Source organism: Solea senegalensis, linkage group LG18, assembly GCF_019176455.1.
Source record: "Solea senegalensis isolate Sse05_10M linkage group LG18, IFAPA_SoseM_1, whole genome shotgun sequence".
Taxonomy (NCBI): Eukaryota; Metazoa; Chordata; class Actinopteri; order Pleuronectiformes; family Soleidae; genus Solea; species Solea senegalensis.
In genome coordinates, this window is record NC_058041.1 from 6,966,524 (window position 1) to 7,254,881 (window position 288,358).

The window sequence follows — 288,358 nt, forward strand, 5'->3', positions numbered from 1 at the left end:
TTACATCCCAATGTTTTATTAATTTTGAGTTAACAGAGGCTTTTTCTATTTGGTGTTTCTCTGAGTTAAAGGGAGTAAAGAGCACTTGTGAGTGGGAGTGTAAAGCCCTGTGACTTTCACATCGAGGACACATAAGGGAGGGCAAACACAGAACAGATGAACAATTCTTGTCTGCTTGATTAAAAATGTTTCAATGTTATAAATTGTTTTTATTTCTTATTTCTTTATTTCTTTTTAAATTGATTTTGTTTTAATATCCAATGTATTTGCTTGCTTCTGTAAAGCACTATGAATTGCCTTGTGTAAGAATGGTGCGATACAAATAAACTTGCCTTGCCTTTCACCTGGAGACATAGACCTTTTCCCAGGTTTTCTCAAGGTTCTGAATCTTTCCAGTGTTCATTTTTGAGAAAGATTTGCCTTTGTTCGAACACTACTGTCTTCCTGTTGTTGGCACATTTTTAACCTGGCTTGAATTCACAGTCTTCACCTTTGATTTCCACAAACTCTGTATGAGCATGGCATGGAAAAGAGCTCAGTTTGGAGTAAACAAACGCTTCTTTGTCGTCATCTGCATGATAACACAGTCACACTCCCCACTGTTGACGGACATACGTTCACCCTCTGTGAATCATCCTCCTGAAACGTGCAACCAATGCTTCCAAACAGAAACGCTTGTCAGGGAACAGAGTGTCCAGGTCAAATTTCCTGTGACATAAGCAACGAATGTGTCAGTATTACCAATGGGGGGGTCACGCTTTCTGCGTTATGTGGAGTAAAAGAAGCCAAGGTCGGACCACAGACTCTTTTGGAGACAGACTCTGTTCAATTTCTGACAGAAAGTGTATAAAACAAACAAAAAAACACACCAGTTAGACACACATGGAGCCCTTAATCACATGAAATAATACAAATAAGCTCACATATGACAAGAAAACATTAGAAAATGTATAAAAAAAGAAAGCACAAGGCAGGAAAAGGTCACATGGGTCTTTCCTGGAATGACATTGCAGTAACACGTCACTGAAAAATGTAATATTTTATTTCTCTTGTGCTCTCTGACAGCGGACTATTAAACAAGCTGATCCCTGCCAGACAAGAACAATACAGATTTTAATTATATTATTTTCAAATCACACTTTGGTCGGTTTCACCTTCATTGCACTACACTACCTGCATTCATGCTCTGACAGAGTTTAATCTTGTCACACCTGCAAGCTATTTCGATCCTTTAGTGATAAAAGCTGTCAATATGACACACACAGTGTCTGCATTTTTTGTGTGTGTTTTGCTCGTAGTCGTGTGCAAATGTCTGCAAAAGATACTTGTCATGCGACGCATTTCAATGTGTGTGGCAGGAACATATATATATAAAAAAAGTGTCACTCAGCTGAAGGTTCTCATAGACATAATGCATTTCCTACCCTAACCCCTTAACCATCACAACTAAATCTCTCACCCTAACCCTGAAACCAAGTCTTCTCCTCCCTACTGGTGTTTTTGGTCCTCACAAAGAGACGCTTACAAGAACACACACACGTGCACAAACACATTCACTCTCAGTTACCTCTGTCACACTGAGCTTTCCCCCAGTAATTTCATTGTTTCTTGAGCAATAATCGCACAAGGTAAACTCACTGTACATGGAATGTTAAAGTCCCATTTTCAGCCGCTATACTGATGTAACTCTGAGAAACTGACACACAAAGTCTTTAAACCTTAAACGTCCCACACAGGTCTTCCGAGGACAATCAAAAACTGTGATCAGTGACATGAACTTAGCCTCGGCCTTTACCATTACGCCCCCCGATGTTCAGGAGGAATAAACCCAGAAAGTACAAATGAATATACTGTATGGCTCCTACATTAACACTCGATATGTATCAGTAGATCAACATTGATTCATGTGTTGTATGCAGATTTGTAATGTGGGGAAAAGAGCACAAGAGTAAACTACTAATGCAAACTAGCTAGTAGTTCGCAAGGCTTTAGTTGTGGTTTAGTAATCCTGATTTTAGTGGAGACCCAGATCAATACTCAGGATTAGCAGATATCATGAGTTTTGATGATGGAACAAGTAAAAAATAAAAAAAATAAAAAAGTCAAATCAGGACATCACTGAATGACAATGTCTCTGCAAGTGTACCTTTAACAAACCAATGGATAGAATGTTTGCCAAATGCTGTCCTGTTGAGTCTTGGAGACACAGCTAATGGGCCATTTCTAAACTGGTCAGGAGTTGGGTGCAGGGAATGGGTATGGCGGAGGTGGGGGTGGGGGGATGGGGTTATTTGTTTGCCCCCAGTACTTTTCCGCTCTCTATTTTCTGCCTATATTCCCAGCAGTGGTAAGCTCCCTTTCCTCACAGCAGGATAGAACAGGACACTTTATCAGTGGCATAGTGGTTCAAGAGTGAGACAGCAGACAACAAGTCCCATATGGAAATTTCCTCTCACTGAATGGTCCATTAGAGAGACCTAAGGCCAGTTCATTTAGCACTTCACACGATGCAACATCAAATTCTCCCGTACTGAATAATAAAATTGTTAAATATTCAATCAACCCTGATACATTTTTACAGTTTGTCTGTAATCAGCGTTTGGAGCTCCTATTCATGAAGTGATGAATGACGGCTGCAATAAGTAAGAAAAAGGCAGGAGCGACAAGGTTCCTCTAATCAAGCCTGTGAATGGAGCCGTTTCAGGGTCATTGTAATCTTTGGAAAGGAACTGCCGCGAGCGAACAAAGACACAAGTGCAAGAAAAATATGAACATGAATTTAACTGAACAAAAAACTGTGCTTCAATAAAAATCACTGAAAAGCTGAAAAATCAAAGGGCAAGGTCAACAACACTTAGTCCAGTTCTTTCAAATCTCCACACGGTGATTTTTTTAATCATTTTTAATGATATACTCAGTCTTGTTGTATAACAGGAGCAATCCATGTAACCTTTAAGTAACATTTATATTCTATTGATTTGTAAATGTACTGAGCCTTTGAGCTATTGCACGAAAACGCTGTACATTTCTGACATTTACAGAACTGTTGTGTTTCCCCTCAAGCTGTTTTTCTTTAAATATACATCTCTTTAGCATTTACAAAACACAATTAAGACTTGAAACATGTTAAAGTTTAAGATCAAACGTCAACCTAATGTTTCTTTAAAAGGAATTTATTTGTTTGGGATGAAAGATGGAGTCGTAAACACAGTAAGCGGCGCAGGGAAGTGAATGACTGTTGCTGCTTTATGAGTTCGGGTTCTGTTTGCATCACTTCTTTTATAGCAGACTTCATGTGCTGCCTGAAGCCTTCGCAGTGACGATTTTTCCCTCTTTCTTCTGCCCACTGTTTGCTGGCCTGGTGTCAGGACCAGAAAGAATAAGCAGCAGTGAATAACGTGAATGAATCAGTGAAAAAACCCAGCTCTTTATATGTAGGATATGTTATATAAGAAACACCCACATGTCTGTTGTTTATTTGATGAAGAGAATGTGATGCTTTTGCTCGTATCATAAACAGACGCTGGGTGGTCCAAAACGGATCAAGAAAATGTCTAGGTAGAAACAAAAGCAACATCCTTAGAAATGTATATCCAGAGTTTTACACAGCAGCATCCTCGAAAGCATCCATAACCTTCCTTAAATTATGTTTTAATTCAAATTAATGAGATTAAACCACTGTTTAATCTCCGTTTTCCAATAAACACATTTCAAGCGCATGTGCATCACCACGAGTCATTTAAAACTAATATAAAAGATTGATAACACAGTTGTTTTTGTACTGTATTGCTCCACATGAATCAGCATGAGGCCGCTGTACAGAAGGAGGCATTTTATCAATCAGTTTATCGATGGATAAACAAAGCGTTTCAACCCTTATAACCTGTTCAATACATACTGTATTAGTCAGACTACTACTCAACTACTCAACAATTAAGAAATAAGACAGAAAAATAAGGTTATTTGGTTAGAGTCAATACTCTTTGAGTGAACTTCCATGAGTGAATTAATGTAACACTACATAATAATTACTACATAAAGTATAGGCTTTAATGCCTTAACAGTGATAATATATGACGCGATGAGGGCAGATAATGCTGTGTCACTGTAATGATATTAAAAGCAGTGCGACAGAAATGCTACAAATGATTAAATTCCCTAAGTATATCTATATATAAAGTTTATGGCTGTGCACGTCATTGATGCGAGTCATCTTTGCTCTCCTGCACACCAACCATTCATTCTAACGGTGTCATCAAATTCTCAGATGACGCAGCCGTCTTATCGCGAAACACCGGTGTCTGGGAAAGTTGTGAAAAGATGTGATTTGTGAGGCACGTATATGTACCTCGCAGTAAATGTTGACAGAAGGTGGAGGAAAGTGTTTCCAGAGGCTCGAGCGTCGATGATGAATCCATCACTCACATCTGCTCCCACAGGAAACTTGACATTGACAGTAGAAGGATGCACCTGGAGATTTTCTTCCTGATTTCTGTTAAGACTTTTTATGGGTCTGTGGACTCTACACAGTCATAAGATTCAGTATTTCAGATGGGATTGGTGACCTTCTTCTACCTTCTAGTATCTTTATGCAGACAGTCGGGGAGATTGCAGAAGTTGGTTCAGACAAAACAGACTATGACCAAGCTGCACTTGGAATATCACCTCCTTCCATCAGACTCTCTACTTATAATGACTGAAAAAGGTTTTTCCTCCATCAGTGAAGCTTAAATCTGAGAAATATTGTAATGTCATTTTGGATGCTGCATGAAATAGAAGCTGTAGTTCACTGTACTACATCAGTAACATGCATCCAAGTATAATTGCTTCACTGATCTCATCTTTTCACAACAACTGGGTAGCATGGTGAGTGGTTAGCAGTGTTGCCTCACAACAACAAGGTGCCGGGTTTGATTCTCAGTCTGGGACCTTTCTGTGTGGAGATTGCATGTTCTCCCTGTGTCTACATGGGTTTCCACCGTGCTCTCTGGTTTCCTTCCACCATCAAAACATGTATTTATCTTAATTTTAACTTATTTTGTTTTGTTATGGGTTGTCTGTTTTATTTTGTTTTGCCTGAATGTCTGTATCGTGTTGTTTTCTTATGTTTGTGCTTTGCTAAAAAAAAAGTTCAATAAACATATGTTTGAAAATCAGGCAGTGTTCGTACTGCTCAAGTCGAACACAAGGCCTGATTCTCAAGTTGGAATTAAGAAATTATGATTCTTACATGGACTCAAACATTAATTAAACATTAAACTGTATTTAAAAAAAAAACTTCAAGGATTTAAGTCACATGATTAATGGATGCTCTGTATGTAAACCACACTGATGCAGATCATTCTGCAGTTTCAAATTGCAATAAAACTTCAAAAAAAACATGTTAGACACACAGTTGGTCCCTTGTAGTTCAGTCCCAGAGGCGCTGATCAACCCTCCATCTGACCTCACAATTTCAGATGTATAATGACAATAAAGATCCTTTCTCTTCCTTTCCTTTCCTCATTAACACATTTAATCTCAAATATCTCACAGATAATCTAATAATAATCTAATTCTATCCTAAAATGTTATTTTTGTAAAGCACACTGTGTTGCCATGTGCATGCTGTGCTTACTGAATACAGATTGACCTGGATTTAGAAATGATATATTAAAGAAGACTAATTCAAATTTTTAAGAAAGTTTAAAAGATTAAGGACAACAAATTGCTACAATCAGGATTAAACATTGTGTTTCTGACACTTTTTTCTGACCCATTTAAGCAAAATTGGAGACTTTGCAAGTTCTGGTCACATGCAGACATTTTTTTTTCACAGTCTGGAAAACAGGAGGTGTGAAGAGTTTTCACATTAGATGATACATGTATTGTACGAGCCATGTGGCTTTAAATGTAAACTGTTGGATTGTTCGCATGCATATGGTATATGTGTATGCTTGAGCTATAAATGGATATTTGCTCTTTTCACGCTTTTAGTAACCACGTCTGTGGGAAAATCACTTAACAAGAACACACAAGAGAGCAGAGAGCTGATACACCATCATTTTCATAAAAAAAATATATAACAAAAATGAATGATTTTAGCACATTCTGTTAATTAATATGTTCTTCTTTTTTGGCAAAATGAATCATCTTCCAATTTTAAGATGTTTTTGAATGATATAGTATATATTATGAGTAGAATTTATGGGAATTATGAGAGCTATTGCTTTTCCATTTTTAGTGTGACGAAGTATATTATGTGTGTTATGTATTATGTAAAGTCTATATATCTATGGTTTGAAAAAGGGAAATGAAAGTTGTTTTGGCCCTCGCTCTGAATTACAGCGTGACTCAGTAGGGAGCTACATCGATGTTCTCGTTAAAACCGGAGCCTGACGCTATTCCCGCGACATCATCCCGTCATCCCACACGAGTGGAGCTCCACTCCACGGTGTGCGATGATGTGAGTTGAGCTTTTCAGTCCTGCAGAGCAGCAGCTACAGGCGCAGACCGCTCGTCGCTGCCACAGGAGCGCAGGAGGAGACAGGAGCGGACCAGCGGACACTGTCAGCGGGCTTCTTTTTTTTACCGGGACACAGCGGGGAAGAGAGCGCTTTTTTCCGGAGGGGTCGCTCTGCCCACTCCTCCCTCTCATTCCCTCCCCGAACGATGGCATCAACACATCAAGCAGCTGTAGCGCGTGAGTTATCATCTTTATTATAATACGAGCAGTGTATTGGGGATAGCTACAATGTTTGCTGCTGGGAGAAAAAAAAAAAAACTGGATTTATAGACCCAGCCATGTTTTCATCCTCGCACCAGCAGAGCATTAAAACAACAACGTTTCCAAATGAGCCAAACGTGAAGTATTAAATATTAAATGCGCGTCACCATCCTTTGTGATTATTTATTACACGCGCAGTTTTCTTAGCAGTGACCACAGCTGATGCACACATCTCCTTAAAGGAGACGCGTGTACTCGGAGCTCTGGCTTTGACAGCATCAGCCTCACAGAGACAGAGACAGAGGGATGCTCTGACCGCGGGCAGCCTCCAACTTCAGCTCTGAGTTGATGGAGAGCACGGTCAGCTGCAGCACATACTGTCAGCCAACAACTACATCTGTTGGGTATTTGTTCTCTGGCCTGTTTTCATCGCCTCATGTTAACATCCAAGAGTTACACGGAACAGGAACATCTCAGCTAATGCAGCCTTTTCTGAGAACACCACAACTGAATTTGAAAGATCGATTGTTTTACCTCAAAATGTACGTAAACTATCCATAAACATGTAGTGTGTGACCTCTGGACATAAACAAATGTCATCTACATTTAAACCAGGGTCAGAGGCTGGTTAGGCCCATCAGCTTGTGTCATCCGGTGCGCTGCATTTGTTTTTATTTCAAGGCAAACAGAGTCAACAGCAACACTGTGCTAGTAAAGCAAAACAGCTGCTAAAAAAAGGCAGTCTAAGTTCTCCGGAAACATGGCATTGTTTCAGGAAATCCACATGAAATGCCCAAAACGTCACTAAACGGTGTAGTACATATGCCAGGCCTGTACGCGGCGCTGTAACTACACCAAAAACATAGAAGGAGACGTTGAGCATGCGCATAAAGCATGTGCACTGTTAGCAAAAACTTTTTTTAGTATACTGTAAATAATCACAGAGACAGAGACAGAGGAGAGGAAGGAAATAAAGGAACAAAAATAAAAGAGAAAAGACCAATCAATCTCAAAACACAACGATGACGAAGATAGCAACAGTGAATGCCAGCGCAAGACATCATCGCTTTCCTAAAGTAGCGTATTGGTTGTCTACATGAAAACACTCTGGGACCCGTTTCCAAAAAACACATAGTTTCACCGTTACGATAAAAAAAGATTTGCGTGGACACAGCCCCTAAAGGGGAGTGTGCTAACAGGGCTGATGGGAACATTTCTGGCGTATCGTGAAAGCATCATGGGAGAAACTTGCATGTGGAGGTTCTCGGTATCATGATTCACATGTAATGTTGAGTCTCCCTAGATAACAAGCCGTGTATGAAGTGTGAGGCCTGTTCTTGTCCTCAGAGAAAAGCCTCGGGTGGTATAAGAGTGGACAGCGACATGGTGCTGAAATGCAGAGGGTGTTTTTTTTGTCACTGGTTTTAGGGAAGTGGTATCATTTATAGTATTATATAAGTATTTTGATACTCACACTAAGGCTGAGCAATATATTGCTGTTATTTCAATTTTGTGACATGAAATTAAATGGCATTGTCATAAGGAAACTCACTTAACAACAATTATTTTTCATTTCCAGCCATTTCATCACTTCTAAAAACAGGCCAAAGAAACTGTAACCCATGTATTTTAAGTATGTGATACAGATCATAAACAGCTAAAATAGAGAGATGATTGTATATTTCACAGTAATTAGAGTGTGTTATTGACACTGTCCTGTGAGAAGCACAAAGCTCTTTTTCATGAGCTCAGAGAACCAGTCTGTACCCAGCTTCATCCAGATATGTCTCATGCATTGGGACACAGCCTGTAAATATGTAGATACCAGCACTAATTCAGACCTTTGATCCATGCCTTTATTTCACACGTTAAGAGAAGCCTGCTTATTAAACTCAATCACTGTCAGTGTCTCTGCAGTGACCTTTATCAGAGGTCAGCAGGTTACATTAAGAACTCTGTTTTTTTCCCCCCTCCTGTTTCACATCCAGCTTCAGACGTCAGTTGATTACATCCACTTCATTTCAAGTACTCAGCCCACCCTCCTTCTTTATGTCCAGGGGGTCCTGTCTGGCGGCGCTAATTTAAGGACGTGAATCATGGCTTTATCCTACCTTCTAATCACCAATTGCATAACCACTGTGCTGCTTTACGGTCTCATGGGTCTGGGCTTGTTTTGTTGTTTTCCTGCCCTCGTTAATCATAGTTTTTTTTTGTTGTTTTTTTTTTCTTCTCCCCAACACTTTGAAACGGGAGCACAGCGAGCTCCTCCATGCTTGACGCTGTTGTATAATGTATGTTGTTATGTGCTGATGAGTGCTGTTTGTGCAGTTTTTCCTCAGACATGATGTGCTGAGTCTCAAGACAAAATGGCTTTTTAGTCTAATTCTGTTTCAAAGTAATAATAATAATATTATTATGTCTTGCAAGGAAAACGTTCAGTTATATAAAGATGTGTTTTTTCTTTGCCTGGTTTGCTGACGTTGAATCACAAAAGGTTTAGCAGAGTCACACCCTTGAAGTGTTCATTTCATTTGTGGAGTTTAGTGGAGTGTTTTTTGGACCTGCGTTGTGCCAGGCGACCTTGAGAAGTGCAGCTCTTAAGTAATTCCTTCAGTGTGTCAAAAATGTGTGTGTGTGTGTGTGTGTGTGTGTGTGTGTGTGCGTTTGATGCAATCAGTCTTGGAGCACTGGCACTTTGGACAGAACAGAGGAAGTGTTCTTCTCTGCTGAATGAATTCAGGGTTGTCAGCAAAACAAGTTCAAACTAACTTCTGGATGATGCTACTTATTAACCTGGGAAAGAAAATTGTTTGCATTTTTGGTTCCATTTTTCCCCCCATTGCTCTCAGATCAGTAAACAAATCCTCAGTCATTGAAATTTGCAGGCTGTTAATATATATGTTATATAATTTAGTATCCCCCCCATAGATTACGTTCTCTTCCTCTAAACATATGATACTAAATACTTTGCTTGTAATATTATTATAATAGAAACAAGAGCACATTCTGTTATAATTGTCACAACATTAAATGCACAACATTCAGTCCATGTTATTCTTTACTTAATTTTAGATGTATTTCTGTCTGTGTATGATGATTAAAAGATTCATTTTCATCATATATATATGTTTTCATTATGAAGTATACGTCACTTCTATATCAAAGCACTGTGAAACAAGGTTGAACGTCTGTGAAATGTCATCATGCGTATCGTCGTTTGCAAAAATCATGATGGAATATCGCGTTAGAATTTTAAGCTCATATTACCCACCCGCTATTGCCCGCTTTTTTGTTTTCTGTACCCCTCTTGACGAGACGAGACACTCATTTGCCCCCAGGTCATTTTGTGTTAGATAGCCCTTGCTTTAAAGCCTACTAACGCTACTGGTTTAACCTGTCATCCTTGAGGGCATTTCACAGGTTGTGGGCCGGCCTCTCTGCAGCTTTGAAGTCCTAAACGCTAAATGATAACGCTATCATGTGTCATTGCCCTCCAGAACCATTAGAAATGATTCTTGTGGGTCACGTATAGTCTATCTGTCCGTCCTATGACTAACTGTTGGTTACTTTGAAGTAGAAAACCTACTCGCTGAGATCCAAATAAGCCTGGTTAATAGAGTAGATGGACTAATGGATATAAATGAAAACAAAACATGCTCATGACGTCCTTGTTTTGGGAACATTTGAGGCCTGAAACTTCACTGTTTTCATCGACTGAATCTCAAAATGAGACCTGTCACAAACAACAAGTAACAACACTGTACAGAACAAACTGTTCTCTTTTTTAAAAAAGTAACAGCATTCTTGTTCTTCCTCTGACTATAATAGTACCCACACAGAAACATTTAGAAAACCCTCGGCAGATTGAAGTCAGTCAACAAGAGACAACATATAGCATACAGCAGGATACAGGGATATCTCAGCGATGTCGCTCGCCTTTGAAAGAAAAGGTGACAAATGTGACTCAAAGGCAAATGTGCTTTCTTTTGTTTGTTTTGACATAAGAGCTCTACAGTATGGGGCTGCCTTGCTATTACCACAGAGAACGTGTGCTTCGCCTCTTACCTGAGCGTTAACTGTGCATCAGCTGAACCAGGACAGTACAAACAGCAAGTACTTCGAGTCCTTGATGGTGATGTTTGCTGTCTGGTACCGATGTTCTGGCAGCGACGGCGTCAAGGGGGCAATTATGTAAAATTGATCAAAACAGAGCTCTGAGATCCAGAATCTTCCTTTTGCATTACATGTCGTCTTTGGATTTTTAGTAATGCTCTAAGTGCCTTTAAAGTGATTGACCCTTCCTATTCCACTCTGAACAATTTTAAAATATCTCATTGTGATTTTTCTGACGTATGTTGTGCCACAGCTTGATAAAGCTGTAGTTTCCTTTGAGCATCCGTGCCCCTGTTTCAAAAAGAAGAGTACGAGGTCATTTATCTCACTCTGCAGTGTCACCATCGGTGGGCAGTGACAAAATGCACGCGCACGTACAGGAGTGAGAAAGTGTCCTGCCTGGAAACAGCACTGACATCATTCACACATCTAATTTATGCAAAAGCTATTCCGTTTCCCTACGATGCCACATTTTCCCTCTCATTTTGTGCGTTTCCTGCCACTCGGTTTCCTCCTCGCTGTGAATCCACACACTTATGCCATGATAACGTTCATATCCATAAATCTGGATGTTTATGTAAGCTACTCACAGACTGAATTACTAAATGAAGGGGGAGAGCAGATGCTCTGCTCGCTGATGGAATATTCATGGACAGTGTTTAAGGGTCACAAGGGGTGAAGGAAGAAGGGGACAGAGATTAAAAAAAGGGAACGGTGTACTGCTATGCTTGTATCTTTCTAAAATATTTGCATGTAAGCCTGGCCCTTAAATAAGTCAAGACTGTGTGAGATATTTTTATTCATGCAGCAGGTTTCTGTGCGTCACATGTGCGAACATTTTTATTTTGCAATCACCCATTCTGCGTGAAAACCGGAGATAATGACCATTTTCCAGGAGATGCATACAAGTCACAACTGGCGACTGCTGTAAATTACTTTCACTGAAATATGTCCCCGGGCTCGGCAGAATAAATGAGTGGCTGGTTTTTGAAGTGTTCCTTGATAAATGTGTTTGGTAACCCTTCCTTTTACGGTCCGGTAATTACCAGGTAAGTACCTGGTAATAAGATGTATTTACTAAGTAATAACAGTGTAATTAAATGTAATTACATTGTAATTACCAAGTACTTACCAGGTAATTACCCAGTATTTACAAGATATTTTTCTGACTACGACCAGGCATTTACCCAATAATTACCTGGTAGATATATATGTATATTTAGATGTATATTGTAGATTTTAAACCCATAGTTAAAAATATTTACCTGATATTTATCTGGTAAATACCAACAAGTTACCTGGTATTTTCCCGACAACTACCACGTATTTACCCAAAAATTACCTGGTAGATATCCTGCAATTGCATATTGTAGACTATAAACCCGCTGAATCTGTCTATATGTGACTTTGTTAGGGTGATAATAACTTACCTGGTATTTACCTGGTAATTACCAGGTATTTACTCAAAAATGATCACATATTTACCTGTAGTTATCTGATAATTACCTGGTAAATACCAACTAGTTACCTAGTATTTACTAGATATATACTGCAAACTACCATGTATTTCTCCAGGAATTATGATATTATTATTGATTATGTATTACCAATGAACCTGTGTGGTGACAGTGAGGGTAGTAATGACTCTGGTATTTACCTGGTAATTACCCAGAATTAACCTGATAACTTGCAACTATTTACTAAGTAATTACTTTCTAATTACCCAGTAGTTACAATTTACCCAATAACCCCTATGTATTTATGCTGATATTAACTGGTATTTACCCAGTAATTACAAATGTGTAACATGTACATTCCAAAACATTATCAGGTAAAACCTTGTGAATTACCCTGTAAGGAAGGTGGAACTGTACTGTAAAAGGAAGCGTGGTTTGTTTCCATGGTATTACCATGTACTTTCCTGGTAACTGTAGATTATAATCCTCTACCGCCCATCAGGGTGTGCAGTTTTGAACATGGTACCTGGCAAAAACTCCCATATTTCCCTGATAATTATCAGGTAAATATTGGGGTGATATTGGAGTTTTACAGAGTAGTTATCCCGTAAGGAAGGTGGAACTGTACTGTAAAAGGAAGCGTGGTTTGTTTCCATGGTATTACCATGTACCCTCCTGGTAACTGTAGATTATAATCCTCTACCACCCATCAGGGTGTGTAGTTTTGAACATGGTACCTGGCAAGAACTCAAATATTTCCCTGATAATTATCAGGTAAATATTGGGGTGATATTAGAGTTTTACAGAGTAGTTACCCTGTAAGAAAGGTGGAATTGTACTGTAAAAGGAAGCATGGTTTGTTTCAATGATATTACCATGTACTTTCCTGGCAATTAGTAGTGGTGTTACAGATAAGGTAGTTTTTACTGTGTCAGTGTTACCTGGCAATAATTCATACTTCCCCAGTAATTACCAGGTATTTACCCAGTATTTAGTAGATTTTTGCCCAGTAATAAGGAACTTGTTCCACATAGATTCCAAAACATTATCAAGTGAAACCTTGCAAGTTACCCAGTAATTAAGGTGTAACTGTACTGTAAAAGTAAGCCTTGTTTGTTCCTGTACAATTACCATGTTCTTACAATATCCTTTGGAATAAATCTGCTTTTTGAAAATGTTCTGCAATCTTACCAGGAAAGTCTACAATTTATAAAGTAAGTGGAAGCTGTACAATAAAAGAAAGCCTTTGAGCCTTTGCACCATAAAGAATACAAATTTCCCCGCAGGATCAATAAAGTAAACTTAACTAGTGTTTTATTCAATCAGAAAACGATGACAACAGAGGTGAACACAACGCAGTACAGTACTTCATCACTGGTTACACTTTGTAAAATGCTCTTATGTCTTTAAATAAGCGTCCAAGAATGCCCTCCCTATGCTCTTTCCCGAGCCAGTGGTTCCACTCAATGAACCTTAAGTTCATCTTCAAGGCCTTCTCTGTCAGGTTCCCCCTGTACCTGTAGATGTCCTCCTTATAAGTCCGCCACGCCCGTTCAATGTGCTGCGTATGGGCACCAGTCCCAGGGTGGACAAAATACCTCTGGTGATTTACCTGGTAGTGTATGTAGCCGTCATGGGACAACCGGTTGTAGGAACGCCAGCAATCACTAATGATTTCACTTCCAGGTCTAACATATTTTCTAATGATTGGGAGCAATGTCCTCCTGGATCGAGTTTCAACCAGTTTTAAAACAGGGCGTCTACGGGACCGCCTGACTTCCATCATCCCAAAGACCCACGAGCGACGTCGCCAGGTCTTTCCAAATCGTCCAAGTCCATACTGAAAATAAACAAAATGTCATGCTTAAAGGCAGTCCAACTTAAATGCATCATTTGAGAATGTTAAAGTCGCAATCACTTTGGTGCTTGTTGATCAACCTCCATGATCATGTTAATACTGCCTGGCATATGACCAATTCATAGGGCTAGCTCAACACTTTTACTTTTTAATAAAAACATATATCTAGTAAGATTTTTCCATGTAGACGCCATTTGGCATAGGCATTTGGATCAGGGTTCCCACACCTACATCAATTTCAAGGACCTTTCAAGGACTTTCAAGGGCCTTTTCTCCAAATTCACTACCCCCGCATGGCATATTCTGAGACATAGATAAGGTAAAGGTAAGATGGAATGTACAATGGAATGTACATTACATTACATTACATGTCATTTAGCAGACGCTTTTATCCAAAGCGACTTACAAAAGTGCATTTAAATATTTGGGTACAAATAAGAGCTAGAAGTAAGTAAGAGCTTCAAGTAGAACAAACTATGAAGTGCTAGTCATAAGTGCGATGTACAAGTTTTTTTTTTTGTTGTTTGTTTTTTGTTGTACAATGAAATTGCGAGGATCAAGGCAGTATAGAAATTTTGTGGTCAGTGGTCAAAAAAACCTTCCAAGAAATCCCAGAATGCCCATAAAGTAAAGATCATCATCCAGGGACAACATTTTTTATTTTCATTAAAATAATTAATTTCCATCTCTAACACACACTCAGCACCTGCAAGTTGTTTTCCAGAAGAAAACACTAAAGACCAGGCTTGCACAAAAAACACTGTTGTTCGTTTCAGCAACTTTATGCAGTAATTAATGTTTTTTGACATGCTACCCAGGTTTTAGACAGTGGGTCCAAAAGTTATCTCCTAAATGTATATATATTTTATATTTCCTCACGACGTATTAATTTTGCAAGATCTCGTCCCACCCCTAAGTTGAACCTTTTATAGATTGTAGATGTTTTTGAGTGGACTATCCCTTTCATTTCTTTAAAATCTATTGTCCTTGTTTAAACAGCTACTGCACCGTACAACACAAAACAGAAATTGACATTTTATGAACAAAATATAAGCTTACCTTTCTTTTGTGTCTGAACTTGCTCTCATCTATCGCTACGAAAGCTCTTCTCCCTCCAATTCGCATTTCCCTTCTTCTCTCCAGTCGTCTGACTGCTGCACAGCAAATTTCACGTAGAAGTGTAGTCACCCTAGTCAGTGATTTGCTGCTCCCACATACTCCATCCTCTAGCATATCCACATGTCTTCTCCTCAAACCCTGTGACAAACTGACCCAAATAAAGAGGACAACTACATATTAGCAACAAGGATGGGAGAGTTTTGGAGTCAGGGAGGGGTAATTACAGTTTTATTGGTGCCTCAGATGTTGGGATGGATGAACATGTGTGATTTCTTGTATTTTTTGATTGACTATGCAATATGTGTGTATGCATTTGGCTATTTATATTAAAACACACTGTGTACATGTGGTATCTGCATGTACAGTATCAGGTCAGCCTGATTGGAATAGATTAAAGATAAAATGAAATTGACTAAGATGAAAAAAAAAAAACAATGTTGATTTAATCAGCTCTCACTGGGCTTTATTATTATGTAACAAAACACATGTATGCATCTTGAGAGAGAGCATAAGACATAAATGTTTAACTTGTCAAAATATGTAGTGTTACATCATGCCTACAAAGCCATTTAAATAGAAGTGAGAGGGAGAGACAGAGCAACCAACCTGTGCATAATTTTCATCCATGATGATAATGACATGTGAGACCGGGAGAATATTGAGCCATCTCTGATGGACCTTGTGATATTCCTGCCCCTGTGAAAGGATTTTCTGCAGCTCCTGTAACATAACATAAATGACCACAATTGAAACAAGACCCAGGCTTTTTGTGCTAAATTTTTTGCATTGTGTTGTTTTTTTAATTGTGTTGTACTTTTTTTTTGCTATTCTTTTGACTTGTGATATTTAGCAACTTTTTGGGTTAAGTCAGAAAGCAATCTAGAGCAGAGGCTTTCAAAGTGGGTATTTTGCAAAGATTTTGCAAAAAGGTCTAAACATTTTCCTAACCTTAACGGGACCAGTATACAGGGCCTCAAGTGCCAAAGAGGTTAACATGAATTGTTAAACTATATTTGCTGTACTATTCTTGCAGTCTTGTTAAAAAAGTATTCCAATCATTCCTTCAACATAGCAAGTATGCACTGTAAAGATAGTTAGAAGAAGTAACATACATTATGATTAACATTAGATTGTCAATATGGTCATTTTTAGGGGGGAAATACATGTAACTTGCCATTGACTTCAATGTATAATAATAATAACAATAATAGTAATAATAATAATAACAATAATATTAATAATACTAATAATAATGTGTGGCAATGATGCTCATCCCTTACCATCGATAGCCGTCCTTGGTCGTGTGCGTTCTTTTGAATTTCATTTTGTTGTTGCAAACAGGGCATCTTTTTTTCTTTGCCAATAGCCTCTCCTCCTGGAGCCATCCTATCAACTGTTTACGTCCTTGCGCTGTCCTCTCATGTAATCTTCTTATCAAAGTCATATTACGCTTTCCAGAGTAGTCTGTCTCAAACTGCACAGGCTAGCATCTCCGAGGAAATTGCGCTTTTCGCGGGCATTCAACGGAGCATACGTAATGACGCATGATACGTAGCACTCGGAATAACGCGAGGAGGCAGGGGGAGAAAAACTAGGATGCAAGTTGGAGTCGGACCACCACCCACGGATCTTCTGCAATACCTCCACCTTGGTAAGAAAGACATGCGACCCCCTTTTTCTCCATTCCCTTGAACTTGTTGGATAAATTGGACTTCTTAGAGTCTTGATTAACTTTGTGAGGAAGAGGGAGAAAGACAGCGAGTGAGAGAGAGAGAGAGAGAGAGAGAGAGAGAGAGATTACGCGCGCTCTGCACCGCGTGTAGCAAAGACAGACAGAAAGTGGAAGAGAGAGCCGATGGTTTTCTGGTTGAAGGTGAGAAAGACAGACTCCACTTTCACATAATATTCTCAGTACATGTCAGGTGTCGTGTGTTCACGTTTAACACCGGAATTTGTCTGATGCGTCACACACATGGTCGAACCGTGTGAGTCCATACATTTGTATATGCTCCATTTATATTGTCCTGAGCTGTCAGTCTGTCTTTAGCTTCCCTACGTTCATCAGCTGTCTGTATTCACACTAGTTTATTAGCTGCTACATTACAAGCCACATGATCAGTGAAGTATTGACATGAAATCAAATGTTCAGGTGATGTTACCTGAGGTAAAATCACCTGTAATGAGATTCAATTCTGTGAAATGTAAACAATATAATAGCATCAGCTGCATCACTTTGAGAACTACCGTGATAGAACCCTATTATTTATGTATATTATTATATACTAGAGATACATTAAGCCTATGACTTCTCAGAGAGATTTTTTTTATCATAGCTGAGAATTTTCTATTCATACAGAAGATATATTAAATACACACATGCATTGTGAACTAGATTGTCTATTTTCACTACTACTTATAAGTGGCGTTTTTTTGATGAAATTCTCTTGACAATGTTTACAAATGTTTTTTTACTTTCTGAAAAATGTTTCTTAATTTATTTTCTTTACCCCTTATAGTCATGCCGACCACACACAAAACCAAAAGAAAGCAGCACACCACACCAGAGGAGAACCCTGCAATGTTGTCTGACAATGGTGGTAAGATAAACCATTTTAAGTTTTCACCATAGCCAGTCTTAACCATAAACTAACGGCTTTTTATTCAATCTTTGTTGTACATACAGTGGTCTTGCATGGGGCCAGGCTGTCAGGAACTCTATTCTTAAAGACGAGCTAAACCCCCTAAATGATTTTTATCTTAATTTTAGTTCACATACTTGGGTATTCAGGGACCTACAAAGCTTAGAAGTGTAAATGAAATAGAATAGCTTATGACTGAACACAAATTTGGGAGTGAACACGGTGAAATAATATGATAATTTTAACATAATAAGTATTTAATATGTCTTTTTGCACTTTTTGTAGTTGAAGAGAGTCAACAAAATGCTCCAACAAAAGCACCAACAAAGGCACCTACCATGGCAAAGTTAAAGGATGACTTTCAAAAATTAAAAGGGGAGAACCAGCTACTGAAGGAAGAAATCCGTCTCTTGAAAGAGGAGAACCGATTGCTAAAAGAGCAGCGTGACTTCAACCGAGAGAAGGCTGTCCACACAGAGGTCGGCCACACAACATCAAAAGGTATCTATACTGTTCCCCCAAAAACCAACATGGTAGGCTGTAAATACAATCTAAAGGAGTCTTGATTAGTTAAAGGAATATCCAGCAATTGTTTCGTGTTAAAATAAGTTTTAAATGGCTCTATATTCTGACAGCAATCACTGAAAGAGTGTTTAGTCAGTGACTTGAAATCCCCAAACCCCCGCTGTCTGCTGTCTCTCTGGATGCAGGGCTGATGTATTTCTGCAACTGCAACCATTGTGGAACCAAGGTTGCCCACAATTTTTTTTTAGAATTACCTACGACCACTACAACAAAATCAGAAAAATATTTATTTTGATTATGGTGGGGTGACGTGATGTCACATTTTTAAGTACTGTACCCCAGCCCCCCTTATCTGTTTTCCCTGATTTTGTGATGCTGCTGTTCTTTTCATGTTATAAATGAAAATAATAATGATAATAAAGAGAACTCATACTCAAACTCATAGATTTGGTAACTTCTAACATTTTATTTTTCTAAATTTAAGGGCAACGCAAAATGAGGAATGGGGTTTCCTCTGACTCTTCTGACTCAGATGACCCCTATGAGGATCGGAAGAGGAAGTGTAAGAAGAAACACAAAAAACATGGGTCTTCAGACTCCTCTGATGATGACTGGAAGAAGAGCAAATCCAAAAAATCCTCATCATTTGGAAAGAGAGGTAACCCATCATCTGGAAAAAGATGGCTCACATTTCTGTTACTTCTGGAACAACGCACACACAAACAGCACTGTTGTTTACATTACAAGTCAGCAATATTATGCACCATTTATTCATTTATTTTTATTTTTTTTAAATGCCCCCACAATTGGGTAAATGCACCCCATTTTATACATTGAAGTGAAAAGTTTAATTTGTTATATTTATTTTGATTACATTACATTGAAGCTAGATGACCTGGTAGCTAATGGCTTTTTGCATAGACTCCTGTCTCATGGTCCTAGCAAGGTCTACGGAAGATGTTCATGTTTGTGGAAGCATCTTTTATTGTGACACTGCAGTCACATTTCCATCATAATTTCAGTGTAGCGTGCTCATGTATTGATTTTTTTTTTGATGTGGCATAATGCTAAGGTAACTCTCTCCCCTCAACCCAAACACAATCTTATAGGCTATATTTACCAGAGTCAAGGCTGGCCTTATTACGAAACAGCTCTTTAGACAGTATCCACAACTGTATCAATTTAAACATGGAGTGAAGAAGAGGAGTGCACTGCAGACACAAGATGACTGGTTTAACCCCTGATCTTCATGTCATGTCAGGATTATAAATAGATTTGGAATTATTACACAGTGTTAATCTGTATTTTCTTTTGATGATCTGTTTTGTAGTTCTGAGCCCAGAGGATGTTGTCCACCGCTACAAAGTGGTCCTAAAAGTCTTCAGGCGAAACCGCAGCATGACCAACACCTGTGAAGAACTCGGAGTGGACAGGAATACCATTGCAGGGACTGCGGTCATTGCAGATGTCATGATAGCCACAGAGGGCGCAGACTTTGGGGAGATGCCCCTCTTTAAAGAAAAACAGACTTTAGCGAACTACGCAAAATTATGCAAGGCATTTGTAGATGCCAATAAACCCCTGCAGGAAAAAATTGAAAAAATGAGGAAGGCCACAGAGTTGCTCCCTATCAAATACAAAATGCCAAAGTGAGGGATCAAGCTCTAAAATGCAGTACTTTCAATGTCATTAAAAAAATTGCATTTATTTGAATGTATTACTGCACTGTCTTTTTGTTTTATCTGGTGGGGATTCAGCCAAATTTCTTGTATTTCTTTCTTTGCCCCTAGAGTTTGATATCGTTCAATAACCGCTGACTAGCCACTCACTGCCATTTCCACTAGGGTGTTGTCAGCCTTACTCGTTTTATTTTGTAGTAGGCGTTGTCAGTTTGCACTTTGGATCAGCAAAGTTTTATTTTGTTACGATTATTTCTACCTCTTCTGACCGGACACTTTTTTGTTGTTAAATTACATGCCCTACTTGTTTTGAAATATAAGTACACTTGAAAGCTATGCCACTGTTTTACACTTTAAGAGTATTGAAGTTCCTCTCTTCAAGTTCACTGTTTTGCAGATTGAGAGGATTAAAGTTAGTCTCTTTGACAGTTCACCTGTTTTTGCGTATTTGTCACAGGTTGTGTGAAGGAATGTAACAAAATGCATTGTATCTTTATGTAAAGGAAAGTACATGGTAATATCATTGAAACAAACCACGCTTCCTTTTACAGTACAATTCCACTTTTCTTACAGGGTAACTACTCTGTAAAACTCTAATATCACCCCAATATTTACCTGATAATTATCAGGGAAATATATGAGTTTTTGCCAGTTACCATGTTCAAAACTACACACCCTGATGGGTGGTAGAGGATTATAATCTACAGTTACCAGGAGGGTACATGGTAATACCATGGAAACAAACCACGCTTCCTTTTACAGTACAGTTCCACCTTCCTTACGGGATAACTACTCTGTAAAACTCCAATATCACCCCAATATTTACCTGATAATTATCAGGGAAATATGGGAGTTTTTGCCAGGTACCATGTTCAAAACTGCACACCCTGATGGGCGGTAGAGGATTATAATCTACAGTTACCAGGAAAGTACATGGTAATACCATGGAAACAAACCACGCTTCCTTTTACAGTACAGTTCCACCTTCCTTACAGGGTAATTCACAAGGTTTTACCTGATAATGTTTTGGAATGTACATGTTACACATTTGTAATTACTGGGTAAATACCAGTTAATATCAGCATAAATACATAGGGGTTATTGGGTAAATTGTAACTACTGGGTAATTAGAAAGTAATTACTTAGTAAATAGTTGCAAGTTATCAGGTTAATTCTGGGTAATTACCAGGTAAATACCAGAGTCATTACTACCCTCACTGTCACCACACAGGTTCATTGGTAATACATAATCAATAATAATATCATAATTCCTGGAGAAATACATGGTAGTTTGCAGTATATATCTAGTAAATACTAGGTAACTAGTTGGTATTTACCAGGTAATTATCAGATAACTACAGGTAAATATGTGATCATTTTTGAGTAAATACCTGGTAATTACCAGGTAAATACCAGGTAAGTTATTATCACCCTAACAAAGTCACATATAGACAGATTCAGCGGGTTTATAGTCTACAATATGCAATTGCAGGATATCTACCAGGTAATTTTTGGGTAAATACGTGGTAGTTGTCGGGAAAATACCAGGTAACTTGTTGGTATTTACCAGATAAATATCAGGTAAATATTTTTAACTATGGGTTTAAAATCTACAATATACATCTAAATATACATATATATCTACCAGGTAATTATTGGGTAAATGCCTGGTCGTAGTCAGAAAAATATCTTGTAAATACTGGGTAATTACCTGGTAAGTACTTGGTAATTACAATGTAATTACATTTAATTACACTGTTATTACTTAGTAAATACATCTTATTACCAGGTACTTACCTGGTAATTACCGGACCGTAAAAGGAAGGGTTACCAAAATATGGCTGAATGATTTAGGGAAAGTATCTACTTGTGATTTCTCTGTCAGATATTGCAATTTGAGTTGCAGTGTAATTTCGTTTTTGAGTCAAGCTTCACTTCAATATCCGTGGCTCGTTCTCAAACACAGTGAAACTTTACCAGAAAACATACCATCAAAAGATAATCTAAAGCAAGGATGGAAACTAAGCTATGAATTGTTTCCATCATTTATGTACTTTTTTTTTTGAACCCAAAAACATTGGTATAAAGGTTCCAAAATGCTCACTGTGTTAAACAAGTCATTATTACAATAAGAAAAAAAAGTACTCATGAGGAATATCATAAAACATGCTTCTGGCTTCATGGTATTTTTGCGTTTTAAGATATATGCGTAAAGTTTGTCATAGGAAAACAACAGTGTGCAGTTTATACCTGCAACTCTTTTCTTAGGAGCCACCAAATCACAGTGTTCCACATGCATTAGGTCCTTCAGCCGGCTGCATAAACCTCCCAGTGATGCTTTTATCTTTGCCATAAAAAATGCCATAGTATGTATCCTTCAGTACAGTGTGATTACAACTAGAGAGAGAAAAGGAGCTACAGATAGTATATTCAGGGGTGAAAAGTGATGGCTGTTGTGACAAGACCTGCCACCGGAGGCAGCAGAGCACAGCAACAGAAGTACTAGGAGCCATTGCTCAGCAGGAATGGCTGAGTGGTATCAATATTTACTAACACACATCATCTGTCTCTCATTCACATGGCCATTTACAAGCAAACGCACACACACACACACACATACATTTGTGTGTAAACTATTTCCTGAGCTCTTTACTTTACTTTATTGAGGGCTTTCAGATGGCTTCATTAGTAATCCCCTCCTCAAAGCTGATACCGATCAATAACGGGCCCTGCTGCAGAGGGGACCAAAATGAGCGTCGCACCCTCCAGTGATAACAATGGAGATGTTTGCTGCCTGTAATTGCATTTCCAGCGCTACAGCTGAAAGGGCCCGTCAGCTGTAAGTAGACCATATTTACACAACAAATTACCCCAGAGAGAGGGCGGGCGAGGGGAGGAGAGATTTGTACACACTCGCAATGCACTGGACAGGTAGAGGAGGAGATTATGGTTGTTGGGGGCCATTTTGTGAATGAGAACAAAGTCTGCTGTCGCTATATTGTGAAAGACGGGTTGCAGGTGCTGCATCAAGAATCTTTGAATCTTGGAACCTGGTCTCGATCTACAGCTGTTATTAATACTTAATAGATAAAAATATGAAATATTTTCTCTGTACTCAGAGAGTACTATTTTTGCTTTTGTAGCAGCTGTTCAAAAATGATTTGTCTCGTCCAATTTCACTAATTTCCCTTGTTGCCATCTTTCTGAGCTGGAAGGAAATCACAGTTACTGTCTTGGATATGAGTAGACTTATCATCAGTGATTTAGAACATTCCTGCTAATTTGAGGATACAATTCTTTGATTGAAAATCATTCGACATACCTCACTCATTTTCATCTCGATCCCACATATTCACCAACAAAAACTGATATTTTGACCCAGTGTGTTTAGTGAGAAACACACACACTCCTCTTTAACGCCATTTGTCAGTGACAGGCAAATTGAAGTCATTTCATCAGGAGGTACATCCAACTCTCCTTCACACCAGTGTGCTTCAAATTCCATCACGCGTCACAGTTTGATTGCAAAAATCATTTTCTATAAATCGTGTTTGTTCAATACCCAGCTGTCCAATTACTCAAATCAGTTAAAGGTACAAATGTGTTTCGCAGTCGGCGCTGGAGTTGTCTCACCTACCTGGACAAACGAGAGAGGCTTAAATCAACCAATCAATTATTGTTAGTTTTAATATAAGGAAAATGTAATTGTAATTGGCCAATCACAAGAGAGTGGGAATGACAGAAACTGCTCGACTGAGAGAAGTAGACTTGAGAAACTATGATGTCACCATGACTATGACTAAGACCATTTAACCCCTTCTTTAAAACAGGGAAATGAATTACAAGCTCAAAGCTGACTAAAGCCTAACTCACACCAGAGGATAATTGGCCATATTTCGGTCCCGATCGGGCCCTTCCGACAATCGTGGAATAAAAAGATTATGTGTCATTGGACGCATCAGAGAATCGCAACTATTAAACACGTTTGATATTTACGAATGAATAGCGATTGAGGGCGCGAGCAGAGAACGAGTTGAGATCCGTAACTTGTTCAAGCCAAGTTGTTTCCGTCTTCTCAGCACAAAACATCGTGCACACACAACGGCTATTCACTGACAACGCCGACAGTCCGATTCCACGTCTGTTTATATTCTGAAGTCACGTTAAATATCACAAGTGATCCCAAATCCCTGGACTAGCTGATTTGAAGTCGGATATGAAAATGCTCTAGTGTGGCAAAGACTTTAAAGGGGAACTAAATCCCCTCTTCTGAGGATGACAAAATTTGAATGCAATAGCTGGTGTTTGACCAGAGAGAAGCAGTAGGTTTGCTGATTTCAATACTTTACACCAAACTGTGAAGATGTGCACCTGGATAAGCAAATACCATTACAAGATACCCATATATTCTAGGTGAACAAAAGTGGTATAGAGGTTTAGTGACACTTTAAGTTTGAAGATGGATCAGAAAAAACTTCCCTTAAATCTTCCTCTAACAAAACATGAGCACATCCTGATTTGTACTTCCTTAGTTTTTGGACATTGGAAGTTCACTCATTGAACGATTTAAACTCAAAATTATCTGGCTCTCAGTGAACAGCCATCACACAAAAATAAAGTTACTACAAATTCACATTTTAGTCGTGATAACACCAACAATAAAATGGCCTCTGATTTCAATACAGCAATGCCACCTTTTCTCTATCTGACAATCTTCTTATTTGTGAGGCTGTTTGCTGGCCATGACATGAGCCAGGCCATATGCACTGGCAGGGTTAGCACCATCTGCAGTGCAATGATAGCTGCTTCCATTAAATGTTTATGATGGCACTGGTGGGATTGTCCAAGAGTGTGAGGTGATGGACACTGTTCAGGCTTACGCCGACCTTGCAGATAAGAAAACCTGTAAGGAACAGTCAAAGTACAAAATGACTGCAGAATGAATGGTGTATTTTGATATTGGAGGACGGCAGGGGAGATAGGTCATGGATTTTGCTCGACAGAGGGTTTGAATATGTAAACATAAATCGAGCTGCACCGAGCTAAGTCTCGATGATTTTGAAAACATGCAACTAATTATAATTATTCTCTCCTCTGAAACACCGGGTGACTCGGTTGACTTGTTCGCTTGTCACCAGATTTGATTGACAGCTTTTGCACCAGCTTTTAAACAAGCCAAACAACTTAGGTGTGAAATCCCAATACTCACTCTTAACCCTAATGAGGAGCGGGCTGCAGTCACATCGCATTGTTTTGCAAATCCCAGTTGTGTCCAGTGAAACTCATAAAATCACACTTATTTTCTGATTGTACCGCATGTCAAGGGTAATTTTTAATTCACCATCTTGCCCAAGGACACTTAGTCATGGATGAGCCAAAGATCGAACCATCAACCTCCCGAGTGTCAATCAATGTGGCTAAACTTCGGGCTAGAGTAGGTAACTTGCAACTGAACCACCGATGTGTATTGTATTTGCTCTTTGGTTTTTATAACAGAGGTTATACTGAGTACGGCTCTAGTTCATCTTTTGAGCCATAATTTCAGTTTCAAAACAGCACCTGTGTTGTTTAAATAGGAAATGCACTTGCGAGTTGGTCTTTAATGAGGTGTGGTCAGGTGCCATGCTTAAGGCAGTGAGAAGCTATTTATTTTGGGCCAACAAAAACCTGGTAAGATCAGTGGTGCAGAAATTCACTGTTATTTTAGGGATGTTTTACACTCACAAGGTACTTTCACCACATTCTTTAGACCATGTGTGTAGATTTTTAAAATAACATGTGCCTTGTGTGTATGACGATACAGGAAGGGTTGTATTTGGTATTTATAACATGTGAGTGTGTGTGTGTGCATGCTCTCGTCCTCTGCCTCCTAGGGATGGACTGCAGCTCCACCAGACTTACAGGCAGCAGTTCACATCAGGCTACTCTTCATTCCCCCACTTCATTCCCCTTGTGTGATGTGCACAGCATCAGGAATCTACAGATCCATAAATAAAACCATAAAACAGCAGTTTTCCCTCCTGCTGCCATACTGCAACACTACAGAATACATACACTTTTCATTTCCCCCCTCTAAGACCTTGGTGAGTGGGAGCGAAGGAGAGAGGGAAGATATGAGAGGGAAGACAGTTAAGAGAGGAAATGGGGGAGGCAGAAGGGCAGAGCGAGGCGGCATGGTGTCGTGGAGGAGCAGAATGAGAAAGAACACGAGTTGAAAGGCGATATGAAAGGAGAGGCAAGACAGAGAGATACAGCAGGAATAAATTAATATCTTTAAAACACCAGACGAGAGCACAAGAAGAAAAACATCGTCAGGGACAGAGAAAAAAAGGAAATATGAAAAGAATAGAAGGTCAGGGTGCATGCTTGCATCTCAAGAAATACAAGGGAAAAGAGAGAGCTTACAGTAGAGATGTCTGCCTCTGGCAGGGACACTGGGTAAGACCTCGCTGAACCAAGTTTGTCAGACACATCTATCTGTTTGATTACGTGATAAACTACATCACTTTGCTCTCCTCTGAAAATAATCCTTCCCTCTGTTTAGAATGCTTCCTGAATACTGAAACCTCAGAGTACACCCTGCTAACGTCTCGAGCTGCAGCGCTTTATCTCAGCGGCAGAACAGAAAAAAACACTTAAAAGGGCGCCATGTTTTTGCCCTGCAGACACAAGGAAAATACCTGCTTCTTAAGTCAATAGTGCATGGATTAGTAAAGTATGTGCTATGTGTGTTTTCTTTTAGGCGTAAAAGGAATACTGCGTTCAACTTTTCCTTCATTTCCAGTGAGGGAAAAGGCCAATAACGTGCTTGAGATCTTCTAAAAAGTGAAAAAATTAAATGTTATGCATTCCAAGCAATGATTACTGGCTAATGAGGCAATGTGCTGCATGTTTGAAGTGTCAAAACACTGCCTGTTTGTGTTACCACCGCATATTTAGAATGTAACTAGGAATACGGAACGGGAAGTCATGTCTTAATTCAAAACTGTCGTTTACATGCCAGTGTGTTTGTGAAGGCTTACATTTCATAAACAGCCTGATGTCATTAACAGTGAAAGCAAGCTTTCTAATCTTAGTCAAAGTTTACTTTTAATTATGGTTTTCTATCGCTTCGGCTCTCTGACAGACTTTGCTCCTGGAATCCATCTGTGTGCACATTTATTTTCCCCTTTATTTTCAATCAAACTTTGCACCTGTCCACCTTGGATTTGTGCATGTCGTTCAGTCTCATGTTGCACAAGTTTTGCATTTGGGTCAGTAAGTGTGTTCACAGAGGCTGGTGCCGTGAATTGTTGTGTTATTTCTAATTGTGTTATTTATTATTTATAAGATAACTATTTCACTTGTTTCACATTTTGTCATCTTGTTGCTTTAAGCTTAACTAAAAACCCATTTCCCATTCCCTGATCTACACTCAATACTCTCACAATGACAAGTAACAGGAAAGTCACATTGACCTATGTATTCAGATCCTTTGTTAAGGCTACCGAAATATATTCTCACGCATTGAAGTTTCCTAAGAGCCACAGTGGTTTTCTACCTTAAGTTTAAACTTAAAATTTTAAAAACAGCTACAAAATGAGCTTTGCTCTCAGAGTACATAATATCATTTCAAGTTCTCTATCTCTCTGTCCTCATTCTGCAGGTACCAGTGACTCCTGGACTGCAGGATCCAGATCCAGTTGTCAGTAGGAATGGGTATCATTAAAATTTTAATGATACTACTTCTTCTACTCAATACTGCTTATCGATCCGGGGCTTTAAAGATACTCTTATTGGTTCTTTTTATGAGAAAGAATGAAACTGTTTTTATTTGTCCTAAAAAGAACCAAAAGAACAATTTGTGTGTTTACATAAATGCATTTCTTTTGACAAATAGGGTGAACTTTAGCTATGTGTTATGTGAGATTGCTCATATTTCCACCTTTACGAGCAAAACTCTTATTTCACTTGAGGCAACTACTGTTGTTTGCGTCAATTCTCGTATCCAGACTTAGGAATGTTGAGCTCCTTCCTTTATGCTTCCTTTATTCCTATATGTTTTCCAAAAATACCGCTAGCAGCGCCGCTAATATTACGCTGTATCGATATTACTGTACTTAAAAATGTATCCCCGGGGCCCATTTAGTACCTGTTTTCGGTACCCATCATTAGTATTCTTTGATTAAAATTTATATCAGAATAATTTATGCAACAATTCCTGCTACTACTTGTATAAATTACACTGTAATACTATAAAAAAAAAATCATGACACAACTTAAAACAACTGTTAAATCTGCCTGTGGTCTCTCTCTTCTGCCACTACCTTGTCTCCCTCTTTCCTTTTCTCTCCCCCTTTTGTCCCCTGCTTCTTCATTGTTCCCCATGTTTCCTTTCACCCCAACCTGCCTAGGCAGTCTGGTTCTGCCAGACATTTCTTCTTGTTTGTGAATGTGTGTGAACTGATGGGTTTCTGTTTTCCTCTTCAGGTTTATGCCTTACTAAGTTAAGTGCCTTGAGATAATGCACGTTTTGATTCGGCACTATACAAATAAAAATGTATTTGATTTTGAAATGCGGGCTAAGGCCATAATCCCCTTTCATATGAAAACAATTTTATTACACTACTGCCATATAGAGCCATTCAGTGGGTTTGTATTATGTGATTGCTTCCTTCCGTTTTACTCTAATCCTAGTTTTTTTAGACAACATTCACCACAGAGATAAATATGCGGCATTCTTCTGTTGCATTTACTTGTTTTAATGCAAAATTTGCAAATGCTCTGGCACTTTCAAAAACACTGTATGCCACCACGCCGCACGGCAGCAGTTCTAGGCTCATTTGCTGCCCCCAGTTTTGATTGAATGTGTCATTTGGCACATACTTCTGGGAGCTGTGACATAAAAACCAAATCATCCAGGACTAAAGTCTTAAAAATGATAACTTCACTGACTCCAAAAAGGTGAAAAACAACACTGAAGATACATTTCAATATGATAATAATAACCATAATGCGGAAACTGCACTGCATATTGCTTTATCAATATTAACCTGATTTATTGCACAGCTCGAGTGTCCATATGTGATTGTTTTAAGGTTATGCTTGAGCAGGCTGGATAGAGTTTGACACTTGTTAGTGCACGGATATATGAGCCTGGTGACACTTGGGTTATAAAGAGCAGGAGTGGAACCAGAGCTGTGAAATACTAGCAGCTTATTTGCATATGAAACTGAATGAAAACCTTGAAGAGGAAAACCTCCTCAGCCTTCCTGTCATCAGCAGTGTGACAGCCATTGTTCATAGCCCACAGAAGTTTCTCTCAGTCTTTGTCACATGCAGAGCACACACCCACATGCACGCGCGCACACACAGGATCGCACCGCTACTCTTCTTGGGACACTGCATTGACTACCAACCAAAATAAAACGTAATCCCTAACCTTAATCATAACCAATTAATATCTAACCTAACTACAATTCAGATCTTAGCCCTAAACTTAACCACTTCTTGAGATTCTGCCTTACTAGGACCAGGTTTTGGTCTAGTAGTCCTGACAAGGTTAGCATTTATGCCAGAAAAGGTCCTAAAGACGTAACAAATACAAGAAAACACATATGTATGTATCTGCATTTTCATCCATTGAAATATGGCACTATGGAACACAATTTGCTCTCACAAACAAAAACATAAGACTTTAAAATATAAGACGCATTCATAAACCTTCCTCTCAAAATACAATTAAACGAATAGGTGTCAGGGGACTCTTCCCTGCAGTGAGTGTGGGTGCATGCAGGCGTGTGTGAGTGTGTGTGGGTGCATGCGTCAATGCAGGGAAAAGTCCCTTGACGGCTATTCATATTTGTGCAACACTACAATCCATTCTAAGCCAAAATTTTCATGATTAAGCAGGCTTCAACATAAGCCATTACCCATATCCCAGTCTGAGCTGCGGCAGGATGAGACCTTTCTAATTTTAGGCAATGAAACTGAAGAAAGTTCTGTCAGTCACAGACCTATTGTTGAACTGACCTTCATACCCATACTGATCCATTAATACTTTGGTCTCTACGTGTTGTAATAAAAGTCCTCAAAATGCCCAACAGCTTTTGACCCCATTTTACTTTTAAGGAACATAATGGATGGCTGCCAGTGAGTGGCATAAAAGGAAACTGGTGTTTAAAGCCTGAAGCATGTCATGGCCATTTAAACTGTGGGTGCCATAGCTTTGACTGAGCCCAACAATGTATTTCAGAACCACAGGAGCCGTGTTTTGTGTGACAGAGTTTGGATTAAAAGTCGCAAAAACTGTCATCAAGGATGATGAATGAGTCAGCAGAGGCTTCTGACTCAAGGCTGAACTACAAAAACAGGTTACCACCAAAGCTAAGTCGGTTTACATATGGTAATGCTAACAAAGAACGTCTTGAAATGCAAGCAAAAACAGCTTAACAGGTATATTGCTCTATCTCTAAGTCGTACTGTGATAAAACCTGATTTGCAAATAAATGTAACATAACAAAATAACAAACCGTTTCTCGCTGATGTCAAGCTGTTTAGTACGGCTTGTCAAAAATGATAACGCTCAACACATTAAGACTATATCTTTAACTTAAAGCATACACAGACCATTAAAATTATGGAAGACAGCTGTTTTTTAAAAGCAAGAGGCAACAGATTTAACACGTCTGCCATTTAAACTGCTCGTTCACCGAATGCCTGTCTGTTGAGCTGCTTTTGATCTTTTGTGAATGAAGGAATAAGGTTTATAAAATTATTTTAATGTCTGTCAAGAAAAGTTTTATTTCCCAAAAGTAGCTTTCACCCCGTATCTCTCATGTAAATGCGCTCAAAAACACCATCCATTAAAGCAAGAAAATTAAAAATAAAGAAGCTTTTCAACTGGTTCTGGCTTTTAAAGTACTTGGCAAATGAAAAGTCCATGTTACCAATAAAGAGTTAATGAATTTGTACAGTCAGGCGGTATAAAATGTATCAATCATGATGTGCCGCAACAAGGTTTCAAGGCCTACATAACCTACAAGAGACCCCCTACCTCTGCCTCAGGCTCCCACACCTGTGCTGCCTCTCCCTGAAATCCAGTATCAGCAAGACAGCTCAGCAGGGTGGAGGTAACAGGTTACTTTCACTCTGGATACTCTTGCACATTTAGTATTGATAAACTTTAAATAAAGAAGAGGTCTGCTCGGCTCTGAAGTGGAGACACACGGCATCATGATCTGTGCATTTCAAAAGCACCGATCACAGTAAACACATTTATAATTACTGAGCAGAATATCTGATCTTAAATATTTCAATGAAGCAGAATAAATATAACTACATATTCCCTCAGCATTTCCTTTGCCTTTTATTATGGACCGGCTGATGCAATATTCTGTATCTTCATTGCTCCAATACTGGTCAAAGTCACTGGATTGGATATCAGAAATATAAAAATGTAAAATCCAGTGTAGTAAAAAAAACCAACCCTGAATATCACATAAATGCTTCATTAAGCACATGCTGCAAAGAAAGAGAGGAATGCACACGTCTGCCGTGCTGCAGTGATCATGTGAGCTGTGTGGATCTTTGAAAAAGGACTGTATCTAACTGATAACGGTATGAGTAGATACTGTGATGACGCTTGTCTACTTGTAATTATTACATTCATTATTCAGCAAACAAATAACATTTTAATTATGGGAGAGTTTTTTGTTTTTTCTGGTTCCTGGTAAAATGAGTGTCAGCCGGAGCCTTTGAATAAATCCATGTTAACAGAGAGTCCAAAAATAGTCAACCCTCCAAATAACTGAACATTAAGGCATGCACACACTCACATAAGCACAATGTGATCTGAGGGTTGCTGTGCTGGAGCTGAACTTGTCAGTGGTTTCAGGTGGCTGAATCAACTCCTGCTTTCAAGGCTGTAGAGACTCAATGACATCCCTTTATGTCAGATTAATATTACAGTGGTATCTTGCTGTGGGCAGCCCAGCGCCATTTATTTTCTGCAGAGGTATAGAGACAGGGCAATGGGATGCACAGCAGCAAAGAAAATGAGCAAGGAAATACGGATTATGGCTGCTTAATGCAAATGAATCTGTGACGGCCTTTATTACTGCAGGCAAACCCAATGAACAATGAACAGCCAGGCCCAAAAGTGCTTGGTTTGGATTTATGTACACATGCATGACCAATCGAGAGTGTTAAGACTCTTACACTTATTTTGCTTTAAAGTTGAAGTCCAGTTTGACCCTCAAGCGCCAATAAGAATGCATATTGTTAAGTATTCTTCTTGATACTACATGCTCTGGCTTTAAGTGAAAAAAAATGAAAAAGAAAAACCTTGAATGTCGGACCTTTTCCTTGACAGTTTTTGACTGCAGTCATGCCCGAAGCCCCAAGAAAACTTATTCCGTCCCTGTGCTGAGTGATCAGACATTGAAAAATTCGGAACGACAGCTCAGGCCATGCTCTGACCATTTCATATTGAATTTATGAACAATCAGCAGGCTGCTAGCATACATAGCATAGCTGGGGGCCGTGACTTTTGAACTACGAGCTAGGCAGGTGAAAGCTGTGCATCTCTCCGTCTCGGTGTGATGTGATGGACTGTCACAAGACGTTTGAGCGTTTTCATGCAAAAGACTGAAATACAAGAATCTTCAATAATTTACTGGGACTCATGTAATACCAGGTTTCAGTGCCCGTTCCCGCAGAAAGACGATGTGAGAAAAACACTCTCATCTCATTACATCATTGCTTTTCGCTACAAACCATTTTACGCAACATCATGCAAGACGTGTTTTGGAAATAAGTGAGAACCAAATTTAAAAAAGGAGAGATTAATGTCACTTTAACAGATAGATGGTACCGAGTTGACTCAATATTAAATTTCATCAAACACTCTGATTTAATAAAGTAATGAACTGAAGTTTCATCTTTGCATCGTCAACTAAGGTGGAAGCAAAAGAAAAAGAGGCTTCACAGTTTTTCTGTGTATTTCCATACATGATCAAACCTACACTCAGCTGATCCCTTTGATTCATTTGGCTATTTATCTGACATGTGTAAACATGTCCTGTTGTAAATGTTAACGCAGGATTACATGCAGGTGTGGAACTAAATAAATAATAAATAAAAATGCAAAAGATTCTAGCCCAGCGGTAGCCGAGGAAAGCTAAAATGAATACAGATAGTAGAAAATGTTTAAATAAAACACAAAGACAAGCGAAACACCGTGGGGTTTTTAGAAACAGTTAAATTATTGACTGAAAGTTTAAAGGTCCGACGGTTGAATTTATAAGACATTATAAAAATACACATACATCTTAAAATAATCCAATCTTTTCCCATTTCTCATTCTTCCAGGACCACCAACCCCTGAGCCAGCAATGTAGCGCTACCTTAGACTTCATTTGGGGCTGACATTATTGGAGGGGAGGGAGGACCGGCGAGTGTTCCGAACAACAAGAGACTTAGTGGAGCCAGAAACGGACGCTCTCATGCATGTCCAGGCAGATGTCATGGGCCACAGGGAAACTGCTGTCGCAGTGAGACCAGGGCAGGAGGAGACAAACCATCCTTGACCAAAAGTAATCGTCTCATTTGTCTCAATCAAATCATTTGAAAGAAGGTAGATGCCCGCTTAGGGCAAGACTACCATATGTATTATTTAACAAACTGTAAACATGATGTGCAGATACAGCCTTTATCTGTCCATTATTCTGTTTTGTTACAAACAATTTTAGACGTGATTTAGAAATATATACTTGAGAGAGCCAACAATTCTATAATACCCACAAATATGTATTTTGTTCCTCCAGAAATCTGTTTTGACTGTCTCATCAAAACTAAGCACTCTACAATCTAGAACACACCCGTGTCAAGGAAGGCTGCAAATCCAAGGTTGATGGTAAGTCTGTCTTAAGTCTCAGCAGAGAAAAGGTGTCGTAAATAATACATCATCAAAAAAAGTCACACTCTAGGAGATAAATGGAATAAAATAGTTGTTTTCACCACCAGCAATGACAAGCAAATACTGTCGTGAAAAGTCCTAGAGATAGAATTCAAATTCACTCTTTAACAAACACCTTACCTGTGATATCTCCTGTAATCGGATATTAAACAAGTGAAACAATGAAACTAATGAGGACAGAAGAGCATAAATAAATGAGGAAATCAGGGAGACTGCTCTTTTCTCAAAAAAATAAATCACAAAGAATGTTTTATTGCAAATTGACAACGTGCTCCCACTAAAAGCCCCTCAACACTTCCCAACACTCTCCATAATCCTGCTTTCCCTGCTGTGTGTCACCATCCTCAAACATCAATCCAGTCAGAAGCCTGCCACCAGGTCTCTTTTACTCCCGCCTATAAATCATCACATCACAACCTTTTATTCACCCTGCTCACTCCCCAAATCCTTATTTTCTCTCATATTTGACATTTCCCTGACTCAGCCACCTCTACCTGACTCCTTTCACTTTGTCCCCGTTCCTACAGCACCTTTTGTTCTCGCAGACATTCTGCATTCTGTACACTCCATTGTGGTTGGGTGTTTATTGGATAGTCAGAACACGAATTTGACAGGAAAAACACGACCAGCCACGCAAATTGTTTTTGCAGAAGTTACTTCAATTACCTTAGACATGGGCCCCTTACATGCATTGTTTGCCATTGAGCAAACACATATTACATTAAAATAGATTTGATTAAAACATGTGAGTGACACATTTTATCCTTTACTTTAATTGTTAGTCTATTTTTGGTCTTAGCTCGAGGTTTCACTTGTATAGACTGCATTGTTCGTTAATAAGATAAACTCCCATCAAGGCCACGCTCTTTGTGGTAGAGGGCAAGCCAATTCTGAAAGCACAGCCAATTGAACACAACAAATACAACAAACAAAGACACTTCTGGTGTATTAAGCATTTGAACAGGTCATCAAGGACAACAAAATCAGTGGATGATGAAAATTGTAAGAGATTTAAGGGGAAAAACAACCGCCACTGACATCACCACCAGCTGGGGTAAAGGTAACCATGATTCATCATTCAAAGAAGAACAGGAAAGCAGAAAACACAGAGGACATACAGTTCACAGAGTGAAGAGAGAAAAGATCAGAATATAAGCCCATCTGTGAAGTAGGGTGAAGGTGGCATCCCGGCTGCTTCAATGTGACTCACAATGGAAGCAACAGAAGAAATTAAGAATTACACAGAAACATCTTGTTTGCTGATGCAAAGGACACAAGGACAGTTCACACTCCAACATGAGCAAAGTTGGAGTTTATTAAATATTAAATAGTTAATATCTAATAATATAAGTTTCTACATGGCAATTTTCCAACATCTACATCCTCATGAATGTACATATTTGTCAATTTAAGTTTCTAAATGGACTGCTTCTGTCATAACCTTCAGGAGTATATTAGGGCCTTCAGAGAAGGCACATCACTATTTTAAATGTTTGTTTTTAATCTATTGCGTTGAGTAATTATTCCAAAAATTGTAATTTTAGCCTAATGTACCATCAAATGTTTGAGTTCCAGAGAATTAATGTCCTAAATCAATGGAGAACTGACAGCAAAGGAGTTTTTCTTCTTTCTTTTCTCTCTTTTTTTTCATTTTACAAATGAGTGCTTTATTGTAATGCTTAACGTAACTTACAGGCTTCAATTTTATTTAGTCTCTTCTACCTGAAATGTCATAGTCGTGCACATTTCAAGAGACAATACAAATGAGAGCATCTTAAATTGTTTTAAAAAAAACAATACACGCTAAAGTTTTTGAATGGCTAAGATAAAAGAAAGTGAACACATGATGTTATTAACTTAGACAAAGAGTACTCCATCTCATCCAACACACTCTCTTGGAGAACCACAAGCAGAAAAAAAAAGAGAAAGAACAAAAAAATGCGGCTCAATTAAGTCACAAGCTCAAATAGCTATGACCCTGAACAACTTGTAGGTGCTTTTTTTTAACAGCCCGACTGGATAATTGTAACACTCCTTGTGTCCATCACTCAACTTCAGCTTCAGAACTGACAGGCATGAATTTATGTCTCATGCTCACGACACAATCTATTTTAAGTTGTTATTGTGTGTTCATCAAGCCGTACACTCCTTCCTGCGGTCTCTTAGATCAACTGATCAATCAGCTGCTCTGATTCTGAGGCTGAAGCTCAGGGAGGGTCGGGCCCTCGCGGTAGCAGCAGTCTTGTATAAAAGTACCACTTATTTGAGTAAAAGTACAATTATGTTGAACTCACTTTTTTTTACAATATTAATTCAGTAAAAGTCTTGAAAGTATATGACATTTACTGTACTTAAGTATCAAAAGTCATTTTCTGATATGCAATTTAGAAGTAAAAGTAAAATTATGAACTGGAAGGTTGTGGGTTCAATTCCTGGCTCTGTTAGTCTATGTGTGAATGGGTGAATGGTAAAACTACAGTGTAGAGCGGCTCATCAAGACTAGACTACAGACCATCACCAACTCAGGCGGTTAGAGGAAATGTAGTGGCGTAAAAGAAAGTAAAAGTTGCTAGTAAAATAAATAACAAAGTAAAGTACAGATACATGAATACGTATCTTTGGATCAATTGGATTGGATTGGATTAGAGCCGGGCCACGCGGTCGGATCAAGGGCCAAGTTCGCATGATCCCCCCGTGTGTGTGGGTTCTCCGGTTTCCTTACACTTAATTGACCCTATAGAATGGCTTGTTTGTCTGATGGACTGGCGACCTGTCCAAGGTCAGGATGTGACCCCACCTTTGACCCTATGTCACCCAGGATTGGCACCAGCTACCCCGGTGACCCCTGGATAAAGTGGTAGAAGATGGATTGGATTAATAAATGTTTCCGTGAAATAGATGAAGCTAATGGATGTGCAACTCCGACAGGAGACAGATTTAAATGAATGAATGAATTATTAAATGACCAGAGTAGACTGAAGAGTTAAAGAGGTACAATAAAGTTTTGAATTCAATTTCCAAACAGATGAATTATACACCAAAGAAGGTGTATAATTCATTAGAAACAACATTGACACGGTGCTTAAGTGACAACACACTGGGATCAGGTTACACACAGGTGTGGTTGGAAAGTGAATAAAATCACTTCTCTGGAAAATAGGATCATGCTCAGTTCCAAAAAGAGGATTTGATGTTTAATTACTCCATAAATTGTCCCTACAGAGCATGACGTCATTTTTTTAGAACGTGCCTTCAAACTATATTTCCGTGGTGAATTCCTAAATGATCCGTGGACAACATTGGAAACTTCCTACAGTGCTGTGAGTTCCCAGTCAAACATCACATGTACTCTTCATTTAGATTCACTGCGAGGTTCAGCGCTCGCAGCAGACTCCCGAGCAAACACACGAGTGTTTTGACTGTCCTCAGCAATCATATTTTTTATTCATGAAGTCATGTGCGCGGGATCAGCCAAGAAGAGCTGAGATGATCGGCGCGGGTTTACTCTGTGTACCGTTTACAGTATTTTCGTTTTTTGCGCCTTTGACTGTCATATGCGTTTAACATCATATTTCAGGCCACAATCGAGGGAAAGTATGATTCAGATTTGAGAGTTTGATTCAGACTTGGTTCGGTGGAAGGCTTAAGCCCTGGCGTTGCTTGTAAATGCTCACGTGTGTTTTATCAGGCTGTGTTCCCAGATGGGTGTGGCTTCCTGAATTCTCGCTAACATCTCTGCACACTGAGTTAATGTTGTGTTAGTCATACAGACATTTAGACACTTAGACACTTATTATTCTTCCTTTACATCCACTGACAGCCGGATTCACTTCAGCCATGGTTGACGATTAAAAGAGACAGATGCAAAGTCCACAAACATGAAGTGACAAACCCACATTTTTAGGATTTACCACATAGTCCAACTTCTCTGCTGAAGCTCTGCACCTCCTCCCTCTCTCTTTCTTTTTCCCCCGGCCCACAGGTGCACACACGCAGCATCTGTTTTCCATTTTCTGATACCATATGAGGATGTTGGAAGAACCTTATGTCACCTCCCTTTCTGTGAGATACTGACACATACTGGATTTCAAACTTGAGAGATTAAAGCCAAGGACGGTGGAATTAAACAAAAATCCAAAACAACACTGCACGGCAGAGCGTTGCACAACCAAAAATGCACCGCCACCATTCTGCCCCAGAACCACTCAGTGTCTAGAACTCTTGTCTGAGATTGGATCTTCTGGATCTGATTAACTCTGTTGCCTTTAATCAGCACAAGGAAGTCTTTGTTGTCATGTTTTACTCTTTTATAAATAGGTTTTTGTGTGTTCCCGTGCACTTGAATCAGTTTGCCTGACCACAAAAACATCAGAACATCTTGACCATTTGTGCTCATAATGAACACCAAGAGTGAATTGTTGGACATTGGATAAATGTGCATGATCACACGTGATTGTGTTGGCTGAATTAGGTCTGATTAGTTTTAAACACTTTAAATAGTTTCGTTTATGGTAGCTCCAACACAGGGAGACCACTGGCAACGAAGATAAACATCTTGTCGGACATTTTCAGGTCACAAATTCCACGTTTTCCGATAATCACTTCTATGAGTTCTGCCATTTTATGTGTTGATATTATCTCCAGATGGAGCAGAGGCACCATATGGGTCTGTGCCTGTTTTCCATATCACTTTACCAATCAGAGAGCATGCAGAGGAGGTCTGGAGGGGACCCGGGGAGTCCTATAAATGATGCGATGTGCATATAGAACAGCTTGTGAGGGGTCTTTATTATGTATAAGCTCGGCCACATCGGCGTTCATGCATCTCCGCTTAATAAGCAGTAATGCAGCTGCTTTCGCATGATGCGTTCCCCGAGCAGACATCTGGATGCTGTTGGAGCCGAACTTTAAATCCCCCACAGGTTAATGATGTTAACGCCTGCTGTCGCGAACACAGCTCTGGTCGGTTGGCAGTGATGCGTAAAGTCAGAAAGCACAGGTTTGTCCTTTAATCTGTGACGTTTCGCGTACAAAATGCAGTTTTGTCAACAAATAACATGAGCTCCTCATGCCTGTACTTGAGTGAGTTTCGATCTCAGGCGGCACACAGGAAGCGATTTGTTTCATAAGTAAGTAAGTTCATTCTATTTATGTGGCACCTTTCGCAGATATTAAACCACAAAATGCTCCACAATAACAATATAATGAAATAATTAAAAACAGCCAAAGTACAAAACATAAAACTCTACATAAAACATAAACACAGACGATCCTGTAAAACCATCATTCAACTAAAAGCTGGTTTATAAAGCCAGGTCTTCGGATAGTTTTTAAAAGAGTGGACACATGTTACGCAGCGCAGTGTAATGGCTCGTTTCCACTATGATCCCAGCTCAGCTCAGCTCGCCTCACCATGGCACGGCACGGCACGGCTTTAAGTTGGTTTTCCACTATAAAGAAAGCCGTGGGTGGAGTCACCACCGCACGGCTGCATGGAACTGCGGTGACTTCGTTTTACACGCAACACACAAACAAGTGACTCGTGACCGGTAAAGCAGTTGTTAAATATTGAGATTTTAGATATTTCCCTGGTAATTGTTGCCGATTAACCCACCTTTTTTACGATTGTTAAGTAGCTTTAACTGAGCTACAGTTCGGCATTGTTCGGCTTGATTTGTGTGTGGGACGTCTCTTCCTGTGACGGCACTCTGACGACATCATGCATAGTACTTACTCAGCTCGCTTGGAGCCTCGCCAGAGCAGGTATTGAAAACAGTACCTGGTACTAGGTACTGTTTTTCCCAGGTACTATACTAGTGGAAACAAGCCATAAGCATTCCAAACTTTAGGTGCTTGTACTTTTGTTTGTAGTTTTGTACTTTGATTGTGGAACCACGAATAGTCTCTGATCTGCTGACCAGCAACATATGGAGGAGGAGCCTGACCATTTAAAGCTCTAAAAGTAGTCACAAGGACTTTAAAATGTATTCTAAAATGAACTGGCAACCAGTGAATGACACTAAAACAGGGGAGGTAATGTGCTCTTCTGCCAGGGTGAGCCGAATTCTGCACAGTCTGCAGACGGTCAAGCTCCTTCTTCACAGTAAAGCTAATACTCATCATACTGTATAGTTTCCGCTCACGGAGACTTAAGTGAGACTGAACAACATCAACAGCAGAAACCACGTACAGTTACACAACAGCTGCTTTGACTGTCATTTACTTGTCAGCAGAAAAATGAATGATCTCATTAAAGGAGAGAGCCATTTTCGAGACGGAGCACTGCTGGAAGTGAAATGCCAGATGGAGGAGGGCAGACTCAGAGCATCGGGGGGCTCTGGCTATATTGTTTCCCCATTTATTTTTATTTTTAATGTTTGCAAGGTTCAGGCGACATCAACGCCTTCAGAGCTGGCTGCATGCTGTGACATGTCAACGCGCGTGAATGGAGAGTGATTCACCAGCAGGGGACAGAGGAGAGCTGGTGTCATTTCCTGCTGGTGGCAGGGACTTGTTTCTTTCATTGTGCACTTGTGACAGGGTGATGGTTGGACTAACATACCTCTAATCAGACTCCAGCGCTTGATTAGAGGTATGCTGAGAGACACGATCGGCAGCATGTTACGAGTGTCAGACTATGACAATGAAATGCTTATATCCACTCAGGCTGGTTCTGCTTGTTCTGCTGAAAAAAGAACAGTCCATCACGCCACAGTGACGGGTGGCAGCCCACAATCACACAGAGGGCTCTGGAGGGAACAGCTCATCAGACACCAAATTCAACATTAGATATATATATATATCTATATATGTATATATATATATATATATATATATATATATATATATATATATATATATATATATATATATATATATATACATAAAAACAGAAATGATATTCTCCTTAAAATCCACTTGCATTCACTGAGGGATGAAACGATGGGAAATGTTTTTTTCCACATGTACAGTTCATTATTCATTATTCATATTCATAAGAACAATTCATTCATTCGTTATTTATGCAAATGTGATTATAAACAAAACAAACGCCAGCGTTCTTGTCATTTCCAAGGAGATCAGAGAACACACACCAGGTGCTGGCGGTTATGTCGCACATCAACGGACGAGTGAAATCATTTATAAACACAAAAGTCCTACACATGAAACAAAAATCCAGTCGGATTATGGCTAAGGTTAAAAGAGAATACAATTAATTGCTTTATTGCAGTGTAATGGTTCAATTAGTGTAAAGTAATTGATGCTTAACTCATTAAATTCATACCAGGTCTAACTTTTGAAGTAGATGATCTGGTTTAATGCTCCTGAAACGATTTGGTTACTATTACGTGTAAAATGTGCAAAAACAGATCAAATGACCGGTGGAGAATTCCACAGCGACAACAGAGTCCTGCACAAATCAACGGACTAATCGGAATCACCCAAATGTTTTGTTACCTTACCTTAAACAAATATCCCTCGCTAATTATGAATGGCATGAACATCGCTAAGTCTAAAACAAACCAATCTGTCCAAATAAACTAACGTCTACACTACAACGAGGACGAGGTTTTTCTTAATTCTGTATTTGTGTTCTTTTTACCTTATTGTGTTTTATTGTTGTTGTTTTCTAGACAGCAACAGTAAATCCACACTTATGCACACATGGCGACAGTCTGGTGAATATCTGGTTTTACCAATCCAGTTGTGCCACATTCCATGTGTATAAATAGTGCCGCAGACCCAGTACTTGATCATATTTTGCACAGAATAACACGCACAATTCATGCAGTTCTGAACAGTTCACTCTCCAGAGATTGAAAATGAAGACAACAGCTCTCTCAGTCATTCATTAGCTTCCAACCCTGCTCACCACGTGAGTTTGCTTTTCCAGGGCGTTCAATTGACACTTGAGCAATTATTATGGTTCTCATTAAACAGTTGTTTTAACGGCGATTATATCTGTACAAATGCAGCTGGCCACACACGCCCATGCTTGCGTGACTTTCTATCCATATTTGTTGTCTCTGTTTTCCATTCAGGACTGACTGTCGCTTTACGGTGTGTGTGCATGTGACTCCTGTTGTCAGTCTTGGCCGGGGCCCAGACTGCAGGTGTACTGCGATACATTCTTCATCACCACTAATGGCTTCCCGAGCAGAGAACCTGTCCAACTGACATTTATGCGTAACAACAACCCCAGTGTGCATGCGTGATAATTAAAGCGTGTACACTACAGAGCCGCCTGACATCTCCTTGAGTCTCTCAGTGCGACGCCCGCTGGGGGAGTTTTATTTTTAGATCCTTGGTCTTTGATTAAAATATGACTCTGTCGTTGACCTTCACACCTGCCGCAGCTCTGCCAGGTCCAAAGGAACGTGACCCCTCGATAAATAAAGTTCTGCCACCGGAAACCGCTGACAAGACTTTATCAGTCCTCCGTGAGCTGGATCCGCATCTGCACGGTGTCCGTGATGCAGGACTGTCACGTGCGTGTGTGTGTGTGTGTGTGTGTGTGTGTGTGTCCTCATGGGAACCCCAAACCTGGTCGGAATGAGGTAGAACCTCATTTCTGGGGAACTGAAGTACCGGACATTTGTGACTTTTAAGTGTTTAGGAGCCATATATTGTGTATAGAAATGGACAAAGTCTCTCGGCTGTAATTATGATGTTAGCCAACATGGGACAACTCATGTTGCTTTACCGCATATCCACAGAGGCCTCCTGCAACCAGGCTCCTGTTGGAGAGTAGCAGCTGTCAATCACATTGGTGTGCACTCATATTTTCCACTGAGTGATTTGAGATCATTAACTCTCAGGAAAATGTTTATTGATGTTATAAATCAAGTGAGAAGCTGTTAAGTGGCTGAATTTGACAGACTTGAAGTTTCAAAATCAGGTCAAGGTTTTTATACTTTATACTATACCTATTTTTTACTCACTTTACTACACTTTGTATAATCTCAAAAAGACACATGTGTGTAGCATCCGTCCAAAGCATCCTGCTGTCGTTAATCTCTTAAAGGCAGCTACGTGCAAAGAAGGTGACTTGTTAATTATTAGTGGTTGCCATGTTCACAATTAGACCCAATTTCATTTAATTTGTAAGCATATCCATCATTACAACCTGTATTTAGAACCAATTATAAAAGCACTGTATTCAAATCTGGATCCAGTTTTCAAACCTTTAACTTAATCCATAGAAGTACGCTACAGGTTACTACCTACTTGGCACCTGCAACCGAATATGCAAAACTATGACGATGAGTAAATCTACATTTCCTCTTCCTTCTATCGGGAGTAGGAAGTGTTTATTGTATTAGAAGCGATGGAAGAAGGTGTTTTTTTTTGTGTGTGACATGAACACAGGCAATAAAACAGGGAGAGACATAAAATATGGTTAGGCAGACAGTAGATGGATGACTGGATTGAAAAATATTGATCCACGCAAGAGTAAAAGAGTAATTGACAGATGATAGATGGATGAAAAAATGAAGCAGATCTAGTAGGAAAAGGTTCAAGGAGACTGACCTGCTGCATGTGCTTGCCCATTTGTCGGTGTCTTCATTATCTTAATGGATGAATGTTGGACAGAAATGTGTCCAAATGAATTAAGGGCGCAGTCACTTCAATTCCCTGCAGGCTCGTCGCTACATTTGTCTTTATTTATGGATTTGAATTTATCAGTTGTTCGGGGATTTTATGACTTTACATCGCTGACTTTTATTTATATTTTATTTTTTTTGCTTATTTTAACCATAAAAGGTGCTTTTGCCAAATTTTTCCAGAATAACTTTCAGTATCTGTCAGTTATTTACAATTTACTGCTTGTTAAAATAGTGTATTAACAATTTAAGATTTAGAAAAAACCCTGTTGTACATGAACATGTGTTCAATTTGAAATTTGAGCAGTATCACACATATTAAAAAAATGTGTCTTCATGTCCAAAAACAGGCAAAACAAACTATGCACAGGCATTTTTTTCCCACTTTTTCCCTTTCTGGTGACAAAGATGGCTTCCTGCGACGGCGCGAGTAAAATTACCGTAATAACCACACATTGGCTTTGACGTGCAACTTCTTCGCTTTCAGAAACCGCCACAAATTTTCCGATTGCACAAACCGTTGCGTAATTGCGCTGATGCAAAATGCACTTGCACGAACGTATGGTCTGCGATACACTGGTATTTTAAAGGGTGCTAATTTCCATTTGACTTGACTGCATACTTTTTGTTGTGGGTGTGTAGGTTGTATCCGCAGCACTTTGTTCAGTCCCTGTATCCTCTGCGCTTTGTTGCCTCCGATTCCACATGATTTCATGGCGACACGGGGGCAACGCCGGACAGTTACAGCACAATGACAGCTCTCCCAGCGCACAGATTGAAATTTCATCTGTGCTGTTATTATCTTACACAACACGCATCACCGCCGTAAACGTCAGGGGCATCAAAGTATGATGTCACTAAATGTTTTCACAAACCAAAATGTCCCGAAATGTGATTGCCAGGAACTAATCCCGGAGAAGTAGTATCAGATATTAAATGCTAGGGTTGTTTCAGCGTGTGCTCAAGACCACTCACACGCTTCTGTAATCTGGCGCTCGCTGTCGGAGCCTCTTCACACTAGTGTTACAGTGCCGAGCATAAATGTCATGGCTGTGTTGCATTTGGATGTTAAATGCTAACAAGGCTTGTTACGGCAGGAATAATAATAATGCGGCGTGGCTTCCTGAGCGAGCCTCCGTCCACGTGCGTCGCACAAAAATGTTAGCGGTACTCGTGCGGACAAAGGCCATCATTGTCAGGTGACCTTATTAGCATGCAGAGGGTCGTTTCGTGTTCGGGACGGTGCTACTACATCCAGGCCTGTCATAAAATCAATACGGCATCTTCCGAAGGCTTCGCTAATAACTCATATTGGCTTTGTCACAAACCTGGTTCAAGGACCAGGTGCTTGAAATTGTTTACCACATGCAATATCTCTGTGTGTTTGATGTGTTCGGAGGAAACGTCATAATTATACAGTTTGTTTTCCTCCCTCAGTACATAAGCAGAACCGGTGTCCCTTGTTCTCGGTGGCGCGCTGTGTTTGTTCCCTCCTCACACACCTGGTCGGTGCGACTGTGAACGCGCAGATTGTTGCCGCGGCGATGAGTGTGTTTTAAAAAACGCTGGGTGTTTGTTATTGGAGCGAGGGGGCTCTTGAAGTGTTGCTTTGAGTGTGTCAGCAAGACACGGTGCAGATGTGGGAAACGCTCAAAACAAGGATCTGCACACAACACACACACACTAACAGACGCTGCAAAAATATGAAGCCTGTTTCTAGGTCACCGTCTCGACAAGATTTTGAAGTTTTGCTACGATGACTGTATGAATAAATTTATGACTACGCAGCTTTGCCGACGCATTTAAAACGGCTTCATCAAATTGGGGGAAAAGTCAAAGTCCCTCGCTTGTTTCTTGAGCTTTCAATCATAGCGGGAGTCTCGCGTCGCTTGCTCGCACATCGCTTTAGGTTCATTTGAGCACCTCGACAACATTTGGGCACAAATGTTACACCTCACTCTCATCTAGGGTCAATTTAGAGTTCCCAAGAAAACCCACGCACACACGGGGAGAACACGCGAACTCCATGCAGAAAGGCCCTCGTTCCGATCGTGTCTCGAACCCAGGACTTCTTGCTGCAAAGGCAAGAGTGCTCACCACTGCACCTCAGAAACATGACTCAATCTTTATCCAGCTTTCATCACGTCTCATCGAACCCCACTTTCAATTTGACACTGGGAAATAAACTCATAATGAAGTTCCATTATTCCGTTCCATTATTCATTGTGATGAGCTCATAATCTATCAAGTGATCAACAGATCGCAGAGTTTTCTCAGTTCTCACCAACAATCGCACTTTAATTAAAAATCCTCGTCCGGGAACTGAGCCTGCTAGTTTACTTTTTGACCTTGGAAACAGTTGAACAATGTATTTGGGCTTGCACGTTAATCAATGAAGAGACGTTTTTTATAATAAGAGCACGTTCAGGACTTCTGAAATGAGCTTGACAAGTAACCTTGACAGCAGGCGACAAATCAATCTGTGATTTTATGAAAGCTCCACCAAATTGTCCCTCTACATCCAAAAAAAAGTGCAAAAAAGATTTTCTGGCTTGAATCGCAGATGCATAAAACGGCACGTTTTTAAGCTAAAGAAGTCTCATGGCGTACGAGTCTTGAAGTCCGGCATTTAGTGACCAGTCAGCATCTCTTAAGCCAAGCAGTCTAAAGCCCGGGCCTGGACAGCAGAGAGTATAGATCGATTAATGCACGTCCAATTCTATTTAAAATGTACTGGTACATCAACTCAGTCGCTTTGCCTGGCCAAAAGCAGATGGAATATTGGTTTATTATTGCATTGGATACACAAATTGGTGTATTTTATAGCTTAGAGTCCTAAATAATGATAAAGTGGTGGTTAGGGACTGTATTTTAAAGCCTGCATAATTAAAACTGAAGTAATAATACTTAGATATAGCAATTTTTATATTTAGAGATGCATTATGGCTGTTTCCTTGCTGATTCTCTTGCTTATTATTTTGACCATTACATGTTTCTCAGTTAATTCACTCATTTAACAGAGTTGGATATGTAAATCCATCCGAGAAAAACCTCTCGACATCTTGTGCAATTTAGTATCTACATAAGACATAAGACGGAGAAAAGGAAAGCAACAAATCCTCACATTTAAGACGCAGGAAACTGTAAATTTGTGCCTTTTTCTTTCTTGATAAAAATGACTGAAAAGATTGTTTGAAAAGCCCCTGATTATGCATGAATCAATTCCTCTCTGAAAGCAGGAAACTGTTCAATCAAGACACTTTTAGTCGGCTGTTTTCCTTCCTTCCCAACTCCAACCTTGAGCTCGCATCGAGCTGAGGTTTTTACAGGTTATGCAATTTCATCACAGAATGTGTTGTGCCACACGTTAATCTGGACCTTTTTCTTTTTTTGTTACGTGGGCGAGTGTCTGTTCATTACATAAATGTACCACCCCCCGCCCCCCCTCCCACCCTGAACATACAATGAACGCCCGCTATGCCATTGTCCATGCGTCTGGAATGACCCTTAGCATCAATGATGCCTCATCTGCCGAGGCTGAAGATGAATTTGTTTCAGATTAGACGAGGTGGAGGAGGAGGGGGGCGGCTGACAGTCTGCTTGATGGCAAACTCATCCAGCTGCAGGAAAAGGGATTAGAAACACTGTCTCACCCGACCGTCTTGAATGAACCCACGTGACTCTGGCTCTTTTTTAGAAAATTCACATCAATACCAAAACTAATGGTTCCACCAGAGCATGCATGACACCTGTCAGGCTGATTAAAATGTTAGATTTCCACACCTGAATGCTAGTCTCGTAGACAGGTGCGTTTACAGTGAACAGGTACATTCAGTGCTACAAGGAACAAGCTTATAGTAATAATAAGTTTGAAACAGAATCCTAACCACAGGACACAGTAGGCTATGGTTTCCTCGTTTGCCACAAGTGACACTTCACGAGATGACACACTCAGGGGAGGGAAGTGTCACCTTGCATTAAAGCATCTTTTGAAATAATGCCTCTTTGCACGTCACTCAGTGCGCTGAAGAAAGCTTGGGCGCACGGAGCATTAAGCATTTTGTGCACTCAAAGCCGCAGTGGTATAGATATTAGCAGCCATGCTTCCCCTCCTCTTGCATGTAAGAGCACTATCACGTCTAATAATATCATGAGCAATATGGTAAACTTGGATTTAGATGAGCGGGGACGTGAGAACCACAGGGAAGGGGAGTCAATGATGCTGCAGAGAATCTAAACCGAAAGCCAATGGAGATTATTCTCATTACTTATTTATCTGTTGGTTACTATTTTAAACTGTAAAAATGTCGTAAAAGAATACATCATATCTCACAGTGCATAAAGCCATGTCTTTAAATATCTTGTTTTGTCCAAACAGCAAAACAAAACTCCAAGAATTTCCATTTGAGTGGTTTCTAGTTAATATGTCGACTATGTGTGTCCCATAAAAACAGCTGCCGTTATGGAGAAGTCCACTGGGGGAAAAATAACAAATAACCGCAACTCAAGAGCCGATGAGTCTGTCAGTGTTGTTTGCGAGCTCATATCATTTCCTCGACAGCAGTGCAGTCTTTAATTTGAAGTGTTGACAAATCCAAGTCCAATTTTCACTCTTGATGCTCTGTTTTTGGTCTCCACCGTCTCCTGAGGGAAATAATGCTGCTAATGTTCACCCTCTGCTCTCTGACTGTGTCCATCTGTCGTTTGCTGCTGAGCAGGTATAGCAGTGCATATATATAGTAGATACAGGGTATAGTGGCTTATTATTATTGTGGGGTTGTTGTTTTTTTACCTCTGAGAAACAGCATCCTGCTGTCGCCAAAAAGGATTTCATGAGATTGTGACAGTGAACCAAACATGGAGAGATTTGAACGGAGTCCAAAGGCAGAGCTGAGCACACCAACATTTGTCAGGTGAACAGATTTCTGCCTAAATTAATGTTGATGCTCTGCCTCGAATGCAGGAGGTGGAAAAACGCCACGCTTTGCTGACATATGTTGATGCTTCATTCTTCATCGTCCTTCTTCTGTGGGAATCCAGATTTAAAAAATAACAGTAGAATACTTTCCACATTGTGTGTACGCAGAATATCTGCACACATCGCTCACAAGAATCTGATCTCATGTTTCAAAGCCTCCAGAATGGCGTCATGCTGACGTTCAGGTCAGTGGTGTCACCTCCAGCCAGCCTCATTTTTCCTTTAATTGATAAAATATACATCATGTGCTATTGACGACTTCAGGATAGCGTCATAGATACCCAAGACCTACTGAATCTCGCAATACATCCCATGCTGTAATACTTAATTTTGACCTCAGATTTCCACCTGAAGTCAACCAGGAAATAAGAATATTAAATCGCCACTGATGGGCAACTCCACTGGTGACACAGATAGCTCAATCTGAATGGAAATCTATAGGTAAATTAGTCTACTCACTTGATTTATAGCGTCAGTCAACATTTTTCCTGAGGAGTTAATGGTCTCCATCACTATAGTTCCAGGTCTTCTTCAATAGAGCATGATGTCAATTTGGTGAATTATGTTCCCGCTTACAGGGAAATAGACAATAAAGCAGGACACTGGTGTGATTGACAGCTAGTATCACCCAAGGGTTGTTTTTCTGTGAAGTATTGGTCGTGGTGGGTTGCGGGTTTTTTGGGGCTTCTTTCCCAGATCCATGAGTTGTCAAGCAGATGTATTCCATATGTTATTTAAACGCAAGTGGAAAAACAAATTCCACTTCCTCTCCCCGTACGCAGGGGACAGCAGAGGTTGTCCTGCTTCATGATGGCAACGAGTACCAGTCAGAGGTAGTGGAGGTCACTATCACAGCTTTACTGTGTATAAAAGGTACTCGGTACAACAGTCTAAAATGTGTTTTATAGTGGTAAATAAACATACAAAGCTGGTTTAAGTCCCTCTTGTGGTCGTTGTGCTGGTCAAGTGTTCTTGTTTTGTTGTCGCGTTCATGCGCCTGGCTGCTTGTTTCCCTCTTGAGATCATTGATCAACATAGGGCATGACCAAATGTCCTCATTGTTTCCCAAACTTTTCACAATCCCGTAACCTTTCAGACATTTGACCACCAGCCATGTACACCCTGCTACTGCACACTTGTAAAAAAACATTCCGTCGGTTTGAGTGTTATGTTCATATATATATATATATATATATATATATATATATATATATATATATATATATATATATATATATATATATATATATGTATATATGTATATATGTATATATATATGTATATATATATACATATACATATACATATATGTATATATACATACATGTTCTTAGCTTATACCCCAGTTTGGAAATCACTACTATAGGTGATGCCAGTTGCTCTTTAGATGTGGTCCTACATTACAAACTCATTATTATTAATAATAGGTTGGTGTGTATAATTTACTTTTAATCTATCATTTGGATTAATATTCGGGTCATTTACTTTGTTACAAATGTGGAGGATTCATATTTCACTTCAGTTACATTGGAAGTCATCTGCAGTGGATCAGACTGAAACAAACCCATGCTGAACTTCACTGACACAGTGGGACCATCTGTCCATCTTAGCTCACAGCCAAATCTGTCAACTCTGAGCTTTTGGCGCTAATTCAGTTGAAAATGGAGGCAAATGTTGACAGCAGGTCCCGCTTCCTATCATGACATCGTCCCCTCGATGGTGACAATGTTTCACGGACTCACGGTCCTTCAACTAGTTAGCGCGGTTCGCATTGCAGAGGGATTAAGTGTGGAGCCGCGGATGGGGCCGTTTGCATAATTAACTCCACGCCACGGCGAGGAATTGAGGTTTTTCCCCTCATTCAGTCGCATCGGATTTAAGAAGCACAGCAACGTGGGCGGCGCGCTGAGGATCTACAGCACCATCACGCAGCTCCACGCACGCAGGCTCCAGAAGCTGGATGTGAAGCTGCGGGGTGTGACGGTGCCTCTCCACAGCTCTGGGTGTCCTGCGGAGTAAAAACATGCGTGTGGGAGAGCAGCGTTGGTCCGCGGCCAGACTGTGATGGTGCGTCAGTGCTGACGGTTGCGCGTCTCGCTCTCTCCAAGGTGGATTCGGTTTCCAAGAGAACTCGTGGGTGTGCGCGAGTACAAATTCGCGAGGAAAGCAAGGGAAGGCACAGCTTTTATTGCGTTTGTGAAAATTAACGTGACCGGACATCAGCCGTGTTATTATTACCTGGACCGCCCGTGCGTGTGGAGACTTGATTGGTGTGCGGCTCCAACTACGCGCCTTTTGCGCTTGACATATCCAGCTGCAGCTCATCTCCGGCTCTGTCACACGTTTTCCCCGTGATCCGTCAAAACTCCCAGGATAGTCTCGCGTAAGAGGGCTGGTGCAGCTCCAGTGCCGGGGAGAGAAAAGTGACAAGAAGACCTTTAATGACACACACTCATCAACGTTATGTGAAAAATAAAGAGCTGGAAATGCGTCGCAAATGCTGCTTTCTGCTGGAGGTAAGCCGTGCGCCTTTCTCATCTCGTTGCCTCTGAGTTGTCTCGTTTCATTCAAATCGTTTAGTAAAACCATGTGGGTCTGTGTTATTGCGGCGGAGCTTAATCTTGATTTGACTTTATTTATATCATCCCCCAGATATCAGCGCTGCATGCTGACTCCATCTCGCAGCTATTCAAAAAAGATAATGTCCATCAGAATCAAATATGAAAATGAATCATTTGATGTCCGAGCAGGACATTAATCCTGACAGAGACACTTGGGGGACCCCCTCCTCCTTCCCACTGGACCACTCAGAGTATTAAGAACAAACATAGTAGTTCAAAGAGAAGCTGGAGCTGCCAAAGACTTTTGACTTAAAAGATAGAAAAAGCACATCTGATATCTGGGAATCAAAATGCTGATTATTCAATAAAAAAAAGAAAATCACTACAACAAAACAAGATTTTTAATTTTTAAGTTCACTTATTTCCCTTCACTTTTATTTTCAGTATTTATTTGTGAGAAAGTAAATAGAGACAAGAGGCAACAATGACAGATTGATGTTATTCCAATGCCTGGAGTGAATGATTTCATATAATCTGTGTGTGTGTGTGTGTGTGTGTGAGGAAACCTTGCACTAAGAACAGTACAAAACAAAAAAAAACAACAAGAAGACTTTTCTTTAATAAATAACCCTGCTTTTTATTAGTGTACTCCAATGATTACACTAACCAAATCCTGGCATTTCTGTGTAACAAAGAAACAAAGAATTGGTTGTTTATATTATTTGAAAAGCAACAATATGTCCATTTAAACCTGTGAATGTGTTGCATCTTATAGAAATATCCTATCTTACTTCATGTTTTCATACATTTACACGAGGTTTACGTCTAAAACACTGCATACATTATTGTATATTGTGTAAAAGATTATATAAGATTATAAGATGTATAAGATTTCATCATCAGCATATCCTGAATGACACCTGAAGTTGAATAAAGAGGAATTGAGTGATTCAGTGCATGTTAAAATGAGGTTTATATGCAATAATGTCTTAATAAAACCTAGTGCATGAGCAGTAATGCTGCAATGATGCACAAAGGATTGGGAACATTTTTTAGTTTTTTTCTGTTTTTTCTGTTATTATAGAAAGAGATTTACTCATAATGGATTTATTATTCTTTTTACATTGTTTAATTCTCAACTCCAGCACTGAACAGATGAAGCTCCCCAATGAAATGCTTCGCAAATGAAGGGCATCAGCGGTTTATCCTGCTGCGTGCACCGTGTCTGTCGGCTTTTATCTTTAATTACTGAAACCACAGCTGGTGCAGCAGGTTTACACTTCCATGATACCTGCCCTCGCAATTCACTGAGCAGGAAGTAGATGCAGTGAGGCATCGGGAACCCTGTTTGTAAATCTGGGGCACACAGCGTTTCATATGGTGCGACTGTGACTGCACACCGTGTGCACACTGCTTCACGCCACTGTGACCATAAGGTATCAAATGTGGTTTTTGACACACACTGACTGATAAGACAATGGAGTGCGTGTGACGATAGGTGAAATGTTTACAGTTGCGGGTGCTGCATTATTGATGGCTTGAAAGAATGTTTTATTTAAGGATGGGAAATGAATCACTGTCTTTATTGGTAATAGCAGCCGTGTCCTCAGGGAACGGTCCACACTCAAGGACGGCGTCGCTAAATGTAACCTAGTTTGAGGGAGGTTAGTTTGGAGACAAATACTGAACTGATGGCATTTTACAGTCCCGAACCCCCGTCCCCCCCCCTTTTTTGCCCTGAAATTGATAACGACAGATGCTGCCTCAGTTCAAACTGCAGTCCAGTGTGTCCATATGCAACGTGAAGTACAGTTCAAACACTGGCTGATGTTGATCAACTGCAGCAGTTTGTTTGTGTGTGTTTGTGTGTGTCTGTGCAGCAGGAAGCGACTTGGACAGGTATTTTCTATATATGGAAGTATGGATTTTATCCCTGTCACAATCATGCGAGATGAGATATAAGGCTGCAGTGGCAGAGCCTGCCCCACTTCGCAGGCTCCTGCAGATGCTGCCCGAACAAATGTGTCCTTCCATTTCAGAGCAACAAAGGATGCAATGGGTGGATCCTTTACAGCGCAGCTTATCCTAAGATTCAATTCAGTGCCAGAGGCTAATGTTTAGAAAAGAGATAATGGTTGACTAACATTTGGATCTGAAAAGTGCACAAATGGCTGCGGCCTGTGTTTATGTGGCACACGTCAAAGTGCTTTACTTTACAGTTTTGCAGCTCATCCGTTCACACACATTCATGTTTTTTTTTGCCGATGCTCAGCGAGCGGCAAGTGACCAACCGCGCCGAAAGCCTCAATCGTCATGTGTCAGGGATTAAGTTGCACTCAACCCAGAATATGATTTTTCTTACCAGGAGGTGAGTCTGTATTCATCGTTGGGAATGAATACAAGAGGAGACTCATTTCGTGGCGGTGCATACAACACTGCATCACTTGTTTATCTTGTCAACTAGTCATCATGCAGGCGCCAGCTCCAGATGGCCATGTTGTGGTTGTATTCATGTCCAAATGTCTGAATTAAATAAGAATAATAAGGATCATAAATATGCACGCGCCCACATGGCGTTGTTGACGTTTGCTTGCTTTGTCGAGTCCCTGTCTCGTCTCGTTTTCTGATTGGCCGGAGCTAAGCAGCCGATTACAGAGATCTCCTTTATCAATGGACAACGAGGCCAACGGACAGTTTTACCAGTGTGTGGTTGATCACGACATTTCACTTCATCACCCACTCATTTGTAGACATGGAACAGTGACGATTAGATTAGATTACTCTCGTCTTTAAGCCCCACTCACAGTGTGAAACGGGGAAATTGTCGGCGACACAATCAACTGATTCGCCGCAAACGTTTCCCGTTGGACAACTTTTGTCGGGACAGTTCAGACGTAGACCGAGCCTACCTGCGGCGTGGCAGAACATTCTAGCGGTTTGGTACCTTGACTTTTTAAAAACCACAGAATGCCTTGGAACTGGTTATTTCTATAAATACGATGCCAGCACAGGAGGGGGAGGAGCCGGGGCTTGAGCCAACCTTCATGTGGAAAGAGGACCTGCTCTATTCTGAGCCAAAGCCGTCCCCTAAAAGTAGATTTAATTGACAAAACATGCACAGGGCTTAGGGATGTGTACCATGTTTTTGCAGCAAGTAGAGTGCACCTGCCTTGACCTGTAGATTGTGTACTCTTGTAGGAAGCCTTCCCTGACACAATTTATTGGTGGCTGAGTTTAAAGATTGGTGGAGGGCAGCAGAGGTGGAGTGGAAGTAAGGACTTTGTGCCTTCAGTTCACTCAGAGTCACTTCTGTCAAACATTAGGGTAAGATAACAAATTATTTTGGAATGCGATCACACCAACATGCCAGTAAGGTAACAATGACTCATGTCACAACACCTTTGTTACCCAGTTGTTGAAGCTTTTTTTTGTTGTTGTTGTTGTTGTTGTTTGGATGACCTTCAAACAAACGGAAATATTTGTCTCAACCTGTACTGGGAACAATACTAAGAATAGAAATTATAATTAAAAACTCAAAGTCGCTTTAATTAATTAGAAAAGAAAGAAGACGAACAAATAAGTTAAAACCATTGATCACTTTTGTTGAAAAAGGTGACTTTTGAGGAGCGATTTGAATGAGTTAAGGTCACAACAGTCACGGATGGACTTGGACTGGGGGGTAGTGGATTCCAGAGGGAGGGGGATGCAACGGAGACGGTGCTGCCTCCCCAGGTTCTGTGCTCGGTCCTGGGTGGTTCCACTGTACTGTCACTGAACAAAAAGCTAAATAAATAAATATATCAATCATGCTGGAGACAAACAGAAGCACATGTATAATCTACTTATGTCACATGCAGATACAGACAGAGAGCTGCCACTGAGCCTCCTGCTCATAATTATGTGCGTTATTATTATTATTATTGTTATGTTTTTTTTGTGTTTGTAAAAAAGCAAAGTAGCCAACCACCCCAAGCGCAAATGAAAATGCTTAGATTTTGCCATTGCAGACGTCTAAGAAGCCAATGTGTAACTTGTTTGCCTTTATATTGCATTTAATAAGAGTCATTTTCACATGTTTCACAGGGAGAGTGATTATAGACTGCAAACGTGCTCCACATTCAGAGCGCCGCATGAGACGGAGGTTATTTTGTAAATACGTGCATCTTCCGCTCAAGGGCAGAGTGTTTCAACTCAGTTCAGCACAATTCCATGAAGCGTGTGTGTGTGTGTGTGTGAGGGAATTAAAGGGAGCATGTAACATCAACACAGCGACGAGATGTGTGATTCACAGTTTCAGTCTGATCTCTGTTTCTTTTTCTCTGTTTGCAGGTGTGTGTCATCATTAGCCTCCTGCCGTCAGCCTCTTTAGCGGAGTTGACATGTGAAGCTCTGCCCGCGCTGTTAGGGAATTTCTCCTGTAAGTTTACACCCACAGCAGCACGTCTACAGCAGCTCCTGCAAAGCGTTTACATTACACTCACTGACAACACGAGTTGATCCGCTGTTGCTCTCGAGATTGCATCGATTTTCAGTCCTGTCCATTTTAACTTGGCAAATACGAAAACGCCAAAGCCCCAGCCCTCGACCGCAACTTCCTCTTCATGGATATTGGCAAACTGTCATTGTCATTATTATTCAGTTTCTCCCTGGATCTCGCAAGCGATGGTATAGTACGTGTTTAGTAAACATGTTAAACTGCGGCACACACCCAGTGACAACACACACTCAATTACTTTCCTCTTATCATATATCATAAACATGTCCAAGCTTGTTGGGCCGCACAATATATCGAAAAAAATTATGTACGTAGTTCAGAGCTTGCTTGAACTTTATTAAATGTTGATTTTTGTTTGGCCAACCACTTAATGAAATTGTTGTTTTTGTTTTCACTTCATAAAGGGTCTTTCTGTATGGCGTTTGCATGTTCTCTCCATGTGTGTGGGTTTTCTCAGCATCCCACTGTCTTTTAATTAACACACAGAGGTTAATCAGACACGGCTTTACGGATTTTTTCCTTCTAAATCCTCTTGAGTTGTTTAAGAAATATAGCTTGACCCTCGGGGGCACGTCTACATTCGTATTCACAGCTACCGTCCTGATATCCCCAGGGAAAGGCTGTCGCCAGTGTTTACCGTTGCCCTATAATGCCCACCCTTTGTCACTAGTTGTTTTTGTTTTCATTTTATGAAGGGCCTCTCTGCATGGAGTTTGCATGTTCTGCCCGTGTGCGCGTGCACCGCGTCTTTCGCCCCATGTCAGCTGGGATTGGTTGACCCTCCTGTGGAGGACAACTCCTACCCTTATAGCCAAGCTACTTGATGGGCAAAGAAATGAGAATATAATTGATTAGAGCAGTAGTTTTCAAACCTTTTATATCAAGTAACACCTGAGAAAATATTTAGCTCTCAAAGTAACACCATTACCACATTAAATGTTAAAATACAATGGTGTAAATAGGTTGAGCAGATTTATTCCCCAATAAGATCATGTGCTCTCTCATCCTCCTCCTCCTCACATACTGTATACTTCACACACTGGTATGGTTCAAAATTTTATTTCATCAATTCAGGTAGTGAGGGATGTTTTTTTTAGCAGTAGCAGGAAATGTTTAAAGGGTCTGTTAAAATGTAAATCTTGTTGTTGGGAGGGAAAATAATGTAATGAATTAGTTTTATGCGTGTAAAGCACTCACTGCCTGGGATTATGTTTGCAGCAAAGCACAAAGCAGGAAGATACTGTACACTGTCGATATTAACAAGTGTTTGTTTGTCACTAATCATGTTGTCACTGTTGTATTCAGCAATGTTATTGCATGTTATCTCTCTATTGTGCGGCCTTGTCGGTTAGCTCTTATGTCATGACAATGCTATGTGTTAATGTGATTACACTGTGACGATGTGGACCTGCCTCGTTGCTGACAGCATGAAATGTGCCTCAGGTTGTTTTCATTACTGGAAGAGGCGTCAGTTTATTATTTTTAGTCACTCAAGGGTCACAAAAATTACTAGGAAGGTAAATACTGATACTAATGTTTAACCAGTGGATCATGGTGCTGCGGTTAAAGTGTGTGTGTGTGTGGGGGGGGAAACTACTGTACATGGTTGAAGTTGGGGAAAAGATAAAGAGTTCAAAATGAGTTAAAAACAACAACATGTGTGATGGTTGGAGACAGGATGCGAACAGCTGTGTCCAGAGTCGAAGCCAGATTTGTGGTTTTATAACAACACACGTCTGTTTTCGTTGCTGCCAGAAAAGCTTCACAGTTCTCACAGCCACTGGAGGTCTTTGTCAGAAAAGTGTAAATACACTGTATGTAGTTTTAGACGTCTGGATAAATGGATCATCACTCAAACAGCAATTGCTTGAATAAATCTTTTTTTTTTTTTTAACGTTAGAATCAAGTGTGAAGTTTTGCCCTGGAGAACGTTCTTATTTCCAGATATTTTCATCTAAATCCTCTTGAGTTGTTTAAGCAATATAGCCTGACCCTCGGGGGCACGTCTACATTCGTATTCACAGCTACCGTCCTGATATTGCTCCAGGGAAAGCCTGTCACCAGTGTTTACCGTTGCCCTATAATGCCCACCCTTTGTCGCCGATAAGCTGGATCTAATTAGATTTTCATAGCTTCTATTAAACGCCGGGCAAACAGAGATTCAGTGTATTGATGGAACTCTCTCCCTCTCTCTGGATTGCAGTACAGGCCCTGGCTGCCTCCTGGAACCTAAGTCTGATCAATACCACGGGTCAATGGAGCGGTGAGTTGCATCTGCCTCTTTTCATAATGCGTGAAACTGATTCCCTATGCAGCATTATCCTCACGAGCAGGACGTTTGATATGAACTCCGATTATTGGGCCCAACATCAAAGACGAGAACAATGCTGCAAATAGACTTGGTGTTGTGCCACAAGAGACGACGTTCAGCCCCAACACAGCGAAGCACAGTTATGCAAAGCAAAGTGCAGGAGAAATCATTAAAGCTCGCGTGCACAAACAAGCGACTCAGCGCCACAATTCACTGCCAAGATCATTGAGGCATTGCTAGAATTCCAGCGTGGCTAAATGTAGTGCTCAGCCATGTCAGGAATGTACGTGTCTGATGTTCCTCTTTACCCCAATTCAGGCTCCGGACTCTACTGTGACATCTCGATCGATGGCATCGGCACCTGCTGGCCCAGGAGCAGCGCGGGCCAGATGGTGTCGCGACCCTGTCCGGAGAGTTTGAACGGTGTCAAGTACAACACAACCAGTAAGTAAGCACGCTCTCCGCCTTCCACCGTGATAGATTATGAAGGAAGGGATTTCATTTCATTTCAGTGACAAACGCACAAACGAGCGGTAGTGAAGACGTCAAAAACAAGTGACGTGTTTAAAGGGAAATGTTCCCGAGTCAAAAAGCTGAATTTATGTCCAGTGTCTCTGCAGAGAGACTGCTTCATGTTCCTGCTCTGACACTGAACTATTGTTGAACTCCTGTGCTCACCAGTTTCTTTTGAAGGTCAAACTCTTCACCTGAGTGCTACAGCAACATTATGTGCACTGCCAATTACACTGTCCATTGCTCTTTTTTGTAAAGAAAAGAATAAACAGAACAGAAGACCAAAAGGAATTCCACAAAGGTAAAATTAATATTTAATGAGTGTTTTGAGAAATGCTCAGCAGAGTGGCTCTGGGGATGGCAGTGCCTGTTAGTGCCAGCAACTATTGGAGGGATTGCAAAGAAATTCTGTGCAGACATTCCAGTTCTCCTCTGGTGGTGAATACTACTGAGATTGTCTTGAAGCGTCTTCAAACGCTGTTTGGATGGCTGTGATCTTGCCGCGTGGCACCGCCGTCTTTAGTTTCCGATTAGGTCGGCCGTACCGTGTTTCTAGCCCCAGCCTCGCTCATTACCCTCTGACACTGGGTTACCGTCGCCGTGGAGAATCAGTGCTTTTTCCGGAAAAGGAACAGATGATATATCAAGAGAAAAAACATCAGCATCTGGTGAGACTAAACCAAGATGTAGTGTTATCATCTGAAAATTATATAGAGCTTAGATTCTGGGCTGTCACCTGTCAGGCCCACACTTCTTCCCCTTTGACTGCAACAGGCTTCAATAGTGAGGGGCTCGTTACTGCCGGTCAACTGCAGGTCAGTCAAGGTCATGGCTCAGGCTGGTCAGCGTATTTTCAGAGGTGAGACCTTTTCTCCCAGATCCTCCCACCAGTCAGAAGGGGCCCCATTAAGGGGGTTTTGATAGCATAGTGGTGAGCTCCATATTAGTGGGGTTTAAGGGGCTATTTGGGCCAGCTTTTGGGGGGTCCACTTGTTATTTCTGTTTTGTTTGGGGGCCTCAGAAGTGACGCTTTATGACACTACTCTTCATGAGGTCACATTAAGGGGGTTTGGATGTAAACGTCGGTGAAATATACCCTTATCTTAGTGGCTCCAAGCATTTGCCTGGTATGCCTGTCCTCTGTCTATAAAATATGTTTTATTTTAAACAATGAATGGGAAAGACTCTGACTGATAACATGAAACATAACATGAGAGTTTCGTATAAACAGCCAGAGACATGAAATCTGTTTTTCTTCAGACTCAAATGTACATTGTGTTTGTCTTAAAAAGTGTTGTTTAATTCGTGTAACTAATATGGTGAAACTTTCATATAAAACAGAAACGTAACATCTGTACTGTGAGACTCAAACGTGGATCGCAATTACCCTGAAACGTGCTGTAAAGCGTCAAACTCCTATATGCGAGTCATGTTTAATTCACATTTTAATTAAGACAATGAATAGGAATGAGTTTTATAATTATATCCAATTATTGCATGGGAAGGTATTCAAACATTTTTTTTTCCTGGCGGTGATTTCCAATCTTAACAAAGATCTGTAGCCTGTGATGTGTATCTACTGTATGTGGGGCATGGTGAAGGTAACACAAACACTCCCATGGGATACACTGTAAACACAATTAAGCAAATTTATGAGATTAAAGCAAATGTGTTTCTTGGTAATTTTGAGTCCAAAACACCCACAGGATCCTCATTAGCCACGAGAGAGAAAAAGAGAGAGAAAGAGAAACGGGATGTAATTTAGCTGCAGCTCACCGGTAATTTGACACTGCGAGGTTCATTTCACCTTCAGGATTAACGTAATCTCTGTTCAGGCACCCAAGAGCTTAAAAAAAATAAAAATGGCTGCGCATCAGCAAAGAACAATAGCTCTGGACACAAGATGGTGACGTTTTTAGTACATGAAAATTTAAGGCTGATTCAATGACATTGAATATTTAAGTCCTCTATAGCCCCTTTTCTACTAGTGCTACTCGTCTCGGCACGGCACGGCACGGCCGATACTATGAATGACGAGCAAGACGTCTGACACAAGAATCAAGCCGAACGATGCCGAACTGTAGATGAGTTAAAACAGGGGTGTCAAACTCATTTTTGTTCAGGGGCCACATACAGCACAATTTGATCTCAAGGGGGTCGGACCAGTAAAAATAGTAAAATAATAGCATAATAACCTATGAACAACAAGAACCCCTTTGTTTTTTCTCCTTTGTTTTACATTTACTGAAAGATAATTTTACAAAACATGAAATTTCTTGAGAAATATAAGTGCAATTTCAACAATATCATGCCTAAATTTACACACTGGATCTATAAAGGCACAAACATTTAGTCACGGGTATCTGGAGCATTTGACATTACGTTTAAATTAGTGTGAAACTTTAACAAATTCATCCTGTGGGCCGATTGGACCCTCTGGCGGGCCGGTTCTGGCCCCCGGGCCGTATGTTTGACACCCCTGAGTTAAAAAGACTTAAAAATGATGAAAACTGGCATTAATCTCCAACAATTAAGCAAAAGAAATGCTTAAAATCTCGATACTCTCGAGGAGTCTGGTGTATTTAGCGACAGCACCCGCGGAAACCTGTGACCGCGAGCGATGAGTGGCATCACAAACCCTGCTGAGTCTGTGCTCAGGTCATGCAGGAAGTACTTAAGTAATCTTTTTAAATTAGCTCATTCTAACGATTCAGTTACACTTAAAACAACCGCTCTACGAGTCACTTGTCACTAGTTTGTGTGTGTCGCGTGTAAAACTGTAGCCGTGCTGTGGTGACTCCGCCCACGTTGAGGAGGTACTATAATGTAATGGACAACCAACCAAACCATGGCAAACTGGGAACATATGATAGCCTTACTGGGTCGTGATTCATGTATGACAAATGCAGCGTGACAGCTTTAGTGTTAAGGTGTATTATTAGTATGAATTTATTATAAGTCATTGCTGAATAGTTAGTTTTCACCAGTGAGGTCAGAGAAGTCAAAAGAAAGGCGTGTATGAGCCACTCGATACACTCCGTACACCGCGTACATTTGATTTCAGAGGCAGGTGACCTCCGTGACCTCACTGGACATCGATTCAGACACCGCTAATTCTCATTTTGATTCAGGGGGTTTATGCTCATTAAACTGCAGCTTTTATTGGATCACTGCTGGGTCAGGCCTCACAGATGGGTCGTGGGAGATTTCAGTACAATGGGAAATATCTGCTTTACCTATTCATCACAACATTAGGTGTTTAGAGTTTATTTGCCCAGTCAGAATCTGGTAGTCTGACGAAGTGCGGTGAACAGAAGTGGGCGGCGCCACTTCCCTTCACACCGATATATCTCAACAAATACTGGATGAATCGCCGTTAAATTTGGTTCAGTCATTTCTTTCCCTCGAGACGAATTTGAATAATTCATTAAACACTTCTACTCTAGGAAAGATTGCATATGATCTCCTGTCTCCCGGATTGACCATTTGACTTGGAGTTGATTTGTAATGGTCCACCCGCCGCTCATTTGTCAGTCAGTTGCTCTCGCAACTAGGATTTTCTTGTGGTTCGCTTTTAACTTTTGTGAACTTTCTGTCATATTTTTCAGTCATTAGAGGTTTACTTACTTTATAGCAGTGTTTCCCCAGTCCTGGTTCCTCTGTATCCGCTGCCCTGCATGTTTCAGGTGTGTCCCTGCTCCAACACACCTGATTCAAATGAATGGCTCGTTAACAGGCTCGCCTGTTAACGAGCCATTCATTTGAATCAGGTGTGTTGGAGCAGGGAAACATCACTGCTTTGTTGGACCATACAGGTTCTATTTCCTGTCCTTGTGTATTCCCAGATTAACCACGCCTTATCTCACCGTCCCCTATCGATAGCGCCTCTGCTCCCTCCTCTGTCGTTGCCAGTTTCTACGTCACTGGGTTACCGACCCCGCTTTAAAGCCGAGAGTCGCTGTCTCATTTGATTGCTTCCTGTGTCTGTCTGTCTGACTCGTGCGTCTGGGTTGTTCACCCCTGTGAGCTGTGACTGATGGATTAAAGAGGAGGCCACTGTATATAAAGAAACCTCGAACGCGTCTCGCTGGAAAAGTGATCAAGTATTTAAAAAGGACTAAAAAGTGAAATAAAATAAAAAATTATAGCGACAAAGACAATTATTTAGAGCAAAGCAGCTGCGCGTCAGTTGTCATTTTGTATGTTTGTGTAGGACGTGAGTGTCTGTGGTTTCACCTCAGCTGAACAAACACTTTGGAGAAAAGAAATGGAGAAAATATAATCCCTTAACGTCTGCCTCTTAATTTCTTCACATTCCAACGACGAGATGAGAGGAACTCGTTTCAGCCACAAGCACATCGAGGTTTTAACAAGTGGAAAAACCAGAATCAGAAAAAAAATGTACTGCTGAGAGATTGGATGCTTTGCCTCGAGTGACAATATGTTTTTTTTTTTTTTTTTGGTCTAAGCCAAAGGAATCAAAGAATTGCGATAAAGCACTTAACAGACAGAGTCTAATTAGTTTTGCTCCATTTCATGGGTAAATATTTTGAAGCCGAGTTTGTCAGGCTCAATAGAAAAAGCACTCTCTGCTTTTTAAAGGGAGGAGACATTTGTGATAGGAACTGGTAAGTGAACTACAATCTTAATTTACATATACACCATGTACTAGGTATTATGTCTTTTTTTTACTGTGGCTGTAATGTGGTGATTCTATGTGTAGTGTGTTTTAATTCTATTTAATTACCTACTTTTTTAAGCAATCATACATTTTTAAGTAATGTTTTTGTTGAGAGGAACACATGGTGGGATCAAATTAAAAAGAAACTCCGTGTGAATCAATACACAAACTTGAGGATGAAACAGATAAATCCCAAAGATCAACACGACAAATAATACTTATAGTATTAGGACGGAAACAAATGGCTTTAGGTGAAGACGAGGGCAGAGCACGGAGGCTAGAGTGGGCACTTAAGAGCTGGAGTGGATGTATCTGCTGTCCTCACACCCAAAGGGAGATTACTGCAGGGTTCAGCTGCACGAGTAAGTGCAACTTGCAAAGCTGAAGACAAATCCACTGAAGGATTCACGGACAAGTTAACTGATCTTAAATTCCGACTCTAAAAAGTTATTTATGTCCCGCTGCCGTTTCAGGAAACAAAAAGGCTGTGGACTAACAACACAGTGGACAGGTGGCCGTGTAAGGGACACCTGTAACGTCTACAATTCACTTCAGTTCATCTTCATTTATCAGGGCCAAAGCAGTGAGACATAGAGTGCATCTGATGTACTGCACATAGAGTGTATTTGCTAGTTTGCAGCTCCTGTCCTTGGCTGGGCTTTTCAGAAATAAAGAGAGTATCACATGTACAGTAAAAGCGACACTAATATAAGACATATTTCTCATATGCACACACACACACACACACACACACACTCGTACACCTCATACTGGTCCAACCTTGTTTTGTTTTCTGCCAGTTCTTGACCTTTACAGTGGAAGTTTTGAACTCTTTTATCAGTTTTATTTCATTAGGCGTTGAATTCCAGATGTGACTTACTTTTGATGGAGAAAGCCGATTGCCCAAATATGGTTCTGCGGTGTTGGTATTTTACAGTCGGCTCCAGCACCAATGGGCCCTGGTGCTGACTTACTGACACGTTTGAAAATTAGTTTTTACAAAGCAGAGATCAATGAAGCTTTCAAAACTCAACGCTTTCTTTATCTAGAATTTTCAGAGCTTGATTGACGATAATGAACCTTCTCTCTTCTTATTGTAGAAGGAACCGCTTAGGCCCAGACTGTCCAAAAACAAACCAAAAATATGTTTTATAATTAATAACCATTATACTAATAATAATATTAGTAGTATTTTATGAATTGGTCTTGATCTCACTTGTCTCTTGAATACCATTCTGTGCGATTATTATTTCTATTGACGACACATTTTGGATTCACACTCGTGTACGGTGTGGATTGGCGAATTGGCTCGTAATGTGTCCTTACACGCGCACACTTTCATGTGGTCGAGCTCAGCCACATGTCGGTGTGGTTGTGAGGTTTGAACCCTGGCCCTGCCTTAATAGCTGGACAATAAAACAGTCCCATAAATCAGAGTGCCAGATTTCTAAACTTAGATCTTTGACTTAAGTTACTGAGTCATAAATAGCAGTGAGTTTGCATAATTCCCTCATCACAACATTGCTGATTTTATCAAGATAAATAAACTCCAGGCCAAAGTTTTAACCCCTGCACAACCAGAATCCACTAAAACCTTTCATCAGACCTCAAATACATTCAGAGCCAATGTTGGCACCGGGTCTGCAGCTGGAGCGGTGTCACTGCAGGAGATTTGGAAAACCCTGATCTCCAGTGGTAGCTGACATACCTTACTTACGTAGGATAGATTATTGTAGAAGCGATGGTGTTTATTCAGCCTCTAAATCAGCACTAAATCGTGCAACCATTGCCCTTTTTTATGTGCTTATAAACGGTCAATTTTGAGACTTTTAGAGGCAAGGTCACTCGCTAATAGTTCTGGGAACAGTTGTACAACTGGAGCAAATGTATTCTCCCCACTACCGAGCTGTTCATCATACATACAACTAAAAGGCATAAAAAAACCCTGCTTCCAGGAATATCAGCAGCAGAATAAACATCAAATATCTGTCTTCAAGAAAGAAAAAAGATTAAAACTTTAATCTCTTATAAGACTAAAATTATTAGTTTGACGCCGCACCATGTTTTCAACAACGGTCATGTGTTTTCCACGAAGCAATCGGCAACCTTTGAGTGTCACGTCAGATTATGTATTTAATCTAATCACGGACGCGACTTTCATGTCCAAAAATGAACGTCTAACCCTTTATCCTTAGAGGAGTAGTTTGACATTTTGGGGAACAGGCTTATGCACTCACTGGATCTTTGGAGCATCTCTCCGTATAAAACTTTAAGGTTTGAGGACAAACAACGGTGAGGGGAGGAAGAGCTCAGAGAAAGAGAGAATGGTCAGAAACGAATGATTGGAAAACATCCAGGTCTGTCGTTTAAAAAGTCAGGATGCAATTAAGTTAATCCGTCTGCCGGAGACTTATCGGTGGGAGCGACAGATGCGAGTGATACAAACTCCTCGATATCTCGAGCGGCACCAAACAAATATGCACAGAGGAGAAGACAGATGTCCAGACCACTGATTCATGACATGTGCCTGCCTGTGGTGCTGCTGTCTACCCCCCCCCTCCCACCCCACCTGCGGGTTTGTGACTCAGCCTCAGTCGTGAGTGTCTTGTACGTCTCACACCCCACAACCCCCCTTCACCATTTGTAGCCAAGCTTAACTTTCCCTTAATGGTCCCCAGAGAGATATGTGTTTGTAGATGTGTGTGTGGGGCAGCGTCTTAAGTTTGTCTGTGTGGAGAGGAAGAGGAGGGAGGAGGAGGCGGCCACGGGTTTTATTTAGAGTGTAGTGCTGGCGGTCATCGGGGTGACGGAGCCTTCGCCCCGGCTCGCCCTCCTGCTCACTCACAGAGAACGCAGTGCATCTTCCTTTTTTTTTTTTTGCTGATCGAGCATGGGCGCGGTAGAGCATGTGCCGCTTATGACCTCATGAATCCATGTGAGCGTGAAGATGGGTGACATCAAATATTAAAGAGGCAAAAGGGGGAGATCTGAGCATGATGTGATGAGCAGCATTTTGTGTCAGGGTACTTCTTGTGTTTTTGGGGTAAAACTTTGACGTTCTTAATAATAGTAGTAATAATAATAATAATAATAATAATAACGTGTTGTAGAAAATGCACATTGACAAAGAGATACAAAGACAGGAGCCTCATTACGTCCGCACGACGCGGATTTATTATCATGTCTCCGACTTGTCTCGTATGATTTGGTGTGAAGACAAGTGAGGAAATGGAAAATGTGTTGCTTTTTGCAGGCAGCACGTTCATCCATCACTGCAGCTGCTCATAAAAGGTGCAGCAGAGTAAAAGAAACAAATGTCCCCTTGTTCCTGTGCAAGGTTTTCGGATGAGGAAGATCTATTACAACATCATGTGCTATCAAACATGGCTAAATAGAGGTTGTTGTTTTTTCCTCTGCCCCAGAATCGCGATATTTCCACTAGGTTGATGGATAGAATCTATTAATAAGTGTAATCTGCAATCCAGGGTTCTGAAAATGCACCCTCTTTTCATGATGATGCAGCATTTTACTTTATTTTATTATTACAGCATTTGGTTCAGTGAGTCAGCAAAGCTAAAAACACTTTTGTTTTCTACATGGACTGAACATATTTCTTTATTATCAGCAGGAAAAACTAAATGTTTTGTGTGCTAAATGTGCTTTGATTTTGGATTTATCAGTCATGGGCTAATGGACCGTTCGATTTTGGTTTAAGGAGGGAAACTATTGTTACTGCTGAATACGTGTATGACTGCACTAAATCACAATTGCAATCCAAGTTGAATGGACACGTAATAAATCAAAACGTGTCAAGGGCCCTAATGTCTTTCATTTCAAAATGGGACAGATTTTATACACATTTTCCCGAATTCTTCAGCCCTTCTATCCACATAACCCTGTCGTTGTCGTGTGTGTTTTTTAAGCACTTACTAATAGATAAGCAGAGGATTCTTTTCTCTGTTGACTTCGCTTCAAAACAGACTGCGCACAGTAAACCCCGGAGACGTCTCCTCATTCAGTGCCAAACGAGAGGGGAGCCAGAACATGGAGCCAGCGTGAGAGCTGGCTTCACTCCCCTCAGTGCCCTGAAGACCACTCTCCAGTACATAGTTCTCTCTTCTTCTTCCTTTTTTTTTGCCAGGGCAGCATGCTTTGAGATCACACGTGAAACTGTGAAACCGGAAATTTGCCGTTTTGTTTTTTGTAAAGAAAATGTGGAAACTGCTCCACTTTTAAGACTTTAATAGTTAATTTCTCTGGCTGGAGCCGAGAGGGAAGAGAGTCGTTTGTGGTGGAGCCTCGGTATTCAGGCACCCACTTAAAAGTGTTGAAATTTAAAGACGACCAATGAATGATAAAAGTGTCTTCTGACTCTTAAATAATAGTAAATATAATTTTAAGTGTAACATTAGACATTAGAGGTCCTTCCTGCATTCATTTAAAAGCATAATCCGATTGATTGGATGGATGAATTAGAGCTGAAACAGTTACTCGTCAACTATTTTTTTCATGATGAATACTAGATTTCTGATTGTTTCAGCTTCTTAAACGTGAATATTTTCTTCATTTCTTTGCTCCGTAGAACAAAGAAACATTAGAAGTGAACCATTTTGGTTTGTGGACCAAAAAAATGATTTCCAGGTTTGACAAACACGTTTAACGTTAACGTTTTCTGACAATTTATGGAATAAATGATTGAGAAAATAATCGACAGATTAATCGGTTATGAATGAATGCAGAGGAGTAGTGAAAGAAAAGAAATCATATGGACAGACTTTGTAGTAGGAAATGTGATTAAAAGCCTTGAGTCTGTTTCTAAAGCACAGTTGCTGGACCACTGTGTTATCGTGGGCCGGCCGGGTGCAGATTGTACTGAACTGCAGTGTGTGGTGGAAACAGGGTTTTCTTCTGCCCTCTCTCTCTCATGTCTACTTGTTTTTTTAATCTCAGATCATAACTATTTAAGTACTGACTGTGGGGTTGTGTAATGAGGGTAAAATAAATATTAGAGCATGAAACAGAGCCAGAAACCTTTGGAGTTTGTTCTTCTGTTGCGATAACAACAACAACAACAACAATAATAATAATAATAATATTAATAACAATAATGTGTCATTTTCTTTCCTGCTGATGCTGCTGTTAATTACAGAGGCGGGAGCTTCTTAGCCGCAGCCATTGATCTGACGTGTTGATGTGTTAAACACGTGTGACTAAATGTGGGTCAGCGCGTTTGCTCGTGCGGGGCGTGCAATTACAGCTATACATTTCTGCTCTGTTGTGGTCTTTCCTTTTTTTAACCCCGCAGAGAAATCCCTCTGTTCAGTCATGGTTGTTACTAAGCTGTGTGTTTGCAGTGTGAGGAAATAAAATGAAAAGAGGATCATATAGCCAGAAGAGCTTGGAGGGTTGCCATGTGTTCCATCCGCATATATGTCGAGCTCCTGTTTCCAAGGGGAGGATTTAGCACCTGGCACACGCCGGCCGCCATTTTTAACACACATTCAGGAACAGAACAATGGCCAGCCGTCACCAATCAGAGATTAAAATGAATATGGTGCAGAAGGAAATCTACCTTGAGCACTGCGATGCCCCAAATGCAAACGTGTCAGATGTTGATGTCGATTCTGGCAAGTCACCCGTTTGGCAGCAGCCTCCGGATGAAGTCAGCAGATATTTTAGGGGACCTTGAGCCCTGTGACACATGCAAATGGGGTTTTATGACGCCGTCCATGCCCCGTTTCCTGCAACCTCTCCGAGGACTGAAGGCGAATCCTACTCCTGTGGTGCACTACGACAATAAAGGAGAGGCACAGTATGAAATTTCATGTTATCCATGCATGTAATGCATGAATGTCATGTTACAGTACATGTGCTAGTGAAAGTGTGCTCTGTAATATTCATAAAGTGAGAGTGAGGGCAAGAGAGAGAGAGAGAGCAAGCGACAGAAAGACTTTGGGGGTTCAAGAGACCTCATTAAGTCCAATCTTAACCAAGCAAACGCTTCCATGATCACATTATCGCCGCTTACATTTGATTAACTTAAAGTGATCCATTAAAGGAGTAATTCAACATTAATTGAGATGTAATATTTGCTGTCTCGCCGAGTGAGGGAGTTTATATTGATCTCATGTCTGTGAGCAAAGTATGGAATATCGTAGGTTAGCATGAAGACTGTTAATTTATCTTTAAGGCTCTACTATAACCCTATCATGGTATCATGGTACAGTTCACTTTGGTACAGTATGATAAGGTTCGAAACGGTAAAGCCCTCATGCAAGTCAGGCTCGCTTTACTTGGTTGGCGGGGTGTGTACTGTGCCCGATGACCACGTCAGCGAGATACGTAGCGCGCCGTTTTTCCGGTGACAACAACTGCATTCAACGCAACAACACAGCAGACAACAAAGGAGGACATCCAGCAGCTCTCCTCGGTCTGTGGCTGTTTGTTGAAGAAACACCAAACCCAAGGGGGTGACGCTTTTCTGTCGCCCCAATCAGCTGAGTGTCGTGGGTCTAGCTCCACCCATGTTGTACCATGACTCTGGTACCCCTAGGGAAGGGTATTATATAAAAATGGAACAGTTGGGGCCAGTTATTTTGTTTCTATTTTCTATTATGGAAACGCAAACAAATCACAAGGCTCACATGGCTATGGTTCCATTCTCACCATAGACTGTATATGAAAATGGACATAGTTGTCCTGTTTGAAAAAAATGAAGCCCAGCTAGTTAGCCACCAGGGGGGCGAATGTATTGATTAAAGAACTCTGATTCAATGTAAGTCAATGGGAAAACAAACTGTATCCTTGTATTCTTTGTGTGGGTGCCGGCCAACCCCGTCACATGATCTTAACCGTAAGTGCTCTCACGGTAAATTGCTGTGGGAATAATGGCAACTCCTTATATGGACATCCTGGGGTGTGTGTGTGTGTTTGTTTATAGGTCACATATGGAGGCTTTACAAAATGCACTGCATGCAAATTTTTTGTAATAGTTTTTGTATGTGTTGTTGAGTCAAAGTTGTGGTTCATTTTATATTTTGCAAGATAGCCAATTGGTTTTGCTGAAAAAACAATATAAGACCCTCTTTTGCACATTCCTCTGTATATACACTGTGTTTTATCATAGAAATGGAATGTGCTATAAGGGTTAAGCAAGCAGGGAATTCTGTGTCTCAGTGTCATGTGAATCACTCTCAGTTATGACTTATGGGAACACTTTAATATTGCTGGGTACAAGTGAAAAGGGATCGTTCTCCCGAATATTAAAGACGCGAGTTCACATCAGAACTATGAAGACATGCAACTATGCCACCGCAGATGCAACGTCTCGCGTTATTAAAGAAAACACACCCCTCTCGGTGGCGGCGGCCATGAATGCTAAACTAATAAAGTACTAAAATAGAGTTGTGTTAGTGATACACAGCCACTGCTCCATCACTGTGTCAATCTCAGCTTTCCACTTTTGACATAATTCTCCACAGACAAATTTGAAAGCTCTCCAGGATATTGCATTTGGGGTTTAGGGAATATCACCAGCTAGGTAGTCTTAATTGGGGATGACAGCCCCACTCTGTCAACATACTATTTTTACCCCCACTCATTTCACATTATTGTACCGAGGTGACCCAGTACTGTTTTTATCTTTGACCCTACCCAAAAAAAAATATTAAAACATGCATTTTATGGGTTTATCCGCCTCCGTCTCAGTATGAGCACTCACTAATGTGGACACATTAGATAGATGATTGTCTGCTTTTTTGCTCTTCTATCCCTTTGGTGTTTTTACAGCTTAAAATACACCGATTAAAAGCGTTGCTTGTGTGGTAATGGCGATGGGGATGTTTACAAAAATATCCAAGATGCCAGATGTTACTGTGTAACTGTGCGTGCAAAGAAAAGACATTTAAACACAAAGAAACGGGTAGGTGGTAGTAAAGCATGAAAGGAATAGTGGCATCAAATAATACGGTTAAAAAAACAACAACTTACTGTTAGGAACGGAGATTACACTGCTTGGACCCAAACACACGAGACATGAGACACGACAAATGATTCAAGAGACTTTATTTTTCTCTTGAGATGGCAGGCAAGAACAAAATCACTTCTTTACAGAAGGAAAGAACTAAACTAGACTAGAAGAAATCAAAATCACTTCTTTACAGGAGAACAAACAAGACTTAACTTGGCAAACAAAACAAATTTGGGATCAGACGTGAACTCTACGAGCATAAACGACACACTGGCAAATGACAAAGGAACTGGGGACACTATATAGGGGAGAGGGAATGAAGGGCAGGTGTGAGTGATTACTTAAGGATCACCAGGTGAAGTGCAAGAGGGAATTTAGGGGAGATGTGTCAAAATAACTGATGGAACCACGTGACAGGAAGACATGACATTTACCAAAATAAAAGGGGAAGTGAAAATCAAACCCACACCAAAAGTGACATGAACTTAACGTGACTAAACTAACACAATAACTAAACTAAGCAAACAAAAACACTAACAGACTTGATGCTTACAGACTTACATATTTTTCAGTCTGTGTAAAATCCTAGCAGTTCTTTATTTTTTAATCACAATTATGTAAATAGGGGACAATGCATATTAATAAACGTTAACATGCCACGGGCTAATTTCTGCCTGTAGTTCCTTGGCAGGTTGATGTTATAAGAATAAAAATTGAGCGCTCACATCAATAAAAAGTTACATAAAAGAGGAAATATACACATTCATGCATAAATGAACACCTGCAGACTACAATCAGGGAATAAAATAGGACTTTGTGTTATCATTTGCATTTATTCTTGTAAAAAAAATAAAAATAATTAGTGAAGATAGTTCAGGACATGTTAGATCGTTAGATGTTGACATGTGATCAGCTGTTATTGTTACAAAAATTGAATGTCGTAGCTTTTGTTTGAGCATAAGTGAGTCGGCGCTAACCTGAGCAGCTGGTTCAGCCACGTCCAAACGTTTCTGGCTTTTTTCCTCGCGCTTAATGCCACCGTTGATGATCGCGATCGGCTGATTGTTTTTTCCGGCTGAACAGAAATCACTGAGCGCGGCGGCACTGATTTCATTTGAGCAGGAACGCACGCCACTCTTCCTTTGACCCGGAGGTAAAAGAAGAAGCTGGTTCACGTGAGAAGAAAACAACACGACACTGAAGGGTTTTGTTTGAAAAAAATGTGTTTTCCAACCTCAGTTTCCCCCGTTGAGCGATATCTTCATTCTTTTCTTTGTTATGTGTCCACCAGTGACACTTGGTCCTATTAGCATAACAGTTAGCAAAGTGTACGCCATCTTTGCTAACAGTTAGGCTAACAGGACTAAGTCACTGATGAGCACGTAACAAAGAAAAGAATTTCTGGACTCAGGGGAAACTGAGGTTTGGAAGCACAATTTTTCAAAAGTACTAACACTATTCTAGTAATACAAAGCTAAATGCAAATCAGTGAAGCATTCCTTTAAGAAATGAAGTGTTTTTGAAGTTAAAGAATGTCAACAAGACACAAAATGACACCCATTATGCTAGTATCTATCTGCCAGCTGAAGTCTGTGATGTGAAAGATGAACCAGAAAGGAGAAATTATCATTATAATTAAATAACAATTATGGTTATTATTATAACTAGTACAGTACGTACTTTATTCAGTAAATCAATTTCCACCTCGTTTACTGGGACAAAGACAAGTAGTCCAGTTAAATAGAGCTGTAGCTCATGGAAACATACTGAAAGACTACTCTGCTGCAGCATAGCATATAATAGTGATGTAATCAGGAGCTGTTGTTTAACCATAAGCTCCAGGTACTTACAGGAGTCTTTCTACTGTACCCCACCTCTCTACTCTTTTGTCTCATCGTGTTTCAGATTGAGACATCTGTGCGCCGTCGTCCTCGACCTTTTGTCTGTGACCTACACTTTCAAAATGTTTTCACATGTCACTTTCATTTAAAATAACTGACAAATGGTCCAATATCCAAAATTAGATGTGCTCCCGAAGTCAGGTTTTTCTTTTTCCCTTTCTGTTCAACTAATTATCCAATGACCCCGCAGCTTAATCTGGTGACCCTTGAGAGGTTGTGACCCTGGATATCGCTGGAAATGAGTTGGTAGCTTACACTGCAGTTTAATGATGTCATATATTATAATATCTCTAACAGCGGCAAAACAGATGCAGTAATGTGCGTAGTGGTCGTATTTTCTGTTCCTGTGTTTCCATGCAGGAGTGTTTGCATGTTGTTTATTTTTTACGCTTGTACCTTGGTGAAGGATAGAGACAGGGTTTTTCCTCCATATCTGCTCTGCCTGACGACCCGTGAAGGCGACCCATCTCGAGAACAGGGTCGGACCTGTCTATATAAGTCAGTGAGAAATGCTTCAGTGCAGGTAGGACCAATAATTGGCTGTCACATGTGAACGTGCTCCAACTGCTGATTGTCAGCAGTGTCTTCGAACCCAGAGACAGCAATCCTGATGTGAAGATGAAATAATCCCTCCAAAAACTATCCAGAATATAGTTCTCTGATCCCTGCTCACTTCAATTTATTTGTATTATCACCAGGGAACTGATTTCACATTGGCGCCGTTGCTAATCATTAAATGAATCCGCACTCAAATGTCACCTTTGAATGTTTTATTCACAGCATAAAAGCAGTGGCCTCATTTCTTTACCTGCCTGACCTCTCCTCCTTTCTTCTTCAATCGACCTCATTTATGTACCCCATGAGCCCCTTTTCGATGAGTTTCAAGAAATACTAAATGTGAAATATGCTACAGATGATTTAAACTCTGTCATGTTAATGTGTTTTTTTTAATGTAGTGCTTTGACATTGGAAACATTTTTTTTTTACATAATATCATTCGTCCCCCTTCCCGAGCACCCGACCCATTATCCTTCAGTGTGCAGAAATGATTTCTTTTTAATAGAAAATAAATGCGTGTGTGTGTGTGTGTGTGTGTGTGTGCACTGTTTCACCCCAGTCAGAGTCTCTCTGTCGATTCAAAGTGATTGAATTCTTTTTACAAATATACCTTTTAATAGTGCCACAGCTTGCGGCAAAGTTGCCAATAACGGAGCGTTTATGTGAAGAATTGCTCGACCCTGTTTCCCCCCCCCACAAAAAACACGTGGGAAGCGTCTGTTGTGAAACAGCTTGAAACCGACGTTGCTGTTGGAGAAACACGGGCCGAACACCTGGTCATTGGATGAGCTTGGTCTGGGGGTTGGCGTCTAAAATGTGAAGAATAATCACAGTGCTTGGGCAGAGAGGGTGGTACATTGTCCTGACAGCAAACGTGTGAAAAATCACAGCTTTCGTAAGTCTTCCCTCTAATGATATGTCTTGGAAAAGGTCACGCTGCCAGCAGGATCTCACATCTTGCGTATATATTCACTTATGTGAGACGCAAAAAAATCTCAACACAAACAAAATCACAACTAACGTTTTTAGTCGTTTTTATACTCTCTTCTCTCTCTCTCTCTGTGCAGATAACGTCTATCGGAAATGTCTGGAAAACGGGACGTGGGCGTTGAAGGGCAACTACTCCATGTGCACGCCCATACTCGATTTGGTAAGACTCCAGTATGTTTGTGTGCTCAGGTCCTGATTAATGGGGCTTTTCATGAGGGCATGAAATAGCTCCCTGTGTTAATCTGTAACCAACTGCAAATACAAGGTTAGCAGTGGGAGATGAGTGCTGCTGTTTCACCCAAGGCTTTTATATTGTAAATATGTTTTTTTGGTGGGGGGGAGTTTGGTTTATTAGAGCCTGCAGCAGCTGAAGGACACACACACACATACACATTGGAACACATGAAGGAATCAGCATCAAATGCACATTGACCGCTGTGAATTAGCATTTAACAAACACGGCTATCGCGGCTTTAAATGTCATTTTACCCACACTTCTGTACAAATCTGCTCGTCATCCTGAAGCCATTTCACTTCCGCTCAGTTTGTGAATTCCTCAAAAGAAACGGAGAAGGCAGAAGTCGTTTCTTGTTCTTTTTGTCTTGTTTTGTTTTTCTGAAAAGCATTGTCCTCCGGCGATGGAGACTCCCGCTGTGCTCCGCATTTTTATCGGATGTGATTGCTGCTGTTCTTTCTTTCCAGCTTCCATCGGCCTGTTGTGTTGTCACGGGCACTGTAGATGCCACGGACACATATTTTTAGACACTTTTAAACTTTCATCGTAAGGTTTTACCAGCTAATGACTGTGTGTCTTACTGTATTTTACAATTACAGAACATGAAAGTGGAAATGAAAGTGCAGTACATTACTGTATTCTGAACCCGTTCTCACGTCCCTCAGCCAATCGAGGTACATTTCCGTGTCTGGAAGAGACGCACAGGGCTAGGGATGTCCCAATCCGATATTGATCGGATATTGCTGCAATATCAGCCAAAAAATTATATCGGATTGCATCTAAAATCTCCGATATAAGCGCTCCGATACAAGCAGTCCATTCTGCTCCAGCACTTTTATCCAGCAGCGCCTGTTGTGATCACGTGGGCTCTGCGTGTTGGATGCACGTAGAGCCCACATGATCACAACAACAGTGGATTCCCTTTGTGTCTGTAAGGCGACGCTGAGGGATGCGACAGAGCGGCAGTACGTGATGCTCCTGGGAAGAAAAAAAAAGGCTTATATTCTTGTACATTTACAGTTTGGCAGTACATTACTGTCTATTTATTCAAATCTACTGTAGGTTTTAAAGAATGTTACTGTTACTGTGCCAACACCATCTTAAAGATGCTAATAATTATGAATAAGGGACAGTTTTCATTGTGTTGTTTTGTTGATCTCTGTTGAACTCAGTGTGAGTGAGGGAGTTATAGTCCTTATGCGCATCGTAATGCGAGTGCAGACATGAGGACTCGCTGATGTCGCCTCCTTCTTTGACCAAACGTCCCGATCCTCTTGCTCTCCACGTTCTCCGCGGCGTATACTTTTAACCTTATTTATTATAGAACTCACACGAGCTAACTCTCTGATGGGTTCAAACCACACGAGGTTAATTAAGGTCACTTCTACAAAGGCCTAACAAAATAAGAAGTCTTTCCCAGCACATCACTGCATTTGGCAGCAAAGTAAAATCCTCTCACCAGCGACAGTTTTAATTCTAGCTGTGACAAACCGCTGATATTTGCTCCGATAACCTTTTCATCAACTTTTGTTACAACAGTGTCCGAAAAGACAGGAAAATAAATTCAATTGGCCAAAGTGTCACAATTATCTCTTTTTACTTTCTTGGCAAGAACGCTGCATCTAATCCCCTAATGTTTTGATAGTTTAACGCAGATTATGTAGGGCTTTTCTTACTCAGTAAGTTTTCCCACTCCAAGCAGCTCTGGGCGTCTGAGACAGAAGGCTGAGCAGGTTTTAGTTGTGACTGCACGCGTGCTGTCGACGGCAATAAGGCTGGCAGATATCCTCCAAAGTGTAAAATCAACAATGTATGACAACAAAGTTGTTCACGATAGCTAACAAGGTCCTGGCAGGTCACTTAGTTTTGTTTTTACTCTTCTCAAGATGAGTAAATTCCTGTAATACTGGCATTCTCTCCTCGTGCTGTGATCACACTTGGTTTCCTTCCAGAGGGCGTTGCATTTTACAGTATAATACTGTTCAAATTTCGCAGTAAATTTACATGTATGTTGATTTAGTGATTATGCATTGTGCAAACACACTTGGAGACACGGCACATCCTCACTTTAAAGTCTTTTGCCTCCATTTTTTTAAGTGTCTGTTGTTTTCTGTCCGTGAATAATTGAAAACACTTTCATCGCGATAATTGCCAAGAGAAAGACTCATTTGAAGGTATTTTTTTTATTTAACCTGATGTCTTTGCAACAGCCCTAATTATATCCATCCATCCATCTTCTGCCGCTTTATCCTTCGCGTGAAGGTCGACAATCCCTGGTGCCAATCCCAGCTGACATAGGGCGAAAGGCGGAGTACACGCTGGACAGGTCGCCATCACAGGGCCACACAGAGACAGACAAACATTCACTCTCACACTTACACCTATGGTCAGTTTAGTATCCAATTTACCCAAATCACAAAATCTGCATGTTTTTAGACTGTGGGAGGAAACCCATGCACACACGGGGAGAACATGCGGAAAGGTTCTTGTTCTGACCGAGTTGAGAACCCAGGTCTTCTAACTGATTAACATATAATTATACTGTTAATTATTTAAGGATGACATATAAAAAAAATATTGTATGTACAACAGCGACCAATCCAAATAGAAAACATCGCACAAATAAGAAGCTGCGTTTATTCTCACGTTGAACATTGGACCTGTTGTGTTGATTTTAGGACGTCAGCAGCAGCAGAGTTTGAGGGGGAAAGTGCTTTAGGGCGCGCCATGAGACGAGAGGCGACAATAACAGACCATAAAAAAATGATGTACATTAAATATCCACCAGCAAAGTGTATGTGAGGGAGAGAGACTGACGTATCAGCAGTGGCATGTCTGCCTCTCCTTTATTTCCTTATATTTGAATGCATTTCCACTGGAGAAGCTTGTTTTTCTTTAGTTTCTTTGATTTTTGCTCTTCTTTTAACGATGCTGAATGCTTAGCAGCTATTATAATATTCACATTTAAGAGGCTGAAATCTTGTTTTAATCGCGAAAATAGCTTCAAACCGATTCAACGATTATCAAAATCGTTGATGATTCATTTAGTAATAATTGTTTCAGCTCTATAGTTAGGGTTTGCAGCCCGCTAATGAAAATTTACTGACTGCTCAATGTTTAATTACCAGTGAAGTCATTTTATGTCTTAATATAATTAATGTCTTTCTTTTGTTTGGCCTGATGGGATCATCTGCTGAATCTGAATATGCGTTGAACTTCCGTGAACCTCAGCAGGTCCAGGTACAGTGCTGATAACTATTTTTCAGTACTTTCCTGTAACAGCTGGACGCTGAAGTCATTCTAAAAAACAAGCTAGTAGCTAGTGCTTTTGCCGGAGACTATTTTTAGCACAGGATTAATACATAATATTCACAGCCGTCACAACAGCAGGACAGAGACTGAGCTCATGTTTGGTTTCATTTCTGTTATGTCCACCAGTTTATAACCAACACACATACGAGACCCAGCATTATTATGACTAATAATAATATGAATAATATGAATAATATGAATAAGAATAATGCTCATAGAGAACAGAACAAATATAAAAGTCTTCACGCTAAGCTGAGCTAATCGCCATGGTTACAGTAGGGAAATTCCTATAATCACCTCATCTACATGGAAGCTGTACAGTTCATCTCTGTAATCCAGACTTTGTGCTGGAAATAACTTTAGCATCAAACTAATTCACAACAGCTCAACATTAACATTAACACAATAAACTCTTAGTGGTGAAATACTCAGTGAGAATATTGTGCTCGATTTACCTCGATGAATCAAAACATTATCCACTTATAAATGTAGCATTCATTTATTCATTCATTAAAAAGAAAAAAACATAATCCATCAACACCACCACAACGTAATTAGCAAAGCAATTTAGTAATATACAATTCATAATATAGCAGGATTAAGATTCATACGTGCTGGCTCAAACAGTCCAACTAATGCACTACATTTAACACCGGAGCTCCATAGATCTGTGAGTGAGTGTGAACAAAATAATAAAATGACTGAGAACCTTCCCTCAGTGTTTTCTCTCTCAGAGTCCGATGTCTGATTGATCCCTGCAGGAGATGGATGCAGAGTGTCTGACCTTTTAAAAATGTGTATTTGATTTTTTTCCCTCCCCTCACTCACTCTTTTGTAGCCGAAATAAATCACCAGGTGGCAGTGGAGGCTGCAGCGGTGTGATTGACATGTGGGGGGTGGAGGTGGGGTTGGTTGGATGGAGGTAGAAGCTTCCCTTTAAAGTTCAGCCTGTATTGAACCAGGTTCTCTGCGGTCCCACTGGGAGCAGGAAGTGAAACCAACCGTCAGTGCATGAAAAGCTCACTGTTAAAGTTTGTTTAAGGAGAAGGAGAGAGAAAAAAAAAAGTATGTTTTTTTCCCCAAACGTATGATATGTGTGTGTGTGGATCAGGTTTGGTTTGGTTTTCCTGTGGCCCACGCGTTGTGTGAGACCGAGGCGAGTGGTGGGTGGGTCTTATCTCGGGCTCGACTCTCGGCTCTGCGATCTATTTTAGAACCTGCTGTTTGCTTGATTTATGTCCTGATGTGTGAGCCACTCCTGCACTCTTCATTACAGGACTGACTCTTTCTCTTTTTTTTCTTTTTTCTTTCTTCCCCTCAGGTCTGTATTAATGCTCACATGCTCTATGTGCGCTGAAAGAGTATTGTGTGGTGGGGGAGTCATTTGTCTTGCTGTGCTACCCTTGAGATGATCCCTTTATAGCATGACTCAGCTGTGATAGTGGGGGTGAAAATCGACGGTCCTTGTTTGGGGAAAAAATGCTGCAACAGAGGGACACAACTTAGTCGCCACTTTTATTTGATTTTTTTTTTCTTTTAAACTGTAAGATAAGAATAAAGTAAAAGTATAGACCCAGTGACATAATATCATTTTCAGTTGAAGTTCTTTAAAATATAGACTGTGGTTCAGTTTTATTGATTAATCTGCCAATCAATTGAATCAATTTGTCATTTTGTCTATAAACAGGTCAGAGAACATTAACAATTAACAATTCCATTAAAATGAGCTAGGGCTGCAACGAATATTCAATTAATTGATTGTCAATTGATGACTAAATTAATCATCAACTGTTTTGATCATCGATTCATTGGTTTTAGACTGGTTAACCCTAACCCTAACAGTTAATACCAGCGTTCTGATTTCTTTGCTCCATTTGCCAAAAATAATCATTAGAACTGAGAAGAGATTGGAGAACATCATGATTTCCAGGTTTGTTAAACACTGATCGACATCTCAACATTTTAACTACATTTTATGGACAAAAGATTCTCGATTCATCGAGGAAATAATCAACAGATTAATGGATTCTAAAAATAATCATTAGTCGCAGCCCTAAAATGTACTACAAAATGCTTAATTGACTAAAACCCAGATGTGTACAAGTACAACCAGTTTATCCTTTTAAGTACCTTAAAGGGATACTTGAGTAAAAGTACAAGTATCTTACCAGAAAATGACTTTAACCGAAGTTGAAGTCACTTTTTTATAATATCACTGAAGTAAAAGTCTTAAAGTATATGACATTTACTGTACTTAAGTATCAAAAGTCATTTTCTGATATGAAATGTACTGATGTTTTAGAAATAAAAGGTATTACAAAAGTGAGGAGTTGAGATTGAGCCGTCGTGTCTCAGTGGTAGGGCCGGTTGTCTTTCAAATGGAAGGTTGTGGGTTCAATTCCTGGCTCTGCTTGTCTGTATGTGCCCTTGAGGACACAAGACACTTAACCCCATGTTGCAGCGTGTTAATGGGTGAAAACTGTTGTGTAAAGCAGCTCATCAACACTAGAAAAGCTCTATATAAATACAGACCATAATACAAACTCTGATTCTACTTGGTAGTAACAAAGAGTACAGATATGTGATTTTTGTACTTAAATACAGTAACTAAGTATTTATACTTTACATTAACAACAATGAGTACAACAAAGAAAAGCAAAGGCAATAATATTTCTCCCTTGGTTAAAAATTCAAACTGCCAAAATAGTTGCTGACTTATTGTTGAAGCGTTTGATTAATATTATTATTTAAACTGATGCAGTCGAACGCAACAATTCTGCATCGGTTGTTTTGTTTATTCATCTTGGCGACAGCAGCTGTTATTAAATGACACGGCAACAAGGTGAGCATTTTTGGGGGATTTTCCCAAAGGAGTCTAACGTTTAACGAATGCCTTCTTTTAAGTCGTACCCATGTTCATACACTTCACGCTCTCATGCTGTTATTGGCCTTGTTTTCTTATTCATTTATCTGTTTATTTAGATTGACTCATTTGCACTTGCCTTTTTTTTATTTTTATTAATGCATTCTAGTAAGTGCTCTCTGAGTGCTTTTCTCTAGCGTTTGTTATAAAATGAATGAGTCTGTGCTGTTGACATCGAGACACCGAGCCATCTGCCCCGTGCAGACGAAGGAAGATTTGAGCCACTGCCGCAAAGAAAAAATATGGCGAATGGGACAGATGACGTGTTTCGGGGGATTAATCGCTTAATCTCTGCGTAGACACCAGTAGGTTACATAAATCCACTTACAGCACAGATTACTGTTGGTAGTGTTTGGGGGGAATCTAATCACAATGGATATCTGAGTCAGAGACGATGTTCTGTGAAAAAAAAAAAAACCCACTGCTGCAGGAGCACGACTCGTGCAGATGTTACTCACAAACCTCCTTATGTTGGAAAAACCATGGGCTGAAATCTGATGTAGGTGCTTCCCACCAAAAAAGACTCAAAAAAGAAAATGTGACAAGATGCAGAACAACCCCACTCACTCACACACACACTCACCTCCACCCGCTGTGTTTCCCAGTATAGAGACGTCTACTGCTTGTGTTGCTTGGCAACATTCCTGCACACAGGAAGTGGTTAAATTTATGTCAGGACACATTTGAGTTTCAGGAGTTCCATGTAACATGCTGGACATGAAAAGGGGTCTTTCACTTTTCTAGGCAAAGCTAATCAGGAAGTAAGCACATATTCCCAACGGAGTCGCCATTGGGGGGCGCCTCCGTTGGGAATTTCACTTCATATCATGTGAAGAATAGTTCACGGTCCCAATCGCTGGATTCCGTTCTTCTTCAATAGAACATGATGACATTTTTGGGGAATTATTTTCCCGTTTAGAGGAAGCTCACGATATAGCGTGACACAAATCAGTGGACATATAGTTTTATTGTGTGACTTGTGCTGTATTTATACAGTATTTTATTGTTTTATTGTATGTTTTATTGTTTGTTCTTAGATCTATTAAGTCACAGATGTTTACATTTTATTTGTTTTATCTGGGTTTATCTCTGAAGTACAGCACTTTGTTTCAGCTGTTTTTTAGAGTGCTTTATAAATAAAGTTGGCATGTATGACTTGTGGTTTATGAAACACTAATAATCATGAATTATTGATCATATGCAAATGTTAGCGTTGTGTTAGTCCAGTGGTTCTCAAACCTTTTATGAGAAAACATGGAAGTTCTCATTGTTGCCAACGTTAAAAAGTACAGCGGTGTAAAAAGGTCGAGCAAAGTCAGATTTATTCCTATCTCCTCCTCTTCCTCGCATATACTTCACACACTGGTATAGTGATGGAGAGGGTGACTCTAATTATTATTATTTCATTTATTCATATTACTTCAGCTCGACTCCGATCACATAAACGGTGTATACAGGAGAACATTATTTCCTCCAAGAACCACCAGAGGAAGCACGCACACCACTGGTGGTACACCATGGTGTTAGTTAAGATAAATAAATAAAGGATTTTCTTATGTTCTTCTGTTTTTTCCAAATCTCAAAAACTCATCATTTCTTCTTTGTCTCTTTCTCCCCCGCAGAATAAATACAAGATGCACTACCAGATAGCCCTAATCATAAACTACATGGGTCACTGCATCTCCATGGTGGCTCTGCTCGTCGCTTTCTTCCTCTTCTTGTGTTTGAGGTAAGCCTTAGTCCCTGTTTCCACCAGTTCCCTGATAATCCTAAAGACAGCCTTGATGTGACAGACACGTCAGTATTCTCAAGATCCCTCGTTCAAAGCTCCTCTGGTTCTTATTCAAAAACCGTTTGGTCATGGGATGGAACCTTCCCTATCTTAGTCCCACAGATGTAAAAGGCTTTGAACGGCCAGAAAAACTAGGGCACGTTTCCCGCACAAAGGGGAATAATAGACCCATCTGAGGGAGAAAAAAACACTCAAAACATTCTTGTGGGAAGTCTGTTGGGACAACTGTGGAGGTGAATCGGGTTTCTCTGACAAACTCCAGCAAACCACGCACTAACGAGAGAAAGGTCTTAGCACCCTCGGCAGCCGGGCCGGCCATCGATCGCAGAGACAACCCCGGGAGTGAGAAAAGCGCGAAAGGGCACAGGGAGACATAATAAATAGAAGCGGTACAGGGAGAGCCTTTATGCACAAGCCATGTTTGAGGGACAAGTGGATTTGGACAGGGACGGTGGCAGGGTTGGTAAGTGTCAGCCGGGCTAAAAATGGCATTGGGAGGGAGTGAAGAAGTTTGGCATTTATTACCCACTCACCTTCTCCACTTTGTAATGAGCCTGAGAGCCATTTAGGGGAAGGTTGCTGCAGGCTGATACTTTCCCACTGACACTCCTGCTCAGTGTTGTAGAACTGAAAGAGACAAGAGAGAAACATCCCAGTGGAGACATGAGCAGGAGGAGGTTTTAATGTTTGAATGTTTCTGGTGTGTTAATTATAGTAATACCATCGTATTTCTAATATTGTAGTAATAGGGAGATCATATTAAACCATGTCATTTCCAAAGTAATATCCAGGTAATGAGAATGACTGTGGGCAACTATTAGTGTGATACCTTCAAAATAAAATGTATGGGAATCAGATTTGGTCATTTCCCTGTTATAATGGTGAAATTCATCCCCTTTTATGTCTCACACACTATTTCAATTGTCATTGCCAAGCTCTTACTTGGTGATAACTCCAGAAATAAGATGATATTACCGTAGTATTACTTTTATTATGAAATGATTACCATACTATTACCACATTGCCATGTTTCTTACAGTGACACTGGCACCTCCCGGGAAATGTAACATTATTATACTTATTATTATATATTATTATACTGTTGTGGCAACTGGGTTTATATATTCTGATTTGTAGAGTGTATTTATGTCACGCGTCACCTCTCATTCACAGCAAGTGACACGTAGTGCAGTGGGTTTAGTGGGTCATCGTTATTATGTTAGTTCAACTAAAAGTAGACTTTTAAAATACACATAAACATATTCGTATGACCGTAATTGACTCAATGTCAGCCTAGTACACGCAGATACTCCGACGTTAGCTCAGTGGTGGAATGAGTGTCTTTCAAGGTTGTGGGTTTGATTCCTGGCTCCGCGAGTCTACATGCCGATGTGTCCTTGGTGCAAGACACTTCACCCCACGGTGCTGTGCCGTCAGCGTGTGAATGGGTATGTAAGATGAGTGAATGGGTGAATGGCAAAACTAGAGAAGCGCTAGATAAATACAGACCATTATCGTATTATTACGGCATGAAAACATTCAGTTGTACCACAGTGAAGAACAAAGTCCACAGAAGAATAAGACCAGAGCGACAATGATACGGTGAAATTGAAGCTTGTCATTTTTTTGACTGATGAGGAGACTGATTTTATGCTCTGTCAGCTTAAAGAATTGAATATTTCAAAGTCCATGGGATATATATGGCGCTAACAACTAGCGGCAAGCTAAAGCCAAAAAAAAAAGTCTGCTATTACAGAGCTTTAGATCATTTATTTATTTATTATTATCAGTATCATGCAGCAGAGGTGGACACACTTTATTCAATAAACTGATTCCCCACTAGCTCTTATGTACTGGGACAAGGGCAGTAGGCCGTTGAAGAGCGTGTGTGTGTGAGAACATACTGTCCTTGAGCAACTTTAGAAATTAGGTTGTTTTTTTTATCCCTTATATAATATTCAGTGTTTTTCTTCTGTGACATCTTCACTGTTCCCTGCGGGTTTATGTCGTGTGAAATGAGTGAACTCTGAGCCACTTTACCTGCTGAGCACAGTGTCCTTGGGCAACTGTTTCTCCTGCACGATACTTCCACAAAAGTTGTGGATAGTAGGGTGACATGAATGCAGCTACTTTCCATATATATCTGATTTAGCAAGCCGTCAACAAACAAATTAGAATATTTCAACCTGATTGCCACAACATGAACCCACACTATAATATTGTTAAATTACCCAGGAGAGTCTTGTGTTTCTCTGCGAGGGAACACTGAGCATTTCCGCTGAAGGAACACACAGAATATATACTGTATAAATAAAAAAAAACAAAAAATGAATTTCAGCGCAAGTGGGAACAAATGGGAATAAATGGGGCTTTATTTTGCCACGTGCTTCACCTAACGCCTCTTCTCGATAACTCAGTGTGCTGCCAGGGTGTAACTTGGAGTGGAATCTGATCACATTGATGATGCATGAGGAGAGATGAAGCAATTTTCTGGCTGTGGACATCCATTCACCTTCACCCCCGTGCATCTGTGTTGTTAGATCAGGAAGAGGAAGATATTAAAGCCAGAGACGGCAGCCGTGCTGTCCGGGAAAGGTTTCTGCGGGCGGATATCCAAACGCTCACCTCTGACCTATGATGCCATTCGTCACCTACGTTGACATAATACAGTAGGAGGGCATTTGCTTCACATTTGAGCAGATGGCGTGTGGACATAAAGTAATAGTGCATCAGTGTTTGAAGCATTTTTATCTGTATACTGTGTGATAGACAGTTTAACATCTGGCAAATAAAGTAAACAGCCAATAGTATGTTACTGCTCTGCAAGAAGAAGCAGAGTAGAACTAGAAAGTAGAACTTTCAAGTTTGGTCGCTTTTTCGCCTTGAATTCTACGGCCCTCCCCCTACAGTTTCTGAGTAAATTGACACCACAATAAACATTCATCCATCCACATCGGATGTTTACTTGTGTGTGTTCCTTCGCTCGGTTAGACAGTCATTTCCTCTTTCTCGCTTCCTCCAGCAACAGTTTTCTCTGCTTCTCTTTTGCCGGCTCTGCCACGATGAACGTCTGAAATAACGCTATCTTCAATCTTATAGTGCCGTAAAGCAATTAGTGTTTCTCGCGAGACCCGAGACTTCGCAGCAAGGCCCTGATCTTACAAGGCCGATTTTCTGCTAAAAGACGTTAGTGGGAGTGGAGACAGCCCCCCATCTCCCCACAACAAGCCATTTAACTGTCACAATGACTCAGAAACTGTGAAAGTAGGGTGCAAATCCTGCATAGTTCTGCTTTAATATGGAAGGAACTCAAGATACAACATGGGGAAAAGACATTTTATTAAAAACCTTTCGTAGCGATATGATCAAAGGTGTTAAGTACAGTTGTTCACACCTGGCATTAACATGCATCCATCATCAGCCTCTACACTAATACACATGGACATTATTTCTATATATATGTTGTGTTTTTAACTAGTCTGACTGGAAAGATGTGTCTGTGTATGTGCATCAGTGTGTCAGCAGAGAGTAAAACAGTCAGGGATTTTCAGCATCCGGGGGAAAAAAACATAAATCATGTTGAATTTGCCCTTTTAAAGATTAAGAAGTCTGTTAGAGTCAAGTCATTGTCAAGTGAGTTCACACAACCGTGCTTAAGCCCAGCAGCATCACACGACTCTCTCCGTGTTCCTCAGTATAACAGTGGTTAGATCCTGTGTTGCTTAACAACATTCCTGCGCTGCACACAGTTCATTTAAGCGAGGAGGGGGCAACAGCAGCATTGCACTACAGGTTGGAGTAATGACTGAAAACACAAAGAAGCGCCTATATGGAACGTTTCAGGTGTGAATTCTACAGCTCAAAAACCTGCTTGTTCAGCATTTTGACAGGATAAATGCTTTCCCCACTCACCCCACCTGTCGCTGATAGTCTTGCTTGACAGAGCCTGTTTCAGATTAAGGACACAGTTGTTTTTTTGGTCATGAAGACCAGAGTACTAACATCAACAACAGAAAGAGCACACTGTGCTGTGAAACTGCTGCGGGTCTAAAAATGAATCCTGAGAATGAATTGTGTTTGTGATCAGATCGCACCGGGTGCGTTCACTTATGTCCACTTAAGGTCGGATAACTCAAGACAGATGTTGACACCAGATCAAATTTCCTTTTCATTTACATCACTGTGTCTTGTCTGCAGGAGATTTCCTCTTAATTATGAGAAATCAGAATGTCCACACTGGACCCACAGCAGGAGGCCACAGGAAGTGAGGTCATGTGGAGTAATGACTTCGAAGGGGGAAACAAAAAACTTACTCTGCTTCTGGCACCACAGCTATGATACTAATGAAAGCTCCAGTGGGGAGGAAATTAAGCGCTTGTGTTTTGTGGAAAAAAAAACACAATTATAAAACCATACGTTTGTATTCTTTCTGTACTCTAGCCCCGTGTTTAGATGTTTCCCCTCTCCAACACACCTGATTCAAACGCTCATCAACGAGCTCTGCGCAAGCCTGCTAACGAGCCATTTATTTGAATCAGGTGTGTTGGAGCAGGGAAACATCTGAGACATGCAGGGTAGCAGGTCCAGGGGGACCAGGGTTGAGAAACACTGCTATAACGTAAGTAAACCCTAATGACTGATAATGTGATCATATACAAGAAAATATAATACAAATAGAAGAAAATATGCAGCACTGTGAGCAACTGATTGACAAATGAGCGCCAGGTGGACCATTACAAATCAACTCCAAGTAAAATGAACCATATGTGTCACTGGAGTTTTCAATCAGGGAGACTGGAGATTATATTATATCTTTCCTGGAGTGAAAGTGTAAAAAAAAAAAAAGAAGGGAGGGATTAATGAATTATTCAGATTCATCCTGAGGGATGAGAGGGATTTCTATTCACTTCTGTGTATAATTGAATCCTATGAAGCTGATGAGTCTGTGTATCATTTGAAAAAACAGATCACGAGCATTCCCCGTTTTGTCCGTCTAACGTGAGTTACGTGACCCAAAAGTCATCACAATAATTGGTAACTCTAAAACTCTAAAATGTCTGTCTTCTCTGTCTGTCATAAGTGAGAAAGACATTCACAGATTAGAACTTCCGCACATAAAAATACACTTTGTATTAGCATTTTCGTTACAAAAAAATGATACAAAAGCATATTTATTTTTAAAACGAGTGGTGTAGTATCATGTACAGGGCAGCAGTGAAGTACACAGAATGTTTGATGACACTACACTGTATTTTTTTGAAGTTATTGAATATTTTTTAAATATCTTTTTTGGGTGTTGCACTTTGTAGACGGTCCCTGCACTCAGGTCTCACTGATGACTGCATGTAGAAATCAATGTAGTTTCTCCAGCTCTTTTTGATGAAAAATGAGGTTGTTTCAACCATGTTTTGTTTAAATGTCATCGATCGTGGAAGTTTGAATCTGTGAATAATATGTTTCTAACTTTACATCATTCACTTGAGCACAATTAAATTGGAAGAAATTGGAAAAGAAAACGAGCCATTGTCCAGTTTTTTACTTGAAAAAGGGAATGAATGACTGATGACACAGATTCCGAGGTTATGTTATGAAGGAGGTGTTTTGTTAATTTATGCGCGCATTGCTTAACAAACGTGTGAAAAGACACAGTGAAAATTCTCAGTCTGCTCAGTCAGCAGCACGACACCAGCATGAGCGACACCTATTAAAAATTGATGCATGCTAAAATATAAATCATGTCATCGATTGTGGGCAGAGGAGGGGGCGGCGGTGGCGGCGGCACACGGCGGCTGATGATTCCATCAGCTGGTGACAACAAACGGAGCCGTCACCACAGGGACTGAGAGTTTGCTCTGACCGCTCGATTGTGTGCTTCTATTTTTGACTGCGTGCTCTGAGGCAGTGTGGCACTTTTTAATTGTATCCTCAGGTCAATTTATTTAGAGCATTTAAAAAAAAAAAGGAACCAGAGTGTCGGGGCATGACACAAATAAGAGATAAAACTGCAGGAATGAACATTAAGTCATGTTATATCAAGGTGAAAGACACTGTGAAGGTATGGGATACATTATTCTCCTTATTATACATGAAGTCATCAACGTTGCTTTACTTTACGGTGATGTCATCGTTTAGAAAACCCCTAACTTTAATCCCTCAGTGTAAGTTAGACCCAAAGCAGTAAAACTCAGCAGGTGGAAATGTTTGATTTAGCTGTCTCCCACCTGTTTGTTCATGCACTTGCTTTTTTTTTTATTATCTTTGTTCTTCCTCTTCTTCTTAGTTTGAAAATACATTCTTTACCCCAGCTCAGCAGGTGAGACATAGTAAAAAAACCCTCTCAGCATGTCCTCTCCTCTGTTCTTCCCACAGGAGTATTCGCTGCCTGAGGAACATCATACACTGGAACCTCATCACCGCCTTCATCCTGCGGAACGCCACCTGGTTTGTCGTCCAGATGACCATGAACCACATGAAGGTGCAGGAGAGTAATGTGGTACGTGTCACGTGATCTATTACAATCCACACATTTTACTTAATCTGACAAATGTCTGTATAGAGCTCCTGTCGTCATGTGACGGTCGTTAACGCCGCCATGGCTGAAAATCATTACAGCTAGTGAACAGACACATTACCTGTCTTATTGCCTGGTATATGTTACCTGTTGTATATGTTGCCCGGTGTATCCGTCTATGGATTTGAACAGTGTGGCTTCCTGCCAAAATTGCATTGTTGTGATTCAGGAATCAGCTCCCAGAGCTCTATTGTTCATGCGTACACAGAGAACCATTTAAAAAGTATTTTAAATGAAGGCAAAAAAGTGGGATTATTATTACTGGATTTGAAATTAGGGTCCTAGCGATCAAAGTAACTCAAGGACTTATTATTATAGTACTAGTATAGATATTGAAGACAAGACATTGTTGATCATCCCAGAGCAAAAGACATGTTTTATTCACTGATCAGTAGATTCCAACCAGGGCTACAACGATCACTCAGTTGTTAAATGAATTATTAAACATTTTCAACAATGCTCCATTTAAGAATCAGTCAATCAATACTTTTCTACATTTTGTTGTATTTTCTGGTCCAAACAAGCAATTGATTAATCGAGAAAGTAACGAATAGGCGATGAAAATAATCATCAGTTATAGCGTGGAGCAGAGTTATAAATTGTGAATTCACACAATCCACTACTGCTAGTGCTGCTGCTGAGGCAGCAGATGGGGTCTTTCACTAATTGATTCAGGCCCTGACTTCTGTCCTTGTGTCCGTGAGCAAGTGGTGATTATATCAGTGGCTCATCTGTTTGCTCACTGCTGCTCCCCTGTGAAATGTGAAATGTGAAATGCTGGCCACATACCAAAAACAATTTAAGAAAACATTTAAATAATTATGAATTCATTTAATGTGTGATTCTGAATCATGCCTCAATGAATTTGGTTGGTGGAATTACATGTTTTATATCAATAAATGTTTTTTTTTTACCTTCAATGTGACTACCACAGTGACATTGGTAGTAAAAACCAATATATCTATATAAAGTAAGTGTGGTGTATTGGGACCTGCACCGGCCCTACTGAAAACACTGATCCTAAAGTTCTAAACACATTTATATTCAGAACAATTTAAGCACCAGTAATCTGTAAGAATGTCATCAGTGCATGATGATTTTTAATTAAGCTGATGTGATGGCACAATTCAACGTGGCATTTTTGCGAAACCGATTGTGAAGGATTTGTTTTTTTTTGCAGATCTGGTGTCGCCTCGTCACTGCCTCTTTCAACTATTTCCATTCCACCAACTTCTTCTGGATGTTTGGCGAGGGCTGCTACCTCCACACTGCCATCGTCCTCACCTACTCCACCGATAAGCTGCGCAAGTGGATGTTCATCTGCATCGGCTGGTGTAAGAATCTGATTATTGTGTTCATCTAAAAGTGTCCTTTTCATAGTTTTTCTTAATACAAAAAATGGCCAAAATGATATATTAACAGCAAAAAAAAAATGGTACCAGTGAATAGTTGCCCAATTAGTCAGTTATCCATATTGCTCTTAAGGTGATCTATCAAGAAATCCTTAAAGCCTTGAGTAGGTTTTAGGTTCCTGGAGCTCAGGAAAAATAAAGATACTGACATGCATGGTCAGGATTGGTTGAGACCCAATAACAACACTTAGTCTCTCCCTCGAGGACGATCTGTGTGAGCTGTTTTCCAGGACATAAGTGGTCAAACAGTTCAGTGGAGAGGTCTCTCCTAATGAAGTAAACGCCTAGAAAGGCAGACATGTGTTGTGCTGAGGGAGGACAAAATGGCAACCCAAAAGCTAATTTACCAGAGAGTGGTCAAAATAAAAAAAATAAAAAATATATATATATACATAATGAAGGTCAGATCCACTTTATGCAACAATGAGAGCTTTTAACGTGATGGAGAAGCAGCATTTTGTGTGGCAGCTGTGAAATTTTGTGGTGTGGAGTGCACTAACGCCACATTTCACACTGTCAAACTAAACTATCTGCTGTTGAGAATAGGTGTATTGTGCCAGCTGGATTATATTTCCCCCCGGGCAAGTGTGAAGGCGGCGTGTGAAGAGGAGATGGCAGCACATTTTGGGCGGGGGGAGCGGAGTGGAGGGGCGGGGGTGGGCTGTGAAGAAAATAAATAAGTTCACGTTTTATTTGCTTCACTTAGCTTCGACTCTCCGGCTCAGGGAGCCCGAAATCTTATTAAGGCGCCGAGGTTTGGACGAGAGTTGAAGACAATGAGAGAAATTACATTTTTCGACGACTCTAAAGCCGTGAGAGCAGACTAAATTTTCCTGCCGGAAATCTGATTAAAACTGTGCTGATGACAGTTCATCACTAATGAAGTGGAAAGTTTCCAGAAATGTGGGATTTTCATGTGTATGTGTTATGGCGGCCGACAGAGTCTTCACGCTCCCCTTGCTATCATTTCTTCGTGAGTAATGGCTGCTTGTCTGCCCTATTGTTGTTATGATTATTATTATTAGTATTATTATTAGTATACTTCATACGATATACAAGTCACTTAATCAGTAGATCACTTTGCATTATCGTCACGCAGCGTCCTGCTTTTCCACTCATTCACAAAGAAAACGTTCCGAGAGCGGAGAGTCCCGGCCGCGGATCTGTGGATCACAGCACACCAGCAACAATTGCTTTTGACAGAACTTGGCAGGAGCCAAAAGACGGGGGTTTCATTCTGCTGGGAGAAATCCCTGAAGTGGTGTTTTGTGTTTTGAATAGCAGAGAAAGATGAGAGAAGAATCTGTCACTTTGTCTTATCTTTTGCCTCACAGGTATACCGTTCCCTATAATTGTGGCATGGGCCATTGGAAAGCTGTACTACGACAATGAGAAGTAAGTGCTTTTGTTTGTGTTTTTTTTACTCAAAGAGTATTCCATGCTTACGCTACATCGAGTTAAAGTCTATTAATAACCTGCTTTAATTACATTATAACAATAATTACAAAATATGAATACTCTACCACTGCACAGAACTGTTTCACAGTTCACCGGCTGTATTGTATATTTGCACTATTTCACTTTTGGAGCATCTGAAATGACTTAAAACTCCTAACGTGCATCTTTTATCAATCATTCAGTCTTTATTTCAGTCTTTATTTGTATAACACTTTTCATACGACTAAAATGTAACAAAAAAAGGCTTTACATAACAACACAAGCACACATTAAAGCCAGAATCGCTCACACTTAGCAGAGGAGAGACCGTCTCACCAGTTTACAAACGAAGAAACACCAGAGAGAGAGAATTACAGATGAATGAATAATGTTATTTATAAATATAAATACATGCCCGTTACATTCAAACCATTGTCATATGAGTTCACACAGTGCTTCTTAAGCCCATCAGCACCATACGATTCTCTATGCTCCCCAGCATAGCAGTTTGTGTTAAGCTCTCATGACGTCCAGCGAAAATCCACTCGAGCCACAGGAAGTCATCAATTTTATGTCGAGACACACGGAGGCAACAAAGCCATTGCACCAATAAAGCGAGAGCGCTGCAAACGGCAAACACAGGTTAGAGTTTGACTGAAAACAAAGTATAGCCCTCTTGTTAAGTAGTTTGACTTGAGGATGAATGTTTATTATGACTCCACCCTTAAGCCATATAATGCAGATTTGAATAGAATGATGCTTTGTATGACATGTAATTAAGCTTGTTTTATATTTTAGGTTTGCAAACTTTTGATTTGTTTTTAGGAAGGTGTGTTTTTAGAAACCTAATATAAAGTAAGAATATTTTGTCTGAGTTTCACAGCACAAATCTTAAAAGTCAATATTCTCATAAATTTCTTTTTTTAATATTGTGAACTAGACCAAACTTTCCACTTCTGCTTTCCAATCTATATAAGGTCCTCACAGAGGGGTTGTTTATATATTGTTGAAAGCCTTTTATTTCTTATATGATGATGAATATTGATTTTCTTTTTCCCCTTAAGGTTATTGGCATCATTATCAAATTTGCAGTGTATTAAAAAAGAGAAGAAAAACATTGCCTCTGTGTCCACAAAATGAAAAGCAAATTCCTTTGTGCTGTTCAGCTTTCTCCTCTGGAAATACTCTGACTTAGATGAACACATTAACACAGCTCATTGTGTTAAAGATGTGCGTTCGATTGCATTGAGAAGCAAGCAGGAAACTCCTCATGAGAGGGGCTGATTTTGGGGTCACAAGCATTACCTAGGACAGTTTTACAACATGTTTACGACAGAAGCCTGTAGCCTGGACAATGCATGTTGAAGAAACACAGACACTTCCTGTTTGGACTAAATGGCACGGATGTTGTGCATGCAATATTTTACGATCATGTGATGCATAGGATGAGGATGTCACCGGGGCCAGAGTTGTACCAAGCTTCGGCTGAAACACTCTCTCAAGCAAACTGCAGTGCTTGTAACAAATAAAGTTCTCTTTGTTCTATACAAGCTTTGTGTATACTATGCTGTTATTTAAAGAAGGAAGGCCCGGTAAACGACACACCGTAAATGAGCTCCTTTTCTAAAACGGATTTATTTATCCCCGAGGGGAAATTGGGTCATTGTAGCAGCAGAACAAATAAATCAAAAATCCAATCACGATACAAAAAATAAAAAATGCATTCCCGAAGTAATTGATATTGACACAGTACAATACAGAATATTGCTATTAAAAACGGTGCAATACACAATATGCCAAACTATACTATATCATACTATACACAATATGATGCTTAGCAGTGGATTATTAGGTGCAAGATAAATATATATAAGGTGTAATTTAAATTATTTGTGTGTTTCGTAAAAAATTATCTTCCATAAAACTTGTGCGTGTGTGTATATATATATATATATATATATATATATATATATATATATATATATACATATATACATATATCTATGTATATGTTCTTTTTGATGTAGTATGATTACACCTGTTACATCTGTCAGTTGCTTGGAAGAAATGTCTCACCATTGACTGGTTTCCTGAATCGCAGAAACTGTCGCCATCGCATCATGAATTGGGAGAGAAATGATGTGTGACAGTCGAAATGCACCTGCCTGTTTGAGCTAAACGTGCTTCTGTTGATGTTTCAGATGCTGGTTCGGGAAGAAATCTGGTGTATACACGGATTACATCTACCAAGGTCCCATGATTCTCGTGTTGGTGGTAAGAGCCCTTTCTCTCTTTGTTTGTGCTGATTGTGCATCACCTGCTCTTAAGATTAGACCTCGAGGTGTCTTTAAGTGGTCGATCAGCAATACAAGCTTAATGAAAGCAGTCACAACACTGCTAATTTGGCCAATGTAAAGACATGGGGATCATTTTTAACTCGAATTTTAGAATTTAGAATTGCACACACACTAAGTAGTGATAGTGAATTTGACCTCTGCATTTACCCCATCCTTTTTACACGCAATGGGCGGAATGGGTGCCTTGCTCGGGGGCACCCAGCCCTACTGACCTTCCCCTGACTGTTTGTAAAAGTGGATGTCGTCCTTCGGTTTTCCACTTTGAGGCCTGGAGCTTCAAAGCCATATACTAGCTGTCAATCACACTGGTGTTCACTCATGTGAATATAATTTAGCAAATCAACATCATGTTCTGTTGAAGAAGAAAACCAGTGAGAAGGAGAGACTCATTTTCCCATAGACTTTAATTCAAACGGAGTTCTTTTTAAAACAAGCAGTCACCCTGATAGTGAACTGCTACAGAAGGATACGCCCACCTTTTATATACAGCCTGTGACCCTTAGCATCCTTGGACACATGAGCAGGGACAGACAAATTTGTTTTGAATTTGACAAAATTACCTGAGACAATCTCTGAAAATCTAGGTTTCTTTGCAGTGTAGGCAGTTGTTGCCAATACTGAAGAGACCCATTGAGTCCTTCAATGTGTCAGATTTTGTGAACTTATGTCAACACAGACATTTTTATTTTGAAATTTTGTGAAATATCCATAATTGCGATACCATGATGGAATTTCGTCCAATAACATTAATGTCAATGTAATTTTTTTTTAATTTGACTGGCCCCCTACTGGCCAGACTAGATATCCAGTGGCCCCAGTGTCATTTGAATTTGAGACCCCTGGCCTAGAGCAGTGTTTCCCAATCCTGGTCCTCGGTGACCCCTGCCCTGCATGTTTCAAATAGTCAGGTCGTCATTGAGTGCTGCAAAAGTCTGACAACAACCTACTCATGAATCATGTGTTTTGGATCAGGGAACATGCAGGACATTGGTCCCCGAGGACCAGGATTGGGAAACATTCTCCTCGAGAATTTCCAGAAGTTTTGTGTCTCAATCACGCCACAAACGCGCTGCCTACCTCAGCTTGCACAATTATAATCAGAGAATTGTCACTTTCACTGAAAATGTGTTCAACAATCAGAGCGGCGCCGTGTTGTTCTGATGTTTCCTCACCCTGCTAACGATCTCTGTGAAGCTTATTACTCAGCTCCTTGGCATTGCTCATGTGAATGATCCTGCAGATTTTGCAGATTGGCCCGAGTCTGAGCTTGGCTCCTTATATAAGCTTTAGTCATCTGGGCTCGAGTGACTAGTTCCTGGCTGGGCTCCCAAAGCCATCCTCAGACATCAAGTACATGCATGCCCTCAAACTTTGACCGCTACCCCTGCATGAGCTCCCCTCGCTGTAGCATTTTGGCCATTTCTCTGCTCGGTTTTGACAATTTTATCCCCGCTAGGTCTCCAGTGGTGCGATGACCTTCCCATCCATGTCATTGTATTCGTTAAAAAAAAGCCATTTCTTCAAGAGGCGCTCGACGCCTCTGTCTCCCCCGCAGCACACGTCTGCCTCCTTCAATAACTGCCTGCCACAGATCAACAGTCTTGCTTACAACTGCGTTGTTCTTTCAGTAGTTCGTCTTTAATGCTCAGCACTTGATCCTGCAGGATCACTGTCAGGTCACCGGGATGTTTGTGATATCCTGCACATCGCTGTGCTGTGCTTGTGAACTGCCGTGCCAACAGTGGCTCTTAATGTCAGCAGTAAATTAATTCACAGCTATAAGGAATAAATATAGGATGTCATTAAAAGCTGTACCATCAGCACTAATGCATGGGGGTTAGTCAGTGAGGACCAGTAGAATGGACGGATCTTGAAACACTGCCATACATCTGTTCAGACCAAGGTTAGGTCGACTGACTCTGCAAAGCTTCCCCACTGCTATTTTTGTTCTCACGTCATATATATATTGCCCGAGCTATTGATTTTGTCATTCATCATATTGCAGGAAGTGGTGCGTCCAGTATTTTTCTTACCATTAACACAAATGTTGAAACTTTGCTGTGAATATCATCAGACCCTTTGATAAATAGAGGTAGTGATACATATAGAATAAAAGGGAAAATAAGAAGCGTTATCAACTAAAAATAGAATCAAATGTACTGTATAATGTATGTATACATTACACGGAATGTCCCCTGTCAATGTGTTCTGCTCTTATTCTGTAAATCTGATAGGCTTTGTATGTAAAAAGAATCTCAATTAAGCAATAAACTACAGCCTCTGCAATATGAATTATTAAAGTAAAAAGGATAATATCGCCATCTAAAATGTAGACACGTATAAATTCTCTCTCTCTCTGCAGAGTAGGCTGCTAAACGTGTAGAGCACCAAATGTGTATTATACTCAGATGAAAATTAGATCGAATAAACGGTATGGATGGAGGGAAATGATTCAGGGGTATTTAAGTAAAACTCTGTTAGTGAGGTACATTTAAACATTTATCTCAGTGTAAACACTTAGTATGGTAGACAAGTATTTCTTGATTTGTCTTCCACAGTGTCTCTCAATCCTGGTCCTCGGGGCCCACTGCCTCACCTGATTCAAATAAATGGGGTTGTTACCAGACTTTTGTAGAGCTTGTTGATGAGCTGACTATTTGAATCAGGTGTGTTGGAGCAGGGAAATGTCTAAAACATGCAGGGCAGTGGGAACCACTGGTCTACCATATAAGTGATACTAAACTTACACTTGCACCATATAAGTGATACTAAATTTGCACTTGCACCATATAAGTGATACTAAAGTTGCACTGGAATGCAATTAGAAGGCGTCAGAATCAGCTGTCTGTCACGGACGACGGATCGTCATACGTGATTTTCGTATTCCCGTATCAGCCTCTGCATTAAAACCACTCGAAATTCAGCTTCAACTGTTCTCTATACTCTATAATAGTTCACTTCCAGGGAAGCTCAGCTTCTCTCTGAGTCAGTCGATCAGTGGGGCGGGTTCAGACGCTGGGCTTCTGCATGATGATAGGAGAAAGTGTCTGAAAGACGGAACCAGTATTTGATTGACAGTGACAGCTCTGTTCAGTTTCCTGTTTTGTTTGTACATCTTCCTAGTGTGTGTGTGTGTGTTCCTTGTCAGGTTTTGCTTCCTGTCCTGTCCTCCTTGTTGATTGATTGTCTTCCTCGCCCTAATGTGACTCACCTGGGTCCTCTTTTTTTTATCACCTGTGTGTGATTGTCCGTGCCGCCCTAGTTTGTTTAGCCTCTGTGTTCCCCGGTGTCTTTGTCAGTTCATTTTGTTTGTTTATTGCTTCACGTCACATCTCAGTCTCTCAGTTCTGTTGTTCATGTTTTCTTGTGTTTATACTCCATGTTTTTGAACTCTTGTATTGATTTGTGTTCTAAATTTAGTTTGTTAGTTTGTTTTATTAAAGACTTATTCATTTTTGCAACATGCCTTTAGGTCCTCAATTTTCAATCATATATTTTTTTTTTTTATTCCCTGTTCTGGGATGGCAAAACTCACATACTTATGTAACGAAACACATTGTTTATGTTATTGTAAATGCACCCACTTGCAAAGATAAAGTTTTTCTTACTCCCTATTTTCACATAAACAGGTTTTTATAAGGGTGCAACCATCTCTGACGTTTCTATGTCATTCAAACACAACTTGTTCAAAAACACCACTTTGAACAAATGTCCTTTACTTTTCTTTATAGATTAAGACATTATTCAGCATTAAAATAGCAGATGTACCACGCATAGTTGTCATCATCAGAAAATATACTGGTTTGGTTTAGTCAGCGGGACAATCTTCTTTGTTCTGGGCAACCACATTCTCTGTTGACAAGCGTAATTTATCAATCCCATTGGGACCTTGCAGCGTCAAAGTCTCACTCACTGTGAGAAACACTGACTCATAAACAAAGAGGCTAGGATATAATTAAGATGGAGAATGAGCTGGTGGGGGGGGAAAACTGCATATTTTAAAGTGGCTAATGTTGTTCACTGTATGTGGTGCAGAATTGACTTTGCATATATTAAAATACAGTGCATCACACAGGTGTGTTATGTCATGTGTAGACGTGTAATAATGCAGATATGAGGTTTTGCTTTGACAGAGATAAATAATGAATGATTGCCCGTATAGATGTCTGTGCATGTGCATATGTCACGTCAGGGTTTATTTATATAGCGTGTTTAAAATAACCACAGTTGAATAGCCTATTTAATAGCTCAAATTAGGTTGGACCGATCAGGAAACGCATTCATATATCGCATGTCATACAATAACGGTATAAATCTCTGAGCTGAGTGCATCCTTCTCTTTTGACACTTTGAACTGAGCACAACTGACACGACTGACGGCATCAAGACGAATATCTGACAGCTTTTCTCATTAACGTCTTAATAACGAACACGAATCCTCTCATCCTAATGCATCATTAGCTATTATTAGCGTGTAGCGATGCCGGTGGTTGAAGCAAGCGTTGGCTCTGTCAAAGCTGTGCAAATGCTAAAGGATGAGTGCCACATTACAAATACCCTTGTGCGGATCACGGCACATTGCTTCATTTCTGAATTCTGAAAATCCATAAACTATCGTGGCAATGCACCAGTGGAGTTGCTACTCCCCGAGTGTGCAAGTGTTAGCTACTGCACATTAGGACATTAGTTTCTGATTTGCATTCTCATAGATTCTATTCCCTGATATGTACAGATATCACGGTTGGTGTAGTGGTTAGCGCTCTTGCCTTTGCGGAAATAGCCAGAACAAGATGCTTTTTGCATGTTCTCTCCATGTGTGCGTGGGTTTTCCCCGGGCTCTGCGGTTTCCTCTTACAGTCCAAAAACATGCAGATTTGGGGATTAGGCAAATTGGACACTTTAAATTGACTGTAGTGTGGATGGCTGTTTGCCTCCATGTGGCCCTGTGATGGACTGGTGTAACCCGCCTTTCGCCCTATGTCAGCTGGGATTGGCACCAGCTCCCCCCCCTGGCGACCCTTATGTGGAGGATAAAGCGGTATGGATAGAAATCCCTCAGTCTTCATTAGTGGACTAATCTGTCATTTTGCTGTCACAGTTTTACACAAAAATAAGGTGTGTTCCCTATGTGTTCAATACGTAATCCTTATTTTACGGAAACGGTTGGCAACCCTACTAACAACCCCTGGGTTTTAAAAATAGACATTTAACTCAAAAGCAATACAGGTTCCCACACGTTGCAAATGCCCCATATACAGTAAATGGCTGCCGTGGGAATGATGTTTCCATTTTTCTCCTTTGCTGCCTCCATTATTTGCCTGAAACCCACTGAGAGCAGTGACCTGCAGCAGAACTCGGCCCCATCTCTGACATTTACAGACCCTGTAAAGTCTTTATAAATAGCCTCTCACTGCTGTGTTTCATTGTTTTTCCCCTCCCCACCACAGATAAATTTCATTTTCCTCTTCAACATTGTGAGAATCCTGATGACCAAACTGCGAGCCTCCACCACGTCAGAGACAATCCAGTACAGGTAAACCCCGTTTCACGTCAGCGCCTGCATCCTGCTGCAGCCGCAGGAGAGAAGCTCGGGAGACAAAACAATGCAGACAGCGCTGAATGTACACACTTTGAATTATTCATGTGTTGGACTTGACTGGTGGAATGTGGTGTTGGGATTTCAAGAGGTGCGGGCCGACCTCGTGTCTAAAAAAACTCTGTGGCACCTGTGTGACGGTGGTCTTTCTATCGCGATCACTGCAGGAAAGCTGTCAAGGCCACGCTGGTGCTTCTTCCTCTCCTGGGCATCACATACGTGCCGTTTTTCGTCAACTCCAGGGAGGACAAGATCTCTCAAATAGTCTTCATTTATTTCAACTCCTTCCTGGAATCTTTCCAGGTATGATTCAGTAAAGCCTTCTACATGTGTATATTTGGAGCGGGAGTGGGACTGAATGATCGGCGTGTGTGTTTATGTAATTTACATCCTGACGATGTTTGTGTTCCTCTCTTTATCTCACACAGGGCTTCTTTGTGTCGGTATTTTACTGCTTCCTAAACAGTGAGGTAAGCACCTTCACATCCGCTCATTGATCTAACATTCTGTGGTTCCTCACTTGTGTGTCCACTCCTCGAGGCTCTTGCACTCTCCCTTTTTCTTTTCTTTTTTTTCTTCGTGGATGTTGCCGTGTTTATTCCGGGGAGCCGAGCGATAGAGCACACATCCTCGAAGCACTTGTTTCCAGGGCACAATTAAGACGTGTCATGTGCCGGCATAAGTGACATCACATTTTACACTTTATGACAGTGTCAACCCTAATTTTGTTTCACGGAGAAATCGGGGGTGAAACCTGCTCAAAATAGCACACATATTTTAATACACATGCACACAGAAATGCCTTTCCATGTTTTAATCTGTGATACTATATTTATTATTATTATTTGCTGTTTATATTGCACAAATATTGCTTTGGTTTATGTGTTAAGTTGTTATTTAGCCACAATTGCACAGGCTTAATAAGGGACTTTTGAAAAAGACATAAACAAACGGTTTAAAAATAAAAAGTTAAGAAACATAAAAGGAGAGAACAAAGGCAGATTTAACTCCAAATTACAGCCAACTGTGAACCATGTTTAATGGCAGTCAAGTTGGGAATACGCTGCATATTAATGGTGCAATTCACAAGTTTAAATGGCTGTTTAAAAGTAAGGTAGTAGATACATAGAAGAAGCTGCTCGACAGTGCCGGCCCAAGCCTTTACGGGGCCCGAAGCAGAATGTGATTTGAGCTCCTGTCACCTCGGCGTAGCCTGTGCTTCACTATTATTGATCACAATTGAACACTTTAATCATTAATTACTCCTTAGAGTTAATAATAAGTTAAAAACAATTATGTGACACAAAAGTGAATAGTTTGGGCCGGCTCTGCTGCTCCATATAACGATCAGATTGATAAATGACATGTTTTGATAGGATATTGTTGAATAATCACATGTGACACTATAAGAATACAATACAAACGATATATAAGGCTTTAAAGATTTGGGTCAAATATCTTATAGCGAAGCCTCACCTTTAATATATCCTGTGTTTTAATAGATTTAAATCGACATATTAATTATACTCTAAATGCAAGGATGGAAACTTAAAGCTGTGGATTGTTTTCAACATACAACTTGCGTAGATTATTTTCTTTACTGTGGTTTCATCTCATTCAAACCACGTCAGTCCACTATCAATCAATCGTTACAAATTCCTGTAAAACTCGTCTCCATGTCAATAAGCAACACCAACACAAATACTTATTTCATAACGTGTGTGTTACGGTTTAATTAAGAGAGAACAGATGTGGAACAGATGTCGCCGAGCACCTGAAAACACTTCAATAACGAATACAATAAACCTGTCAGTCCAGCCAAAAACATTTAAATAAATCAATATCTTACTTGGGGGGAAAAAAAATCTAAACCCTAACTAAGCAGGTGAAGAAAATAGAAGTAGGGGTCTTTTGAAGGTTGAGTCCATGGATCAATACCCTTTAGGCTTAACATGCTGGTGTCACTGGTTGGGTCCTTAGAGGGACAAAAGATCTTTTTCGGCGCCTTAATACTTTTAGTTTTACAAAGACAGTAGGTTAGTCTGTTTCAGCCTGACCTACAAAGCCTCTCACATCATAATGGTCATCAAGCCTTACAAGATATTCCTGGACTAGCATGTGGATGTGATATCAGAGGACTGCAGCCCCCGCTGGGTATCGTCCCACGCTGTTCTACGACCGGATGATGAATGAATATCTCATCACGAGCCGCGTTGGAGCCTCACCCGGGGTCTTAACCGCGTGTTGTTTGTAGCTCGCTGAGGATATTGATTCGGTTTACTGTTACAGGCCTAGAGAGAGAAGCCGAAACTGGCCGGGCGGAGGCAGATGAAACGGATGAGGATACCCCCGCGGTCGCATTCAAGTCAAATACAAAACATTTAGCACTAAAGAATGTGTAAAAGTAAAAAAGTAAAAGTAAATAAACCTACTGGAGCAGTACGTTGCTCTGTGAAATATAACAATGTTAAAATTAGGTGGATCAGCGGTTTAGATTAAAGCACTTCCTTTGCAACTGTATTGTGATTAGACAGGGTGGGGGTAAGGAGTGGGACACGTGGGACGATTCATTTTGGAATGTGGAAGAGGACCCTCTTTTTAAAATGATGTATGGCTTAAAGTTGTGGTGGATTCTCTTTATAGAATACATTAAGTAAATGGATTGGAGTCGTAAATTCAGTTTCACATCGCAGAGACTTGTTTATACGGACGTCCGTTTCTGCCAGGAATATAAAATAAAAAGGTAACTATAATGGAAAGTTGAAGGGAAAGGACGGAAAGAACAAGATTACATTCCTCGTGCTAATGCAAATAGTTGGATTAAAAAAAGTGTGTCTGTTTAAGTTGAAGTTGAATTATGAGCTTTGTCACAGTTCTGTGGAAGTCATCATTCGGAGTTAATGGTGACTTTTAAAGTGATCAAACTGACTTATTGACTGAATTATCATTTAATGTCAATTTAATGTCTCAAACATAATCTAAATCTGCTCATTTCCCCTCGCGAGTCATAATTACGACTCATATGTGTATATTTTATTATTGTCAGTCCTGAACAGTTAGAAGCACACAAATTAAAAGGCACTATGTTTTACATTTTTCAAATGGACTTCCTTCAATTCAAACCATGAATTGTAATGCAGCACTTCATCAGATTAGATTACGTCTACAGAAATAAATAGTGACATTGCATTATTTTGCTTATTATGCCGATGTCTGTTAGTGGTGTTTGTATTTTTAACATTTTCCATATGTTGAGAACAATTATTCATATTTCTCTTTTGTAAATAATGGCACTCTACTCTGTATTTGTTTTTGACATTTATTTAAATATTAACATTATACATTAAACTAGTATTTGAAAACAATAAGACAACAGGGACAGGATGAATGAAACAAACCAGAATCCGGTTCTGCTGTCGATCGAGTGATCGAGCGTCTTTTTCTGTCGGCAGGTACGTTCGGCTGTGAGGAAGCGTTTCCACCGCTGGCAGGAGCAGCACTCCATACGAGCCAGGATGACCCAGGCGATGTCCATCCCCACGTCACCTTCACGGGTCAGCTTTCACAGCATCAAGCAGTCCACGTCGCTATGAGAGAGAGAAAGAGAGAGGGCCTTCTTTGTCCTACATACTGTACATGCTTTGGGAGAAACCTCCAGCTGTCGTTGTCATCATTTCCTACCACATCACTGGAGGACACTAAAACACTTTATGCGCTGGGGCAAGAGAGAGAGAGAGAGAGAGTGAGTCCCACAAACCTCAGGAGGAACATTATACATTAGACTTTGTAGCGGAAATGGGTGGGGACAAGGAATAAGGACACTGCAGACTTTTTTAAAGGGGAGAGGTTAGTGGATCAAAAGATGCATGTGACAAAAGTGAGATTAGAGTTTGGGTTTCGAATGTACAGCACTCCATGCCACTCCATATCCTTTTCATGATTGCTTGCCGATAGCGATTCTAGGTTATTCCCGCTTGCAGAATCTTATTTTTTTGCTTTTTGCCACTGCACCGCACTGAACTGGATTTTCCCCCCCAGCAGGCACTGGACTCCAATGACACCGGGGGGCAGGGACTTAATAAGTTATTTAAATTCAAGTGTCACAGATTATTTTTTAAACATTTTATTGTGTTGTCACAAACAATCGTCTAAAACACAGTGTTTATGAGAACTTGGTGTTGTTTTCTCTGTCCTGTCCTCCTATCAGCATCGGTGCAGTCGTGTCCATTTAATCAAATCTCCAGAAAAGGGTTAGAATTCCACATGTTCGACCTGCGGAGGCTTTGTTCCAGAGCATCATGTGTACCATACATTTATTCATGGCATCCACTGCCGTTATTAAAGTCAAGCACACAATTAGTTATTCATGTTGTTTGCTTTTTGTGAGGTTTAATGAAAGATGCCTCTCTTATTATGTTACATAACGTTCTTATATGAAGCCAGCAGCAGGAGGCACCTGAGAGTTGAAAGAGCAGACTCGATCTGTACTCCTCATTTATATTTCTTAAGATGTTTAAATATTCCTTTTTTAGAAATGTTTTCATTAAATCACTTGTTTCTCACAGATTGACCCCGTTCAGCCTTAGGTATTAACATCTGTCCCGAGTTACCCAGTCACAGGCAGACCACGCTAAATAAGCACAGGTATGAGTGCTCACAATCCACGTCTTAAAGCGTTCCCGGGCGATCTGACCACAGAAACAACAAACAGGTGGTTTGAGGACGATGTGTCCACATTCCTGACCATTTATGTACACGTGTGTCCTCACCGTGTATCAGAGACCACCTCCTTAGCTGATGATGTTAATACCAAGTCTAAATGGGGCCATTGTCGAATTAAAGGATTTGTTTTGTTTTTTGACTACTTGAGTTGGTACTATACGCTGTAAATGGGCTGCCATTTGATTATGTTTTCGATGCTGTTATGCTAAACCGTTGTTTATATACATGCCCACCAGACATTTATTCAAAGGTCTGTGTTGAATAGGTCAGATGTTAAGCTCTGTGTCAGGTGGTGGACGCTGACTTCGTCGCAGGATTTAAATGAAAACATTGCCTCAAGACTATTGCAGTCGGACGCCCAGAGGCCAATCTGTGTGTTTTCTTTGATTATAAGTAAATTACATGATTTTATTTTTTTGTCATTATTTACTGTCACATTCATGTATGTTTATTACCTGGGACAAAACTCTTAAATTAAGAGACTATCTCTGCCAAAAAACAAACAAACCCAGAGCATCTTTCGCTGAGACGGACCGGGACGGTGTTTGTGACTCTATGTGGTTAACTTGAAGTATGACATGTGAGCGGACTGTGCAGTAACTCTGTTTACTTGTAAATATGAATAAATGCTATAGAGTGGGATATTAGAATCTAGCGTAGACATCATAAATATAAAGCAGGAAAAAAAAAAAAACATACATTCACTGTAAATCATCTGGGCACATTATACCATGTGATCTCACAGTTCACATTCCTTCTATACCAGTATGCCTGGCACCTGAGCAGTCTATGAACTGCTCTTTATGTCAAACTGTAAATGAGATATCATCCTTTTTTTTTTTTTGTTGCCCTACAGTCACGTTTTTGTTTAAATCACCGGACTTTTCGCGAGCCAATGTGATGTGTATTATTGTAATGTTTATTCATCTATTGTAACAAAGCAGCCAAGTTCAGCTGCTGCATCCAGGGATTCGGAGGTTTTCGGTTATACTCAGAAAGTCCAGAAAACACACGTGCACTTTTTTTGCAATGTTAATGAAGTCTCACAATATGAAGAGTGAATTTCATGTCTTTTCTTCTTTTTCTTTTTAAACGCAGCAACCAAAAATGTTTAAACAGGTGTACGTTTGCCGTGCCACCACAGTCAGAAGCATCTGTTCAAACAAAAGAGCACGGACTTTCCCATAGTTATGTGGTACATGTGGTGGGCAATCAAAGTCACAATGTAATTTACACTATTTATTGTTATTTATTTCCAATATACTGTTATTTTCATACTTGAAAAGATGTCAAGCGATAATAAACTGGGTGTTGCATTTGACTTGAATTAAAATTTTAACAAACGGCCGAGATGTCAAGACAAGTTTATTTATGGTTTTTATGGACAACACGATTCCATAAAAAGAAACGTACACATGCACATTCAGCGGCTTGTACGAGGCGCCCCGTTTTACAGGCTCTTCTCAGGATAACACTGCCATTTATATTCTCAGTCCCCTGAGACAGAAGCGAACAAGAAATACATTTTTGAGAATCTTGTCATCCTTTTAAGTGGTGTGTGTGTGTGCGTGTGTGTGCGTGTGTGAAAGGGAAGCACAACTGAACACCAACTTTTACATAAGCTCCTTCTGCCCGAGTGAGCGTGCACCGTTTTCTCCCATGACTGTGAACAATAGAAGTTTTTCCTGCTTTTATTCTGTGATGTCATGCCAAAGCATGGTCCCAAAACGGAAGAGAATATGTGTGTGTGTGTGAGTGACGGGGGTGTGTGTTTGTGTGTGTGTGTGTTTGGACGGGGCAGAGTGTTGATACAAGATGCAAAAATTGACTGTGACAGAATTCATGATGCTTTTCCAAAAGATCACAATATGCGTTGTGATTTAAGCCTTGTGGCGCTGCCCTAATGCAACACTGGATGCGAATTTTCATGCAAAAACTTAAAACAAGAGTTTTAAAATGGTTAGTCATCGCCCACAGAGCTGCTGTGGGGGGAACTCGTGGATTCATATTCACAATTAGGAGGATGTCTTGCTTTGGGGAGCGTTGCTCATCTTCGCAGCTCATGATTAGACTGTGGTCAGGATGATTTAATTCTTATTCTCATTAGTTAAACAGTTCTGATGATTGCATAATTGCAGCACCATGTTACGGTTGATGTTACAAATCACAGCCTGTTCCTGTCCTTAAAAATGGTGTCGCAGGAAATTCAGTACATTCTGCGTGCCCTTGAGTGGCCTTATGGTGGGTCAGTTGGTACAAGCGCTTAAGTTTCCAAAAGATAACAAGCACAAAATGCAAACTTCTAGGGAAATGTGTGTCAAATTATACACCAGACAAGACATTCACAACACACTAGACCAGACTATTTCCACTTGATTTAGAAGTGAAGCCGTAAGAAAGACATGGAATATTCCACCCATCATAAAGTACAGCTTCAGTGAAGGAGCTATACTTTACAAAGGAAGCTGATGCATCACAGAGACAGTGTGGAATAAGTCTCATTAAAAGGAGAACAGTCATTTAATATGAGCTTCCCTGCAGATTCTTGCCACCACAAACCCCCGTGGTGCAGACACATGAGGCTGCACTGTCTCCACATTACACCAGATATGTTATTCCGAGCTAGGAGATGCGTCACATAGAACGTTCACGATGCACTCGATATATGAATATGCCTCAGAGTTCTTGTGTGCTCTCCCATAAATTAACATTTGGAAATAATCATGCTTCAATGTGATAATGCACCCCAAATGTTATATTAATGCTGCTTTTGCTGGAGTGGCAAACAAGTGCCATTGATCAACACTATATGTGTGTGTGTGTGTGTAAATCTGTTTATTTAAAACATGTAAATGTAAACATATCTGTGCACAGCTATAAGTACTGGACATCCAGTGCATCACAGCTGACAAGGAAACACAATGAAACAAAATGTCTCTTGGAAAAGAGAATACTTGTTGACAGGTGCTGTACATGCATATCTACAAATAGGCGTGCTATAAAACACTTAATAATAGTTATGGCTTTGAGTGTGATGTTTCAGCGCCATCTAGTGTTGTGTCACAACAACTACATTTCAATGTTTTCTCCCTGCCCTTCAGACAAGGCTCCCCCCTATTATGAGGCAAATTTAACACAACAGAAGATCCACAGATTTTTCTCAAAGTGTCTATTTAAGATGCAATCATGTGACCTGAAGACATTAAAAGTGCAGTGATGCTCAATCCAGTATCACATGAACCTTCTGTCAGATTTAAGTTCAGCATGTTTGACAGAATGACAGCGAGAGGACCAAACACCTGCAAAATGTCAACAAAAACAACAACACAGTGACACTGCACTAACAGATCCATAATAATATACAATCCAATAATATATATATATATATATACGTATGTATATGTATATATATACATATATATGTACATATATATGTACATATACATATACATATATATATGTATCACTACTTCCAGTCTTTCTGAAAAAGTCAAGTACAAGTCTCTCCAATGAACACAAAGGTGGTCTTTTTAATTAGAAATGCCTCCGAGTTTACACCCAACACAACTCCGATTAACTTGCTTGCATTGGAGTTTTGAGTGTTTTTTTATTATTATTATTATTATTATTATTATTATTGTTTACCAGACTTAAAAACAACAAACCGCCCTTAAATCGGCAATTTGCATCCAAACTGTAATTACCAACGTGTGCAATTCTCTTGTTCACCTTCCCTGAAGGATTTAATGCCACTGCCTGTTCTCTCCAGCCAAACTTCACCCCAACAAAAAACCAACAACCAACAAACAGAAGGGGTTTGGCAGGGAAATGTGACCATCTGAAAATACCACTGGAACACAGGTTAACTCAGCCAAGGTTTTGAGCTGCAGAATTAAACAAATAGTTTCCATGTTTGCTAAATAAAGACAAAGCCTTTTGCACAGTATCCTTTGTTTCCCCCCATGGAGTATTACAAAAAAAAGATATAGAACTATTACATAAGCTATTGAAGACACTGAATTTGTTTTTGTCACCGAGTTAATTTGCTGACTGTACTGAAATTCTCCACAAAACCCTAAACCATCAATAACTGACTTCATTTTAATGTGTTCAAGTTTGCTAATTTGAGTAAAGCATCCAAAAGAGAAGAATGTTATGTCTTGGACTATTTGGGTCAATCAGCTAAATGAAGCATAATTGAAGTAATAATTATTGTAATCCCATATAATTTCTATGTATTAATTCACACACATATTATTAATCCAATGATTAAACCATAATAAAAAGCAGTCATAGGTGGCATTTAAGAACTTTAAGTAGACATGCCTTGCATAATTGCATACACTTATGTTGTATTTTTTTCCCTTCACCACAAATGAAATATGCTATATAATCCCACCGTAATAATGACCATATGTGAGTGTGAGAGCAATTGGTTTGTTTGTCTCTATGTGGCCCTGGGATGGACTGGCGACCTGTCCAGGGTGTACCCCGACTTTCACCCTATGTCATGACCCTCATGTGGAGGATAGATAGGTAAAAGATAAATGGATGGATGAATGAATGAATGAATGAATGAATGAATCATGAATGACAAAGTTGTTGCTTTCACATTTCCAGTATGTGTTAATCAAAACAAAAACATCTGTTCAGGGTCAGGCATTTGTTGCTATGCTGCTATGGACATGAGGTGCCAGTCAATTTCATTCAGTGCTCAACTGTAGATGTGATTTGTTACGGTCAGATAAAAGCATTCTTGACACTCAGTAATGTTCAGTCACTCCATTTAAGCTCTCGGGCCCTTTCTGCATCAGTCCCACTGCAAAGCTAAAGCCAGGGCATTCAGACAGTGCATGGGCCACTGCTTCTTCACTCATTTATATTTCCATCCATCCTTTTCCTGTCACTTACTCTTCTTACCTTCTGCCTCCCCAGCTCCAGCTTCAACTATAATTATATGATATTCTGTCCACACTCTTTACTCTAGAGGAGGACAAACAGAGACATCCAGACATTCTTCCACCACTATAACCTGTTTAGCATTAGACACAAATAATTTAGATCAAATAAATACATTGATTAAATGTGTCTTTACCCAGCGACAGCATCAACTTGTGATGTGCATTGTTCTGTAGAAATCTGCGGCTCATCACTGCGTTAAGTCCCACGGCCAAAGCATAAATCATATTGGATTATTGTAGTTAGTTTGGGTGAAAATACATCAGGCTGGGCTGTACGCAGCTAGCATACGAGTAGTGCAAATAACAGAGTTATAGTGGCACGGCACAAGCAATCATTTATGAATGGTCGGGACGGTTGTGAGGCGTAATAATTCTTTCGCAAAGGTAAACAATGCATTTTGATTATGAAGTTTCATGCTTTGAACTTTCGTCCACATTTCCGCTGTACGGGCATTCGCCAATATTGACAGGCGCCTCAGCCAATGGGAAGCCTGAAATGGGAGCACCAACCAATAGCAAGGCGAGGGAGGGTTGTTATCAAGTCGTAAACGGTTAGTAACAGGACAAGCAGGTAAGATTTTTATCTTGTTATTGTCTCAAATTTAGTAAACGCTCCACTTGTCATGAGAAAAATAACAGTTCAATTTAAGCTTTGGCAGTCCAACTAGTTGGTTGGATTTTTATTACACTTTCCTGCGAAACGTGCAGGAGACGGGAGCCATTGAGAGCTCAGGGAGCAAAAGAAGCTAACTAGCCATAGCCTAGCCCATTAGCTTCGCAAACGCTAACTCCCTCAACTAGCGTTTAGAGAAAGTACTCTTAATTCATCCGCTAAAATCACTCGCACTGCAATCTCCACAGTACAGCCATCAAATAAACTAGTTTCCTTACGTGCATTTGAATTGCCATGCCCTGTATTGACACTTTTCAACATTTAAAACTTTTTCATTTTAAATGTTCATTGAAAAGTAACATTAGCCAGCTATGGTTAGCATGCCAGCTGCACGAAAACCGCTCAGGCTCACTATTACAGAGCGTAGTTATGTGCTGAAATGTGAAACAAATGTTCAAAAAAATAATTGTGACTATTTTTGACTCTCTTTGTTTTTAGGTGGCTTGTTTCCACGCGTGGTAACTGGAATTATGGACCATTGGAGTATTGAATGGATTAATTTAACAATGGAGTTAAAGGTATTCCTAAAAGTTAATAATGAGTATCCAGTTGTAAGTTTGTGGGTTTCTGGATGCACCTTAGGTAATCCTCTTAATCAGCCTTGACTCGTAGCTAGAAATATGACGGTGAAGATGATGGTGGTGGTGATGATGAGTACACATAGCCCACAGGACTTGCCTTTTCGGTTAATCTTTAAAAGAACAGAACAAGCTCTATTGCTTGGAATTAGCTATTCAACAAAGGAGTAAAGGTTATTCCAAACAAACAATTCCTATTATGTAGTTATTGTTTGGGCGAGGTGAGTTCCACCTGTGGCCGGGGATGACAGCAGCTCTTTAGCTTGGAATGGAGCCACGTCGGGTGCATGACCACTGGACACGTCCCTGTTGAGGTATTTTACATCTTGGATAGATCACATATGCATTATAGTGTTATCTGCCAAGGCAATTGTGGGAATTCCTCTGAATCCTTTAAGGAGAAGCCCAAGGATGTCACTCGGAGCAGGAAAGCTTGTATAGCCAGTTGCCACTGTGCCCTGGAGCAGAATAACAAAGTGGATGATTGGATGTTTTTGTGAATTTCCTCTTAAGCAGACAAGGAGATGCCCTATATTGGATAACTGTCAGAGATGGAAGCTATGAGTTCCTGATATTTGCACTTGCTTCCCAAGACTTTTATGGAGATGTAAAATTTGGTCTAATTTTTAAAGTAGTCTGATATACACAGTGACTATGCAAGGCTTGTAGGAAATAAGTGGTATGCATTTATTTGCATTACTTAAAAGTTAAGGTAGTCTTACATTAATTTTATATATTTTTCTCTGTCCCCCACAACACAACCATCAGCCCACAGTCTTAAATTAACTAATCATTTTCTACCCTCTGACTCAGCAACAACATGTACAATATTTAATTAGATTATACAAGCATCTTTGTTTTATATTCCTCTCATATTTGGGGTGATGAGTGTATATTTGGCAGGCGTGTATTCCTTTTTAGTAGTTTGGTGTTGTATTGATGTCCCTAAACAGCACATGTCGTATAATACTGAAGTTATGGATACACGTTAACAGCCATGCAGAGAATAGCTCCCTCAAGTGGCCATTGACTGCAACTTCACATGGTCATCGTAGCATGGATGTTGTAGTTCCTGTGGAAAGTGACATGAGACAAACAGCTTTCTAAAAGGGGTGAACTCATCTCCAGGAATGTCTTAGATAAACAGAAAATAAATTGAGTCATTTGGGTTTCTCCTGTTAACTAAACTGTGTATGGATATTAATTTAACACCACAGTGAAAACCGTTGACTATGTTCTTGTGGTCACATTATTCATAAAAAGGGAAAATTAGTAGGAATAATAAGGCCCATAATTATCTCTGAAGCAGATTATTATTATTCTAATGCAGTACCCACATCTGGAGCTTCTCAGCATCACATGGACTCGGCATGCCCTCCATCGCACTTAATCATACTTTTTGTTATTGTTCAAAGTCACCAAAGGAATCTTGCCTTTAATTACTTTGTCGCCTGTCAAGCAACAGAAGATGGGACCACAGGAAGACAGACAGACAGACAGACAAACACTGTATGATCCTTGAACTAGTAGAGAGCTTATTATTATTGTTATTATTTTTATTAGTAATAGTAGTTGTAGTACTGGCATCAAATTCATGTCAATTCTTTCCAAGTATAAAATAACCTTGTAATTTGTAATAACCTAAGTAATTAACTGGAATGTTCTGCATGCAGGTAAGAAGCTGAAACAGTTGCTAATATTTAATATTTATATATAATATTTACATTATTAAAAGATATTTAAATGAGTTATTAGCAGATGCCTGTCATAGTTACATTCCAGAAAAATATGGGGAGTATTTTTTTTCAACAAGTCCCTCTACAAGTTACTTGAGTCATGTAAATTTCCTTTAAATTTGTTATTAATCAACTCAAATATGTAGTGACCAAATATTACTTTTGTTTGTGGTCTATTTTTCTAGTAACATTTTTAATTCAAATTTAAATATCGCTAAACATGTAATATTCAATTATTGAATATAACGTAAAATTACATTGACACCACAATTGTTTGCCATTGTTATCTTTAGTTTAGACGCTGTAGTTGTGAAACTGGTATTGAATTGCTCCCTTTGTAGTATTAAGAGCCTTAAAAGTCTCAATTTGCCGAGGCCTTCAAATTGCAGCTGTAATATAAACAGTAAACCAGCAACACATTTACAATACCCTGTGTCTAACAAGTGCAAGATTGACATTGTGCTGTGTTTTGGAAGACAATGCCCTCCTGTGGTATCTTCTTTTGAGCTTTTTGCCGTTTCTTATCTGCCCTTTACTCTGGTGGTGAGTATGAGAAATGTCTCCCGCCTACCAGCGAGCAACACACACACACACACACACACTGCACTTCTATGTTTGTCAGACTCAAATCCGAGGGAGCGGAGCTAGCCGCCATTTTCTAAGCGTCTCTCCCTAAAACGAGAGAAAAAGCCCCGCGTCAAACTGCCATCTGGACTACATTTTGCGCACTGGGAATCTGGATTTTTTGGTAAACTACTATCGTACAATCGCCTACATTTGTAGTAACGGGGGTAGAAAGGACCGTTTTACGGCCTTGACTTACATTCGCTGTGGCGGCGAGGCGAGTTAGCTGCCGAGAAAGGTGTAGATCGTTGATTCGCCCATTGCTTGAATCCGGAACGAACCCGAGAGGCTCTGTGAAGCGGGCCTCTTTTGGCAAACTGGCAGCATTTTTGATTTATTAATGGCAGAGTGATCGAACTGCTCCGTGTTTTTTGTGTTAGCACGTTTGTTTTTTCCACCATAAACTGCAGGGGATTGTTGCCGAAATTCCCTCGGATAGTGCAACCTCGTCACGTGGTAGGTTCCTCCTTTTTCTTTGTTAGCGAGCTAGCTGGACTGGCAAGGTCTACTCCCAACTTCTCCGCTTTAGACAATCTGCATTCACGGTACACACTGTTTCACTAGCCACCAGTTGTGAACTCAAGTATAGCAAATGATTGGCACCGTAGATTTACAACAACAGACTCCCCCTGTTTATTTCCGTAGTCTAATTGCAATGCACACCATGTCTGTGTTGTGCGATCGGTCTTATAGTGCTGTTTGAAATAAGTTGTGATCCAAAATGAGGGGGTGTTTCCTGTTATAGTTGTTAAATATCAAACTACGTTGTTAAATATATTGGGTTTCACTTGAATTTCGGTGCGTGCATATTTTTCCGTGGGTTTTAACGCGTAATATATTATACCATGGGCGTTATTGACTTGAAACTATGAGGTGATCTGTGTTACGTAGCCAGTGACTAACATGTTTACTTGCCTAACGAGGTTTGCGTAAAACCCAACGGCGTCTTGTATAGAGAACATATATATATAAAGAAATAATTGAGCGACGATTCCGAAGCGGAAATGATAAAAATGAGACCTAATGTGAGGAGGGTATGTAGCGATTCACTGCAGTTGTCTTATGGGAACCGCACGCTATCTTGTGAGCAGGTTGTGTTTCTTGCATCAGCAGCTTTCTCCAGCTAACATTAGCGTGAAGCGCATTAATGTGCACGCAGTGTACAGAGTGACACGGTTTTATGAGATCTCTATCTGTTGGTTTTCGTGGGTTAATGCCGCGGTCGTTCGCTGTTTTTTTCCGACAACGCTCAGTGACACAAACACATCGCTCCTGTCCGCGGCTGTCCTCTCATGCTATTGCGATATTGTGATGTAACGTAATTACAATTGTACACGTCCACTACATCGGAGGCAGTTCTATATTAACACTTGTTTTTGTAAACATCAAGAAGACATTTTGGCGATTATGTTACGGTTGGATAATGCTAGATGTGGATATTTTTGTCGCATATCCATCGAGCAGTTTACAGATTAACTTGTACCAGTACGCGTGTGAAATATGAGTTATATATTCTCCAAACTTGGTTACTTATTTTGCTCTTATCTAAAATGATCATGTTCGGTGTGTTTTGAGCGAAATGGGCGTTTTAGGTAGACGAATCGCATTGCATAATCTGCTTCGGAAATACCAACATGGCGTAGTGCGCGCTGACTAGAAACTGCGGTGAAATACTGAGCCCCCATTCATCTGACTCTGCAGACGATACGCGGAGATGCAGCTCCCTTTTATCTTCTGTGTTGTTTAAAGGGAGGATATGTTTTAAGTTGGACGATCTGGCAATCGGCCTGAAATATAGCTTAACAGTACCTCATGTAAACCACTTAGTGTATTCTATGTATTCTTATACTGATGGTGTTCCTGTCATTACTATTTTGGAAATGGTGGCTATTAAATATGTATCAGCTTAAATAAACACATGAATGTAGTCAGGATGACATCATGTGCTTTGGACTAATGCTGAAGCCTAAATCCACCTACTTACACAGCCTTTGTAGAACCCTTCTGCACACTGATTTACCAGTGCATATGTAGGGCAGTGGGGTTTGGGCAATTTGCATTATTTTCTCTCCTTTCTTTCAACATCAAAAATAAATACCAAAAGCTTGCTTTTTATTTTAAAGAAGAGTGCAAATAATGCTTTTTTCAGTCAATACACACAAACGTAAAGGTGTAGTAGGGATTATTCATTATTAGCATAAGATTTTGTTCAGACATTTCATGTTACTAATATTCCATGTTGATAGCATCCTCAAGGTCAATGGATATCATTATTTTCACGTTATATATCTTCTTTCAGTCTTCATGTGTCGTTGGTGGAATTTTCCAACTAAAGTGGTCATAAGGATATATTTGTGCTGTCTTAGATGTTTCTGTAATTCACCTGAAGTGTTTTTCCCAATTACTTTTATAGGATCATTCTAGCTACACTCACAGCCAGCAGGTCAGCAAAATGTCAACGGTGCATCCCTTAATTTGATCGGGCATTTAACCAGATCAGTTTTGGACATTCACTTGTTTTGTTTTTTTGAGGCAGTATGTTTGATTTGTTATTTAACGTTGGTATCAGTGCATCTTCAATTCTTAAATTTGGTGCCAAATGTTTGAAAAGAGGTAATTTGTTTGGGTGGTGGTTAGTAATTTTCCATTCGCTGCACAGACTTACAGAACCTGTACTGCAAGTACTTGAGTGTTTTTGTTTGTTTTGTTGCATATAGGTGCAACTTCCTATCCACGTAATTTAAACTTAAGAAAAATAGTATCATGAAATATGTAATATATATCTGCGTGTATGTATGTGTGTGTGTATACACATATATATATATATATATATGTGTGTGTTTTACAGAAAAAATATGTTTAAAACATTTGACTGTTAACACCAAAACAAGTTTGACTTGGTGGTGTTGTAGGTTCCAGTTGTGAATAGCTATTAAATATGTTTTAGGCACTATTCATGTATGTTTGGTTGAAATACACTGTGTAGTGTCTGTCAATGAGCAAGGATGTGAATGATACTTGGTAATGGAAAAATAATCCCACCCAATAGCCTCCCGGGACATAAAGTATCAGAATTTGATTGTGTAAAAAAATTTAATGTGTGCTTGACTTTATTAGACTTGTGTTTAACTTCTTTTCTTATCTCCTGTCTCATTTGTTCTTTCCAGGCTGTCCTCAGGTGGGGCAGTAAGCGGGTGGTGTGGAGCAGGCCGTGGTGCCCGTCTCTCTGCACTGCATGGCTGCGATGGCGCCCGCTCTCACCGACGCCCCAGCCGAAGCTCACCACATCCGCTTCAAACTGGCTGCCCCATCCTCAAGTCTGTCACCGGCCAGTGCTGAGAACAACGGCAACACCAGCAACATCCTCATCCACAGCAGCGGCCCCGCTAAGTGCAAGGCCGTTTCCGAAGAGTGCCCTCTTGATTTTTGTGGCGGCAACCAGGAACAACAGCAACAGCAGCCAACAGACTCCATTGCCCAGGCCCCAGCCCTGGGCAAACTCCAGCCACTGGTGGCTTCTTACCTATGCTCTGATGTGACACCTTCAACTAAGGAGTCAATCAAGCTGCAAGGAGTCCTCATCAAACAGTCTGTGTTGAAAAGTCACAGGATACTGCCCACTTCCCTACTCAACGGCGGAGACTTCCTGTTGAGGAAGAGGCAGGCAATTGAACTCTCTGACAGCCAGCTCAAAAGCCTCATGAGTGGCAGCACCAACGGTGGTGGCCAGCCCATGGCACCTGTCAATGGCCTGGCCAAAAAGCTGGCCACTATGTCAGGCTCTGGCTGTGTAGTGACAGTGAATGGTGACAAACCCTCTGCCACCACAGACCCTCAGTCACAGAACCTGTCCTTGGACACAGCTACCTTATCAGGCCATATCTCGGTGAAAGGAACCCTTAAACAGAAGCATTCCTCTGGGCTTTCTCAAGGTACAGATGGAAAAAATGTTGAACCATCAGTGCTTCAGTCTACTGCACTTTCCCCCTTTCCCCATGACAACCCCAACTCCAATGAACAAGTGAATTTAGAGGAGACTGATTCACACATGTCAGTCAGTCAGCCTCAGGGCTCTGATAGGGAGAAACCAGGTAGTAGCCTGCAGGGACCCCTATCTTGCACACCTGCACCACAGACACCTCTACCCTGTAGTTCTTCCTCGGACAGCCTTGATGTTCACGTTAGGGAGCGCACACTTCTCAACAGCAGCCGCCAAGCTGAGATTGAAAGTCGGCTAAGGCGTTTGCGCAAACGTCTGCAGGTGGTACAGGCCAAGCAGGTGGAGCGTCACATTCAGCAGCAGTTAGGTGGCTTCCTGGATTCAGCTCTCAGCCGGCTACTGGCTGGTAACCGCAAATCTGAGTCAATGACTCCCACAGCGACATGGAGAACTGGACGCCACTCTTCTTCAAACAGCAGAGATGGTCTCAGTCGCTTCCTGAAAAGTGGCTCCATGCCCTTGGAATTGGAGAGGCTGTATCTAAGTGGAACAGCCAACCTTCATTCAGCAGAAGTTGCCTTTGACTCAGATGTAACAGAAAGCAGCTCTGGAGGGGACTCTGACCTGGAGGAGGAGGAGCTGGCAAGAGTGGACATTGAACAGCGTCATGTCAAAATGTAAGTAAAATTGTACTGTCACATTAAGCTTATTGGAGTGTTTCTGTGTATGTATATGTATGCCTCATTTTGTAGTACTGGATATTTCATCATATAAGAAGCATTTGGTCATTATGCAGCAAGTCTCTACAGTATGGTAATTTTATAATTGTGTGCATTGGTCTATTACACATACCAAGTACTTGAATATCTTGTAGTACTGTCATCTTTCCATGGTGTTCAGTGCTCTTCAATGCTGTGAAAGTCCCTGTATTTCTAGACCCTGCAATATGCTACTCTGGCCTAGCAGGTGCTAATGACAATTTTAACTGCCTGGTCTGCCTCAGTAGTGGTTGGGTCAAACTCCAGGGAGGGGTAGATTTACCATTCGCTCATAGAGCATGTACAGTTGTGTGGGCGGTATCATCCTGTGGCGAACACTCCTGCTCGAATGGACTGAAAGTAAAAAGCTCTCTCGTCACACAGTGCTTCCTCCTGAGAGAGAGCTGAGGCTGAAACTGAACGTTCTGTTTATCTGCAGAGTGAACAAGTGAGCACCCACAGAGCCAGTGAATGTTTTGATTTAAACTGAAACCAAGAAGAAACATAGAGTTGTTGTTGATGGTGGTTTGCAGAAGATGTGGGTTTTTGTTTTTACATGCTGCCCGTTGTGATGTCAGGTTTACCACAGCAGGAGCTTGCAAACCTATTCCTTGGGAAGTTCACGTCAGAGTACACATTTCTGTGTCATTAGTTTTTTTTCGAAAGTAGGCAGTAGGCAAAAAAATACAGCATCTGGGCCGGCAGTGTTAATGGAATTACTGACCTGTAGGATTGGGTAGATTATTAACAAAGAAGATGAGAACACTGATTTATTTATTTTGTTTATTGTCGTTTACTGTGTTGACTTTAGACCTTTGACCTAAATATCTTCATAACTTAACTAGAAGCATGTGTTTATTGCTTGCGTAATTTAAACATTTCAAAATAAGGTTAAATGTGGTATTAGGGTTGTATGATAACTGAATAGTTATATATATATAGATTATTGTATATTTTGATGGAGAATGTACAGTATGTTATATCAATGAGGCTAAGAGTTTTGAAGCAGTTAGAGATATTGATAGGCAGTCGTATAGTTTCTGTAAAGTTCATTTGCCTCCAAAAATGTATTTTAATTTGTTAATTGCTGTTCTAAAAAGGCTATTTCAATTCACATCTTTCAAAACCTGAAATCAGGTTTTTGTATTCAGCTGACAGCTGGCTGTAATATAATTGTAACATAAAGAACTGAATACAGTAAATAGAAATGGTTATGTTGCAAAATGAAGTAAAACCTAGATTCTGAATGGCAAAGAAATGTAGAAGCAGTATCATATCAAGTGTATGGTTAATGTAAATAAACTAAATAATGTAATTTGTTCTGTTAGGGCAATTTATACAAAAGATGACTACCTGTTTAAAAAAAGCACACCACACAAAATTAGACTGTTAACTTGTGTGTGTGTGTGTGTGTGTTGCTAAGCAATCAGCAGCTGTGATAAGCAATTCTCAGCAGGCTTTTTACTGTATCTATTGAAAAACAAATCTGACAAAAATTCTAACAATCTGGTGATCAATTAATAATTTAACTACAATAAATTCTAATAATATTTGTATTTAAATATTCTTTACATGAATACCAAATGTTGACATCTCAGATATGAATACCAGATTAGGCAAAATGAGGAGAATGTGTACAATTCCAGATTATATATTTTACACACATAAGCATTATGTACAAATGTATGATTGTAGGAAATGTTCTGATTTTAAATCATTTTAAATCTGGGAGAGAGCATCTGTGCTAAAGCATCATGTTGAAATTACAGTTGGGGTAGGACAGCTTAGTCAATACATTGGTAACTTGATTTGTAACTAAGTCTAACAGTCTTTTGGTAAGCATATGGCAAACTCATTCAGACAACGAAGTGAAGTTTCTAGTATAAAATCCTTTTTCTCATGTTCTTCAAACAGAGCAGCATCCTCTTCCTGTTTTACCCTGAACACAAGGATGTACAGCTTCTTGCAACCTTGGTAATTGCACAGAACAATTTGACAGCTTGGGGAAAGAGGTCATCAAAAATAAATGGACATAATGTATAAAGCATTTCTGATGTTTCATTTGAAAACTTGCTGCTTATGTCTATTCATGGACTATTTCTTTATACCGTAAAAAGAGAAATTCTGCCGGATCAGGTGCTACAGTACATACGTATGGTTAAATTCAGTGTATGTGATGATAACTGCGACTCAGGATCCTGCTTTGCCTCCTAGACGTGTTTATACCTTATCTAACTGTTCATTTATTATACCACACAGAAGTGTCAGTTAGATATGAATTCATTATTAATGCCTCTAGTTGTCTATGCGCAGGAATTAGTGATTTATCGGTTTTCACAATCTCGGTGTAGCAAATATGGAGATGTGTTTTTCTCCGCAGACACGTTAAATGTCATTTTCCACTCATAAAAATAGCCCAGACCTGAGACCACTTAACAGTTAGTTCAATCATGTTTTATAAGAAGAGTGAGGCCGGTCTTTATTTCTTGCTGCTCTACACAGCAAAATTATGTAATTTGAGTCTAACAAAACAGATTTAGACAGGCAAATTAATTTGCACTGATGTTTCTGAATACGCTGCATTTCAGAGATTTTTAATTCGCTGTCTCAGAAGCATCCATTTATCATTTTTTGCCAATGCTAACTCACAAAAGTGTAATAATACTCGGTAAATCTAAGTGAACACTTCCTTGGACATTAACGCTGTCCATCTGTGGCACAAGCAAACACCTGATGCACATTTTGCCTTTGAAACCTGAAAGCATGTTTAGTCTTACATAAAGTAGTGTGTATGTTCTTGTATTTATATATTTGTGAGGTCCAAATAACATAAAAACCTACCTTTTGTGATGACATTTTGACCTTGTGGGGACATTTTGTCTGGGGCCCCACAACTTTTTCAGGGTTAAGACCTGGTTTTAGGCTTTGGATTTGAATTGGCCTTAGGTTAGGCACTTAGTTGTGATGTTTAGGTTAGAGTAAGGGGCTAGGCAATGCATTATGTCACTGATGTGTCCTCACTAAGATATACGTGTGTGTGTGTGAGAGACAGAGAAAATAATGTCACATTCACAACTGATATTTTTTCATGGTCACCAATTAAAAGCTTACTCCACTACACTAGTCACAGTCAAAACTACAGACAATGTAATGTCTTCTTCAGGCAGCAGCACCTTAATTATTTAACGTCAACTCAGTTGACAGCCGCATGGAAAATGCCCTATTTGGGCTTCTTGTTTGGATGCAGTACATTGGTTACAGCTAATCCTGTCATCCCTGTCTATACTGTATACGTGGTTTCCCGTATCTTAGGGGATTGGTGGCCAGCCAACATCTGTTGCAGCACCTTTCTACAGCAGCACCTTTCTGCTATAGCCTGTGTGCCTGTCTATAATTGTGAAAGTCTCCACAATGGCCGTTATCTAGGTGAGGGTACCACCAGCTTCAGATTCTTATTTTTTGTAGTAGCTGCAAAATAACTTAACTGAAGATGCATTATAGCTATATATATTGTTTAGGCATGCTACATGGAGCACAGGTTGTTCTGTTGAGAAAAGAGTGGGCACAGTTTTTTGTTTCTGAGGCAACAATAATTCTCACCAGGAACCCTTGGTTCTTACATAATGGGTCATTGACAAAACAGTGAAATGTTGTCTTGACAAGCCTCTGAATGTATCCAGCATTAAATACATCTTGTCTAAAGAATGACAACTATTCCTAGCACATGAGTACATATTGCTTGTATGATGTCTATGCAATAGGACAGTTAATGTGTCTGTCTGCTTGCTGCTTGTGAATCAGGGTAACTAGGTTGGCTGAGACTACAGCATGCCTTTCATGCTTATGGCTCAGCATTACTCTGCAGTTTGAGTAGCTTAGCTTTTTTTCCATTTCATTGCTGTGTGTGTGTGTATTTGTGTGTATAGTATGTGAGCCTCTGTATAAGTTTCTGTCCTGTTTAACACATCTGGATGTGTTTAGCTCTGTCCAAGTTCCTCTACACGAACCCACAGGCATTACATAACCCCCCTCTTTTATGTAATGACTGCTGCAGTTCCCTGACTGAATTTGCCCTCGCTCGTTTTTCCTGCCCCACACCCTGTCGGTCTGTCTTGTTCACAATCCCGGCTCCCTAGCAGTTTTTCCCTGTTAAAGATGTGTTTAAACAGCTGTAATGTGAAACTCCAGCCAACCATACTGGCATATTAGAATAAAGCCTAGCTTTCACTACATTTCTGTGTTGGGATAGTGTGAAAAGCTGTGACTTAAGACAAAAAAGAAAGCTACTGCTTGAATTGTCCTTGTTCCTGTTACTGAATGTGAATGGTGACTGACTGACCCTTTTTGAAGCAGGCCTTGTTGTTTTACCTCTGGTCACCACCACCACCACTGTTTCAAAGGGTATACAGTGACATGGGACAAAGTATAAAATGTTGTGTAAGTAAAACAGGTGTCCTTATCAAGTATGCTTTCCCACAGTTGAAGTTTAGCATCTGGTGTTCTAATATTCTAATGCGATATCCATGTCTTCAGTAGTATAGAGTGACACAGAGCATCCTGAAACTAAAGATAGCCTGAATTTAGAATAGACAACTAAAATATTTCAATATTTTTGCATTAAGATAATATACATTAAGCCTTGATAACAGCTTTGCTCTAATGGCCTTGTATAATCTTTTGTTTTTTGTTAATTGTGATGAGATAGTGTAGTTGTGTGCTTGCCATTTTGAACCATTGGCGTAGTAAGGTTTATGAGGTGCTGTGCCAGCTTCTCAGTCAGTAGCAGCACTTAACATTCAACTTTGCAGAAATGAGGAGCTTGGTTTAATTAAGGTAAATGGACACATAAAATGAAATTGGCGCCTGCATTTGAATTGATATTTGTAGGCATCTTAAATGTATTGTAACCTTATGTATTTGATATTTCTGTGGTCTGAGCTTATCCTTTATTGTAGATGCATTTAAAAATCAAGCTGTTCATCTTCTTGTTCTTAAAATAAGAATTGTGAATATTATGTTTAAACCTCCTGTGAATGAAGGCTAAAAAAAGCTTGCTTGCTGTTATTTGATTGATGTAGAACTGGTATATTTTGATTAATACGTTGATTACAAAACATTTCAGCTGGCACATGACATTACAGAGTCATCTTCGCTGTAGTGGATTGTGAGGTAATTTTATAATGTGTACGTGAAGACACCTTCAGTACTTGGAAAATTGTACCTTGTGTGTATGTATATCAGACCAATTTGATGATGCATATGCAATTTCCAGAGTTTCACATACATTGATCAATGCGTGGCAACAGAATCAGCACTGACTGTCAAAATTCTGTCTTTTTTCCCCCAAATACGATTTTAAAAAGCTAAGGATCTTTCCATTCATTCATCTCCCTGCTCTCCATCTCTCTCTCTCATACACAAACACACACACACACAGTCTGCTCCTTTTCTCCACACACAACCTATATCAAACATTAGTGTGAATGACGATGTTCATGTTCTAGGAACGTCTCGGTTTGGAAGTTCAGTGGATGGAATTAGCTTGCTAGCACCCCCTCTCCGACTGTTAAACACAGACACCGTATCAACATTATGCCCCTCACCTGGTTATTATCTAACAAGCAAAGCCCCGCCACCCTTGTATGTAAACTTTGCTGCTTGAAAATTCACACTGCGTCATGTGACCGCATTAGTGTGTGTGCGTGTGCCTTGATGCAACCAGCATGCAAGCCATGTCATCACTTAATGTGTGTGTGTACAAACACTATGTTTTTGACATTTACCTTCACATTATTCTTGTTGAGTATGAATTTATATGGAAAAGGGCAACCTTCAAAATTGTGGCGCTGGGGGCATAACCATAAAAATGTTTTTGCTGGTGCACCTAAATGATTAGGCAGTGCAACCAATGTGAAAAGTTTGTTTATAATCAATCACTTTGAATGTCCTTTTCCTCCCAATTTTTCAGCTTTTTAAATGTGAATATTTTCTCTTTTTTTGGCTCCATATAACAGAAAAAATGAAAACTAAACAACTTTGTTTTTTCCTAGCATTTCCTGTCAATAATTTCTCGATTAATTGAGATTTTTTTATATATATATATATATATATATATATATACACACATGTACATGTACAAGTATATATGTGTGTGTGTGTGTGTATATATATATATATATAAATATATATATACACATATGTATGTGTGTGTGTGTGTGTGTGTGTGTATGTATGTATGTGTGTGTGTGTGTGTATGTGTATATATATATACATATACATATTCTGCACTAAATGCTCATAGCACAATTTCTTGAGCAGAACTAAATATTGGAAGGTCCAGTATATCACAGTATTTTTCACAATTTCATCAGTTTCACATTATACAATGTTTATGCATGATCATTAATGAATGTGCCAGCAAGAGAGGTGCAGTTGAGTGTGTGTCTGCTCGTTGTAACTGAATACATTATTGGTACTCTAATACGTGTTTTCTGCCAAGTTGGTGGAGTAAAGTGCTGTAGTTACTTCCTGTCACTTTAGATGAGCCCTTAACGTGAGGTGCATCAGTGAAAAGGGTCTTCAGGCCGTGTTTTACTGCGCCATGTTCAAATTCAAATAAAATTCATATCATAGAAAAAATAAATTCCAGTTTTGGTATGAACCAGTATACAGCCCAGCAGAGCATAATTGCAGTGGTTATGTCAAACAGTTTTGTGTCCATGTGCAAAGTACACATCCCTCTGGTGTTACTTGGCACACAAAAGGAGAAGGGGAGATGCATAAGAAGAACATAAAGTATTGACTGATTAGTCATCACAATTTTCATAACTATCTTGGACGTCTCTTTTTGAAAGAACATCACATGTCCATTCAACTCGTACATTTCCAGAAGGCGGCAGATATAAGGTGTGGGTTTGTTGACTGGATCAGTATAGGGGTGCTATACAACATGCTATGTGCTGCATCCAGAGAAGCACCACAATTGAGAATGTGCTGACAGTTGGGAAACAGTGACTGTAGTGATTGCCACTGGTGCTTTGTGTGTGGGAGAAGGGGGGAGGAAAATATGTCCTGGATAGAGGGGGAATGGAGATCCTAGTGTTGGGAGGGGGAATTTCTTGATGCTACTTAATGACCCCTCCTCCCCATCCTCTTCCTTTTACTCTCACGATTAAGGTCATTGGACTTGCAATGGCCTAGTATTTTTATTTTTCTAAACATCCTGTTGTAGGTCTTTCTGCATTCTCGCCATTATGATCTATTGCTAGTGGTTGCCTTCCTTTTTCCTCCTGTCTATTTAATGGACCATATGATAGCTGAGTTAATTTTAATACATCAAACATGTAACCCAAGTATCCACTGGAGGAGCCATTGAGCTACTAAATATTCCTCTTTAACCTAGATTTCCCACCGATTCATTATCAGGTCTCTGTGCCCTCTTCAACCTTTATGGAGAGACTCTTTGTAAGAAGGCCAGTGCAAAGATGTTTGGTCCTGCTTCAGTGTTTTGACAACCTCCGCAACGTATACCCAGGCCTCCTTGTCATAGAGCACATGAATCTCCTTGGGATCATTTTCCACCTTGTCCTCAGGGACATTCCACCTGGCCCAGCCTTTCTTTGGTAGATCAGTTGTCCACCCACTGCTTGGCGAATCATGGCACACAGCCTCAGAGTAATTTGTGCAGTTGATGGTAGGACACACTTTAAGCCACCAGTGTTGTTTTGAGATGAGTCTCCACAGGGACCTAGTGATGCAAATGAATTGCCAGTGCATTGATCTAATGCACCAGCCATGGGCGTGTTCAGGAGTGTTGCAGTATTAGTGAACATTCACCACAGTGTGTAAGAACAGGTTGTTATTCTGAGGATTAAATTTGTCCAATGACAAAATGATTTGTTATTAGTTAGAAACTCTGCAGCTATATGTGCAGCAGTGTCCTTGGTACTGTATTGCATAAACGACTAAATGTTGTAGTCTGGGTAAAGGAAAGAATCATGACATTTCTCATTGCACTGATTGGTGGCTGATGTATGCATCAAAGCAACAATAACTCCTTTCTCTCAGCTCCACAGTAAGACATGATTCCTGGTTGGATTATTGGTTATCTCTCTGTCTGCTGCACTGTTTCCCAACCCAGCCCCACCCCCCCAGCACCCTGTGGCCTGTAGATTGCTTTTAAAGCCCGTCTGTTCCTCTCTCCAGGCTGCCAGAGCCTCCTAGTCCTTGTTGTCCCTCTTTTACCCTCTTCTTCCTTCCTTTTCCCTCTCAACTCCCTCTCTCTGCACTGGCCTTTGTTGATTTCCTACATCCTGGCAGCGGTCTGAAAATTGAAAACAGACTAGTGTAGGGAGGAGAAAAGACTTAAAGTGCAAGGTCTATCTTTGTCTGCCATCAGAGCCACTATTTTCATTGTTCACCCGTGGTCACTGCAGCCCATATTTTGACAAAATGGCGCCCTCTGTGGTTGCTGCTGCACAGTACAAGAGCAGACATTTTCCTCTCATGTCTGCCTTTGAAATGCCCATTCTGTGTGTCATACTGGTAAAATGGAGTACTCTGCTCTCAGTTGGTACCCATTCTTTGATTCGGAGTAACGCAGTGGGATGGAAACCCCCCTTTAATATGAGGCCTTCACTCATGATCCATCATGCCTGATCTCGCTGTTTGTTGATTAGAAGCTTTTATGGAGTGCCTGCAGTTACCATTGCTGGGAGCTTTGTATAATGCTGATTCACTGACCTCTGCAGTCTGACAGAGGAAATGCTCAAAGTCTCAGTGATAATATACTCTGGTAATAAGTTTGGGATTTTCCAATGTTATCTTTGAAGGTGTTTCCATGTATTATATTTCAGGTTCATGACAGACCAGATATTCACCATATGAGACTATATCTAACACAATTTAACTGCAATTTGATTTCAGTAAATACATATTGTTTTTCTTTGGACTGTGACTGATTATCCTCCCTGTTTTTTTTACATAATAGCCAACACCAGGTTCTGTGTCCAAAGAGACATTATTAATTGTTTTTAAATGCTACCTATCAGCCCAGAACACAACCCATAGACATTAAGAGCATGATCAATTCATACTTGAGAGACTTGATAACTGCTACCAAATTTGGTTAGCAAATGATTTAGAGAACATTTCCAGATTCTTTACATTTAATTCAATGTTAATTTCTAAAAGTTGTCATCAGGCATTTTACTCATATTTAACTCATATTCACACCCTCTCTGACCCATAGATGGAAGCGAGCAGAGAGCCGTTACACTGTGGAGAGAGCTGCAATCATCAGCCACTGGAACTGGCTCCAGGCTCACATCTCAGACTTGGAGTATCGCATCCGACAGCAGACCGACATATACAGACAGATCCGTGCCAGCAAGGTCAGTCGTTACCTTTTGGTAGTTAAATCCATGTGTGGAGCTGTGTGTATGTCTGTTAATACAGGAATTTAATTTTGCGGTTTCTTTGATGTGGTGGCTCCTGTAACCACACTTTTGAATTCATGAAGTCGTCATAATGGAGCCGCTGTGGTTTTTCCACTCATTATTTAACTCAGGGGTCTGAATCTATCATTTGGGTCTTGAATCCTTAGGGCTTGGTAGAGTTGGGAGGTGTTGCCCCCAGTGCTGTGCCTGCAGTTGGGACAGAAGTGAAAACAGAGCCTGCCAGTAGTCAGGTGAGCATAGTTAAAGTCCACAGAGGGGTATGTTTACTTGTACTGCTGCACCTATCCTGTCTGTTCAGGCTTAAAATATGAACAGTATTAATGGGCAAAACAAATGTGGTAATTCAATAACAGTTGTGCAATATCTGTTCCACATTTTGTCCCATGTACCAGTTGAGAAGACATTATAAAGACGTTTTTCTTACATTACTATTGAAAAATTAACATGCTTCACATGCTGTGTGAATTTTGTCTCAGCCCATTCAATTATATTAAGTGTGTTTACATACTGAAAATAGATTATAATATAAAGTGACCTTTATTCAGCTCTGTAGTGATCCGAGTTTTAGGTAAATTGATTCTGTGGATTGTTCTTTTCATTTTATAATTACATTTTTTTATACGATGAACTTGTTGACCGGAATTGGTTGCGTCTGTTATCTAAATATCTGTTTAACCAATACAGCTGCAGGTGTACCTCTTATCAGATGGATTATGTTAAGACTATCCCATGTGGATTAGTCATAGTGGGTTTTCACATTCATATTCTTAAATTGTTTATTCTTAAACAATATGAGCCTGTGTCACCCCTGAACGGTGCAAAAAGGCTGATGTCTTGATGATGTCTTACATTTGACTGATTACCTGAAATTGTGCTCATTGGTGTAAATACTTATCAAATAGGAGTTCCAAGTTGCACACTGTGATGAGTGCACAGTGCAAAGTCTGTTTCTAAGCTTTGGAAGGCATTTGCACAAATTGAGCAGGATGTGATCAGTTTGCCTGTTGTGTAATTTTCTTAAATATCCTGTGCTCACCAAGTACTGGTGGTCAGCTCGTGTTCCTTCACCAGTGAACACGAGGTGTAGTCTAACTGGCTTTGTCTTATCTGTCGATGCAGGATGTTGGTTCAGAACGGCTCGAGCACACAGGTACCGCCCACATCACCAACACAGAGGGTGGCCCTTGGAAAGGTCAAAACGGTCAGCCAGTTAACGGTGTCCTCAGCAGGTACAGTCCATAATGATTACCTTGATTTCAGGACGTCATTCTTCAGGCACAAATATAACATATTAACTACTTCCACCTACTCAGATGTAGAGATTTAGTTGCTCTTCAGAACTGAATTTCTAAAGATGGTTTGGGATAAAAATGTAATTATGTAAATGACATCATTAGTTTAAAATGCCAAAATTCTTTCTCGTTTCAGTCGCTCTACTGAGCACTTGTTTTTAACTGTTTTGTATGCAGTACTGTGCAAAATGTCTCAGGGCACCACCAGCTTTGTTGTTCTTGTTTGTCAAATACTGTAACCATTGGCTTTGGATTGGAATGATGTGACTGAACGTTGGTCTTATATATTAGCGAGCTGTCAATGAGTTTAACTCATACAACCTGTGTATGTTATGTTCAAACATGTTTTGAATAAATCTGGCTTAATGGACATTTTTCACTGCCGACATTTGTCAACCTTTTTAATTAACCTAATAAGTAGTATTTCAGGCAGATTATGATCTGTAGCCTTATTTGCTCTCTTGTTCTTACCAATGACAGGATGGCAGAGAGTGCAGACACCAAGCATCAGCAGCCATCGGCGAGTGACGGCACATGTGTGGCTGCACGGACACGACCACTTGTCAGCTGCCGAAGACGGCGGCTCATTCAGCCGAACACTGTGCCCAACCTCAATGGCAAGGTACAAGTCATTGTGGGTGTGTGCGTGAATGTTTCAAATTGTATCCTTGTGAAATGGGTGCAAAAACCTCTCTGTACATCATTTAATGCACATTTAAGAGAAATGAAGTGTATTACTGGACAACATTGTGTGCTAGCAGGCTGCACTGACTGTAGTTCCAGTGGTTTGAAGCCTAATAACTAAATAAACAAGAGAGGCTGACTTGTTTATGAAAGTAGGGCATCTTCCCTAGAGTCAAATAAAGAAGACTAATCACCCATGTGACAACTCACAAGTTGTAGTTGAGAAAAATAGAAACATAAGCCAGTTGTTCATCATTGAAGATGTATTTAAGGCTTTTAAACACTTATGTTAGTGTTTAGTGGGCTGTATTTACAATTTTATGTGTTTTTTGTATTATGTATTGCAATAATTTTCATACTGCAAGAACAGCACTTATTAGTACAAGTAAAGCCATTTTCTTCACTCTGATCTACTCTCACTGCTCCACTGGTTTCAGCACAAATCAGAAGCTATGTAATTGTTTCTTGTTTTTAATTTAAGCTACAGTTCTGTAACACATAATTAACACTGGATGAGTTATGATACACTGGCATTTATTGTTTAGGCTATTAAAAATGGAAATGTTTTCTATGGTGACTTGCCAAAACTGAGTGTTTTTTACATTTTTCATGGTTTGCAATCTTTTCTGTGCATCCATAGGCCCAGAGAAGCAGTTCTACCCAGTGCAACTGCAGGGTAAACCCCAGCTGTGTGATGTGTGGTGGCCGGCCCACCCCCAAAGAAGACCCTCAGTATGAACTACCCACCCTGGAACGCCTGTCAAGACTGGATCTTGGCATCCACCCCATCCTCTCCTTCCCTGACGGTCAGTGCTCTTCACTTTAAGGCCGCTCAGTTTACTCAGCCATTTCCTACTTCACATCCAAAGGGGAAGACAGACAGGGAGTGGTCATGTAGAGAATTCTCCTCGGGAAGTTCTTAGAAGACTCAATTGTTTTGTAATTCAGTGCTGGGCTTCTTGTTGACAGCACTGTTTTATTTCTTTGAATGATTAAACTCTCAAGACATTTGAGGCAAAGTTGATGATAGGTTTGGTTTGACATGAGCATACATAGTGTTTGCTTTTGTCTTTGTTGTATACATTTTGTGCACACCATTGTGATTCAGTAATGTTCAACTATAGACGGCAAATATGAAATACTCAGCTAAGCACTGCACAATGTGCTGCACAGTGATCAATCGTCATTACCGTGGTGTCTTCAGGTGTCCTTACTTTGTTTCTTTCTGCCTCAGACGTTTGTATAGGCCTGCGTCTGCAGCAGGTGATGAAGAGCCAGTGGCAGACCAAGTCTCTGGAGAGGAGCAAACCACTGAAGAAGCTCTCCCTCAAACACAAGCTTTCCTCATCCAAAGAGAAGCACAAGTTTGCCAACTCACTTATGGCAGTCAGTAAGTACATGTGTGACTGAGCCAAAGATCAATCCATGCATCTACAGAAAATGTCTGAAATTATTTGAACCACGGAGGCATCAGCTTTCCCCTTTTAAACTTAGAAATAATGAATGATCACACAAATGTGTTATTGTGAAATCTCTACTCCATTAAATGTTTTTGTCATCTGCTTCTATTTATGGTAATTTTATTTTGGGGATGATTTTATTACACAATGTTTCCAAGTAATTTTGCAGTGCCATGTTACTGTCCTGTTGCAACCACATGTTCAACTTTACTAATGTTGACCTTTATTCTTACAAGATGTTGCTGTTCTATGTATTGTTATGGTGAAACACAATTTTCAGAACTAATGTTTTTGATGTGAATGTGTGGGCACTCTGACATTTTTTTATTTATAAACCTGTAAAATAATTCAATTGAAAACCTCTGCCAATTCTCCACATGTCATCTAATGTTAAATCGTGACTGGTTCCTGGTGTTGCAGGACTGGGGCATTATAAGAACCGTGCTGAGAAGCCGAGGACAGTGGACAGCAGTGTGGGCAGCAGCAGTGCTGTGCTGAACGCACCCCGGCTTGAGGGCCAGGCCATGTGCAAGACTGAGCAGCTGCAGGCTCTGTCCACCTCCTTAGGGCCCTATGACAAGAACTATAGCCGCAAGAGATTGAGAGAGCCCTCGCTGGATAGAACTGACAGTGAGTGTCTTAAATAAAGGATGCCCTGGTCAAACACTGAGTTGTAAATCTGCTGCAGAAAGACATCCATTTGGTCTTTTTAATGTGATATCGAAGGCTCCCTGGAATGAAAAATGGGTCTGAGTTGTGTTTATTTCATAGCTCTTCTGCCATTTTGACGGTTCACATCACTTAAGACTCAGTATAGATATGCTGCTATAAAAACTGATGAATTTGCCAAGGCTCAAGGAAAATGAACAGTCCTCTAAATTCACCTGTCTCCTCTCTCGCAGCCTCACCGAAACTTTTCATGGAGTCAGCCAGCACCTGCCCGACCCTGACCAACATGCACTCGTCCCTTCACAGCCCCCTGACACGCCAGCTGTCCACGTCCTCAGAGAACAACATGCCGCTGAACTCCAGCAGCCAGAGCGTACCCAGTACACCTGTAAGGAGACACTGGGCTGCATCTTTCTTTTTTCACTGGCCTGTGTTATAGAACACAGGGAAATTCCCTGAGATGTTGAATATTCAAATTGTCATTTAAGGAACGAGGCCAAGGAGTATACCGTCATTTCCGTCCAGACCGCGAAATATTATGTTTGGTGAAAGAATATAAGTGTCTGATGGGTCTATGACTAAAGACTCAAATGGCCAGCATGTGGGGGCTGCCCTATTGTTTAATAACTCAAAGGTTGATATATTGTTGAAACCATGGAAGTAAAGTCTTGGTCCCTTTCTCCCAGCTGCAGCCCATCAAGAGGAGAAGAGGCGAAAGCTCCTTTGACATCAACAACATAGTGATCCCGATGTCTGTGGCAGCCACCACCAGAGTCGAAAAGCTACAGTACAAGGAGATTCTCACACCCAGGTAAGCACATTCCCATTCTCATTTCATATAAAAAGGATTTGACCAGCAGAGTGTTTGTGCAGTGACCTATTGGTCTGACACAATTGTATACGACCTACTTCCTGTACTCACGCTTTCTTTTTTTTAATGTAGTTGGCGAGTTGTAGACATCTTCTCTCAGCCTATAACTGAAGAGGAGAACGAACGGGAGGTGAGTGTTTACTGCCACTAAACTGTGGCTTTGGATTTCATGAAACTTTACCTTACTACTTTTTTATTCTGTGTTTGATCCTTTGCAGAATAGATATAAAACGCAGGAGCAGCCCACTATTTTTAATTTAGAATACACTGAAATGAATGAACAGTGACACCCGGTGGTCTAATTTTTAATGACATATTTTTGTGATGCTGCAGTCTGATAAATATAAACCAACAATGTTTTTGTTTTTTTATGAGTGATTAAATAAATGCAGACAGGATTTGGCATGCTTACTTCTCAATACCGTAACTCCTAGACTGTGACACCTAGAAAATTCAAAAACTATATACTGGATACTGTAGAGGTATTCATTTTCTTGATGCTCGTAAGAGGAGGGTTAATAAGACAAGTGATCAGCTGGTCAGGACATGTTTACCAAAAGTTTTTAAGCCCTCTGTAAACAAATATGTTTTTTTAAATCTGAGCTCTATTAAATATAAAACTTAACTTTTCTGTCCCTGCACAATCTATGCTCGGTAAACAACCAAAGTGGTGGAACAATTTAAAAACTGAATTATCTAGAATATTTCAGGGCCCTGATGGTATTTTTGCTTGTCTGTAGGTGGAGGACCTGTCAGACGCAGCATTCATTCAGCTCCATCAGCCCTATGAAGATCAGGAGCGCAGTCGCTGGACATGGATGGCCTTCGCTCCTGCGAAGAGGAGGGGCAGCAGGTCACTACCACAGCAGTCACACGCTCGTGTTTGACGGTAGTCTGTACATGTGCAATCTAAAATAATTACCTCTCATCGATTACCTCACTCCTCAGGTCGTACAAGTCTGTTGATGGGCGCACAACGCCGTTGCTGTGCGGGACCAACCCTCCCACCCCTCAGCCTGCGTCCCCAGACCCCGGCCACTGCCCCATGCTCCACGACTACAGTTATGTGCCGTCACCCATGAGCCCAGCCAGCCCGGACACCACCTCCAACCCTCACACACCCTGCTCGAAGGACTCCCATCGGCTGCTGTCCAGCGAGGACACGCGATGTTCAACGCCAGACTTCACCTTTGAAGAGCGGGTATGTGCCGTGTTTCCAATCGTGGCGCTTGGTGCCCTTTTGGTGGAAAAGGGGAAACTACAGTCAGACAATAAGGAACACCTCTGTCAGGATTTGTTATGTATATTTGACTTTTATTCTCTCAGTAGCACTTGAGACAGGCAGCTGGACAGGGGAAACAAAGACAAAGATAATTCTGTGCATCATTCAGGACATTTGAATAAAAATCTCCACAAGTCCCTGTCAAGTTGTTAGTTTATTTTATAACCGTGCAAGACATTTCAAATCCCCTTCAACTGTAGATGTCAAGTAGAACAACTTGATCTGTGTGGTTTATTTTTGGATTCTCAAAGGGTGAAAAACACCTGTTGTAATTCTCCTCAGTGCAATGTGATGCATTCAGATTATGAATATTTAGTTAATTCTCGTATGTCACAAAGAAAATGAGCATCACCATTGTGCATTTTGCTTTAAAGTAAATGATGGTTGCATTTCTCTTGATAGATTTCAGCGTTACAGCTCATTGTAAAATACTTTATATTGAAAGCTAAACATTTTGTGCTGTTTTCAGACGGTACCACCGTGGGAGCGTCGCAGCTTCCCCTTGCCAGAGGATCCAGTGCTGGAGCCTGAGCCCGAACACGTCAGGCCTAGAATGCGCAGCATCTCAGGTTGTCGAGCCACAGCCTATGTACGTTTAGATTCGGACGACATGGATCAGCCTTGTGATGACGGCTCCAGTGAGAGCGGCTCCAAACAAAAGCCCTCCACCCACCGATGAATGACTGACAGGCTGACGTCACCTGGCTCCAATCCTGCCCCACCCCACAAATTTGCCCGCCCACTCACCCACAGCTCCTCTCTGGCATTAACAAGCAGAACCTCAAAGCAGAATAAAATATTATGATGGGTTCCTGTTGTTTGATATTCAAACATCAGTCTAATACTTTCACAGTTTTTAGTGAATATTATGGAGATAGAAGCCTTTCCCTACACTTGTTTTTGTCACAGGAAAAAAAGGATAAATGTTAAAAAAAAATAAAACACAAAAAAACGTATAAAACAACACGTTACAAAAAATTATTTCTGTAGTAGGCTAAACAATGTACATGGGGGCTTAGTGGTGTTTCATATGTCGCGTGTACACTTGTAGCGCACTATGTAGCGGACTCCTCAAAATATGGCCAAAGGGTGTTTTCTATTGACTAGTTTGCTTGTAATTCCCATGTACATTTTTAGTGGAGTGACAAATAACAAAACAAGAAAGAAAAAAAAACAACCCCACTTCCCTCCCCACCCTCATCCAAATAAACAGGTACATTTGAGATGTGGCCCCTTCTTCTCCCTCTAGAGGTCATCTGAAATCACCAGAGCACTTCTCCAACTACAAAGTCTAGTTTTGTTGGTTTGTTTTCTTTGTTTGTTTTTCATTCCTGACATGTTTTATTTGTATTTGTTCTGCCTGTTCCAGCATAATAACACATTATTTGTGTTTGAATAGTAAAATCATTCCTTTACCGTCTCTTTGGAGAGTGTCCAGCTCCCTTCTCAACCCTCTGGCTCTTCTTCACTGTTCATTTTATTAGAGGGTGATGGCATACAGGACTGGGGTGTTTTTTGAGCACTTGCCCTACAGAAAGTGCTGCTGCATGCTGGAAATCATGCTAATGTTAAGTCTTATCATAAGAGCACACAGTTAAGGCGTATTGTGGGGGGAAAAAAGGAATTTATCGCAGGGGATTATTTGTACCGTCTGTGAATTCACTTCCTTTTCCTCGGTCATTGCTGTAATACAAAAGTCAAATTGTGGCAAAATAAAAACATAAAATAAAGCAGCACACCCTCCATTGTTTCTGGTCCAGCTTGAACCCTGCAAACATTTCAAATGTAGCAGCTCTTAGCTCTAAGTCACCCCAAGCTCAGGTCCTTCAAATTAAGGGAAAATGTTCTGCTGTTAAATAGCCCAACTATCAGATGAATCAGATCCAGACTACTCTGTTGCAGGGTAGAATTTCATATTTTTTTTTTACCATTCTGCAATGTCCATACAACCTCACTCTTACCCCTCCCCAACCCCAATTGCTATGCAAAAAAAATCTATGGTTGTTTCATTTTTACACCTCTCTTTATGCCACAGCCATTCAATCACTTTTGTTTTCTTTTGTAGTTAAGCGAGATGTCGATGTACCTGTTGGATTGTTGCAGCAGTTAACCTAATCAAAAAGCAGAATTGTTTCTTCTTTTTTGTAAATAGTACCATTAAAACATTTATGTTTAACTTGGTGCCGTTGTTCTGGTCTCAAGTCGTTCACTGTTGAACCTGAACGTGTTGGGAGTTTTGATAAGTGTGGGTAATTAGACGGTGTGTGTCTGTAGTATCGCACGTGGGGTGATTTTGTGTGTCATACTCATTCACACCAACTGAGTTCATAGCATTTATTTTCAAATACACATATACAGCAACAAGAATCATCATAAACCAGTTATTGATAAAATGCACAGTAACAAGAACAATCACATTTCCACAACTGTACAGAATCAAAAGGAACCCGGAAACAAAAAGGTGATGAGTTTTAATTACTGCAGTAACCTCTCCAAACTGCTCCGGCACAAAGTTGTATCATGGAGAGGAGGACCACTGAAGCACACTAACTTGAACGACACACTTGGGGAACAACTCCCATCCCACAACACTCTTGGGGAGGAAAAATGAGAATTTTATGTCGCATGCAGATACGCCCTTTTAAGTTCTACGTGTTTGTTCCTTGAAATCAAAGATGTGTCTTTGCCATCATAGAGATAAATCACAGTTTTATATCTATGTTGGCAAATGACTTTTGTCTAACCTATGAGTGAAGATGACCACACACTCACACACACTCTAGCCAGCATAATCCATTCAAATCCAGAAAGCATTATATAAACAGGATATATAAAGAGACCACTTTGTGAAGGGAGGCAACAAGCAGACGGCTCTCTTACATGAGATGCATGCAAGAAGTTGTTTCACCCATTTATGTGAGTTACAAGGAAAACTGATTATTATCAGGACCATTAGCAGTGTTTGATTTTTTTCTTTTTTTTCTTACTGTGTTTTTTAGGGAACATGTTACTAATTGAGAGAACGGATAACTGGTTGCACTTGTTAAGTAAACAAAAAAAAACAAGCCTCACAGGAAACCCTCTCATGATCTCGTCTAATGCATTATAGAGCCAAAAACATGTGGACATGCCTGTCATTCCACCTCTTATTACTTCCTGTCTGGGGTTTTAAATGTTTGGACTTCTCATTTTAAAGTTTCAGTGAGTAGAATTCAGACAGAAATTGAAAATGTAATACTTGTTTTTTGTATACAGTCACAAGACTGTATGAATAGTTGTTTTTCATTACTCCTAAATGATGTCTTTACTAAAGTCTGCAACATGCAACTTCACCAATAAAAGGTGCATACTGGACCTTTAAGCTCTGCGTTAGACTAGCCGGTATCAACCTCAGGGTTGAGATTCTCAGCACCTCAGGACCCTCCACTAGGGGTCATCAGATCATTTTCATAGGAGTCGGGTAAAAAAGAAGCAGACTGAAGAGAAAAACATGTTTGAATTGCTCAAAATTATGTTTGATAGTGACTATTATGTGTGGGTATTTATAGGTAATGTGGACAAAATATTATTATTTCAGAGTTGTGTGTGGTTCGTAGATGTTTTTCTGTGATAATGCGTAATGATGCTTACAATCACCCATGGGGGTGAAATTCAGTTGTCCACATACATTTGGCAACACAGTGTAACTTATTTGTATGTGTTTAATCTACCAGAGCCATATATTCATCCCACTTGAGCACTATGGCAAGCGGTTTTAACATTTAATTAATTGGTAGACAGAATATTCACTACCAATATCTGCAAGGTCATTCTTACTTGTCAAAACTACAGTTACAAATACCTGCAATTCTCAATGTGTATGGGATTAGTCATGATGGATATCTACAATTATATCTACAACGGAATTCCAGTTTCAGATGTCTACAACAACGTTATGACTAGTCATAATGTGATTTCGAGATTTCTTTAAATATCCTCAATTGAAGATATCTGAATTACGGATATCTTTGACGATATTTTGACTAGTAAAAACTGAATTGCAGGTATCTGAATCTGTAGTTTTGACTAGTAGGAATGACGTCACACATATCTGTAATGGTAATTAGTCAAACTTGGCAAATAAATGGTGAAAAGGTTTGCCACATGAGCAGAGGCTAAGAAACACTAGGTTCTCCAACCTTTAAAGTGCGACATTGGAGAGAAAAAACAACAAAAAGATGAATTAATGAACTGAAAAATGCACGTTTACTTAAAATAGCGTGGTAAGACTACTAGCGTCTGGTAGCTAATGCTCACCAACATGACATAATGAAAGTTAATGTTAGCTAACTTCATGAGTCTTCTACATTTGTGTTAACATTAGCTAAATGCTAAATAGCCGTTGTAGCATTTAGCAACATCTCATTAGTGGCCTCTGTTTGGCTAATGCTAGGTCATCTAGCTTTGAGACTTAACTGCAATTATTCTACAGTAGCTACCTTTAAAGTTTAAGTGCGTACAGCAGTTTGAATACTGTAATTAATTATGAACTCATTCTGCTTCTTGATAATTTGGACATGACGGTTACACTTTTAACACCTTAAGGTTAAATTTCCCCCCTCATACGTCAAGCTTTAGCGCATTTACAATAGAGCAGTAACAAAAAAAACACTGACAGTAGCAGGCACAATACAAATGTTTCTTCATATCAAATACATGTCATATATCCACAGAATACGATTATAAAACTGTGCCCAACACAAAACAAAATGTCTATTCTAGCCGTTCTGTTTTTGTTGATTTTTTTTGCTGTTGTTTTGTTTTTGTTTTTTAAACCCAGGTCACACCCCTGTCACCTGCAGCAGCTCAAGGTGCTTTACATGTCAGCACTACAAAGCAAAGACAGCAGTCAGGTCTGAAAGCATTTTTCCTGCCTTGGTGAGAAATTTGCTTCTTTTCTTTAACGTCTTTCCTTCACACGCCCGTCACCATACCCTGTAACTGTTCCCTCTGCTTTAGCACAAACTGAACCACAACAGTCTGCATTTACCTCCATTTTCTACACTGATATTCCATCTATTTTTTTCTCTCCCCTAAAAACAAATAAATAAACTCCGTGGACACTAATTAAAATGGATTTCAAACCATAGCTGTCTAGGTTTACAGACAGTGTGACAGGGAAACCACGTCTTAATTAAATAAACCAGTTTCACCTGATATGTGTGGAGATAAAAAAAAAAATATTCATCAGATTCACTTCAGGGGGCTTTAACTCCTAAAGGGACACCAAAGGGCAGAAATAATAACGGATATAGAGATCAAAGACCACAGAGAGAAATTAAATACATTTTGGCCGATTTGTTAATCCATTTTTTCCACATTAGTTCATCATTAATGGCTCAAGAACAGTTTCAAAGATTAGTGAAGGACAAACAGTGACGGATAGCTAAAAATAAGTCCTGTGAAAACAATGAGGAAGGCATCACAACTCCTCTACGTGGTCATGTTTCTGAGGTGCAGGTGGAGAGAGTGGGGTCGGGGTGCATTCACAAGCCTTGCTTGGCCAGAGAAGCAGACACCTGGTCAGCCAGCGTGGAGAGCTGCGGAGAGTCAGCCATGTTGATGCTGCCAGAGGAGGACACAGTGCTAAGCTGATGGGGGGAGTCTTCCAAAGAGACGATCTCAGCACCGTGGTCAGTGCGGGCCTTGGCTGTCTCGCGGAAGCTCAGTTTGTGGCTCTCAATCTGCGAGTCAGATCACAAATGAAGGTCAAACGTGCTGCAAGAGACGTCTGTGTCTTCAGGGAGTGAATCATTTAAAAAAAAACAGAAAACACTAGTGGAGTCACCAGCGCGTGATGCTGGTATTATCACGGTCACCTGAGGTGTTATAATATTATTTTTGATAAAATCATAAATATAGTAAACTTGTGACTTTCAAATTTCTAATTTCTTTCTCTACAACAGTCCCCATGTCATTTAAAATGCATATGTATCGCATTTTAATGTGAACAGGATTCATCCTTACAAAAGATCAAGGTCACTTTTTCTTTGTGTCACCAGCTCTTGTTTTTCCTTTTTCTTTTTTTTGTGTTCCAACATGACATCAATAAATGTCTAATCTAACTCTGTCCAACAGCTTATAATGATCTAGACTCCAACATTGACCTCATTCACATTTGGGTGTCATGTGTTGACGTCCACATACTTTTGCCTGTGTGACACAGTCGGCACTAGTTACTAAGACGTTATAAAAAGAATTTACATGTTGAAATATCACACCGCAGTTGTTTTGTGGCTCCAGTGGAGAGTTCCCTGTATTTTTAGGTAATACGTTCACACCACTAGTTTCAGGCAGCTCACAGCTCACGAGTACTTACAGGAGTCCTCTATCTTTATGAGGGGGTTCGTCAAGATGGGTGTGTTGGATGCTGAAGGGGCAGTCTGAGGTGACTGAGGGGGGGTGACAGCGGGGGAGGGGAGTGAGGGGCTGTCTGAGCTGCTCCCCTCTCTTTCCTTCCCCTTCTCCCTCTACAGAGGAGGCCCCAGCAAAAGGGAATGGACAAGGCGTGCAACAAAAGTACAATCAAAACAGAAATCAAAATGCAAAACACAATGTATGACAAGCCAAAATGAAATAGGACAAACAGAAAATGGTATAACAACTGATGGTTTATGGTTATGAGAAGACAGAAGCTTGGCTAAAATAATGGAGGAAAGGATAAAAGATGAAAGATGAATGAAAGGAAGGTGTGATTGGTTTGTTTTGGTTTGTTGCTCTCAGCATTTGAATCTAGAGTTTCCTACTTAAATTACACTCCAGCAACATATGATTATATTATTAAACATGTTAGGTATATGTACATCGTAAAGATCTGATATGATACAATTGATGATAAATCATTATCATCATGTAAATCGCAGAAATCTTTAGGTGCTTCGGTGAAGTTGTCGTGTTTCATGCGTACAAAAACAAAAGAAACTGAAGCTACGGCCGGCAGAACTGGAAGAGCACGATAACATGAAGAAGGGCAACGCGTTGGCGACGGATACATGAGTCTTTAAACTGGAGCACAAACAGTTGAATCCTTTTTTTTTAAAAATTGTTTACCTTTCTCTGTCCACCTCCAGGAACATGGCCGATGTTGTCAAGAGAGCGGATCTTAGACTGGACCTTGAAGTCCACCTTCTCATTTTTTATCTCAATATTTCCACCACCTGATGAAAAGAGCGCCCACATCAGCAGTGAAGGTAGAACTCATCAGGCAATGCAAAACCAGTATTTCCACTCTCCATTGTTGTTGTAAGATGACTAATAGTGATACGTTAGTGATGCAGTGACATTTTACTGGTGTAGCTGATGTCATTACTCTGGGTTCAGTCCAAGTCTGACTCTACAAACTTAAGCAACACGAAGGAACACTTTGCATTACAATATACTTAACACATTTCAACTTAGTAATATGCTAACTATCAATTTTGATCCACCAAAGATTGCATGTGAAGATAAAGCCTACAGTAATAATCATTATCAAGCTATGACTTGAAAATAGCATGATATTACCACATTATTACCTAATTATAAGCGTTACACTACAACTAAACCAAAAATAAGTACATTACTTACTGCCTCATGTGAGCTTGTTATGTCTTTTATTTATTCTGTCTTTATTTATTATTCTGTGCAGCACTTCAGTCCGATGTGGTTGTTTTAAAGTGCTTCATAAATAAAGTTTGGATTGGATTACTTCGATGTACATAATTTATTTCCGCCACAAACACCTGAGTCGGCTCCATTCACTGATGAAAATGCACCTAAAAGCTAGTGAGAGGACAATTGAACCTTTTGACATTTAAAGCTGCATCTAAATGTCAATAAAAAAAAATAATGCGGTTGACAGTTTTGATTACTGTCCACAACAAGCATATTTCGGAATACCTGGTTTGTGATGGATGTTAGCTTTCGATCCACATTTGGATGTCACGGTGCTCAGGTCGATCTTTTTGTGCACAATTTGAACCTGCGGAGGGAACGAGACAAAGAAACCAAAGATGTGGTTAAATATGGTTTTCATTGGGTACAATCACAGTGCAGCCACTTGACATGCAAATACATAGAAGCTGGTCAGTTAGGACGTGGAATAAAACTGTGTTCAAAGAGGGGGGAAACAGAGATTGACAGAGCAAGTGTACTGTGTTTATACAAGGTCAAAGTGGATTAGGTACATTTACTGCCACTTTAATCACACACAAATGTTATGTTGAACATGCACTGCTCACGACTGGCTGTAGATAAAAAGTCTGACATGATCTCGCCTCAGTCTCTCCTGTCACAGCCGTTTGTCTCGTAACACAAAAGCTGCTCAGTCGCCTCACAGCTGAGGTCATCTCACAACAACAGGCACAGTTTGTTGGTAGAGGCAAAGGATAGAGACTCTTTGTTGCTCTGTGGAGACTCCCTCTTACATTTCAATGGGACAATTAATTAGTTCACATTTGGATCAGTGTGAATAAAAAAAAACAAAAAAAACATCCACATACAGGATTCATGCGTGTTGGTTTTTAGGGGCCTTGTACGGAGCCCCTAAAGAGACATGGGGAAAAAAGTTTCTTGTGCCCCATGTCCCTTTAGGGGCTCCGTAGCCTTGTCTGGGTGGTTACGGGTTTTTTGGACAACAGATTACAGTCAGACCAAACAAGCACGGATTCAACAGTGTCATCAAGCTTACATACAGTAGACCATGAGCATGACATAATGCCGTGACCGTAAACAGACAATCGTCAAAGTCTAAAAGGAAAACAACTACCGGTGCAGTAACAGTAGTTCTCTTGTTATGAAATGCTCATGCCTGTTTATAAGTTGAACGATAAAGCTGTTAATGGGGCGTGTTACCAGGTGTGAGAGTCAGAGGGATACTGGGTTGGACACACGGGAGGTTTCGTGCACTCTGACATCCTGCTCCTTTAAGAGGAGGCATTCAGTAGAAGCAAGGGTCAAGGTGTTTATTTGGCAGCAGCTGCATACCTGCAGCTTGCCACGGGCTGTTCCCTTGGTTATCTACTCACATTGCCACCACCGGGTACATGTTTTATATTATCTTTGGAGCCACACCGGGACTGCACATTGCTTAAGTCCAGCTTCTTATCAAGAATGTGTACCTGGAAAGTCAATATGTGGAAAAAAAGACTGTTATCCTGGAGAAAGCAAACGGCAGCTGTGCTGCTAATGAGGACCATTTCTGAAGAGCTCGTTTTTAGAGGGACACGTTTGAGCTTACTATGGACGATAATGAGGACAGGTGAAAGACATGTTCTCATTCATCTTAAAGAGGCGCTGGAGTGATTGAGAAGACGCCCTGAGTTACTAACATTTCCACCTCTGCGTACATGATTGAAACTGACTGTTTTGATCAAGAAGAGCAGAAGACAACTTCCTGTTTCACCCGCGAGGGTTGATTGTCACTGCAGAGCAGAGATACTCAAGGCTGCTGTCGAGTTCATCCCTTAAGTTACTTACATTGCCGCCACCGGGTACATGTGTCATATTGTCTTTGGAGCCACACTTAGACTGGACATTACTATAATCCACCTTCTGTTCAAGGATTTTAACCTGGAAAAGCACAGATTTGAGGGGAGGAGACTGTGAGCCCTTGAGTAAGAATGAGACCATCAAACTGTGACATATTGTACAGAAAAGTCATCCTTGTGCTAATGAGAGAGGATGCTTCTACTGCAAGAAACAAATCTGTGTTGTATTATCTGTTTGTGGCAAATATCAGTGTCCACATTTCTCACCTTGCCACCACCGGGCTTGTGCTTTAAGTTGTCTTTAGAGCCACAGCGAGCTTGGACGTTGGTCAAGTCCAGCTTCTTCTCCAGGATTTGGACCTGCAGGGTGCGAAAGGAGACAAAGGGGTTCTTCAGAAATGACGGAGAGAAGTGCGGGAGGAGGAGGAGGAGGAGAAGAAGAAGGTGAAGATGATGGGATGTCAGCCCCAAACAGTTGGAAATGAGGTGTTACGGGGATGATGACTGCACACATTTGACTCGTTGCATTAAAGCTGTCATCCATTGTTGTAGGCGTTTTATATTCAGCCACTACAGAACTGACAACACGGTCCGCTAGACTCAATAAATAGAAATACATGTTTTCATGGAAAACATGTGACATAATGTCAGTTTCCACACATGATAAATCATAAATCATACAATTTCAACAGATATTACAGATGCCAGCTTGAATGCATTTAAGCAGTTGACATTCAAAGTCAAGAACTAAAACAGTCTATTAAAGTAATCCAATGACCAGTCTGTGAGTGTCTCTCCTCTGAGAGGTGACCACTTCATATTGTTCACTTTATCGCCAAAGGTTGGTTCTGAGGTATCATAACTGCAGAGATACTCCAGAGGCGGGCGTTGAGTTCATCCCTCAGTTACTCACATTGCCGCCACCGGGTACATGTTTGATCTTGTCTTTGGAGCCACACTTAGACTGGACATTACTATAGTCCACCTTCTGATCAAGGACTTGTACCTGGAAGAATGAAAATGTCAGCTTTTAGAGAGTTTTGGGAGTAGATGGAGACGGTTATTTCACACACGAGCCGTGAAGCTTGAAAACAAACTGCCAGGTTCAAAAGACTGTCAACACGTGCTGCAGAGGTTTGTGTAAACGCATGCAGCCTGAGCAGCGAGACCACCCCTGCGCTTTTGTCTTGAAAATGGTTTTTGAAGCTGTTTATACCAAGTGTGTTTTAAGTTCTCTCTCATTTCATCCAGAACTGACAAGGACAAACAGCAGGATGGAGTACAGGAGGATGATTGCTGCAATCAGAGAGGGAACAAAACCATTTGTCATCAGCACAGTGAGCAGCGTGTATGGATTAGGGTTTCTTCTCTCATCTGCCTTCAAAATGTCAGGAGGATAAATGAAACGTTCTCTGACAATGGCAGTTACACACCTCACACGTGTCCACCACAGAACAAACACATGCATATTTGCACACACAAGGTTTTAGTGCAACAAGCATTTCTCACAACAGGTCTGGTCTTAGTGGCTGGTTCAAAAATGTCAAGTGTATCAAACCCTAACGCGTTTAGTGAGATCTGGGTAAAAGAAGACTAAATCAGTCAAGATTATGTTCAGATTATGCTGATTTGGTGGATTTATGTGCTTATAATTGCTTCTAAGAGAGGGAAATGTTAAAACCCTGTGGTGCAGGACTGTACACAAAGTGAGATTGGGTGTTTGGAATGAGCGGCGACACGCAGTCTTGGTTCTGCAATGGAAAAACTGTGGCAGCTGAGAAATGTTCAAATCATACCTAAAAGGTTAGTTTCACTCTCACAGCGGCTTCTTCTCATGCAACAGTTTGCTGGAATGGATGAAAACTCTATCTCCATCTCATGTAGCATGAGGCGTAGTCAGGTTACCTTTCCACCTCCAGGCTGGTGCTTGATGTTGTCTGTGGAGCCGATCTTGGACCTGACGTTCTTCAGGTCCGGCATTGGCGCTGCGGCGGCCAGAGGAGCCGGGGGGCGGCTCTTGAGCGAACCTGGTGATTTGGGGGTAGAACGCACCACCGCCACCTTTTTCACTTTGTTGGCCTCGGCCGCTGACTTTGCAGCAGCTGCTTGGCTCGCGGGGGATTTGGGAGTTCCAGGGCTGCTCTGTCCACTCATCACATCTTAAGCAATCATAGAAGCAACAGGTCAGACTTTTTTTAAACAAAGATGGTCATGCACGAAAGAAAATGAATGAAAATAATAATTAGAAAATAGAAATAAACTAAGTGCCTTCTTGACTAAAAGCTGACCAAGTGGACCAGGCTGTGTTAGTGTGGCCATGCGACCCTAAATCTGAACTCCTTTTTTTTTTACCTTTTTCATTTTTTGGAGTGGGAGTTTTCTTGGCACTAGCTGTATCACGAGAAATATGACACATCATGAGTAAATGTTTAAATAATACTCCTAATAAAGTAACAGAAATATTCACTTCCATACCTGGTTGAGCTGCAGTTCTTGCAGTAACTTTGGTTACGGGGTTTGGAGATTTTGCAGCACCCACACCCTGGAAAATAAGAACACAGTGTACAAATCATGCTTGTAGGACTTATTCTTATTTTTGCTGAAGGTTTGAGTGCATTCAGGCTTCTTAACACCTTCTTAAGTTGTTATTTTTCCATGAACCCCTCAAATAAAACTTGATCGCTTAAGTGTCAAACAAACTGATCATCACTTAATCCACCTTTTGTAAAAAAATAAAATAAAACTAAACTCTGTGCATCATTCAGACCTGTACTTACTCCTGGGCTGCTGGATTTAATGGGGATGGAGCTGTGGCCGTTTCGGGGAGAGGCGGGTGATTTGTTGCCCTTGGTGAAAATGGTTGGTCTTTTAAGGTGAGATGTTGGTGAGGTGGCAGTTTGGGTCTTTTTCATGAAAGAAGGAAAAATGAAATGGAAAAACAGGAATTCTACTGACAATGAACAATAAACAAACAATAAATGAATGGCAATGGAATGGTCTGATGGATGAAATGTTAAAGGATCCCTCTGGTGGCTCCAATTATGAAGCCAATCCCACTTATTGTGGCCTTATTTAAACTGGCTACAGCCTGGACAAGTCACCAGTCTATCACAATATACAGAGACAAAAAATATGCACACTTACAGCCAATAACCATATGTTTTGACCCACCTACTTTTGTGGACTTTTAAACCTATGAAAATCTGACACTTTATGCAATTCATACGCATAAGACCAAAGTTTTATTGAATAATTATGATCCTTTACATGTATAGTAATGAAAGTAAATCACACACAACCTAAAAAAGGCTCTTGGTTACATACCTTGTCCGTGGAGCCATTATCCACCTTTGCTTGAGCTACAGAACAAAAAGGAACTCGGAGTTAATTTCACTTTTGCTTTCAGGTGTGTGTGTGTGTGTGTGTGTGTTGACATTCACAAAAATAAAAATCCAATTAAGTGAAACTGGTGATGTTGGGGTATCCAGCATGCAGCGTGACACATGATGCACACACAGTTCCTGTGGAACTAAAAAAAAATGAGACTTTTTGGGGGGGGCTGAACCAGGAGATGGAGAGATGAAACAAAAAGCTAAAGTGGGGAGGGAGGACAACAGGCGTCTCCTCAGGTCAAAGTTACCGTCCATATAGAAAATATTCAGAGGGAGAAGTGCTGCATAACATTCAGCAGAAGCTGCGTTGTAAATCAAACAAGTGGAAGGAGGAAACTAAAGAGGACTTGTTCTGAACTGGTGTGTACGACAGCAAACACAGACCTTTGAAAATAGCGACCGGCACCAGAGACTTTCGGGCTGGAGAGCTTTGGGGGGGAGTTCTCTGCAGCTCGGTGGTAACTGTGGTCTGAGCCACACTGCCTCTCGTCTCTGAGTCATTAGAAATGTCAGGCCTTGAATAGCCGTCCCTGTGTAACAATGAGTCACTGCTGCCGCTTTCGGCCTCCATGTCAGATGGCATTTTGGTTAAAAGGCTGTCTTCCTCAGACATGTCCCTGCTGCTCTTTGTTGGATGAAGATCCTCTGAAGGAGAATCAAACCAAGATTGAGGTGGACTTTGAGTAGCGTGTTGTGTTTCTGGGGTGACGTTACTGTCGGACTCTATAGCTGCGTCATCAGCAGTCAGCCCATCGTTTATTTGCTCAGAGACGAGCTCCTCTCCTTGACTGCTCTTGTTGCCGATGGACGTAAGGTCTTCCAAAGCTGTGCTCCTGACTAAAGCCGTCCCAGAGAGATTGCTCATCTCATTCAGGCACTCTGAGGCATCTAGGCTGATTGCTCTCTGAGCGTCCACTGCTCCACTCCACTCTGGACTCCCCCCACTGGCCTGCACATCTCCCGTAATCTCTGACCTGCAGCCGAGGTCTTCAGAGGCCCACAGAGAGTCACTCAGCCTCTTCCCACACTCTCCCCCTGCCGTGTTTCCTGGGTCCTGGGAGCAGGAAGCTCCCATGAAGTCAACATCCTCTCTGGCAGCTCCATCAGCAGCAGCAGGCTTTGAGCCGTCGCCCTCAAACACTCCAGTACCAGGCTGTGCTAATTTGTTTGAAAAGCAGATTAATCATGACATTCACAGCACTCGTTTGCCGTCTCCCCCATTGAAAGAAAGAAAGAAAGAAAAAGTGATATCCTCTTGTGTTTCACGGAGCGTGATGTGCAAGACGACTCATGAACTGAGAGGTGATTGATGGTGGTTGGATTTATTTAAAAGAAAAATGTGTTCACAAGAAAATCAAATGACATGGAAATGGAGACTGATGCATCACACTGGGGCAACAGATGGCAGATGATTCATTCCAGTGAACATAAGCAACAACAGACACATAATGTGTGCATTTTCGTGGTAAACATTATGTTTAAAATGAGTGATGGAACCGTGCAAAAATAATACAGACTCTTTTCTAAATCAATGGTCTTTGTTCTAACTGTTAATCTGTGTGTGTTTTTGTTTGTTTTAGTTTGCCCCCAAAAGCACTTTGTAATTGTTAAATACCGTGATTAATCTCTGAGTGGTCACAATTGTATGAAAACTTCATTTAACGACTATTTTTTTGTTCATTAATGCATCCCTTGAATTAAAATTTGATTGAAAAAATATTACATTTAAACTCTAAAAGGGTAAGTAGGTCAATCCAGACTCATTCATACCTTACCTGTCCTTACCCATACTATAGAACAAAAGTAGCAGCAGAGAATAGCTCCTTTCCATCACTGTTGCTTCTTTTTTTTTAATCATCTATGTCCTGCAGTAAATAAATGTGAAACAGGCTGAGTGCGATCGATACGACATAAAACAGCCTACCTGTGGACGCTGCTGCTGCTGCTCCTCCTGCTGCTGATGAGACACATGAGGAGACATGAGAGCATGATCAGTAATGAGTTTCTGTCGTTCATCATCGATGAATGCACTCACTCACTGCCAAGAAATCAATACCAGGCCCACATACGCCGTGCCCTAAGCTAATGCAAAAAAACCAACGCAAGAAAAAAAAAAAATCATTTGAAAACATTAGAAGAAATATGCGAAAGGAAAAGAGCGACTGACTTCTGACGTCTGTTTCTAACATTATTCTGACTAGATCACAGCAGGCTTAAATCTGCCCGTGGTTTGGACATGGCTTTCACTCTGTAACCATCTTACTTGTTTTGTTTTTTTTGTAGTAGTAGTAACCATCGAAGCAAGTATGAGACAAAAGCCAAAGAGGAAATAAAATGTAGCTGAAAGAAAAAGATAGTAAGCTTCATTTCACACACAAGACAAACACAAGAGCAGCCAGGTTAAAGGTAGATCTGCATTCATTCACTCATCTTCTACTGCTTTATTCTCCACATGAAGGTCACGGGGGTCACCAAGCCCAGCTGACACAGGACGAAAGGCAGGGCCACATAGGAATAAAACCATTCATTCTCACACCTACGGTCAATTTACAGTGTCCAGTTTGCATCATCCCAAAATCCGCATGTTTCTGGACTGTGGGAGGAAACCCACGCACACACGGGGAGAATGCAGATCTGCATTTTTTTTGCAAAATGTCTATTTTCTAACCATTCTGGGGAAAAAAATAATACTATAAGCGCTCTGAAATGAAAAATTAAAGGCACAAGCAGCTGGAGAGGAAAGCGCGCTACAAAGACAGGAGGCATACCGGGGTGCCCCTCGTCTTCATGTGAGACACCAGACACTGCGTCAACACTGTCGTCCACCTCTGCACACGCAGCTGTGGAATAAAATGGACGTATGTCACTCAGTTTGTGTATTTTACATCCTCATTTACATCCTCGTTAGCTGCCAGCACAGCAGTTGCTACTCTTCTGAAGGATCCAGTTCATCAAAATAAATCATAATAAACGACTATAGTTTAAACAATTAAAAAACTTGTGTGGTTAGTGGTGGGGTTTAATGATAGGGAGTATTTGCAATGTTGCATTTGTTATAAATCATCATCTGACTGAGTGAGCTGCACATCGACGCCGCTGGAAACCTAATGTTTAGAACCTGCTTAAGTCTATTGTGAGGGTTTGTGTGTGTGTTTTTTGCAATGCTTTTATTTTGTAGTCCTCCTGTTTTCCCGCTGCTGGTTCGTGGACTTCCTGGCAGGTGCTGTGATTGTTGCTCACTCATTGGAATCACCTGTGGCAGTGTTGACTCACTGTTAAACTCCAGTCTTCTGCTCTCACTCTCTCTCTCTCTCGTCGCCAGATTGTTTGTTATCCATATTAGAAGTTTTTCGTTGAGAGTGTGTCTCCCTTTTCTAAGCCTATGTGTTATCACTGGCCTTCCTGCAGAAGTCTTGCCATTTACGGAGTACACAAACGTGTTGGACCGCAGAGCCACAGCCACCGCTGCTTGAACTGCCTCTGCCACTTTGACTGCATATAAGGGGCCTTGTCCCTGGAAACACCTGCCCTTGTCTAACACACAGCACCGGACTGGTCAGTACTCTGTTTTCCTTTTCTAAAAGGACAAGTCAAGTTTAAGGAAATCTGTAACTTTTACCCGCTTGCCTCTGCTCGTCTCTGGGTCCGACCTGTAAACTGCTAACCCTAACATCTCTGATATGTTAAGATCTGGCAGTTAGACGGACTTTTCACACTGGAAACGGAAGATTTGAAACCCACTAAATCTGCAGCTGCTGTTTGCTGTGGAGTTAAAATCGCACATTTATCTATGGACTTCGGTGCAAAGGCAAAATAGAGCAGAAAACCTTTTCTTAATCTGAATGAAGTTGGTGAAATCTGTTTTTCCTTCTGCAAATGATGCTTTTTTCCCCTGATGTGTCTCTATACTCTTTAAGTATATTAACAATTAGGAATTACTAAACATAATGATTAACATATCCAAATGAAGTAAACATGTATTTGGTGGTATAAAAGAAAAAGTGTCTGACACTAAACCCTGCTAAGTCTCTGCTGACCTTGTGTTTGCTGTGATGGGTCACATGTGGTATTTCTCACCCTCACTCCCACTGTAATTTGGACTGAGCTGTCATTCTCAGGATTTCTGATCAAAGCACAACCACCGTGTCTAATTCTTCTAAGTCACACTGAGCCACTATTTCCCATGTTCTGTTGCGATGTCATCATGAGCAGGTGATACCTCTCGTTCACAGGCTCCTTGTGTGCAGTGACAGTGCAGCCACACATGCTCTGCTATCACAGGTCGGCTATTGAAATCAGGCCAAAGAAAGCTAATTAAAGGTTGAAAGCGTACATTATCAGATTAGGGTTTGGAAAGCGAGGCTTTAAATAATGAAATCTTTGAGGAAGCAGAAAAATCCGCAAACCAAAGTCAACATTACGTCTGAAAAGAAGAAGTGTTAGAAAAGAGGAGCAAAGGAAACCAAAATAACCTGCGCACAAACTCAAACAAGCAAAGTGATTAACGTTAATTTGCATTAATACAGTCTTTATATTGCAGGCTTCATGACATGGGAAAGACGGAGGCATGGGGGGGGCGGGGCGAGCGAGCAGGCAATCGTACCAGTCTGCACCACGTCGTCACAGCTCTCTGGCTGAGAGACTTCACACACAGATTTTACCCCATTTTCACCGAGCACGGCTCCATTTTCTGTGGAGGTAAACTGGGGGTCAAGCTTGAAGGGGAAATCGTGACATGGTGACATGACAGTTACAGGCAACACTGGTTAAAATCAAACACTGCTAAGGGAACTGGAGCTGTTGGCAGCAGATGACCTTTTCTCGCTGTCAAATCCAGGTGATATATGACTGTGTGTGTGTTATGGATGGAATCGTTATGATACTGGTCAAAAATCGCTGGATCAGATATCACACAGATGAAAATATCCCATAAAATCCAAAAAAATGTAAATACAAATCAGTAGAAGCATTTTAGCTGAGTCATGTTTGGGCTGTTTAATTTTGTCTTTTTATGAGAACAATATTTGTTACACAGTTGGAGAATTATGTCGTTGAAATGACTCAGTATTGGACACAAAATGTGGATACTTGAGTAAACGTACAAGAAGTTGAAGTCACTTTTTATAATATTAGTACAGTAAATGTCATATATTTTAAGACTTTTACTTAAGTATCAAAAGTCAACTTCTGATATAATATATAATAATATAATATAATATGTACTTGTTGGGATTGAGCCATGGTGGCTCAGTGGTAGGGTGAGTTGTCTTTCAACTGGAAGGCTGTGGGTTCAATTCCTGGCTCTGCTAGTCTATGTGTGTCCTAGTAATGAGTAACAAAGATAGTTAGAGGAATTGTAGTGGAGTAAAAGTTGCTAGAAATATAAATAAAGTACAGATACATGAATGTTGTACTATGATAACTTTCTCTAGAAGACACTTTATGTCAATAATTTACACTCTAGATCTTGACTTTAAACAGAGAGTGATACTGTGAGTCTTAATTGAAGAAGAAGTTCATTTACGACAAAGGCTTGTACTTCTTATAGCTTATTATTATAATAATAATAATAATAACTGAATACCTATGTTAGACAGGAAGGAACCAGACTCTCTAAAACACCAGAAATCCTCTCCGCTTCATTTAAAACACACAGTAACTACACGCCACTCTCATACTGCTCTACTCACTGCTTCTACTCGACCACACGGACACAACAAATACTCACATTGTGTGTCACTGTTGTTTAGCTCGGCACACGGACCTGACTCAGTGCACCACTTGCCGTCTGAGTGCGAGCTGATGGAGAATGGAAACGGGGAGAACGGCCGCACTAGTGAGGGCTGCAGACTGGGGAAAGCTAGGCTGCGTACTAATTGGCCATGTGGTTGATTGGGATAAGAGAAAGGAAGACACGTTGCTGATAGGCCTGAGAGTGATTACGAGACATGAGCGGAACTATCTGTCACAAGGTGTAATTCTTCATTTTAAACAAGCTGGGCTCTTTCGCTCATCGTCTATCTGTGTTTTCCTGTTAATAATCCTCTCAGTCATCACATTTCCTCCGTTTTCTGTGCAGCACTTAAAACCCGATTTGTTCCCGAGCTGATTTGGGAGCGAACAGTGGCTCGGGACGGAGACAGGGCTCATTCTGAGGGTTTGTGACCCAGATGCCTGGATTACAGAGCACAGTGCAGCTGCATGCAGGCGCCCAGGCCCCACTGAAGCATGTCTTGTCTCCATTATGTAAAGCAGGATTAAAACAAAGCACAGTTGAAAGTCAGGGTCCCGGCCTCTGCCCCCCCCAGCCTTTTACAGACGGACTGCAGTGAGTTTTTAGGGAAATGTAAAGGGATTATTTCAGAATATGTCCTGGGATTAAAACTCTAGTGACTGCCTTGGGATGATTTGACCTTTTAAACTGTGGACCCCAGAGATTACCCATACATCAGCTTGATCAGATACTAAAAGGAGAATATTGATTTTTTTACTTTTTTAAAGCAAAAAATTCTGTTGATCACTATGTTATGTAACCTCACAGTTTAGCCTGTACCTAAGTGCTGTCTGGCTGATTTATTCATTGATAAAAACATCTATAACACTATTCTTGAATACAGTTGACAAAATGACATCTTTTTTTCCCCGTCTCCAGTTTCAGCTTCACTGTTTGTAAACAGTAACTCTGTGTTTGACTGTGTTTCTCTCATGTCTGACCTTTCATGTGTCCCATCTGGACTCCGTTCTCCTGGTTGTGCTGGTCTTTGAGGTTCATGTTGGCTAAGGAGGCGCTCACGGCGTCTCCAGAACTGCAGCTGTTGGAGGCGTTGTTCACGTAGTCCATTGCCAGTCGCAGGTCGGGCTGCAAAGGGAACACAACCCCAAAGTGCAGTGAGCATGACCGCTTCTCAAAGTGAGATATAGTGACATGCAAGGACAAACACACTTCCAGATTAAGTACAATGACGGCGTACTTCATGGACACTCGGTCTTCCGGTGAGGACAAACTCTGGTCCGTCACCTGAAAATGTAAACAGACACTGTGTCTGTAAAAAGTAGTTATTAATACATCCTGACGTCGGGGGTCCACGCTTCATGTTGCAGCCTCACGGATAAAAATAGTCCCACCTGATCATGTGCACGTCGGCCGCACTGTGATGAGTTGCACTTTCTAAAAAAAAAAAAAAATTCTGATCCTGCTCTGCCTCAGACAAAAACTTAAAAAAAGTAACAGCACTTTTAAATTCAGACGAGTTCACAGAACTCTGTGTTTCTCATTGTGGCGGCACATCGATCTCATGTCGCCCAGCGTCATTCACAAGCTGCACAAAGGGAATCATTTATGTCAAAATAAATGTCCCTTCCTCTGCCGAACAAAGGTACAACAACAACATCAGCAGACGGACATTGACCACAGCTTTAAGATGTACCACAATAAAAAAAAAAAAACATGAAGATGTGCTCCCTCAGCAGATGAGATGCTCATTTTAAATCCCATAAAAAAGAGGATTACATGTCAGATTAAAGCCAAGCCTCTGGTTATATGAGAATTATATATTTTTTTCTCACCCAGTCACTGACTGTGTTATATACAGTCAGTGACTGGGTATAAGATATTTTGAATAAATATCTAATTGCGATTATTTTTGACAGGAAGGAATGGTATTTTTTTACATCTTTATTCTCATTTTCATTTGAAAAACACATGTAAAATGATTACTGGGAGATATTTGTGCAGATCTGTGAGAAACAAAGACGTTCTCTTCAGTCTGTAGAATAATGTGTACAGATCAAGACAATAATTAATGTAAAATGATATTTTGACATATCGCAGTAGGCAATTTTGATCAAATTAAAGTTAGAACTTCATCAAAGTGACTAAATAAATGAATGAAAAGGCAGAATAAGGAAAAATGTATTCAATATTTCACAGAAAATGATAACATGAAAACATATGTGCACCAAATCTGTGCTGAAAATCTATTTATATAATATATAACACAGCTAGACTCCAGTAACATTGGCCTTCACTTTTCACACTAAGATATACTGAGATTTTAAAAGCCTCCGTCGCTGAACCTCTTTAGGCTCTTGACGCAGTTGTCTCTTTATGTGGCGCCATATTTAAACAGTTGCCGTGGTAACTCACACCCTATAAAAACCTACTCTATAGACAAACTGGGCTCAGTAATGTGACCTTCCCTCCTGAGGGCCGTCATATCTCCCGACCTTGGAAACGTTTAAACGACCCTTTCACACCTGGCAGACCGATGATGAAATGATTATGTTTTTGATAACTGAGTTCATGTTAGCCTATTTCTGTTTTAGCAAGGGATTCTTGTTATTGCTCTGAGCCACTAATCCATCCTGCCAACACTGTTTTTTTTAGTTTTTTTTAGATGGCACATTGTTAGTAGCTGGTAACTTTAGTGGTTGTTATCAATTTAGGATGGAGCATTTTTTTTTTTGCTAATTAACTTACAACAATCTGTAAAGCTTCACGGATTTCCTCCATGCCTGTCGACATTTTCGTGGCAGGAGCTTTTGTCATTTTGCTGGCTCTGACACAGGAACATGACGTCCCCATTCGTGAAGCTTAGTCCTGCGTAGAAAACTCTAAAATTGGCTCGTTGTTGGATTTTTGCAAACAGTCATCAACAGTCATCAACAGCAGATCTGCATGTGAAATGTGAGCAGCGATTCCAGAGCAAGTCGGAAAAAGCACTTGTTGAGCGCCAGTCTTTCTTTGTTGGCCGTAAGAGAACTTGTTATACTCTGCATTTTAGAAAAAAAGGGGTTTCCAATACTATAAATGGTGACCCTTGTGTGTCCCATAGAAATTGCGGTGAATAGCAAACTCCCGATCCTCACACATGGCCCCAGGACAAAACTCCCTTTGTAACATTACACATGACAGAATCTGAACAAGAAGAAAGCTGCACACTTGCCAACAAAGACAATACATCTGAGAGGCTGTTCACTCTGCATCCGGGAGCTCACACAGTTATTAGAGATTAGATGTATCATTAGTATCACACAGGATGTGTTCATGTAAGGGACAGAAATGCAAAAATGTCATTTCTTAGCCTTAAAGCTCAAAACTCTTCCCTCATTGTGTTGAGGTAAACAGGAGCAGTCCCACCCACTTGATGATTTGCTGTGGGGCAAAACACACACACACACACACACACACACACACAAATTACACCTGCTGCAGAAAGAGAAAGAGAAAGTGACAGTGCTCTTTTGTTGCAGCTCCACAACGAGGAAAATGCTCCGAGGGTCTGCTAACGCAGCTCATCCCTCTCGGGAGCGTGTGAAAATGTCGTCTTGGCACAGGCCTCTGGTTTGTGAAGGGGCGAGGTCAACAGAGATGTTGACACAGCTCCAGTCCAGGAGCATGCAGCAAGACATGCAGCCTCGCAAACGGGAATGCAAAGTTTGTGCTGCCACCAAAAAAAAGGGAGCGAAAATGCAGCCGTGGACTTCTAAGATCAGATTATGTGCTTGTACAGCAGGTTTTTCAAGTATGGAAAATAAACAACTCTTAAAATCTCATCTGTTCCAAGTTAACCTAAGCGATGACAAATGTATTTAATTTAATTTAATTTGGTTTGATTTACAAAGATGGGTTTGTATTAGTGGTGATTGCAGAATCCAGTATTTTCTTTATTGCCACGTCTTTTGAAAATGCTTGTTTTGTCCAAAAGCATTTAATTGTTCAATGTGGCTTAATTTAAGACAATAAATATGAAGATCCAGAGCAATTCATATATAGCAAACTATAGTGAGCATTTGCTACTACAATATTATTATTGACCAAGCAATTTTGTGACTATAACAATAAAATAAATTGTTATGTGCAGCTCTGGATTAACAAACTCGATGTTTCAGCTCTAGTGAACTGGAGGACGGGAGGAGGATGGTAAAGAGTTTATCTATAAACAGTTCAGATGGCTTGTATCTTCTGAACAACAATGATGATGTCAGTTTACACATAAAACAGAGAAAGGAAACCCTAACGCAATATGAGATGGAGGCATTTTTCTTTAGAAGACACAGAAGATCTTTTTGACTTATTGGTTCATCATAGTCGCTCCTGAACTGAAGCAAAACCTAAACACCAAATTGTGGACGCGCCGCCTGCTAACCGGCGTCTAGCAGCTCAGCTGAGAGATGAGGATGCTGCTCTCATGCTTGACTGCCTCTGTGTTTCTGACCTACTTTCCTCATCATTTCCTCTCTCTCTCTGCGCGTTCTTACCCATGCAGCCTTGGGCAGCCACAGACTGACTCTACCTTCCTCGTGCGTGGCCCGGCCCTGCAGTGGAGGAGCTGAAGGTGGGGGCCGGCTTCCTCCATTTTGGACCTGTGTCTATAACAGTGTACACATGGTGCCTTGTCTCCTCGCTCGGCAGCTAGGAACACACGTGTTCATGAGCCGGAACGTTGTTTTCATACGTCCACCACACCCTGCTACCTCTACACTCACGCTCCATCCAGGTCAAAGACAACACAGACACAGTATTTGTCACGGAATCAATGCTGGACTTTCGGTTGCTGTGTGCAGAGCAGTAAGACACACACACACTCACACACACACACGCGTTAAACCCCGCAGTATGGAGCTTGACGCATGAGGACATTCTTCTTGTGTTTTCACAGTTAAGTACCCAGCTGGTGCAGCTGCTGCGACTTTCAATATGTACACAATATCTAGATCTGCACAATCAGATCCACCCAACACACACACACACACACCCATGCACACACCCCCACACACACACATAAATTTGCTCCCCTGGTGCAATGAGGCCGAGTCCTCCATCAGCATGGAGCCAATTAACTGTGCGCAAGAATGCAGTTTAAAGCCCACTGTGGCATTTCTTTTCCCTTCTCTTTAACGACGTGACGCAATTGGAAAAAGAAGTGCGAACAGCTTCTTTTGGCAAAACATTGCACATCTATCATATTGTGTCCTTAACCACGTGGATGAATGCATATTATTTTGCCACAGGAGAAGCCTGGGAATCAATTTGTCTGTGCATTAAAAAAGAAAATGGGTTGTTTCTATTAACCCTAAGTGTATTTGTGTTAGAGTACCCATGCTTTAAAATAAACATTGTTTTTTATCACATCTGACGTGTTTTATATATACTTGTTGTATGGACTCCAACCTCTTGTTCTGCCATCTTGTGTTAAGATCCAGTTTGGTATGTAAAGGTCACCATAATTCACGAGTGCACTTGTCACATATCGCAGAAACTACAGAGCCCCAGACATGATATGGGGAAAAAAAACTCTATTTTGTGGCCACTAAATAAGTAGACTGTGCCCGGGAGCTATTAATGTGTGTAATAATTCAGTAATAATGATTCTTTGCAATGCCAGGTGTGTGAATATCTTTGTAACTCATTCCCAACCTAAAATAAAACCACACTATAATCTCTGCCTATCTCGCAGCCTCAGCCCTTACCAACTCTCAAGGTAACTCAAGGGATTGATATTAATATTATTAACTAGTTTTTGATTTTTTCCCCCAAATGTCATGTCAGGGTACATAACAGTGATAAGTCTTTACATCGAAGACGGAAAACACCTAATCTGAGATTATTTTAAAACAGAAATCACTCCACATTTGAGTCAAACAGAGAGTGAATGTGCATAAACTTGAGTGACACTTGTTTCTTTGCCAACCTAAGCTCCTTAAGCAGCTCACTCCCAAATGATCACCTTTGGACTTGAGCCTGCAAGAGGCAACAGGCCATCTCTGCTAGACGGAGCGCTTGGTTTCATAATGCTGACTGATGCTGGAGGCTGTGATGTTGAAGTCGGCACTTCAGCTTAGAAGAGAGTGATTTCAATGTCACGTTTGTTTCAGGGCATGAAAGTACATTTCATCTCAATCTGACCACGTTGTAGTTTTAAATTTGCAGATTAAAGGTGATGCTTGGTTGTGTCTTTGTGGTTTGTTTGGATCATTGATATTATAGTAATAATTAATAAGGTTGACGATATCACTCTTTGTGATGCTCCATTGTTTACCGACATTTAAAGAGACAAGGTACAGCTGATACATGCACAGTTTAATCAAGCTAAGGAAAATAGTCTGACTAAGACGGGCAATTGGACAACTTGCCAAGTCTGTAGAAAATGTTATTGGCCATGTACGTCTGACTCCGCCTCCGTAGCTAGCGCTGTATTTCACAATAAGCTAGTGCCTCTTAAATCAGTTTCCTGTTGTTCCTTTGCGTCACCGAAAAACCGCAGTATGAACAGTACTGCAGTTTATACTGTAAATCATCTCCTTCTACTTCCGGGTCAAAGACCTGGGAGGAAATTTTGGTGCACAGAACGCTTAGTCTAACTTTAGTCTGACTAAGCGTATACATGCAGGGGTAATCGGACTTTGAATCGCCTTATCCAGGTATGTTAGTCTGACTAAGACAAGTTTGATTTTAGTTGGACTAATTTGTTTACATGACATTAAGAAAACCAAATGATGGTCTTAGTCCGACTAAGACTAGTTTGATTTTAGTTGGACTAATTTTACAAGACATTAAGTAAACCAAATGATGGTCTTAGTCCGACTAAGACTAGTTTGATTTTAGTTGGACTAATGTGTATACATGCTTACATACTTTTAACATGCATGTAACGCACTGTGACTAAAAGCTCATTTGTGAACCTCCTTATGTCTAATTTCTTGTAACTGACATCAATATTAAAGGTAAGAATAAGTGTCATTTCACAGTGAGATTGGTGTTCAATCTGAAACGGGGAACTATGGTGGCCTTCAAACACCAGATGGCAGCCTCCACAAAGGAAGGCCCTTGCCCAAACTACAGATAGAACATGGCTTATTCCAAAGCTACGGACAGTTTTAATTTTAAAGCGATTATACAGATGCAGTATCTGCCAATAAAGCCTCTTAAATGCTAGACGCTGGCTCTTTAATGCTCTGAAAATCTGAGGAATTGAGTTTGTTATGTCACATAAATACGACAGTAGCATAATGGAGGGGGAAAAAATCAGGCTAAGACCAGATGTTGTCCTGCTACAAGCCAATCAGACTGTGGATGTGATGTAAACATATACAGTAGAATGCTTTTGTAACTACTGCTGTCAGTGTCCGTAACAGTTGAGATGATTACATCAGCTCTCCATATGCGCATGTACAGTAAGTGTTGTTGTGTTTTTATCTCAAAGAGCCTTTAATTAGATGGAGTTCTTCAGAACCAGCGAGTGTGAGCGCATACCAGCGCCTTCACCGTGCACTGTTAACGGCTCGTGCCAATAAAGCGCTGCAGAAACTTGCAGAAAAAGCAAAGGCTGTCAAAACAGTCACACACAAAAAGACACCGGCGTGTCTCTCATTCCTATCTGCGGATCATCTGGACAGTTGGAATGGCTTCCAGCTGCGGTTGCAGACTCCAACATGCCCGCCACCACCATCATCCACATCCACCCTCCGTCCCTCCTCCTGCCAGAACGAGGGCGCACAAGAAACCCACGGGGATTGGAAAGAGGCGTGCCCGTTATATAAAAATAAAGGATCAGGGATGTTTATTCCAGTGAATCCACTCAGTCCATTCGGCCGCAGGTAGCATGTGTTATTTATTCCACCACTGAAATGCCAACATCGCACTGACTGAGCCCTGTAATGTGTTATCATCATGTGGTTCGTCATGGAACGAGAGACTTTTTTCGCGGCACCTACTGTGGATCAGACTGTGTCCGCTGACCTCAGGCGGATTAACAGAGGAGCCCATATGTGTCACACTGGCAGTCTGCTTCACTGCTCAGGCTGCGTGGCAGTGGAGACGCGCTCCACTGTTGCTCACGTGAAAAAATGGGCTTGGCAATTTGCGCACAGGCGCCGCATCATTCCGATTCCCGACAACACCAGAGCGCAATCTGCTCCCGCAAATAATAATGTAATAATAATAATAATAATAATAATAACGTGACTTGCATGAAAGCGCTGCAGAGAGGTCATTATCGCGTCAGAACAAGGGCTTGTTTTTGTGTGTTTGCGCTGGTTTTTCATGCAGCATTCCATGATGGAGAATAAAGGAGGCGCGCGCTGCTGTGCTAGAAAATCCTTTAGGCCCCGGGATCCACGAAAGAAGCGAAGGATCCAGAAAAACGGGAAGGGAGGGAAAAGCAACTCCTTTCACACACACACATACACACAGATCAACACAAACGCACACACAAAGAAATGAACTCGCCTCCACATTTTTGTTACTAAATTGAGAGAAACGACTTGTCCTCCTGACACCCTCTGATAATGAGATTATAATGAGAATATTCTGGGGGATTAGGCTTGTTACAGCGAGCAAGGATTACAACCAAGAGGCTGAAGGAAAAGCAGGACCTGCTCCAGAGGGAGAATGATGATGATGATGATGGAGACACTTATTTATTCTGCTTTTCTTTATTTAATTTCCTTACTGCTGATAATGTGGAGAAACCGTTGCACTGTGCCGTGTTTGCTGCTCCAGAGCCGGAGGAAAGAAAACACGGTTGTGTGTTTGTTGTCGCGCACAATGAAAAACATGTTCCACGGAGATAGAAACGGGGGATAAAAAAAAACGCGTAAAAGGAGCCGCTGCTGTGTGGAAAATGTCTTTCATCATATTTCCACAGCGCACAGAGGCCCGGCCTCTCTCACCTATAATGCAAACATGTACACATTTATATACGCGTAAGGAACGATCGAGACGGATGCCGATGCAGGATCGCACGACGCCGCGTTCTGTGTGTCTCTCTCCGCTCACCCCACTGTCTCCATGCGTCACTGCACTGAGGCTGGATGCGGTGAAATAGCACAAATATTGCGGCTTTCTCTTACCTGAGCGCAGACGGCGGTGTCTTGTCTCTTCAGCGGTGGTCGGTCACCGGGCGCACGCAACGTCTGGTCGCAGTGGCAGCGGCAGGCCGGAGCGCGGCGCTGCGGAGCGCGCAGAGGAGTACGGGGCTGGAGCGACCTGTGTGTGTGTGTGTGCTGTAATGTGCAGCAGCAGCAGCAGTGTTCAGTCTGTGTAATAGTTTCACCCTCAGTGGTGCAAACGCACGACGATGTTTCCCTGATGTTTTTTTGTAACGTCAACATAAGCATTTAAAGACAGAATACGTAACGTTTCTGCATGCAAACATGATCAAATCTGTATTTATATTCTCGGATTTATTTATAATGTTGTCATTGTCATTCACCGTCTCTGCTCTAACTTCTCTCCCTGTAAAGAACAAATGCTCAGAACAGGAACAACAACTCCCATGATTCCACGCGGCGTCCAAACAGCGTCACACTAGATCTTTTGTTATTCATTTAACTGAGAGCCCCCTAGCGGCAGAAGTTTTACATGCACTCATTCTGGCCCCTCAGCCATGTACAGTAATACATGACATAACGACAGTGGCCTGGAAATGCAAACCATAATTATTACAAAACATGAAACACTTTTACAAATCCCCAAACAAATTAACAAATGTTTAAACTAATTTACATAGTTTTTTTTACACACTTCCAGGCCACTGTAAATGTCTGATGGGCATTTAAAATAGTAAATTTTCCATTTTAAAGTAACAATGAATTCATTAGGCAATTACAGTAAATTATCAAGATGAATTTTGATCAACAATGAAGGAAAAAAAACATGAATACATAAACCTCTCTGTGTACTCACCAAGCAAACAATTTAAATGCTAATGTATGCATCGCCATGACAACAGTGTAAACAATCTGCCACTGAAACCATGCGATTGGACGGGAAAGGTCAGGAGTACACAGTTGTTGAAAGACACTAATTTCAATCTACGGGTGGTCGTAAGAGGACGTTTAGTTGAATATTTGTTTACAAGTTTACAAAATGCCGGATACACTTGTAATTTGTGTGATCATCTCAAACAAAGTGGTTACAAACCTCGTGCGTTTCATTCACAATGCAAAATTGTGCCGTGATTGTAAGCGTGAGGCGAGGCTACAGTAACAGACCACTGTGGTGGGCACACAAAGGTCAGGCCTTGGCACATGAAACAGTGCAGGCTTGTGTACGTCCTCTTTCACTGGCGTGACCGTGGCCTCCCACCATCACACACCGGGTGCCAAGTTTCACACTAAGTCGAGAAATCATTCAGGCCCTTGGAACACAGCAGTGGAATTATTGATGGGGACAGATTTTGTTTTTGGGAATGTTGAAGCACTGATGTGTCACAAGACGAGACTCTTTATGTCCTCTTTTTCTTTCTCTCTTTTTTTTCTTTCCTCCACTCTCCCTTTTTCCCCTCGCTCCACCTCTGTCTCTGTTTTTGGACACATGCCCATGCAGCAGCTGTCCCCGTGCTGCTGTGCGGCTGGAGATGATTCCGGAGCTCAGTGTGGACCAGGTGCTGCTGCGGGATCTTTCTCAGACTTGCAGTCTCTCCGCGTGGTCAGCGGTCACCTCGGCTGTATATAACAAGGCGGAGAGATTTAAAGATGCACTTAGCAGGGGAAAACAGGCAGGAGAGTGAATGATCACAAGACTCCGCCCTGACACTCCTAACCACACCCCCCTAAGTTATAAAAGCCAGCCCTCATGAACTCTGACCCCTCTTTTTCCCTCCAAACATTTTCCCAAACATGGACAATTGCTTGTGTGAGTTTATGAGGACTTTTTTCATGTGCTTAATGTTTATTTTTTTGAAGTTTGTTATTTCAATGATGATTTAATGTTTTACATTTGATTTATTCCTGATTTTAACTGTGAAAAAATGAGAAATGAGTCAAGTAACTTGTGTCAAAACCTAATTTAACTCTACTACACTACTTTTGTTTGTTTGTTGAAAGGCTGATTTTTTACTTCCTTTTTATTGTTTGTGCAGAGAAAAATCATCCATAATTGTCTGTTTGTAGACTTTGGGACAAAAAATCCTCTCTTCCAACTCCAAAAATGTATTTTATTGTGCTGGTTTCTTTTTTTTACTGAAACTTGTAATGATACAATTCATAATTTGCTGCCTCTGAAATTAATCAGTTTCACGATTAAAGGTGCAAATGTTGTATTTTTCCCGCTCTCTCTCTTTCCAAAAACACATCTGCAGGCCAACTGTCAACAGCCTAAAGAATTCTGCCGTCTCAGGAGACTAAAGACAGATGCTTGTCCACACTCAGTGTCAGGTCTCACTGTATTTGTCACAATCCCCAGTATCTTTAACTGTCACCACCAGTTATTATTCAGTGAAATTCTGCTGCTTTAAAAGTAAAACGTGTGAGACAAACTGCAGTTTGTTTGTTTCAGAGAGTGAACACGGATGTTTGATCAGAATGAGTCTGATGTTTGCAGCGCACTGATTTACTGTTTTGGGCGCAGACTTCTTTTTTTTTTCTTCCTGACTGAAGGACATTTTTGTTGGGTTTCCCCCTTCAGTGATCTTGTTTAGAATCCTGTGGTAAACCGATGCTGCACACAGCAAACATTCTCTTCTCTTGGACACTTGGGTCGTCGACCATGGTCGTGTTTAGTCACAGTCACGACAGCTGGATGCTCTTTGGGTCTTTGCGACGACTCTGAGGGAAGAGATATGACAGTGGCTCATATTTGTGAGCTCAAATCAGTGTTTATAACTTCTCTTTTCTGGAAAGTCGTAATCAGTGTTTCTAACAGTTGTGTAACATGGGTTTAATCGAATCAGATAGACAGCAGAGGAGGCCTCGGAGCTTCAAAACATCCTCAGAAATGATGTAGAACTGCAAAACAACCACAAGTGCAAATGAAACGGCCACAATGTGACGCAAAACAACTAGAATGAGATGCAGAAAGTGCTTTAAAGTTTGTGAAATGATACAAATGTGACAAAATGGCCACGATACATTCAGAGGCAGCAGCTGTATATAATGTTATAGCCGTCTGTTATAGATTTGTGACATTTTCTAAACAGTTTGTTTGTACAAAGATGAGCTGAAAAAAATGGAAGGCAAGACCGGAATCAACCACTAGAGGGAAACATTCTCCCTACAAACAGTCCTTTTCTTTTATGTGAAGCCTCTTTCCAAGCAAACCCAAAAACATCTTACACGACATGCAGCCCTCAGATTTAAAAAACAAACAATTATTAACTAAATATAAAAAGACAGAAAATACATTTTTACCATGTAAAAAAAAAACAACAACTTACTATTCATCCATTTTCTGACCACCTTGTGTGAGACAAGAATGCTAGCCACTGCTGCATCATGTGAGCCAAACCTGTACCATTATATAATGTGATCATTCTGTTTGATTTTAGCTCATCATTGATCTTGTCAACCCAGAATGTTGTTTTGTTGTTGTTTTTATCATGGACAATGAAGCTAATAGCAAAATAAAGTGGTTAAAGTGAGGAATATGGTTTAAATATGTCTGACGTTGTTTTCTTCACAACAGTGAGGGTCAACAGTGACCCTAACAATAAAAACCACCAGTGTTGAATATTGAACATGACCTGTCTCCTACAGTGCACTAGGGTTGTTTTGTCCTTTATTCACCTCGGATGATTTTCACAGTGTGTTGTTGTTTTCCAGTTAAATATTGCATGGGACGCCCGCTGCTGTGGGCACATTTGTATTTAGTCAATTATACATAAGGACTTCACATTTGGACCCGTACAATTAAATAAATATATGTGTATGGACAGCAATGTTAGACTGATGTTGAATGTTGGGTCTTAAAGATGTAAATAATGTAAATAATGCAGAGACTGAAAAAGTAACTTTAATGCTGCTCAGGTGACGTCACACTTTTACTAAAAGAGACACCAGTTCAGTCGTCGCATGCTGTAAAATGCTCTGTGATGCTGAGGAGGAACCATTCCCACATATATGGATGAAAATTTCAGATTTTCAATTATTTTATTTCTATCTAAGCACAGAGCAGCCTCCCTTTTTCATGAAGAGAGAAGTTTTATTTACAAACAAAAGGAATTGAATCTGTGGGAGGTTTTTACATGTTTGAAACCATGGACTTCACAGCAGCTCTTTTCATCCTCATCCTCACGAGATATATGGTAAGTTGTTTGGGTTTTTGGGGACGTTGTTTAAATATAATGTAGCACAGAAATGTTATTTAATAATATAGGGCCAAATGCAGTGACGGAAAATGTGTCATTCAGATTGATCAACATAAGGGATCTGGAATTAATCTGTGAGGCAAAAGGAGATTAAGCACTTGAGTCTTTGTATGTCTTCATCAGGTTTGCTCCACACATCCAGAATGTTCCATCGTCCGTCACCTGCTGAAGAAAGAGAACGAGTGTAAAGTAAAAATGAGGACTGAAGCCGTGGCATCACTCAGTCCCAGCAGCAGGAACCAAACTGCAGGTCACTCTCACTCGGGAGAAAAGAAAATCTTATAATATAAAGACATTTAACACGGACCTTTAACCCTCTTCCTGTGTGGACGCTTCCTTTGTGTTGCCAGGTTGTCTGATGGAGTGGGACGGAGTGAGTTGTTGGCCGCCTGCTTCTGCAGGAGAGATGGTCTCTGTGCACTGTCCTCTGCCGCTGATGAAATCTCAAAATCCTCCAGGTAAACACACGACGATATGACATTATTACTTAAAACCACCTGCAGACATGGAAAATGAGTTCCTGTAATGTGTGAAAATGTATAAGCATACGCTATAACGTTGTGTTAAGCAGTACATTTGTGTCAGTGACTGTCAATTTTGAGACTTCTTGCCGTTCAATGTAGGGACTTGAATTGAATGAATTCAGTGAAACATGCAGAAGCTAAATGAACACTATAAATTGTTATTATCCATCCATTAGCCACGAAAAGTTTTCTGTCAATCTTAAACTCAGATTACCTGACGGTCACTGATCATATAATCTTGTCGGAGGGGTCAGTCAAGTGGGAAAAACAAAACAAAACAATGATCTCATCTCAATGAATCACTATGATCTCACAGTAGTGATAATTGTGACAAAATTCACAGGATTTCAAAATAAAAGTGTTTATTTTTAATTGATTGGAGGGCAATGTATTATACCCCACGGGCTGCAACTTTAGGGCCTCTGCTATAGACCCTTTACACAAATGGGTCTATTTGTAGAAATTCCTTCTTTAGGGCATGAAGTCACTTTCATTTATGGATCTGTTATATATTATAGTGTATAATAAAGTTCACAGCTGAGGTGCTGATGTAAATATGTACATGTAAAAAAACAAAAAGCTGTAGTTTGTAAACAGTGCCCTTATACTAAGTAAAGTCTTCTTTCCAGTTCTCATCACGAGGAAGTGTACCGTGCGAGGATGGAGTAAACCCAGTTTGTCCTATTACAAAGCCTGTTACCATGACGTCGCTGAGGGAGATGAAGACATAAGCAAAGAGGTACAGCAAGACAAAAGTGTTTTTGTTTACATACATCAGTCTGCATGCAGAATCTTTCCTGCCAGCTGCAATTTTAAGATGAGTTTCTTGGTGCCTGCATGCACAGGTAATAAATATTTCATGTTTTTGCTCCAGAAAAATTACTTTGACACTGTGAAGTTGCTCTACAGCGTTGGTTATGGCGTTTCTCTGGCTGCTCTCGCCGTCGCCGTGCTCATTTTCTGCTGCCTCAGGTTGGAAATTCAAAAGTCAAAATGAGATTTAATAGATCTTCTTTTTTAAAGTGTCACCACGTTCTCAGAGTCCCCCTCTGTGTGTCTCACAGGAAACTGCTCTGTACACGAAACTGCATCCACGTCAACCTGTTTGTGAGCTTCATGCTCCGGAGTCTGGCTGTGTTCATCAAAGACGCCGTGCTGTTTGCAGACAAGAGCATGAACCACTGCACCGTGTCCACAGTGAGCAAAAACAGCTCCTGATCGCCCTTTAAACTATTTATTTTATCTTAGAAAACAAAATGCAAACATATTTAGTTTAATATCAGATGTGACAAAGAGAAGCCGCAAATTCTGCCATTTGAGGAGTTGTAGTGAGACGAATGTAGCCTGTGGGACACAAAGTATGTTATATATATATATATATATATATATATATATATATATATATATATATGTTTTATTTTTTTTTTATTGGTACACTCATTGCACAGAGCACCTGAACTTTATCAGGTTTCCTCTCCTGCACTTTACATAAAATCAAATTTTTGCTCAAAGTTTTGAGGGTCTCAATCTCAGATTATCTGGGGGTCACTGAGCGTCTAATCTGGTCGAGGGGCTGGTTAAGTGTGGAAAAATGACTTTTTGGGGGGGATAAAAACAAGTGTTTAGTTGATATGAGCTTAAAATGATATCAGGATATTCCATCATGATATCACAATAATGACAATTGTGACAATATTTCACAGAATTTCAAAATAAAAGTGAAAATTTTTCAATGGAACTGTACTCGTAATGCAAAATCAATCTGTGAATAAAGAAAACATACATACAGTAAGTATATGTTGAGTGGAGGGCAAAATATGGCCCACGGGCCGCAACTTTGACACCTCTGTTGTCAGACCAGAAAAGAAAGAATTTAATTCCATTGTCTTTTTAGTTTGTTTAGTTTTCTTCTGTTTTTGCTCTCCATGTAATAGATTAACATCTTGTAATCTTAATCTGTTTAAAAACTGTTAGAATTCATTTTCTACAACCAATAATGAAGGGAAGTCTGCATCTGATGAATGAAACGTTGATGAAAATGCTGCTAGTTTCATCGTTTCAGTTTAGGATGAAGTTAAAATAATACCATAAATAAACCCCGTGATTTCCTGTGTGTTGCTGTTGTTGCAGCTGCAGTGTAAAGCGGCCGTGACCTTCTTCCACTTCTGTGTCCTGTCTAATTTCTCCTGGCTGCTGGTGGAGGGTTTGTACCTGCAGAGTTTGCTGCTCTTCACTTTCACACAGACCACAACGCTCTTCTGGATCTACGCCAGTGTCGGCTGGGGTGTGTACTCCGCGTTTATTTGACTTTATTAGTCTCAATTTCTTTCCGATTTCCATCTTACTGAGCGAGTGTGGTTCTGTAGGTGTCCCAACAGTCACCACTTTAACCTGGACCTTTCTGAAGAAGCAGCTTGATGATGAGGGGTGAGTTAAAAACTAAAAGGTTTTACAGCAGAAATGTAAAGTGTGTGTGTGTGCGTGTGTGTGTGTCTTGTATATTCCTTATGTATATCTGTTTACACAGTCACATTATGGGGATTTGTCCAAAAATCATGTCCCCATAATATAAATGACCACATTTTGAGATGAATGTTTGAACGTTAGATTCACGACTAGGGTTAGGTCAGTAGTAATTATGGTTTGAAGTCAGATTAAGTCTCCAGGAAAATGAATGCAAGTCAATGCAATGTCCTCTGAAGTCATGGAAACCTGTGTGTGTGTGCAGGTGTTGGGACAACCTGGACAGCAGCTTTTGGTGGATAATAAAGATTCCTATCCTGCTTTCTATATTTGTAAGAAACAATTTCTTTTTTCAACGTAGTCACAGATTTACTGTAGAATATACTGTGTTTACACAAGCACAATAAAGAAAATGGGAGATAAGATAAGAAGTTCATAAAAGCAAATTAAAGCCACGGTAGGATTTTGAACCATCACATCACAATGTGTTGTTTTTTAGGATCAATGTATATAAAAAAAGGATTATTTAAGTGAATTTTAAACATCATTCACATCCTGAAACCCTGAGGTGACTCCTTACTGGTTGTTCCCAAAACAAACATTTTCAAAAACAACCTGCATGAACGGATGACACACAGACCCTCAGGCTTCACTTTTATTTACTAGCCTCTGAAGTGGAAACAGACAGAAATGTCCACCTCATCTGCTATTTTAACCCTTTAAAATGCCAGTGTGATTACTTTGTCACTTTGTTATTGTCCATATAACAAATGCTGCAGGATTTTTTTTTTTTTTTAAATCAATCTTGGATATGTCAAAGATTAGCCATAATATTGACTTTGATGCATTATTAGTTTTTGCGTAGCATCAGATTTAAAATGTGCTCTGCTCTTACTTACACTCTCACAAAAACTACTCTAAAAAAAGAACAGATCAATATTTTTTTCTGCTTTTTGCAGCAAAGCTTTTAATCGACTTCAATCCTGATCAAAAGTTTTTATTTATTTATTTGAGAACCAGTTGTTCTCATTTACAAACATGAACTATCAAAGACTGAATAGTTATCTGGACTTTAACCCTTTAATTGCCACTTTGAGTGTATATATAATATGGATATTTAATTTTAAATGCATTATTTTCCATATAACAAAGTTCAAAATGAGATTTAAAGAAGGCACAAGTGGCTGTTGATTTTCATCGGAGTTGACACTAACGACATGAAACAACCAATCACAGACTAACCTGAGTGTAATTATTCAATAGTACACATGAACGTGGTCTTTTCTCACTGTGTTGTTAATGATCCGCAGATAAACTTCCTAATCTTCCTGAACATCAGCAGGATCATCATTCAGAAAACCAAAGCCACACATGTGAACCAAAGTGAGACCCAGCTGTTGAGGTGACACACTCTCACATGTGCTCTGTTGTTATTCTTTTCCTCCTGTCTGTCCTTGACCTTTCCTCTCCTGTCATCTTCTGCCCTCTGCAGGCGACTCCTTCACTCCACTCTCCTCCTCATCCCTCTGTTTGGGGTTCATTATGTGGTGTTCGCTCTGTTCCCGGAGCACGTTGGCGTGGAACCTCGACTCTACCTGGAGTTAGTTTTCGGCTCCTTCCAGGTGACGCGACATAAATATGAACATACGGTGGAAAATGACATAAGAACAACTGCAGAATCCACAGTCATGGTCATGTCATCTCTGTGTCTTTTCAGTAAAAAAACATTTCACTTGTTACACCCTAACCCAACAAGTGATTCAAGACAACCAAGACGTGTCGTAAATCAGAAAGATAATTAAAGCTCTTGATTAGTTATCTAACTTGTTTTTTGATTTAATGCTGTAACAGGGATTTATCGTCAGTGTCATGTACTGCTTTCTCAATGGAGAGGTAAGTCATGTTCAAACAATACTTATTCATTCATTCATTTATTCATTCACTTTGTATCTTTTTTTTTTTAAAGAAATCCTTGCTGTCTTTTAGGTCCAACATGAAATCCAGAGGTTGATGAAAAGCTGCCGCCCTGAGACGAACACTAATGTCATCAATCTGCCGACTCAAGAAGACGTCCCTTAAATTAAAAAATAAACAAACTCTCCTCCTTTCATGTAGTTCTCTGGTACTTATTCTTCTGTAGTTGTGTTTTTTACGTCATTTCAGTCTCATGTTGTAAATGCTATAAAATACTAAATGGTGTGATATGTAGCCCGTCATGTTTTTAACTCTTATAAATAATAAGAGTTAATATTTAAAGTTTTAAACCATTGTCCTCTGTTCTTTTCACCTTTGAATCCACTACATGTTTGCATTTTATTGTTGAACTTAAGAGGAATAAATGTCGATGTATACTAGAGTGAAAAGAAATCTGATTTGTTTTGAGGTTTTGGGGGATCAGCGATCAACATTTTCAAAAATCTTTTGGACCAAATGTATCAATAACTGTTAGTTTCAGCCCTGACTGAAACTATATAACTCTAATCTTCAAACCTCTGATTTCACCCACTCTTTACAGAATACCTGCTTCCACATAAAGTAATTCAAGTCTTCATGATCTCTTTCATGCTGTCACTGACTGACTGAGTGTGTGTGTGTGTGTGTGTGTGTACTCCACAGACGCTGCACTCTCAGGGCTCCGGGGCCCCAGATACAAAGAGGGGTATGAATGAATGAACATGTGAAGGGAGGGAAGTGTTACAGGGACATCCAGCCTGGGCGGGGTTTGAGGATCCCTCCCTCCCTCTTCTCTTCTCGCCCCTGAATGGCGCCCTCCTCCCTGTGTGATTGTGTGTGTGTGTGTGTGTGAGCATGTTGTCTTTGCCTAATGTTGTGCAGAGTTATTCAGCCGCTCTTGCCTTGGCACTGTGAGATTAGTCTGCAGCCGCCACTAGTTTGCCCTTGTTGTGACAAGAAATCCATCCTGTGCAAGAGCTAGATTCTCTGCATCGACCATCTCTGCCCCGTGTTCCATCGAGTCAGGCAGCTTTTAAAAGAGAGGGGGACAAAATGAATGGAAGTGTGGATGTGAACTACGAGCAGCAGGCTCTCCAGGAAGGCTCCTTCATGTTTACTTCAGAGTCTGTGGGAGAGGGACATCCTGGTGAGTATAAGACTTGAGATTTTTTAGGACGAGCAGACTTCACGTGTTGGCACGCTTTATTTTTCCCCCCGTTCCAGTGAACAATGACTCTGAGGAATGTGCAGAATTCTGAGCAGCACATGGAGGAACAGCACCGTTAAAACTGGTTCTGGGTTATGTGGATAAGACGGGGGGGGAGTTTTGCAAAGTTGCAGTGTTTGTGTCCAGCATTCACTCTCTTTTAGTTCTGTTTTAGTGCCATTTGCAAGCAGAAGAAAGTGACTTTTTACAGCTTTTTACTATAAAAACTGTGCAGAATCAGTGAGAGTGAGTCAATGCACTTCACAGCTGTGAAGCAATGCACTGCAGATTCAGCTGATGAGTCCTGATGATATAACATAAATATACGTATTGAAGGCAAAGGATAAATATTGATGTTTAAAGTGCACAAAGCGGCTACAACCAGGTAAATCAGGGCATTAGAAAAGTCATTAAACCATGATCTAAATTATACACCAGCTAATATAAAAGATCCTCTTTATGTTTTTGCTTGGAAACATAACATTTGTATCCAGGACAATGATTAAAAAGTGGGTCACGGTGGAGCTGAAACCAACCCCAGCTGACGGAGTTCCTGGTGGGCTTTTTTTGTTTTCTTTCAGCAGTAAAGAGTGTTAAAGAAAACAAATCTTTATATTTCTTTTCTTTAAAAATCACTTGATATAATAATGTATTATTTGTTTTTGGGAAGTCCAGCATGGCACTGCTTTGACGAGCACATGGGCATGAGTTAGGCACAGAGCACTGAGCCACTATGACTATTCATAGGTCAGTAACTCCTCCGTCCTCAGTGCTCCAATGTGCGGCAGTGAAATGTGATACATTCCCATGTGGAATCTGACCTGTGCCGAAGAAGGTCATGCCATGAGGGGGAGTCACTCTGATATGATGAGCTCAAACACTTGATGAAGATGACATTCATTTAAATGCTGTTTGTTTTTGTTTGGTTTTTTTAATCTTTTTCCAGATAAGATTTGTGATCAGATCAGTGATGCAGTGCTGGATGCTCACCTGAGACAAGACCCTGATGCCAAAGTGGCCTGTGGTGAGTAAATGATGATGGGAAACACTTATGTATGGTAATAATAGGGAAGTGATATTACGCTAACCTTACTTCTACAGTAATAGCTTATATATAATGATGATGGAACATGAGTGTGGGAGGATGAATGTCATCTTTATAATATGGTAATTATGCATATCGCAGAGCGATATTACTCCAAAATGACCTCTGCAATTACCAAGTTGGAAATTGCATTAGAAGAAAAATGCTGTTACCCGAAATATTTCACCAATTATCTATATACTATAGTATTACTATATAATACTATTACAACATTATTACTGTGTTCTAATGTAACGTGTGACCCAATAATGAAAAAACTAAAACTGTCACTCGTGTGAGTGTGATAACGTGTGTGTGTGTGTTCAAACAGAGACGGTGTGTAAGACGGGCATGGTGCTGCTCTGCGGTGAGATCACATCCACGGCTAACGTGGACTACCAGAAGGTGGTGAGAGACACCATCAGATACATCGGCTATGACAACTCAAGTAAAGGTGACGTCTACACACACACAAACACACACACAAACACACACACGTTGTCTATATTCTTAGATTATTCTATAGCTGACGTCCAAGTGTGTGAACTTTTCCTTCATTGTGACTCTGTCCTCTCTCTCTGTCTCTCTTTCCACATCTCTCTGGGCAGGTTTTGATTATAAGACCTGTAATGTGCTGGTGGCCCTGGAGCAGCAGTCTCCTGATATTGCACAGGGAGTTCATGTGGACCGTCTGGAGAGTGACATTGGAGCTGGAGACCAGGTCGTTTGGATAAAAAATGACTTTATCATTAAATCTGGGAGACACTGTGGTTAAAACTCCCCACATTTGTTAAGATTACACAAAGTCAGTATTGACTGTGATTAAGAAAGCATGCAGCTCTGATTCTACCCACTCTGTGTGCACAGGGTCTGATGTTTGGATACGCCACAGATGAGACAGAGGAGTGCATGCCTCTCACCATAGTCCTCGCCCACAAACTCAACGCTAAGATCGCCGAGCTGAGACGAAACGGGACAGTGCCCTGGCTCCGGCCAGACTCCAAGACACAGGTGAGGGGGGGTGAAGAAAAACAAACATGCAGCCCTTCAATCATCTTCTACCTGTCTGCTGAGCATGGTTATAATATTGAAAGAGTCAGATTTTCAACGTTTCTTTTCCAAAGTCCAGTCCAACTGTGTCACTCGGGTCCAATTATGGACAAAGAGCAATTTGGTAACTCGAAATTAAGTATCTACCTGTCTCTCTAATGAGTTCTATCATCAAGGTTATTATAGTGAAGGAAAACAAATGAAATAATGAAAACTAAAATAGAACTGTGTTTATAAAATGAACAAAATCAAAGTCTTTATACATTTATTTCATACATTTTTACACGGTTTTGTTTACAGTGTGGCACATGAGTCTATGCAAGTTTAAAATAACATTTGTTATGTTGGTTCATCTAAGTCAATCAAACCTCCAGCCTAGTCTTGAGCTCCCTGAGACTCCTGACTCACAAGAAATGTGATTTGTCCCATGAGGGTTATTTAATATTATTTATGTTATGTGTATGTGTGTCAGTATTAAGCACATTTTGCACTTCAGTCTAATTTCTTGTAAACCAGGAGTGTCCAAACTTTTCTTAAACAAGGGCCAGATTTGATAATTTGAAGATTCCCGGGGGTCAATGGTTCCTTCAGACAGTTAACAGTTATATACAAATAATTATCAATTATAAATGGCAATGTAACCAAATCTAAGCCTCAAGGAGTGATCAAAATAAATAAGTCTGCCTTTCTTTCACATGTGGAGTCAGATAACATAATAACATCATCACAGGATGAATGCATGAAAATGACGGTTGTTCATTTGTTCTTATACATTTTTAAAATGGCATCTTTTGTTTTTATGTTTTTATGCCACAATAGTTATTATGACCTTTTTGCATCTTGCACCCGGCAAAAACTCCAAATGACAGGAAACCTAACACTAAAACTAATAAAAAGTCAACTAAAGCGTAAAGCATTTATTACAAAAACAAATTAAAATGAACTAAAACAATAGTCAAAACGAAAACTAATGAAAAACCCTGAACTATTATAACCTTGCTCCTCATGAATACAAGCACAGCAAACAGAATCTGGTTCAGACTGGTATGAATCATCTGAGCTGGGAGATGCCTTTCGGAGAACTCCATGAAGAGCCACAGACGTATCACGATTTCACTGTACATGTGTACTGGACACGTGGCACGACCTGAGTGAGCTTGAAATGTTAGGAGGAAGGCTGGAGCTTTTCAAAAATGATCGGAAGGGTTCAAAAATAAAATGTACACATGACTGGACTGGAGGAATATTGTGGCTATTATAATTAACTGAATTGCCTACTGTAGGAGTTTTCTAGAACAATCTTTTTATTCCTTTGTATTCTGAAATCATATCAGCCATTTATTTTCTTCCAATGTCTGCTTATTTTCCCATTTCCAATAAACATAGCATCGTTCATATTTCCAATAAACAAATTAAAAAAACGAAAGTTAAACTCAGAGCACATGTAGAAAACCTCTCAATCATCAAACCCTGAGTAGAGTGACAGGTGACCTCAAATAACCCTGCATGACCCTGGGCCGGTGTCAGCCTCAGGCAAAATATAAGAAATTAAATACAACCCCCTAGTGGTTGTAGGGGGGATCATAAACCATTTTAGCCATTATCCAATATACTATCTTAAGTACCGGTATGTGTAATAACTTTTATCTTCTCTTCATCTCCATCAAGGTGACCGTTCACTACGTGCAGGAAAACGGCGCCGTGATCCCCAAGAGGGTCCACACGGTGGTGATCTCGGCGCAGCACGATGACAACGTGAGCCTGGAGGAGCAGAAGAAGGTCCTGAAAGAGAAGGTCATCAAAGCTGTGATCCCAGCGCGGTACCTGGACGAGGACACCGTCTATCACCTGCAGCCCAGTGGGCGCTTTGTGATCGGCGGACCTCAAGTAAACATTTCATTTAAGTGTTGAATGTTTAAAAGTGTTCTTTATGGAACTAGAAAGTCCACTATGAGATCGACATCTCTTCTAATCTGACTGAGTTCACCATTTACGGTTCCATTCAAATATCACACTACATACAGTACTGTGCTGTATGCATATTATACATTACAGTACATACAGGGGGAGAACAGAACAGAACAGCTGCAGGGTTTTTTAACACATAAGGCTTTTACTTGGATTTAAAAAAATATTGCATGTAAATTACATGCTTAAGCTTTAACGTGCTATGTTAATTATTCCATTAATGCAGGGCTCTCAATATCAAATAAGCTGGGGGGCCACTGAGTGTCTACTTTGGTCGTTACAGGGTCAGTCAGGTGAAAAAAAGTTCAACTAATATTTACGATGACTTTTTTTAGATTTTCAACGTTTTGATATGGAATATCATCACATCATAAACTATTAATAACAAAAAAAGCATACAGAAATAACTTGATTTTATGTGGCAGGACGCATGAAATTGATTTGGGTCACCGCATGAAAGTTTGAGACCTCTGGATTAAGTAAGAAAAGATCTGTTCCCCCAGTTCAACCCTTGGAACTTGATAAAGGAGTCACTTGATCAAGAGACATTGGAGACTGTTAGATGTCTGTGTCAGGAGAGTGCACACAAACACACACACACACACACACACACACACACACGCACAGACGCACGGCTCTCACTCATTTTAGGGCACACTGCAAAGACTGGAGACAATGAGCTGCGGTCGTGGTTGTTACGTCATATAAAATAATCTGCTATTATAATCTGTGATTATATCAGGCCTCAGTGATAATAAAGGCTCCGTGTTTGGTCCGCTGCAGGGTGACGCTGGAGTGACGGGCAGGAAGATCGTCGTTGACACGTATGGGGGCTGGGGGGCCCATGGCGGCGGGGCCTTCTCCGGGAAGGACTACACCAAGGTTGATCGCTCGGCTGCCTACGCTGCCCGTTGGGTGGCAAAGTCCCTGGTAAAGGCCAAACTGTGCAGGAGGGTTCTGGTGCAGGTGAGATCCTTCATGTGATGTGGATGAGTTGTTATGCTTCTTTTTTTTCTCTCTTTTTCCAGTGATGAAATTGTGTCTGCTGGAGCTTTTCTGCCAAGATAAAATGAAAAAATATCCCATTCTTTGAACTTTTTCACACATTTTTTATACACATGACTTAAATTTGTCTGTCTCTGATGTGGTAACATACTGTAACTACTGTGTTGGCTAAATATCATATCCTTTGCTGTAAACTGCTGTTGGGCCCTCTTTCTTCGTCTTGATGTGTTTTAAGTTATTTATTTATTTAGAAAAATATGTCTTATATAGATATTAGTGTGTGTTTCCATACTCCCCCTTTTTCCTGTGTATCTTGAATTGAATGTCCACATGTAAATATATTGTAGATATTTGCATTTATTGGTACAGAGAAGCGATATTTTAAAGGTGATTTAACTGAACTGTAACAAATGTCAAGATTCAAGATTCTTTAGAATAATGCTAATGCCACATCATTATACCAGTAGGACATAAGGACGTACGATTCATTGTGTCCCTTGTGTCTTTAACTCTCAGGTGTCGTACGCCATTGGAGTCGCTCATCCTCTGTCCATCTCCCTGTTCACCTTCGGCTCCTCGCAGAAGAGCGAGAAGGAGCTGCTGCAGATTGTCAATAAAAACTTTGACCTCAGACCCGGCGTCATCGTCAGGTCGATACTGCAGCCTTTAATCTGTTGTTTGAAGAATTGTGTCGTGGGTCAAACTGTAACTTTACGTGATGGAGTTAACACTGTAACCCAGCATGAACATTCAAATTGTCTCAGTGCAGGAGGTTAAACTGTTGAACAGACACTTATTACGAGCTGAATATTGTTTTTTAACTAGATTCTGCTTAATTAATATAACCACAAGGCTGCCAGTTGCCTTAACATCCCACAGAATCATTTAACATGTAAGCATTTCATTGAAAAAGAACAGTTTTACATGTTTAATGTTGCTTTCTCCGTTTCTGTCAGTCGTCTGTGGATTATTTAGACGGCTTTAGGTTTTTTGATGATGATTTACTTCAAAACTCAACAGACATACGTTAAATGAATGTTGACTACTTGGACAAAATTAACAATTTTGTCAAGACAAGTGGATAAACTGTAAGTTTAACATTTAAAAACATAATAATTGGTGTTGAAGATGGGTATTATGTGTTTTACAGTGTTATGTCACTGTGTAAAAGTTTGAGTTTAATGCTTGTCTGTTTGCTTTTTAGGGACCTGAACATGAAGAGACCAATCTACCAGAAGACGGCGTGCTACGGACACTTTGGCAGGAAGGAGTTTCCCTGGGAGATCCCAAAGAACCTCAACTTCTAGTCAATGTACCTGTGTGTGTGTTTGGAGCCACAGGAGAAAGGCAGCTGCCTGTGTAGAGGGATGATGGTGAGAGTTGCCATCAGTTATGACTTCATAGTCCCTCAACAGGAAATATGCAGAGTACAATAACATTGCCTGCAGTTTATTTGACCCATAAATCAGTTTAAAAAAGTTGATGTCTGTGACCTTCTGTCCTGATATGAACGAGTGACACAATATTTTAGGGAAAACAGCCATAATCACAGGTGTGACAAGCGACATCTGAGGCACTTTTAGAACATTCATTCTCTCATGACAGTTTGTGTACATTATAGCCATTTCAGAACCACAGCAATGCCTTAGGATTGGTGTAATAATCTAGACTTTTGTTACTGCATTATCATTAAATAAGCAGATAAAGAAGTGACTCATGAGTCGTGAACAAAACCTAAAAAACCCTGGTATTTGTTATTAAAAGAGATTATAACAAAGTCCCGTGTTTTACCAAAGAAGGCGACAAATCAAATATTGGATTTTGTGTCATTCAAACTCTACTTTCTCACTAGTTCTGTAAAACTATGTACGTATATGTATAAAATCTTTCAACAATAAAACCTTTTCAGAACAGAGTCTCTTAAGTTTCCCTTGAGTTTGCCTGCTTTTATTTGCTTTAAATTTGCATACGCCATTGAAACGTAAAAATCAAAGTATAATCAAATACTACATGTCAGTGTCTTCGGTCGTAGTTTGGTCCCAACAAAGCTGTAAAAAGTCACTTTGAATGCTTTATCTTTTGTTTTTCTTTTGTACAAAAAGCTGACACTACAACAAAATATACAGCAGAGCTTATGTGGGTAACAGCGTTACCTGCTCAAATAACATTACCATAAAAAGTTGTACAAAATGTCTCTGTGGAAATTATAACCATAACTGTAAGATAAACATATAAAAAAAGAAACATTTTCTTTAAAGTAAGGACTGATATTTCCAACAAAACCCTTCTTCTTCTTCACACAACTACACAAAACTTTCCAGCCACAATATTTGTCAAACGGTTTTGGAAAACCTCACCATATTATTGAGGTAAAGTGAAAGCTGATGGAGCAAAAACTTCCTGAGTGGGAACAATACGGTGCTCTGTGTCTGAATGTCTAAACATGAAAACAAACCGCCGCGATGGTGCCCCGTGTGGAGCAACATCTGAGGCACTTTCAGGATGTTCATTCTCACAAAAGGCCAATTGTTACACTAGTTAGAAATAAAATAAAAAGCTGTAGATGTAGTAAATCTCTTTGTTGGCCTTCAGAGAATCAGAAAAGGCACGAACAGCGTTGTGCAACATTTTGCAGTTTCGCCTGTAGTTTTATAAATAGTTAAAAGTCTTTGGTAACTGCTGGGGGGAAAACAGCTTTGGTGCAATAGTTGTGCAAAAGTTGGTATCGTGATGTGCAGCTTCCACTTACACTAGATTATGTTTGGCATCTTCTAGATAGGTTCATTATTTTTGCCCTTTGTGAAGGACAAAGCAGTTCAGTCACAGGATGGTTAAATTCTCCAGCTGGTGGTGGTTTGACCCTGCACTCATCTCTGTGATGTGCTTGGAGGTGAAGAAGCTCTCCAGATCCACACCTCCACACAGGACCAGCAGCGTGTCCCTGGAAATGCCCTCAAACTCAAAGGCAAACGTGCCGTAGAAGAGCATAATGAGCATGCAGTAGATCCACTCAAAGATGGCGGAGGCGTGCTGCAGGGCGAAGCTCTCCTGCACAAAGAAAACTCCGCCTGGGGATCAGAGGTTAAGGAGAACAATAGTGACACAGCAGGAAGTGAACACACACACATGAAAAAGCCAAAATCTCTCCCTCAGGAATCCAGAAAACCCCACAGCTGCAGAGTACAGTCGACCCTTTTTTCTAATCATCAGGTCATTTGTGGCAATTTAAATCAAACCTAGTGGAAGGAGCGTGAGATCATGGGAATTGTTGCCTTGCTTGGTTCACCTGTGTGTCTGCAGCAAACAGCGATGAGTAAATTTGTGAAAAATACACACAATAATGTGAAAAAACAAAAGACTACTCAGTGGCTAACTAGTATTACTCAATACTTTCCTAAATCTTTTCCTTTAATAGACCCAGAATTTAAAATTAAAAAAAAAGGATTGAATTACCTTAAATACCTGACCATAAATAAATAATATTTTGGATTCTTTGGCTCAAAATATATAAAATGATTCTTGTTATTGTTAAATATATTAATACTGAAATGTCACATATTGTCTTTATTTGGACAACAGTTAAAATAATAATATGTATAATGTGAGATGATTCACTGGCTGTAAAGCTGTATTTTCTGCAGCAGGGGGCGACATAACACATTACAATGAACGACATACGCGGCACAGGCAGAATGTGGACAGTGAATAAACACACTGTCAAGATGAAGCGTGAACATCATCTATATGACATAGTTAGTCGCAGAAGTGTTAGTATTTATTCATACAAACAATTACACACATCAGAAGTTAGCTCAATACTATGTGAGAAAAACAAAAAAGACGGCGTGAGTAGAAACACAGTGTTCACGTTCATGTTGGAAGGATACTGAGCACCAGTGCTACCAGAGCCAGCAGAGCCATCCCCACGCGCAGGTGAGCCACTCGGTACTCGCCCTGAGTCTTGGCCAGTTTGTAGGTCAGAGCCGACTGCAGACACACAAACAGCATACTGCACGGGAAGGCCACGCCGGCTCCAACGTAGTGCAGCACTTTGACCAAATCCACCTGGGAAATAAACACACAAACAGAGATATTTGAAATATGTACATATATTTTGTAAATATTGCTTTAATTCACATCCTCTTTCTTCTATCCTCACCCTTGTTTCTTAATCCCTTCTTCCCCTCTCTCTCTCTCTCAAAGCTCATCCTCTCATCTTAGAGCTTTTTTCTTTATTAAAACAAGATTCTTGATTGTTTCAGCTTCTTAAATGTGAATATTCTTTGCTCCATATTACAATAAATCATTAAAACTGAATCATTTTGGTTTGCGGACAATACAAGACATTCGAGAACATCATTTCCAGAATTGACAAACTAATCAAAATAATCGACAGATTAATCAATTACGAAAATAATCGCGAGTTGCAGCTCTATCTCATCTCCTCAGTCCATCATTGAGAATGAGGGTCACCTATTTCTCTACTTATAAAGGTTGTTTGTATGTACTGGGAAGGCCATTTACAGTTCCAGTGTCACCTAAACTTGATTTAATTTGAATTTAGTCACATAATAATCTCAGTTTTCTGTCTCTTTCTGTAGTTTCTGTGGTTACTCTTGTCAGTTTTAAACAAAACTAAGTCAAACATGCACAAAACTCTAATCTAACCACAATTTCTAGTCCTTGAAATTATTATTTTCATACATTTAAGCACAAATTATTATCGGGAAATCTGAGAACAAAGATACGAAAACACACACACACACACACAGATGACACACACACAGATAATGGTCATGGTGACCTCACACCAGCACTCTGTAATCATTCTATTACAATACATTCTGACAAAGGGCATCACTGAAGGACAGGACAACCTGCACCACAAAATATAAGGTAAAGAAAGAACTGGGAGGAAAAAAAAAAATCAAGACGTATATAACGGCAATCTAACATGGCAACAAGATTAACTCCATTATCCTCGTGTCAACTGATAACTGCTCATGTCATCACCGGGAGAGGAAGTGTTCTGTGTTTATCTGCTGCAGTGCATTTGTAATTTTCTGTGTTCCTGTGTTCTCTACACACACACACACGCGCGTTCACATGGCAGAAACAGCTGCTACGATGATGATAACACATCCTGCACATGGAGTTAAGTAAATGACAGATGATACTGTGTTGCAAATAAAAGAAGCAGCTGGTAAAAAATGACACAGGAGGCTGCGTCATTTCTGCCACTAGGGGTCTCTCAACTATCGGGAAGCAGCGTTGGGATCGTGGGAATTGTTGTTGTGTCGTCTCATTTTGGGCCGAACTTTAAACAGCAATGAGTAGTCGTGATCCGTTAGTGACAAACACACATATGTAGTAACACATATGTCCTTCCTCACTCTGACGTGTCTGTCGCAGAAGTTATAGCAGAAATGACGTCATTAAAGGCGACCAAAATGACGAAAAATTGAATTGTTTGGATTGAAAATTTGATTTTCAGTAGAGAAATATTGCATATTATGTCTTAAACTGCAACATTTTAGGGACTTATTTTAAAATAATAATGTAAACTGGCTCAAACTAGCCAACAACAATATTTTTATAATAATAATAATAATGTATTAGGTTATATTATATTCATATATAAGCTTGTGTAATGTTTTAATTACAATTGTCTACATGTTATTTTTGATTTTATATTGTTTTTGTTATTTACAAATTCATTTTTGTATCATAAATGTGTTTTTTTTAAACATCATGATGGATTATCAGGATATCATCTTCATTTCTAATTACTAAACAGTGAATTTTACCAAACTGTTTTTTCACTTCTCCACACACAGTGTGTGTGTGTGTGTGTGACCATCTCATTCAGAGTTTCATTAAACCTCACGTTTTTCTGAACATAAACAGCGATCCTCGTGCAAGCTCGGCTGTTTATCACTCAGCACACGTGGTGTCACAGATGAAACCGCCTCTCTTACATACGTCCACCACTCGCCGCCATGTTTACACAGAGGCAAACACTGGTGGTTGGTTACATAAGAGTGAGCACAGACGGGAGGGAGGGAGGGAGGGGGCGGAGGAAGAGGAGGCTGCACCCAATCACCACAAAGATCACCCTCAGACCGAACCATGCTGTGTTCCCTAAAAAGTGTCTGAAGGGGCCCAGGCATTGACACAGACAGTGCAGGAGCAATGTGAGCTGGCTGCTCCACTCAACCACAGAGGAGAGGGCCTCTCTACAATAACGAGCCACCGCCAAACAAACGTGACTGACTTTGACAGCTCACATATTTAACTCTAATGATTGTTACATCACACGCATGAAACACACGTGGCCACACACACACACATTTTCACTTAAAACGTGATCATGTATGCTTTTGAAATCACAATGTCACAATAAAAATGTGTTTGTTGCTGTGCATGTGTACATTAGTCCCCTCTACATACTGGTCATTTGTTCTTACAGAAAAGAGTAACGTGCAGACACTTAATGTGGCTAATAATGATGGCAAGATGGAGTCAAATGTTTGTAAATGTTGGTGTTAGTGGTGGGTCAAAATATCGATCCTTCCTCATGTGATACGATAATTGATACGCCAGGGCATACATCTATATTTTAATTAACTAATTAAGGCACTCGTAAAAAAAGTGAAAAGACCATGCCAGTTTCACTCGCCGGGCGTCACTACTTGATGTCTCCTCTTGGCGGTGCTGCTCAAAGGAATAATGGTGGAGAAAACTACGTTAAGAGATGCTCCGTCCACGTTCCGCGCATAGACTTTATGCACTTTTTTAGACAGATATCATGATGTATCGCTATATTATTGTCTTGCAATTCTGTGTTGATTATGACAGAATTGTGATATTATTGGTGGACCATTACTATCGTGGACCACGTATCGTATCGTGAGATTCCCCAAGATTACATCGGTCATATTTATGTGCAGGATAGGACAGCTCCTGACCTCAAAAGGTGATTTCACATGGTTCTAAAGTTATGCCACTGGCTCACAGGAGGTGTTAATGCAGCAGAGATGTGCCAGGAAAAAAGCAGAATGGGTTTCAAATAACTGAAAATAAACATGCATTCAAACAATTTTCTTCAGAAGACAGTGTAGCTCAGCATTGTTTTGTGGTTGAATCTGATTCTGCAGTTTAACATGTAAAATAGATGTAGTGGAGCAATAAGTACTGCATTTCCCCCGGTAATAATAATACCAGGAATACTTCGTACAAGCATGTGCAGCACACAAGTAAAATGAGCACGTTTAAACATGTAAGTGTCACTGTATATTTAAGATGTGAACACACATTCCTGAACAACACAAACCCACAGTTTGAGCAGCAGATTTAAGCCAGCCCAACCCTGAGGCCTCAGCACATTTGCATTATGCTCTAGTTCAGGTGGCTGCCTGTACAATATACATATATATATATATATGTACATTTAGTTTAAATTGTATTTGTTCTTTAGTACATATGATGATTACCTGGAAAATCCCCAGCATGAAGAGACCAGCAGCACAGATCCATCCAGTGGAGAGAGCAGCCATGTTGAGAAGACAGTTCTGGTGTTTCTCGATCACGTGAGCGTAGCGCAGCAGGCTGATCAGCATCACTGCGAGAACAGAACCGACAGATGTTTAGAGAGACAACTCTGACAGTGCAGATGGAAGGATGCCGCATGAAGATGGCATGGTTCCTCATCTAGAATCTGTGTGTGTGTGTGTGTGTGTGTGTGTGTGTGTGTGTGAGAGAGAAGGTTTGGCTCTTGTTGAATGAGTAGTCCAACAGCAGAAAGATAAACTAGAGCTTAGTGAATGAACCTTGTTAGTTTTAGAAGTACATTTTTAGTGTTTTCGATGAGGACTACTGGTCTTGGCAAGGTCAGTGTGTATGCCAGAAAAGGTCCTAACGATACTTATAATATACATATTATTATTTATTTTGAAGTGTTTTTATATGAGCTATTGTACATACAGTGTACAGCAGCCCTAACTCACTCTTCTACACCAAAGTCCACAGAGTAAATCTGTAGACTTTTACGACTGACTGATGATGAAGATTTAAAACACTGAAGTTGGACCCGTGTGATGTAAAAACTTTGTTGAGAGTGAGGTCAAATGGCAACGTCAGCGCTAAGCTCATACAACCACACTTTAGATAATTCCAAACAAAGGATTTCAAGCACGCTGACAGCCATATGGTCAGTGATCCATGTCTCACACTTAAACCCACATTCCCTCATTCGCACTCAGCCCCTTTATCAGATCGTCCTGTCACACTCTGCAACAAAATAAAAACCAGTGGCGGAGTGACGAATGCAGATGACTGTGGTGCGTGTTCTTATCTCCTGTCCAGGAACATGTTGCACTGTCTGCTAACGCGAACAGAACAAGTGCTCACTCTCGGCTTTCTGTGCCTGATGTGTTTCATTTGTCCTTAGGTCACATTCAAAGTGTCGAGCATGCAGAACGACCAACGACTTTCACAGCTTCTGCAGCTGCACTACACGACCACATGTTCCTCCAGCGCTGGGCTAATGAAGGTCACACACCACTGATACATAGTGAGCTAACAGACCTGCAACACTACAGCAACAGTCGCAGATACTGAGTGAAATAAAAGTATATCATTTTTTGTTTTCTATAAGAGGGCACTGCTGCATTTATGAAGAAAAGGAGTTAAATAAACCCTCACTACATTTCCTGATTATAATTGCATGGTAAGTATCATTAGTGTGGCCGTTTGTGACTTTTCTTTAGTAACTAAACGATGTTTGCTCGACTACGTTTACATTCAGGAGCATCTCTAGCTTTGTGTCAGACGTGACGTGGGAGCATTTTTTTCACAATCACTGAGCTGTGAAACTGTGATGTGAGTGTCTGGACTAGAGCTGCAGTCATTCAGCCTCTGTGTCATTTGTTTGACCTCTCCTCAGTGTGCACCTGGTTCTTTAAGTGTTTTTTTTTTTGTGAAGATGATGGTATTTGAGGCCCATTAAGCTGTCTCAACGCTATGTGTGTGTGTGGTATTTATTGTAAAAAAAAAAAAAAACACCTTTGAGTGTCTTGTGTTTCTGCACGACTTCACAAAAGCTGACAAAAAGTTGACAAACAGTTTTGTCAGCGGTTGTCAATTAAACATGGTTAAATGATCTAACTACTATGTCATCTCAAGTAAAACACCTATTAAACTATAGCAGTGATATGAGAAAAACAGGAAGTGTCAGGCGACTTCGAGCTGTTAACTAAAAGTTAGTTGCTTCAACTGAATCAAGTTCACGAATAGTCGGGGTTTAAAGGTTCTCTTCTTTTAGGTATGTTGAAAATTCAGACAAACAGAGCTGAGATGCATCTTTTAGGAACAAACTAGCCTTTTAATTCAGAAATAAAGAGCTTTTTTAAATCATTTTTCAGGTGAATGTAATATTCTCCAGCACCTGTAAGCTACTTTTTCATCTCACTTTCCATCTCAACAGCTCAGAGCATCACAATTAGGCCTTCGAGAGGGGATAGTATATAAATGTATGGTGTCATGTTTTAACCATATCACACAGGCTCCTGCAACTGCTGCAAAAAAAAAAACAGTCCTGTCTTGCTCTTCATTGTGTTACTGTAAAAGACCCATAGTCCAAGATTGAAATGTTCAGCAGACCAAAACTTATGACACTTAGTTCCTAGAACACAACTTTCCAGAATACCAACAAACTTTTACATAACAAGCAGGGGCAAAAAAAACAAATGATGAAACCTGAATGAATGAATCACCAGTTTTGGCACACGCCACAGCAGAGTAGCCGCTCTCATGGTCTGAGGGTATTTCTTGTGCGTCATGTGAGACATACAAAAAAACGCACCATTCATGGCACAGTTTCCCCCAATGCATTCTGAGGAACAGAGACTCGGCTGGAGTCGCCGCAGCTGCAAAAACAAGTCCCGAGTGTGCACCGATCGTCCAGATCGTGTGTAAAGAATGTTCTCTTTTGACTAAAGACGCGTTAACAAACGCTGCGTTGTTGATACTCACCCATAAAGGTGCCCGTCGTGCATATGAGGGTGAAAAAGCAACTTTCAGGTGGGACTGTTCCACATTTACTGCAATTAAAACAGAGGGGGACAGTGGTTAGTACGGGCTGGCGGCCTCCAGGCTCAGTGGGCTAAAGTTCAATCAAATCCTCACACAGGTCAATACAGATCCATCACCTCCTGTGCTCACTGTGCAGCACCACCTGACTGGAATTACTTATGAACAGTCAAGCGAAAGTAAAAATGACTTTAGGCCACGCCAGCATTATTTCTCAGAAAGCAGAATTGGACCGTTTAACTGTGGAGGTTGAAGGAAAGAATGACAGAGTGTGTGTGAAGGTGAATAAAAACACTAAAAACAACAGTGGTTATTAGTATTCAAGGCAAACTGTCTTTAGCATTTACAGCAACAAGAATTACAAGACTTTCTTACATGTGGAGATGCATTCTAATGCCAGATGTTACAGTTATACTGAACCAGGTCTGAGACATGAAGACATGTAGATGCTCATGAGTTCAAAATGTTCCAATAGTAAAGAAGAAGATTTTTCCGGTATATAGAACAAATGTATTCTGCCACCGCGCTGTTTTTGGCCTCAATTTATTCATTAGTGAATTCTGCTGCTCCATCAATTTTTCTGTGTTTCAAGCAACAACAATAGTAAATGAAAAGATTCACTCTCAGAGGAGAGATAAGGATTAGGTTGATAAATGCTAATTGACTTTTTGGTATCCGATTCTTCTTGTCAGATTGAGATCCAATTAAACTGTGAAGAGTACAGGGTAAAATGTTCTGCTACATCTACTCAAATGTTGTTTTTCGAACTAAATCCATAAATATTCCCTCCAAACAAAGACTTTGTTGAGTTGGTCAAACACAGTATTTCACATACAGAGTCATTTCTGTTGCTGTCTGGGTTGGAAATTATATTATGTATGTATATTTTGTGTCACAGATAACTCGCGTGAACACAAACCTGATGAGTGGGATGTTTTCCAGGGTGCAGCACAGCACAGGACCTCTCTGCAGCGGAAGCTGCTCCTCACACGACTCATTATAAATCCTGTAAACACAAACACAAACACATATTTACATCAGGCTGCAGGAAAACTGACTATAAAACTAACTATAAACTATATGTGTTGCCCTATTATACACTCTGAGTTCATTCATGCCCAGCTGGAATCACTGGCTCGCACTCATCCTAAAGGAAAGTTCAGAGTTCAGAAAGAAATAACAATAATTCAGCAGTTCACACAGTAACCCAGCAGGAGCCGCCTCAGTGACACATAATGAACTTTTTAACGACACAGGACAACTAATGTGAGCAGACTCTGTTGGTTTAAAGGGATATTTGTCGGTCGGAAATTAACCCAAAACTGTTTTTTCTGGGTGAAAGTTCTCTTCAGGCAAATGCTTCTGTGTTTGTGGTGCATTCATTATGACAAACTAAACACTAATCATTCACTTTGGATGGAGCGGCGTCAAGCATCGCCGACTGCATAGCGGCTCCGTTACTTCACATCACTTGTGTCACAGTAGTTGAGAGATGTTTAACTTTTTAAGCGTGAGATGACATTATGCAACTAAAGCAACACACATGAATGAATCAATGAAAATCTCTGGACTATCTCAAGCTTTTATTTTGATACTTACCAGTAGATACTGTACATTTGAATATTAGCTAAATATTTAGTTTCACCCAGAACATTTAACATTTAACATTTAGATTCAGATTCAAATTCAAATTCAGATTTAGATTTAGATTTAGATTCAGATTTAAATTCAGATTTAGATTTAGATTTAGATTTAAAGATAATATTAAGATTTAAATGTAATATCAAGATTTAAATGTAATATTTAGATTTAATATTTAACATTTAAGTGTAACATTTAATATTTTAAATAGATTGATTTATTTAACATTATGTATACGTTTACAAATATTGGAGTAAATGTGGAAAAAGTTCAAATTCACAACACTTTTGTTAAACACTGTTTGAAGCTAAATGTGAAAAAATCTCTATGTTATTTTCAGCTCGAGCCACTTAACAAACCTCATTGGATATTGGATATTGGACATATGACATGTCATGTGACCTAGGATATGAGCTTTCAAAGCCAAGTTTGGATTCCTCCTCTGATTTTGAGCCTAAAAATCATCTTTGCCGTTTCTCACCCCCCCAGCTCTCTGTTCTCCACACACCCTCCCCTCGTGTCAACATTTGCTCTTTATTTTCTTAATGTCCACTCCCAATCTTGATGTGGATCTCTCTGTTCTTTCTCCACCTCTCATTGCGCTGCTGTGTTTGAATTAAGACCGACAAAACTTGGCAGGAAGTGGGGTGCCGGGGGGGCTTCACTGATGCCGGCTGTGAAACGATTCTTCAACACAAATTGTTTTGCCTTTTTCTTCAACAGAGTTTTCCCTTTCACACTTTACCTAGTTTTCACAGTCGACATCGATGTTGGGGATGATATTAGTGAAATATGTGTTTCTGCTCTGCCTGTTATCAGCAGTGACACACCTTGTTCTAATCCAGCGACTTCAATTAGATAAATAAAAACCTGCTTCTCTACTAAAATCTTCAGGAAATAGCTGTTTCAAATTTAAATAAACACACTCTCTCGGCGAGTTGGAGCAGTAACGCTGTGGTACGAGCTCTAAACTGCTGTCAGAGGGGAAACCACATGTTTCGGGTGACAGTTCATTAAATATAGAATATTAATCAGTGCAGCCTTTTGTTTTTATACTTTCAGGTCTGAGACACAGGGAACCGTCAAGAGTGTGACAAAAAGTAGAAGAAGCACAGTGTGTGAACTGTCTCTGAAGTAACAATCAGTGAGAGTTGATAATCGTCATGGGAACAGGGAACATTTTCTTCTGTCTCTTGTCTCTTGTCTGTTACACCTTGTGAACGTCTAGAAATCTACAATAATTTAAAAAGAAATGAACAATGTGTCGGTGACACTATAGTGACAGTGAGGACAAATGTTGATTCAAATTTGGCTTGAAGTGTCAAGACTTGGAATTAGGGCAAGGATTTGAACTGGGTTAAGGTTAGTGGTTTAGGTAAGGGTCTGGGGAATGTATTATGTCTATGAGTGTCCTCACTAAGGGTTAGATGCTGTCATATGATGGGGACAAAAATCTAATCCCCATAGCATAAGTTACTACATGTCTAAAAGATAGATTGAGGTTAGGGTTAGGTTAAGGTTAGGGTCGGGGTTTGGATTAGGCCAGTAGTGATTATGGTTAAGGGTTAGAGTAAGTCTCCAGGAAATGAATGTAAGTCAATGCAATGTTAGAGACTTAGACTTAGTCTTCCTTTTATTGTTATTGCACAGAAAACACAGCAGTGAAACTGGCAACGAAATGTCGTTGCTTGGCAACCGATTAAACCAACAACACAGCACTGAATTTGGAGGTAGTTACTGTAAAATATGACCCAAGAAAAAAAGTGTATACGTATATAAGTACATATAAATGTCTCTGAAGTCAACAACAGAATAACAGAAATGTCCTCTGAAGTCATGGAAACCAGCGTGTGTGTGTGTGTGTGCCGTACCAGTTGTTCACAGGGCAGACATGCTGGTTGTACAGGGCCATCGCATATCTGTAAATTTAAAGCAGAAACAAACTTTGATCAAACATCTGAACACAACTGATCCACATGACGGGGAAAAAAACTAAACATTATATTTTTGAAATGGTCCAGATACAGATATAGTCTCTCAGACAACACATACACAATCACAGTGTTTATTAAATGAGGTGGAGTCCTGTCCTGACATAGTATGAGCCTGCTGGCTGTATTTTAACCTGCGCTCTCACGTCAGAGGAGAGGCAGTAAAACCTTTACACAATAACCACCTGCACAAACACACTGCACCTGAGATATTTCATTATATACACGCACACACACACACACACAAATACTGCCATGAATCTCATTTTCAGGTCAAGGCAGCAAATATTCAGCGCCTGAAATGAGACCTTTATGTCTGTTAGTTGATCTTTCTTTCTTTTTACCTTCATTTTTACTGTGATTTTCATGGAAGCAGAAGCAGCATCCAGTTATTCTGCTCCTCACTGTGTGGAACAAACTTCCTGGGTACGCATTAAAACCAGGCCTGAAAACATTATTGTTCACTCAAGCTTTAAATTCCCAAATAATCATTCTGTGTGCATTTGAACGAAGAAGAGAGTGAATTGATAACTTTTATTGGCAAATCCCACTTTTATCTCTAATTGAATGTCTATTTCACTTTCAATGTTGATTTTAATGTCTTTTTTATGGATTTCTGTGCCTTTGTAAAACACTTTGAGTTTCCCTGTGTATGAATAGTGCTATACAAATAAACGTGCCTTGCCTTTATTAAGCTAAAAATGAAGGTGGTAAAATACTTTGGTAAATATCAGTAAAATATGCAAACATACTGAACCTAACGATGTTGAACATGATAAACACCAGAGCCAACGTGAAACCCTGTGGTAAGAAACCCTGTGTTCATGAACTAAACATTACAAGGTTGTGAGCTGAGACACATCTGTAATAACAGCAGGACAGTGACTTAGACTAGAATAACCCAGAATAAGAGAGTTTGGATAGTTTTATGCACTTGGGCAAATGTAAGTTGACTCGAAACAACATCTAATCTGAGGGGTAAAGATAAACAAAGAAATAAGAAAAAAACAAGTCTTTCACAGATATGATAAGACAGCCGGTGACACAATCAGCTGATTGATGCCACAGTCCAACATCTAAATCAATCACATGAGAATGAGATACAGTAGTCCCACTGTCACTGTCACTGTGTGTGACACACAAAACACTCGCTGTGGAACTGCTGTGGTGTTTCGTATCATCACTATGTTGCTACACACCATGTTCAAATGATGTGATTGTTGGCAGTTGTACTGGAATAATGAATAAAAAAAGGTCTATTACACCAGGTGTATTCAAGACATGCTTGAGCATTACACTCATTGACAGTTCATATCGAAGACCAACTGTCAACATGCAATAGTACGACAAACACACGTTTTTACCCTTTAACAATAATTAGAACGTAGAATAGAAATGTGATCAAAATCACACTATGGTCTACTGTCATTTTCAAATGGTTAAGGTCAGAGGAATATTTCCTAAAGCCAAAAATGTGTTCAACAGATCTGCACAAATATCACAATGTTATGTACAAAAATGTTATTGTTGTTGTATTTGTTATTGTAATTGTTATTTAAAAATGACATTTCCCTCTCGTATCGCAGTCAAAAATAATTGCAATTTCATATTTATATGAAATCGTTCCTAGTTCCACCAGGAGAGCCAGGGTCATGTTATTGTTCAAGTGTAAGGGTAAATCGCACTAAATACTAAATCCTCTTTAACCTGTAGAAGCTTTGGATTGGATGTGTTCCAAATAGGTGAGAAATAATTATACTGTATCTCCTCAGTGTTTCCCAGAGACGCATCACAAGCACTTAAGTGGTTAAGTTTACTTGTGAATCAAAAGGGCGACGAGTGTTTCAGACGGAATGAGGGAAAACTTTAACAGCTTGTGTGAAAAACAAGAGTAAAGACAAACTTACGAAAGAGACGGACGTTCACGAAATAGATTTACGGAGGAGCTGCACACCTTGACATGTTGCTCATGTTCACATTTCTTATCAAAGTCTTTTTGAAAGAAGTTGGCAGACTGTTTCTCTTATGTCACCGGGGTCATTAGATAGGTTAACTGACTGCAGGCACAATAGTTTTTGACATTTCCGATTCATTAAAAAGCTCTCTCGCATCGTGTTATTCTTAAGATCTGAGGGAGAATGACGCTCACTGCATGCACCACCTACGGACTCAAGAGCGCCGTCTGTCTCTTAATCTTGTTTTAATTCTTGGATTATACACAATTATGTGCAATTAGAACAAAACTGTTGACTTGTCGGATGTCACGCAGCCCCACACACGGCAGCAGGAATTTCAAGGATACGACGGAAGAATGAACACAAAGTCACAACTGCTTTCCTTCCAAAAAAGGATAAAGGTTTTACATCCAGTGTCGAGATGTCGTTCAGTCACTTTAAGTCACTGTGGGTAAAGCTACAGGTACAAACACTGAACGGCTAATGCTCCACCTAATGCTGTAACTTTCCACCAACTTCAATCCAAATCCATTATTTTATGTGTAATGATATACTTTCACAGTCTCAAAGTCAGGTAGTTAGTGACCAGTCAAAGTGTCTTTAAGCTACACGATCACTGGAAAAACTGTTAATGTTTTGTTATCGTGGCCTTCGATCCTGACCTTCTCTCATCAGATGAGAAAAGGACAAAAACGCACAACTTATGTCAGCGATAGATTCTCTAAACTCTCTGCCGATATTATAAAAAATAAAAAAGCATGTGGGCTTTTATTGGCATTACATTAATATGTATGGCTTGTTTTTACTTATTTACTTTGAAGCTTATTCTGTAAAGTGTCCCTGGTGTCTTGAAAGGCACCTCAAATGAAATGTTTTATTCTTTTTACTATAAACAGAATCTAAATGAGGTGCACGTGTGTCATTCTCTCTCTCTCTTAGATCATTTCAGTTGCATTATGCTAAGGTTATCATTCAATTAAAGATCACCAAACACCCAAAACATCCTGCCTACTGTCCCTTTAATAGTCTAGAACCAGGCCTGAGCAGATGTCCATGTACATAATGTTTAGAGATACTTACACAATCCATATTCCAGTGATGGTGGAGACAGGCAGGCTGATGGGCAGGATCATCCAGAGGGACATGACGATCACCTGGAATCACAGACAGACAGACAGACAGACAGACAATCAGACACTCTTCTGGTGTTTTATCGCCACAGAACAAACCGAGCGCAGCTTTTAAACAGAGAATAAAAAGTCACTTTGAGCGTCTGCACTCACGAGAAGTTTGATGTGATGTGAGCAAATGCTCCAGAGTAAATTCACCTTTATATCGCTGATGTCATGTGATTAGGCTGCGCAAACAACAAGCAAAATACAACTAAATTCAACTAAAATACAACTAAATTCAACCACATTCTTATTATTATTATTCTCTGCTGGTGACTTTTTGAAATGGCAGAAATTTGGGGCTTAATAATAATAATAATAATAATAATAATAATAATAATAATAATAATAATAATAATGATGATAATAATATGTTTTTCAGTTTTCAGTATTTATTTTGAGTGCTGAATAATTTACAGTATTCGTCAAATAATAGTGCAATTCCTATTAAAATTGAATAGCATATCATATACTATAGTACTATGATGAATACCCTGTAGTATCATGTTTGCGCATCAATTTAAAACCTTTTTTTTTGTCCCCAGGGGTCAACATAAACGTTTGTAACTTCAAACATTACAGTGATCATAAAAAAAACTTTAAGACAACAATATAATGTGCAAAATAAAGAAACTAGACTGAATGCATATGAAAGAAGTATAAGAAATTGAGATCAACAGGTATGTGCATTCTGAAATGAGGTGAGATTGTGAATGTAGATAAACAGAAATATTTAAAAACAGCATCAACAGTGAGAATCACTTTATTTACATCATTCAAGATGTTTTAAAATGACCACCATCAACAAATGTGTCATAAATAGGTTAGTGTGTGTGTGCGTGAAGGTGTCGTCTAAGTGTTGAGTCTCACCTTTCAATCTTTTCTTCAGTTTTGGTTCGAAAGAAAAGCTTCAGTGTCTCATCTCTGATCCTTTGGTCCGGAGGGAAAGTTATAGCAGAGTCCAGGCTCCACGCTCATGGTCCAGACGATGAGAGAGAGGAGGAGAAGAAGAAGAACAGATGTGGATTCATCCCTGAGAGGAGAAGAAGAAGTGGAGACAGACGGTCATGTTCATCTCCTCACGCCACACCAGAGACTGTCAGTGTCTCCTCCTGACTGCTGGGGTCTGATGTGGAGGGAGAGAGAGAGAGAGAGAGAGAGAGAGAGAGAGCAGCTGGAGTAACTTTAAACTCCTCCCTCCTCAAACATCTCCTCCTCCTCTTCTTCCTCTGCCTTCACTGTTGTTTATTTTAAAATCTACATTTACCTACATGTTTTACTAAAACTATCCTATCAAATAAAGACCTCATACTGTCATTAATCTGAAGACTGTACTTATTTTATAGTGAAAGTTGTTCAAAGTGTACTTTCTCTGTCTGGAAAGTGCAAGTTTTTCCTTTTTCTTAAAGTTTTTAACCTTTATTTCAATTTTACAATTTCTTTATTGGCACGGGAAACATACGTTTCCATTGCCAAAGCAAGTATATATAAAATAAAATAATAAAAATAATGTAGGACTGTTGCACTTAAACGGTGCGACACACATACAGTCGTGTGCATATGAAATGAAATATAATTGTGCTGAGAAAGAAAATGCAAACGCATGACATTTACAGAGAGAAACATAAAGTCTGGTTGTAGTTTTTTTTGCAATCATTTCTTAAAATTGTGCCTCTGAGTTAAAAGTAATGTGCAGCACCTTGGATCCATCTTTGTGTGTGTGTGTGTGTGTGTGTGTGTGTGTGTGTGTGTGTGTGTAGAGTAGGAGCTGCAGCAGTTGTTGTTGTTGTAGTCGGTTTTCTGCGTTCTGTTCTCCTCCAGTTCCTAGAAACAGATTTCACAACTGAACAGTGGAATAAAATGTGTATCACTGCGAGGTGAATGTTGTAGCCTGGTTTACTGTGTTTCTTGTGATTCTTGTGTGTGTGTGTGTGTGTGTGTTGTTACTCCTCTCGCTCTCTCTCTCTCTCTCTGAGAAATGTTTTCCGAGAAGCCTGGGTGCTGCCTTCAGGCGCCCTTTGTAAACTCCTGCTCCTGAGTTGGCAACCATGAAGAAGGACAAACATTTCTGGTTTCCTCTACACTGGGGCCCCCTCATGGAACTATAAATTGTTTCATAGCAAGTGAACTATGCACTATTCAGATTACAAAAATGAAAATGAAATGTAAGTACTTGAATAAACTGAATAGAATTATAGAGTAGGGTAAATGAAGGCCAAAACAGTTTGTTTTCATCAAATCACAGACTCTTATTTCTCGCAGTCTGAGTCCTTCAGGTGTCCTTCACACAGGACAGACCATAAAACCACCTAATCTCTGAAGAAAAGCTAAAGTGACCTCCTCTTTACATGACATGGCCTCCTCTCTTCTTCATGCTCAGTTCGTCCTCCATCTACAAAAAACCCTCGCCAGTGACTCTTGGTTTTTATTCTGTAGCCTTTTTCAAATCTTTGCCTCGACACAATCCTGTCTCTAAACTTTGCATCAGGCCCGTTCACCTCATATCTTCATTAATCTGTGCTCTGATTTGTCAGCTGTGAGACCAAATCTTTCCAAATCAGATTCATTTTGCCTCATAAATATATTTTTATTGTGAACTGCATATCATTCCAGATCAAAACAAACACTTTTATTTTGAAATCCTGTGGAACGTTACCGTTGATTGTGACATCACGATGGATTATCATGATATATTTTTACGATTCTATCGCCCTGTCTCAAGTAAACAGTTGTTTTTTATGAAAAAGTTGGACTGTTTTTAACTTGACCGGCCCCCTACTGACCAGACTTTTTAGTTTGAGGCTCCTTTAGGGGTATATATATATTATATGTGTGGGTGGAGTCAGTCAGCTCATCAATGTGACAGAAAACAGTCTGAAAACCTATGTCAGATTTATAATTATGAGCTATTGAGTGAGGAAACAAGTGGGGTTTTTTGTTTTTGTTTTTTTTTTGCACAAAGCAACACAATGTAAAGAAATAAATTTTATTAAGCAGTTTTATTCTTGTTTCATGTGTGTGTGTGTGTGGGGGGGTGTTTTTATGAAGCAATCACAGTAAATCTCTCTCTCAGAGCCGACAGTAAATGCCGCACAAGGATACTCTGGTCAATTTTGTAATTTCTTGTCAATATCATTTCTAATTTTGTGGTTATGTTTTTGAGGTTGAGCTTTAATGTCAGTCTGCTGAAAGTTTTCAGTTTTTCTTGTCTTGTGAAATTATAGGTCTATCTATAGCATCTTGTTTATGGGTTTTAATATTGTTGTCTCTTCACTTGTGTCCTCTTAATGTCTTTCATGTCTTACATAAATCACTTTGCACTGACTTGTTGCTGAAGAGTGTTACACCACACATGGAGATATTCCAACACATCAAAAAACAAAACATTCAAGAAGTGAGAAACAGAAAAGGGGTGGTGGGGGTTGTTGTCTCACTTTTATTAGCTGTATATTAATGTGTGGCTCTAACCCAGAATTGACTTTTTTCCCCAACGGTTCCTGAAGGCACCCTCACGCGACTCCTCGCGTGCGTCGCTGCGCAGAGGTTGCGCACATCTGCCTTTAATTGACTGCCTTTATAGCGTGCGCGCGTGCACGTGTGCTCCACCGTTCACAGTATTGAAGCTGAACTTCCCAGAGCTCCACAGTCACATAAGCCCTGTCTTTGTGGACTGAATGCTGCCACACGAGGGCGCTGTACGCCTTATTATTAATAATCAGCACACTTGAGGTAAAACAAAAGCCTTGAAAGCAAATAGTTTTACTACCTGCTTATTAAAGCTGACGTGTTTGGTCGCACTCTATAACAGGAGTAGTTGGGCTGTGTAGATGAGAGTAATGCGGTTTTTCCAGTGGATTTGGGTTTTGTTCTTTTATGTTTGTTTTTCTTTGACTATTTACCAAACTTCAACTATAGACTTGTTTCAGTTAAGTTTAAAAGACTGTGTGTTGGTGATCATTATGGCATTTGCTTCTTATTTTCTCCCTTATTCTTAGACTGAATCAATCAATATATTTATTTATTCACAAAAATTAAAAGAAAATATATACATACATGTATGTATGTATAAATGTATATATATATATACACACATATATATACACACATACATATGTGTATATACATATATGTATGTATGTATAAATGTATATATATATACACGTATATATATACACACATACATATATATGTGTATATACATATATATATACACAACTATGTATATATATACATATATATATATATACACGAGTATATGTATGTCTGTAAATCAAAAAAACTGTCCAACTGGCCCACAGGCTTTAAATTTGGCTGGTGACGACTGAGGGCACCTGTGCAGATGCCGACTTTGAGGTCATTCAGATAAAAAAAGAGATATTGGTAGAAATGAGACAGATATAGACTGCACGTCGCTTGATGAAATGAGATTCTGTGCTTTTTTTGTTGCAGTAAACCTTCATGCAGTGTTTAGTGTAACAGTTCAAACCTTTCTCTCAGCTCCTCACAGTGTCTGTCCTCTGTGTCCTCTGGTGTCACCACCCACAGCTGCAAGACTAATGTGCTGAGCAGGCAGAGCTTTGTCCTCCATCAACCCACCAACTCCCAGCGGCTGCAGCAGTGAAGCTTGTTTGAAGACCGCAGGAAGCAAGTGGGGCTGTAACTGTGTTATCTGGAAAGATTCCTGATTGGTTAATGGTTGTGCTAGTGGAAGACAGTGGTTTGAGATGGATGGATTTAACCCCTCGAGACTGTGTTGTACTCATGACTGATCAGTAGATTTGTTTTTCTTCTTCTTCTTCTTTGTTCCTCCCAGTACACAGCACAATAAACATAAACTTACAGTGTCTAGATTGCCCTCACCTTTTGTTTTCTCAATAACCAGCAATGACACACGTCACCTGAGAAGATACAACTGGAGACATGTCAAAATCAGGAGGGATTTATTGTAACATTTCAACATCACAAGCCCTTTAATCGTTTTTCCCCTTCAGACAACAGAATCCACAGCATGAAGACAACTGCACAGACCAACAAGAGTCTGCTCACACTTTAGTTTTGTTTTTTTTTAAAGAAAGAAACAGAAGCTCTGTTTGGCACTCAAATGTCCCCTCCAAAGTTTAACAGTGTTACAACAAGTCGGCCCATGGGCTCTTACGTCCTCATCAGAGACATTTAGCTTTGACTGAACAGTGTTCTGAGCTGTTTCACAGTAAAAATGTCTTCAGGCTGCCCCGGCAACACGTGGAGAACGGTGGTTCAGATAATCCAGAGGGAATCCTTGATGCAAGGCATGAAACCACTGCATTATCAAAACCCTTTGTTCTCACACACGATGAGGGAGAAAGATTAACCTTCAGCTGCAGAAGTTTTAGCTACATGACTGACAAACACGGGATGAGCTCAGCTCTAGAAGCTGCTACAGACTGGACACAGTGATAGTGGTTAGATACAGCAGTGGGAATTAGGAAAAACTCAATTTGTTCCCACTAAATATCTTTCAGTGCGAGTTAGTAAACTGCAGTGATATTCACATTATATCGTAAGCGGGCTGGGTTCAAAACAATTGATTTCCCCCAAATCGTTTCAACCTCATATATCAAATCATAAAATCATTCCATCAATCTCTTAATATACTTTCATACCACGCTCCATCCTTAATACAAAACTTAACATTACTGTCGTTTTCCTCTGATGGGCAAAAGGGCATGGACGCAGGACAAGCTGTGCTCACAGCACCCTCCGATGGACAAATTGGGTTATTAGGTTGAAGTTAGAATGATCACCTATACCAGTGTGTTGTAGAGTTGCAGTGTGCGGTCTTATTAAGTAATAAGTGCATTCATGTAACTGCTTTGGGGTCAATTTCCAATGTAAATATTCATTTTTATTTTAAGATCTCTTTCATAAACATGAAAATGTCACATTCAAATTCAATCAATCTGGACCTTATAAATTGGAATGGATTCAAAAATTTAGTTGTGATGCCCAGCCCTGTACATTTGACGATGAGCATGGTGGACAGAAAAGACAAAAAAAAGAAAAGAAAAAAAGTACAATATGTCACAATATAAAACACCCCACCCAATAGTGTGTGTATATATATATATATGTTAAGAATGAATGGCTTCCGAGTCTGTCTGCAAAATGGTGTCGGAATGTAGTGTAAAAATGCACAGACACAACATCTGGATGGAACCGAGTGAAGCGCAGCGGGATTCACTGCACAGTCCTACGACTATATCTACCACTTCAGATCTGCTGGAGAAATATTACACGTCAACAAAATAAATAGACTCTTATGTACAACGGACACACTGCTGCACATGTGGCTTTTAAGCGGCTCGCTGAAATGCGGCATTTGTGCTCACGGCAGCCCTGTTACTCAACGTATGTGAAGCTTATTAATTAATGCAGACATGTCACTGAATCTTTTGTACCATGTCATCTGATCCACCATGCGGGACTGTTCAGAATGTTGGTTTGGGTTTATTCAGATCATTAGCACAAAAAAGATGTTTCCTGTGCCAATTTTAGTCTAGTTCTCCCGTAAAATCAATGTGTTCACCTCATCTTTACATAAGTCAACATGAAACAAACAATCTTTGCCTGAAATTATACTCCCAACCTGTGATAATGGGCCCCAAACTAAGATTATGTCAGTTGTGACTAAATGAATTTGAATTTGTAATTCCATTATATTCCCTAAAAGTTCACTCAGGGTTTTCCGGATACCAGACAATGACCAGAAACAACTCCAGTCTAATGTTTTATTATGCTAGCGCTATGATTAAGTGTAGAATAAGTGGTTTAAATAACCGCACATAGTGCTCCTTCTCTGTTGTTCTTTTCATCGATAAGTACATGGGTACAATCAGGAGATTAAGGGCATCCTTTCTTTAATTATAGTGACCTGAGGGAGTGGAGAGGCCCCATTATATAAAGTATGTGGCTCTACCAGCAAAGAGCAGTATGTGCCCAGTAAGTGAGCAAGATTTACTTTTAAAGAAAAGAACTAAACAGACACAGCAGGACTGTCACAAAACCACTTTAGTTTTGCTCTGGGCTGGATTGCAGGAATGTTTTTCACTCCGATTTTCACTAACTACCGCGTTAAACTGGTCTTTCTGTTCATATTCCCTTTAAATAATAGCTATGAAACTAAGATGCTGTACACGATCATATCAACATTTAATGTGTGCGTGTGAAGTCTACATTCCCTTTTCAAAACCCTACAGTTACTATTCATCAGATTACTGTTGTGCTAAAGGCTAAATGTACACAATTTAAAAGGAATAGTTGAACATTTTGGAGAAATAAGCTTAACTGTTTTCTTTAGGTAAGACGATGAACAGCTTAATACAAAGACTGCAAGTAGGAAGGAAAAACGAACAGTTGCTGCTCTGCAATGTCGTCTGTACACCTAAATGAACAGCTTTGACAATTTGTGCCTTGGTGCAGATACTGCAGAAAAGATTAAAGTATTACTGCTTAAAATCACAAATTCTTATTTCTAAATCACAGTTGGTAGACGGATTTAACAAGAAGAAGCATGTATACACTTCATCTTAGAGGTGTTGCTACATGTTGTCTTGGACAGAGCAATACCAGACGTTTCCCTCTAATTTTAGTCTTAATCTTAAGCTACGTATCAACTCATCTCACACTAGAAAAGAGCGCAAGCGTATTTCACTAATTGGAACAAAATATGTAAACTATTTACAAAAGAGATTTTCTCTACTTCGGAGCTTGTAAGATATACAATGTGTGAAGGATTCACTTGTTCATGTCTTGTCCTCCACCAAAGAGGTTACGTTTTTGGCCACGTCTGTTTTGACTGTACGCGACGTAACTCAGAAAATAAAGGATGGATTTTGACGATCATGAGGATGTAGGTTATAGTCCATGGAAGAAATTGTTGGACTTGTGGTGATGTGGGAAACTGAGCAGCCTTGGTGGAGGTTTGCAATCGCTAAGTGCTTCCTCTAGTTATATTATAAACACTAGTTAACCACCTCTGACAAATATTTGGCCCTCATATTAGTTTTGTGAAACTGGTTGTGAATGTAATAAGGTGGTTATTGTATTAGACACAAACATAGTAGTCCCCCATATGCCCCCAAAAATAACTAATCTCAAGATCATATCAAAGCGAGCCAGTCTCTGTGCTGCGACTGCTCTAAACCCACAGATGGATCACGAGTTTTGAGCTAAAAAGGTCAGGTGAGGATGATGTAACACGAGGTAGACCAAGCAACCAGCTAACTAGTTGTGACGCACAGGTTCATGGTCTCTCACACGTCTGCCGATGGCACACTTTAATATGACCGCCGAGCACAGCACATGCTACTCTGCCTTGGATTTTTTGACCTCTGAGGATCCTTTGACCCCAGAGGAGTCTTTGAGGTAGGAGTTGTAGAAGAAAATGGCAAACAGGATCAGGTAGCTCAAATACATGATCACACCCCATGTGATGTTGTCCATGTTGGACGGACAGTGCACCTCGTGAAGCCAGTGGTAAACCAAGCCCAGCACTGCCAGCCCCATCACCATCTGCAGGATCTGGGTGGCCGTGATGATCATGGCGCAGATGCGCGGAACCCGCAGGCCGGCTGCCCGCGCGGCGTAGTAGGTGTACATCAAAGAATGAACCATGTAGTTCATGGTCATGAACCAGCCGCCGCCTGCTACCTTGTCCTTGTAGGAGTACCACGAGTAAACAAGGACGGTGATGTGGTGGTACCAGTGCAGGAAGATGAGGCGCTGCTTACGGAGGATGATGAACACCGTGTCACCTGCGGGAGACGGTGGACAAAAGGGCCATGAAGTCATTCTCAAGTTCCAGGGTGGGACTATTAAAATACCTATAGCTTATGCCCATAACGTAGAGCTGATTGAAAACTGAATTTCCACCAAGCACTGCTATTATTATTTCCATTATTATTATAATATCAAAACGCTATCTTTCAATTATGATAATAAAATAGTCCGCTGATAATTATTGCTTTGATCATCAATGTTAACTGATATGACCACTTTTATTGTGGTAAATATACTGGCCTTATTGCTCAGCCCTACAAGATAACAAGAGGCTGTAAAACCTTCACTTTTCAAATCAAATTTAGCCCTGTTTTTTTATCCTTGAAATCTGAACTCAATCATTTTTCCAGAGGTACTGCCTGTGTGTGGGTGTAATGACCTTCGTGCTTAGCCGGCACAGAGGCATGTACTGTATCAGGAAAAGTTTCGGGAAGCCTTACCCAGCTCAGGGGCCTTGCTAAGAGCAAAGGCATAGGCCCAGAATTTGGTGACGGGGCCGCTGTAGAAACTGGAGTCGCACACAGATCGTTTGAAGCCGCTGGTTGAGAGGACATGCGCCATGAAGTGCACAGTCCGGAAAGCTCCTATGATACTGCAGAGTGAACACAGGGAGAAAAATGGCCGGTTACAATAAACAGCAGTTTGTGTTAACTAGTAAGGGAAAGACATGGGACAGGATAAGTGATAACCAGGTTTCCCAGAGGTCGCACAGCCAGCTCGATTCTTAGTATCGATGTTGTTCATTCATTGTCTACCATTTTATCCTCCAAATGAGGGCCGAAGGTCAAATTTCCCCCTGCGGTAAAAATAAAGGACCCTCTTTTCTTAAAAGGTCGCTGGAGCCAATCTCAGCTGACATAGTATAGTTTGAAAGGCAGGTACATGTCCCCAGTCCATCACAGGGCCAACACATAAAAACAAACAACCATTCACATCTACAGGCAATTTAGAGTGTTTGATTAACGCCACATCCTGTGCTATTGAAGAAGACCTGAAACTAGACAAGTAAAATGTTTATTGACCTTGCAAATCAAAAAAGAATTAGGTTAATTTTCCCACGGACTTCCAGCCAGTGGAGTCGCTCCTGGTGGATAATTGTAACATCCGTACTACTTCCTAAATTAGAGCATTGTGTTTTTGAAATGGCTGGTTATTGTCAGGTGATAAATGTGTCGGCACAGTCGTTTTAATAACAGCTGAGGTTTTTTTAAAGGGTTAAAAAGACTATATCTAATCTGACCGACCTCGCCAGTGGTAGATATTCAAGTTTATGATGTCTTTATCTGTACCATACTTGGAAAAAAGTGGTATTGAGCCACCCAACAGCTGACAAGCAGAGAGGGCAGGTTATATGCCCACTGCTCTGGGATTAAGATTAGAGCGTGCGCTCAACCCACCACAGATCATTTCACTCAGGACATCAGCCCCGCCTGCTGAGACCTGCCAACTGGGTCACAATCCACACAATCGCTCCTGGCAGCGATTATAAAAGGTCTGGTTTTGTGGTTTGTTTGTTTTTTAATACAACGCACTATAACACTCTCTGTAACTGAGTTTTGTAGCACAGGCTTTAAATATGAACGTGTCTCTCAAAAGATGATTTTGATGTGCATATTTCTTCTGGGTATTACTACAATACTTCTCTCATCTAATGGCACGTGTCTCATGGTGCATGTGTCTCACCTGAAGATGGCCAGGCTCAGAGACCACAGCACTAGCGGGCGCCGCAGGTTCAGCTTTGGCCTTTCCCTCATGAAGTGCTGACCGGCGAATACAAAGACAGCATACAGGCCGCAGAACATGAATGACTTGCTCCTGTGGACGATAAAACACTCATTAGCAATGCTGAATAACAATGGACTTATTAGCGGACTGTGAATTTGTTTTAATCTATAAAAACAGCCAATTAATTCCACTGAACACTGACAGCAAAATGGTTGACAAAAATGGTTTGATGATAAAGTCTTCTCCCCCCCCCCAAAAAAAAACAAACAAACAATGAAGTGCTATTAACAGTGCAGGTTGAGTGCATTTATTGCACTTAGCAACAAGGGAAATATGACTCTGTTGCTATTAACTCTTGGCAACTGCATTCATTCACTTTTTGTCTTTGAGTCACTCTTGTAACTCAATGTGAGATGTTCTGCTTGTTTTTGCAAGTGTAACAGTATCTGTTCTATTGTTTTTTTAAAGCATTTGTCCAACTCATTCTTATATGATTTTAAATTCAGAGAACATAAGAACACACAGTGTAAATCAGACAGAAATGGTATGAGACCAGCATTTTTGACAGGTAATAATGAGAGGTCACGCCAAACAAAGACTAACGTACATACCGTGATTGAGTGATAACTTAAAAAAAAAAAGTATTGCGTGGGTGTAACATGGTCCACATTCTTTTAAACCTGTTAGGAGTTGCTTGTTCTGCAGAGAACAAGGAAGGAGACTATAGGCAGTTGCAGACATCAAGATGTGATGAGATAACTGTGTTACTAACCTTCTCCATATCACTGAATGTCTAACATGATTTTGGTGACATCTGAACTTTTTTTTTTTTTTCGCTGTTACATGCAGACCCAGTTTAAAATCAGAAGTGGATGAAATAACCTCCACGTGACCAGGCAAAACATGGTACTTTGATCAGCTTATCAAAAGAGGAACAGGATGAGTTCCCCCTGTGACGAACAACAGCACACAACCCTGGATCACCTCATCAGACAAAGGTGATTACACAGCAGCTCTACTGCGATCATCGCAAGATATTACACAATTAAGGTGAACAGACCTTAATTGTGTGTGGGGGACAGTTAAAACAGAATTAGCGTTGCAAGCTAAGGTGTACAACTCATTAATACTGCCTGAGAACAGGAGCCAACATGACAGAGGAGACCTTTCTCTCTGCAAACTGCAACATGATGCTCCACTTTAAATACACTCCACATGCATGTGAATACACGCGTGTGTGCGTGCGTGTGTGTTTCCTATGCAACAGCAAAACGGAACTAATTGGCAGACCGTTGAATAAACAAAATGTGAACTAATAGGCTTATTCACTTAATCTCCAATCATGAATACAATTTGCAGATTTTAAATGCACAGTGTGTCATTTATGCTACTCAACATATATATAATAAGAATAACAAAAACAGCTAGTTTGATGACGCCGGTACACAGTGGGGTATCATGGCAATTGTTGTCCTGTTGTCTCATTTGGATCCTGTGAGCTTTGGCACCATAACGTGCAGCAAATGGCAATGAGTAGTCGTGATCCATTAGAGACAATGCACTTTATTTTTCTTTCAGCTTCTCCCTCTCTGAGAGTCTTCACAACCCTCCCATTTATCCGAGCTTGCGGCTGGCACTGGGCGTACACTGGATGTGGATGTGGAGTGTCCAGTTAACTGAATCAATGAGGATTAGAACCTGTGACCCCCACTAGAACATGGGCTACCCCAGTAGTGACAAATACACATGATAAAAAATCATGTGTAAAAAAAAAAAGGACAGCACACTAGAGAACTATTAGTGCCAAATATTTTCCTCCTCACTCTGACGTTTGCTAGCAGCGATGATTGAAGAGGACGATCTTATCAAAAGGCAAACAAAAGGATAACATCTATGAATATAAAGAACAAAAGGACAAACATATGGGGTAATGTGGGATACCTCGGGAACAATACACATAAAATTAGTCTTGTTTATTTATTTTAATGCAGAAATGCTACATATTATGTTTTAAAATTCTCTTGTGAGATATGTTAAATATGGCAGAGGGGGTTTAGTTTGGTGCTGTAGCAGTTAATACATTAGCCAAAATGTTTTATCTCATTAATGAATTATTTGATAACTGATTGATCATTTATGACCCTTATACATCAAAGACAACCTCAACTGCTCGTCACTTGTTCCTCCCTGACATGATTTACTGCTGCATGTTCACAGTGTGGAGCCTCAAGATGATGAACTGGAGGAGGAATTGGAAGCATCTTCTGGCCTGAAACAAGTGAACTCTTATTGAGCTGCTTCAGTGACAGACATGCAGCATTATCTCAGCACGCGAGCTTTGAGTCACGCATGGCTACACAAAGCTTAAAAAATGTGGTCTTACATGGTTTCCCTGCCGGAGTTTCTCAGTAAGGGGTCACACCCTCTCCGACAAGACGTCAATGGACAATAAAGAAGGCATTTACATGAACAGGAGTGGTAGAAGAATGCTGACTGAGGTAATGTGCTTCCACCTGGGTTCTCCTTTTGTCTTTCTGCGACACCACATTTCATAGTACAAGCCTACAACTTTGTTGACCCTGATTCATGACGAATAATGGGGCAGATTATCCCGCACTGACAAATTATTGTTTAATTCATTGGCAGATTACTACGCTTACACTTTTTTTGTTCTCACAAACCAGTTTAAAGCATCACTAAGACTTCATTTCATCATCCAAAGGTTAACTTGACAAAGTTTTGTCTTGTGATTATCCGTTTTGAATTATTTATCTTAAACATTGCTCTTATTTAAAAGATAAATAATGTATATAGTGCACTGCGGTGTATGCTTATTTACGTTAAGCCATTTAAGTGTTGTTTCTTTCAACAATTGTTGTATTGTATCTGATGGAGGAAAAACAGGAAACTGGTCAAACATCTTCTCAAAAAAGCCAGTCACTGATTTCTAAAGATCAGCCATAGAAAAGACTCAAGTTGGTCGACTTTGTCTTAAACATATGAACATTAGAATATGATAAAATGTTGAAGATGCAACACAATAAAGATGATTTCATATCTGAATCTGCAGCTACAATCTGATACCTCAGAATGTGTATTATTCTGAAAGGAAACTACTGTATTGATTCTTGAAGTGGCTTTTTAAAGCTTTTACATTAATGCATGCCTTTAATTTGCATGCTTTATGTTCCCATGTTTGCAGATGAGATGCTGTGTTTTGATGATGTTGTTGTGTCTGACCCATGAGAGCACAGATGAAGTCATATCGTCGTCAAGGACATTTCGACACTTTATTCACATTACTCAGGATAATGTAAAGCGGTTTCGGCCACTGCTGTGAAACAATAAAGAGCATCATGAATGACATAAGAGCAGGAATATTTGATTTGAATTAAAAAAAAAAAAAAAGATGTGTCTGCATCAGCAGCTCTGACACAGGGCGGAAAGTACAGACTGAAGCCCGCCACCCAACACACACTGCTGAGAGGGGGGAGGAGGAGGAGTAGGTGGACGTCTAAATTTTTAGTTTATGTCGTTCTATTTCAGTTAGTGTGTAATTCTCCTCAACTCACCAGTTCTCCTGCATCCATTCCAGCGCACTGCGTACGTCGAAACGCCGCTCAAAGTCATACTCCGCCAGCGACAGTCTGGGCGCACTGCCGTTCATTGTTGCCGGTTTTCCTTCCGCTTAAAAGCCCGCTGTGTGGGCGAGTCGCTAAGCTAACTGCGCCGAACTGTGCCGCACACAGGGAGGAGTGAGGACGGAGGAGAAGACACCGTCGCTCCAGCTGCTTTGATGCTGATATTGGACAGCGACTAAGCGGTCAGAGTCCGAGTCCGAGGCGATGGGAGGATGCGGCACCACCAGAGGTACTTCCCATCTGCACGAGCGTTATAATCAAACAAACAGCTTCCGCTTTAAACTGTCAGAATAAAAGAGCTACAACGCACTACTCGTCAGAGAACTACGATGGCGTTCTTCTTTTTTTCCAAATAACGTTATTAACTGTTGTGAATACAACAAAGCTCTTATTGCCATGGGTTTATAAAAAAATAAGGATTACAAAATATACAGAAAAGAAAAATACATTCTTTCACAACTCTCCTAGTCATAATCCCTGAAATTCCCTAATTTTCCTTTGTTGATTTATGCATTGGGGTGAGTGTGGACATGTCTTTTCTCTTTGGTCCCTCTGCAAAATGTGAAATGTTTGGGCTGCTGGAAACACACATGCTAAATGATGGCCTCTGTGGAGCAAACCCTGCACCGTAATACAAGGTAAATAAATAAAACAAATGTACTTTAGGTAAACACTTTTTATTCTTATACACTTGTACACGTATATGTATGGGTCGTGGTATATTTAATTTCTGTCGGTGAACCCTCACTCGACATTTAGAAAAGATTACCCTGACTCACTGCATAGCCACGTGTTGTGTACTCTTATTGTGAAGGTAAAAAAACTTAACTTCCTGGATGCCTCACGCGTAGTGTCAGCACGTTCTCTGGTGTCGGGCGTAACTGTCGAGAGGCGGGGCTTGTGTGTGACGTTTAATCACCAGGTGGGATCAAACAGACAATCTTAGACTTGGACTTTCTCTTTTTTTATATATGTCGTTATACGTTATACGTTATATATGATATATATAAATAGATTTATTTATGTTTATATATATACGCTGTGTTTTTACACTTTTATAAATATGTATAACTTTTGAAAATAGTTTTATTTAAAATATGAGTAGTAATAATAATAATAATAGTAATAATAATAATAAGAAAAGTATGACGTTTTATACCATGCAGGGCATGGATAGTTTAAATGAACTTGGCCTTTGTTGTCTTTACCTTTTTTTGACCTGATATAAACCTGAATCAAACTAATTCATGGTGTCTTTGAAGCATCACTTTCACATACATGTGACTTAATCTACATTGTGTTATTGTTGCTTTTCTTAATCCACATATTTTGGACTGTTGATGAGACAAAGTTTTCTGGTGTTGATTTGTGATTTTTCAATATATACAGTATGTAAATCAGGGATTTTATTTCTCGATGTAGTCACTTATAATATAAAGTATAAAAACAGCCTTTAGCCTCTTGCCTTCACGTGGTAGTCATACGGAAATATCCCTCACACACCTGTACAGTGAATAGCTCTTTATCTTTACTGGCCAGTTGTGTCATCTGTAGTTGCTTCATAAACCTGAATTTGCTCATTGATGTCTTGTTGGAATCTGTGCTAAAGGGCAGTGAGTCACTTCACAGTTCATGTGAAGGTGGTGCAGTTACACAATAGTCCACTGAGCAGCACTCGACACAGTCTGGGCTGATTTACGAACAGGGCAAATGTAACAGGGTTCATTATGTTGCAACTTATGTGACTATGTACATTAGGCTCTTAATGTAGGCCCCCTGCCATACAGCAGTGCTTTAAATGTGGCATTTACTTGATACACTTGTATGCCAGTCATTTTATAATGATAATAAAACACAAGGTCAAAGATCAAGGCTCACAAAACTGATATTATGAGGAAAAGGTGTGTGAAAATAGTAGAATAACGGCAATGAAAATGCCACAGCAGAGAATTCAAACTGCAGGTGTTACATTTCTGCAAATATCCTGTACGGAACGGAAAGGAGCATCGACAAACACAAATTGGAGAAGATGGTGCATGAAAATCATCATCATCATCTAACCGCTTTATCCTCCACCAGAGGGTCGCGGGGGGTGCTGTGCCAATCTCAGCTACATCGGGCGATAGGCGGGGTACACCCTGGACAGTTCGCCAGTCCATCGCAGGGCCACACACAACTAGAGACAAACAACCATTCACTCTCACACTCACTCCTATGGTCAATTTAGAGTGTCCAATTTACCTAATCCCCACATTGCATGTTTTTGGACTGTGGGAGGAAGCCGGAGAACCCGGAGAGAACCCACGCACACACGGGGAGAACATGCAAACTCCATGCAGAAAAGCCCTTGTTCCAACCGGGGCTCGAACCCGGGTCTTCTCGCTGCAAGGCGAGAGTGCTAACCACTACACCACCGTATGGCCCCCGGTGCATGAAAATATTAATTAAAAATAAATTATGCTCTATATGCTCATTATTTCTTGAGGGATATAAGATGTTTAGAGTATTTGTTTTTACAAGAACAGTAGAACAGTATTTCTGATTTTCCTTCCCCAAGTACCACTAGAGGAAGCTCGGCAGTACATGCGCCACAGTTTGAGAACCATGGGCATAGGCAATGACCTGACTCGTTTTGCATTACAATAATAATCTACTTTATTTATGATATACAGCACTTGAAAAACAATTGGGCAAGGCTGTAGATTATGTCTTGAATCTTGAAAAAAAATGTATGCATGGTGACCTGCATTAAAGCTGTATACTGCCCCACAGAAAGAAAGGACAAAAAGATCTGGCACCGTCTACTGGACAAAGTGTGAACAGTTGTTGTGTTGGGGGAATAAAGCATCTACTTCTCATTAAGTATGTGGAGCAGATTGTGTGGGAAAGAGAAGTGACCGAGAGTCTGTAAAGAGTCTGAGAGTCTGAAACTGAAAAGTGAACACAGTGAGCCTTTCAGCAGCCGCCAAGACACAATCTTTTCATGCATTTCCATTACCAAAGTCTGCAGTGCTCCTCTATTCCAGCAGATGGCAGCCGAGAGCAGCAATTTTCACTGCAGCAATGCAAATTTAAAAAGGAAATATACTCTACTCTATCGTTTATTTCTTTTTATGCCTAATTTTTCCATGATTTGCATACACCAACATGAGTTTTGTGACGTTCTTATCGACTCACATCTTTGTATTGGCTTTGTATGTAATCTGTGCATGGAAATGTGCTTTGTGTATGATGTGAAAACACCTGTAGTCGTTTTCAGTGACCTCAGTTCAGCGTTACACTTGAACTTGCTGTTGTCTGAGTCCGGCAGTTTGATTTGCTGACTATCACTAAGTTTCTCACTCCCTCTCAGTGTTCCCACCTGCTCACCAAAGTGCACAGTGGGGATTTAAGAGGGTCAATTTTCTCTATTACAAGTCAGTGACCCATTAAAATGATTTTTAGATGCTATTTTAATGGGATAAACTATGTTGTAGTAGTTTTAAATATGGTTTATATTCAAGACCCTGCCCAGGATGTGGACACAATCACTCACAGAAATAATGGCATAACAGGAAATAATAGATCTTAGCCACTTAGCCATGTCTATGCCTGGTTTATTTGTCCATTAGACTATTTTGTTTTCACCCGAAAACTCAAATTGTGTCACTTTGTAAACCACACACTCCCTGCACCAGAGTCCATAAAGAAAATGGGTAATTTTGCATCATGCACACAGGAGTTGCCTCCACCAGTAAGTTTGAATGTGTTATTTTGTGAAGTAATTGCTTGAAATCCTTTGTTTTGTTTGACCTCAGTGACAGAAATTTACAAAACATGCAGCACACCAGCAGCTCTTGTGTCCACGCAAGCTCTAAATGCTGATTTACTCTGATTATGGATTTTGGTGTGGGTGAGCCATATAAGGCTGTCTAATGGCAAGATATAGCAGCAAACATATTCTTAAAATAATGTAGAATTATATCAGATTATATCAGATGAGCCTTTTGCTCAGTGACGAAAATCTGTTTTTTTTTTTTTAGTGTCCAGGCCATAGAACAGGCCTATTCAAACTCTTATATTCCTACAGCCTGTAAACTCTCTGTAAATGAATCTGACTTTCGGCTCACATTTTTGGAACACCAGCTATTTTCCTTTTTGAAGACTTTATGTGAAAATGGACGTAATGTTCTATTTGCAAAGTAAACTCTCGCTGTGAGGCTTCAAGATTTGTGATTTGACTATAGTGTTAAGGCTATTAAAAAAAAGTTGCATAGTGTTGCTTTAACTGATAAGCCACGCGACTAACAAGTCCGTGCTCATGAAGGAGGCAGAGACTGGGCATGCCCAACCGGTGGGGAGGGAGAGAGAGAGTGGGGGTGCGTTGGAAAAACGGAGAGAGAGAGAGAGAGTTGAGATCTGTGAGCTGTTAAGGCGGACTGAAAAAAAAACTCGACGAGGATCTGTTCTTTTTTTCTTCTCATGCAGCATCACGTCTGTGTCTACCTGACGTGGAACATAGCGCCCCCCATCCTCTAATATCATGTGCACCGCAGTGGCACTGACAGCGTGTTGGCTGCAGCAGACGACGATGCAACAGCATCTCATCATCTGTGTCACCGCAGAGACCAGCACCACCACCACCTCCACCACCACCGCCGCCGCTGCTGCTGCTGCTGCTGCTGCTCCGCAGATCACATCACGTTCCTGGTGAGTAGAGAGACCTCTCTCCGTGTTTGTTAGTGAAGGAATGACTGGAGTGAGAATGTTCCTGGTGCTGCAGCTTTTTCTCCTGCTGCTTCAGATCCATATGCAGCAAGTGTAATAACAACTTGGTCCAGGTACACAGTGAGTGCTGCTGCTGCTGCTGCTGCTGCACACTGCATCGCAGTATAATGTGTCACATCAAGGTGGGATGCACAGAAAGGTCACTGACGCATCTGTGCGTGCCAGTCACTGTCCGCATAAACTGTAGCTCGAGTCAAGTTTTTGTCCTTGGCAGCAGAAGTTGCCATTCTGGTGTTTTTCAGGTGAGTGTGTACGTGAGAGGGTTTAATAAAAACTTGTACCTGCACTCAGGTACACTGGTGAATGCAGAGACACTTCATATTTTCTCTTAATAACAAATGTGAATGTCCTCTTTTCCTCTGAAAGACATAGGTGCTTGTCTGTGGCTGCACAAAAATTAGACGACACATTAAATGGAAGTAGGAAATTATCTACTATTATCTTGCTTTGTTTGGATTATTTGGCTAATTTGGTCAAGCACAAACAGGGACTGCTTTGTCATCCATTCATAGACTTTTTTCTGCTGTAATTAGACGATGAACCAAGTAGATAATTAACAAACAAACCTGTTCTGCAAGAAGTTCTCACTTGTTCTGGCTCTCAAAGATATTTTCATGTTATATGATGGAAAACTGACTCTTGCCTGTGCAGCAAGAAGACCTGGGTTCGAGATCCGGTCAGAACAAGGGCATTTCATGCAGATTTGGGGATTACGTAAATCGGACACAGCGACCCTCTTGTGGAGGATAAAGCAGCAGAAAATGGATGTATGATAGAAAACTGAGTTTCTTTGGGTTCTGGACCGGTGTAAGGACAACATTTCTAATCAGTATTTGTTAGAAAGAAATACAAAATATGCCTCAGGTTTTCAGTTAATTAAGTTAAGTCATGAATAAAAAGACAGTAGAGTATTCGACATGGAGTTTGACTGACGTGTGATGCTGTAGCATGACGCTCCTGATGATAAATTGCACTGCAGACAAACTATCGTCCCCCTCTGCAGCTCAGACAGGACAGAGCTGCATGACCGGTTGAAGACCCTGTCAAATGTCCCCCTATATCAGCCCCACTGCAGATCCATTACCTGCCACCATGGGCAGCTGGAAGCATTTTGTCTTCATTTGTTGCACGCTTTATGAATCCCCCATCTGGGGCTCGGTCTGAGTTTTCAATGTATGGACGGGTGGGGGGGAGACTGGGGGGTAGAAAAAAGACCCCATTCTTTGGTTCCTGGACAGGCAGAGAGGTAAAACAGTCACACAAAGATGCACACACATCTACTCCGTCATGTTTGCGCGGCTGTATGAGTCTCTGTGGAGTCCGCTGCTCTCAAAGTCAACTTCACCCTGTTTGTGTTTTCCACGCTGCAGATGTAGAACTCTGGTTTACCTTTATTCAGAATTCATTTTACTACCATGGCCTTGTTTTCAAGTTTATAAAAATCTACTGACTATGACAATAGTGAAGAATATAAAGGATACGCCAATAAAAAAAGAGACCAAACCCAGCAATGTTATATTCTGACCCCCACAATTGGGCGACAGTAGCTCAGTGGTAGAGCGATTTGTCTTTCAACTCAAAGGTTGTGGGTTAGATTCTCGGCTCCAGTAGACTACTTGTCTATTGTCCGTTGTATCTTTGGGCAAGACACTTAACCCCATGTACCGTCAGCGTGTGAAATGGTGTGAAAGATGAGTGATAGAAAAAGCACTGCACATATTTTATGTGTAATAAAATGCGAGTGAATGGCAAAAATGTATGTAAAGCAGCTTTGAGAGGTCATCAAGACAAGAAAAGCGTTAAATAAATACAGGCCGTTTACCGATTGTGGCTCTCAAACTCCAGCTCAACTCAGGTTTCATATAAAAAAAAAAGGCTCTGTATAATGTATAATTCTGCAGAATGAATGTCACTCAGATAGCAGCAAGTAGTTATGTGCACCAGACTGACAGTAAAAGAAAATGGCTAGTGAGTCTCGTGGAGTATTAAGCAGCTAAAGAAAAGGACATTTCCATCAGGAGGTGGTGGAGACCAAAACCAGAGCTAAAATAATAAGAATATTGACCTATCAGGTAGACACAAAAGTGTTGCTTCATAAACCTTTGTTGGACAACATTTACACACAGTTTAAGCATTTAAAAAATAAATCAAATTCTTTTATAGTGAAGCAAGTTGTGGTTCAATTTGTGTTTTTTGTCACAATCAAATTTTTTTTAAAAGTGCACGATTTTATCATTTGTTTCTCTTTGAAATAAGATAAACATGTCGTATACGACCCACAAACATCTCAGAGTACCTTTAACAGAGTACAAAAGAACTAACACTGCGATAAAACAGATTTCAGTAGGAATCGATGTAGGAATCTTTGAGGGACAGTGACAAGTGTCTCTCCAGTTATTTATTCAGTTATTTCTGGGGGAACACACGCTGGGCCATTAAGAAGTTGGATATGGGCTGCATGTGGCCCACGGGCCACTATTTGAATGGACTGGCTGTACATCATCTATACATTTCAGATATACCCGAGACGGGAGATAGGCACTGAATAGCAGCTTCAGTGTGTGTCTTGTTCAGGGTGATGAAGGATCGTATCACCGGGTGGAATCAGAGTGTGTTTTTAATAGATTTTGAAACAACAGAGCTCGGGAGCACAGACGTGTACAAACGATTCCCGTGAAAATATCATCAGCCTTCTCCTGTAGTTGGAGGATAACAGGTTGTATACGATGCAGGACACACACACATACAGTAGATGCATTGATGGTTTGTGTCGCCATTATGTCTCATTGCAGAATGAGATGGTCAGCCTTCTCTCTCTCTCTCTCTCTCTCTGCTCTCATGTTGTTGATGGTGCTACAAAAACAGCATTAGTGACCAGAGCGGCGTTTTTTTTTCTTTCCTTCCCACGTCTGTTTTCATTTCTTCCTACATTCTCCCACTCTTCACTCTTTCACGCTTACTGCCTCTGTCTTTTTCCTTCTTAGTCCTGTTGTCTTCCCATCATTATGTCTCAGTTGTTGTTGTTGCCTCTTTTAAGAAGTCACTGTAGCGGTTATGAAGATCTGTATCTGGGTTGTGTTCGTAATAATCTGTGCTGCATGCCAAGAATACATTTCGGAGGTACGGGTAGTGGGAGTGTTTAGGAGGTGAGAGCGTTGGCATTGATAGGGGCCTTTTTAGCGTTTGGATAGGAGTGAGCTTGTGTGATGATGGCGAGCATTAGCATTTTGCAATCCTGCTGTGTTTTCCTATAACGAGTGGTCATCTGCTCGTAGCTGCTCTAATCTGTGAGTATTTCTCTGTATGTTGGTTGCGGTGCAGATTGAGAGCTTTACAGGATTCAGTGTGATTAATGGAACAAATCTGTTGTACAGGTGCTTTCTCCTCGTTACATGCTCCTTGAAACTCTGTCCCATTTTGTTTTACTGGTCATTTGATAACAATGCAATATGTGTGTGGGGTTATGGGCTTCATACTTGGCTGGCTGTTAGATAACATACCAGTGCCAATAATTGATTTCCTTGATGCTTGATAGCCCCCAATGCCCCACTAAAGTGTCTAGCAGCAACTGTTATCAGAGTTTGTCTAGTTTCAAGGGTTCTAGCACAGGAGTAAAAGTTACATAAATCACAAGCTCTGTTATGGATTCCTTAATATTTTATAAATGAAAACTGTGTGGAACTGTATGTGTTATAATTTAGAATCGAGAAAGTATATGTTTTGTTTTACTGTTCGGTTTGGTACAGTACGGTTTGGAATTAATTAGGCCTGAATAATTAATGGACATTTCAATAAAATGCAATATGGCTTACTGCAATTTTCAAAACAGAAGTGATGTAATATTTATTCAAACCTAAATACGTATGAAAATAATAGAGTAAATATTGTCCTGACCAACACATCGATTCTACAGACAGAAGAAAACATCTTTGTTTTGTACAGATGTGCACACATAGTAGTCATTTTGAATGTGTTACCATTCCCATCGCAATTAGATATTTATTCCAAATCGTTCAGCCCTATTTGGAATGGTAAAGCCCTCGGTCAGGCTCGAGTTTCAACTGAAACCAGCACCTTTACTTGGTAGTAATTCACGTCCCAATTTATTTATTCATTAATGTACACATAAATGTAAATATGCAAGATTTACACCATCTCCATCCCTTGGCAAGCCAATGCCAGCCACATAACACAACAGAACACAACATATTTCAACAATTACAATAAGATTTAAGTGCAGAATAATAAGAGACAATGTTAAAGGAGATTCAAGTGCAATCACCTTATGTTGGTGTGTTTAGTCTTGAGAAATTGGACTTAAATGTTTACATGTATTTTAAATTGTAGTCCAACTTGGACTAATACAATAAAACTTTTTTTTCTGCCCTTTCACACAAACACAACCCCAGAGTATCAAAACTGAAAATTCTATGTAAGGTCTACTTTACTTGTCTCCAACACTAAATCAGTAGTTACCCACAGCCTCACACATCAAAAAGTGACAATGATACTTCAAGAGAAGATTACTGTCTAGTTTGCTCAAAGGAAGAACTCTGAAATGCGTCTTTTTGTGTGCATGCTTGATAAGATTCTGAGACACAAACTTGATATTTTGCCTTTGTTGGAGTCATCACGACCTAATTGCAGTCAGAATGTGGAGAATCAAACTGCTGAAACAGCCTTAGACTTAGAAAACGAGCTGGTTTAAAAATAACATTTTTCTTTTTCGCGTATAGCTTGTGAGTCAGCTGAACGGCGAGCTGCAACCATTAAACCTTTCATCCATAAACGTTCCCATCACAGTTTCACAGAGGTGACGTCAGCAAATGTCTCCTTCTATTCCACCAAGCATGCAAAATCCTGATATTTGAAAAGCTAGAACCAACAAAATCTTCATCTTGATTGTTGATGATCAGTTTTCCGTCAGATGATTTATCAACAAATCAACCTTTTCTTTCTACGTAATCTATTATATATTCTTGATGTCACAAAGGAGAGTTGTGAGTATGAGATAGACAGGGACCTATGGTAAGAAAGAGGAGATCCTGTTTCTATCAATGAATGCCATTGTTTGTTCCTGTAGGATTCTCAAGTTCACCATCAGCTGATGGCAATCGACATAATCTTTTAACATGATTGTCCGTAATGTTATTTGTCTGAAATAGAACCACAGTCAAGATGAGAGAGTTGGTGTTTTCCATCCAGGCCACTGAAAGCCTCTCATCCGCAGCTGCCTCAGGAGTGCTGACACTGCAATAGGCCAAAAGCTGGCATGGTGTTGCTTGGTGCAGTGTGCAGTGATGGGCTGGTGCTGATAGCTGCCTGTCATTATCACCTGTTTCACCTCATGCACTTCAGACTCAAAGAGGGAAATGGTGTGATTGAGCTGCTGCCAAACGCTTGACTTCAGGGCTGTGCTGAGCCACGTACGGTGACTTTGAGGGAAAAGAGTTTGACTTTTCTCAGAAGGAGTACAAAATGATGACAAATAACTGTTAGAGGTACAGTATGTCACTGTCAGACACATCTATCTATCTATCTATCTATCTATCTATCTATCTATGTATCTATCTATCTATCTATCTATCTATCTATCTATCTATCTATCTATCTATCTATCTATCTATCTATCTATCCATCCATCTAAAAACAAACCTCGAACAATGACAATTTCACAAGCATTAGACAAGATGTCCAATTGAGGTTAGAAATGTAAAATTAGTTCAGGAAAATCAAGCATTAACTTTAATAAAGTGGAAAACAATTAATCCTCATTGCTTTTCCAAAATGTAGCTGATTAATGGAATACGCCACTGATTTGCATTTAACTTTGTATTACTAGAATAGTGGTAGTGTTTTTGAAAAATTCTGCTTCCCAACCTCAGTTCCCCCTGAGTCGAGAAATATCTTCATTCTTTTTTGTGTTATGTACCCACCAGTGACACTTGGTCCAAGGCTTGAAACTGCAACGCTAATTCCTAATTCCTTTTTAGACCCACTCGTAGGGGGACAGGACCTCATTCCCAGAATGTAAACGGTGTCCGCCATCTTTGCTAACAGTTATGCTAACAGGACCAATTAACAGGACCAATATGTGTTGTGCACATACACAATAAGCCTTGATAGGATATCTCGATGGGAACTATGAAATGTTAAGACACCAGACTGACTCAGATATCAATTTTATACTCAACTTAACGTATTGAATAATTAATGGATGTTGGGAAGACTTGGAATGAGGCTTTAAATGCTAACAACTAGCCACATGCTAAACTGGAGACGGCCTAATACTAACAAGCTGAACGGGAGCATTTCCCCCTTTAGTGGAGCAGAGGGCGAACACTCTTCATTCAGTAAATCCATTCTGCACTAAATCGTCTCGTATTGTGCGACAAGGGCTGAACGGCCGAACCACAACCGTAGCTCAACGTACAAACTGAGAGGAGGAAAAAAAAGTTACAGTAGTGGAGGCCACAGTTTATCACTGATTATAAATCTAAGAGGGGATCTGGTACCTTAGGGCCAGTCACTGTGACGTTAGGCATCAAAGATTAGCAGATTAGCAGGTTGACAAGATGATAGACTGTGTGTGTGTGTGTGTGTGTGTGTATCTGCTCTAATTGACAGTTCAGTCCAGTAATAAAGGAGCAATTATAGTATTTACAACAAGGGATTTATCACCACATTGCAGTCGCTGAGTTGATGGTAGTAACTGTGAAATTATTTCTTGAATACGTTGTAGATTGTACATTTACATCAGGTGCAACAGCTCTTCCAAGTCTTTAAGACCATATTTCCATTTTGTCCATTTCTGTAATATTTCATTCAGTTTCTCATGTTTGCATCATGTCCCTGGTTTCTTTTTTAAGCTGAATACAGAACACCAATGATTTGTTCATTTAGAAGCAAGTGACTTCATATTTTAGTTTATTTTCCTGCTTTTGGTTTGCATGTGGCATTTTCATTCAGTTTTTTTCCTCATTGTCAATTTCATTTGCATAATAAAGGCAACTGTTTAATTCAGGTGTTTTTTTTAGTGTTACTCAAACTGGATTACATTTGGCTTTTGTCTGGCTCTATTTTTAGCCGCACAGTGCAGCTCATCTATGAAGGAGAATATCCTGAGCAAGCTGAAAGTTTCTGATGTATAAATTGCTGAAATCGGCTGAAAAATGCAGGGTAGTTCAGGGTTGTTTGTGTGTTGGTATGAGGTATTGACACATATCGTCAATGGTGACTTCCCATTGCTGGGAACCAGCCTGAGACACAGACAAGTGTTCTCACTAATGGCAAGATAATATCACAATGATCCTGGTTCAACTGAAGGTTTACATGCAAGTATCTGGGTGTGTTAGATTGAGATATTTTTTGAGATATTTGATTTAAAACAATTTCCACCGGACTAACGCAATAATGCCTTTTTTTAATGTCACGTAAACTTGCTCGGTACTGTATGTACTCGCTCAGTTGTGAAATATTACATTTCTCTTGAGCCTGTATCTGAAGTACAGAAACATTTCAGATAAATGTATGTAAAACAATTTGTGTTTTGAGGAGAATTTATTTCATAGACATTCACATTTACACAGTATGTTTAACAGGGTCAGTCATTCTTTATATTCTGAATGTTTTGTGTCTAATACAGTGACCATCTGGAGTTCTCCATTTTCCCATTTTTCTGTTCATCTGTTACCACGTGAACTGTTTGGGAGGAGGGCTTTTTTTTCACACATGCAGATCAGACCACATGTCCGGTTTTTCATCGGCTCACATCTGCCACTGTTGCTGAGAAGTGCATCCCACCAGGGGAGAGAGAATATACTGTACTGCTGCTGCCTGGTGCCTTTAAATACTTGCATGTTCCCTCCTTACAGCAGCACCCTCCCATACTCGTACTCCACACTGACTCAGCATGTATGTGAGAGGCAGAGGGGAGGGATGAGGACGAGGGCAGGCCTGGGTGATGTGAGCTTGCTAATTGGCTGAGTGCAAGCACTGCTGCTTGGGGAGGGATCGCTTGCTGTTCTGGCCTAGCCTGGTCAGACAGGTTTGTGCTGACTATCCTGCAGGAGAGACGGAAGGAGGCGAAGATGAGAGGGATGGAAGAAGGAAATGCAGAGAGGATGAGACAAGATAAGCCACGTGGGAGGTGTAAATCCTGTATGGATGAAGCGGCTGTGTTTGGGGGAGAAGAGGTGAGTGTGAGATGGCAGGAGGAGGAGGAGGAGGGGAGGAAAGATTCTGTGTTTCTGTGTGTCTTTAGTACAAATGAAGCTGTTTCAGGCAACAACTCAGGGTTGTCCGGGATAAACAAGCACGAGGAGGGAGCTGACAGCTTCACACCACCATATCAGTGACACACACACATGTGCAGGTCATGTTGTAAGACTTAGAGCAGGTGACTGAGAAAGTGGAACTCCACAGTATTTTTGTTTGTGTGGGTGAGCGCGGGAGACTGTGAAGTCGTGTGAGGGTGTGTGACATATTAACCAGATTCACTCTGTGTGAGCATGTCCGTGCATGCAATGCCACCCCTCTTGCAAGTTGCAACCGTTAAATGTCATTAATGCAGTTGCTCTGCTTCTGCAGACTTGTTTTCGAAGCTCAGCAAAACGATATAGTCATGATATGCTCTGTTTAGCTTAGACGTTAAACATTTCAGTCCTTTTACTCGCATCATTAATGTTAAATATTACAGCCGTCCAAACACTTTAGACTTGGTTGTAAACCTTTAATTGAATTAAACAAGAAATAATCTTTTATGTGAAGCATTTGATTGATATGTGTGTATAATGTGCATCCACTTGTAATATGATATTTGATTTATCTTTTCCCTTTTATGTTCAGGTAAATTTCTGTCCATTTCTCTCAAATAAATATCAAGAGGGTAAATCTGGGTGAAGGTCATTTAAAGGTCCATTAAATCAGTGGAAAAGAAGACATTATTTTGTCTCTGATAGTTTTTATCCCCTTGATAAGTGATTTTTTCACCAAGTCTCTTTCCGTTTTCCCCCACATACGTATCTTGTTTTTAAAGAATATGAGATTTGTATAATTGCAGTGGTGGGTGGAAGTACACAAAGTGAATTGTTATTGTTCAGATCATATTTCAGATCAGTAAAAACATTGGACCTTTATGTGCAGAGTGCATGGTTGGAACAGCTAGACGGCTAAAGTCAGATAATCTTTCAGTACCAAGTTGCTCTTTCCCGTGAATTCAAGTCCATAAAGTGTTTTATTTTTCATATATTATAGTGACTTACAAATGGGTTTCTGATACATCGCATATCCTCTTAATGTTGAGCTGAAATGACTGTTTTACTGATTTATTTAATTATTTTAGAAAACGCAATCAAACAGAACTGGCAAACACATTTTCCTTCCTGTCAAATATGAGCATTTGAAGATGTAATATAATATTTTTGATGTTTTACTGATTGAAAACATTTTAAAGAAGCAGCACTCTCGCCTTGCAGCGAGAAGACCCGGGTTCGAGCCCCGGTTGGAACAAGGGCCTTTCTGCATGGAGTTTGCATGTTCTCCCCGTGTGTGCGTGGGTTCTCTCCGGGTTCTCCGGCTTCCTCCCACAGTCCAAAAACATGCAATGTGGGGATTAGGTGAATTGGACACTCTAAATTGACCGTGAGTGTGAATGGTTGTTTGTCTCTATCTGTGTGTGGCCCTGCGATGGACTGGCCAACTGTCCAGGGTGTACCCCGCCTATCGCCCGATGTAGCTGAGATTGGCACAGCACCCCCCGCGACCCTCTGGTGGAGGATAAAGCGGTTAGATGACTGACTGACTGACTGACATCTCAGAGAGTCTCTATGGTTTTAGTCTTTTTTTTAAAAAAAACATTGCTTTTCCAAAGTTACATCTTGTGTCCACACTTTAGAGTTTTAGCACGCTATAGAACAAGGACTTCTGCAAACCACTGGCCTCGCATTCGTTCGTAAACGCCGGAGATTTCTTTGTCATCGTTCATTCCATGAGTAAACAAATAAGAAGAGGAGCTGAATGGGCAGCAAGGTTTTGGCCCATGCGTCACCAATTAAACCTCGCTCTCCCTTTTTCTTGCCGCCAATAAACCTCTCCGCGTCCTTCCTCTCTTACTCAGACGCTGGTTTTGTGCCTCGTGCATGAGTCACCTCTTTTGTCTGCGTGTGTCTCAGGAGGTAGTGTCGGGAGGGAAAGCTGCAGACAGATTCAGCTCTGTATCAAACTGCAAACAAAGTCGTATCTCCAAGACAGCTTTGACACTCGTGTCCCTTATGTCTTCTGTGTTGTAGTTGCAGCGGTGAGTGGAAGTTTGGCCACCTTGAGCGGTGTATTTAGGGTGTGAGTGGTCTGCCAATCGCTTGGGAATTTGCATGAGCAAGCGTCTTGCAAGCATCACCACATACAGTATGACGCAATCTAATATTACGCACTCGAGTGACCAATTGTCACTTTGATGAGCATGAGTGGATGATTAGAGGTTCATCTTTCACTGTGGCTGGCCTCGAATATCGTAAACTCTCTGCGCCCCACTTAATCTCAGCGTGCTACTGACCTAAACTGCACAATCTGTCATGTTCCTGAAATCATAGCTGCTGTTGCAGAGTGCCAGGAAGTACTAAGCTGAAAGCTAATATTAGTTTGACCCACACCCATCCCCATAACCTCGACCACCGACACCCCATCATTTCCCACTGCTGCACAGGCTGACTGGGGTTTAATTACCTGTGTGATTTGACTCGTAAATGCCCAGCACTCGGTTTAGTTTGTGCGTAGAGTATGTGTGCGTGTGCTCTGCAATATGTGTCCGTGTTTACCTGTGTGTGTGTGTGTGTGTGTTGTTTTCTCTCAGTGTTGTGACCCACAAGGACAACCATAAGAAGATGAGTCATCAACACTGAGTTCTGTTTATTAAAGTATGAGGTATAAAGATGTTGCCGCTGCTTACGCCTGTTATCCTCAGTTCCACTTCTCCCATCATGGTCTCTTCATTTCTTGTATTATCCAAGCTTTCTTTATTGGTTTAAACGCAGAAGCAATTAAACCAAAATCATATGTTAAAGCTACACAAAGAGTCACCAGATTTCTAGTTTCTGCAGTTGGAAAATACTACAGAATACTAATGAGAGTTCACATTAGTATACTTGTTGATTAGGGCTGGATTTATGAATTACTAAATTAATCTTAAATCTTCCTTTGATAATCGATTATTCGGTTTAAGAGTTTTTTTTATAATTAAATGGATTTTTCAGCTTGTTCAATGTGAATATGTTCTGGTTTCTTAAAATTGAAATATAATCGTTTGTGGACAACATTTTCCAGCACTTAATGGACCCAAACAACTCCTCGTTATTAATCGTGAAAACAGTCAACAGATTGTGATGTGAAAATCATCGGTATTTGCAGCTCTATTGTTGATTAATGTCAAATGCAAGACACGGCAAAGCTTATTTATTTGTATGGGACATTATCATACACAGAGATGATTTAATATGCGTTCATAGGCAAAAATAAAAGATGCACATGAATAAAAATTAATAAAACTTTACTTGCTGTATAAATGAATGTTTTCAAAGAGAGAGCACATAACCAGTGCACAAAAGGATTATGTGAGTACGGGATTATGATGAGGAAGTGAAGGCAGCACAGAGTACACAGCAGTTTTTAATTCGTGTGATTGAAGTGTTATCACTGTAAATCATGCAGCACACAGCAGGTGGCGAGCGGTAATAGTCGATTCTCTACTGTAAATGTGTTGTAGTACAGGAGCGATGGTCTCCCCAGAGCCACTGCCAAGTTGGAGAACTGTCAGAAAACTGGAACAGCTGCTGAAGCAAGAGAGAAGAACTCGTGTTTTCAGCATAACATCATTTTCAACATGCATTCAATATATAATATGTTCTAATCCACAATATAATAATGATATATATAATAATACAAGCAGCAACATGGGACACTCAGCTTTACTGAAAACATAGCGGCCAGCAGGTACACACAATCTACACTTGCTTAAGTCAACAATATGTTAGAACTCTCTGCCTTGCGATCATACAGTCTTGTGTTTGTGTGAATTTTGGAGCTAAATGTTGGAGATTCACGTGTTTCTTCAGGATCTTTAAGTCTTTTTAATGTTCGCTTTGATTCTTGTGTCGGACGTCGCGCAGAGTCATGCTATGTCGAGTTGGAACTGGGTAGTGGAAAAGCGCCATTTGTAATCTGCTCTCTCTCTGCTAATTAAAACCGAGAGAAAATCAGTGATTTTAATTCATGGTACACAGGAGATTCAGCTCTCTGCTTCAGAACTTTCAAACGATTTACTTATATGAGGCAGATCTTGTATCCCTGTTAGCTAAAAAACACACAGAATGAGTTTAGGAGAATCCGCAAAAGCATCATATTCACTTTTTATCCACATGTAACCAGAGGTTTGGCAGCATTGCAGCACCAGATGCAAAACTGGCATATATACTACAGCATTTAGGGTCATTTTAGGGGATTTTGTGCATATGAAGGCATTTCTTTAAACAGTGCTGTGTTTACTTTTTTAGCACAATTAAGTAGGGAAGATTCAGTTTCCTTGTGTATGAGGCCAGTGTGTCAGTACCTCATACAAGCACACATTTATGATGCAGCCACGGAGCCAGGTCGTCTTCCTGTCACCTCTGTAGACAGTGGGACCCCACAGAGCCACCAACGACTGGACAAAGGCCCCCTTTTTGAATGGTGTAGCTGTGGGAACAATGGGTTTGAGGTGTGAAAATAACAAAACAGACGTGTGAGTGTGAGACATGGAGAGGTTGGTTAAGTTGTTCGCTAGTTAGGGAAAGAGGAAAAGAACATTTTGTTGCGGTTAAAATGTTCTAATTCTCCAAGCAAAGGCGTCATTAGATGTCTATTAATAGATGTAAGAGTTAAAACTGCGGCAAACCGCCAAGAAATGTGCTGTGACTTCATGCTGAGAAGCTGGATACAATAATTAAGAGCCGAAAAGAGAATATGCTGGTGGGATTGGCGGGATTGAGCTTGCTCTCTTTGAAGTGAGGGCAGAAACATCAGCTGGGGTCAAGGAGGGACCGTCGCTCGTCTTTCGTGCCAACCCGCTTACAAGTTCTCTTTGTTCTGTCAACTTCAATTCTCGTCACACACGTTCTCTCCCACTGCTACCATAAGGCAACTCCAATCTGTCGCTGCTGGCAGCAGTCGGGAGTGCGCTGTCCTCGTTTGAGTGACTTTTCTTTGTCACACAACAGTTCTATTGTGTGTGTGGTGTTATTACAGAGGAAAGTTGTTCTGCGGGAGAATCTAACAGACTGGTGACAATTGGAAGGAATTCAGATTGAAAGCCAGGGGATTTGCCTTGACAAAGAGTAAAAAAGTGGGTCTCGTACAGAATTTGAATGCAGTGTCACAAACTTATGTAGTGTTGGGTGTTTTGTGCATGATACACCCAAGAGTGTAGTGTGGGATGTGGCTGAATATGCAAAAGTGAAACTATTCCGTGCTCCAGTCGACTGGTGACGACAGTGAAGATCCACTTCAGTAAATACTGTTACTTGTGTACAGTTTTAACAATTCATTTTTTACATCTGTATTATATTATTTATTTAGATTAGAAAAAACCCTGACAATCCTCTTCAGGAGTTAGATGTAGGTACATAATTTTTATTATTCTTATTCTTATTCTTATTCTTATTATTATTATTATTATTATCAATAATAATAATAATAATAATAATAATAATAATAATAATAATTATAATAATGATGATAATAATAATAATAAGAAGAAGAAGAAGAAGAACAATATTACTAATAATAGCATTAATAATAGAATTCATTTCAGAACTAAAGAAGCCTCTTGGGTGAGAGGTGATGACTGAATGATTAAAAACCTTCTTTTTCAGTCATTCTTGGCAACCCTGCAGCGTCTCACTGATGTCAAGTGAATACTTGTGATACAGTCCGACAAGTTTGTGTTTACAGTGGCAACTGTGCCTTTATATTAAAGCCACAGGCAACCATTTGCTTTATTGAGACAGAATTTAATCAGCTGCTCAGGCCCTGATGTGATGTGATGACCAAAACTGACGCTGTTCAGTTCAAATAAAAGCCACAGTGATTGGGGACCAGGTTAGGACTGAGGTTAGTGTTAAGATAAATATCCAGGCTAAGTTTAGTGGATATTCACTAACATTAACAACCTTAATCCCAGCTTCACTTTGGGGAGCTGTCATGTCGTTCATCTTCACATAGTCATTGGCCATACATTAAGATATTTATGGACGGGATTGTTCACGGGAAAAAGAGACAATAAAATGTCAGAAAATCATGTCTTTATCTTGCATAATCTGAGAATGAAAAAGATAACAGCTCCCATTTTCTTTCATTCCCAGGTATGAAGAATAGGGAGATGTTGGTGGCGTCCCATGGGCATGTTTGTCCTCTGGCTGCTCACTGTGTGTGTCTCTGTCCTGCACACAGACACTCTGAGAGGGAAAAGAAAGACCGTCTTAAAATAAACTGACATGCACCACTAGCAGGAAAAAAAACAAGCCAAAAAAACCCAAAAACAACAAAGAGCACTGAAGACTCTTCTTGTTTTCATTTAGCCCCTGCTCCATTTCTGTTTCTTTGTCCTTGTTACATGCTCAGAGGAAGTCATGTCTCAGTCGGGAAATGTCCTTCATCTGTATGTTGAAGTGAGGTCTGCCCCTGATCAGAATGGAGGAAAAGCAGCATTTGGAGAAAATAAGGAAGGGATTACTTCGGTTAAGGACAGTTCAGCTGAGCTTCTGTCTCAGTTAGCGACCCAGACAACCTGCCAGACAGTCACCAAGTCCTCCACAGCTCATCTGGTTAAGGACTGCACACGCAGCCCTTCTCAAAATACTGTTAGCTTTCAGCTTAAGCAAGCCAGGCAAAAGCAATTTGTGTCAGTGGGACCAGAGAAGAAAGATCCACCCCCTCTCACTATCGAAAACGGATCAGTGACCCAGTTTGGTTTGGGAGTCCAGATTCATCATGCAGCTCCAGTCCGAAACTGACTTACCCATCACCAGGAAGTCACCAGCAGACATTCTCTCCCAGCCTTCGTCATCCACCCTTGGACCCCATTGGTAGGGCAGCTACCCAAAGGGCTGTCGAGGAGTTTGGCTCTCCTTTACTGAGGATTAAACTGGCTCATGCACTTGAGTATGCCTCATGTTCACATGTCAACAAACAGCCACGCTGTCAGTCCTGGGGTGGATCTCCTGTGCAACGTCAAAACATCAATGCAAACCCCAAAGACCACTTAAGAGACAGGAGTCAGGCTATTTGTGGGCTCCCTCGGAGCCCAGCTTCAGACCAGCTATCCTCCCAGTCCAGACACTCTCCTCAGTCGAGGCCGTGGTCCTGTGTAGAGACCCAGAGTCTTCAATGGTCAGGAGAGGAAAAAGCTGTGATGGGAAGTCCAGCCACCCAAAAACATACTCACAGGACCTCTAACAGGAGCACTTCACCAAAGGGAGCAAGTCTCCAACTTGGCAATAATGTAGTTGAGGGATTGAACCAGTTAAGTGACATGAAATCCTCCTCTCCAACTCACAGCCCTGAAGTTGCCCACAAGCTAGCAGAGGAAGCTTCCAAAGTATCTTCTATTTTCACAGAGGCAAGAAGGTCCTCATTGCACAATCCTTTAGGTGAGCTTACAAGCGCCTCAGTCTCTGAAGAATTTCACAATTCGCCTCCAAATGCACAACAGTCTAAGCAAGTGCTTAAGATGAACATCCCTTTAAATGACCAACACATACCAGCAACTGACAACACTGACTCTCACCAGCCTGAAACCTCTGTCTTGCAGTCACATCCACATGCAACAAACTCATATACTAATTATGACGCTCACCAGGAGAACTGCACTCAGAAGTCCCAGCAACAAAGCTCAATTTTTTCTGCTGCTCAAAATTCCCCTGCTCTTCCTTCACGTTTTTTTCATCCCTCGCATCCTCCCACCGAGTTCAGCTCTCCATTGAGGGACCCTAGGCTACTTCAAGCTGAACTCCGTGCACCAGATACCCCAACTCTACATCGCCGTCAACCCCCACAGTATGCTGGGGATTCCTGGTGCCCAAGCCTGGACAAGAAGGAAGACCTGAGCAGTTTTGAGAAAGGTGACTGCACTGAGCTTGCTCGTAGGCTCTTTATCAATCAATGTGTTGAGGAGGCACCTGTCAGCTGGACGTCCAGGCAGCAGTGGGGGAATCATGTGGAGAATAACCCAAGACCAAGCCCTGAGTCTGGACTTGCTTCCAAGAACAGTAAACCTCCTGATAGTCATGCCAGCCAACGGCACCAGCCAATCAGTCCCACTACCCAACAGAAACGGGCTGAGCAGCGAAGGAGAGAGATTCTGCTTCTGGGACCAGTGGTGCTGGACTCTCCAGAGGAGGATGAGGGGTGTGATGAAGATGGTGATGGCACTGGTATGGAGGGATACGGGGCAGGGCATCAGGCTCGCATGCAGAGGATTGAGGAGCCTCCAGAGGCAGAACAGAATGGAGCAATGGGAGTTTCGTCCTCGCGGAGCTCCAGTGGGGTAACAGGCAGCGTGGGGGACAGGGATTGTGTGTCCCTGGAGTCAAGCCAGTCTAGTCACCAGAGCAATGAGACTGGGGCTGCTACTTCAGGAATACAGGTAAGTACTGAGTGAACTGAAAAGCTAAGACTAGAAACTGTGGCATGGAGGCACATTGCACTCTACGCTTTTCTGACAGTGTACTGTTTAAATGAACGAGACAAAACATTTTTATAGATGTATCTTGAAGAGAGACACGCCAGCTGTTTTCTCTAGCATTCAGTCTTTATATAGCTAACTGCTTCTTGGCTCAAGCTCAAAAACTCACACATTCTCACATATGCAAGAGCAGTGCTGGTCTATTCTCCCTTTCACCCCTGTCAGACTTGTTTTCTTAAATGCTGCACTGCAGAGCTGTAGACTCTTGATTCGTCTCTTTGTGTGCGTTAGACGGATAGTGGCTGTGCAGTGCCCATGCCCTCGCTCCACTGTCAGAGGATCGCACGTGCCAAGTGGGAGTTTTTGTTCGGAACACCTGCTGAGGAGGCTGCCACCAGAGGAGAGAAAAGTGAGCACATGTCCACCTCCTCTTCCTTTTGTCACTGTAAATCGGCTTTAATACTAAACCAGAGATTAGATGTTTTTGGGTAGATAAAGGAAGCAACAGCGCTTTAAGTCTTCGTGTTGGAGTGTTTCTTTAAGTAGGTTAGGTATACATGTAGAAACAAGTCAGAGAAAACTTGTTTTAAACGAATGCAATTCCTTCAATATAATAACATGGTCATTTAAAATACCTATTCTATAATTAAGACTATCAAGGCTATTCTTCTTCTTCTAACTCATAACCCCATCAGCATAAGTACACACACATTACACTTGTTTTCATCTTACGGTGAACACCAAACCTCTCAAATATTATTTACTGCCTAAGCAATTTGAAATCCTACGCTACTAAATCATTTTAGGCAGCTATGCAAAATGATCTGAATTAGTTTTCTGCGTTTAGGACTGAGATTAAAATGTTGCTGTATTACTGTCATTTCCGTAGACTCTACATAGTCTTGGTTGGTTTAAGCTTATCATTTTTTTTATTATTTATTTAACCTTTATTTACACAGGTAATTATTGTAGTTGACAACACCAATCGTTGCCATTTGGCAATTTCGCATATTTGCATGTTTTATATTTGATTCTTTTAATTTGCAGATTCTTTGGAGTGCTCCACAGCTCCTCCCAGTGGTAACTCCAGTGAGTCTCCCACTCCGACTCCCCCACTTTTCCTGCCTCTACTCTCCGCCAATCACGAGGTGCAGCATGTGGAGGTTGAGCTGGTGACCCCTCCCCCTGCCATTGTCGGGACATCACCCAAAACAGGAATAATTCGCCGGACGCTCAAGTATTCCGAGACTGACCTGGATGCCATCCCACTCCGCTGCTACCGTGAGACGGACATAGACGAGGTGCTACTTGCCGAACAAGAGGATGCCGACTCAGCGTTTGGGAGTAACCGCAGTGTGCAGGGCACCTCGGGGGCAGGCAGCAGTCCTTTGGGGGGTCTGGCACACAGAAGGACAGACAGGCAGGAGGTAGATGAGAAAAGAGGCACGGGGGAGGAGGAGGAGGACGATGAGGAGGATGAGGACGAGGAGGAAGAGGAAATGGTGAGCTGGGCCAGTGTGAGGTTGCAAGGAGACACCAGGAAGCAGCAGTACGCAGCTCAGGAAGAGCCTGCAGTTTTTGGACACCTTCTAAAGAGGTGAACATAAGCAAGTGAAGCTCAAGCCTGTGAACACACAAATGAAACGACATTCTGGAGAGACAGGATTTTCCTCTGACCTAAATTTAGATCTAAAAATAATCACACGCATAACCTATTTTTCAAGTTGACTGGGAACTGTTTTGATGACATTTTAGCATTAATTACATACAAATCTAACTATTGGGTCTCAAGTGAAACATGTAGATGGAGTTAATTGCACATTATGAGTTGACACACATTTAGTATATTGTTTTTGAACACAGCTGTGGATGTACACAGAGATGTAATTCAAATGTAAGTAGCTACCAGATTTGCTGATGATTATGAGGTGTTTCACAGCTACATTGTTGCCATGTTACTAAAACCTGCCTTTCTCTCCAGACCTACGGAGACGTTTTTTGACAACCACCACCCAGCCCTGAAATCGCCCATCTTGGTCTCGGGGCCTCGCTGTGCTGCAGAGGACACTTTCAGCTGCCACTTTGAGAGCATCATCGAGTCCCATCGTGCTAAGGGGACCTCGTACAACAGCCTGGACAGTGAGGAGCTGCTGACCTCGAGCACCCAAACAGTCCTGACGTTCGATCTGCCCACGCTAACCCCTGCTATCCACGGGATGGTCTGCCCAAGCGCCCGGCAGATTGTCCAACTCAGCTTTGCTCCACTGGCACACGATGAGAGGCCCAGTTTCTCTGATTCTATCTTTACTGTGACCGGGGACTCGGATGCCACCAGAGCGCCCTCCAGTGAGAGGCTGAGCAGCGGGTCAGAGGACACGCCGCGCAAAAGAGGAGAATGTACACAGCTGGGGAGCAGCTGGTACAGCAACTCATCGTTCACTCTACCGAGGTGAGTTTGCATGCGGTGAAGAAAAGAACTTCCTCTGTACATTAAGTTTGATGACGTCGGTAAAAAGTGGGATTATTATGAGAATTATTGGCTAATGCTGAGGTTGTCCCAAACTATTCATTGGTGAGGTAATATAATGTAGTTTCTGATGGAAAAGCTGGTCATGAGCATAATGCGACAGATCCAAATCAAAAACCGTGCAAGGAAAATAGCCCCTCTGAACTGAGGTGCAAGTACAGGAAAATTACAGGAAAATGATTAAATATAAATATACAGTCATAGAAAAGGCATGATACATTCAGTCTGTCCACTTGACTTTTCAGGCGACCCACACAACAAATCATAAGCAGTTAGAAATTGCATTGTTATTAGAGTAATTTTGCATACATGTATGTTTGATTTTCTGAGGTCAGAAACCTGTAAATGATTTCAGTGTAAAGACAAAAGAACGCGTGTCTCTGTGTCTTTCTCCATCTACAGAGCAGTTCTGTTCTGCACCAGCTTAGAGTGAAAGTCATTAAAAGGCAGCTTGTGTGTATGTATGTGTGTTAGACAATGGCAGATGGCGACAGTAGCAACGACGTATTCACCTTGACAGTTGAAGTCTGACTTTCCAAGCACTCTTCCAGATGCTTTATTATAACAATTCAGGAATAATGAGGAGTCACAGTCTCACGTTTCCGCTGTTTTAGAACTCGGGTATGTTAGCAAAAAATAATGTACACATAATGTATACATAATGTGTGTTTACACTGCTTTTGTGTGACGTGGTGGTGGTGAACGTTGTTGCATTGACCACTAGATGGCATAGAAGGATAGCAGTGAGGCTGCCAAGTGCTTTTTGATCCTATGAACCTGTGGTAAGTGGATTCATCTGTGCACAGGGAACAGAGATGTGTGTGAGTGTGTACTTGTATTTATTTACCATTTGTCCTCATAAACACTGACCTTGTCAGGACCAGTAGTCCTCATGAAGACCAAAACCTGGGCCTTAATGAGGCTGAACCTTATTTCTGAGGAAATGGTTAAGTTTAGGGTTAAGGTGTCATTTGTGATTAGGTTAAAGTTAGGGTTAGGCAATAACTGGAAATAGTTAATTTAGGTTGTACAAATGAATGGAAGTCAAGAAGAACATCTGTGTGTGTGTTTGTCCTAGAAAGGAATCTTATTTTCTTATTATCTTATTATAATTATTCAGAAATATTTTCTTTCATCTTCATTTTTTATTCACCCAAATAACACAATCTTGCAAAATACCTGTCTTTAGTTTAGCTTAGCTTCTTTTCCTTTTTCCCCAACTTCCAGTTGAAGCTCTTTAAGAGGACATTAGACCCACAGAGGTAAAGATTTGCTTCGTGCTGATCTTATCACACTTTCATGAGCAGCCCTGAAGCTGTGGAATCCAGGAGTGAGCCGATGAGAAGAAATATTTCTGAGAGCTTGTCCGTACTTTGATAAAAGTTGGAATTCCACTCTCTTAGCCCCTCCCCTCCCCTTCCCTCACATCTCCCTTTTCAAGTGCCCTGTACCATTAGACAGTGGTTCATTGTGCTGGGCTGCCCGTTGGACTGAGGGGGTGGGGGTGGGGGGTTCAATTATGCTGGGATACAATCACAGCAGAGGGTGACTCTGGGAATTCTCTCAGGACCTCTCGGCTTTGTGCTGGCACTTGATGAGACCATGCTAACAGGTGGCGGAGCCCAAAAATGTGCTACCGGGTTTAACCATGTGATTCTAAACACGCCTTCAGGCCCCGGTGAAGCATATTCTGTAAACAGACATGACAAAGGCTTCGAACGTTGACAAAAGGCCACCCCTTTTTCTCCCTGGGGCAGTTATGAGTGTTGAGGAAACAGTTAAAGGCACACACACCCAGTGGATATTGAGTTTAAACCCGACACTTTGTTTTCTCTGAAGGTGTGCTGAACGCGTACACTGGGAACAAGGTGGACTAGAATTTGTACAACACCCAGAGGATGAACACACTGAGTGTGTGTAATTAGAGCCACACAGAGATGAAGTGGAGCAAATGGAATGAGTGAGTGGTAGAAAGGCAGCTTTTTGTTTTTCATGCCATGATTCGAATCCAAGGTCAACAGGGGACAGTGAGCGTTTACACAGTGAGGGAGAAAGAGAGAGGGAAGGAGGAGTGAAAAGAAGGAACAGAAACAACAGCAAACAGACGTTGTGGGGAAACACAGCTCTTTTGCTTTGGGGGAAGGAGGCTTGCTGTGAGGCTCGAATGACAGCAAACACAGAGGGAGAGTGAGAAAGTGGGGAAAGTGACCCATGAAGTCTCAGTTAAACTCTAAACCGGGTGGAGGAATGTCAGAGTCTGCGAGACTTTCCGGAGCAACTGCAGGTGTTGCTCTGCATTAGCTGCTGCTGCTGCTGCTCCCTGGACTTTGCCGGTGATGCGGTCAGTTTACAACTCCAGGAGGAGAGTTAGGGGCAGTCTGAGGCAAGGTGTGGGTCCGGGCACAGCAATGAGGACACCCACTGTCTTCTGCTGTCATGGCTCATCAGCAGCTGGAGAAGACCAGTATTTGTCATTCAGGCGATCTTGCCACAGGTAGGTGGAACCTGTCTCTGTAGTGTACGTTTAAGGGCTAAGCTGTAAAAGTTAAGTGTCGTACCTTTTAGTCAAATAATGTTTTTTATTTATCAAACTTACTCAATGTGCAGCATTTTAAACCTTCTCCTCAGCAGAAGTGTACACAGCTTTACAAGGCACTTACATGTTCAAATTATCCTGGAGAACTTGCCTCAGTGGGGCATTTTTGCATATATATTTCCATGATTAGTCTATTAAAAAAACATTTTCTTTGCTTATTAGGCTGTTTTTCAGCATAATAAGTGTTAGATGTAGCTCTTTCACTTGGTCACACACTGACTCTATGGTGTTGAGATGAGAGAGCTCTGTGTGGACCAGGCCATCTGCCGCGGGACGTCTTGTCCTTCCTCTTTCTGAGGACAGTTGTCACTGTCCAGTATCAGTGCACACACAAACACACACACAGCTTCACATGCACATTTCCCAGATTAAATGTCTATGTAAGAGAGCCCTACAATGCGAGTGCAACTTAAAGTCGGAGTAAAGCGATTAAAACGAGACCTTTTTCACCATTTTGGTCACAGTTGAACCACGTACCCATACATACCTTGTTCCTCGTGTTGAGAGATTCAAATAAGAGTTTGGCTTTGTGGAGGAAATGCTCTGGGCTTTTTCAGAAAGCCAGCTTTCTCTGGTGGCGCCGTATTGATTTGCTTTGGCCATCTGTTATGACTCGAATGGTCACACAGTGAGAAATGTGACTGTTATGTTGAATTTTAAGTGAATGGACTGAGAGACCTCATCGTTGTCATCTACTGTATATTCTAGTAGAAGCCAGAAAGGTGTTTCTCTTTCAGCATAGTGTGGCATAACTTGATTAAAACATTAAGTTCTGAACCACTGTATATAATTGTATTATTTATTTATTCCAATTCCTCAAACAAGGCAAATACAAGCAAAAGGGAAGGAAATGCCAAAACATGAATGAAATGGAGCGGAAAGAATAATCCTGAATAATCTGCCCCCTTATTTCGCGTGACATTCATTAACACAACTAAAACCAAAATACAATAAAGTTTCATTTTGAAATACCAGACAACGCAGCCTCTCACATCACCAGTTCCTGCCTAAGGTACATTTACATTACAATTCTGAGAATTACAAAGTAAATAACCTTTTGTAAACAACACAAAAGAGAATAAAACTTTAACATAACTCACTCACTCATAATATTTGATTTATTTTCTTTGGCTTTTCTGTCAGGATTGTTCCATATAATGTATAATCTCTGAATCTCTATGATTTAAAAATCATGCTCCGTATAAATTATAATCACTGTCTTTTTTTCAAATATTCTCTGAATGTTGGAAGTTTTCTTCCGAGCTTTATTCACGCGCTCTCTTGATCAATCTTACTCTTTCTATTTGGCCCCAGGACATTTTACCATGCTTATTGTAAAGGAGTGCAACTCGATGTAAGATCAATGTTAATAAATCATAATTTTTCTCTGTTCTTCATTTTATGAAGAACCCCCCCTTTGCCTCAGTAGCAGTACTCTCACATCTCCGTTTTTTTCCCTTTGTCCCACTTTTCAGTCTTGGATATCTGCAACATCACATGCTTCCATTTCACATCCTTCTCTGCATGTCTAATGTGACTCTGATTTAAATCACTCATTCTGTCAGTTTGCCCCCTCTCAGCAGGGAGAAAGCCCGCCTGGCGACTGATTCAGAGCTGGACCAGGACCTCAGTGAGAGGCTGGGTCTGGGCAGCAGCGACACCCTCACTAATGGCAGCCACCGTGCGGATGTTGCGGCGGCCAGACGCCTCGCCAAGCGACTCTTCAACTTGGACGGCTTCAGGAAGTCTGATGTAGCGCGTCACCTCAGCAAAAAGTGAGCTGCCACATGGTTTTTTTGTGACCGTGTAGTGGAAAAGCACCATTTGCATACCGGGACTCTTCTACTCTCTCGCCTTCTCTCTGCGGTTTTAACCTCCATCTTTGTTGGTGTATGCATCAGATGTATGCAGACTTATTCCTTGTTTGCATACCACACTTCTGCTTCAGAAATCTAACAACAGTTTCTATTGGAAAGCAGTTATACATGTATACAAACATATTTACGGGCAGTGGATTTAAGTTCTGCCAAGAAACTATCTGTAAAAGTTAAACAATGGCAGCGCTGCGATCTCGTTAACTACCCTGAACACAATCACACTCTGACTACCTTATTTACCTCCATAGCATCTAACCGCAAACAACCACAGGAGCGACCAGTTTGAACAACAAGGTATCATCTGATTCAGAGCAATTGGCCTGAAACCCATTGTCATTATCTAACATAGGCTTCCATCTGCTACTCTCCAAAGGTGTAAAATACACAGCAAGCACACTAACACACACCACTAAAATTCATATTTATATAAGTGTGTAGTTATATTTACTTTGTGAAAGATTAGAAGTAAAATTAGAAAATTAAAAAAAACCATATACTGTATTTATATCTATATATAGAGATCTATATATAGATATAGATATATATTTATGTACAACTTACTTAAACTGAGTTAAAGCGTCCAAAATACATGTCTTTAGTTTATTAGTTTAGTTTATTAGTTTAGTTGACAGGGACCATGTACAGAACCAGGTCTATGCTGGAGTTAGCTGAATAGCTCATTTGCATCTGTGGTCCCTGAGCAGGGAGTTTAAAGACAATAAAAGAGCAACATCAACATTACAAAAAAAGAAAAAAAAACATCATACAAAACACATAATACATTTGGTGATCAAGATCAATGATCACATCATTTATTCTCTTTCAGCCATGTCTTCAGAGAAATTTTAAAACTGTTAAAAGTTGCACAGTCTCTTCCAGTTGCTTGGAATGAAAATGCTGATCTTCCTAAATTTGGTGCAACAATCTCCTCTCATTGAGGCCCTGGATACCCTTACATTGTCCCTGCAGAGTGACACACATTGCTTGAGTGGTGGTGGTGCAAGGTCATGAATCACTTTGTACATCAAGCACATGTCAGCAAAAAACAGAAAACTGTATAAGGTTTGCTGTGCATCTCTTTATAATCTGTTACCGTCGTGCTCTATGTTGTTCTTCCATTGTTTCAGATGTATATTCCTCCGCGTATGTTATTTTTTTTTTTATGTCCATTTATTTACAGTAACGACTTCAGCCGTATGGTAGTAGAGGAGTATCTGAGTTTCTTCAACTTCACAGGACTCACACTTGACCAGGCATTAAGGTGAGAACATTGACATGTCTCTGGAATTGATTTATGCTTTTAGATAAATGAATGAATGTAATACTATAAAAAAAGAAAGAAAACAATTCTGAATAAATGAATACTTAATGAAATGAAGCCTAATAATACCAATAATAAAAATGGGAAGGTAAGATAATTATTTTTGCTTGTCACACAGCATCATTTTAAATTGCTTAGTGTGAAACTAATGTTTGCTAAATAACCAAATCTGTATGGAAGTTGTTTGTTTTTATGAACCCTTTGCCTTGATTAGACACAGTTTTATCTTTTATTGTTGTTGTTAGGTTAAACAGTATGTGGTGGAATTTCTATTGTAAAACACTGCCATCTAGAGGGCAACTTTGGCCCTGCACTTAAAGTGACACACAAACAGATTTACATGATGTTCTTTTTCATTTATTCAGATTTTACTGACATTGAGTGTGCACGCCACGACTTTATCATCGTTAATCTGCAATAGCATCTATTTTTAAGTAGTCTGTATGTGACTGTGTCGTGTTTGTGGCTGCAGGACTTTCCTCAGGCAGTTTGCTCTGATGGGTGAGACTCAGGAGAGGGAGAGAGTGCTGTCACACTTCTCGAGGCGTTACTGGGACTGCAACCCAGACGTCATGCCGTCAGAGGGTGAGTGCTGCAGAGTGTGTGTGTGTGTGTGTGTGTGTGCTTTCACTACCACAGCCATATGTCTGAAGTAGGTAATTTTGATGTTTTGTTTCTAATGTCATAAATAATGCATAATAATACATTACACTTTGGCCAGTTTGTGTAGTGCCACTGTAGTGATTTACTCTACGTATTAAATGTTGATTAAAATGGGCATTGACTGGCAGTTTGGAGCAGTAAACAAAGAAGTGGCTATATACTATTATACTATACTATACTATACATTTACCACAGTGTAGAAAAATGCATAAATTACTGACTATAAAATCTCTAGATCAGAAATCGGCCAGATACAAATACAATACAATTCAAAAATCTCTGTCTGTAAAAATGTAAATAGAAATTGGCAAAGGCATTTTATCTGAGTCATGTTTGGGCTGTTTATTTCTTCTTTTTGGGAGAACAATATTTGTTACACAGTTGGAGAATGATGGCTTTAAAAATGACTCGGCACAAATGTTGTGTTGTGAACAGCTTCATAGCTCATAAATGGTCTAAAATGTATCGGATCAGACACAAAATGGTGGTATCATCTCATCCCTACCGACTATATTATATTATTTTAAGTATCTAAAGTAGCCCCCAAAAAGGCTACTTTTACAATAATAAATATATTACTGAGTGTATTATAATTGGATAATCGATTATACCATTGCAGTACATTTGCACATTTATTTCAATTGCCTATAAGTAGCCTTATCTATATTCTTTGTTTTTAATTAAACATGATAATAATACATTTATTTGCTGATAATTCTTCCCACTATAATTCTGTATCTGTAGCTACGGTAACCATGGCTGCCAAATGTATCCAATATCTCATACTGTATGTAATCTAATATTATCCACCTAATTAAGGTGTGGGCAAATTAGAACAACCACTATTTTGTGTAACATACTCCATATATACATATATATATATGTATATATATATATATATATATATATATATATATATATATATATATATATATATATATATATATATATACATATATATATATATATATATATACATATACATATACATATATATATATGAATGTCTCAGAGAAAAGCTAAAACACACTTTTCATCCTCTAGATGCAGTTCACACTCTCACCTGTGCGCTGATGCTGCTGAACACCGATCTCCACGGTCAAGTGAGTAGAGCGAGCGTGTCTGTTTTATTCGTGTGAATTTAATACAGTACATGTATGTGCACATACCGTAGAGCTGTAGCAGGCAGACTGAAAAGATCAGTGCGTTGAAGAGCTGCATTCTCCTCGAAGGTCTTTTTAGAGCAAAGCTACAGGTCTGCAGGTCAGACTGCGGAGCTTCTTCCACCATCAGTAATCTGCTGCTTCTCCTGTCAGAGCCTCACTTTCTTTTTCCTCTCACTGATAGTTCAGCTCTGTGTGTGTGGATGAGTGATTCATTAAAGTGACTAAAAGTGGTGAGTGCGTACAGAAGTTTCAGCAGACGTGAACGGATTTAAACTTGACCTTAGCCGCAACACATCGCAATGACAGAAGTCAGTTTATAACAGGGTTATGTTTCATTGTCTTTTGATAAATACATTCACTGTTTCTAAATCATTGTTTAGGTATTTAGAGTATTACGGCCACGCAGGAAGAAAATCATTTTTTTTGCCCTGACGAGATTAAACTCGATATTTCGAGAATAAAGTTGGATTTTATGTGGAGATTCAAGTCATGTTGTTAATAAAGTGAACTTAATAAATCAATTGGACTAGGTGTAATTAAAGTAATTCATTATAATTTAACAGCTAATTCAAATGCCTGTACAATATTACACTGTATTACACACATTTTAAAATAAACCTGGAAAATTATGACATTTAAGTAGCTGAAAAATCAGAAAACCTGTTTTCATGATTGAAAAAACAGAATCATCGATTAACAAGATAGTTAACGAGTAATTTAGTAGTCGATTAATCAAATAATCGTTGGAGCCCAATGTGACCAAAGATCAATGTGACCATGCAGGCGGAGACGACGTTTACCCTGATAGTTTCCATCAATTCAGCAGTAATCAGGGTCTTTGCAATAATAACTGTGACATTTATCATACCAGCTGTTCTGTGGATTACTCTCTACTGCAGCGTCACATTTTTAATTATGAACTATAGTGGAGTGAGTTAAAATCGGGCAAAAATAAGTCTGGTTATTATATAACCCTTTGCACAGCAGCCATTTTGTCAGGTGACAGTAGGAAACGCAACATGGCAATTACTCATTTATTCCATATCGAAGTACCAATTTTAGGTTATCCTAACCTACACATTGTTTTGCACATATTTGCACACACAGTGGTCGTTTTAAATGTGTTCTTCACACAAAAAAAACCTGAGAACAATGATGTAAAAATGAGCATAGGCCCTAGGAAACGCACAGGTGTGAATAATGAAATGAATGATGGCTAAGTTCCATTTAGCTGGCTCAGATTTGGCATGCATGCTGGTTCACTGTCACACTGTCCTGACTTATAAGAATGGAGCAGAGCCGTCGGATAATATGATGATCTACAAAACAAGTCAGATTGGCTGCCCGGTCTTCATGTTGTTTAATTGATAAACGTAAAAAACAAATCACACAAGTCGTTCAAATGGATCATATCAAAGCGGCAGTTTGGGAGTTGGGACATTGAGCATGAAATTAAACAACAAATTAATGTGTTTGGGTTTTTTTCAGAACATTGGCAAAAGGATGTCATTCACACAGTTTGTCGGCAACCTGGAGGGACTGAACGAGGGCCAAGATTTTCCCAAGGATCTGCTCAAAGTAAGCTTTTCTCAAGTCTAATATAGCAAACACACACGCGCGCGCGCGCACACACAGACACGTACGCACATGCTGTCATATGCAGACTCACATCCCTAACTAGAGCGAGCAGACTGTGTGTGCCAGCACTGTATTGTCCCTCAGATCCTCGCGACAGAGCCTGCCTGTCTGGCCTGCGCTCACTGCCAGCTGGCACTCACGTCGTCTCCAGAGCGCCGCGATCACAGGCCTGCCTGCGCCCACCACGTTCAGCTACAGCGTGAGCCGGGAGACCAATTGTGTTATGTGATCTGGAAAGGAGGAGAATGAGCCACAGCCGCCCTTTTTAGTTATCTGCATGTGACATCAGAAGCGTTAGATTAGGCTGCTGTCTTAATCCGGTTGGGTCTGGTCGAGACGGGGTTCAGGCAGAGGCCTCGGGGGGGCGTGATGTGGTGAAACAACTCGATCAATGCAGGTCGCCTGGCGCGCGTAACGACGATGCTGTTGATTAGTTTTGCCTGCAGAGTGGTCCGTCAACACGCCACAGGGCCGTGAAGTGCAAGTCAACAAGTTGTAATGGGGTATTTATAATGCATGAGCGAGAAAGGGAGAGACAGAGAGTCCGTCTGAAATGAAGGGAATGAACTCTGAAATGAAAAGCTGTGCCGGGTTATTAAGGGCAAATAGTATTCAAGCTGCAGCCATGTGACCGCGAGCAAAGTGAGGCAGAGAGAGAGAAAAAGAAACAGTCTGACAGGCGTGCATTAGCAGTTTTGTTCATGCTTTTACAGATCCAGGAACAGCTCCCTCTCTTTACTCTCTTTTTTCTCACCCGCCTCAAGCAACACTCTCTATTCTCTCCTCTTTTTTTTGTATTTCCCTTATTCTCTACCTCTAAATGTTCTTCCCTCTCATATTCTCCTTATCTTTGCTCTGGTGAAGTTAAATCTCTGTCCCTGGACGTTGTCTCTCCCTCCCCGCCACTCTCTCTCTCGAGCCACTCTCCTTCACCTCCACCCAGTTTTGCTCTGTTTCCTTCCTGCTTGCCTTCACAGTCCTGAACTGCCTTCTTCACTTGTCCTCTGCTCCGCGGGATTGTGTTGCACAGCTGTTCATAAATACATTACTGCTTGTGTGTGTGTGTGTCTTTGTGGGGACCAAAACACTTGTACACCTAAGGGAGTGAGGACATTTTGAAAGCTCCTTACATTCTGTTGCTCCTTAAAAGGCCTTTTTTCCAGGTTTTTAAGACTTGGTATTGGGTAAGCGTTGGGTCAGCAGGAGTTATGGTTAAGATTAGACTAACTCTCCAGAAAATGACTGCAAGTCAATGTCCTCTGAAGTCCTGGACACCAGACTGTGTGTGTAAGGTCTCGCTCAATTCTTCCTGTCCCTGCTGTCCTTTCCCAGATTATTACAATGTGAGAGCAGGAGATAAAGTCCTCGCTCTCGTGAAGTTCACCTGGAGCTACAGCCGAGGTTTCCCTTTATAGTTACAGACTTTTCAGTCAGGAAACATTTTCTCCTCCACCTGTTTAAAAATGTCAAAATCCTTTGTAAAGTGTGTTTCCATTAACTGTGTATACAGTGACAACCTTTTGAAGATGAAAACCTGACAATATAAATCGTACCAAAAGCAAATTTGGCATAATTTCTGCGAAACAAATGTAAACCAGCACCTTCCAGGAGATATATACATATATGTTTTATAAAATAATGACATAATTGTATGCATTTTTTATGTAAAATGTAATACTAAAGACTAAATACTGTTGTAAACGGCACCAACTTAATGCCTGTAGGCAGCACTAACGGGATAACAGGATTGTTTATGTATGATTGTGCGTGTTTATTCAACGTTATCTGTCGGGTGACCTCTCACACTCTCCGGCCTAAACCGGTCACCTATTAACAAACTTAACCATTGAGTTTGTTAACTATCTCTCTAAGTGAATTGTGATGAATCTCCTCAGTGACAGCGAGGTTGTGAGTCAGCCTTGTTTGAGCTTACAAACAGCCGGTGAAACTAGCTTCCCTGTTTTCTCCTCTCGTCTCTTTGAGTCTGTTATCGCTCCGTCATTTCCTGCTACATAACGATAATCACCACGCGCTACCGCCAGCCTCCTCCTCCACCACCATGTTCCCCTCATTTCCTCCACTCATTTTCTTGACTCTGCATTTCCCCTTGTCGTGTCTGGTATCTGCGTTTGTTTGTGCTGTAAATTCATTTGAAGAAAGCCAGAGAAAATCCTTCACCCCCGTCTCATTTTCACCTTGGTGCTGTACACTGATTATGCTCCACTACAACAACACACACACACACACACACACATACTGTAGAGTTTATCTCACACAAACAGACCCAGACTCTGGATTTCTTTGTCGCCATCGCCGTGCTTCCACTTCTACCTTCCTCTCCATTCTCACTTCCTTAAACTTTCAGTCCTGTCACACCAGTAGGTGTTTAAGGTGTTTGCAAAGTACTCTCATCTAAAGAGTTATTTGATGTTGTTGTCATTGAATGGTTTCTACCACAAGCAGAACTATAGACGTTTAGTCAGTGTGCACAGGCTTCATCCATCATAAAGGACAATAATATAATATATGATTAACTGAGCCATACGATGGAGCTTTTATTTGTCTGCAGGACAGGAGACACTGTTGTTGGGGTGCTGAACTACTGAGCCCTGTTGCTAAAACGGGAATCAACTGCCCGGTGGACTGGAAAATAATGAGGGGCTTTTCATCCCCATGACACCTCTTTCCACCTCTCAGGTCGACTCTGCTGCCTCTTTTATTGCTCGGTCGTCAGCTCTTTTCTTCTCTGTTTGTCTTGTTTTTGCCACTTTTATCTTCCTCGATAACTCTCCCCGCTTATCGCCGATTCATCCCGTCTCTCAATTGCTCCGTCTCAACTCTGCCTCGCCAGTTCAGACTCTTTTGATTAAACCGACTGATATGTTTCCCATTACCGCCACAAAGGGGACGAGCACAATGGAGCGATCGTCTGAACAGAGTGTGTGAGACTCGGGGGCTACACAACCTGTCCTGCACGACACAGTGATACCTCTCTTCAACATGTAGACCCGCTCAGACATGGGTATAAGCGTCTGTCCTGAGCGATCCAATCACAGCCTCCTCGCTAAGTGCAGGTCTGAAGGGTCCCGGTGCATCCTCACATCTAAATGACAGAAACCACATGGGGAAGGAAGTATTTTATTCTGTGTTTACTGGCACAATAATGTTTCTATCAACTACTGACTCTGCAGTTTCTATATTCATTTATTTATTTATCAGTTTAGTGAAGCTCATCAAACATTGTCAAATATGTACTGTACTATACTAAAGCGCGATTAGAACGTGTCACTAGTTCGTTCAGAGTCAGCTGTTTATCGTGGATGACGGATCCTCTAAATGTTCGTATTCCTGCAGCAGCCTCCGCATCAAAACCACTTGAAGCTCAGCTTCAACTGTTCTCTCTGGGATGGCACAGAATAGAATGGTCACTTCCACGGAAGCTCAGCTTCTCTCGGAGTCAAAGGAGCAGTAGGCGGGTACAGACGCTGGGCTTCTGCATGATGAATGGAGGAACCCGTTTTTGATTGATAGCAGAGCCTTTTCTGTCTCAGTCCTCCGTGGACAAATAGCTGGTCCTTGTGTGTTATTTGCTCAGTGATACAGCCCATTTTAGTTTGCACACTGTAAATAACACTATTATTATCGTGTTTCCTTGTTCTAGTTGATCGTTTGCTGAATTAATGTCAGTATTTATGTATAAATAACTGCGCCTGAAATGAGCTTCTCCTGTTTCAAAGACCAGCAGCTGCCACTGGTCGTGCGGGGGTTATCTACAGTGTGTACAGTACAGTACAGCTTTGTGGAGGCACCACAAAGAGTTAGCTGTAAGCTTTAAATGCGTCACTAGTTAAGCAAAGTAAATTTGCAGCTCTGCAGTTGGGTGTGAGGCAGGTCGTGCACAGTGGCCGGCTGCAGCCAAAAACACAAAGCAACACACTAAAATAGCTTTGTGAGGTAAAACACCAAGCCTGACTGGGATGGGAGCCAACCTATGCAAGGAATGGCACGACTCGAGTCCTATTGTTTTGGTGTCGGATTTTATTTATTTATTTATTTATTTATGGTTTGTTTATTGTAAGTCAAAGTGCTGCTGTAGCCTGAACTGTAAAACGAAATGGAGGTGATACCTGGTGGCTAGGTACAGATTATACCTCAGAAACCTAATGACTCGTGTCTTGTTCATGTGCCATCTGCTGGATCATTATCGCTCCTGATCTTGTGCCGCTCTGATATCGTCCTTGTATTCCACGCTGTTCTTGGTCTCCCCAGTCCTCTTCAGTCGCTGTCGATCATCTCCTCTTATGTTACGGCCAAAGTATGTGCATTTTCGCTTTTCTGATGGTATTTAGTTTTCATCTTTTTTTTTAAGGACTTCTTTGTTTGTTTTGTGCTCAGTCAATATTCAATATAGCCACATTTCAAAGGCCTCACATTTGCTCGCTGTTGCTTTTGTTAGTGTCCAAGTTTGTGCCCCGTATACAAGTGTTGCCATGTTGTCAAAGGCAGCTCTTGCAATTCTTTTTAATTTCAGTATCACACTTGCCCTCTTCTGTCACCATGTACCAAGGTGTACCATGCTGCTGGTCTGATGGATTGACTTCCCCTCGATACTTTTTTCCTGCTTACTACCATTATGTTTTGTTTCAATTATGTTCATTTCTATAATATACTGTTTACATATTTCATCCAATGGGTATTCTGCAATGAATGCTGTTGACTCCTCCAGTGTTGACTCCTTTCATATCTTTGACTTGACTGAGTATTTCCTCTGCTAGATAGTGTTTTTATTATCTTTGTCTCATCTATCTCCTGCCTGCTTGCCATGGTTTGTCTTCATTTTTGCAGGCCATATGTTCATGCGACTTGGTTATAATCATATCAATTGTGACTTCAGTGTTCTTGAAACTTGAAAAGTATAAAGTGATTGAATGGAGCTGATGGGCGAGCACAGGGAACAGGACATGGGGGAGGTTATCCACAGTGTGCATGCAGCACAGCGCACTTGTCCGTTCGAGTGCGGACGCTTGTTTGTCTCAATCAGTTTGCTCTCGTTCTGGGGTTCGTTAACGAGGCCATAAAGTATCATAATGTACTCCAGAGGACATTTCCTCCCCCAGACACCCACCCGTCCATCAGTCAGCAGAGACGTGACAAGATGCAGCTCACGGGGCCAGACATCGACTGGTTTTGTTATGAGCTGCATCTTGAAGGAATAGTAAGAACACAGAATTGACCAATTTACCTGCCAGTGTGGGTTATATGATATGGATTACATTTGTATTGCGTGTTCTTCATTTGAAAACAGGCAGGTGTCTGCAGCGCAGGGGCAGGTGCCGTACAAGAAGCATTTAACCCATCAAACAGCCGAGTGACGGGGCTTTTTGAGCAGCAGAATTCCCTTCTGAAACATTTTGTGGGCGCTTCTTTGTGTTCTCCATCATCCTCCTGTTTGCAGTCGTCTCACTTACTGGAGCAATGTTTCTGTTGTTGCGTCTGTCTGTCTGTCTTGACATAAAATGAGTCACTTCCTTTGTGCAGCCAAGGAATCAAAACACTGCTATACTGTGTACAGTTCTAGCTCAGCTTTTCTTTTTTGCTATTCCATTAGCGATAATACCTGGTACTGGTGAGGTTCATGAGAGTCATTAGCGCAATGTCTGACACAGGAATCAAGCCGAACAATGCAGAACTGTCGATCAGTTAAAAAAATCTCCAACATTTAGCAAGGAAATGTCTAAAATTTCAATATTTAACAGAGGAGTCTATGTTCAGTTGTATTTTATGTCTTTGAGTCTGTGCTCCGGTCATGCAGGAAGTACTGAACTAATCTTTTTAATGAACTGACTGTAATGATTCAGTTCACCGGAAATAACCGCTTTGCTCGTCACTAGTTTGTTTGGGTCTCGTATAACTACAGTTTTATTATTAATTGTAAAATATAAGAAGGGAGTCTTTAGTTTATATTTAACCATGAGATCCTGATACAACTCTCTCTTGGTGCGGATCAGAGCATTTTTAATCAATCACTGTGGATTTATTCACTGTTTATGTAATTGGTCCCAGCACCACAGTTGAAATGAAGTTCTCGTCATCTCTCCATGTTCCTTCACCCGTCGTCTACATGGGGAACATAACTGCTGCTGCAGCTTTAGAGGAAACTTTCCTCCTCTCTCCTCAGAGACACACATAGGTTTGCTCTCACTCTCTCTCTCTCTCCCTCACTGTCTCTCTCCCTCTCTCTCCCTCCTCGGCACTGCTCACCGCTTAAAGCTTGAAGTGGGAGCTAATGATGCTCTGAAGTAGGTTACAGCCTGCATTAGAGCAGGAGAACAAATTCTGCTGAAATGAAAATGTTGTGCGCCTCAATCAGACGCTGAACCGCGCTCTTCCAGCTGCAATTACGTGCACCGGTGTCGTCGATCGGGTGGCAGCATCGACGGCAGGGGCAAAAAAGACAGATGGCTTATTTGTTTTTGTAATTGAGAGGGAGAGGAGTCGTCCCCATGTGTGTCCCCATTGTCGTTTCAAGCCCAGCTACGAGTGTGTCTGGAATTTTCTTCTTTTCTTGCAACATTGAGGTCAACAGTCTGAAAGTCACATCACTTTAGGGCCACAGGACGCATTGTCCTTAGAAGGTGGGTGCTAATTTAACATGTGTGGAAATTGTATGAGTCACATTAAATATCATGACGTTTCCTAATTTAGATGTAGGTATGTGCATATGTCAACAAATCCATTTATCTTTCGTTAGATTTATACATTTACCGCCAAATCTAAAACAGCACATGTGTCTTTTTCTCGTCTGAACTGCAAACCTGAACTGCAGACCCTGCACCTGCTGTCCAGTGGGTACGTCAACTGTACAAGCAGCAGAGCGAAAGAAAATTGAAGGACACAGAAATCTCACACATTCACTCATAAAATTGAGGGAGAGAAAAAGGAGTGGAGTTCTGTTGGAAGACGCTTGAAGGGCAGAGAAAAAACAGACCCCAATCCCCCACCCCCCCGTCTCTGTCTCCCTGAGCTGTCTGGACTCTTCACAGAAGACTGCAAGACATTTAGATGTGAAATATTGAGTGAGGGAGAGACTCACAGACGGATAAACTGATAGAGACGGATAAACTGATAGAGGTCACAGGTAAAAAAAAGAAACAACTCTTTTTCTCAGTTTCTTGATGAGCAGGTGTTTCCCTGTTCCGTCTGCTGATGTGAACCAGCTTCATTGAAGACTTTTCCAGGTTAAGTGCTTTTGCCCAGAGGCACCATTGGTGGTTTTCTTGGGGTTTCGGGCTTTTCAGACCACAAGACCGTGACTCGACGCTGCCCACAGAGTAAAAGATGGAAAGAATGATGATGAAGAAGAGAGAGAGAAGGCAATTAACACCAAAGCTTCTTAGCCGTCCTGTAACGAGATGTCACTCGGATGCGGCCTGTTTGGCATTTCTCCGCATTTCCTCGGGGAGAGACACATCACGGCTGTCCTGACACTGCACACATGTGGAAAGACAAGCGCCGGGCAACGTTATAAACATAGAACAAGGAACACAAGCTGCAGTGCAAGAGGTTGGATGTTGGATTAATAAGAGCAAGGTTGTTTAAAACTTTGCATTAGATGACTTTCTGCTCAGTGAGTTTAAATCCTTGGGTCAGATGTGCTGTCGATCCGAAGTTGCGGCCTTTGAGATCCTCTGATTGCACCGTTTGAAAGTGTGACGTCAATTTGACAGCGATCGCTCACTCGGCCCTACGTCACACACATTATAATCATTGGACATTTAGGATTTCGTCTGTTTCGATTATAGATCGGTCAAACACCCACACACACACACACACTCTACAATTGGCACAGCCAGTGAATCTCCCGAGTTGTTTTTTGCTTCACTGTTGCTCAATCTCAAGTCAATAATCCCATTTGACCAAGTTCTCTTAAGGGAAAACACGTTCATTTGTCTTGCGCGCAAAGGTTGTTTTGTTTTTTGTCAGACACTGCGATAAAATGTGTCGGGTATAACAAGTTCTCTTTTTTTTTTGGGAATATTTTGGATTCACATTTTACTCGCATCCCACTCTCGCTCACACTGAAATTATCATATCAAATCTGAATATTGCTGGTTCTGAGGAAATGATTACCCTCCCCCACCCGCAAAAAAATGATCAGAGGCAGATACGTGCAATTGCTTGTGGGATATTTGAATATTTAATATTTAATTATGATCTCATGGATCTGTACTGCAGTCACACCCTTGGTATATTACAGTGGGAATAATACACAACTCCTTATATGGGCATGTGTGTTTATAGGTCACATCTTCAGGTCTTTTCATCTTATGTGTTGTCAAGTCAAAGTAATGATTCATTTTAGATCGCATATTTTTTTAAGTAGCAATAAATGTGCATAATTCACAAAATAGACCGTTTTTCCAAATATAGTGTATCCAAATTTCACAAATTCAATCCGATTGTAGACATTTTTGTGTTTATATAGTTGGTGAAAATAGGGAAAAATAACAATAATTTCATCAGATTGCTTACTATAGGTTGTGCTGGAAAAAAGGATATAAGATATTCTTATAGCCTCTGTATATTCGTTGTAACGTAGTAATGTAAAAAAAAAAAAGTAGCCTAAATGCCCTGTGTTTTAAGGGTTAAATAGTTTAATATTTAGTTCAAAATTCAATTTTCAGTGATTGTATGTTTAAGATTAATACCTCTGTATTACTAATGGGTCAGATTACAACTGTGCAAATGATGGACAGGTCTCCCAATCATTTATTTGTAATAAATTGAACTCATTGCTTCATCACATCAAACTATTCCTTTATTGCTCAGTTAAAATGTCACTGGTGATGAATTCACACACACACACACACGTGATGGTACAAACCTTTGTAGACAGTGTCTGCTGCAAAAAAAAACATCTCCTCCTGCTCTCACCTCACCAAACCACCGCTGAATACTAATTACCATTGCAAGTATGTTAAAAAAAGTGTGTGCATATAACATCAGCTGCATTTGTGTGTGTGTGTACGCGTGGATGCGAGGCAGCAGTTGGTAGACTGTGATTTGCTGGCAGTGACTGAGCGAAGAAGGGAGGGAGAGTGAGGGAGGGAGGGAAGGAAGGAGGGCGGTACGCATTGACGGAGTGAGAGAGAGAGAGAGAGAGAGAGATAGAGAGAGGGAGGGAGGGAGGCAGGCAGAGGGAGAGCACTGTCCTCATCAGCTTCTTTTTCTCTGCGATCCAGGCAGCCAGCTCTCCTTTCCTGTCCTCTCCTCCACCTCCGCAGGAGCGGCAGCAGCAGCAGGGAGAAGGGACGCAAAAAAAAAAAAAAGGAGAGAAAGGCTGAAGAAGATTGCAACAGATTGACAAACGTACAGAGACAAGGAAGATACGAAAGACATCAGCAGCAGGGGAGCAGCACATTTCTCTCTCTCTCTCTCTTTTTTTTGCCCTCAAACACCCACACCCGCCGAACATGCAGCGGGGAGCGACTGTAATCAGTGAGAGTCTTGAGAGAAAATAGTGACTGAGAGAAGTGCATCAGAGAGGCGGCGATGACAGCACACCTCTACACATGGATAGAGAGCAGGAGGGAAGAAGTGACACTCTGTCAGTCAGCCAGCGCTGTGTGTAATTGATGGTGTCCATTTTAGAGTGGGAGCAACAGGAATATACACTCTTTGTGGCTGTGCTGCACCTGCTTTTGTTTTGCCTTTCTCTTCAATTCATTGTGTTTGTATTTCGGCTTGTGACGAAATCGAGGGCGCTCTGTGGAATCCCTGCTCTGAAGTCCGAGGGTGGCTGCACCTCCTCCCTCCTACTCCTCTGTTGTCTCCCTCTGTTTGTGTTCATGTGAGCATAAAGAGCTTGTTATATGCCTGTTTGTGTGTTTGTGTGTTTCACCTCATTCCCACATTTGGCACCCATCTGCCTCATGCCGACTGTCCGTTCACACCTCTGCCTGTGTTTCAGACCATCTGTGCGAGTGTCAGCTCGGGTCCCTCTTTGTGTGTCCGTGGATGTGTGTGTGTGAGTGTGTGTTAGTGTGCCGTCACTGGATGTCGCTGAAAGTTTGCCGCCGGACTTGTGTCACCTTTGGCTAACATGGATCACGCTGAGACCACGTAGAGAAAGTGTGTTTTCACCTTGAGAAATTACATTTTCACACACCCTCCTGCCAGGTGCTGCAGTTTATGACCCATTAAACTTCAGTGGACGAGCCAAGAAGAGTGTGGGATTTATTGCATTCTTACCTGCTGGAGAAAGTCCTGTCAGTGGGAGCAAAGGAGTCCTTTCTCTGCATGTATAAAACATGGCTGTCCCGTCAATAATTCAGTGTCAGGTGGGCATCCCGGTATTCACCAGAGCGTCTGACTGACTTGACTGATGATGTGTGTCCTCCCTCCGCTGATCTCTGACTGTTTTGTGCAACAACTGAGCCCACGTCCATTTGTCTGTTGACTTCCTCTGATGATCACTGGACAGACGACAGGGACACACCTCGTCTCACACTTTTTTATCTCCTCGAAGGATCCTTTTTTCTTCAGGACATACAAACTGAGACTGCGTCGCTTGGGCTTATTTTTGAACATTCAGCGTGCTTCGGAGTTGAAGCCCAGTTTGGTGTAATCCTCTGTGTGTGTGTGTGTGTGTGTGTTACCATGATTGGTGTTAACAGCCTGCACTCGGCGGGGCGCCTGCGCTCACGCTCTCTTTGCACTGTGCGATATGGACGGGACTTCCGGATGATGGACCCGTTCCGTTACCCCAGGACCCCGCGGTCGCGCTCACTCAAACCTCTGGTGTTTCCAGACCTGCTGGGCAAAGCTCAGGATGGACAGAACCACCCACAGGCCAGAAAGAGGAGGAAGGTACTGAAAAGCATCTGCTGTTTCCTGACACTTTTACCTTCATGAGTCACTATAATACATCACTTAAAAGTGACATAACTAAAATATGTGCAACAGCAACCTTTAGCATTTACACTTGTTACTGCAATCCCAACACAAAACTTTGGTTTTGTGTGTGAGTGTGGTTGCCAAACGTTCCAAAATACAGAAAGGCAGACGTTCCACTTCCACACACATACAGTATCTGTCCCACCATCTGTTTTATTTTTATAAATATTGAACCTCTTAAGTTAACGTTCACGTGTCAGCAACAGGTGGAAAGTGACAGTGCTGTGAGTAGCAGCGGAGAATTATCACACGACGAGAGGAGATGACAATAATGGACCGTACAATCATTTTAAGTTAAATATCCACGACAGAGTGTAGGAGAGAGCGAGCATTAGCTATTTTTTAGCTATAATATCATATATTTATATGTATTATATTATATATAATATTACTATAATATTTAGCTATAATTTGCCTAATGTTGCGTCTCTGTCCACATCTGTCGGCAACTTCCTCTCTGCGTCACAACATTATAACGCATCTTCACTGTAGACCACATGTGTCAAACTGTTGGCCCGGGGGCCACATGTGGCCCTCCAATCAATTACATGCGGCCCGCCGACCACTGTGCGAGGTGATGGAATAGAGACAGAATATAAGACTAAATATATTTGCCGGCAATATTTTATATAATAGTAATAAGACATTGAGTTGTAATCATTGCTTTATTAAATGTATTACACTCAACATGAAATGACACATATTTAAGCTGTTTTAATCACAGTTATCCTCGTCATTATTTGCTACATTTTCAATTTAATTCCTCGTTTTTGTGCATCATTAATTGTTTTTATTGTGAATCATTTTATATCAAAACAAGCACTTTTACTTTGCAATTCTGTCTAATATCATAATGAATATCTTGTGTGTGTGTGTGTGTGTTGTTTTTTTTCCGGGGTTCTCCCGTTTGCACAAGTCCAGTCCAAAAACATTCAGATTTAGGGGACTGTAGGTGTGAGAGTTGTTTGTCTCTATGTGGCCCTGTGATGGACTGGCAGCCTGTCCAGGGTGTACCCCACCTTTTACCTTATGTCAGCTGGACTTGGCACCAGCAACCCCTGCAACCCTCATGTGGAGGATAAAGTGGAAGAAGATGAGTGAGTGAGTGAGTGAGTGAGTTGCTCTCTGCTAGTATCCCAGGTGTCAAAGTTTCAAGCGTCCCAGACCTCTGCTGATTGGTCAAATTTCGCAATGTACAATTTCCCGTGTTTGTAAGATCTCGCGGTAACGCACGGTAACGTGAGTTCAGCTGTCTTCGGAAGTTACCGAATATAGATTTGCCCTGTAGCTACAGGGTTCAAACTTGATTGATTCCAAAGGAGTGCCTTCCTAGTGGAGGAAAGCGATAAGATGCCCTTGCAACTTCTTGTCCTATGGGTGCCCTTGCAATCAAATAGGGTACAGTTATGAATTTCCCCTCTGTCCCTACATGACAGTGTCCCAAAGGGTGTCCTTGTATAGAAAATGTCCATCTCAGTGATGCTGTGCTTTAAAGAGAATGTGTTAAATGATATACTAGTGTTGCATGCCCCACCAGTGCGCAGTAGGTGCCCTTTTAATTTCCGCCCCTGCCCTTCCAAATGTCTGTGCACGCCACTGGTCACCGGTGAAGCTAGTCTTTCAATTTCCGATGACTCGTTTTATGTCTTAATAAAATAGATTTCCTACATACAGTACAGCGGCTTTAATATCGTACCAGCAGTGTGACAAAATGTCATAACAAATCCTGTTTTAACAGGACAGTAGATCTTTGTCCTTCACAGCCAGTTGGGCAAATCCATCAGAAGGTCACGTGTGTCTAACATTTATTGTTTCACACACAACAAACCCGTCTTTAATTGATTTGCCATGCCAGCAACTTTGTAAATACGTGGCAGAGCGTCTGATGAAGGACTGGTTGACTTCCATGCCTGGTTGGGTTGTACACATCAGGACATTAGAGCATTGTATTGTGTGAAGCCACCACTCAAGGGTAATGGCTCTCGTTTGCCGGCGTTTGGTGACGTTGATGAAGCAAGTAGGTGAAGGTGATGAACATCCATCTGTGTCTGAATGAGCCTCCAGTCTGACTGGCGCTCAGATGATTTATACCCCGCCTCCATCTACCTGCGTTGTAAAGCGACTCACCGCTCTCTCTCTCTTTGGCTCTAGTCATCTGTCTTAAAATCCACAGCCGAGTCCCTCTGCTGTTGATACTGTGGTGTCCCCCTCAGGATTTACTGTAAGAAGTGAATTTTCTTCTCTCTTTTTTTCCCCCACACACACAAATAAAAAAGCAATAACTCTCTGCGCTGGCAGATAAACTCAGCTGTGACAGTTTCACCGACAATGTGTTGGCTCGAGAAGAGATGAACTCCGCGATCAACGTCGTTTGACTTTCTACTTTCAACGACTGAAATTATAAGCCAATGAATCTGTCAACACAAAATAAGCAATTGCTTTGATGTAAGGTTATTTTGTAGGTTCTATTAACTGTTTTGTCACATCAGACACGCAGTTCAGCATCATTTTCACTTAATTTTGCTTACTGTCAATCTTTAATCATTCATTCCACTTAAATATTAACGTGTGGTTGCATTAAAATGATGATTCACATTGTTTCCTTGATTGCAATCATGGTGAAAGCTGACTATCAAAGCTGTTTGACTCACTCTTTTATGATTTCACTCACTCAGTAGTAAATAAAAAATAAAAAAACCAGCGTTGCAGAATAATACTCACTTTTCCGACACATTTAGCACTTGCCAAATTCCTTATAAGTTATTACAGTCTTGGGGGATCTTCTTTTCCTGGTACCACAGTCTCAGATGTGTTGTTTTATAAGAGGAAAGAAGGAAATCAATAGCATTATTATCACCTTGGGACTTCAGCACAAGTCAGCGTGGCAGATTCTAGATTGTCTGTTCTCTCCTTCATCAGGCTTGTGTCCTGTGTGTGTGGTTTATTGTTGTCATTTGGGCTTAAAAAGACACACATTAATAGGGAATTTGGGGCTGTTTCCAGCAGGAGCGATGTGGGTATTTTGTATTTCTTGTCTGAAAGCTGAGACTCGTTCACATTTGATTTTGATCTTCTCGATGTATTCCTCTCTATTTGCACATGGTGAATCGTTGTTGCGGGTCAGCAGATACTTCTGCTCACAAATCCACAATTAGTGTTTGATATTGCCCAGATATGTGTAAGAGAAGCAGTTTTTCCTCTCTGCTTCTGGCGTCCCAGGAAACTCAGCTGTGTCTCTTTGATTAATAAAATGTATGAGCTTCATTTTAAACATAGTCTAGATTTCAAGATTCTACAGGGGGACATGTGGAAACCAGAAATAAGTCTGTTATGGTCCATGACGTATTTCTAAAGAGGCCCTAACTCTAGCAAAAGGAAACATTGCAAAGCAACCTGATTGGACAGAAGAATCAAACCCCATTATAAATCCAATTCCGATTGACTTCAAGTCACAATGCGGCAGAACCAGCGTATTCTCAACAGCTTGAAAAACAGCAGAAATCAAGTGAGGACCATTAGCGGCAGTTCTTTAATCAAAGGAATGTAATGGGAAATAATTGATTTCAGTTTCTCCCTCCATACAGAATGAACTGTACTGGGTCTATGAGGGACTGAGGAGTTGAATGAGGTGGTGATGAATTGCCGCTAAGTGTCCTCTCCATTAACTCCGCTGTCACAGCTGTCTATCAGCAGCATCCCCTGCCTCCATCCGTGTCTTTTACACCACAGTCTGAAGGCTTCGTGGTGCCTTCACTGCGGACGAGCGGTGTCACTGCGAGCTGCAGAATGAGAAGTGTCTTGGCTGTCAAAATAGATTCCGGAGACATTAAAAATCAAATGTGCTGTTTCTCTTAAAGTGATTATTCCGCGCCATGTCTGGCCTCTGTGCCGAGAAGCAGCTCGAGATGTCGATGAGGGACACAATAAAAAACAAACAGATTTTAGCCATTTAAAATCACCCACTTAAGTCCATGCTACCTTAAGAATTGTTTTGGACAGCCTTTAACCTGTGAGAATCTGAGGTTTATGTCGCTCTGTACGACCATTCATTCTCAGCACCAGACGTCCCCAGAGAAATTAATGATTTTATATCATGGCACACAAGACTTGTTGCTCCGCTGCTGCCTCCATCAATGACTCCAAATGTGTTATTGTGTGTCTTGCGTGGGTTGGAATCCTTCGTTATGGATTTCACGTAGTGGCACAAACTTACCAAACAAGGTATCAGTAGACCAGTGGCACCTGTGTCTCCTGAGCTTAAAAAACGCAGATTTTTCTCAATGGACTTTGGTGCAGGAGAGTGATTTGTTTGCAAATTTCAGTTTCCAGCTGGAAACGGCTGTGTGGCGACAGGAAGAAGTGGCAAACATTGTCTCAAGATATCAAAGACTCAAGAAAGCATGGATTTTATTAGGTGAGCCTTTCGTGAAGTAGTTAAAATCAGTTTTTTTCCTGAGTTCCGCAGTGGTAGCCATGTCTTCGGGAAGAGAAAACGTCCATTTCTCAGGCTGGTTCATGGTGCAGGGGGTGCACAAAGAGGTAGCCAAGCGTGTCAATAACTCACACAACCTAGAGCTGAAACAGTTACTCCATTTGAAAACAAGACTTCTGATTGTTTCAGCTTCTTAAATGTGAATCTTTTCTGCTTTCTTTGCTCCATATAACAAAGAAATCATTAAAAAACTGAATTATTACATAATTTCCAGGTTTGACAAACACTGATCAACATTTTTTAACGTTTTCTGACATTTTGTGGACCGAACGATTACTCGATTAATCGAGAAAATGATCGACAGATGAATCGATTGTGAAAATAATCGTTAGTTGAAGCTCTAATACAACCACACCTCAAAAAACCCGATCTATCACTTTAATTCTCCCTGCTGTGGATAGTGGATTGTGATTATAAATTTAATGATATTAATATAGAAAAGGGGGTTTAGATATCTTTAAATAAGTTGCTGGTAAAACATTTTCCGCCAATGAACTGATTGATCACTCGACGGCTTAAAGAGACCCATTTGAAGCCAGCTGAGCTGTGGACATGAAGCGTCTTCGTCATGTTCTGGTTTAGTTATTGTTGCTTTCATGCGTCGTACAATCTCATCTCTGAGCTGTAACTCGATTTCGCTCTTCGCGGGTCGATGCATTTTGCGTCAGAGACTAAATTATTTATTGGCTGATTGATTTGATTGTCCTGCGCTTGACAGGTTGTGTTTTTTTCTTTTTTCTTTCTTAATAAATGATATAGTAATGTGGTCGACTAAGCGGGTGACTGATGGAAATGTGTTGAGCTCAGGCAAAGAGCAGTTTGAGCTGCACGGACGGGGGGATGGCATTCATCTGAGTATGTGGTTTATTGAATGAAGCCGTCTCGCTTACTGCGCAACTCTCACAGAGAACTGCAGCACACCTGTGCCCGCCGATATTTGATCAGATCTTCAATAGAACATGGAACAAAGCAGCTGTTAATCATATTTATCTGAAAACTGTTTTTTTCTCCCCCCCCTGCAGGCTCTCTACAACTCAATCAAGAACCAAAAACTGCAGTGGACACTGTAAGTCATATTTTTTATTGATATTATTCTCCTTAAATATGATTTTGTTTGCATTTGCATTTTATCCCTTTGATGTGTCATAATCTCAAACAGAATATATGCTCCACACACACACGTCGTCCTGAAGGGCAGGAAACGATAAAGGATATTGATTAACTTGTTAGCATGCTCATTAATGACGTGAACATTGTCTGGCATGTGAGGGAAGCATTAGTGTGTCAAGGGTTGCTATTCTGGATCACAGTTTCAGAGTGCCTCAGAGATGCCAATTAAGTCACTAGCTTTCCAAGCTTTGTTGCCATAGCTACAGCACCATGGATACGACTCCATGGCTACGGCGTTGCTCTTCCCTCCCTATGTTTTCTCAGCAGCAAACACAGACACAGAAACATTTACTGTACATATAAATACACACAGGAAGCACATCATCGCGGACGTGCGCATGTTGGCATGTGAACACACGAAGCAGCGAGGGAGACAATGGTGGAGAGAGAGAGAGAGAGAGAGAGAGAGAGAGAGAGAGAGAGAGAAAGTAATTTAAATGGCTCCTTACCTGCATCCTGTACAAAGGTGTGACCACAGCCTCCCACTACCTTCTCCAAAAATAGCAGTAGCAGCGCTCCCCAAGCAGATGAATAAAACGTGGTCAAAGAGGCATATGGAGGAGGTCCACAGAGATCCACGGAGAGGCAGTCAATCCAGTTTAAACATCTCCACTGACACACAGAGACAGCTATTTAAACTCTGTCGCCACACCAGAGGCCATGTCAGGACAGAAAATGATGGCGTTTTTTAGACACGGAGAACCCAACCCAAGTCAAAAGTTAGGTTTTTTTTCATTTGTTTTTGGTCTGTCAATGCTTTGAAAACCTTATCTGGGGCGAGAGCACAGTGTCACTCTCGTCTCATCTCGAGTTATTGACTATTGGCACTAATTTCTGCATTATTTCAGTGTTTTGCGTACACTGATTTCATCTCGTCCTTTACCTTCAGAGTGAGCGTTAAAAAGCACTTAGATTATAGTGAAACCCGTTGCCGTGGTTATGCTAAAACAAACTGTATACGTGATGCACATCTCCTCACAGGTGTGTGTGCGTGTGTGTGTGTCTGCGCACATAACCATAGCAATGGATGTAATTTGACACCCCCGCAGAGCGAGACACACGCACATGGACACTCTCAGCGGTGCCGTTGGAGGCACCCACATGTTCTGCACTCGCATATACAACACAGACATATACGGCACACACATGCTTCCTCAACGCAGCAGCGGGGGTGGAGAGCGGAGGGAGAGGGAGAGAGAGGAAGATGCAACAAGTCAGAGGTTCACATCTATGGATGCAAAGCGGAGTTAAAATGTGTTGTATATGGGATCCATCTGCACGATTATGCAGTCCATCTCTTTTCCTGTCCTCCCTCCACACCTCCAATCATCCTGTCTTACTATTGTACACCACGCACCTACAGTAGGCGAGCAGAGAGCGTGCCCTCTGATGACACAATGACATTTTCCCCAACAGTAAATGGCTACTGGACTATAATTTGTCTACCCGCTATGCTGAGATATTATGAATCAGAACTTTCAGTTCCCAAAGGTTTCATTCATGATTTCCTCAATTTTAGATGTTTCCGTTCAAGAAAAGCTCTTGTTTGGCTGCTTGTTATTTTATTTTTTTGGAGAACTTTGGCTTCTTTTTGAGCCAAAAAAAAAGGGGGCTTTTTCTACAGCAATCATTAGAAGAACATAAAGAGCCATGAAAATCAAACAAGTGGAAGCTTCGTCATATAAGAGGATGCATATGGACGAGTTACTGTCCTCTTTCACTTCACTGTGCGTCAATGTGTTTGTGCCATTTGGTACAGTGACTCAGTGTCACAGGTGAAAGAGCAAATCTGCTTCCTGATGGCAAGAGCATGAAAATCCCAGCATGCAGCAGCAAGTCCATCAACTGGCCAACCTGCTCCGCAGCCTTCCCCTCACTTTGCACCACTTTCCTGTGATTCATCTTTCACTTTTCGTTTCCTTTTTAAAAAGAATTTCTGTTTTTATTTCTTTGTTATTCCATTCTCTTCTTCAAACCTTTCTCTTTTTTTGTTTCTTTTTTTTTTCTGGTCCGTTTGTTTTCTTCTGTCTCGCTCCTCTCCTTATCCTCTCGCTCATGCGATTGTTGAAAATGGTCTGCCATCTGAGAAGAAGGATAAGCTTTGTCTTTTTTCCACTCTCTCCCTCTCTCTCTAGCTCTCTCTCTGTCCTCCCTCCATCCCCCTCTCTCCAGCTCTTCTACTTTGTCTCTGTGTAGAGAGGGTTTCAGGCAGGCCAGCAGTTACCAGGCAACAGGCTACATGCTCATTGGCTCCGTCTCTGCCTCTCTCGTTCTCTCTGGCTCTTGCATGGGGTTAACTGCTGTTATGTACTGTTGGTTACTCATAACGTGGTCTCGTGGGGTTCGGCATCAAGCCATTTTTCTATTTTCACGGTGAACTTTTTGCATGGGTGTCGCCTGGTGAGGTAACTGTAGTGGAATTGCCGCGTTACCTCACCGAGCGGCAGCGGGGGAACGGAGGCTGTCGCCGCCAGTTTCCTATCATCTATCATCCAATGTGACAAATCCCTTTTTGAAAATCGTAAAGGAATGCACACAGTGCATTGTGCGGGGTTATTTAGAAGAGAATGAGATTGTCACGGCCGTCACAGTGACTGTTCTAAGTATTGTCAAAGCAAACAGTTTACATTTTTAAAACAGAATGTTAGATTATGAAACAGTAACTTGAAGTATTTACCTGAACTATTATTTTTGAAGATTAATAAGGATTACAACTCTTTTGAACAAAAACACACACACATACACAGATATACACAAATCAAATGAGAGTATATCTGCAGCATAAAGCTGCTCATCAGAAACCTCATTTACAAAGAAGGTTCCTCAAGGCCTGTTTCTAATGAACAATGAGCCGCCTGCTCTAAAGCTTCAGTGTATCAGCCATACAGTACAGAAACTCTTTGCCTATAATCTTTTGTTTGATAAAAAAAATCTGTCTGGTGAACTTCATTAAAATCCGAGACCTGCCAGTGTTTCAGTGTTTTGTTTTGTTTTTTGAAAGAAAGGCGGATACCTTCCAGGTCTTTAAAAATGTAGCTCCTATTGCTGTGCTTTTTACCAAAAACATTGTATCATCTAATAAAGAACGAGACATTTTTGACAAAAGGAGACGCACTGAAATTAGTTAATCCTAAAAATGAAATGTAAACACACATACAAAGGAAAAGGCAACGTTGTCTCTAATCAGCAGCTTGTTACGAAGACAAATGCATGTGAGATATAGACTGTAAATATTTATTGAACATCATTTCAATTTTAAGAATTACAGCTTCTTCTTATTTTTCAAACATTTAGTTTAGGTTAACTGTCAATTCTATATATTTTTTTTCAGAACAAAATTTTTTTGTAAAGATAAGCAAATATTTTAACCCTTTGTGCTCACACGGTGCAGATCTGTACCACAAGTGCACCCATGGTAATTTGCGTTTGTGTTTTTTTGTGTTGTTGAGTCAAAGTTATGATTCAATTTATATGGAATTTTTAGTAGTGATGTAAAGTAGCAATGATTGTGCAGAAGTCAGAAAATAGAGCGTTTCTCTTTTGTTTTTGTTCAAAAAAACGTGCAGAGTGAACTTTGAACTGTGGAAAAGTTGTAAGTGTTAAGATCAGATTTGTTCAATCATCTGCCGGGCCATGATACTGATGCTGACGGGCCACCAATCGCTGACCACTGTTTTACACAATCACTATAAGAACTTCCCATCTGTGTTTGGTTTATAGGTGAACATATAAGAATTTGAAATATCCAAGAATAAGGGGCTTTGCTCCTTCTCCATCCCCTGATAAGTCTATAAAGTGTTTGTGTTTTTTTGCATCCTGTCTCAGCTCTGCGATGTCTCTTGTGAGGAGCAGCTGGCCCTCAGGGTGAAAGAGCGCCGCCTGTTTTTTGCACCTCAAAGCAGGAAAATGAGAGCTGGTGTCAGTCTTTCTTTTTTCCCCCTTCTCTTTTTTGTGATCAGCCTCTGCTTCAAAGAGCACAGATAGCTCTGCTTTGCTCAGGTTCCGGTATGTGACACGAATGTCTTGTGCAACAAGGCGGCGGCGGCGGCAGCAGCAGCAGTGGACGGTGGCATTACTCATGAGAAGTGCAACGGAATGAAAGTTTCCCAGTCAGTGTGTGAAATCTGTGGACCTCTTGTCCTGTCCTGTCCCTTGTAACAAGCACAGTGTGTGAGAGAGGCAAAGGGAGAGGGTGAATGATGATGGCGATGGTGTTTATTCGCATCGCTAATGAGATATGACACATATGTGTTGAGAGTGTTCATTCACTCACTTATTCATTTATTTATTTCTTTATCTCCGTCTCCATAGCGATGAGGAAGAGCTGCGGAAGTCGTTTTCGGAGCTCGGGGACAGCCTGTGTGACTCCAACACCTCCAGATCCATGAAGAGGGAGGGCAGCAGTGGGGACCTCCTGTCGGAGGAGAAACAGCCCTCGGGATCACTGCTGTACAAGAACGGGTTCCTGGTGCGCAAAGTCCACGCCGACTCGGACGGCAAGAGAAGTACGTCACAGACATTTTGGCTTGATTATCATAAGCTCTCCATCATGATGTGAGGAAACAGAAAATAAGTATTTGTCTGTGAGTGGGAAGATGAATTCTCATATATTAAATTATTACAAAATTAAATTTCACACAAGAAATGCACAGATTTGCACAATTGGTGTCAGCCACACCAATAAAATACTCCAGAGACTAGTGCCTAGTGGCCCGTGAAGGCATTAAATCTGGGCATTGAGAGGTCTTAAAAAAACAAATGTAAAGTTTTTCATTTTCATTTTTTAAAGTAAAGTAACACAAAGTAGAATTTGCTCTCAGGGTTTCCCTACAGCTGGTTTATGGTTTGTTACAACTGTTTTAAAGTCATTTGTGCATTTGTTGACAAGTCATGGATACAGTTGAAAGTCTGAAGCAGGACTTTTAAAGTCTTCAGACCGTGTACAGTAGGTACAGTCACATTTTTATAAAACGCTGATTACATTGTTGTATTTTTCAAGACATCGGAAACAAAAAGTAACCCCAGAACGACAGTGATTTAGTTTGCGTAGCTTGCGTTTTCAACCCGACTTGTCACTTTTCGCTCATTGGAACGCACATTGTTCAAATCACTTGATTTATGGACGAGAGGACGAGATGACAAGAAACAATTTACATTCTAGGAGTAACAGGATCGGGTCGCCCTCGGTCGAGTATCCATCCGCTTCTTTCAGCTCACACCTGTGAACCGACGCTGAAGACTGGTATTTTTGATACAGTTTCAAGTAAATCAAACGTCTACAGTTACAGTATGAATATGCAGGATCCTCAGAATTTAAAATGAATCAAAACAAAAGGCAAAATGAAAAACTGCATCTGCTCCATGGAAAACCTTGTGTCATAACCACTCTTTACACCAGTTATTTGCAGTCTAAATCTTCTCCACATCCCCTGTCGGATGAATCAGCTGTGATCCACTAGAACATCTCTGCTGTGAAAACATTTTTCACATCTTATGTAATACATTAATCAGCCGGTATAAAAGAAGCGTAAGCACACAACATTTCTATTTGATGAATTCTGAATTATAAACTGTGTGTCTATATTTTTATTGGGGGACTATGCTTTAAGCATTAATTACTTCCTCTATAAGTCACCAAGTGGAGATGCAAATGTTGTTTTTTTTTAATAGTACATGCTGAGGCAGAAAGTGTCAGAGCTATAGAAGTCTGAAAAATCTGGTGACATGGTGAAATTTGGTGTAAATATAAAAATAACATCAAGTAAAAAATAGACCCGATAGTGTGAGATGTAAATATCTGACAATAATATGAAGTCTTGCTTCAGATACTGCTGTTTTTGTGCTTTTTGCGTGGAATTCAAATGAACAAAATTCTCTGTTACACTTTAAATATGTGTATGACTGATATAGTGTAATCCCGTTTCCTCCTCCTCCTCACAGCACCGAGAGGGAAAAGAGGATGGAAGACCTTCTATGCCATTCTGAAAGGGTTAATTCTCTATCTGCAAAAAGTAAGTTGTTAACACACACGTACGCGTTCATCAACTCAGTGCTCAGTTCAGGGGATTTCAGTGTTTAATAGTGTTTGATAGTCGTAGTAATTCATTTCATATTTGCCTTCGCCTTGCAGGGGGAGTACAGGCCTGATAAGCAGCTGTCTGATGAGGATCTGAAGAACGCCGTGTCCGTCCACCACTCTCTGGCCATGAAAGCGTCCGACTACAGCAAGCGGCCCAACGTGTTTTACCTGCGGACGGCCGACTGGAGGGTGTACCTCTTCCAGGCACCGTGAGTCACAGTCTAAACCATGTTATGACTCGTCACTAGAGGTTGACCTATTAATCATTTTTAGCCAGTTAATCTGCTCCGCCCATCGTGTGGAGACACAGTTAACCGCACTCAGTGGAAGCAGCTCTGACATGGGTGCTACAGGGCAGTCGCACATCTAGCAAAAAAAAAAAAGATCGGTCATTTTGGCTATATTTGCTCATTTCGAGGCCACTTCTCCCGAAAAATGTGCATATGCAACGGGATTTTCAAGTGTTAAGATCAATTCTCCACTCCAAGAAAACAAATTAAAACAGACTCCAGGACCGGCACCCGGGTGCCTTTATGGAAACTCATAAAACATCAGTACGTGCAGTCCTCTAAGTAAATGCCTGCAGCTACTCCCACCTTGTGGAAATAGATGTACCTCTAATTAGGTTGTATTATACTTGTATATACTTGTTTAGTACTGTACCACCTGAGAAAATATTGAGCTGTTGAAGTAACAGCATTATAACGTTAAAATACAGTGGTGTAAGTAGGTCGAGCAAAGTCAGCTACGGACTTTTCACAAGAGGCAGATTTATTCCCAATAAGATCATTTACTCTCTCATCATCCTCCTCTTCCTCACATATACTTCATACACTGGTAGAGCGAAGATGGAGCGAGAGATACATTTATTTATTTTTTTGTGTTTTTTTGCTATTTGTCGCATTTTCTACGCACTCAAAATTCCCCAGCTCCACTGCGATCACATACCCTGATATATACAGTTGAGCAGTATTTCCGATTTTCCTCCGAGTACCAGCAGAGGACGCTTGCGTACCACTGGTGGTACACGCACCACAGTTTGAGAACCATGGTGTTAGGTCATTTTAAAATTCTCTCTTTTGGTCGACCTCTTTTCTTCGAGAGCTTAGAATTATAGATAGATAGACAAGTGGTCACCTGTGACCACTTGTCTATCCCCTTAAATTGACCACTTCCGACAGCGTTTGGATGAAACGTTTGCTGTGAGCCAGATCTCCACTTTCGCTATCAGTGCTGGACCTCACTAAAGTCTCTGCACCTGGTCGGGAAAGTGAAGCGAGAAGAGTGAGGGCTGATGTCAGTGTATCTGATCATAGCAGGGCGTCCAGCCCCAGCTAACAACACATGGATCCAGCTGAGCACATGTGCCCGTAGCGTGCAGAATCCATGCTGAGCGCACACGGATCAAAGACACAAACGCATGCATACAGAATGTCAGGGGCAAGGTGAAGGTGTGTTCGCTATGTGTGTATGTGTGTGTGTGATAGCTGCATCCAGGAAGTGGCACATGAGTGGCCACATGTTTCAGCCCCCCAGGAGGACAGACTCTGTGCTCCAGTTGCAGCCTGCATTTGTCCCAGATACTGTACCCCTCCCTGCGTCTTTTTCCTCCTTCTTTCTCTCTCTCTCTATATCTCTGCTCTCCCCTGGGTTTTAGGCAAGGCTGTCTGATTCAATCTGATATTTCTCATGGGCCCCTAATAGGTCTGTTAGTGTAAAACAGGCCCTTTTCCCTCATGCGGTAATTGGCTCCAAAATCATTTCTTTGTCAACATCAAGGCTGCAGTTCCTGATTATAATCCCTTTGATGTTGTAAGTCAGCCATGTGCTGATGTGAGCACGCAGCACTGTGGAGCTGAGCTGATAATAAGTGTGTTTGTACCTACTGTACGGGCATTGTGGAGTCGTCTCTAATTGCTGTTGTGCGTTGTGTTGTGTATGTGGTGCTACAGGAACGCCGAGCAGATGCAGTCGTGGATCACACGGATCAACACAGTGGCCGCCATGTTCTCAGCCCCTCCTTTCCCAGCAGCCATCGGCTCTCAGAAAAAGTTCAGCCGGCCTCTGCTGCCCGGGACAATGTCAAAGCTCTCCGAGGTAACGTTGTGTTTCCAGCTATTTTACAGCTTAGTCCCAGTCAAATCCAAGAGCTTGTGAACGACACTGCAGCCAGTGAAATCTTTCCAAATTAAAAAATGATGATCTTTACTCTGAGACAGTAATTGGAAATAATATGATATATAACAAGATTACCGCAATATAGTTGCATCCTCTGTATAGTTCACCCTTGAATAAAAAACCCCACAAACAATCAAATTAAAATATGATTAGAGTAAAATGATCTAATCCAATCCAACTTTAAAAAGAGTAAAATGATAATTAATATAACAGAATTACAACATCATTAATGAAGCAATTGATTGTGTTGTTTTAGCATAGAGGATTTGTCACACTAAATTGAAATAGTAAGAATAAACTATGTTATACAAGACATGGGGGGACATGTGGAGCATTACTCTCAGTGAATCAATATTGTATGATTTCAGAAGGGCAAGTTAAAGCAAAATCAATGTCTGCTGTCAATGTCTAGGCTCCAGAAACAGAAATGCATTGACACAACAAGGAGACAGAAATGAAAATAGCAGAGCTTGACACACATAAAGTGTGCTTTATCTGACTCATGGCACAGACATGATTGTCCATTAGTAACTGCCATGGCCGGAGGCATTACCATTATGTATGGGGGGAATAAAAGGTGAACTGATTAGATTTTGGTGGTTAAAACGTTGAAATCTTTTTTGTCCATCATTGACGGGAGCTCATGACCATATTTTCATATTTTTGCCCGTCAATAATCTATTGGTATAAACAGAAGAATACATAATTCATAATTACATAGGCAGTTTTTCTTTATCTTATCCCCGTCATGATATCAGTGTTGATCTTGCACTCACAGGAGGAGCAAATCAGATCCCATGAAGCTCGATTCAGAGCGATCTCCACCGAGCTGGCCGAGCTGCGCTCCTATCCTCCGGACCGCAAGGTCAAAGGGCGCGAGCTGGAAGAGTACCGCCAGCGAGACGAGTATCTGGAGTTTGAGGTGAGGTGGACTGTTTCCAGCCCTTGTACCAGTATACAAGCATTATTGGGGTATCTCTTTATTGAATCAATTATGTCTGCCTCCACTAGGTGGCACTACAGCCTTTCAACTTATTAGTATTAGGTGTTTTTAGAGTGATCTATTGCATCACAGACCAGAACAGCTGTTGGTTAGTTGTACACATATGAAACGCCATTCTGTGTCTAAACACCATCCATATATGAAATAATAACATATAAACATATTGAGCGCTCATGTTCTGCCTGTTGCTCTCTCCCACCTGTGTAGAAGACACGGTATGGGACGTATGTGATGCTGCTGCGAGCTAAAATCCGGAGCGGTGAGGAGGACCTGTCTGTGTTTGAGTCCCTGCTCTTGGAGGACAACGGACTGCAGAGGGCTCACTCGAGCCCCACGCTGCAGGACAGCAGCCAGGCCAGCCTGGCCAGCAGCACCAGGGACGGCGGCAACAGCAGCAAAGCCAGCGCCTGCAGCAGTAAAGTTCGGCAGGAAGGCCAGAGACACAGCTACCGACAGGCTGTCAAGAAGTGAGACAGGGTGGGGGGCGCCGGGAGCGGCACGGCGTTGCACTGTCAGCGGCAGGCTGTCTCCCTGCATAGGTTTTATTTGAGATCCAGGAGGGTTCGGAGCTCTGCTTGAAATGGGAGCTGGAGTGAGGGTCTACCCTACACCCTACCCCAACCATGAAGCCCTACCCGGCACCCCAATCTTCTCATCTAACAGAGGAGGTGCAGATCCTGTGACTGACAGACTGGCTGGGGGAAAAAAAACCCAGCGAGGGTGTTAGTGCAGGAGGAGGGAGGAACAGCTGGGAGGTAACGGATCTGCAGAGACATGGTGTCTTTGAGAACATACGCTGGGTGTGTAGCAGTCAGTACCATGCGCTGAGATAAAGAGGGGGCATGTAGACTGAACAGGACACTACACAGGGACCTTCATCCAGCATAGTTTCCTTTCCCCTCTTTTTGTTCTTTCAAGGCACCTCTCCCACCTTTTTTCTCCACCTCTCACTCAGTTTTGGGACCAAATATGTTTACACATTTCAAAACATCTCACTTTAGGCCACTGATGATTTGATTTCAGTTCAACCGTTACCGCCACTTTGATTTGAGTGCTGTAATCGTTATTGGACTTCTCAAAAGTCAGTGGGTTCACGGAGGCATTACATTCCAGCTCCTTCTTTTTTTTTCTTTTCCTTTTTTTGCCACATCACCACGTGTATGTTCACATTCCACTCAGGAGCCGGACATTGCAGCTTTTAGTTTGTGCATGTGTATTTTGCTAAAGGCAGTATCAAGCAGAATCTGTGGACAGTGCTGATGAAGATGGCAGTGTAGAACATGATGAGGTTGCAGCTCATCTCTACTCTTTTCTCTAGACACTGATGTCCAGTTAGAGGCAACAGCATCAGTGGGAATTCGCAGTACTCCTGATATGCAGCAACAGTACTGCATCTCAATAAAAGAGGTCGGGTTTTTTTTGCTCTACTTGAACAAGTGATCTATTTCTGAGTTGCTCTTGCTTCTGTCCCGTGATGTGCTTCTGTTTCTCTTACTTCTTCTTGGCAGAATGTTGTTTTCTGCAGTATTCCGCATGCCTGCATCTAGCACAGCTTCTTATAGGCCTTTTACGACAAAACCCAGAGCAGCAAAGTTGTTTTCTATGGTCATTCAAGTCCTTCTCCTCATGCCGGTGCCAACATGTGTAATCTATGTCTGTACTTACAGCCTCTCATTCAGAAACCCTATTTTAACACTCACCAGGCAGACCCTGAATGTTCTTGTTTTTCAGTATTTTTACAGTATTTTACAGTCGTTTGTTGATGTTGAACATACTCCTCCTGTGTATGTCCAGTATATGATGAAATATGATATTGAAAATTTAAAAAGGAAATATGTTATCCATACTTATTGTATACATCCAGGATATGTTGTATATAACACACTGTCTGCTTTATGCTTATATTGTAGGATATACTGTATTTACAATGTATTCAACACAGTATTGTGAAGATGCATTAGGTACACACAGTTGTGTCAAAAGCACTACCTTATAATCATTTGTTGTTTCGTTTATGTTTTTTTCTTTGTACATGGTGGTAATAATTCAGCACAATGTGAGTATTATGCTAAAGCCTATGTACCTATCGAAGATTAGTAAGCGATCGTGACAACATCACACCACATAGTTTGGATAAATGCTGACTGGTGCCAGGACTTTGGCTGTGTGGAGTATTCCAAAGAGCATGTGGCTCACCAGGACCTGAGAGCATGATTGTAGTTGGATCAGGGTTGATACTGTTAACAAATGCATGTGAAATAATGAAGTGTGTAAAAAAAAAAAAAGAAAGAAAGAAGGAAAGGAAGGAAGCATTGAGATTATGAAAACACTCGTTTAGGAGATAGTGGGCAGCAAACTGGTCTATGTACCAGACAGTGTAACTTGTGGAACATGTGTTAGCAGCCACATTCACCTCATAGCATTGTATTGTTGTACAGCCATTCCTTACTCAGGCTTTCAAATGACACCAGGAGCAGCTGCAGTGCCAGGGTCCCACCAGCAGGGAGAGCTGTCAACATTCAGTTACGTTCTTTCAGCCATAATCAAAACCTGCTGCACCTGCAGTAAATATGCATGGTGTCACCCCCTCACCTGAGTATGGGGGCAGGGTGCAGGGCTAAATGAGACCTGTTTGCAAAAATATGGATGTCAAGCTAAGTGTGTGCCTGAGTGTGTGTGTGTTTGCGTGTGTGTGTGTGTGAGAGAGAGAGAGAGATAGATGTTCAGAGTTGCCTGTTTTAAATATCATCTTTGGAGAGTGAGATCTCTGCAGTGACTGCATATCCAGGCCTAATCAGAACGTATACTGTTTTGTACCTTATCCTAATCCTGTCCGCAGTTTGTCACAGTTAACACGCAAGTATCTTGATGATTATTTAACCGATTAAGTAACGTTTAAAGCAAAAAAAGAAAGAAAAGAAAAGAAAATTTTAGCATTTTATTTACATCTTATTTGTCTCATGGCCCTGCCTTGCTTGTCAAACAAGAGAGACAACTCCATATTATTATTGTTATTATTAATATTATTTTAATTATTTGTTAAAAAGAATATATCTGAGAATTGTAAAGGTAAAAAATGTATGTCCCTTTCCCAGAGTGCAGGGTTGCATCCTCAAATATTGTCCAAGCATTAAGCATTATTGTATAATTGTAGAAGAAAGGTTCAATGGCAGATCCTCTGGAGAGAATATTCAGCAGGTTAATTAAAGAAATATTGTACTTGACAGTGGAACAGAATTGAGAATCAGGGCTAACCTTGGATTTGTTTGTGCTTCGTGTGTGTTTAGGTTTCTCCTCGACTTAATCTACACACAACCTTAAAAAAAACAACTAATTCTGTCTGAAAACCACATATCACTCTAATAGCTGCTGAATATACGAGGCAAAAATTATTTCTACCATTATTGTGCCTCTGTAATTTGGCTATTTCTTATATTTATTTATTTATTTTTTTGTAAAATTTGCTTTGAAAAGCTACCAACTTTGAAAAGATGGTGAACAATATCCTTTTTATTTAATTTTAGGCCTGTGCCCCAAAATTGTTGCATCTGTTAACAAGTTAATTGAATTTATTTTCCTTCCCTTGAGACAGCACTGATACAAGATCCAAGTAGGGACAAGCAAACCTTAATCCTGCTGCACATTATGTATTATAGAGGCAGAATCTCTATACAGTCCATATACTGTGTATAATTATGGTGCAAAAGGAAGGCAAGTCATCCGAGCTTCCACCTTGGCAAAGTGTCTGAGGTCTCCTCCCTCTCCTCCCTCTCCTCTCCTCTCCTCTCCTCTCCTCTCCTCTCCTCTCCTCTCTTGTCACCACTCACTTACATCAAAGAGCAGCTGCTGGATCTCCATGGCACTGGTTAGTGTGGAAATGGCTGGTTCCCTTGGTGACGGCTGTGTGATGCTCAAGCAAAAGTCACCCCGTTGCACTCCAGCCACCGTGGCAGATGACTGTTCTGAAGGCAGCAGTGCATGTCTGCAGCAGTCAGAGTGAACCATCCTTTACCATGTGTTTCCTTCACAGCCTCGTTTTCTGAATGTGACATGTACATAAAGCATGAGATATTATGGCCTGCTTTCATTTATATTATGGTTACAGTATTAAATTAAGGGTTATTGTGTATAAGATAGTTAATCTTTTTTTTCCTCTCTCTGTCCTTGAGCTCATGGTCACTTATTTTTATTTTTTTATCAATGTGAATGAAGGAAAAGGCTGTATTTAATGCTGTTGTATGCTGTTGTGTTTTAGGGACTTGAATCAGTTCATACAAATTGTTTTACACATCTGATCTGATCCACCTCAGTGTTTTTTAGACTGGTGCAGGCAAGGCCATGTTCATTTTATGCTATACATACATACATGCATACAGTGAGCTACACGTGTCACTGCCTTGTTAAAATTCACCAAGAACATGTTGTTTGTGAGCTTCTCATTTTTGGAGGCGTAGAAGATAAAAAAAAATAAAAGTGTTTTAAAAGTTAAACTATGTCTGTGTGGAATGTAAGGGGTACATTTTAAGTAGGTGCATTTTCCACTATATATCATATTGTACTTTACGCACCATTACCTGTATAGCTTATTTGCATGTAACACTTTGCACCTGCTGTTATATATGAAATACACTTACTGACAGGACACATGATAAAGTGGCTGGAGATTGTATAAAACAATAAAAATATTAATACATTAAAGTTTTATTAAGGTTATTCAGTAATGACATTTATAATCAGACATTATTGATTTATTTCAACGACACAGTACTTACTATACTACTAAATTAACACTTTTTTGGGTTAAACTAAACACATTTATATTTTCATTAAATTATTTTAAGTATTGATTAGCTTCTGCTAACATATTTTAATATGTTGAAATAATGTCTTGCTCTGCTGGTAAAAACATGAAAGATACAGAAACAGATATATCTGATACTGAATTTGTTATTTTCATTTATGTCGTATTTATGAGAGGATGATTTATGAATTTCCAGTAGATGTTTGGATGTTTAAATTGAGTTGTGTTGCTGAGTGTTGCTGAACGGTCGGACTCGTCTTGTTGAACGCAGCCTCGGCTCATTTCGAAGAAGAACAGCCGGGGTTTCTGATGACGTCATGCAGGAAAGTACACACTCTGAAGCCACAGCGCTGCTGACCTGAAAAACAACAAGACACACAGTCACATTTCTACACTCAGCAGCTCATGACAGCGTCGTAGAAACACCAAGTAAGTGTCAGGCCGCGGCTCTTCTCAGAAAAACAGCACCAACATGTCATTTTACTTCCGTCGAAGCTTTAATTTCTTGAGCATGAAAAGCAATTGAACGACCCGGCCTATTTCCTGGTCTCTTGTTGGTCGGCTAAACTGCAGCTACTCGGCAGCTAACCAGTGAAAACATTGTCTAAACTAGTTTATTGTTTGTACGTGTGTGTTTTTCAATTCCTGGTAACATCTCGCTTAGTGTTTAATGTGAAGATATCGCCCGCTTGTACCACATTAGCACAAAGCGTCAGTGTGTTGGCGTGTTGGTGTTAGCGTCGAAAGTAAAATGACATTAGCCTGTCAGCTCTTCCAGGATATAGTCAAGCCCATGAGTTTGCTGGCTCCATTAACATAGCTAGAAGATTAATCTTCTCCATGTCCTGTAAGTCACGCTGTAAGGCGATAAAGTTGTTTTATATTTATGTTTTTATACAGTATGCGTTACAGCTACAGCTGCTCTTGAAGGCTGCTACATTAACTGACGATTGTCCGTAAAAACTGACATCATCATCATGAGTGTTGGTTATTTTTTATTATAATAATTCTATTGTTACATCGCTTTGTTTGCTTTGACAAAAATAGCCTACTCGGCGTATAAGCGAGGAAACAACGTACATGAATCACGAAATCAGCTTTCAAAATAAATAAGAGCAAGAGGTCCATCCAAATCAAAACATATTTTATATTTACTGCACTCATACACGATAGAGAGTGCCCAGTTTGGGAAGCTCATGAAAAGCAAATGCTCATGAAATAATTAATAATCACTTATCATATTTATTTCAGGTACAGTTGCAGCAATGGAGAAACCTCCCTTCAGGCAGAACCAGAGCTGTGGTGACTGGGAGCTAAAAGAGAGGCTGGGTATAGGCGGCTTTGCCCATGTTTACCTCTATCAACATCATGTGAGTGTCGACCCCTTTACAACATTGGGAAGAAGCCAGTATTAAAAACATACCTTTGTGCTCAGTCTACTTCTATTTAGAATTTTGATACTGCATTACAAGAAACACCGTTGTATGTAAACAGTCTAGTTATAGTGAAATGAAGAGTATACATGTTAGTTAGTTTAGGTTTGCTATTCATTTATTGAATATTGAATTTATTGAATATATGTATTCTTCTTTGGGGTTGTATGGCAGCCAATGGCACAGGAAAACATGTATAATAACTGAAGGATTGGTGGAGTCTGGGTCTATGTGTCCTCCAGTCAGTCCATTCAGTGAGAATGATAAGGCTGACTCCTACAATGGGGCAATGCTCCTAAGAAGATCGACCATAAATCCTCCTGATCTCAACATCATCGCAAAGCTGTTTCAGATATGCACTGAACTCTGGGAATTAGATTAGATAGCTTTCTTGTCATTGTAAGCAACATAATTCCATACGATGCGGCAACAAACACACACACACCACCAATAAAAACATCATAAGACAATGTGATAACAACATAAAAACATATAACAATAATAAAGAAATGCATAAAAAGCTTCAGGGTGAAAACAGGCTGGCAAGCTAAGAGCAGGTCAGTTCACAGTTAATATTGAAATGAGGGTGTATGACTAAGGGATAGTTTTAACGTAAGGGGGAATTTAAAGTGCAAATGGCTGTGGAGAAAAAAACTGTCCCTAAACCTGGATGTATGTGTTTTTAAGGATTTATAACATCAAACAGATGCTGTGCAGGGTTTGTGGAATGATGTTTGTAGCTCTGCGATGATAGCTTTGCTGGCAATGTCATCTAGGGAGGGCAGGGGGAGACCAATGATTGTCGTGAAACTCTATGGTCATGGTCAAGAAGTATTTTGTCTAGTATTAATTAGGTCGTGGCAACCATAGACAAAGTCCACCAAGCCGTGGCAGACACAAGTAGACGAGCATACAAAAAGCACCAAACTGGAGAGCACGGCTGCTCCACACAAGCACACACCATATCTCCATTATCCTGAAGGGCTGTAGGTGTGAACACAAATTTCCTCTGGAGTTGCTCCTGCGGGATCCCTAGCATGAGCTCTACTTAATATCTGAGTGATCTCGTTTTAGAATACAGAAGGGGGAAACTCCTAGGAATCCACAGTGAGCAAATAAATGCCCTACTTTCTGCATGTGCAAGCCAGGTGCCACCCCCATGATGATCCTCTGGAAATACTCATATTGTTGTAAATGTGTCCTACTCAAACAACATCCTTCTGTGCTCATTGTACATAAATGGCAAACTCTAGAGACATCCAGGCCCAAATCTCTTTACCTGGAGTTCATGCCCGAAAACGGCTTAAGTGTGTTAATCCGCTGGAATCGTAGGTGAAAATGAATCAGTGAAAATTATTTGCAAGGGTGGGGTGAAAACCTATCACAACCAGTTTTTTTTAGCTCAGTAAATGAAAAGTTATTGGCAGTGCGTCAATGTTCACTGCTGGGGTTGAATCAGCATTTCTCTACAACTGCTCTCCATAGGTATATTTTATATACTTAAACTGTATGTATGTTGATTGTTTTGTAGGAAACAAATGAAAAGCTAGCTGTGAAAATGTGCCGTCTGGAGCTCACACCAAGGAATAAGGACCGATGGAGCAGAGAAATCCAAATCATGAAGAAGTTTGTTTGTTTATTTACTCTTTAAAAACATTTTGTTCTATTCTGATAATATCAGAGTGATGTATCGTAAACATGATTCAAACAAATGTTGTATTTTAGCTATAGGAAACCACTTTAATTTAATATTGACTCCTGAGATATTGTGCAGCCAAGTAATGCAGCTCTGACACAGTTTTCTCTCTCACTCAGGTTAAATCACATAAATGTTGTGACAGCCCGGGATGTCCCAGAGGAAATGACGCACATAGCCTTAAATGATCTCCCACTGCTGGCCATGGAGTACTGCTCCAGGGGAGACCTGAGGAAGGTGAGGGAGGCAGTCACAATAAGCCATAATAATTTAAAAATGCTATTTAAATATCTCAACTGAAGTGATTTCAGGTCATCATCCATCCACATTAGGAAATAATTTATGAAGCCAGAAAATATGGATGAAAATGATCATTCTTCCCACATATGAGAGGCTTAGCATCCATCTTATGGTCAATAACATGAACAATCCTTTGCTGAAATAATAAAAGCATTGAAATGTGGATGTGGATATTAGCTGGGGTTAATGTGAGCATACTCTTGTGTTTATATTTGTCTGTAGCATGCATTTCATAGTGCAAATGTACAATTAATTTCAGTCATGTATGTAATAGTTTGTAATATGTATAATGTGTTTTTTGAGGGTTGTTTGTCCCAGTAGACAACCCCACTGATTTTCCTTTCAAAATGTAATAGTGTATGTTAGTCTAGCTCATGTTTGGACATTCATGTTATTCTGCTTACTATGTCGACTTACTGCAGGTGTGAAAATATGATTAAAATTAATTACATTTGTCTTTGTCACAGGTTCTGAGTAAACCTGAAAACTGCTGCGGTTTGAAAGAGAGTGAAGTGCTTTCATTGCTCAATGATGTTGGTATGTCCCATGCTTTTCTCATCATCATTTAGATGTTTTACATGTTTTACTCATCATTCATCTAAACCACTGATTCCTGCTCTAGGGTCTGGGATTCAGTATCTGCACGAAAACAAAATTATCCACAGAGACCTTAAACCTGAAAACATAGTACTGCAAGATATCAACGGAAAGGTAAAGTAATACAGTTTGGTTTCCTGCCTCCACCATTTGACAATACATTTTGAAGAAGTATTCTCACATTTACTTATTTGTCTACAGCTGGTTCACAAAATCATCGACTTGGGCTATGCTAAAGACCTGGACCAGGGTAGTCTGTGTACCTCCTTTGTTGGCACACTGCAGTACCTGGTAAGTGCGTAAGCAAAAGTACTTTTTTTTCTTCTCCAATGCATGTAGCATTATGCAATTGCATCTTACTATAATTAAACTATACTATAATATAATCCTTTAACCTTCTGCCGCCTTCAGGACTGAGTGAACAGCACATATGACATGCCCATGTCTGTTTAAAAAAAATAAAGATATGGAACATTGTAGTTCACTGTCAACCAAAGGCTTTATGTTTTCATGCACCACCTTCCTTCAGGCACCTGAGCTGTTTGAGAATAAGCCATACACTGTCACTGTGGACTACTGGAGCTTTGGCACCATGATATTTGAATGCAGTTGTGGTTTCCGTCCTTTCTTACACAACCTTCAACCTGTGCAATGGTGAGTTGTTGTTGCGCTAACTGCTGCTTTGGTCTGTAAATGAACACAGTAACACAACTGCTGGATGCAGTTATGGCACTTAAAACGCCAAGGGCTTGATTACTGCAATTTATGTGAGAAAATTACTGCTTATGCTGTTTATTTTTCAGTCAGAAAATGTATTATTTCATTTTTAGCTGTCTTTTTTTGTCTACAGGGCTAGCAAAGTGAGGATTAAAGGTCCAAAAGACATAATGGCTGTTGAAGAACTGAATGGAGAAGTGCGATTCTCCACACACCTTCCATACCCCAACAATCTCAGCAGGTTGGGATCTTGTGTCTTCTGATATTCCTTTTGATGAAAGAGTTGATCAGCTGTTCTGTACTCATGATCTCCATTAACCATATTATGATAGGTGGTTTTTAGTCAACCAGGAAGAAAATCTCAATCAACTTTAAAGGCATGCCTAACTAAACTTGGGCTGCCGCTAATGATTATTTTGGTAATCGATAATTCTCTCCATAAATTGAGTATTTGTTTGGTCCAGAAAATGGGCAGTGTTTTTCAAAACTGGAAATGATGTTCTCAAATGTGTTGTTTTGTCCATAAACCAAAATTATTCAGTTTGAATGATTTCTTTTTTGTATAGATTAAGGAAACCAGAAAATATTAAATATTCACATATAATATTCACATTCACAAAGTTAGAAAACATATTTTAATACTGAAAACCCCCTCAAAAGAATAAATGCTGCACTCATTAGATAATAAACAGGGAGGTTGATAGTCTCTGAATGTGTTTGTGTGGAAGAAAGAGCAAGAGTTGCGCAGAAGGGAGATGCATTAACGTAACAATATTACACGTCAGTGTGGATTTTATTGCCTGTTGCCCTGTGCTGTAATAATTAAGATAAAATGCATTTGTAGGACACTGTTGGAGCCAATGGAGGGACTGCTTCAGCTGATGTTAAAGTGGGACTCTTTCCAGAGAGGAGGCCGAGTGAACGGTGACACCAAGAAACCTCAGTGCTTTGAAGAACTGGAGCAGATACTGAGTATGAAGGTGAATTTTTAATCAGCTGTTTCTTGGTTGGCAGATATTAATATATTTCTCTTGTAACTAAGCGAAAGCTAATATTTTGTGAAAATCTAACAGTTTAACTGTCATTACAAGGGCTGGAAATGATTTTAAAAATATAACCTGTATTAGTAATGGATATGAGACCTGGGTTTTCATATCCATATTGAAACAGTTTTCTTCTTTCTGACTGAAAGTGTTTAATTCTGGTTTCTTGTGTTTTTCTTAACATCTACAAATGTTGCCTGTGCACCTGACTGAACATGGCGATGTAAGCATGCAGACTCAATTGCTACCTTCACTGACAGTTTTCTCTTCTGTCCCTTCAGGTTGTCCACATCCTGAATATGACCACAGCTCAGGTTCACTCGTTCCAGTTGACTCCGGACGAGTCTCTCCACAGTCTGCAGAGGCGCATTGAGGCTGAGACCAAGATCGAAGTGGTGAACCAGGAGTTGCTGCAGGAGACCGGTGTGTCCCTGGACCCCAGGAAGCCTGCGGCACAGTGTGTCCTAGATGGAGTGGTAAGCTCACGATTGATCACTGTGGCACCTCCCTGTGGAATGCACACAGTAAGACCATGCTTATGATGTAGGACTGGACAAATGTTTATGTTTTCAATACTTGGTCTGCAGATGATGTTCAGGTGAAATAACAGGACTCATGTATGTATATTTCACTTGTCACATATCCCAGACTGGAGGTGAACTGAAGCCTTTATTGCTATATTCTGTTGTCCTCCCATCTTATGCATCTCATGTCCTGTCCACTCTCCACTCCACTAAGAGAGGCAAATGTGCCAAATGACCCAGTGACAGATGTTTCTACTCTATATGTGATGATGATTCTTCTTCTCTTCTGTGTAGCGAGGGTGGGATAGCTACATCGTCTACCTGTTTGACAAGAGCATCACCAAGTATTCTGGTCCCTTCAGTGCGAGACAGCTACCTGACAAAGTCAATACTATCGGTGAGGGTTTTTTATTGTTATTCATGTAGCTGATGAGACGCAGATCAATAACATCCCTAGTGTCTTAATGTTGCCATTCTCCTCCATGTTGTTGAATACCATACAGTATAATTGTGATGTGGTATTAACTTTGTAGTCCAAGAGGCCAAGACCCAGCTGCCCCTGGTAGCATTGAAGAAGGTTTGGGGTGAAGCAGTGAGCTACATCTGTGGTCTGAAGGAGGACTACAGCAGACTCTTCCAAGGACAAAGGGCTGCGATGTGAGTCACATGTTCTACTCTCTGTTTATGTGATGACAAAAGTCATGAAATGTATAGTATTTGTATTAAACTTCATGTTTCCCAATGAAAAATCATGCATTTCAGAGCAGTTTTTATGATGTCAAAGTTTAGTATTTATGTGTTGTTGTTTTTTGAAGTAGAAGTTGATGTAGGACCTTGATAGTCCTCAATAGTTTTGGTACTGCATGATTGTCTATTATTCTATCATCTCTCATACATAGACGTGTAATTGTCTCTTTTTGCCTTTGTCCAGGCTGAGCCTCCTGCGCTACAACACCAACCTGACCAGGTGTAAGAACAGCATGTTTGGGTTCTCGCAGCAGCTGAAAGCCAAGTTGGACTTTTTCAAAAGCAGCATCCAGTACGACCTGGAAAAATACAGCGATCAGATGCACTATGGCATATGTGAGTGTTTACTCGCCTCACCTTTGAGTCTGACGTTTCTAATGGACCTTATTCTGGATTTAGTGTGTTGACCTTCTGAGCACTTACTTGTTCTGATGAGGTGTCTGTGTTTGTGTGAAGCCTCAGAAAAGATGCTGAAAGCCTGGCAGGAGAATGAGGAAAGGGCTGCGGCTTTCGCACAGGTAATGCATGTTAACCAGTCAAAACACATGTACATGTATGTGTAAAACATTACAACAGCCTTGGAGCAGTCCTTTAATTCCTGTTTTGTCCTGCAGGTGGCAGAGGTGAGCCACTTGGATGATGAGATCATGGCTCTTCACTCTGAGATAGTGGAACTTCAGAGGAGTCCTTACGCCCGACGCCAAGGAGACAAGATGGAGCAGTTGTGAGTTTTAGCCTGTCACCAGGAGGTGGCGTGTTGGGTTTATACACTACAACATTTATGCAATTTTAAAGTCTGATTTGTTGCTCAGCCGAGGAAAGTTGATTGGTTGGTTTGTTAGTTAATCTATCTTATAAAATAAACTATAAGTAGCAGATGGCTACTAAGTGAAACCAGATACTAAGAAGCAGTATATTGCTCTTATGTACTGAGCTGTGTGTATTCAATTAGTGTAAATGTGGTCTGCAGTTTTTATCATGGACAGTTCAGATGGCCATGAAACTGGGTGCTGTCAAATGTATTTATGATGCACTTAAGTAAGGACCAGAATCTGCGAACATTGCTGCTCGTCCATGTTTGTACAGAATATGAACGTAGACGCTCTGATATTAAACGTCTCATCTAACAAATGTGTAGATAAGTGACATTTCCACTGTTTTAATCATAGCTTAAAGTCATACTATATACAACAATGCTAACTATGGCTCCTGTGTTTTCAAGGGTTTATTAAACAAAATAAACTGTCATTCCTCTGTTTAGCTATTAAAGCTATAGCTACTGTGACTTCCATGATGTAGATAGACAAGACAGGCTCCATTCTAATACTGTCTGCATGCTGCATCCGACAATAATCTGCTGTTCAAAAGACTTGAAAATGAATAGTCGATTGATCTTATTGTCCATGATTTTTTGTAATGTTTGTATTGAGCCTCGTAAATGATTTTAAATCACTCAAATGAATGCTATTGCAGGGAAGATAAGGCCATCGATCTATACAAGCAACTGAAGATGAAGTGCAAAAGTAAGACGCATTTTAATTAAATTATGGTGTCACACAATGTTGAAGTTATGAAATCAAAATAATACAAAATGTAAAGGCTTACATTTCCTCCAGCAAAAAGAAGAAATGTGTTAAATGGTTCATATGTTGCATGTCTCCTAGTACCTGAGCCAGATGTGAGCAGTGACAGCTCAGAGATGGTGAAGGCCATTATTCAGACTGTCCAGAACCAAGACAAGGTCCTCAAAGATCTATACACCCACCTCAGGTACACGCCCACAGACTCTAATGTGTTTATATCTTCTTTTTTTTTATTGGCATTTCTTATTCATGCGTTGTCTGAAATGAAAACACCCATTAATTCCGTGCCTCAACAAGTCACAGTGCTAACACTGTATTTATGGTGTGTTGTGTTTTGCCAACAGTAAAATCCTGATCAGCAAACAAAAGATCATTGACTTGTTTCCACGAATTGAGAAAACCCTGGAGAGTATTAAAGATGCAGACAACACCGTGATGCAGATGCAAATAAAGAGGCAGAGGGAGTTCTGGCACTTACTGAAGATCGCCTGTGTAAGTTACTGTTTGTCTGTCTGTCCCATTCTCATGTATGTGACCTCTCAGGAAGTGGAGAGAATGTTTAATGTTGGTAGATGTACAACCCCTTTGATAAGGAGCTTCACAGAATCCCTGCTGTTAGAATAATACAAGATGTTCTGAGGAGAAACATGCTCTGTTTATTATTATCATCACTAATACTAAGTATAACTAAGTGTTCTTCTCTCCTTCAGGCTCAAAACTCTTCACGGAGCTCGATAGCAGCCAGTCCCGAGTCGTCCAACCTGCTGCAGGTTTCTCAGTGGTCACAGTCTGCTCAACCTGTCAGCTCCCCGCATCCTTTAATCTCCTTACCTGGACCGAATGATAGGTAAGTGATCACATCCATTGTTATATTGAGTCCTGGTCAGGCCACGTTTTGAGAAAGTTTTCTGCCTCCAACCATTACTATGTCAAATTACAAACCGCAATTTTCCACCTTTCAGATACAAGGATCATTTATTAGATCAGCTGGTGTGTTTGATTTTGTTGGTCACCATTGTTTCCATTCCTAAAAAAACATGAAAAGAAATCCTTGTGGTTAAAGCTGTGGTGCAACTTCAGTATAAACGTTATATTCAAACCATGTCAAGTGAGTTCACGCAACCTGTCTGTGTTTTTGCCAGTGTAGTTGTGTTTGGTTTTCGTGCCTGTGGAGACACAGAGATTCATTCATTTTACATTACGTGTGACTGACTGTGTTAGTGAAGTGAGATGGCAACAAACTGTAGGTTAAAGAAGGTTACGTGAGGTCGTGAGATACTGAAAACACTTAAGGTGTAGGATAAGTCTGCAGCTTAGAGACACAAGCAGTGTTTTGGTGACAGGAGTTGAACGCTGGAGCTTTAAAAACATGTTTATCAACATTAATGTTTGGGATTTTGTTTTAGTAGTGTTGTAGATGGTGAAATTATTAATAAACAAAAAAACACTGTGCATGTGATAAGCGATGCCTTGTGATTGTCTCTAAAAGACTTTGCGTGTGTGTTTTCCTCTTCAGCGACGCTGCTCCTCGGCTGCTGCAGGAGAACCAGAAGTACCTCAGTCAGCTGACCAGCCTGATGCAGGAGGCTGCTGACGATCAGGCCAAGAGCATAGCGGTGAGTTCACTGGTTTCAGTTTTGTAATGGTAGTTTCATAATCACAGGGCCTTTAAAAGTTCTAAGTTAAGAGACAAAAAAATGAATCTTTCATTTTCCATTGCACAACCTTCTCTGCATTTGAACTTATGGATGTTAATCACAAATGTATCCAATGCAATTTAATTATTGTTTAAAAAGTTAAAAGTGTGGTTGTCATCACACAGTTAAGACAAAAGGGTTGTTTTTCGACTAAAGCTGGGGACACACTACAAGATTTTTTTTAATTGCCTGAATTTACCCATGATTGGTTGTGGACAGTCGACATGGCGAGTTGGCAGAGAAATCTGTTCGTATGTGAGGGTAACACACCCGAACTCAGTCGGGTAGTGTGTACTGATTACCAACCCAACTGCAAACACATGCTGCCAACAGCCACTAAAATAGAGCGTATGGGACACAGGAAGTGGTGTCACCATATGAAGACGACAGGCAGTAGTGGGCATATCAAAAGGGTGATGGTTTGTTTACCCTTTAAACTGTCACTCGTGGACACGGTCGCTCTCACGAGAGTTTGTTGCGTTCAGTTGGTTTGACAAAATGATATAATCTGTGATCCCTCATCAGGCGCAGTCGCTAAATGTGTGATCTCCAGTCCAAAATCTGCTGAATCCAGTTGGACAGTGTGTTCGCCAAGTCTCTTCGAAATTGGTAATGACTGTGAAAGTTGTGTAGTGTGTCCCCAGCTCAAGTGGAAAGAAGGATTTTTGAACACAAAAGCACCATTGGAGTGAAGCTGCTGCTTTCCAGTTTTGTTTTGTTTTTTTAATTAAAGCACATTCCTTTTTAATTCTTGTTTGTTGTTTCCAACTATTGACATCGTCGTGTTTTCCTCATTCAAGGACCAAGACTGGAGCTGGACAAAGTACGATACTTTAACGACAAAATTAAAAAAGCGAAACGCGTAAGACCTGTTGCCGTCCTCCATTCCAGCTTGTGCTCCGAGTAACACTAAGGACTGTAAGCTGTTGACACAGCGGACGTTGTATAGTTGTACATGGACTTGGCTATTCTCTTAAAAAATGGTTCTCTTGATCTTCTTTTAAAAAAAACCCCAAGTGAGTTCAGACATGCTCCGTGGTGTCTGTCCACTCCCATCGACTCACATGGTGGACGGTTCAATCAGTTGTTGTTTTTTTTTCTATGAGGAAACAAATGAAGCTGTGTCTCTCTCTTTACTCCTTTTCCACACACTATTCATCAAATCTCATAAAAACTGATACTCATTTATACTGTTGTTGCGAGAAACTGAGCAAAAATGTAGCACCGGATTTGAGGCTTTTGGGGTGGATTCATCACATGAGGAGAATGTTTGACAGAAACATGGGAACTAGCTCAGCGTCATGACATACAAGGGAAAGGCAGGAAGTGGCGGGGGGCAGGAGGAGGAAGGGCGGACGAGCGGCCGTGGAGGAGGAGGAGGAGGAAATTACAGTCAAGCAAACAGCACTTTGATACTCCCGTGTGTCCTCTCAGCGAAGAGATGAAACGTTCTATGCTGCCGAAACAGTCAGAGAAATTACAGTCGTGACGAGACACAAGCTGTCGCTTGTGATCAATTTCATATAATTTTACTGTAAACATTCTGGTATTTAGATTCTCTCTCTCTCTACACATTATTTTTGTTTCAAGTTCTTTTTAAAATAATGTTATATATTAATATGTTTGATGGATGCGGCTGGCCATTATGTTTATACAGTGTCTATAGTGTACATCTGTTTTGAATTATAGGGTTTTTTGGTGTGTCTCATTTATGCACACATACTGTTTCACTGGAGAGTTAATGCTGCGTTCATGTCATGTAGAGCGAAAACACTCGATTTATAGAGATAGAATTGGCAACTTGAACCATTTTTCCAATGATAAATAAAAGTGAAAGGCTCTGGTAAGTTTTTACTTTTATTTATTTGTTTGTTGATTGCAGCACTCAGAGTTTTGGGAAAGTAGGGACTTTTCTGGTCTTTTTTTGTTTTTGGTTTTATCAATTATTTAAGTATGTATTTGTTGGTTGAGCAATACAAGCATTGATGGATGGAAAAAGTGTTTTCCACTCATCGTCAGCAGTGCGTCGAAGGTGTTTCTACAATAAATATTCATGTCCCAGAGTTTTTCTTCTCATAATTCTAAAATAATTCTCAGCCACCTGTGACATATTTTCCAACCTTGTTCAATCCATCCATAATTTATAAAAAAATGGATAGATATTCAGTTTACAATGAAATAAAACAGACCGTTTTAACAGAATGTTGTAGAAAAAACCTGAAATAATCGATCAATCATGTTTATCCAATATTTCTTTGTTGGACTTTTTGCTCTATTAATCTTCAAAGCAACTTAATTGGCAAATGTTTGGTAGTTCTGACTTTTAAATAAGTAAATCTTATTCATTTCTTTGGGTTTTGACTGTTGATCAGAAAAAACAATGTTTGTTGCAGTAGTACAAATGAATTGGGTGTGAAGCAAATGACGCACTAAGCAATCGCAAACATGGGACTTCCTCTGTGACATGAACCCCATATGCCGTCAACGCAGCATTTTTCATGGTGGAGTGTTTGGAGTTTGGTTTTCATTTTTTTTAAAAAACGCTGTAGCACAGTTTTCATCTTCACCCGCTGATCCACAGTGGCGTGACGTGAGGTTGAATGAGTAGATACGAGATTGTCACATCGTCTCGCCAAGATATCAAAAAGATTATCAGCCAGAGAGGAATACAATTCTGAGTATGTATTTATGAAGTTGAAGTGCAATGGAGAGAAAACAAAACAATATTTTTTATATTTAAGTCACTCGGATTAGTCAGTTTTCTTTGGATCCACCCGATGGTTGAGACTTGTCTCTGAATGTTTAATTTTTAGAAATGTCATTGTATAAAAGGTCCAGTGTTTGCCTGGTATTAAAAATAAAGACTTTGGCATGAATGCTGCTGTTTGTGCTTATTTCTGGTTAATGGTCCAGATACCTTCACAATCGAGCGTGTAAATCCTGATTAAATGGAATAATAACATTTGTTGAAACTGTTTTATAGGATTAACCCCCCATTCCCCAATGGTTTGGTCCACTCATATTTTTCTTGTGCCCTATTACTCTGCAGATTTATAAATTATACTTATTTAGGCTATTTTAACTTTGATACTATGTTCCACCTTTTTATTGTTTTATGATCTAGTTATTTCTTTGACTTTAGATGTTTCATTCAACAGTGATCTCATCTCTAATTAAGCCAAATATTGTTAAATTCCGAGTGTTATTTACCTTGTTGGTAAATTTTTAATTGGTTTTCAAGTCAGAGATAGTTAGTTAGACTTAAGTTGTGTATCATTGCCACCTACCGCCCACTACCATTCTTGGTATTGCTGACTCTAAATGACTCTAAAATCTAACTTTTTTTGTCCCCTCCCCCCCAACAATGAAATGGGATTTTCACCACTGTGCACAACAATAGACATTTAAATCATCTGTTTCTACTATAAACACATGTCGCAACATTAGTCATCTGCATTTAATGAGACGGACAAACCAAAAAAATCTGCTTGTAAGTTGTTCGCTTTAGGTCTTGTTCTGTTTTGCCTTTCGATGTGACTTCGCTTTATGTCTTATCTATTATCTATTAATAGTTCGTCAATGACTCCGCCTGTCCCTGCTCTTTGTAACGCTCACACTTGTATCGTCACTGTTTAAACTCGTGACCTTTTGTTGCGGGAGTTCACATATCATTTCCTAAAATGGCCGTGGACATGTGGACTGTTGGGTCACCAGACCGCGTGACCGAGCGGTGTCTCGAGCTTGTGGTCTGTGCTGAATGCATTTAGAGACGGAGATCACGTGGTCCTCTTTTGTCCGGTCCTTCTCCAGCTCCTCATTGTCTCCCTGAAGACCAACCGGGATTTGTGACACAGAAGCTACACAAAGAAGTCCCACTGTGATGCATACGTGTGATCGTCCATGTTGAATTGATCCTCGTCAGTAATTGTTTGGGGCTACTGTCGGTCCTTCATCGCAGGAGAACGTAAAAACCATTGAAACACACGTTGTTCGGGTCTTTTGAAGTCGTTTCCCCAACGCATATGAGAAATACCAGAACTGTAGGCAACCCTCGCTGTGAATAGATGTTTCACAGATGTTTTGGTTTTAAGACTCAACAATATCTACTTATGTCTGGCCCTCAACACGGGCCTTAATGTGCACATGAGGAAGAAGCCGTTCAGTCATTGGCTGTTCAAACATTTTTAGAGGCATGCGTCATGACAGAGGACATTCTTTCTCATCCCTTCAATTATCTGGCGGTTCTGTGGTTTTATTTTGAGACCGAATGCAGGAGAAGGTCCTGACTCAAGGTCGGGGTATGCTGCAGTAAAGGATAGTTGTTGGTGATGCATTGACATGTTTTCCATTAATCCTTCTCTACCACTCATCCTTCAGAGGACTTGGGTGGTAAGAGGGTTAAACCCAGGCAGAAGAGCATTTTACAAATAGTTGACAAATAAAAGGCTGCAATGGGACAGGTTTCCTGTTTGTTTTACATGTTTCTTGGCCAGTGTTGGAATTGTTATTTTACTCCACTACATTTCCTCTAACTATTGTTACTACCAAATAAAACCAGAAGAAGAGTTGGTAGTGGTCTGTATTCATATAGAGCTTGTCTAGTCTTCATGAGCTGCTTTACACTACAGTTTTCACCCTTTCAATGTGGGGTTAAGTGTCTTGCGCAAGGACACACACAGACTAGCAGAGTCAGGAATTGAACCCACAACCTTCCAGTTGAATGACAACTCGTCCTACCACTGAGCTACCATGGCTCAATACTTACTCCTCTCCTTTTTAATACCTTTACTTCTAAAACTTAAGTACATTTTATATTATACTTAAGTTCAGTAAATGTTATATACTTTAAGACTTTTACTTAAGCAATGTTCTAAAGAGTGACTTCAACTTCTACCAAAGTCATTTTCTGGTGAGATACTTTGAGTACTGAGGTACTTTTACTCAAGTATCAGCTCTTGACTGCGTATGTTGCTGTGGTCCCTCCTGCTGTCACATCTGTACTCGATAAACTAGAAACAATGATTGACTCGACCAGTGTTGCTCATTCTTCAAACAGAGTGAACAATAGTGAGTCAGCGAGCTGATCAGACTGAATCCATCTGCTCTTCCTTCCCTCTTATGACTCGACTTGTGTTTTCTGGTTCACTTGAGGACGTTTAGGAAGTGATTCGCTACCCAAAAAAAAAAAAAGGTCAGTTATACATAACTGTATAACTGTCAACCTCTGGGACTTTGACCTATATTTAAAACAAATGATCAGACCATTCAAGGCAGTTAATGTTGTACCGTGAAATATGCTTTTTTTATTTTTTTGGTTGTTTGAAAGTCTCATGTTTTTCCTTTGATTCATTTTTGGAAACTGCTGCACATTTTGTGTAAGGAAGGATTAAGTCATCACCTGTCACTTTATCTCCTGCAGAGCGGGTCGAGCAAACCACTGACCTGAGTGAGCAACAAGTACAGACAAGGTTTCACTGCAAGATAAACACTTTGTAGAGTGTTGATTTATCAGCTGCTGGTGAATCAGATCGGAGCACCGCCGCTCTGATCTACATTCCCTAAACCTCAACTTCCCCTTTGTTTAAGTGTGACTAAGGATGGACAGGTTTTTTCGTCATGAGACGTCTGTTGCAGAAACATTTTTGGACCCCTTGTGTTTCGTTACCGGTTCCTTGAAAACATAGTCCTTTTCCACGTCTCATTTTTAGCTGTTTTTGTTGCTGTTGTTGGGGTTTTTTTCATCACCTCCTGGGGGAAATATCTGGCTCTTTAGCTGCTTAATGCTCCATTATGTTCCACCAGCTGCCTTCTCATTATCCACACTGCTGTTTGCAGAGGAGCAGGTAG

The 288,358-nt window shown here is 40.6% G+C and overlaps 11 protein-coding genes and 1 long non-coding RNA gene across 36 annotated transcripts; 8 read left to right on the top strand and 4 right to left on the bottom strand.

Annotated features, from left to right (window-relative positions):
* Nucleotides 1–13,598: 13,598 nt before the first annotated feature.
* LOC122759618 lies at nucleotides 13,599–16,062 on the bottom strand. The gene is made up of 3 exons (XM_044014568.1): nucleotides 15,860–16,062; nucleotides 15,194–15,401; nucleotides 13,599–14,116 (listed from the first exon to the last, which is right to left on the bottom strand). Exons 1-3 carry the CDS (start codon nucleotides 15,985–15,987, stop codon nucleotides 13,655–13,657), a joined length of 798 nt encoding a protein of 265 aa, XP_043870503.1. The 5' UTR covers nucleotides 15,988–16,062; the 3' UTR covers nucleotides 13,599–13,654.
* A 536-nt stretch (nucleotides 16,063–16,598) lies between these two features.
* LOC122759500 lies at nucleotides 16,599–20,524 on the top strand. Its single transcript, XM_044014415.1, has 5 exons — nucleotides 16,599–16,904; nucleotides 17,770–17,850; nucleotides 18,178–18,393; nucleotides 18,902–19,075; nucleotides 19,748–20,524. Exons 1-5 carry the CDS (start codon nucleotides 16,850–16,852, stop codon nucleotides 20,068–20,070), a joined length of 849 nt encoding a protein of 282 aa, XP_043870350.1. The 5' UTR covers nucleotides 16,599–16,849; the 3' UTR covers nucleotides 20,071–20,524.
* A 5,693-nt stretch (nucleotides 20,525–26,217) lies between these two features.
* LOC122759584 lies at nucleotides 26,218–33,964 on the top strand. The gene is made up of 4 exons (XR_006358274.1): nucleotides 26,218–26,534; nucleotides 27,742–27,780; nucleotides 33,447–33,670; nucleotides 33,902–33,964. It is a non-coding gene; the product is annotated as an uncharacterized LOC122759584 (long non-coding RNA).
* A 16,344-nt stretch (nucleotides 33,965–50,308) lies between these two features.
* LOC122759348 (corticotropin-releasing factor receptor 1-like) lies at nucleotides 50,309–103,993 on the top strand. 2 transcript variants are annotated; one of them, XM_044014148.1, is made up of 15 exons: nucleotides 50,309–51,152; nucleotides 55,527–55,614; nucleotides 57,896–57,955; nucleotides 58,322–58,447; nucleotides 74,693–74,775; nucleotides 82,708–82,814; nucleotides 89,247–89,370; nucleotides 90,629–90,782; nucleotides 92,195–92,255; nucleotides 94,499–94,571; nucleotides 100,102–100,187; nucleotides 100,418–100,553; nucleotides 100,679–100,720; nucleotides 103,703–103,850; nucleotides 103,974–103,993. In XM_044014148.1, exons 1-14 carry the CDS (start codon nucleotides 51,078–51,080, stop codon nucleotides 103,841–103,843), a joined length of 1,356 nt encoding a protein of 451 aa, XP_043870083.1. In that variant the 5' UTR covers nucleotides 50,309–51,077; the 3' UTR covers nucleotides 103,844–103,850; nucleotides 103,974–103,993. The 2 variants fall into 2 exon arrangements, with proteins under 2 accessions (XP_043870083.1, XP_043870082.1); XM_044014147.1 differs by lacking the exon at nucleotides 103,974–103,993 and having other exon boundaries at nucleotides 50,310–51,152; nucleotides 103,703–103,862.
* A 6,464-nt stretch (nucleotides 103,994–110,457) lies between these two features.
* Nucleotides 110,458–136,134, top strand: kansl1a (KAT8 regulatory NSL complex subunit 1a). Of its 5 annotated transcripts, XM_044013751.1 has the most exons (16): nucleotides 110,458–110,504; nucleotides 111,045–111,124; nucleotides 116,712–118,161; nucleotides 127,493–127,634; nucleotides 127,847–127,930; nucleotides 128,820–128,929; nucleotides 129,473–129,614; nucleotides 130,317–130,482; nucleotides 130,911–131,066; nucleotides 131,548–131,766; nucleotides 132,039–132,193; nucleotides 132,492–132,616; nucleotides 132,749–132,806; nucleotides 133,417–133,529; nucleotides 133,625–133,877; nucleotides 134,428–136,134. In XM_044013751.1, the coding sequence occupies exons 3-16, from the start codon at nucleotides 116,780–116,782 to the stop codon at nucleotides 134,635–134,637; spliced, it is 3,315 nt and encodes a 1,104-aa protein (XP_043869686.1). In that variant the 5' UTR covers nucleotides 110,458–110,504; nucleotides 111,045–111,124; nucleotides 116,712–116,779; the 3' UTR covers nucleotides 134,638–136,134. The 5 variants fall into 5 exon arrangements, with proteins under 5 accessions (XP_043869686.1, XP_043869685.1, XP_043869688.1 ...); XM_044013750.1 differs by lacking the exons at nucleotides 110,458–110,504; nucleotides 111,045–111,124 and adding an exon at nucleotides 113,524–114,000; XM_044013753.1 differs by lacking the exons at nucleotides 110,458–110,504; nucleotides 111,045–111,124 and adding an exon at nucleotides 113,524–114,000 and having other exon boundaries at nucleotides 131,557–131,766.
* A 144-nt stretch (nucleotides 136,135–136,278) lies between these two features.
* On the bottom strand, nucleotides 136,279–161,817 carry mapta (microtubule-associated protein tau a). 16 transcript variants are annotated; one of them, XM_044013768.1, is made up of 16 exons: nucleotides 161,710–161,817; nucleotides 153,571–153,715; nucleotides 152,585–152,728; nucleotides 149,625–149,696; nucleotides 148,781–148,813; nucleotides 146,789–146,823; nucleotides 146,242–146,367; nucleotides 145,940–146,006; nucleotides 145,817–145,855; nucleotides 145,370–145,623; nucleotides 144,378–144,470; nucleotides 143,732–143,824; nucleotides 143,003–143,095; nucleotides 141,876–141,957; nucleotides 141,048–141,154; nucleotides 136,279–139,681 (listed from the first exon to the last, which is right to left on the bottom strand). In XM_044013768.1, the coding sequence occupies exons 2-16, from the start codon at nucleotides 153,695–153,697 to the stop codon at nucleotides 139,484–139,486; spliced, it is 1,563 nt and encodes a 520-aa protein (XP_043869703.1). In that variant the 5' UTR covers nucleotides 153,698–153,715; nucleotides 161,710–161,817; the 3' UTR covers nucleotides 136,279–139,483. The 16 variants fall into 16 exon arrangements, with proteins under 16 accessions (XP_043869703.1, XP_043869700.1, XP_043869698.1 ...); XM_044013765.1 differs by lacking the exons at nucleotides 152,585–152,728; nucleotides 161,710–161,817 and adding exons at nucleotides 151,460–151,546; nucleotides 153,828–153,965; XM_044013763.1 differs by lacking the exon at nucleotides 161,710–161,817 and adding an exon at nucleotides 153,828–153,965 and having other exon boundaries at nucleotides 148,781–148,810.
* On the top strand, nucleotides 160,399–171,137 carry ghrhr2 (growth hormone releasing hormone receptor 2). The gene is made up of 14 exons (XM_044013773.1): nucleotides 160,399–160,455; nucleotides 163,187–163,495; nucleotides 166,068–166,194; nucleotides 166,295–166,402; nucleotides 167,098–167,207; nucleotides 167,343–167,440; nucleotides 167,533–167,665; nucleotides 168,599–168,752; nucleotides 168,835–168,895; nucleotides 169,197–169,263; nucleotides 170,242–170,333; nucleotides 170,424–170,553; nucleotides 170,783–170,824; nucleotides 170,918–171,137. Exons 2-14 carry the CDS (start codon nucleotides 163,436–163,438, stop codon nucleotides 171,008–171,010), a joined length of 1,275 nt encoding a protein of 424 aa, XP_043869708.1. The 5' UTR covers nucleotides 160,399–160,455; nucleotides 163,187–163,435; the 3' UTR covers nucleotides 171,011–171,137.
* Nucleotides 171,138–171,710: 573 nt separating this feature from the next.
* Nucleotides 171,711–179,113, top strand: LOC122759162 (S-adenosylmethionine synthase-like). Its single transcript, XM_044013774.1, has 9 exons — nucleotides 171,711–172,031; nucleotides 173,038–173,115; nucleotides 173,507–173,629; nucleotides 173,784–173,896; nucleotides 174,043–174,186; nucleotides 175,894–176,112; nucleotides 176,977–177,159; nucleotides 177,715–177,848; nucleotides 178,403–179,113. Exons 1-9 carry the CDS (start codon nucleotides 171,938–171,940, stop codon nucleotides 178,503–178,505), a joined length of 1,191 nt encoding a protein of 396 aa, XP_043869709.1. The 5' UTR covers nucleotides 171,711–171,937; the 3' UTR covers nucleotides 178,506–179,113.
* LOC122759163 (transmembrane protein 150A-like) lies at nucleotides 178,632–195,177 on the bottom strand. The gene is made up of 8 exons (XM_044013775.1): nucleotides 194,917–195,177; nucleotides 193,955–194,028; nucleotides 190,800–190,847; nucleotides 188,207–188,293; nucleotides 187,231–187,298; nucleotides 184,692–184,819; nucleotides 181,086–181,263; nucleotides 178,632–180,266 (listed from the first exon to the last, which is right to left on the bottom strand). The coding sequence occupies exons 2-8, from the start codon at nucleotides 194,017–194,019 to the stop codon at nucleotides 180,019–180,021; spliced, it is 822 nt and encodes a 273-aa protein (XP_043869710.1). The 5' UTR covers nucleotides 194,020–194,028; nucleotides 194,917–195,177; the 3' UTR covers nucleotides 178,632–180,018.
* Nucleotides 195,178–198,969: 3,792 nt separating this feature from the next.
* On the bottom strand, nucleotides 198,970–208,474 carry LOC122759585 (elongation of very long chain fatty acids protein 6-like). Its single transcript, XM_044014515.1, has 4 exons — nucleotides 208,161–208,474; nucleotides 204,547–204,678; nucleotides 203,304–203,455; nucleotides 198,970–202,838 (listed from the first exon to the last, which is right to left on the bottom strand). The coding sequence occupies exons 1-4, from the start codon at nucleotides 208,253–208,255 to the stop codon at nucleotides 202,390–202,392; spliced, it is 828 nt and encodes a 275-aa protein (XP_043870450.1). The 5' UTR covers nucleotides 208,256–208,474; the 3' UTR covers nucleotides 198,970–202,389.
* Nucleotides 208,475–227,931: 19,457 nt separating this feature from the next.
* LOC122759260 (PH and SEC7 domain-containing protein 1-like) lies at nucleotides 227,932–271,863 on the top strand. Of its 4 annotated transcripts, none has more exons than XM_044013979.1 (16): nucleotides 227,932–229,668; nucleotides 229,999–230,116; nucleotides 230,755–231,304; nucleotides 231,689–232,156; nucleotides 236,396–236,605; nucleotides 237,888–237,968; nucleotides 238,501–238,613; nucleotides 239,736–239,794; nucleotides 241,346–241,435; nucleotides 257,966–258,009; nucleotides 262,425–262,618; nucleotides 264,054–264,124; nucleotides 264,244–264,401; nucleotides 266,145–266,289; nucleotides 267,149–267,292; nucleotides 267,581–271,863. In XM_044013979.1, exons 1-16 carry the CDS (start codon nucleotides 228,436–228,438, stop codon nucleotides 267,842–267,844), a joined length of 3,942 nt encoding a protein of 1,313 aa, XP_043869914.1. In that variant the 5' UTR covers nucleotides 227,932–228,435; the 3' UTR covers nucleotides 267,845–271,863. The 4 variants fall into 4 exon arrangements, with proteins under 4 accessions (XP_043869914.1, XP_043869915.1, XP_043869916.1 ...); XM_044013980.1 differs by having other exon boundaries at nucleotides 236,411–236,605; XM_044013981.1 differs by lacking the exons at nucleotides 227,932–229,668; nucleotides 229,999–230,116; nucleotides 230,755–231,304; nucleotides 231,689–232,156 and adding an exon at nucleotides 233,946–234,728.
* Nucleotides 271,864–272,474: 611 nt separating this feature from the next.
* On the top strand, nucleotides 272,475–285,043 carry LOC122759323 (inhibitor of nuclear factor kappa-B kinase subunit alpha-like). 2 transcript variants are annotated; one of them, XM_044014108.1, is made up of 22 exons: nucleotides 272,475–272,603; nucleotides 273,426–273,544; nucleotides 275,139–275,233; nucleotides 275,423–275,540; nucleotides 276,071–276,140; nucleotides 276,226–276,314; nucleotides 276,402–276,491; nucleotides 276,730–276,854; nucleotides 277,051–277,158; nucleotides 277,762–277,897; nucleotides 278,242–278,436; nucleotides 278,779–278,881; nucleotides 279,018–279,141; nucleotides 279,416–279,567; nucleotides 279,688–279,749; nucleotides 279,846–279,955; nucleotides 280,705–280,754; nucleotides 280,896–281,001; nucleotides 281,159–281,306; nucleotides 281,525–281,661; nucleotides 282,331–282,430; nucleotides 283,037–283,716. In XM_044014108.1, the coding sequence occupies exons 2-22, from the start codon at nucleotides 273,440–273,442 to the stop codon at nucleotides 283,055–283,057; spliced, it is 2,244 nt and encodes a 747-aa protein (XP_043870043.1). In that variant the 5' UTR covers nucleotides 272,475–272,603; nucleotides 273,426–273,439; the 3' UTR covers nucleotides 283,058–283,716. The 2 variants fall into 2 exon arrangements, with proteins under 2 accessions (XP_043870043.1, XP_043870042.1); XM_044014107.1 differs by having other exon boundaries at nucleotides 272,476–272,603; nucleotides 283,312–285,043.
* The last annotated feature ends 3,315 nt before the right edge of the window (nucleotides 285,044–288,358 follow it).

Coding starts and splice junctions, on each gene's coding strand:
- LOC122759585 (XM_044014515.1), bottom strand. CDS start 208,255: ATGAACGGCAGTGCGCCCAGACTGTCGCTGGCGGAGTATGACTTTGAG. Junction 203,456..204,546: donor CTGAGCCTGGCCATCTTCAG/GTGAGACACATG, acceptor TTCACTCTGCAG/TATCATAGGAGCTTTCCGGA. Junction 202,839..203,303: donor TAGCAAGGCCCCTGAGCTGG/GTAAGGCTTCCC, acceptor CGTCTCCCGCAG/GTGACACGGTGTTCATCATC.
- LOC122759348 (XM_044014148.1), top strand. CDS start 51,078: ATGACACACACTCATCAACGTTATGTGAAAAATAAAGAGCTGGAAATG. Junction 55,615..57,895: donor GCTGTTAGGGAATTTCTCCT/GTAAGTTTACAC, acceptor TCTGGATTGCAG/TACAGGCCCTGGCTGCCTCC. Junction 58,448..74,692: donor TGTCAAGTACAACACAACCA/GTAAGTAAGCAC, acceptor CTCTCTGTGCAG/ATAACGTCTATCGGAAATGT.
- LOC122759163 (XM_044013775.1), bottom strand. CDS start 194,019: ATGTCCCTCTGGATGATCCTGCCCATCAGCCTGCCTGTCTCCACCATC. Junction 190,848..193,954: donor ATCACTGGAATATGGATTGT/GTAAGTATCTCT, acceptor TTAAATTTACAG/ATATGCGATGGCCCTGTACA. Junction 184,820..187,230: donor CACGACGGGCACCTTTATGG/GTGAGTATCAAC, acceptor CTGTTCTCGCAG/TGATGCTGATCAGCCTGCTG.
- ghrhr2 (XM_044013773.1), top strand. CDS start 163,436: ATGAACTCTGACCCCTCTTTTTCCCTCCAAACATTTTCCCAAACATGG. Junction 167,208..167,342: donor ATGAAGACATAAGCAAAGAG/GTACAGCAAGAC, acceptor TTTTTGCTCCAG/AAAAATTACTTTGACACTGT. Junction 170,825..170,917: donor ACTGCTTTCTCAATGGAGAG/GTAAGTCATGTT, acceptor GCTGTCTTTTAG/GTCCAACATGAAATCCAGAG.
- LOC122759260 (XM_044013979.1), top strand. CDS start 228,436: ATGGGAAGTCCAGCCACCCAAAAACATACTCACAGGACCTCTAACAGG. Junction 236,606..237,887: donor GCGCGTCACCTCAGCAAAAA/GTGAGCTGCCAC, acceptor ATTTATTTACAG/TAACGACTTCAGCCGTATGG. Junction 237,969..238,500: donor ACACTTGACCAGGCATTAAG/GTGAGAACATTG, acceptor TTGTGGCTGCAG/GACTTTCCTCAGGCAGTTTG.
- LOC122759500 (XM_044014415.1), top strand. CDS start 16,850: ATGCAAGTTGGAGTCGGACCACCACCCACGGATCTTCTGCAATACCTC. Junction 16,905..17,769: donor TCTGCAATACCTCCACCTTG/GTAAGAAAGACA, acceptor TACCCCTTATAG/TCATGCCGACCACACACAAA. Junction 18,394..18,901: donor CGGCCACACAACATCAAAAG/GTATCTATACTG, acceptor TCTAAATTTAAG/GGCAACGCAAAATGAGGAAT.
- kansl1a (XM_044013751.1), top strand. CDS start 116,780: ATGGCTGCGATGGCGCCCGCTCTCACCGACGCCCCAGCCGAAGCTCAC. Junction 131,767..132,038: donor CTCGCTGGATAGAACTGACA/GTGAGTGTCTTA, acceptor CCTCTCTCGCAG/CCTCACCGAAACTTTTCATG. Junction 133,878..134,427: donor ACTTCACCTTTGAAGAGCGG/GTATGTGCCGTG, acceptor TGCTGTTTTCAG/ACGGTACCACCGTGGGAGCG.
- LOC122759323 (XM_044014107.1), top strand. CDS start 273,440: ATGGAGAAACCTCCCTTCAGGCAGAACCAGAGCTGTGGTGACTGGGAG. Junction 276,141..276,225: donor TTCATTGCTCAATGATGTTG/GTATGTCCCATG, acceptor TTCCTGCTCTAG/GGTCTGGGATTCAGTATCTG. Junction 279,142..279,415: donor CAAGGACAAAGGGCTGCGAT/GTGAGTCACATG, acceptor GCCTTTGTCCAG/GCTGAGCCTCCTGCGCTACA.
- LOC122759162 (XM_044013774.1), top strand. CDS start 171,938: ATGAATGGAAGTGTGGATGTGAACTACGAGCAGCAGGCTCTCCAGGAA. Junction 173,897..174,042: donor ACATTGGAGCTGGAGACCAG/GTCGTTTGGATA, acceptor CTGTGTGCACAG/GGTCTGATGTTTGGATACGC. Junction 177,849..178,402: donor AGACCCGGCGTCATCGTCAG/GTCGATACTGCA, acceptor TTTGCTTTTTAG/GGACCTGAACATGAAGAGAC.
- mapta (XM_044013755.1), bottom strand. CDS start 147,931: ATGGGAGCTTCCTGCTCCCAGGACCCAGGAAACACGGCAGGGGGAGAG. Junction 146,824..147,240: donor GCCGGTCGCTATTTTCAAAG/GTCTGTGTTTGC, acceptor TTTGTTCTGTAG/CTCAAGCAAAGGTGGATAAT. Junction 141,155..141,875: donor TAACATCCATCACAAACCAG/GTATTCCGAAAT, acceptor TCTTTTCATCAG/GTGGTGGAAATATTGAGATA.
- LOC122759618 (XM_044014568.1), bottom strand. CDS start 15,987: ATGTTATGTTACAGGAGCTGCAGAAAATCCTTTCACAGGGGCAGGAAT. Junction 15,402..15,859: donor TGGATGAAAATTATGCACAG/GTTGGTTGCTCT, acceptor TATTTGGGTCAG/TTTGTCACAGGGTTTGAGGA. Junction 14,117..15,193: donor AGTTCAGACACAAAAGAAAG/GTAAGCTTATAT, acceptor GTTTATTTTCAG/TATGGACTTGGACGATTTGG.